Source organism: Schistocerca nitens, chromosome 1 (genome assembly GCF_023898315.1).
Source record: "Schistocerca nitens isolate TAMUIC-IGC-003100 chromosome 1, iqSchNite1.1, whole genome shotgun sequence".
Lineage (NCBI taxonomy): Eukaryota > Metazoa > Arthropoda > Insecta > Orthoptera > Acrididae > Schistocerca > Schistocerca nitens.
The window spans coordinates 712,008,143-712,219,045 of record NC_064614.1 but is presented as its reverse complement, the minus strand read 5'-3'; the positions used below and the strand labels follow the sequence as shown (position 1 = coordinate 712,219,045).

Sequence of the window (210,903 nt, the reverse complement as noted above, 5' to 3'; positions counted from 1 at the left end):
CTCCCTCGACCTTGAGCGTGCTTACGACCGTGTATAGCATTCCAGTCTCCTCTTCAAGCTCCAAACCTTCGCCCTTCCTATCCACTACGTCCGTCTGATCGGGTCCTTTCTTTCCCAACGTCCTTCCTATGTCACCATCCATAACACGGATTCCTACACCTTCTACCCCTCCGCCAGTGTGCTCCAAGGTTCCGTCCTCTCCCCTCTTCTCTACCTTCTGTATACGGTGGACATGCCACCGCCTCCACCTTCTGTCCACCTTCTCCAGTACGCTGATGACACTGCCTTCCTTGCACTCGCTCCCACCCTGCACCGCTCCCAACACCTTCTCCAATCCCATCTGGACCGGTTCACCACTTGGTGCAACCAGTGGTTGCTCAAGGTCAATCCTTCCAAGACCCAGGCGAACATTGTAGGCAAAACCACCCCTTCCTTCCGTCTCCTTGACTTCTGTATCACCATTTATGGCCGTCCAATCACCCTCACCCCCACCCTCAAGTACCTTGGCGTCACCTTTGACTGTCGCCTCTCCTGGACCCCCCCATCTGTGGGCAATCTAAGTCGAGGCACGCTCCCGCCTCCATCTCCTCGAGCTCCTTTCTGGCCGCACATGGGGTCTGGACCCCTCCACCATCCTCCACACCTATAAATCCCTCATCTGCCCTATCCTCTGATACACCCATCCTGCATGGATTTCCGCCCCTCCAACCTTTTACAAATCCCTTCAAATCCTAGAATGCCATGTGCTTAGCCTCGCCTATCGCATCCGTCTCCCCTCCCACACGTGGATCCTGTGTGGCCTTATTCCGTTCCCGCATCTCCTCCTTCCTTTTCCTCGAACGGATACGGATCCCCTACACGTGCCTTAAACTTGATCCCCCTCACCTGCTTGTCTCTCCCATCCTTTCCCACCCCGTCCTCTGCCGCGACTGTATTCCCACATCCCACCTGCTCTCCATCTATCCACTCTCCATACCCTAGCCCAAGGTGGCTTCCACCAACTCCCTCTCCCTGATGATGCCCTCATCCCCTCCATCTACCCCTCCTACCAACGTTGATCCTTCCCTACCGCGCCCTGTGTTTTTTTCTTAGGGCACCCTCTCTCCCTTCTCTCCCTCCTCCCTTCCTCCCCCCCTCCTCCCCCGGGCTTCCCTTTCCCCCCTACCTTCTTTCCTCCCCCTCCCATCTCCTCTGCCACTGGCATCTACACCCTCCCCTCTCCCTCCTTCCCCACCTTTTCACCTTTTGGCAGGTCCCCAGACTCGTACACGTAAAGTGAACATTCGCGCGCCGGAGATTGTCGCCAGTGTTTTGTGTATGTCATCGTGTTAGTGATTTAGTGTTTCGTCATTTGAGCTCCTTCGTTCATGTGTGCTGTTTCTGTCGTCTCTGTTAGTGCCCGAGTGCTGAATGCTTTTCTTTGGACGTTGCACTTATGAACGACTTCATGTATTTTTAAATTTGTGTGTCTACTGTTGTCCATCCACCGTGTTGTTTCGTTTTTAGATGTCTCCACATGTAATAAATGTATTATCTGTGGCCGAAGAGCAGCGTAGTATTGCTGCTGCCGGCCTACCTTTGTATAAAGTGACAAAATAACAATAAAGAAGAAAGAAAAAAAAGCGTCCATTGCACACGACCGAGACGCCGTGTACGGCTGTATGCGGCCGGCTGACGGACGGATCCCAATGGAATGGGATAAGTCGGACGTAGCCGTTGCAAGCGAGTGCCTGTCGTTGCTTGCGCCTGGGCGTGTTTCGCACTTAATTACGAACTGTGGACGTAGGGAAGCTTATAAACCTTGTGGATGAGGACAGGTCACTGTGGAACATGCAAGAAATAGGTATTACCACCGCGACTTACAAAGGAAACTGTGGTTGATAACTGCGGACATGAGTGTGGAAGCTAAGCTAAATCGCCAATATAATGTAGCAAAAGACATGACACTGTGTGGTCAGAGTTACTGTACGTGTGTTCCACGTCGTACAGTGTATTAGTTTGGCTCATAAGTTCTGGTGGTTTTTGTTTTTGAAGTTCAAGTATTTGCATAAATAAATGAAAAAATAACAACAAATCTATCAATGGTGTATTCTCCGTTGTTGTTTACAACTTCTTACCAACATCGAAAGTCCGCGGCTCGTGGTCTTGCGGTAGCGTTCTCGCTTCCCGCGCACAGGGTCCCGGTTTCGATTCCCGGTGGGGTCTGCCACGAGATGACTGGGTGTTGTGTGTCTTTCATCATCACTTCATCCTCATTCTCTCGCAAGTCGCCGTAGTGGCGTTAGAGAACTTGTGGAGCGGCGGCCGAACTGCCCCGCGAGGGGTCTCCAGGCCACCAATGCCAACATCGAACAAGCTGTTTAAGGCCTCGACGGTAAAAATCACCTGGTTTTCACTCGAAGAAATCGTCCAGTGAATACTTCAGTTCCACTTCATTATCGAGCGAAACACCAAGCAATACATTCGACAGGAATCGGAGCAGATGGAATTCCGCGGGCTTCAAGTCGGGAGAATACGGAGGATGTGGCAGCACTTCCCAGCCCAGAGTTAGAATCGCTTCCTTGGCGAAGTGACGCCGTTGTCGTGTTGCAGAAAAAAAGCCGTCGCCCGCCGATCAGGTCGTTTTTGTTGGTTGGCGTTGTCGAGTCATTGCATTTTTTGGACGCGAATTTCCGCATTCAAGTTTTTGTTCCGACCAAGCAATTCGTGGAAGATCATGCGAGTATTTTAGAACAAAACTGCCGTCTCTAAATTGCTTAAACCATTTATGAGCTGTCGTAAGACTCCACAAATCTCTCGGGCAGCTTTTGTAGCTTTGACACCTCGATTAAAAGCAAAAAGTAGGTGTCGGAAATGCTGTTCTGTGTCGAAGTGACACTCCGTTTTAATGACCTGAAAAGAACACACTGCATCAGCATAAAAAACTAAACATACCGATAGTTGAGCAGATAATTCTCTCTCGAACACCAAAAAAATGCATTGCCAAAATATTTTTTCGCGCAAAGTATTTAAAACCAAAATCGAGAAGAACTTAAAGACAGTCGACAGTCTTGTCTTGACTACGTGTATCAGGTCATCTTAGTGTGACGTGGTGAGAGAAAACTGTAGGTCTTCGAAAAAACACATATTTTTACTTTTTTCTAGTATTCTATTGAATTCGGTGCTCTTTTTGTACATTGAAGATCGATTCAAAACCACTTTCAAAAATTGTAGAATCTTTATTTAAAATCAAAATTGAGAACTCCTTTAACTATAAGTTCACGTTATATATTCTCTAAAGTACTCAAACCGCTTACATTCGCGCACTTCACGTGAGCGAAAGAACGCCATGTATTTTTCTCGGCTGGAACGCGCTTCACTGACACCGCAGTTTTCTCCGCAGAAGCTTATGTTTTTGTCGATTATGTCAGCTGGCAAGTGAATGGAGCTGCTGGTTCTTCCCCCCCCCCCTTGTCAATTACGACGTTGTTTAACAAGAACATACATTTCAGTCTAATGTCAAAATCATCAGGCTTGTCAGTTTCAACGCCTTTTTGCAGAAATCTCCATTTACTATTCATTTTTCTAAACGCATACTCTATTAATTGTCGAGCCTTCGAAAGACACCTGTTGAAAGTAGTTTGCACTGGTCACTGGAAACGGCATCATCAGGTAAATCTTCAATTCAACTGCCTCGCGTCTGACTGTTGCCGCTCGTGTGTCGGATGTTACTCGTCTGCAGTGGCTTAGCTTCATCGGTCGTCATATGATAATATTTATTTATTGCCAAATTATAGACCTGTTACCTAATATTTAAAACAGGTCGTACATCTTACAATTTTCGTTTTTCATCTTTTTACAGTTTTCTTTCCTTTTGTTTTATCAACAACATTTACAAAGAAAGATACTTTTCAAAATAACAATAATTTAAGGTTGAAATATAAATAAAATTTTGTTGTTTTTTAAGAAGAATATAAAAAGAAGATAGGATAGATGAGAGATTTGTTAGTACCATCACCGAGTGTGACTGACGGTGAATACCTCGGAATGGTTTCTTCGAGCCGTTGACCGCCAGTCACACACACATACACAAATGGTTATTAGTAGAGAAATAATGTTGCTTATCCTATTTGTTACTAATCCTATGTATTAACTACTTTAGGTGCGCATCCATGTACAGCATTTGGTGTTTTCTTGGCTATATTGCCAGCAATTTGCTTATTTGATATGATCATATTGACAATCTGGTCACAGTCGAACGAATGTGGCTCCTGGCTGAAACCTACCTTCCATCCTCTGGTCTGAGCTTCAGTGATGGCGTGCGAAGCCTCAAGTCCACACAAGCGGCTTTCTTGTGTCAACTGACGACTCGTGGTGATGACTTAGTGCCACAAGCGAAACTAAAGGCGTGTCCGCTAGCAACTAATTTACACAAGTAACTTCTGCAAGCACTTACCTAGATGTTTACATTAAGAGAAAAACCTGCGCAAGTTTACTTCTGCTTATCACTTCGACAAGTTAATTACAGGAACTTCCAGCAAGTGTTTGCAGCAGCCTTCACACTGGAACTGCGCCGTGAGATAGGCAATTGAAAGTTTACAGTGTCGTGGTTAAGAACAGAGCAGCCACCACTTTTGTTGCATTATTATCACTGAAGAAAATTCGTTACGACAAACAAAAATTAAGAAAAATAGAAATGTCTGGTTGAAGAAATCGATACAGCAGCGACATATTTATCTTCCCAAGAAACACTATTGAACTGAATGAAATAAGAGGGGATTTCGCTCACATTAGAAGCTTTTTAAGAATTTCGTATACTAGTTTCGAAAAGTAGATGCAAAAATGCGACAATGTATACGAAAAAGAGGTGGCCTCTTAATCACTCTTCGATTTTCATGGAGGCGCGTTCCATCCACGCAACTAATTAAATAGCTGTTGTTTCTTTTCCAAACGCTTCTCGCTTCTTCTATTTGTAAAGCATCTTCAGTGGCCTGTAATACATGTTTATTATTATACATATAACAAATGTATGATGAAGTAGTTAGAATATGTCACTTTCCTCATGTTTTCCTCTTGTTTTTCAGATTAGAAACAACTATTGTAGCTCAAATATGGTGATGTTAAATTATCGTTTGGTGTTACGATTTCCAGTGTTGTTAATCCATATGTGTGGTCCTGGAGATGTGTTCTTTCGGTCCCCATGCTCCAGTTGGCGATTTCCGGCTTTTCTTCAACTGCATTTGTTATAACACATCCCTTGCACTTTTCATTGTGTGTTTAATATGTGTGTGTTTACAGAATGTAGTGTTGCCGTTGCCAGCTGTCGCTATGTGTTTCTCTCTCGTCTTTTTTTGTAAGTGAATATTTGTGTGTGTGTGTGTGTGTGTGTGTGTGTGAGAGAGAGAGAGAGAGAGAGAGAGAGAGAGAAAAAAGCGGGAGGGGAAGATTCAGTAATTGTACGATCTGGTTATGTTTCAGATTTCTGTTTGTTATTATTTTTGTGGCTAACATGATCAAGTACTTTTTGTTTGTATTTATTTGATCATTAATTATTGTAATTTCTTTTTCATTGCAAGGCCATTTTGTACGTGAACGTTTTCTCGTAATGGCTGAGGTTTTTTGTTGTGATTGTTCGCTCTAACAATTTTCATGCCTTGTTTCATGCTGGATGTTCATGTCCATGTTTTATCTGGTGTTTGGCATAGATAGAATGGCTGTTTTCATACTCCTTCGATTTTATTTATTACTCTTCTTTCAAATGTAAGACGTTTATGTTTATGACAACACTAAAAAATCATCTAAAATTTAAAGACGTCTGTCCTGCCATTCTACTTCCCCTTACGATCAAACGGAGTGATCTGTAAATTAATTTCGCATTCCTTGGTTGTTCCAGTGGTACATTTGGTTTGACCATTTGTCTTTTAAACACTGGCATCTTCGTACCGGTATTCAATACACAGAACTACTTAAAGTCTGTAATAAGTTCCAGCAACTGGAAAGTGCGCAAGTACTTGCAACAAAATACAAGAAACTGTATCCAGTAACTTTCGGAAGCTACTTCTGCGAGTTGACGTAACTTGATAACCTGCAGTGGAGCCACGGGCTAACGTTCATCCAGGACCCCGTACTTAGTGGCACAGCGCGAATATTAACGATATATTGTAGGTTTGCTGATGAACGAACTCAGGTTGATGGCATTCTTTCGCCAACTGCATCAACCATGTGTACAATATACTGCATCATCATGTCATTTATGTATATCTTCACCTAAATCTAAATATACACTCTTTAAATCACATTTAAGTGTCTGGCAGAGGGTTCATCGAACGACCTTCACAATTCTCTATTATTCGAATTCTGTATAGCGCCCGGAAAGAACGAACACCTATATCTTTCCTTACGAGCTCTGATTTCCCTTCGTCATGGTGGTAGTTTCTCCCTATGTAGGTCGGTGTCAACAAAACATTTTCGAATTCCGAGGAGAAAGTAGGTGATTGGAATTTCGTAAGAAGATTCCGCAGCAACTAAAAACGCCTTTGTTTTAATGATGTCAACCCCAAATCCTGTATCATTTCTGTGACACTCTCTCCCCTATTTCGCCATAATAGAAAACTCGCTGCCCTTCTTTGATCTTTTTCGATGTACTCCGTCAATCCTATATGGTAAAAATCCCACACCGCGCAGCAGTATTCTAAAAGAGGACGAACAAGCGTAGTGTAGGCAGCAGTCTCCTTAGTAAATAACTAAAGAACTCTGTATCTTTCTGGGCCACACACATAAGGATCAATTCTGAGTCCCCTTTTCCGCTCAGTGTACACTGCCGATATAGAAAAGCTATTCGTACTTGCAACTAAAATCCTACAGCACGCAGATCATATCTGTATCTATACATCATCGACAATTTTCAGAGTATCACTATTGCGCTTGGAGCAGGCTGCTGAAGTAATCTCAGAATGGTTATGAGGAGCTAGACATAGCTTCTCAGACATGAAATCTTCGGCTGTCATCTTCATAGGAAGTCAGTGTAACAATAAAACACTCTCACTTCCTCTAGGACCAAATCTCACTCGTATCAAACTATCAGCAAAATAATTAGGTGTTTACGTAGACAGCAGAATGACATGGCTCGAACATAGTTGGGAGAAGACGTAGTGGTGTTCTACTGTACTGCGGCTACATTCCTTCGGTAGAGGATTATGGTAGCATTTTAATGCTCCAAAGTGTATCCTGAAACAAATTGACACCGTGCAGTGATGAGCTACTAAAATTTGTTTGGGCGCTATGAATTCCACCCTGATGAATGTGCTAGCTTACAATACGTTAGTTCGTCCAGTCTTAGAGTATTGTTCGTCTGTATGGTACTCTTACCAGTTGGGTCTGATTCAAGAGATTGAGAAGGTCCAAAGAAGTGCGGCAAGATTCGTGACTGGAACATTTAGCCATCGCGAGAGCGTTACAAGTCTCATAGAGAGTTTGAAGTGGGACACATTTGCAGATAGACGACGCGCTAAACAGAAGGGGCTGCTCACTAAATTCCGAAATCCAATCTTCGCCGAGGATGTAGAGCATTACCACCAACTTTCAAATCGCGTAATGATCATCATTCAAAGATAAGGGAAATAAGAGCTCGTACTGAGGCGTTCAGACAGTCGTTTTTCCCTCGCGCGATCCGCGAGTGGAACAGAGGGGGGGAAATATGACTCTGGCGCGAATTGTGCCCTCCGCCACAAACCGCTTGGTGGCTAGCGGAGTATATATGTAGATGTAGATTTAGTCAAAGAAATGCAGTTGAAAATTCGTAGACATCTATTAACTCAGAATTTTATATTTCACCAGTTGCTGTTTCACAGTATCCGGGGTTATAAAGTGGGACAAAGAAGTACTTGTATCAGCCGACATATATAGTCATCAACAATACGCCATTCCGCTCATACTGGACAATATGATACCTCCGCTGTTCAAAGTTGAGTATGAAACCCTCTGCTATAAATCATAGTCAGCAGATCAGTGCACATAAGGCAGTCACTGAAGTGGGAAATCCCCTACCAGCAAGTGTCACGAACCTTGCCCCACAGCCGGAAATCTATGTCCACATCATGTTTCCAAGAGACCAGACCGACATTCGTCTCTAAATTTCGAGATGCGTAGATACAGAGCCAGAGCAAGCACATTACTTGACTAGGCAGATAGATACCTGTCAAGTGACGTCAGAAGAAGAACTGGTTGTATGTGCACAGTTATTTGTACAAAACCCTATTACTTATCTGTCTCCAGCGATGAACCCTTAATAGTTACTGAGAATGAAATTCGATTGTGAATTATTAACATCTTAAGCATAAGACTGTTGTACAACTTCTTATTCTTGTTATTATTTTCTTCTTTATTTTTTGATATACTTTTGGTATCTGGAGTGATAAATTGTCAATTTATTTATCGTGTCAAAAGTAATTTTACACAAAAGAAGACCAGAAATTGGAAACTTCAAGTGCATTTGGTGTAGCTCTCATAAGGTCTTGCATGGTGCAGGTGGTTGGTGATGAGGAACACTGAAGGAAATGGCTGTTAGTCTGCTCAACGCCACACTGGAAAAGAACTGAGTCAACAGGGAAACCCCAAGTCCGCAGATTGGTCTTGCATCTCCTTGTGTTTGATCGTAATCTTGTGAGAGACCTCCATATTGACCACTTCTCCGAATGTCCAGGGGGAAGTTCTTCCTTTGGAGCCATCCATTCTCCCAAATACCGACATTTCTCCCGCCATCCCGAGATCCTTGCCGTATGTGGATTCTCCATGAGAGCCTCAGTAGTTGTCAAGAAGCTCTTTCTTGATTTCAGTGAGTGATAATGTTCCTGGAGTGATAATGTGTAACTAAGATGGAGTGAGACATAGCACAACTGCGCTGTAAATATACAAAATGACGATGCACTTTATAAAAATATAAAATGACAGTGTAATTGGCTAAATATCTTGCCAGCTAGAGGCCAACTAATACGTACAATAAATAATAGCAAAAAGGCTCTATACGAACAGTAATTTGTCTCTCAAATCACTAAACTTTATACTCCTCGTTTCTTTTTATTTTGCTTCCATATTCATTCTATGTTTTTATTGATTCAAAAATATCTGCAGATTTTGGGATATCACACACACACACACACACACAGACACACACACACACACACACATACGCGCGCGCGATCGCACACTTACTCTTATAATAATCACACAGCAGCATTATGTCGCTCTTCGTATAGCTTCAGAAACTACTAAGTTATACCTGCTGACTACTTTTTACTTTTTGCTCGGAGAAAAAGGAAGCACACTGAAATTGAAAAGATCAAAGCATGAATTATTCCACAGAAACTAGGACAGAATGCTGGTATTTAGAAATACAACCACCAGGGTGCAATCAAATAGTGCAGTTCGATGGTGGGGGAATCCTAGTGGTGACGCAGCTTGGAGAATCTACTACAGCGCCCCTAGCGTAATATCCACCTAGTTATATGTACTGATACTCGCTTAAAGGTCGTATCGTAAATTCTCCACACTTCTGAGAGCAGAAAGAATATGCAAAATATCGTTCAAATATTTCAAAACAACATTTATTTTCGCAAGAAAATATACAAAAGAACACACAAACACATCAGATAATATTAAGAAGTACTAAATGGCACGAAAAACTAATTTTCTCCTTCAAAAGAGCCGACTTTTTCGCTGTTGAAATACTCGTCGTTAAAAAATGTTTTTCGTCTTTGGACACTCTTATTTATCCGGAATGTAGGATTTTTGTTTGTTCTTCCAGTTTACCTCAAGGAAAGGCGAAATTGTTGAAGAATAGAAGATGTGCCATTAACAACCAACTTAACGTCAAACTTGGAGATCACATAGGAGGATAAGTGAAGGAGATGCGTCATCTCAGAATGAGAGTAGCTAAAGTAATCCCAGTCCACAAAAAAGGTGACAATAATTTGCCTAGCAATTATAGGCTAGTTTCTCTTGTACCACTTTTATCCAAGGTCATTGAGAAACTAATGAGTATTCAAATAATCTGTTTTCTAGATTCTCATCAATTACTTTCAAAAAGTCAGCATTCAAATAATCAGTTTTCTAGATTCTCATCAATTACTTTCAAAAAGTCAGTATTCAAATAATCAGTTTTCTAGATTCTCATCAATTACTTTCAAAAAGTCAGTTTGGGTTTAGCAAAAATCTATCAACATGTGATGCTGTTATGAGCTACGTATGTAACTGTCTTGAAGCAAAAGAAGAAAACTTTATTGTAAGTACAAAGTTTTTTGGTTTATCAAAAGCGTTTGACACTGTGTGCCACAACACTCTGCTGCTGAAATTAAAAACTGTAGGTTTCTCAGCCTCTGCTGTTAAAATTATTCAGTCATACTTTGTGCGCGCGGGCTCTTCTTCCCGTGGTGGCACATTGGAGTGTGAATGTATAGTGCGAGAGAACTTACTGTCCTCCCCTTGTTTCCACTCACAATAACTAGACGGAACAAGTTGTCTGGTATAATTGTTTATTACATTAAACGTTACAACTTGCACAGGCAGCGCGCCAACTGCGGCTCCTGGCTTAGCTGGAAGACATACACACCCGTCCGCTACGGGGTCTCGCAGCTGCCTGCTCGCCCGTTACAACGGGTAATCCTACCTGCGCGCACAAAGGACCTGGGAGGTCCACTTCCGCACATAGGTTGCAAATTCTTCCGACAGGGAGCAGACTATACTGGACAGTCTGACCTGGCCAGTTTGAAGCTGCCACTAGATGGCAGTTGGAGTGAGTAGCAGAGTCCAAACATACTCCCACTCTAAAATGAGTTTTCTCACTTTACAAATACCAAAATTTTAACAAACAACACCAAAACAAGTAAACAATAAAAATATAACTAGACACAATATCAATGCACATAAAACATGAATATACTAACATTTGGGATGCTCACATCACCAAACACCACTGTCATGCTGCATGTGAAACACGATGGGTACTAACATGCAGGGCACAAAACAATAAAGTATTAATATTATACTGCATAAAAACATGAAATCAATACTAACAGCAGTTAGTCCACAAGAAACATCCACAGCCTCCCAAGCTGATTTTATGAATTATATTCCAGTAAATGGCAATTTGGCAGTGGCTCTGTATCATATACCACTACACAGATCTGAGGGAACACTTAACTGATTCACTGCTTAGGTAGGGGACACAATTATCCCTCTTGACCAGCACATGATCGGCGATTTGGGGTTGCCAGGCTGCTTCCGATGTCCATTTTTTGCATTGCTGCAGATCATGTATATATTCTGTGGACCATCTCTTCCAAAAGGACTGATGCAGCTGCTGCACAAGTTGCCATCTGTGCAACCTGTTGGGGGGAACCTCAAGGACAGAGGGTTCAGGATGAGCACAAAGGGGCTGTCCGATTAGGAAATGACGAGGAGTGAGAGCAGCAGGAGAATCTAGGTCATCAGAGAGAAGACACAACGGCCTTGAATTCAAGCATGCCAGCACTGCATTGCCAACGACGCGTTTGAGATGCGACTTCATGCATTTGATTCCTGCCTCCCAGAGTCCACCAAAGTGAGGGGCACGAGGTGGAGTGAACCTCCAACTGATTCCCTCTGAGGTCGAATAATTCACCACACCTTCAACAGTAACATCGTTGGAGAGAAAACGTTTAAGCTCATTGTCTGCACCTACAAATGTGGTACCGTTGTCACTGTACATGTGAGAAGGTTTCCCTCTTCTTGCAATGAATCTCCTGAAGGCGGCCAAAAATGAACTTGTTACCAAGTCACTAATTAATTCTAAGTAAGGCGGCCAAAAATGAACTTGTTACCAAGTCACTAATTAATTCTAAGTGGATGGCCTTGGTTGCCATGCAAAAGAATAAACCAATATAAGCCTTGGTGGTAACTTTACTCCGCCCTCCAACATGCTTTACAGCAATAGGGCCTGCATAATCTACTCCACAGTGCTGGAACGGATGAGACTGGTTTACTCTAGCTGCAGGTAGCTGACCCATGAGTTGAACTGCTGTCTTGGACTTAAGCCTAAAGCATTTTAAACATTTTCTGATAACTCCCTTGACTGTGTTATGCCCATTGGGGATCCAAAACATCCTACGCAACATAGCCAACAAAAGTTGTGACCCAGCGTGCAACAGATTTTCATGTTCACGTATTATGAGACTTTTTGTCAAATGATGCATAGGCAGTACGATAATAGGATGGCGCTCATCATATGGTACACTAGCATTCATTAATCTCCCTCCCACTTGTAAAATACCTTCAGCATCAACAAACGGGTGCAAATCCCTTAATTTGCTATTATGTGGAATAGGGGAACTGGCCATCAGCAAAGCGATCTCGTTACCATATTCATGCATGAATGCAGCTTATTCCTTCTGCAGATTCGGTTGCCTTTTAAACCTCCTCTCAAGATGCGCCAGTCTCCGAGATGCTTGTTGTCGTGATTCGCCTAATGATTTACAGTCAGGTTTCACTGGTAGTTGAACCACAAATCTCCCTTCTTCATCTCGTGCGGTGTGGCGCTGAAAGTGAGCCTCACATATTTTATCCTGCCTACTCATCGTTTTCGTAGACAGTTCCTCTAACTCCCAAAACCTTTGCAGTTTGGCATCTAAATTCTCACCTCTAACAAAGCACGAGGTCACTGTAGAACGAGGCATGTTGCATGATGCTGAAGGCATCCTACCAGACAAAATCCAGCCAAATCTTGTTTCGACCAGTGAAGGATGACTTGGTTTCACCAGCCTTTCCTTACAAACAAAGTCAAAGAAAACCTCAGCACCAAGAATTAAATCTACTGTGGCAGGCTTGTTGAATTCTGGATCAGGGAGCGGAAGATTACATGGGACGCTCCAGGACCTTGTGTCTATCTTGCTCGCTGGTAGGTCACTGGTGACATGATCTACGACAGCACAAGTGGTTCTGACACGAAAGTCATTGACCCTAGACGACAGTTCAACATCACAAGTGTAAGACACTGAGGCTGCAAAGGCATTGTTTATACCCTTCACAGGAAACGAATGTTTACTTCGTTTCAGTTTTAATTTCTCTGCCATGCCCTTAGATATAAAGGATAGCTGACTCGCACTATCTAGCAGAACTCTGCAAACCTGCTGTCTACCCATGCTGTCTTTAATGTTGACAACAGCTGTTGCTAACAAAACATTACAATGGATGTTTGCTTTCCCGCTCGTAGTTTGATGGACCAAGGAATGGCCTCCTGGTTCACTATTCTGCCCATTCCTTGGTTCAGCAGGCTTGTGGAGCAGTATGTTGTGCCTTCCTTTACAGGTCTTACAAGGAGAAATCCTGCATTTAGTCGAGAAATGACCAGAGCGGATGCACAAAAAACAAAGCTTATTTTTTGTCACATATGCCCGCCGCTCATCGACATTTAGTGCTTGAAACCCCTTGCATTTAGTGATAGTATGAGGTTCACTACAAAAATTACATGATTCCTCAGCATCAGCATTAGCGAGATGAGCCCTCCTCACATGTTTTGTTTGATTTAAATTATTGACATTTCCTTGCAAATCCATTGAGGTGTTATCCCTGAACCTGATCAACTCAAGGGCCTGACATTTTGTTTCCAAAAAATCTATTAGTTGATTTAATGTGCTGAATGTCGACCCAGACATCTTTACCTCCCACTCATGACGATCTGTGGGTCGCATACTGGACAGAATCTCTTCCGAAAGAATAACTTCATGAAGTGGAACATCGGGTTTGAGAGCTTCTAAGGCCTTCAAATGGCTGCATACGTGATTAATTAGTTGCCTATAATCGCTCGCTGCGCCGTGGCCGACTGTAGGCAAGGCCGACAAAGCCTTAGCATGTCTGGCTGCAATTATTTTTAGGTTATTATACCTCTGCGTAATAAGTCCCCAGGCTATCGCTAGATTTCCTGCTGTGACAGGTATATGCTTCAAAAGGTCTTTAGCTTCACCTCGCAAGGACGAATTAAGGTAGTGAAGTTTTTGAACGTCATCAATTGAATTGTTATTCATAATGAGGCTCAAAAACGTATCCCTGTATGATGACCACTTAAGGTAGTCACCTTCAAAATTTGGCAAGTTAATAGCGGGTAGTTTCAAAGAACTGACACTGCCTGATGGATTCGAGCCCAAAGGCTGCGGAAGCTGGGTGTACCTCTTCATTGAACCCTTGAGAGTGGATTCAACAAAGTCCCACGAATCCTCGAATTCTGCCCTGTCCTTACTGTGATCTGCTGATTCGTCTTCAATTTCCAGCCGTGTTTGAGACGACACAAAATCAGTCCGAATCCGATTCAATCGATTTAATTTTGCTTCAAACATTTCGATGCTGCACTGTCTGCAGACTGCACAAGGCTCGCTAAGCGCGCGAGAGCGGCCTTTGCTACACCTCTCTGCTTGACTAATTTTGTTTTCTCTGAGGGCTCCATTTTAGGACCAGGAAGATGATAGCAGGAAGCCAACAGTTGCACTTACCAGGCTGCAGAGGCAGTACGAGGCAGTACGGACTGGAACAGCAGCGGCGTCACGGGCACTGGCAGCTGGCGTGGTAGGCGCTGCAGTCTCCGGCGGCGCGAAGTTTCGGCGGGAGCAGGAGGTGACGTCACCGATGATGCTGGCACCGACACGTTTCTGTGCCTCTCGCGTTTGAATTAGAGACACATTAAATGTTCACAAATATGTCTCAGATCGCCGTTGTTAAGGCTGTTATTGTCGAAGTCCCGAACAGGCCTTGGGACTCGATAGCAGTCAACAACGAAACCGATAACGTGCGCAGCTCACACTTGGTTTTTTAGAAGTTCACAAATACCGGAAAACAAATCCGTGCGAACATAAATTCCGCGTGGTCACTAATCCGGCCCGGAGGACCAAAAAATGTGCGCGCGGGCTCTTCTTCCCGTGGTGGCACATTGGAGTGTGAATGTATAGTGCGAGAGAACTTACTGTCCTCCCCTTGTTTCCACTCACAATAACTAGACGGAACAAGTTGTCTGGTATAATTGTTTATTACATTAAACGTTACAACTTGCACAGGCAGCGCGCCAACTGCGGCTCCTGGCTTAGCTGGAAGACATACACGCCCGTCAGCTACGGGGTCTCGCAGCTACCTGCTCGCCCGTAGTGGTGGGCAGGAAATCGCGTATCCGTTAGAAATCGCAGTGACTGAGAAGTCACAGATATCACAGTAGCAACTTTACAGAATCTAACTGCGATTTCAGTCACAGTTAGCAGTCGCAAGTAGCATTTCACATTCAAAGACGTGAGCCATCTATTGGTCTAATTTAGCACTGCTTTCTGTGATTTCCGTGACAAGTCGCAACTAAGAGTCGCAAGTAGCAACTAAAAAGCGCGGTTAACAGCGGCATCTGTTGGCCGAAGTTCGTACTACGCCCATCTCTGCGGTACGCTATGGAGTATAACTGCGATTTCCGTGACAAGTCGCAACTAAGAGTCGCAAGTAGCAACTAAAAAGCGCGGTTAACAGTGGCATCTGTTGGCCGAAGTTCGTACTACGTCCATCTCTGCGGTACGCTATGGAGTCTAACTGCGATTTCCGTGACAAGTCGCAACTAAGAGTCGCAAGTAGCAACTAAAAAGCGCGGTTAACAGTGGCATCTGTTGGCCAAAGTTCGTACTACGTCCATCTCTGCGGTACGCTATGGAGTCTAACTGCGATTTCCGTGACAAGTCGCAACTAAGAGTCGCAAGTAGCAACTAAAAAGCGCGTTTAACAGTGCCATCTGTGGGTCAAAGTTCGTACTACGCCCATCTCTGCGGTACGCTATGGAGTCTAACTGCGATTTCCGTGACAAGTCGCAACTAAGAGTCGCAAGTAGCAACTAAAAAGCGCAGTTAGCACTGCCATCTGTTGAGCAAAGTTCATACTACGCTATTCGCTACCGAGTTAAACTGCGATTTCTGTGACAAATCGCAACTAAGAGTCGCAAGTAGCAACTAAAAACCGCAGTTAACATACTTTTCCTAGTGTCATCTGTTGACCGACGTACGTACTTTGTTATGAGAGCTTTGTGCCTCACGAGATCGATGTGCTGTGTGTGCATATGAAGGGCTTATTTCAATAGTGGTACAAGTCCATTTTTGTTAATTTTGAGATATAGAGTCGTAAAGTTAAATGAGCGCTGAAAAATCTGCAGTTGAGATACCAGAAATATTCAAGCATATGGCTTCTTGCTAGAGATGAACCTTTATTTAAGTTTGTTTGGATCACTAATTTCAGAAGCATTATAGACAGAAAAGTGTAGGTAATGGACTTGTACCACTATTGAAATAAGCCCTTCATATTATATGACGACATGCACATTCAGCATCAGTTATGGTTGGTCAAATACTGCTGTGACTCTGAATGTATTATATTAATAAGAAGCAACATTGCCTTTTTCTCCTGAAAATATCAAGTAACGTAACAGATGTGTTTGATTCTGCTTCCAATATGACAGTTTTGGTTAATACTCCACATGCCTACAGGACTTTGCAATGTTAACACAGCAGAACTCAGACATCTGTATAAGTGTAGAGAAATGAAAACAGTCATATGAATGCCTCACTTTTGTTCAGACACAGTTCAAGACTCGGGAGAAAAGTTTTACACCTGGTGTTCTACATGGCAACTTCACACACAAGAACTTTTTGCCGACACTACTACCACCTACATAAGTAAGCTTTTCCTGTGTCACTTTCAAGTAATGCACTTAAGCTATTCCTGATTTAACTGGAAGATCTGTACTTCCCACTTTCATATCAACAGCCTCAAAATGCATATTGTAGACTTCGGGATATGTTACAGGTCAGTGTCACACCAAGATTGTGGAGAAAGGGGGGGGGGGGCGGCACGTCGGTATCCAACAAGTGTTTACCAATAAATAAGTGGCGGAAAATTACGGATATAGGACGGCTTAACATGTGGAAAATGAGATTTTTATTATTCACTCAATGTATTTAACATTTATTATTCCTTTAAAATCGCACAACAACTTCAATAAAACACTTTAATCAGTCACACACTTGTTTCATAATTATTTCACTTTTAAACTGCAAATCCTCTAAGAGCTGTCTTGAATCTTCACGAGTCTCTCTCAACAGTCTTGATGTGGATAGATATGTACAGCAACCAGTAATCAGTCAGAACTGCGTCTGCAAAAACACAAGGATTATTAAACAATTTTTGCTGTCACTAATTACTAGCAATATAATTGACAGAGTAGATTGCTAATATTTGCTATATCACATTTGCTAATATTTGCTATATCACATTCGCAAGAACGATCTCACTGAAGTAATTAAGTCCATCAAAACGCTTAGAAACTAACCTCTCGTCTGACGAAAACGGTCTAAAGACTGGCAATTTCTTCAGATCTGTTGACAATGATATTTTGAATTATCACTTTACTGAGTGACTGAAATGTAGTTCAGGTACCTATGAACATAACAATATGTTAGAATTCATTTTCTAAACGCGAACTATTACGGTACTGTGTGGCTACTTACATATTAATTACATTATTAATATTTTCACAGTTGTTTCTTTAATACAAAATTAAAGCCAACGGAAGAATAAACGTAAAACATACTTACCAATGACAGGTTTGTTGAGATGCAATTTTCTGTGTGGACAGATGTAACTTTTTCATATGGTGGTACGTCGCAGAAATCGCAGGAGTCACAGAAATCGCAGAAATCGCAGAAGTAGCAGAAATCGCAGAAGTAGCAGAAATCGCAGAAGTAGCAGAAATCGCAGAAGTAGCAGAAATCGCAGAAGTAGCAGAAGTAGCAGAAGTCTCAGAAGTAGCAGAAGTCTCAGAAATCGCGGAAGTAGCAGAAATAGCAGTGGTGGAGGGATACGCGACTTAGGTTCCTTAACTGCGACTCTTAACTGTGACAAATCACAGTTAAGAATAACAGATACTGAAAAGTAGCATTCACAGAAATCACTGATATCGGAAAATCGCAGTTTAGCCCATCACTACTCGCCCGTTACAGCGGCTAATCCTACCTGCGTGCACAAAGGACCTGGGAGGTCCACTTCCGCACATAGGTTGCAAATTCTTCCGACAGGGAGCAGACTATACTGGACAGTCTGACCTGGCCAGTTTGAAGCTGCCACTAGATGGCAGTTGGAGTGAGTAGCAGAGTCCAAACATACTTATCTAATAGATCTCAAACTGTTTACTTCAGTAACCAATATTCTAGTTTCTTACCCATTAACCATGGTGTTCCTCAAGGGTCAATCTTGGGATTTCTTTTGTTCATATGTATGAATGACCTACCTAGCAATGTAATAAATGACTACAAACTGTTGCTTGCATACAGATAATACCAGTTTAAGCGTTACAGTGCCTACGAACAATAGCATAAGTAACTCTACCTCACTCAAGGTAGACGTACTTTCTGATTGGTGCAATGCCAATAGCCTACTATGAACATAAATAAAATACAGGAATTAAACATTTCTTATAGCAATAGAATCACCTTAGAGACAGTTCCTGTAAAGTTTCTTGGCATTGTTTTGCAAAATAATTTAGGCTGGCAGGCACATGTGAGTTACTTAACACCAAAAATTCCTAAAGGAATATTTATGCTCAGAAAATTACAAGCAACAGTAGATGAGAAGATTTTGCTTTCTCTCTATTACAGTTACATTCACTCTCATTTGACGTATGGGACAATCTCGTGGGGAAATAATTGCTACTCAAAATGCTTATTTGCAGCCCAGAAAAAAGCTTTCAGACTGATATGTAAAGTGCCACCTAGAACTCACTGTAGAGAATTATTTATTAAACTTAGTATTATGACCTTGCCATGTATATACATATTTCAATGTCTCTTGTACATTAAAAATAACTTGTCTAGTTTTGATCTGAATTCTGATGTAGATAGTTATAACTCACGACACTGTAATGATGTAATAAAAGACTACTGCTCATATACCAAAACTCTAAACAGCTTTAAACACACATCTGTAAAGCTATTTAATAAGCTCCCAGAGTCTGTTAAGAGTCTGGAGCTGAAAAAATTTAAGATATTTGTAAAAACTTTATTAATTCAAAATTGTTTTTATACAATGGAATATTTCTGTGAGGGTAATTCCTAACATAGTTTAATTATTTGTGTATTTATTGTTATTGTTGTTTGTACATTTATTGACATTGCTTATACAAGCTTTACATCCCTGTAAATGTTTTGTTTTTGGGCAATAAAAATCAATCAATCAATCAATGAAAATAACGAGTGATTAAGAAAAGAGGACGTAAGAAACAGACTAACATGTTTTCATATATTCGATCTCTCTTGTGGGAAAATACTCGTAGGAAAAATAATAAAGTTAATATGCAAACTTTCCAATATTTCACGAATACAACGCCAATAATAAAGCAAAGAATGAGAATTTGTCACTGCGCAACTACGTTGATTGTCTTTTCGTCTCATGGATGTTGTGAACCACCCAAGTTTTGTCGCCATCTACAAAATAATCAAGGAATTATTCGCGTTACAGTTGCTCGTCAGTTTACGGTGAAGACGAGATTCTGTTGACTTTATGTTGATCCGTGCGAAGTGCACTCTGACCTGTTTGTCCTTCGATCTTCTTCATCATCTAATCAGTCAACATTTGAGGACGCTAACTCCTTTGTACATCATAAAAAATTCGTTCCACTAGCTTTAAATTCACTTCACCACTGGTTCTCGTTGTACTCATTCATCAGACAACCATCGTAAATACTTTGATATCGTTAAAAATCTGGAACGACAAAATTTCCTTTACGAGAGGAAGCTGTACCACTCTCTTCACGCCCGCATCTCGTGGTCGTGCGGTAGCGTTTTCGCTTCCCACGCCCGTGTTCCCGGGTTCGATTCCCGGCGGGGTCAGGGATTTTCTCTGCCTCGTGATGGCTGGGTGTTGTGTGATGTCCTTAGGTTAGTTAGGTTTAAGTAGTTCTAAGTTCTAGGGGACTGATGACCATAGATGTTAAGTCCCATAGTGCTCAGAGCCATTTGAACTCTCTTCACTTCGCAGCTGGCAGGATTCGGAATAGAGACATGCATTTCAACACGGCAAGGCAACAAGACTTTTCAACAGACTCAGAAAAACGAGTGTGCATTACTTTGTCGATATCAAGTGCCAATCAACCTGCTTGTGGCATGCAATATTTGAGCGTACCGTAACATGGAATCGTTAAATTTCATGTGAAAGTACTGTATTAGTTGCAAACGGTATTGGGGGTCTTCATGCAATCCCAGCAACAATAAGTAGATATATACTGTAAAACGTAGCTACTTAGGGAAAGGTAAAAGAATTTCTGTGGAACAAATGGAACCGAAAATATTTTTGTGACGGAGCCGACAATTTATCTGTGTTAAATAAGAATGATAACATGCACTGAATGGGTCTTCTGTCGACAAACTACAGTATCTGATTTCAGTAACAGATTCTTAACATTTTATCTACGTTAAAGAACATACTCTTCAGAGAGATGTGCTGTTATTATTAGCAAAGGGCGCCTGTAACGTAAAACTGAATTCCCACAACTCTAAATGGAGCTCATTGATTTTCAGTGTGTTTATTAGCACTATAGAAACGTGAAGAGCAGTGTGTAATGCACGAAACAGGATGCAGCATAATATTAAATTGTATAGCGAGGTGATGGATATAAATCTCAAAAATAGCGATAAGTTTTGTAAATTATAGGCTACATTTAACACAAGATGCCTTACAGTTTGCCTTGCGATGAGCTGCCCATTTGGATAGAGCTATAATGTGACAGGTAACATTCTCAGGATAGCCATGTCTTCTAGGAACAACAAACAGACATGGTTCGTAAGTCTTGCCATGCACATGATGCAGTGATCCATAATGAAGTACTGTCTGAAAGAAGCTGCATAAATATTCAGCCAGACCTTGATAAGAATTTGAAGTGGTGTAAAGATTGTCAGTTTGCTTTCAATGTTCAGAATTGCAAAACTGTTCTCTTCACAAAAAAAGACCTAGTAACCTATGAGTATAATATCAATGAGTCACAATTGGTATCTGTAAACTCGTACAAAAACCTGGATGTAGCACTTTATAGGTGTATGAGATGGGACAACCACATAATCTCAGTCGTGGATAAAGCAGGTGGTAGCTTTAGTTCATTGGTAGAATATTGGGAAACACAATCAGTTGACTAGTGTGTGGGACTTGTTTGACCAAAAAAATGGTTCAAATGGCTCTGAGCACTATGGGACTCAACTGCTGAGGTTATTAGTCCCCTAGAACTTAGAACTAGTTAAACCTAACTAACCTAAGGACATTACAAACATCCATGCCCAAGGCAGGATTCGAACCTGCGACCGTAGCGGTCTTGCGGTTCCAGACTGCAGCGCCTTTAACCGCTGTTTGACCCATGGGACAGTGTCACAGGGATGCTGAAAAAAAATGAACTGGCAGACTTTTAAAGATAGACGTGAACCGCCCCGAGAAAGCCTACTTAACAAAGTTTCAAGAACCAGCTTTAAATGATGACGCTAGGAATATACTGCAACCCTCTATGTATCTCATATAGGGATCACGAGGAAAAGACAATTAGGAGCATGCACAGAGGCATTTAAAAAGCCATCCCGCACTCGATATGTAAATATAACGGGAAGAAAAACTAATAACTGGTACAATGGGATGTGCCCTCTGCCATGTACTTCATGGTGGTTTTTGAGAGTATAGATGAAGACATTAATGAAGACATGCACTGTCAGAACAGACAAACTATGAGACATTGAATAATGTAAGACAGAGAGGGAAAAAGTGTTCACTAAGAGAAAAAAGTGACAGAAACTTGAAGGAAAAAAGAAAACAGCATTTCCATTATTTACACTCTCACATAGCTGTAGTTTTCAGACCTGTGTTCACAGTCATAGTACTAAGTCAGATATTTGTTGATGCAAAGTTTACACTACAGTGGCATTTTGTATATGTAATGACATTATCAAAGTTGTAAGAATCTGTTACTATTGTAGTTCTTAATTTGACCACATGACACATGTTTTTTTCATATACCTATGTGTAGCAAGATTTTTAGGATCAATAAAAATCAAATCAGATCAAATTTTCATATGCATATCAATTATCAAAGTAATGCTAAAGCAACGTACTATTGCTGATATAAAAAGTTGTTGCTATTGTATTGTAGTATTTTATACAATATTGTATTGTTGTTATTAAAACTGTACATATCAGTGGCATATTAATAAAAATGTCGGTGGCTGCAAGTAACATTTGTGGGATATATTGTTATTTTTACTGTATTTTATGGATTTATAGACAAGATTAGCATGTAGTCTTGGTTTTGAAATGGTGTATTGAAATGTCCATTGAAACTAAACTTGCCTTATGTGTGTTTTGTCATGTGTTAAAGAGCTATGGTAGATTTCTTATTCCATGCTCTTGAGTCTGTTGAAAGTTGTCATTTTTGTTTGCAGGTTCACTCGCTAATCTCCCCAGCACCTCTCCAACCCCTACCAATATAGTGGAGCTGAAGCTCTCTATAGTTATTAGAATGAGTAATATTTACATTACAGTCTCACCTGATTACTTATCAGAAATGAGCACTCATTTATTTCTTCCTTGAACACAACTTTTATTCTTCCTATCAAGTTGTAATATGTAATATTCACAATTATAAGTTCCCCTCATCTTTATCAGAGCAAGAACAAAATCGGAGACAGTAACACTACATTCCACAACAGAGATAATAAAAATCAGAGTTAATGCAATGATAATGTTCACTTTTGCTATACAAGGAGTAATGTCTTTGGTTCCTGCACACAGCACAGTATATGACTCAGCTCTTTCTATAGTAAAATGTGATATTACCGGGGTAGGGCGAGAGGGCACACTAACCATGTGAGCCTTTGACTTCCCATGAGCCAACCACTGGATCCACACCAGATGACAATGTACTGTTTGGAATGATGCAACTGAGCCTGCAGGTGAATGATTTGAATGTGTTCTGGGGAGTGTTCCTGATTCAGAGATTGCAAGCTCAGTTGAGTGATGTGTATATGTGCACAGGGAAAAAATGTAAGTGAAGAACCAACTACAACTTATTAATCTGCATTATTCTAATCTATGGAGGAGGAACAATAACTTGACTAATAAATGGATTGGTGTGGTAGTTTTTTTGTCACAGATTTTTTGTCATGGTTGCTTATGTCACATTTAATTAACTTTTTTTTATTATTATTAGTTTTTAAACATGGTATTTATTAGATTCCAAGTTACTTCTGTCTTTGTTCACCTGCTTAGCTGACTGGTTACGTACTTGCCTCCCATGCAGCAGGCCTGGGTTTGATTCCCGGTAGGGTTGGAGATTTTCTCCACTCGTGGACTGGGTGTTGTGTTGTCCTTATCATCATTTCATCCTCATCACCCACGTGCAAGTCATCCAATGTGGCATTGAGTGAAATGAGACTTACACTCAGTGGCCGAACTTCTCTGAATGGGACATCCCAGCCAACAATGCAACATGCTCATGTCATTTCATTTTTTCCACTTCTGTTTTTGTTTTATTTCTGCACTTTATTTAGGTGTATGTTAATTGCAATTCCTGGATGTTTGATATTTATATTTTTTTGACTAAAACAAATTTTCATATTAAAAACAGTGCCCTATGATGAATCTCATGTTGCGTCTTTATTTTCAGCTGCTGTGCTTATTTTTCCATACGGTGTTTATGTTTTTACTGCATTACTTTTTTCCTGCATAGTATCATGTTAGTCCTTTCTGTTTCATAGCACATGTGATAAACCTGACTAACTTGCCTCATTTTAGATTCTTTTAATTAAGGGTAGGGAGTTCATAACCTTCAGTTCCTCATTTCAGAGTCGAAGAATCCGATACCACCTCATAACTTTCAACAATACTTCTTGATTTTTAATTCTGTAACAAGTTGTTGACATCATTTACTTAGTTATTACATTAGTTATTTTTGCTTATTGGCATATTATTGTAGGCAGCTATTAGTTGCTCTTGTTTTCATAATCTGATGTGTGTATACCCACTCGAAACATTATCATTTCTCTGATATTTCTCCAATGGGATATGTACTCTGTCTATGTCTCTGTTCTACATTGGCACTTCCTGGAAGGGATTTATTACATTCAGTTCACCTATACATTGAAATACAATGCTCTTTATTTCTGCACCCTAGAATTGTCAACGGTCACAGTTTCCATTTCTAAATTGAAGGTACTATGTAACATTACTGTTGCTGAATTGGAGAAAGATTAAAAGTTATAGCTATCACCTTGATTATAATTGTTGTGCACTAGCATATAGTAATGTACTGTAAGTAGGACTTAGTATTTACATATGTAAGAAAATATTTTCTTTGAAAACTACCATTGTAAGTAACTATTGAGCTACTAACAACAGATACACAGCAGCGCTCTAGTAAAAATGAGATGGCAGCTGCTAATATCATACTAGCAAATTTCTTCCTAATTTACTCAATTAAATTTACGTGGCATAAGTATGAATGGCATTAAGCAATGTACCAATAGTTTATTGTTGCTACACATTGTTCATAAGGAATGAATTTCTCCTGTTTCTTGGTTTTTGTTAATATAGACATTGGCTCATTCAACATCCCTGAAGGTTCCCTTTCTTCCTGGGATCCATGGAACATAATGAACAAATGAATAATTAATTGAAAATGACTTTATGTAGCATCATAGCTTCATAAATGATGAGTTCTTTCTGCCATCTGAGATAGGTGTATTTTTAAAACTTGAAGGATATACTTTGAGAGTGGTCAGTATTTACATTTCTTGCAAATTTTATCATTCTTGGAAATGGTCTCATTTGTCTGACAATACTCTCTGTAGGTGGATGATCTACCTCCACATTGCATCACCAGAACGTTCACAGAAATATTTTTTAATAGTATATCTTTTTTATTAATACAGTGTGTTACAAACATAGAACACAAATTTGAAACATAATCACAAAACTTCTAAATCATATTGATAACAGCAATATTAATACACATTAAGAAAAACATATAATATATGCTTTATTTATTTTGTAAAATACATATTTGATATACTACACAAGAAGTTTGATATTTTCAGCAACAATGCACATAATATTCAATATGACTATATTAACAGGAAGAGACCTGCTCTTTTGAAAACATAAAGACAGTGAACAGTTCCTTTCTGTATCACCCTCAAGTCAAAAGTTTGACTATTGTGAAGATCACTATGATTCTCTCATATTTTATGATATATATCACCAAATAATTAGTGAATAGTGAATTGTGTATAGTGTGGGCTTTGGCTTCAAACAATAATGGAAAGGAAACAGACAATATATAACACTGACATCTTGTAAGTGATATTATTTTAAACACAGTCATGGTAATGTTCAAAGAACTAAATTCCAATTAATAGTAACAGAAACAAGACCAAGAAAACAAAGAGAGGTATATGAGTGTGTGAAATAAAGCATAACAACATGACAGACCATTCTTCTGCAAAATCTTAAACATAATGTTGAGCAAACACGACAATGTGCAAGGTGCAACTTACACAACAGCAGTATGCCCAAACAGAGATGACCCTATGGATTACAATTGATTTTCATGAAAGATATTAGCTGTATACAGAGAATAAGTTGTTATAACTGTCAGAGATGTATGAATTGTGCATAGCATTAGCTCACACTACAGTTATTGTAAAGTTAAAGGAATGGTATGAACATCAGAATTTTACTGTGAGCTGGGATTTCTCTTTTGTTAGACAACAAACACTAGAAAAATCTGAAAATATGAAAACATGTCTTGCACACTTGGTTTGACACTACCATTATTCATTTCATTTATTAAAGAAGAGATATTGAGGAGTGATGACATGATGAATATTTTCTAATGACATTTTTAGTGTAAAAGCAAATATTGTTGCTATCCTGGGTCCTTCTAATAACAAATTAAACAGTTTATTTGAACAAGAACTAAATACTACTAGTAATTTTTTTTATTGTTGCACTTCATACTATATCTCATGCACACTAATGGTAAAGAAATGAATTAACCTCCTTGTCAGGTTATTACAACTAAATTATCTGAAAGACATATGTAAGATTTAAGTCTCTAAAAAGTGTGGTGTTTTGGGAGGCAATAAACTGAATTTAAATCATAGTTGCCACAACAAGAAGCAACCGTTTCACTTTAAGAAAAGTCTTTGAGTAATCACAGTCATGAGTAAAAGGTGCAAAGGGGTCCACCCTCAATAACAATTAATATTCATCTGCAGTGTAAAACAATAACTTTGTAAAGTATTGTTTCAGAAGTAAGAATTAAGAAAAAGTAGTGATATGATTCACTTTTAGTAAATAGGAGTCCTTTGTTGCCAAAAATTTGTTATGATTCTGTCTGACAATTGTTGTTATACTTTACTGCTCACACAGGACTTGCTGACATAACTAGTGTGCTTACTTTAAACACCATGTTATTCTGCTGTAGTTCCCAAAATACTGTGACTATGCTGAAACAAATATAACTGGCAGTTTGTAATATGTTGTATTGTACTGTTAATTCTTTCATAAGCATATAATGTAACAAAATTTCACAGATGTGTCCGTATGAAACTTCTTGCACATAGTAAACACAATAGGTACAGCTATCTAACATCAGTCACAGTACTTATTTTATGTACGGTATTATTATTGATCCCTTTATTTTTATTCCAACTCAGGGTACTACATAAAAATATTTCTTTAAAGAATTGGCAGCATTTCAGTTCATAAGATTTGTGTGACAAATAAGGGAAAGTTCATAGCAATGCTAAACATTGGGTTCAGAAGTTATGTGCACATGAGAACTTGAATTGCTAAGGTTTGAAATATCTTGCACTTTCTGAAATAAACAAACTATGTAAAGATGCTTAAGAAATGTTATAAGGTTGTGCTCTTTTTGCAACACGAAAATTGGTGATAGCTGAGATATGAGATGATGATGAAAAAATTCTTTGCCGTCAAAAGGGTTAATTGGGAATAAAAGAAAAAAAAAAGGATGAGTGAAAAATGTATTGAAAGATGACAAAAAGCAGTTAACTACTTTAAAATTTCATTTTATTAAAAGCATAAACTATGTATATATACAAAAGTAACATGGAAGTCTCAAATTACCATTGAGGTATGCTGGGAGAATCTGAGTTGCTGTTTTAATGACTGTTGTTAAATTCCTCTTGAGCACATCACCCACCTTCCAAAATTTATTACAATTCTTAAAATAATTCAAGTTTGCTACCTGTTCTCTTTTTCCCCAAAGAAGCTTGACGTTGACTCTTTAATAGAGCTCTTATCTTTGTTGCAATTTCAAGTCTGATATTTGTTTGTCCTGTGTAATTTTGAAAATATAGTTTTTAGCATATTGAAGCTTATATGTTAGCATGATTTAGTCAAGACACAGAAACTAAAATAGGTGTATTTCTGGAGAGTCCTTATAATATGAAGGAGAAAGGTTTTCTTGGTAAACATAGCAAGTCTCACAAAATGGCTATTATGAACTCTTATTTCCTCATAAGTATCAGTATTTGTGTGTCGTACTTTCATTAAAAGCAGTTTCAAGTATTTCAGACATGTTTGTAAAATGTTATACTGAGGTTAGCCAAAAACATCATGACTAAATCGCAGGATAGGAACATATTCCTATTTGAGTTTGATATTTGGGTAACAACTGGTGTCCAGAAAAAGTAGATGCTTTTTGCTGCAATTTGGTACTTCTCCACTATACACTACTGTAACACAAAATTATGTGTAGGACTTAGCATAAAAACAGAGCAGGATAGTTGTCAACAGCTGTTTTATATGCTGTAGCCTCATTACATTGCTACTCACTCACTATCTCTTACTTGTACTAATGTGCTATACATTTAGTCTTATGTGGCATACACATATTTAACAGTGAAGAGTAAAAGCTATTTCACATCCATGGCTAACTACGAATAAAATTTTTATTTTTTTAAAACAGAATAAATTTTTGTTAAAGAACAACAGTATTAAAGATCACTATAAACTAAACGAATATCAAATAATTATATTTGATTTTAATTCACAATTAACAGTTGCTACTCATAACAGCGTTCATAGGTGTCTATGTCATATACTACATCACACTGATTTGCAGCCAATGAATCTGGTAAATCAATAGGGTGCAAATTTTACCTTGTAAATTTTCTATAAAATGAAATTTCTAACATCAATTTTAAGCATAATATATTTAATGATATGTTTGAGAATATGTTAATGTGCGTAGTGATCACCAGCATGGCACAATTGAAGAAATCTCTAGTTGGAGAAAGTAAAGGCACTCTAAAAACCATTGTTCTCAAAAATAGTTACTGCACAACCATTTTACATAATACTACCTATATCAACACTGACAGTGCCAATTGGTGAGCTACCATTTTAGTCAGCAGATAAGTTAGAAAGTTTGAGATGACAGCAAAATCTGAAGGTGAAGAATTCACCATTTGCCTTCTTGTGGCACAACAGATTGATTCTAAATCAACAAACTACAATGAGTGTTTGTTACTTTCAATTTTATGTTCACATTTTATATTTGAGTCTGGAAACATTTTATTGCCACTGGAAAGTGTTAAATTTTAGAATAACATTGTTTAAACTGACAGCTTCCAACTAAGAGAACTGTATCACAGCTACTGGTTCACTAACAATCATTGTAAAGGTGTGTTAAAATAGACATATTTATTTTTCCAGACAAACTGTTGTCATATCATAGAAAACTTTGCAAATGTTGGACATGTAGCACCGAGAATGTAAAATGCAGTAGTAACTCATCTTTCTTAATACTGCGATGAAAACTGCAGAGTGTAAATACTAGTTACATTTGCGTAAGAGAGGAACACTGTAATTTAATCATTATTTGTAACAATCAATTGGTATAAAATAGCAGAGGTGTATTAACGACAGCAATATTGTGTACCTGCTAACAGTAATTTTTTAAAAATATTCGCAGCGCTTCTTCTGACAGTGATGTTCTTTAAGTTTTAGACTTATTATTTATCAATGTTGCAACACTAATGACTGAACTGAATATGCTGTAACCAGATAATTACAGTGGCCAGAACAACTGAAGACTGGTGTAGAGACAAAATGCAAAAGAAATCTATTTAATGAAATAAGTCCCATCTATTAGTATTGTGCAGAAGATCTCTAAATATCTGCTGGAGCTGTATATGCTGGTACTCCTCTTACCTACATATTATGTTGTGCATAGTGATTACAGTAACATTGTAAAACCAATTTGCTCTTATGTATCTAATAAACTCCTGTAGTGGAATAGTAAATTTACCTTCTTTTTTGATTGCCAATGATAAACTAAACATGTTATTTATTGTAATTTGTTGAGGCATACACAGAAACTTTCATATTGTTTTTGGAACCTACTGCATATTTATTCATATTGATGTGTATTCCTAGTAGGAAAATATTGCATAATTTCAATTTTTAGAGATTATTTCAGTATTTCCTATGAGGAAATGTGTTGCAGTGTGATCATAGTAATAAGAGAAATGAAGAGGTATTTGGTTCCAGTAATACTGAGTGAGTTTCTAATAGCATCCTTACTAGCTTAATATTGGCTTCAACAGAATTTATTCTTTGTAAACAACAAATGTTGATTCTATTGTCTGTTGCCAACCAGTTGTTGCATTCTGTTAAGACTCTCTTCAAGGCTGTGAGCAAACTTCCATGTACTCGTACTCTGGCATGAGTGAAATGCTGAAAGACAGAAAGTGATAGTATCTGATCTTGGGTTATATGATGCACCATACCCATCAGGAACAACTGGTCCATAACCCATGAAGCTGTCAGTTGCTGTTGCAACCTAAATAATGGAAATAGAAACAGTTGATCAAATACAATAATTAAAATGCTTTGTTCTGGAAAAGTAACTTTAAAATTAATAGTATTGCTTTCTTAGTTGTAAATATGTGTCATTAGACTAGGTTGTTTTCTTAAATTATTAGGTGAAAAAAGGGTCAGTCAAAACCAATGCCATTAGGAATAGGTAGGATGCACTGGATTCTGTACTATTTCTAAGCTACGGAATTACCTTATTGTAATAGAATCACAGTATAATTAGTTTAATTAAACAACAATTAAAGTAAACTTATATTACATGAGTTATATCACTGATAAATTAATTATATTCTATGAGCTAAATCTCTCTTTTATTAAACACTAATAGAATTAACTTTTGTTATATCACTCTCTTGCCATGTACAAGTATTTCCCCCTGCAGTAATGACACACTCAAAGCTTTAAACAGTGCAGTTGCAACAGATCCCAGCGAACCATTTATTTGATTGATAATTATGTTGTACACAACTGCTTCATTTGTGCCACTAGCTTGGAATCTGAGCCATTTTCTAGCACGGATCATAATTTTTTTTTCACCTGGCTCACTGTTTATTTTATGTTACTGCTGCTCACTTGGACATATTGCAGCACAACTTATCACTGTGTTAGCAGAAGCAATAATCAAGGAATAGGTATGGGCTCGTAGTTGAAAAACAACAATGGAATGATAGGAGATAGTGTTATTTGTGGATGGCATATTCAATACACAGGCATGCCTGCTTGAGGGATAATGGTATTTGTAGCCAATAATGAAAACCAGTTTCAGATGAGCTATGATTAATACAGTTACAATACAAAACAAATAATAATAACAAAAATAATAATTTCCATGCAGACTTTTCCATTACCAGAGTAGATCTATGTCTGCTGGCACTACAACAAGGTGCATGTAGTAATTAGCACTCCATATAAATTTAAAAGAAAACTAAAAATGTGTGCATTTACCAATATTTCTATAAATTATGTACTCATTAAATTTCATGAATTATAAGTTTCTTTCAGCATTATAAGTAATGACAGCAATTAGAATTAGATTTTTTAAAGTTTCAGCATCCCTGTTACCTGTAATCTGTTCATTTATAGGATTTGCAATCATCACTTAGAGTATTCAAAATGAATTATATTTATTTTTTAGTATAATTCACAGAAAAATTTCTAACACTAATTTTTCTCTGGAGGTTTATATTTTAACTTGTCTCACATCCCTGGAGTTGTCCTCCATGATAAACTCAATAGAATGTGAATTTGGCCACAAAATTAAATGACTGTTACAGTACTGTATATCAGTCAAGATATCAAAAAACAACCCACATTTGCACTAACTTGTGAAACTGGAAAGTCCCATTCACAAATAAAGCAAGAAAATGGATGAACAAACAAATAAGAAAGTTTGGAAAGCAATGGTATATTCTCAGCAGCCATCTGAGAGAAAAATTGAGGTTGGGGTCTGCAACACTCATTTTAACATCCATTGCCAATACAGTAATTCATCAATACAAGTTATGTAAAATACAGTTTCTTGAGTGTATACTCACCTGACTAGTAGACAGTGAGAAATGATTGGCAATTTTGTATGACTCATCAGAGAAAATTTCTGGCAATGGTTCCCCAAGCTCTTTAGCCATTTCTCTGAGACCAAGCAAATGGATATCAATACCCTGACCTAAAATGTTATCAACCATTATCTCCGTTTGTTTTTTGATTGCAGCATCAAACAGCTCAAGCTTCTTTTTTTCCTGCAATGAAAATAAGCATTTGATATGAAAAATGTATGTAGGTTTAGAAAAGGTTTTTAATAAATGCATTTTTTGACTAAAATTGATGAATAGTCTACTTGTAAATTTTTAATATTGCTATTGTGATATGATTGTCAGTTAAATGTAAATCACCTGAGATCTACTTATCTATAAACTCAATGTATGGCAGTATCTCATTGTTATAAAATGTAGTTGTGCTTATGAAATGGCAGCCAACTCATATTTAATTACATTACTGTATGCACAGCATTTCACATACAATAGTTTCTTTTAGTTTCTTTATACAGATACGATTGCTCTAGAATCAGACTTCGCTAAATTTTTGCTTTTCATTGATTTGTGACTACAAATGCAAAGATATTAAGTGTTTAAAATTTCGTTAGTTGGAACATTTCAGATGCAGTAAACTTGCACTGATTTTACAGCTACCACATTTGAACAAAAGAGCACCAGTAATGAGATTCTTAAAGTTCCTTTCACCAGCTATTGCATTCTTATCTCATTGTTGATAATTTCAAAAAAACCACTTAAACATATTCTGTATGATGCTGAAGAATTCATAATGAAAACAAAAATGTAGCATTGGCTCATGAATCAGAGATATATTTCCATGCCTGTGTCAAATTTACTTTGTCATTTTCTGCTTGTGACATGTGGTATTGATGAAGTGGACAACTTAGGAGGTGGATGCCAAATGATTCCACATAGTGAAGCAGACTGAATGGCACCTGTTGCAGGTGAGTGCTCAAGTCTAGTGAATGTGGCTAGAAATTGTGTGTGAGTGGAAATGTTTCATTTCAATAGGAAACTGAATGGGTTGGAATAGCCGGCCGAAGTGGCCGTGCGGTTCTAGGCGCTGCAGTCTGGAACCGCGAGACCGCTACGGTCGCAGGTTTGAATCCTGCCTCGGGCATGGATGTGTGTGATGTCCTTAGGTTAGTTAGGTTTAACTAGTTCTAAGTTCTAGGGGACTAATGACCTCAGAAGTTGAGTCCCATAGTGCTCAGAGCCATTTGTACCATTTGGGTTGGAATAATACTGAACTATTAAAAAGCAACACGGTTTGTTTATTTCAGATTCCTTAGGTCCATTTGAATGCTGAAGATTAGGTGGGTAGATCACATAATCAATGAGGAAGTATTGAATAGGATTGGGGAGAAGAGAAGTTTGTGGCACAGCTTGACCAGAAGAAGGGATCGGTTGGTAGGACATGTTCTGAGGCATAAAGGGATCACAAATTTAGTATTGGAGGGCAGCGTGGAGGGTAAAAATCGTAGAGGGAGACCAAGAGATGAATACACTAAGCAGATTCAGAAGGATGTAGGTTGCAGTAGGTACTGGGAGATGAAGAAGCTTGCACAGGATAGAGTAGGATGGAGAGCTGCATCAAACCAGTCTCAGGACTGAAGACCACAACAACAACAACATAGGTCCATTTTGTGATGAGTCACAACAATGTTGAAGGAGGCAGGTTTACATTACGATATAGTCCGCCCCGGTAGCTGAGTGGTCAGCGCGACAGACTGTCAATCCAAAGGGCCCGGGTTCGATTCCTGGCTGGGTCGGAGATTTTCTCCGCTCAGGGACTGGGTGTTGTCTTGTCCTAACGATCATCATTTCATCCCCATCGACGCGCAAGTCGCCGAAGTGGCGTCAAATCGAAAGACTTGCACCAGACGAACGGTCTACCTGATGGGAGGCCCTCGTCACACGACATTTCATTTCATTACGATATAGATAGAATAAGTTTACAGTCACATAATGCACATCACTGAGATATGTTAAGGTACAAAAGAAAAGTATATTTATACTGTGGCGCCGATGAGGTGGACACCAGTATCGATCTGAGTATCGTCTTTGAACTAAGCTAAACATTATCTTTGTGCAGTTTCGCCATCCATTCTTTGTAAGCCTTACTTGTGTAAAGAGATGAATAAATGAACTCCTGATAATAAGGTGTTGTTTGGTGTAAGTGACCCGAGCATCCACCTCACTGGTGACCCCGAGTTCCGTTTTCGCAGTTTTACTGAGTCTGCAGCGTCCGTGTTGGTTATTTTCGCGTGTATTACATCAACACAACATTTGAACAATGACTTCGGCCCAACGCCTAACGCCGGATTTTGTGATCAACATGCATCATGTTGCGAGCGATGTACACCTGCCAGGACTGCAACACAATGCCTCTCACAAGACGATTATGCCAAGATCACCGGACGTTTTCGAGCCTGCAACAATAAGTGAGGTTAGGAGTGTGCATGACTCTGGTTATCCAACGTCTTTGTTCCCTCCACATGTGCCCTCCCTCATCGACTGTGCAGTTACCTCTTATGGATCTCCGTGCAGTGTGGGACCAATGCCGATTTCTGCAAATGCTTTGTTGGACAACCTACCACTGCCAGGACAACGATTTGCTATGCCGCTATCCATGCTGTACCACGCGGATACCTGCCATGTGGCGAGAACTGCTTCGTTCACAGGTCAACCTCCTCAGCATCCAACCACACCCGCGCTTGCCTCGGTTCAGCATCAGCACATGCCTTCCTACTTCGATACCTCGGACTGCAACACGAACAATAACTTATTATCTGTGCCTGACCTCCACCTCTGTCCTGCTACTATGCCTCAGTGTTTTGTGCCATGACATTCACCTTATCTGCACACCATTTTGAGTGGAGTGACTATGATCAGTGAACATTCGCACATTCCATCCTACATTCGACATCATTTCCCACACTGTGCTTCTGGACAGCCCGCACCTCCACAGCCTCCCTGAAACACAGGTGGCCTTGGCTCTGATCAAACGTCGAGCTTTCCGCGGACTAAAACTTTGAACTTTTTCTCACCCTTTGCCCATGGGCCGGGCCCAGTCAAGCTTACGCTACCATTTTTGGCACATCTCGGTGCCTCATCCATGTTGGTCTTCCGCGACGTGTCAATTTGAGCACACCTGCAACGTGTTGAGCTTCCAAAACCGCAACTGACACGTTATGGTGTCTCACCCGTGTCGGCCTTCCGTGTCGCGATGAATCGCACTCAACGACAACGTGTCACCTTCACGCTGCCACCCGAATAACCATCATTGCCACATCCCCTGGAGGCACACTCTCCTGGAATACTACAGCAACAACAGCTCGATTCAGGCAGTGCCCTGACGAACTCAACTCAGCCTGTTCTTCCGAACATTCTACAACGCTTACCGACGCTGCCGCCGTTTAATCCCGACAGAGCAACAACCTGATTCAAAATTGTGGACGAAGTGTTCGAACATTACAAACTCGACGAGTCAACCAGGTTTCTGTGCCTCATCACCCAACTGCACGACCAGGAGGACTTGATTGCTGACCTGGTCGATGCCCGGGACTCATCTACCCGGTACACTCCAGGCAAAGAGACAGTTCTACGTCGGCTTACAAGCTCAACTGAGGCAGCAATATTGGAAGTGCTCCACGTCGAGCAACTAGGCAACGACAAACCTTCCCAGCTCTGAAGACAGCTACGTGCCCTGGTGAGCGCTGATCTATTCTCTGACACAGCTCTCCTCACCATTGGGTCAGATAAACTACCTCCTCACATTCGCTTTGCTCTGGCTCAAAGGCCTCCTGAACCTGTCGAGCAAAGAACGACGATTGCTGACAAGCTACACCATGCATCACTTCTCCATTTCGCCAGCCACTGCCTACCTGACAAGTCTCAGGTTCAGGCTCATCGCCCTGCGGCCGGATGCTGCCGGTGCCGTACTGTGCCGACTGTTCTGCTCACCCCGGGAAGCAGTAAACAAGCAACTGGGACGTCACCGGCTCTTCCCGCGGTCACGCTCCTTCCCACAACCGAACCTGCTGCGGCCTCCGAACCTTGGCCATCGCCACTGGCAATGAACTTTCGGCAGGAAATGCAACCACACTACCCGTACTGTTACTTCCACACACGTTTTGGTGAGGCGGCACGGAACTGCAGACCACCCTGCTACTTCCCAAACGCCAATCACAGGTAGGTTCGGGTGCCGTCTCCTGCGCACAACATGACAGGTACCATTCTGTCCAGGAACGACCGGATAATTGTGGACGACTTTACATTAAAGACATTTCGTTGGGATACCTTTTCCTAGTGGACACAGGCGCCGATGTTTCATTGCTGCCCACGTCCTTAGTGTCGTCGAACATCCGCCCCCATCATACTTCAATGCAAGCCGTGAATTCCACTAAACTACAATGCTCGGGTTCAACCTCACACGTCGTCTGACTCTCAGCAAACTGCAAACTCGAGTGGACTTTTTTAGTGTGCGACACCACAAACTTTCACCGGACCGAGTGCGAAACACTGTGTTTCACCATCCATCCAAGACTCACTTCCCCTGTGCTCCATCGAGCAACCCACCCTGTGACACATCGGCCCGGGTTCATCTCATCCGTACATGCTTGTCTCTGTCGACGACATTACAAGAAACCACGCATAAGTGCCTTGTCGAGCGTGAACATGTCGCTCGCCTACGCAAGGAAAACTTCGAGCACTCCCTCTGGCTCCACGAAACACAGCTCCAGCTCTCCGATGCAGCAAAGGAATTACAGACACTACAGCAAGGACAAAGCAAGGTCAGTAAGTACGCCGAATCTGCTTGCAATCCCAGCAATCGAGCTTCCATGTGTTTACCTCCTGCTACCCCTCGCTACTGTGCTATTAAGATTGCCATAACGTGTACTGACAGTTCTGCAGGGCCACACCCTCCTAACACGGCAGCGTTTGGCATTTGGCCGGACACAAGTGTGCTTGTGCAACGAGTGTCACGTGTTCCCGAACTGACAGCTCCCACCCCGCCCCTCACGGACAGCACCTCAAACATTGCAACTTCGGCTCCTGCGCGCCGCTGTGCGACCGCCACTGACAACACAAACAGTGCACTCGCACCAAGCGTTTCGCCTGTGACCGTGCTGCCACAGGCCGCGCCCTCGGACAATGGACTCACTAACGCTTCACGAGCTCTAACGAGCTCTCCTGACCATGGTGCCACTGCTTCGGGCCGGCGGCCATCTTATCACGTTGATTCCTGGGACACTTTGCCGCCTCGGCTCCCGTCGGATCCACCGATGGCTCCGAACACCATAATCTCGCCTCGCCTGCCCCGCCCGCCACACATTGTAAACAAACCGCCTCCCGTGCCGCCGGCAACATTTCCGTCGTCACCACCGCCACGGTTCACAAACTTCGCCTCATGCCAGGCTCCCAGATCTTCAGTAAACCACGTCGACTTTGTCCTGAGCGCCTCTCCGACCTTAAAAAGCAAATTTCTGAACTTCTAAGCTCTGGCGTCATTGAACCCTCTGCCAGTAGCTGGTCTACGCCCATTCATATGACACCCAAGAATGACGGTCCTGGCGCATGTGCGGAGACTACCGTTGACTAAATGCATGAACAATTATGGACACCTACCCCATACCCAACAGGTGCGACCATGTTCTCTGTCATTGACTGCAAACGGGCCTACCACCAGATCCCCATGGCTCCTAAAGACATCGAGAAGACAGAATACACCACTCCAATTGGATTATTTCAGTTTCGATTCATGCCCTTCGGTCTGAAAAACGCAATCCAGACCCGGCAACACTTCATCAACGAAGTGCTATTCGAACTAAAATTCTGCTTTGTGTGTCTTGATGACATTCTTGTGATCCACTCCTCTGTCGTGGACAACATTCGACATGTCCAAACTGTTATGAACACTCTCGCGGCAGCAGGCATCGAGACCAACAAGGGCAAATTGCAGCTACATCAACCTGCTGTCACTTTTCTTGGTTTTCAGGTCTCTGCCGACGACATTTCACCGCCCCCTGAGAAAGTACAAACAATACTAAACCCACCCAGACCTTCGTCATTGAAAGAGCTCCGGCGCTCTCTGGGGATGGTTAATTATTATCGACGTCATCTACCTCGGGCTGTGGAGATTCAGGCTCCACTGATGGACGCCTTGGCAGGCACCAAGACTTCTGGATGTCAGCCCATTCCATGGACCCCTGCTATGATTGCCTCTTTCACTGCCCTCAAGAATCTTCTTGCCGAGGCCTGCACCATTGCACATTCTCATCCCAATGCGCAGCTTTTCATCACCACAGATACTGCCATTGACGCTGTCCTTAGCCAGACAGTCGACGGCCAAACTTCGCCTCTGCAGTTCTTCTCGCGTAAGCTCACCAATTTACAACGGAAATATTCCACGTTTGTCAGGGAGTTGCTCGTGGTCTACGAAGCGATCAAGCATTTTAAGACTGACTTTGAGGGATGGCCTTTCTATGTTTTAACAGACCACAAACCCCTGGCTGCAGCCATTACAAACCCGCCAGCTGACCCACCTCCTCACTGCTTCACCTACATGGACTTCATATCTCAGTTCACCACCAATCTCAGACACATAAAGGGTGCTGACAATATAGTTGCTGATTTCCTTTCACAAGTCGACGTCGTTCATTCGCTGTTAGACGTCTCTGAACTGCCTAACCTCCAACCCACCGACGAGGACACGCAAAACCTGATTTCAGACTCTACCTCTTCACTACACTTCATCCGCACCACCTTTCCTGGCATTTCTGGTGAGATCTGGTGTGACAACAGTACGGGCACTTTACACCCCCTCATCCCAACCATGCTCTGTGTCAAGCTGTCTTCAACGTACTGCATAATTTAGCCCACCCTGGTGTTCATGCGTCCGCCCGCCTCGTAGCGGAGCACTTTGTGTGCAGAAATGTCAAAATGTCAACAAGGACTGCCAGCAATTGGCACGCTCCTGCGTTGGGTGCCAGTGCTTCAAAGTACACAAGCACACTTCACCCCCCCCCCCCTTGGCGCCTTTTTGATCCCTCCTGGTCATTTCCAGCATATTAATATTGACATTGTCGGCCCTCTCGCCCCTCTAACGGCTTTCGTTATGTCCTCTCGTTGATCGACTGAACAACTCGCTGGGTCGAGGCTGTCCCCCTCCACAATATTATGGCAGAAACTGTTGCTTGAGCTTTCATCGGGTCATAGGTATCGCGTTTCGGATGTCCAGCTATCATCACGACTGACCAGGGCAGACAATTTGAGTCAGTCCTGTTCAATGAGATTTATAACATCTGCGGCATCCGGCACATCCATAGAACAGCATATCAGCTGCAAAGTAACGGGCTAATAGAACGTTGGCACCGCACTTTCAAGGCGGCTCTTCAATGCCATGACTCTCTATGCATGGAGGCCCTTCCCCTTGTGCTACTCGGCATTCGTGTGATCTATACGGAAGACCTCAAGGGCACAAGAACCGTGTTCATATATGGCCAGAACATTGTTCTCCCTGGCGAATTCGTGAGCCCTTCCGCTTCTCTCCCTCAGTCTGACTTACCTTCCTTCGTGGACCACATCAGACGCCACTTCATCAACCTCCATATCCCTCTGCCTGCCAGCCACATCCTGAAATCTCTGGAAAATTGCGAATATGTCATGCTCCGAGGTGACACTGTCCATGCTCCCCTCCAACCTCCATATACCTGCCCGTACCGAGTTCTCCGGCGCTCAGCCAACACCTATGACATCCAGATAAAAGATTCAGCTGTCACAGTCTCTATCAACAGACTTAAGCCTGCTCATGTCGAGCCTTCTTCTACCCCTCCTTCAGGCCACGACCATGCCACTCTCTGTCGTGGCTCACGACATTCCGACCACTCCCTCCAGGTCAGACTTACACACTCAATTGAGTGACCTCCAGCTCCATTTGTCGAGCTCTCCTCCGACCTCGCTCCCTACTCTGGTCTCATGCATTCCGTCGAGTGACCCCATGCTCCCCACGTCAAGCTTACCTATGATCACGCCCTCGCCACTGGGCCCTTCGCCAGTCCCTTCGACCTCTCCCCCTACATCTGCCTCGCACTGTCAAGGTTTCTCATCCCCCCCCCCCATCTTGAACGTGCCCTCGCTCGAGGTGTTTGTGCCTGTTCCCCCAGACATAATCCATGACATCTCTATAATACTACACTATGATACACTGTTTGTCATGTGTTTCCCTTAATCCGGTGCTCATGACACAACCTCCGCCATTCCCTGCCACCTGGTGAAAGGTGATCCCCTCTTGCCCGACGTCGACCTGGACATGCTTCGTGTGTTTGCCACACCCACCTGGGACATTGTCGTCGTTGCTCCATTCCTCCCGCAAACCACTGGCCTACCTGTCGCCACATGACCAGCATGCCCAGTACGATGCCCGGCGCGCTTCAACGACTTCCAGGTTCGGTGGACAGACCTTCCTTCATGACATCTACCCACACAGCTACCCGACGATGCTGTCGAGCTGACCGTGGTCCAGCGTCCGTGGACCACCCCTGTCGACGCCATAGTCATCCCGCCCCCCGGCCTCTCAAGAGTACACCGTACTGCGGAGAGGTGGGGGGGGGGAGGGGGCTATGTGGCTCTGATGAGGTCGATGGTCGACACCAGTATCGATCTGAGTATCGTCTTTGAACTAAGCTAACCATTATCTTTGTGCAGTTCCGCCATCCAGTTCTTTGTAAGCCTTACTTGTGTAAAGAGGTGAATAAATGAACTCCTGATAATAAGATGTTGTTTGGTGTAACTGACCTGAGCATCCACCTCAATACATTGACCGTCATATACCAGGAATGCAAATAATGGTTAGCACGTTAGACATTGGAAGTCTCAAAACATAAATTCAAATGAGAATACTAGTTTACAAAAGCAATCACTTTTTAATCTTCATATACTCAACAACAGAGAAAAATGACTTATCCATAAGATATTTTCTTAATTTAGATTTAAATGCAGTGGGGCATTAATGTGGATTCTAATATGTCAAGGAAGAGAATCGAAAAAATTTGTGGCAGAATAGCGACCACCATTCTCTCCAAGACTTGGATGTTTTAGATCCCTATGTAAAACATTTTAGACCTTGTATAGTGGTCAAAGTATGTACTATTAGGTATAAAGGGAGAATGTTTATTACAGAAAAAAATCATCAGAGAAAATATGTATTGAGAGGTGATCATTAATATTTGAAGCTGATAGAACAGGTTTCTGTAGGAATATCTTGGGTGAATCTCACTCATGTATCTAACTGATATCTTTTGTGCAATAAGAATTTGTGTGGCTATAGTTTGATAACCCAAAAAAATTATAGCATACGACAAAATAGAGTGAAAATAGTCAAAGTAATCAGCTTTGACAGCATTGATATCTACAACAGGGGTAATTAAACATAAGGAATAAATTGCTGCACTGAAACTCTTTTGAAGTTGTAGAACATTACTGGACCAATGTACATAACTTTCCACCAATAAAAATGCCCAGGATACTCATAGATTCACAAAGTGATATATTTTGGTTATCACAGTTCAAGTGGAATACTTCATTCTCTTGTTGAGAGGATAAAATTACATATACTGAGTTTTTATCAATATTTAGAGTTGATATGTTCCACTTAAACCAGTGTAAGATATATACAAGTACAGCATTACAATTATTTTCTAGTTCACTGGTTGTTTGGCTTTCATGAAGAATAGTAGTGTCATTAGCAAAAACAGTAAATTTGCTCTTAATGTTTGTATGATTAGGAGATTGTTGATGAAGGTAGGAAACAGTAAAGGTCCCAAAATGGAGTCTTGTGGCACACCACATTTTAATGCTCCCCAGTAAGATGAAACAGGACAGCCATCAGTACCATCAAATATCACCTTTCTGTTCTTTAGATAAGATTCAGTCCATTTCCTGGTGTTACCATTCAAACCATAAAAATTGGCTTTCCCCAAGAGTATGCTGTCTACACTGTCAAAGGCCGTTGACAAGTGCCAGAAAATTCCAATAGGTGACATTTTGTTATTTATTGACTCAAGAATTTCATTTGTTGGACAGCAAATATCTTTCTCTGTTGATCTGCTTTTTACAGTAGCAAACTTTAATCTCTAACAATGGAAACTACAGGTAGGAATATTAACAATGTAGGAAAAGATAGATTGCTACTTACCATAAAGAAGACACATCGAGTTGCAGACAGGCACAATTAAAAGACACTTGCATAAAGCTTTTAGCCACAGCCTTCATCAGTAAAAGAGAGACACACACCATTAGCAGACACAAGTAAGCACACCTCATGCACACACAACCACCATATCCAGCATCTCAGGCCAGAATAGCTACAGTTTTGAAGACAACATATCTGACATGAAACTTCTTATCAGATTAAAACTGTGTGCCAGATCGAGACTTGAACTTGGACCATTTGCCTTTCATCTGAGCTCGGTCGAGCACACAATTTTAATCTGCCAGGAAGTATCATATCAGTGCACACTCTGCTGCAGGAAACATATCTAACATTCTACAACAGCCAATGAAGAAGAAAACAATTCAGAATGATAGAACCATTTGTGAAAATTGACCACCTATGCAGCAATGACTATTTCATGTTGTCAGTCCATGTTCATTCTCTGATACAGTACTGTGAGGCATGGAATGCCTCAGAACCCAGCTTTGTAACATGTTATGATGAACTGGGTATGAAGAAAACAAGAAAAATGAGAGTGACTTGTCCATCATTCTAATGGTTGTTGAAGACCACTACCTACAGATGATTGGTACTCTTAAATTAGCAAAGGAGCCATGAGAGAAGCTCAAGGAAATACAGTGGAACAGTGGACTGTGTAACACCATATCCAAAATGAGATAGTAAATGTCAAGAAAGAAGATAATATGACTATCAATGACTCTGTAACAAAAATACTGACTGCCTATAGATCAGTGAAGCAAGCATGAGCAATTAACAGAAGTGTTTCTGGTGAAAGAATTGGATGGTAACTTCTGCTCTGTTAAAGTGGACGAGAAAGGAATGTGCAGTAGGTTCAAAAACAGTAATTTTATTGTGTTTGCTGGGAGAAGGAAGTGTTGAGAGGAACATCATCAAGCAGTGATTTATATTTAGTACACTGCAAATATTACAAAGTGAATAACAATATAGTGATGCCCCACAGTGACAAACCACATCAAAAGCTGAAAAATGAAGCAACAGCCAGATGGACAGAAGTACAGAAGTATTGTGGCACAGTGAAGCTTTTCCCACAGTATATGGAGCTATGAAGTAGAAATAAAAATAAAATGTATATGCAAGGAAAAATGAAAAGACAGCCTTTCAAATCAAGCCAAACTACTACTGAAATTGTTCTAGAACTGATGTACAGTGGTGGAGGTTACACTGGATTGACCTCCTTCAGTGGAGCACATTATTATGCTACTTATCTGGATGATCACACACATTACTCAAGAGTGAAAGCGCTAAAGCAGAGGAGTGATGTATTTGAGTCTTTCATGGAGTTTAAAACACATGTGGAGTGTGAGACAGGGAGGGAGCAGCAAAGTTTACAATGGGACTGAGTACAACAACAGAAAATTTGAAGAGTTGTTCAAGGAAGAGGACATATTACATTTGAAAAGCACAGTTTACTCTACTCCATCCAACAGAAAAGTGAAGTGCCTGAAATAAACGCTTATATCTATTGTGAAGTTTCTATTATTCCAAGGTGATTTGGCCAACAACTTTTGGGGCGAAGCCCAGATGTTGGCCTGCTACATATGAAATACATTCCCAAGATCCCTTGGTGGAAAAATCCCATATAAAGTGTGAAAGCAGAAAGAACTTCTTAAGGATACAGGGTTCTTTCTCAGCTCAATATGATGTAAAAATCAACACCTATTTCTTTCAGGCACTGTTTATAATTTATATGTTTTACAGGTTATTTGATGATATCAGGTAATTCAGCATACTTTATAAACAAATCAGAAGTATTTTGAATATATTTGGATTAGGATTATTAAAAAAATTGCAGAGAAATTGATGCAATTTGTTCCCTCAAATTGAGGTACCGTTTAATCCAATGTTATAGATTTGAAGGAAACAAAATTTTTACCAGATATACATGACATGATGGCTGAGGAACTAGACCTATTTAATTCCACCTATTATGTATATTATAAGGATAAAAAATCACATCTTACATTTTAATTTTTATAATTTTGTTCCTAATAAAAATGATGTTTTTCCTATAATTTAGTTGATTCTGCAATAAAGCTTAGGTCTACTATATAAGTATGGACTGTTGCAACTTACAGAAAAAAATTAGAGCAATGCTTTATAAACTTTAGGAAATATTTGTACCTGAATTCTGAAAAATACAACTTGTGGGTGATAGTGAATGAAGATATGAGTCCAATTAAACTGTGCCTTAGAACATTTCTGAAGCATAGTCTCCATCCTGCAGCATTTCTTCATCTTCAAGCTTCCTCTTGGCATTACTTTTAGCACTTCCTTCTTCTTTGGTAACTTGAAGAGTGAATCTTTTAGCTTCATGCACCCATTGTCTGTCACATGCAAGCAACTGATCTTTCATATTAGAGCCACATTTTATGTCTGAATTTCTCAGGATTTCCAACCTTCCAATCACTTCATAATTGAAACATATCACTACATGTAGTACACCAACTTTTAATGTATTTAGTTCTACAGAAACATTTACTAAGCAAAACAGGATCACTCAGGCCTCTAAAAATTGGTTTTATTTCATTCATAAGAGGCTCAGACAAAGAATGCTTATGATGGTATATTTGACCACTTTGTCTTGATTTTTGGTAACCACACCAAGAATCTGCTCCTATAGGGCAAAGTCCATGAACAGAGTGGTCATCTGTGTACATCTTATGAAACTACGTGGCCCCTACAGGTTTTATCATTGCTGTAACATCATTCAGAGGCGCAGTTCATCTAATGGCCAGTCCATAATAACTCTGAAGAAGGTCTATTTCAGTTTCTGTCAGTCTGCCTCAGCCAGACAGAGATTTTCCATCAGGTAGCAACTTTCATTTCTCTTTGTAGCTTCCTCAAACTAGCACCCATCCTCTTTTGAACATGACCACAACACTCCAGTTTTGTTACCAAGGTATCACAATAAACATTGAACTCATTAATTTTATTGAAAGCCATAAAGTCCCCATTGCCTAGGTGCTTTGTATATCTAACATTATAAACGGGCACCGACTTCTGAAATATTTTTAGAGTTACATCACTCTCCATACCTCCACTGTAACCACCATAATTCTTAGAACATTGATGTTCAATATGTACTTCAGTGTTATCATGGCAGGTGTGGCAGTACTTACATAAGCACTCAACATCAACAACTTTTCCATTCTCCAGAGAAGTAGCACTCACAACACCATTCAAGGAACGATGTCCTCCACATTGCCATGTCCCATCAACTCCAGCAGCAATGTCCTTGGTTCCTCTAATATTTACAGTTTCTTCTACTGCATGCTTCATAGATCTTTAGACGCAACTGTCAAGGCACCTAAAAGTATTTTTATGTACTTGCTGAATTTACTGGGAGGTGGAGAAAGGTCCAACAACCCCCAAAACGTTTGAGCAGCCTTTTTTTCCTTTTCCTATTTCATGAATTACATACACTAACTTCAAATTCACTTCATATGAATTATGTACAATGTTTGACGTCAATTTTGAAGTAGATTTATTGCAGGATCTACACAGAACAACTAATTTTGACACTAAACCCTTCCTGCTACTTTATTGTTCAGTTATTTCCAGACAGCCTACACTATCACACTGTTTACATTTCGCCACTTCCTTTATCAAAGAAGATAAGATGCCCACATCATCAACAACAAATCCACTACAAACAGCGTCATTATTAACACAAAAATTTGAATCACCAGGAAGTGAGCCATGTGGGACTTTCTTCCATGAAGAACTGATACATAGGTTACTTTCAACAGTGTGGCTTGATTTGTTTGTGAACTTGTTACCACAGAATTTTCCTTTATTGAATTTCTTGAAGGATGGCATAGTTTGCATTTATTGCACACCAAAGGATATGCACTTCCACAAATATATGTAACACTTGGGCAAAAAAAAAAAAAAAAAAAAAAAAAAAAAAAAAAAATCTGTAACACATGAACAAATTGTTTCAGTGAAACAAAAGTAAATACTACCAAAGATAATCATTCACAGAGACTAGAAACCTGCAATGTTACCACCATATACAATGTATCAAACATATAATTGCCGGAAACAGAAAGTTCACTGCTATTTTCGAAATAATACTGGTTTCTGTAACAGAAATAAAGGGGGTTGGTGGCATACATTTTTTATTTGAAACCCTATAATGTATATATCAATGTAATCAGGAAAGACTATAGAATTTAATAAAGTCATAAAAAAGTTTCGATGTTTCCACCATTTATATTTATATTTATAAGTACCCTGTATCCTTAAAGAAGATTTTAAAATGCTCAAAGTGCTTGGCTACAAATCATGGACAGGCACATTGACAGCTGCCAAACTCAGTGAATGAACAGAAGAATGTATTTATCTTCGTCTTGAAACAGGATCAAAAGGATATTGTCTGTGGAGCCTTGTACAGAAAAATCCTTTTGAGAAGAGATATCAAGCCTGGTGAGAGAGAATTCCCACAGAAGGCTACAGTAAACAAGGAACTGTGTGTTCCAGAAGAAGTAAACATGAAACAGATGACAACAGCTGATCCATACAGCCAGGAGGTGACAGCAGATGGTGTCAGTGCAGTGCAGTTGAGGGTCCCAGATCTATCAACAAATGGTGACAACTCACCACCAAGAAATGCCAAACCAGTTGCAGATGAAGCAGTTGAACCAACAGCTGTTCGAGAAGATGGGGGGCAATCCAGGGTCAGAGAATAATATACTTACCACACAGAAATGGTGTAGTTACCAGCAGTGAAAATAGTGGTTTGTGTGAGGAGTGCAATATGGTATTGGAAAGTGGAAGTAGGGTTATGATGGTCTTCATGTTTGTCAAAACTAAAACATTGTGATTCATGCCTCTTTGCATGTTTTTTAGCTACCTTGTGTCAAGCAAATCTGTCTGATCCATAATTCATGAAAGAGGCTTTAGAATCAGTTCACAGGGACGAGTTGTGTAAGGCTGCGGAGTTGAAGGTAAGTAGCATAAAACATTACAACACATGGAAACTTGTTGGCAGATCAAAAGCTGATAATGTTGTTGGAAGTAAGTGGGTATTTAAAACAAAATGAAAGAAAGATGATACCACTAAATTTAAAGCAAGGTTAGGAGTTTAGGGTTATGGCCAAATATTTGGATTAGATTATCAGAAAAGATACAGCTCAATGAGGAGACAAAGTAGCTTGAAGATTCTGATACCAATAGCAGCTCTAACACAATGGAAAACCAAACTCATTGATCTAGAAACTGCTTACCTGAACAGCCCAATAAGTGCCTCCATTTTTTTAAGGAGCAACCAGAATTGTTTGGTTTGAGGAATAAAGTGTATTTATTGAATTAAGAGTTCGTAAGGGCTTCACCAGACAGGTAAGGGTTGCTATGATTTTTTCTAATCTGTGATGATAAAACTAGCTTTGAAATAGTGTGAAAAAGATCCTTGTGTATTTTTCTCTAATAGTTTCATAACTGGGATTCATGTTGATGACATTGTTGTAGTAAGAGAGGATTTTAAGGTTGAATAGCATTTTGAAATCTCACATGAACATTAAAGAAACAGATGATGTGTCATTTATTCTAAGACTTGAGACTGAACAGTCTCAAGGGCAGGTGAAATTAAACCAATCTAACTACATTCAGCAGACACAAAGAGAATTTAAAATTCATGACTGCTACAGCATAGCTGCAATATATAATAACAACAATTTCATTGAAGATGAGAATGAAATGACATTTGTCCAAAAAATAATACCAAAAGGAGGGAGCTGTTTACTTCATGTTTACACATGTACATAGCCTCATATTTCCTTTACTATGGGAAGACTGGGTCAATTCAGTTCTAAACATTGTGTGTTTTACAGGACCATAGTAAAAAGAGTATTTTGCTACTTATAACAAACTAAAGATTTGAGTTTATGTTTCAGAGCCGAATATTCTTATACTGCTACATCTAATGATGCTGACTGGTCAAATGACCCAAATGATAGTAAGTCTGTAATAGGGTGCAGAATTTTATTAGCTGTAAGAGTAAAAACTCAGTCTATTGTAGTGACCTCTACAGTAGAAGCTGAATACATTGCCATGTTTGAGACATGTATAGACGTGGAATGGTTAGAAGATTTTCCAAACAAGATGAAGTGTCCTTAATTTGTCAGACTGCCCCTGCAGGTAAATGTTGATAACACAGGTGCCATTGAGATTACCAAGAAAAAGTGTGTAATCCAAAGGAACGAAATATTTCATAGTGCACTATAATAAAGTCAAGCAGACTGTCCTAGTAGGTTTTCTCAAGCTTAAGTACATGCCAGCTGATGAAAATGTGGCAGACATTTTAACTAAAAGTCTCATTAGTATTGAAACTGAAAGATTCAGAGACATGTTACGATTAAAATATGTATTGTTCCTGTTAGAGTACTTGCATGGGAAGTTTTATCTAATTTGTGTTTTTATGTTTACTACTTGAATTTAGTATTGTGAAACTATTAAGTTATTCTCTAATGATAATCGCCAAGGGGAAGTATTATAATTCTGTCTAGTTAATGCAGTGGGAATCACTTGCATTCAGCACCATTTCCAGTGTACTTGGAAAATGAAGGGATATCTAGCCTATATTTCTCTTTTTTGTGTGTGCTCTTCAGGGCACCTGTGTGGTTCATGCCGAAACATGTCTCTGCAAATACTGTAAAGTGTTGGTAGTGCCATTCTTTACAGTGTATGAATGTGTTTATTTGGGATATATTTCTTGACAGTGATGATGTGTATTTTGTAATTCAACCATCTATCCTCATCCATGTCTCAATAATGTCACACTTTAAAACTACTACAAAATACGACCTCAAAAGTGATGGAAAGTGACAGTAAAAGAAGTGCAAAGCTCTCAGGGGCATCAAAAATTGGCCAGCCTGGAGAGTACATGTACTTAAAAATTTAAATGCCATGGGAATTTTGGATACTGTCAAAGGCCAAACAGTTAAACCAGCATATAATGAGAACATGAATACTGCATCATTCTGATCTTCAGTTATTTTCTATGCAGAACTTTGATAACAGAATTTCAATTATAATCATCTTTATTTCCAGCTCTGTGATGATTACAAAACTGTTAATGACTTTACCAGAGAGGTATTACCACTTTATGAGTGTGTGGCAATCGACACGTCCTGACCTACAAATACTAAATCAAGATTGTTGATAGAAGAAAAATACCTAGACGTCCTGGTAGATATAAAGGGGAGGCAGAAATCGTGTGTCCAATGATAAATATCAGAATCAGGATAAACTGAGAGGGATTGTCCATATAAGGGAAATTTTTTCATCAGTAGCAAGCAAGCATGTAGATGAAATTCATAGTTTTTAAATTCTGGTGCTACTGAATGCATGTGTAGGCCTACTGGTAATCAAGTTGTTTACAAATTACAGTTTGATTAAGAGAAAAGTCCCATTTTGTGTTGGTAATGATAGCGTCATTCCATCACAAGAAAAAGGTGATGGAAAAAGATGGAGTGAGAAATATTCATCAAATATTTTATGTGTGCGATGGATTCATTTCAGTTGGGTCTCTTCTTGACAAAGGAACAAAATTTAAATCTTATAAGACAATTTTCAGACCCTTCAAAGGAGGAAATGTTACAGTGGGAACTCATAAAGGACAGTTTATAGAATGAAGTTAAAGATTTAATTGAGTGAAAATGACATTATTCAGGCAAATATGGCTACTATGGTGGGTCTTAAAATCTGATGCAAAAGACTTGTACACTAAATCTGTCACCATGTGTAAAATTTCGTGAAAGACAGATAAATTCAATATAAGGAAGAAGATAAAAGCTTAGTTGAGGATTGCGTTGTGGGAAAAATACATAAGTTGCCCCTTTGCAAAAGTGATTGAGAGTCAATAAAGAGAGGTCAACTGATTTACATTGATTTGTGTGTCCACATGCAAGTTAATTCAGTTAGTGGTTTGTGGTTCTTAAAACATAAGTGTGAAGTGGTCAAACACTGCAATATTTCATACAAGCAGTGATAAGAAAATTGAGCATTGAATTGTAAGATCTATAAGATTGAATTAAAGTATTCAGAACTGATAATGGACTAGCATTCATGTAACATGAGGTATATAAAATAATGCAGACTCAAGAGATAATACATCAAAAATCAGTAGCATACAACCCCAACAGAATGGTCCAGTTGAATGTGAGAATGGAACTTTGATAGAGACTGCAAGAAAAATGCCACAAACAAGCAACTTATATTTTGTACTGACAGGCACAAGCCGTATTTATGGAAAATCACATAACAAATTATGGACTGGATTGAACTGTGATGTGGCCAAACTCATGATATTTGGAGAGATCATTTACACACACACACACACACACACACACACACACACACACACACACACACACACACACGAGGGATAGCAGAAATCTGATTCCAAAGCTGACACACACACACACACACACACACACACACACACACACACACACACGTGGTGGGCCTCACCCTCCGCTAATTTCAAGTTGCCACTGCTCATATCTCACCTGTCATTCAACAACATCTTTGCCTCTGTAGTTCGGCCTCGAATGACATCTCTGCCCAAACTCTTTGCCTTTACATATGTCTGCTTGTGTCTGTATATGTGTGGATGGATATGTGTGTGTGTGTGAGTGTATACCTGTCCCTTTTTCCCCCTAAGGTAAGTCTTTCCGCTCCCGGGATTGGAATGTCTCCTTACCCTCTCCCTTAAAACCCACATCCTTTCGTCTTTCCCTCTCCTTCCCTCTTTCCTGATGAAGCAACCATGGGTTGTGAAAGCTTGAATTTTGTGTGTGTTTGTGTTTGTTAGTGTCTCTATCAACATACCATAGCTTTTGTTTGGTAAGTTACATCATCTTTAGGGATAGCAGAAATCTGATTCCAAAGCTGAAAAAGGTTTTCTGGTTGGATATGATACAGAAGTAAATGGATATCGTGTTTGTTTTCCTCATAAAGATCAAGTTAAAATATAATGTGATATTGCTTCCATGGGCATATTATACACTGATTGTCAGTCTGAGTAAGAGATGAAGCATTCCCATCTGAGTGCACTGAGGATGAATAGCCAACTCAAGTAGAAAGGTTGAAACAAGCAGAAGAAGAGAAAATTGAATAACCTGAAGAAGAACCAAATTCTGAAACCAAATGTATTAAAGAGAATGCTAATGAAGATCACACAGAATCCATAAATCAAATAGGAAGAAGCCTAAGACACAGTGCAAAAATCAAAATGCCTATTACATTTGCCAGCCTTAATGTAAATTCTGCTTATGTGACTTATTGTCATGAACCTGTCTCATAACTGGGTGCAATGGACTGTGACAATTCTGGAAACATGCTGAGCAAGAAGAAATGTGTGCACCTAATCTTAATAAAACTTGGATGATGACTGAACCCAGAGAAAACCAAGTAATATTTGACAATAGGTGGATATTTGAAGCGAAGAGGAAAACAGATGGAACTATGCATAGATTTAAAGCTTGACTTGTTGTAAGAGAATTTTAACAGAGGCATGGCATGGACTACCTTGAAAATTTCAGTCTGGTGCTAAGATTTGCCTCCATAAGAATAGTTCGATCTATCGCAGCATCCAAAGCCACAGATAAGAGGCAGTTTGATGTTAAAATCATACAGTGAAATTGATACTGTGATTTATATGTGACAACCAGAGGGCTTTATGGATAGCACCAAAAGGGTATCCAAGCTGAAGCAGAGTATATATGGACTCAATCAAAAATCTGGACTGTGACCATCATGCTAAATGAATTCAGCCCCATAGCAACAGATGCTGATCCTGCATTTTTGCGAATGACAAGGGTGGCCATCCTAGTTGTTCACATCTCTGACAGTCTGGTTGTATTGGAGTCTAGAGAAGTCATCAATCCATTGCTGAATGATCTTGAGGAGGAGTCTGGTGTAACTATGAGCAGTGCTAGTCATTATCTCCATTTGCAAATAGAGTAATTCCATATTCCGTGATGGCTCTGGCTTCATAAACCAAGAGGCACGTGTCAGAACTGTGCTGAAATGGTACAGCATGCTGTGGCAATACCTGTTGATCATAATCAAGTGGACTCTGAGTTAGGGCTGAGTTCAAAGATTATCAACACTCCATACTGTCAAGGCATTGGAAGCTTGCTCTGTCTGTCAGTGGCAATGAGCCCTGATATCAGTTTTGCAATGCACAATGCCAGTCAGCACCTTGAAATATCAGAAAAGACACAGTGGACTACTGTGAAGAGGATTTTAAGGTACCTAAAGGGAATAATCTATCATGTTTTATGTCATACGAGGAGTAGAGATAATCATTTGTCTGTATTTAGTGACTTGCAAGAGATTTTATTATTTGAAAATCAACTTGGTGAATCAACTATAGATTGGAACTCTCAGGACTTGTGACCTTGTCAGCAACAGAAGCAGAATGCCTAGCTTTCTGCCAGGCTGTAAAAGAAATCATGTGAATCCAGGCAATTTTGAAAAATATTGTGAGGCTAAAAGAAATAATTACCACCTTGTGGATGGACTATCAAAATGCCATCCAGGTGATCAAGAATCCTGAGCATTATAGTCAAAGAAAACACACAGATGTCTAGTATCACTTTATATGAGAAAAATTTTACTTGGGCATCTTCAGCCTGGAACATGTCAGCTCTGCATAGAGCAAGCAGATAGTCTCACCAAGTCACTTGCTAGGAGTAACTTTGATAAACTGAAACAATTGGTTTTTGTTGTTGACACTGATCTTAATGGAAAAAGACAATGAAAATGTTAAACATTTTTTAACTGATGTGGAACTGTTGTGATACTAGTAATCAGTTCAGACTGTTTTGTTTGTTCTTTGATGTTAATATACAGTGCTATTCTTTCATATTTGTATTTCACACATTTTCCAGTTGCCTATACTCTACTGCCGGTAGAGATCTCTGCAGTAAACTCAGTGAGAGACCAGCTTGTTCTTGACGAGAGAGAGAGAGAGAGAGAGAGAGAGAGAGGGTGGATACAAATTTGTCGTTATTCTACAGTGAGAACTGGTGCTGTTTTTTTTGTGACTTCTTCATCACAAACAATTTTTCAAAATTAACAGCCAACAGAAGAAAACTTAAAATTCTCTGAAATACATTTAAGATTTCTTTTAATGAAAACAGAAATACTGACTGAAGCATAAGGTATGCTATTAATGGTATTTATTTATGTTTTGTTTTAACTTTTCCTTTAAAATCAGGGAGTCAGAGGAAACAGAAATGTGTTTTCTAAATGTAATAAACAGTACTAAGTAACTGATAAGGAAATAAACAGTGGTGGACTTCTGGATGAACAGAAAATTTGTAAGCCTATAGCTGTGCGTCTATGACTTACAATGAAGAAACTTATGTCATGAAGATTGCAGCTTGTACTTTATAGAGAAGTAAGCAAAGACTATTGTTATACTGTAATAATAATAATAATAATAATAATAATAATAATAATAATAATTGCTTTAATAATACACTACTGGCCATTACAATTGCTACACCAAGAAGAAATGCAAATGATAAACGGGTATTCATTGGACAAATATATTATACTAGAACTGACATGTGATTACATTTTCACGCAATTTGGGTGCATAGATCCTAAGAAATCAGTACCCAGAACAACCACCTCTGGCCGTAATAACGGCCTTGATACGCCTGGGCATTGAGACAAACAGAGCTTGGATGGCGTGTACAGGTACAGCTGCCCATGCAGCTTCAACATGATACCACAGTTCATCAACAGTAGTGACTGGTGTATTGTGACGAGGCAGTTGCTCGGCCATCATTGACTAGAAGTTGTCAGTTGGTGAGAGATCTCGAGAATGTGCTGGCCAGGGCAGCAGTCGAACATTTTCTGTATCCAGAAAGGCCCGTACAGAACCTGCAACATGCAGTTGTGCATTATCCTGCTGAAATGTAGGGTTTCGCAGGGATCAAATGAGGGGTAGAGCCACGGGTCGTAACATATCTGAAATGTAATGTCCACTGTTCAAACTGCCGTAAATGCGAACAAGAGGTGGCTGAGACGTGCAACAAATGGCACCCCACACCATCACGCCAGGTGATATGCCAGTATGGCGATGATGAATACACACTTCCAATGTGCGTTCACCGCGGTGTCGCCAAACACGGATGTGACCATCATGATGCTGTAAACAGAACCTGGATTCATCCGAGAAAATGATGTTTCGCCATTTGTGCACCAAGGTTCATCATTGAGTACACCATCGCAGGCACTTCTGTCTGTGATGCAGCGTCAAGGGTAACCACAGCCATAATCTCCGAGCTGATAGTCCATGCTGCTGCAAACATCGTCGAACTGTTCATGCAGATGGTTGTTGTCTTGCAAACGTCCCCATCTGTTGACTCAGGGATTGAGACGTGGCTGCACGATCCATTACAGCCATGCGGATAAGATGCCTGTCATCTCGACTGCTAGTGATACGAGGCCGTTGGGATCCAGCACGGCATTCCGTATTACCCTCTTGAACCCACCGATTCCATATTCTGCTAACAGTCATTGGATCTCGACCAATGCGAGCAGCAATGTCATGATATGATAAACCGCAATCGCGATGGGCTACAATCTGACCTTTATCAAAGTCGAAAACGTGATGGTATGCATTTCTCCTCCTTACACGAAGCATCACAACAACGTTTCACCAGGCAATGTCGGTCAGATGCTGTTTGTGTATGAGAAATCGCTTGGAAACCTTCCTCATGTCAGCACGTTGTAGGTGTCGTCACCAGTGCCAATCTTGTGTGAATGCTCTGAAAAGCTAATCATTTGCATATCACAGCATCTTCTTCTTGTCGGTTAAATTTCATGTCTGTAGCACGTCATCTTCATGATGTAGCAATTTTAATGGCCAGTAGAGTATTTTTATAGCTGGGATCTCAGATTACAAAATTATGTAATAACATTGCAATAACAAAACTGTAATTGAATCAGAGGTCTAAAACTAATATAGAGTTCTGAATGGCTTATATTTACAAAACATTTGAAAGAATTGTGTATTTATAAAATAAGGGAACTGTCTACAATTCTGAGTAGGTCTCAATGAGTGAGTTATGTGACAGGAGCAACAAGAATGATTGTAATAGAATATATGCTAATGGAAAAAGGAAGAATGGAAAGTAGCTGCAATTTAGGTACTTTTTAAATGTGCCAAAACTTAACATTTATTTCTAGGCATGTTATCTAGTGACATTAGACTGTGAAATTTCAGATTGGAGATACTGTCTCAAATGATATTTTTACTAGAAGGCTGAAAAATGCATCACAGAGAAGAAATTCACTATCAAGAAAATGATGGTAGAAGGGAGACAACATGCTCAAGAGCTCACAGAAAGCTGTTGACTATGTATATAGCAATTCACGTTCCGTATACAGCTATCAGAAAACACTAGGTATAAAATGGTTGTGAGATAGTATACAAAGGTTAATCACATAGTGTAGTGCTAAAGGCTGTCATTATGGTAGGGATGCAGCTGCCACATAAATAATTTGTTCTTGTAACAGTTATGGCAGTGTAATCTGGTGAAACCAAACTCCTATGTCAGAACACATTGTTAGGCTGTATTTCTGCACACAGAGCCATTGGTACATGTAAAGTATTTTATCTTATGAAGCACCTTCCATATGGGAGTATGATTTTACTACTCTGTTTCTTTGAATAAATGAAATTCATTCAGAATTAAAATGCCAGTACTTAATTCAGTCAAGAATAGTTTGAATTTTTCCAAATGTAGAGCAATAAAAAAGAACTTAAATTACTTCCCAAATCTTTCAATCCCACTAGTCTCCCTCATTGTCTCCAGTATATTTATTTCATAATGAATATAGAAGCGATCCAAAATGTGTTCTGTCTGCATTTTTGATTGAGGCATCTCATATTTTATTCTTTCACAAAACAAAATTATGTAACTACACCATCATATCCAATTTCTTTGATTAGTTTATTACACTGTTCTACAAAAAAACCTTTTTTTCTATTTCTGATAAAAAATATTGTGATCCTAGTTGTATTTTGAGAGCTGAATTGAAAACTGTTTTTGGTTTTTTTCTGTCAGGGATAGTTTATGAGTAATCGCAATTTTATTTCTCTTTTCAATTTCTGATATAGTGCAGCAAACGTGAGGTGAAATTCGACAAACAAATGCACATCTTTATGATGTCATAAGTTCACCACATTAATGGAGGGTGGGATCTAACATATAACACAGTAACCTTTGTGTATACACTTTGAAGCATTTATTTGACATGAAAAATTACAGAAAATTGACAATCAATGAGCCACTGCCTTGTAATGCACATCACTTTTTTCTCTTGTATTGTGAATCTTTCTTCTCTCGAATGATATTCCAGCAATAATCTGCTAACATAGAAGGTACCCACTTCCCTTCATAGTGACTTTCTATGGTAGAAATGTCTGTATGGAATATTTCCCCATGTTCATCCAATACGTCACTACAACTCTCTGTGAAGTAGTCCAGATGAGAGTCCGTCATATGTACCTTCAAAGACATATTGCACCCCAAATCCTGATATGCTTTGATCATATCCTTTACCATTGCTTTGTAGTTAGTAGCTCTTCTTCTTCCGAAGAAGTTTTCCGACACCATCTTGAAACAGTCCCATGTGGTTTTTTCTTTATCAGTTAAACATGCTTCAAAATTTGCATCTTTCTGCAGCTCCCTGATTTGTGGGCCAACAAATACACCTTCCTTTATTTTTGCAGCTGAAAGACGGGGGAATTTGGTAGCTAGATATGCAAACCCACAGCCTGTTGGATCCATGGCCTTCACGAATTGTTTCATCAAGCCAAGTTTGATGTGAAGCGGTGGAAGTAGTATATATTCAGAAGCTACCAGACTTTCACGTTGTACATTGTTTTCGCCAACTTTCCATCTTCGCCTAGGCCATTTCTTCTCCACGTAGTGAGAATTTCGGTCTCGACTATCCCACTCGCAAAGAAAACAGGCATACTTTGTGTAGCATTGTTGCATTCCCAGTACCATAGCAATTACCTTGAAATCTGCACATATTTTCCATTTGTGTTCATTGTATCTTAATGAATTTAGCATCCTTTGTACGAGTTCGTAATTCTCTTTTGTCAAACTAGCGTAAGCTACTGGAACAGAGGGTATTTCATTTCCGTTATGGAGCAAAACACCCTTCAGACTGGTTTTCGATGCATGTATGAAAAGTCTCCACTCCTGTGAAATATAAGTGAAGTTCAGCACTTTCAACAGGCCAGCAACGTCACTGCAAAATAACAGTGCTTCGTCAGTTGAAAAATAAGAAATTACGGCATGTTCTCTGTGCCTGAACAAACTGATTTTAGTACTTTGGTGCGGTAGATTAAACTCTTGTAATCTTGAACCAAGCAGCTGCGCCTTTTGTTTACTTAGTCCTAGATCACGTACTAAATCATTAATTCTGCCTGTGTTAACAAATGTTGCGATGACTCATCTGTGATTTATTCAGTACTACTGTCACTCGGAATTTGATCTCGAGCTCTTGAAGGTACTGGAAGGTTGTCGGAATGCTGCTCTGGCATTCTCGCTGAAGGCAGATCTGGGTAAACAATGTGCCTCTTCGACTTTTTGTTTGTAAAACCCTGAATTTTTGTTAGACAGAAATAACAATCAGTAACGTGGTCCTTAGGCTCCCTCCACACCATGCGAACAGCAAACAACGCCACATTCTCTTTACCTTTCCACCACTGAATTAGTTTGCAGTAACATGTAGCACAACAGAAATGTGGTCCCCATTCTTTATCTTGGTCTCCTACCTCTACTCCAAAGTAATGTTTGTTTGCTTTCTTTATGACTGAAGAAATTTTCTTCCTATTTCTATCAAAAGTGAACTTCCCACAGATGTAGCAGAAGTTGTCCGGCTTATATCGACATCCACGACGACGTGGCATTTCTGCAAATTTAAAAATACCACTCTGGTAATACACCTGTATAAAATTAATAGTAGGGAACTAGAGGAACGCTGCTGTGTAAAAACAAGCAGTCGTTTCACCTTCAGCACCAGGCTCAATCAGTTTACACACAAGAACTAAAAAATTCAACCGTGCTCGGAAATATGACAGACAGTTACTTGTCAGCCAAAACACCCACTCGTTAAGACTGACACAAATTGCGGCTAACACCACTGTTGTAAACTCGATGCACCTGCCGCTAGGAGGCGTGAAGCTTTACTGCCGAGGCAGCGACCGGCTGTCGCCGTTCGAGTTAATGAGATGTTTCAGGTGGTCTTAATGACATAGGTGTGGCGGGGATAACCTAATGATGTCTGATTCTTCCCACCTGCTGTTGCAGAAGAAATTATCACGTTCTATCACTACTGGATGCGGCAACATACCCGTATTTCTCTATAGCGTCTCTGTGTTTGCCATGAATTGTGAGTATACATATATATACATATTACATAAAAAGTATCCCTGACAACGATATTTTGTTTACATATTTGAATTTCCCACTGTAAAATGGTCTAGAAGCACATACTTTAATATCAGAAATAGAACCCATGTCGAACAGTGTTATTTAATATGTTCTTGTGTTCTGATACTACTTGTGGTATATGTGATTCACACACTTTTAAACCCACTGTCCAGCTCATAAAAAATCAGTTATGCCTTTTTCCATTTTGCCTGGCAATAACCATATTCATAACTTCATAATGATGTTTCTTATATCAGATGAAATATTAGTTACTGGCATGTCATATGAATTTGTCTTCTAGAGGCTCAATCAGAAATGTTCATAACTATTTTAAGAGATAGCTGTATCCAATAGACAACTCATATTTGATACTTTCATGATGATATTGTATCTTAAAGAAACCCTCTACTGTATAAGTTGTCAATCAACTAGCTCTTTCTTTGTATAAGTCTATTGTACAATCTGCTTATTAATTATTCTGTAATTAAAAAAAGGATGAACCAAGTGACTGTTGGTAATGATCTTATTATTTAAGTGTGTGCTTTTCAGATCAGATAAAATAATTGTAGAGACAGAATTTCATACTTTCAAAAGTTTGGTTGTAGTACATTTGCAGCTATAGCACCATTAATGTACCACTAGTATTTCTTTCTGCTTCTTTTCCCTGGCTGTATCCCATGTGTCGCAGGGTTGGTATGTTATTCTGGATTTGGCAGTGCTAGTGGTGGAGGGTGGCTGGATGCTCTTCCTGCGGCCAGCCGTTGCCACCCCCCCCTCTCCCCCTCATTTCGCTGATAAAGGATATCTGTACCCCCTTCGTATGTGTCTAATGGTCTAGTGTGATTTCCTGTGAGAATGCGAGAACATTTTTGAAATGTTCGCAAATTGTGTAACTGAAGCAGGGGGTGGGTACCAGCCCAATATTACCTGATCAGCTCGGAGAAATTGACTAAAAAAATATACAGGCGGACACGCACACTGGCCCTTGTTGTTGATCCAATAGGTGTATTTGATACAGGATCAGTGTGCCATTCTGAATCCCAGCAGTGGTGTGCTAATGTACACATCTATCTGGGTGGGTTTTTAATGTACCTGTCTCTAGTAGTCCAGTTAATGAATGATAATTAACCAAAAGATTCACTTAGTCACAAATTTTTGTACTGGGGTAATGGGGAGTGTAATGAACAATATACTAAAAATCCTGAATGGAGGTGTGTGAGAGTGGGGGTGGGTGTCATTTGTAGATCACTTTCTATGAAACTTCCTGGCTGATTAAAGCTGTGTGGAAGACTGAGACTCGAACTTGAGACCTTTGTGGAAGTAAAGCTGTGACGACAGGTCATGAGCTGATCTGGGTTAGCTTAGTTGGTAGAGCACTTACACATGAAAGGTCGAGGTCTTGAGTTTGAGTCCCAGTCCAGCACACAGTTTTAATATGTCAGGCCTGCAAACAGAAGAGCAAGCAGGTGATTCCTCAGTCTCTCTACCCTACTACAGGGTGTTTCACAACGTAATAGAAAACCTTCTGCAGCTTGTCTTATGAATCACTTGTGACATAGTGTGCAGACATGTCCAGGCATATTTACTTTCCAAAGTCTGTTAACACAACATGAAACACAGATATTAAATACTAATAATAATAATGTATGAGATGCACAAGAAAACACTCTATGTAAATCTCTGCACACTGTTCTACACTGCTAGAGGGGAAATTGATTCTTAGTCATCCTTTACAGCAGCTGCAATGTTCTTTTGCAAAAGGCAGCTTCCCCCACCATGAGCACTACTCAACTGTCAGTTTACAGACAAACTGTATCTTCTCAGTATTTCCTGTTCAGTTCTCTTGTGTGAGTTGACAAAATAACTTCGAAGGGCTCATGTCTATATAGAGGAGTAGTTTTCACTTTATTAAGAGGGTATTTATTTGCAGTTGTTAAGTGAGGTATAATGTAAAAAAGCTCCTCAGCTGGAGGAATCAACCATCTACCTTACTGGACTGCATGCTTCAAGTGTAGCTTGTTGGCAGAATATATTTAACAATGTTGATTTCATTGGCTGGAATACTTTTTGCAGGATGAGCGGTAACAAACCAACCACCCCAGCCTCGGCTTTCTCAACATATGATGAGACCCACACGCTAAAATTGGCTCCCTCTGTAACAAAAGTAGATCACCTAGGTGCTACGTACTTTGAGATATTTCATCACAAGTCGAACAATGTGTTACAGCTGATTGCTTTTCTACATTTGAACATCAGATGTATTGACACCCAACTTGCAAGATGTAAAGTGGACATGTGGTAAGTGGCTTCACTAAGTGCAACCATGCTACAAGTGCCAACAATTCCTGAATTGAAAAGTTTTATGCAGTCTACCAGAAACAATTAATGGTGAGAGAAGTGCAGTAGCTTCCTGGTCATTCATTAATCCACCACCCAGTAATTACAGAACAGTTAAATGGCTTTACAATATTCTGTCAATCACAGACAGCAACAATGTGTCACACTTATATCCAATCACTTCCAACCAGCACTGTGTAGGTCACTGACAGCATCACACTTACAAATTAAGTACTTCTCCACCATTGTTTACAGAAGCATATTTTACATAAAAGATTGCTTAATAACAGGAAATAAACACTTACTTAATAAACTGAAAATAACTCCACTCTACATAAACATAAGCTCAGTGAAGTTATTTTGTCCACTTACATAAGGTAACTGGACAGGAAATGGTGTGGAGTCTGTCTGTAAACTGAAAAGAAAGCAATGATCATTGTATGTGTGTGTGTGTGTGGGGGGGGGGGGGGGGGGCGAGGGGATCACCTTTTCCAGAAGAATTCTACAGCTACTGTACAGTATCACTTTGGATCAATTTCCCTTCTAGAAGTGTAAAACAGTCTGCAGTGATTTATATGGACTCTATTTATATGTTTTTCTTGCCATATTATAATGGCACTTAGCATCTCTTATCTATATTTAATGTAGTGTTAACACACTTTGTGGAAAATAAACACTCCCCCCCCCCCCCCTCCCTCCTCATTGTGGAAGTGTCTGCACACTAAGTTGTGTTGCCAGAGATTGAGGGAAACTGTAGAAGGGTTGCTATAACTTTGTGAAATACTGGTACCATGTAGTCCCTTTTTGTTCTGTAGTTGCATAGAGAGAGTGGGGAATTGCTTGACTACTCTACATTTTGCAGACCTGCAAAGGAGGAGAGTGTATGGCAGCCTGCCTTCACTCACGCATATACTCTCCACACCCCCCCCCCCCCCCCCCTGAACACAATTTATCTCTTAATATGGCTCTACTGCACTTAGATAGGATTAGATAGGACACACACATTTAATATTGTTCTGAACCTATTTCATTTAACAGTAAACATCAATTTTGTACCGTTCAACCACTATCTATGCTAATATTAAAACTATTAATCTGAGTGTTTATACCCAGTATCCCACTTATTCCTAGCTTTTGCTTTAAACATGTACAGTTCCCAATGAGATTATGTTATGCCATGACCATAAAAAAGCAAAAGGTCAGACGACACTTGTCGTGGGTGTGGACCTTACTATCAGTTACTTCTGACATGGCAAACTCTGTGTGGCACTCTCCTATGTTTATGAAGCAAACAACGTCTCCCTTCATGTTACCAGTCATACTACACTCCTGGAAACGGAAAAAAGAACACATTGACACCGGTGTGTCAGACCCACCATACTTGCTCCGGACACTGCGAGAGGGCTGTACAAGCAATGATCACACGCACGGCACAGCGGACACACCAGGAACCGCGGTGTTGGCCGTCGAATGGCGCTAGCTGCGCAGCATTTGTGCACCGCCGCCGTCAGTGTCAGCCAGTTTGCCGTGGCATACGGAGCTCCATCGCAGTCTTTAACACTGGTAGCATGCCGCGACAGCGTGGACGTGAACCGTATGTGCAGTTGACGGACTTTGAGCGAGGGCGTATAGTGGGCATGCGGGAGGCCGGGTGGACGTACCACCGAATTGCTCAACACGTGGGGCGTGAGGTCTCCACAGTACATCGATGTTGTCGCCAGTGGTCGGCGGAAGGTGCACGTGCCCGTCGACCTGGGACCGGACCGCAGCGACGCACGGATGCACGCCAAGACCGTAGGATCCTACGCAGTGCCGTAGGGGACCGCACCGCCACTTCCCAGCAAATTAGGGACACTGTTGCTCCTGGGGTATCGGCGAGGACTATTCGCAACCGTCTCCATGAAGCTGGGCTACGGTCCCGCACACCGTTAGGCCGTCTTCCGCTCACGCCCCAACATCGTGCAGCCCGCCTCCAGTGGTGTCGCGACAGGCGTGAATGGAGGGACGAATGGAGACGTGTCGTCTTCAGCGATGAGAGTCGCTTCTGCCTTGGTGCCAATGATGGTCGTATGCGTGTTTGGCGCCGTGCAGGTGAGCGCCACAATCAGGACTGCATACGACCGAGGCACACAGGGCCAACACCCGGCATCATGGTGTGGGGAGCGACCTCCTACACTGGCCGTACACCACTGGTGATCGTCGAGGGGACACTGAATAGTGCACGGTACATCCAAACCGTCATCGAACCCATCGTTCTACCATTCCTAGACCGGCAAGGGAACGTGCTGTTCCAACAGGACAATGCACGTCCGCAAGTATCCCGTGCCACCCAACGTGCTCTAGAAGGTGTAAGTCAACTACCCTGGCCAGCAAGATCTCCGGATCTGTCCCCCATTGAGCATGTTTGGGACTGGATGAAGCGTCGTCTCACGCGGTCTGCACGTCCAGCACGAACGCTGGTCCAACTGAGGCGCCAGGTGGAAATGGCATGGCAAGCCGTTCCACAGGACTACATCCAGCATCTCTACGATCGTCTCCATGGGAGAATAGCAGCCTGCATTGCTGCGAAAGGTGGATATACACTGTACTAGTGCCGACATTGTGCATGCTCTGTTGCCTGTGTCTATGTGCCTGTGGTTCTGTCAGTGTGATCATGTGATGTATCTGACCCCAGGAATGTGTCAATAAAGTTTCCCCTTCCCGGGACAATGAATTCACAGTGTTCTTATTTCAATTTCCAGGAGTGTACTTCAATCGTTGCATACAAAGCTTTAAAAGTAAAAAATAAATTTATTGCGTATGAAGTCTCAGGAACAGCTATAAATAAATACTCGGGAAATGCTGGGTTTCTCTGCTCGTTTTTACATGTGCAGTTTTTCCCTCTCCTGTTGACCAGAAGGTATTGTTCCTAGAGAAAAAAGAGTAGGACATTTTCTGTAGAAATGTAATACAGTTTCATTTTATGCTGGGTAACATTTTCGCTAGAAGCCACAGTTTTCGCGATATTCGAGAAAATCTTAAAAACGTAACACCGGGATATAAATGCCTTCCTATCTTGATGGTTACCCCCACTGGTTGTTAATGACACTCCCCTCTATCACTGTACAAAAGTTTACGATTACACAAATTTTTTGCCGCAGCTGAGCTTATTTTGGTCTTCGTTGACTGTGTCTGGTATGTGGCCATCGTTTAGCACTTACAATCAGCTATTCATTTACTTTAGATCTGTTTGTGACTAGCTGTTGCAGCCAACAAGCTGCATAGCGCAGCTATTGTGTGATACGCCAATTCAGCGCCTGTCTATCCACACATCGGCTTTCTCCGTGACTTAATAAGTGTGACTGTCTAATAACTTCTGGTTGTGTTCTTTATTTCCATAGATACAGAAAGTTCGTTCTAGCAGTTATATTTTAAAAGGAATTTTACAAAAAATTGTTTACTATTTCAGACTTTCCAGTTTTATATTTGACGATTGCGATTACGCTCCATTCAATGTTTACTGTTCGACTAATGAGGTTTATGCTGTCTAAGCCAAGTTCTTCTAGTAAGTTACTGAAGTTAATAGTTACTTAGCAAGGATTGCTGGGTTTCTGGTCACAGGTTAATGTAATGTATACATTATACATTATTGTTAATTTACAGAAATTCTGAAGATACACCACCAGCACGAAACGCTTCAATTTTAAAATACACACAAAAAGTTTTGCATCACCTCGGTTCCGAGAGATCCGGAAACTGTACAGAAAATTGGAATACAGATCAATTTAAACATCATTTCCGCCCTTTTTGTTGCTCATGAAAACCACACATTGCGTGTTGTACCACCATACAGCGAGACCTTTCAGAGGTGGTGGTCCAGATTGCTGTACACTGCAGTACCTCTAACACTCAGTAGCACGTCCCTTTGCATTGATGCACGCCTGTATTCGTCGTGGCATACTATCCACAAGTTCATCAAGGCACTGTTGGTCCAGATTGTCCCACTCCTCAACGGCGATTCGGCGTAGATCCCCCAGAATGGGTGGTGGGTCACGTCGTCCATAAACAGCCCTTTTCAATCTATCCGAGGCATGTTCCATAGGGTTCATGACTGGAGAACATGTTGGCCACTCTAGTCGAGTGATGTCGTTATTCTGAAGGGAGTCATTCACAAGATGTGCACGATGGGGGCGCGAATTGTCGTCCATGAAGACGAATGCCTTGCCAATATGCTGCTGATATGGTTGCACTATTGGTCGGAGGATGGTATTCACGTATCATACAGCCGTTACGGCGCCTTCCATGACCACCAGCGGCGTTCGTCGGCCCCACATAATGCCACCCCAAAACAGCAGGGGACCTCCACGTTGCTGCACTCGGTGGACAGTGTACCTAAGACGTTCAGCCTGACCGGGTTGCCTCCAAACATATTTCCGACGATTGTCTGGTTGAAGGCATATGCAATACTCATCGGTGAAGAGAACGTGATGACATTCCTGAGCGGTCCATTCGGCATGTTGTTGGACCCGTCTGTACCGCGCTGCATGGTGCCGTGGTTGCAAAGATGGACCTCGCCATGGACTTTGGCAGTGAAGTTGCGCATCATGCAGCCTATTGGGCACAGTTTGAGTCTAACACGACGTCCTGTGGCTGCATGAAAAACATTATTCAACACGGTGGAGTTGCTGTCAGGGTTCCTCCGAGCCATAATCCGTAGGTAGCGGTTATCCAATATAGTAGTAGCCCTTGAGCGGCCTGCGCGAGGCATGTCATCGACGGTTCTTGTCTCTCTGCATCTCCTCCATGTCCGAGCACCATCGCCTTGGTTCACTCTGAGACTCCTGGTCACTTCCCTTGTTGAGAGCGCTTCATGGCACAAAGTAACAATGCGGACGCGATGGAACCGCGGCATTGGCCGTCAAGGCATGGTTGAACTTCAAACAACTCGAGCCGTGTACCTCCTCCCTGGTGGAATGACTAGAATTGATCGGCTGTTGGACCCTCTCCGACTAATGGGCGCTGCTCATGCATGGTTGTTTACATCTTTGGGCGGGTTTGGCTCTGAGCACTATGGGACTTAACGTCTATGGTTATCAGTCCCCTAGAACTTAAAACTACTTAAACCTAACTAACCTAAGGACATCACACAACACCCAGTCATCACGAGGCAGAGAAAATCCCTGACCCCACCGTGAATCGAACCCGGGGACCCGGGCGAGAACGCTACCGCACGACCACGAGCTGCGGACTGGGCGGGTTTAGTGACATCTCTGAACAGTCAAAGGGATTGTGTCTGTGATACAATATCCACAGTCAACGACTATCTTCAGGAGTTCTGGGAACCGGGGTGATGCAAAAATTTTTTTAATGTTTGTACGAGGTGCGGCTAGAAAAAAACCGGACTGATGCTGGAAAAAACATTTATTTACAATTATTTACAATTTCATGTTATCTCCTTCAATGTACTCTCCTCCTCGGTCTCTACACCGCTCCATACGAATTTTCCACTGTTCATAGCAATGCTGCAGATCATTTTCGGTAAGTCCATACATTACTTCCGTCGCTTTTTCTTTTACTGCTTCAACAGTCTCAAATCTAGTTCCTTTCAAAGCTGACTTGACTTTAGGGAAAAGAAAAAAGTCACAGGGAGCCAAATCAGGTGAGTAGGGTGGATGATCTAAGATGGGAATGTTGTGTTTTGCCAAAAACGTCTTCACTGACAACGCACTGTGAGCTGGGGCATTGTCTTGGTGAAGGATCCATGACTTTTTTCTCCACAAATCGTTCCGTTTTCTCCGTACTCGCTCACGTAGGGTAGCCAGGACGCTAATGTAGTAATGCTGATTCACTGTTTGTCCCTCTGGTACCCAGTCAATGTGCACAATCCCTTTGATGTCAAAAAAAAAAAAAAAAAAAATCATCATTGCCTTGAATTTCGATTTTGACATTCGTGCTTTTTTTTGTCGTGGAGAACCAGGAGTTTTCCAATGCTCGATTGGCGTTTAGTTTCGGGATCGTAAGTAAAAAACCACGATTCATCGCAAGTAATAACATTTTGTAAGAAGGTGGGATCACTTTCAATGTTTTCCAGGATGTCAGAACAAATCATTCTTCGGCGTTCCTTCTGTTCAATTGTGAGACACTTTGGAACCATTTTTGAACACACTTTGTTCATGTTGAAACTTTCATGAAGAATCTGCCTAACACTTTCCTTGTCAACTCCTGTTAACTCAGACACTGCTCTGATTGTTAAACGGCGATCTTGTCGAACAAGTTTACCGATTTTTTCAATGTTTGCATCAGTTTTTGCTGACAATGGTCTGCCAGTGCGAGTGTCATCACTGGTGTCTTCGCGGCCATCTTTAAATCGTTTAAACCACTCAAACACTTGTGTTCGCGATAAACAATCATCGCCGTACACTTGTTGTAACATTACAAACGTTTCACTTGCAGATTTTCCTAGTTTGAAACAAAATTTGATGTTAACACACTGTTCTTTCTGTACACTCAACATTTTCCAACGCACAGACAAAACGTCAACTACTTAAAACAGACGCCACGGGCAGACTGAGTGCAGGAGGCAGATGAAACTCGAGCAGTAGGCGGAGCGAGAGTCACGTGACAGGCCACGCGACTTTCTGCCTTATTGCATTCGTTTTATTGTTTCACCAGTACTAGTCCGGTTTTTTTCTAGCCACACCTCGTATATACCTGCAAAAGAGACTGACTTTTTATTTGAAAATTGGATTACTGTTGCTGAACCGAGCTGGAAATGGAGTGCAGAAACATATTCATATGATAGAAGTTTTGGTTTAGATGCAGGAAGTCTTAATAGCTAGGCCTACGATACTTGAATTACAAAACAGCACGCTAAGTTACATTATGGTTTAGAATGGTCTTGTTTATATGGAACAAGATAAGGTAAGACATGTAGAATGGAGTAGTGTATAATCCGATTAGTTGAATGAATGTCAACAGTGAGAATCTATTAGGACTCTGTTAAGGTCAGTCATGCGGTAGTTTCGTATGAGCTACTCAGACGGCGGGGCTAATCTGAAATCTGTAATTTTATATTACCATTTAATAACTGGTAGGTGGTATTACCTAAAATAGCATCTAATATACAGTCTCAGACAGCTAGCGAACAATAAGCAAAGCCAATCAAATATAGCACGAACACGAGTCGCAAATTAGGTTCACAACATTTTTTGGCAACAGAGATGCAGCTACATAGAAACGCCAGGCACTGGACTATTTCGTATACACGGATACAATGTGCCGCAGGGAGGGGAGACACGACAGCATTTCCGAGTTGGAGCGGGACCACCACACTCACATGCGACATGTGCGTGCTTATAGGAGTGAATTACTCACATCATAGAGGCTGAATGTTACCCGTTTTCCAGAAGGCTGTGTCCCATCGTCCTCATCCTGGCACATCGCCGTCACCCACTGCAGGGCCTCCGGGGTGGCAGACCGGATGCAGTCCACTCGTCCCAGCCGGAACCGCCTCGTAGACGCGCTCTCGTAAGTTGCCACGAGCCGACGGTTGAGCCTGCACAGCCACAATACAAGCACTACCAAGCTGCTTCCCTGTCAGTGAACACCGATTTTGATGTACGAAGTGGTATCCAGAACACCCGAAATGTATTAATTAGAACTGCTACGTCTTCAGGAAGTGCAAAATGGCTAAGCAGAGTCCGCTAGAGGACAAATGTAAGGATGTAGAAGCCTGTATCACTAGGGGTAAGATAGATACTGCCTACAGGAACATTAAAGAGACCTATGGAGAAAAAAGAATCACATACACGAATATCAAGAGCTGAGATGGAAACCCAGTTCTAAGCAAAGAAGGGAAAGCAGAAAGGTGGAAGGAGTATAAAAAGGATCTATACAAGGGCGATGTTCTTGAGGACAATATTATGGAAACGCAAGAGGAGGTAGAAGAAGATGAAATGAGAGATATGACACTGCGTGAAGATTTGACAGAGCACTGAAAGACCTAGGTCGAAACAAGGCCCCGGGAGTAGACAACATTCCGTTAGAACTACTGATTGCCTTGGGAGAGCCAGTCCTGACAAAACTCTACCATCTGGTGAGCAAGATGTATGAGACAGGCGAAATACCCTCAGACTTCAAGAAGAATATAATAATTCCAATCCCAAAGAAAGAAGGTGTTGACAGATGTGAAAATTACCGAACTATCAGTTTAATAAGTCACAGCTGCAAAATACTAACGCGAATTCTTTACAGACGACTGGAAAAACTGATAGAAGCCGACCTCGGGGAAGATCAGTTTGGATTCCGTAGAAATGTTGGAATACGTGAGGCAGTACTGACCCTAGGGTTTATCTTAGAAAATAGATTAAGGAAAGGCAAACCTACGTTTCTAGCATTTGTAGACTTAGAGAAAGCTTTTGACAATGTTGACTGGAATACTCTCTTTCAAATTCTGAAGGTGGCAGGGGTAAAATACAGGGAGCGAAAGGCTATTTACAATTTGTACAGAAACCAGATGGCAGTTATAAGAGTCGAGGGGAATGAAAGGGAAGCAGTGGTTGGGAAGGGAGTGAGACAGGGTTGTAGTCTCTCTCCGATGTTATTCAATCTGTATATTGAGCAAGCAGTAAAGGAAACAAAAGAAAAATTCGGAGTAGGTATTAAAATCCATGGAGATGAAATAAAAACTTTGAGGTTCGCCGGTGACATTGTAATTCTGTCAGAGACAGCAAAGGACTTGGAAGAGCAGTTGAACGGAATGGACAGTGTCTTGAAAGGAGGGTATAAGATGAACATCAACAAAAGCAAAACGGGGATAATGGAATGTAGTCGAATTAAGTCGGGTGATGCTGAGGGAATTAGTTTAGGAAATGAGACACTTTAAGTAGTAGATGAGTTTTGCTATTTGGGGAGCAAAATAACTGATGATGGTCGAAGTAGAGAGGATATAAAATGTAGACTGGCAATGGCAAGGAAAGCGGTTCTGAAGAAGAGAAACTTGTTAACATCGAGTATAGATTTAAGTGTCAGGAAATCATTTCTGAAAGTATTTGTATGGAGTGCAGCCATGTAAGGAAGTGAAACGTGGACGATAAATAGTTTAGACAAGAAGAGAATAGACGCTTTCTAAATGTGGTGCTACAGAAGAATGCTGAAGATTAGATGGGTAGATCGCATAACTAATGAGGAGGTATTGAATAGAATTGGACAGAAGTGGAGTTTGTGGCACAACTTGACTAGAAGAAGGGATCGGTTGGTAGGACAAGGTTCTGAGCCATCAAGGGATCACCAATTTAGTATTGGAGGGCAGCGAGGAGGGTAAAAATCGTAGAGGGAGACCAAGATATGAATACACTAAACAGATTCGGAAGGATGTAGGTTGCAGTAGGTACTGGGAGATGAAGAAGCTTGCACAGGATAGAGTAGCATGGAGAGCTGCATCAAACCAGTCTCGGGACTGAAGACCACAACAACAACAACGTCTTACCTAGATCTCATTCTGTGCCTTCACCATCAAAGTAGTCCACTTGGCAGCGACTACACTGATATCAAAGCACCTGCAACTTTCGAAATGCGTTTTGGAAATCTTCCTTTCTTAGGGTGTATAGTGTCCTCTGCGTTTCCGTTAGAATATCCTCCATTAAGCCGTCGTCTCTTCAACATGATTTGCATCTTGAGGAAGAGAAAAAAGTCCCTTGGAGGTAGTGGATAGTGGGTGGGAAAAACAATTATCTTGCTTTATTAAAAAAATTCCTGAATAATGTAAGCTGTACCTGGTCGTGCATTTTCAAGATGGAGTACCCAGTCGTTGGTATGTCTTTGGACGTTTTCTCCTCTCACCCTCCCGCAACTATATTATAAAACTGCAGTACACCTAGATCTGCGTAAATACTCCGCAACTCACCTTACGGCGCGGGGCGTAGGGTTCCCTGTGCCAATACTAGTCGCTTTCTTTCCTGTTCCACAGGCGAATAGAGGAAATGAAAACGGCTATGTACCTCCGTACGAGCCCTAATTTCTCTCATCTTATCTTCGTGTTCTTGCGCGAAATGTACGGTGGCGGCAGTAGAATCTCTCTGTAGTCATCTTCATTTGGCGGTTCTCTAAATTTTCTCTAATGTGTTCTGCTAAAAGAACGTCGCCTTCCTTCCAGGGATACCCATTTGAGTTTCCTAAGCATCTCTGTAATACTTGTGTGTTGTTTCAACGTATCACTAACAAATCTAGCAGCCTGGCTCTGAATTGCATCCACGTCTTTCTTTAATCTGATCTCGTATGGATCCCAAATATTGGAGCAGTTCTCAGGAATGGGTTGCACTATTGTCTTATATGCCGTATTCTTTACAGACGAACCACACTTCCCTAAAATTCTCCTGATAATTCGAAGTCGAATATTCGCCTTCCCTATTACAATCCGCGCCTGCTCGTTCCATTTCTGATCTATTTGCAACGTTACGCCTAGAAACGTAATCAACGCGACCGTGTCAAGCAGCATACTACTAATGCTATATTCGAATATTACGGGTTTGTTTTTCCTGCTCATCTGACCTGGAAACACGAACTAATAGTGAACAATCCCAGCTGTCCCTCCTAAGAGTCGTCATGCTTGCTTTCTCATTTACTCTGGTAGATATCTGCAGTTTCATTCAATTAGCTCGACTCGCTTCAAACAAATACTGCTAATCTCGTCTTTAATGAGACTTCCAGTGACGAAGGACAGCGTCGGTTTGTTATCTGTTAAAAATAGCGGTCATGAATTAGTCCAATGTGATAATCGTTTTATCGATATGTATTAACGGGGCCAGTAGAACACGAAGAATAAACAGCGATCCAGCAGCGACACAACTGCCCTGGCACGTGCTGCCTGCTGCCGGCATGCATCAGCGCTACTCGGTGACTGCCGGAGTACAGGTTCTTCGTGCTCTAATGAGCCTGCTCTTACTTATAGACAGAAGAAAAATCACGCTGGACAAATCTGCGGCCTCTATCGCATGGGCATATAAAATTCCGCTTTAAAAATAATTTTGTTCGTAACTAAAAACAAATCGTCAATGAAGGTCCATGAAAGACTTGATGAAACGGTGACTCGAGCTATATATTGTAAAAACGAAATTGCAAATACGCGCCGAAAAAAACAAAGAAAATGCGGCTGACGACTCTTCAGGGGAACACCTTGTGTATATAAAGGGTGTTACAAAAAGGTACGGCCAAACTTTCAGGAAACATTCCTCACACACAAATAAAGAAAATATGTTATGTGGACATGTGTCCGGAAACGCTTAATTTCCATGTCAGAGCTCATTTTAATTTCGTCCACCTACACTCAATGGAGCACGTTATCATGATTTCATACGGATACTCTACCTGTGCTGCTAGAACATGTGCCTTTACAAGTACGACACAGCATGTGGTTCATGCACGATGGAGCTCCTGCACATTTCAGTCGAAGTGTTCGTACGCTTCTCAACAACAGATTCGGTGACCGATGGATTGGTAGAGGCGGACCAATTCCATGGTCTCCACGCTTTCCTGACCTCAACCCTCTTGACTTTCATTTGTGGGGGCATTTGAAAGCTCTTGTCTACGCAACCCCGGTACCAAATGTAGAGACTCTTCGTGCTCGTATTGTGGACGGCTGTGATACAATACGCCATTCTCCAGGGCTGCATTAGCGCATCAGGGATTCCATGCGACGGAGGGTGGATGCATGTATCCACGCTAACGGAGGACATTTTGAACATTTCCTGTAACAAAGTGTTTGAAGTCACGCTGGTACGTTCTGTTGTTGTGTGTTTCCATTCCATGATTAATGTGATTTGAAGAGAAGTAATAAAATGAGCTCTAACATGGAAAGTAAGCGTTTCCGGACACATGTCCACATAACATATTTTGTTTCATTGTGTGTGAGGAATGTTTCCTGGAAGTTTGGCCGTACCTTATTGTAACACCCTGTATATTGACGATTCCTACTTAATTCAGGGGCATATCCATTAACCTAACTTTCGTCACCTGCGGTGATCTAGGAAGAAATTTGATATTGTCTTGAAGCAGTTGTTTAAGTTCGTTTAGACTTCCGCAAGATGTTGCTACTGATCGTCCTGAGGTAGTCATTGCACAAATTTCGCCGTAATCCTTACGTCCTCAACCTTCTACTTAGTAACATTGAATCTTACCGACTGGCAGATCGGACGTAGGAGAACGACGCAAAATAATGTGAAACGGGGCGCAGTAGAAGTTCACATGTGGTCTGCTGAGATAGAAGAGATAAAACTTAACTAAAGAACTGTCGTTTGTCAAAGATAAAACTTCTGTTGATTTTGTGGAGCTACTGTCCTAGGCCTCAATAAATTTCGTGACTTCTTCTTTTCTTTTAAAATTTTCCACTTGTTTATACATTTCCATGGCTTGTCTATGTTGTGGTGGATGATAGTTAATCACTGCAAGTAAAATTCTGGTTTCGGAATACTTCAGTTCATGATTTGCTGATTGAAGGGCATACAGATTTTTCTACTTTTCCTAGTCAGCGAAGACGTTGTGATCTTTAAGATGTATTCAAACTTATTTTTGTAGTTCCAGTACAGACCTTACCTCACAGATAGGAAATACTGTATCATCACCGCTATCCCAAGTGCCGAGAGAGGTGGTTCAAATGGCTCTGAGCGCTATGGGACTTAACATCTGAGGTCCTCAGTCCCCTAGAACTTAGAACTACTTAAACCTAACTAACCTAAGAACACCACACACTCCCATGCTCGAGGCAGCATTCGAACTTGCGACCGTAGCGATTGCCCGTTTCCAGACTGAAGCGCCTAGAACCGCTCGGCTGCATGTGCCGGCTTACCTTTACAGATCTTGTAGATTGATATATTTTCATTGCTGATATACAAATACCTTTTATGTTTTTATAAAATCTTATCAATCTGATCAGTTACTTTTTAATAAAAGGGAGAAAAACTATGATTTATCCTTGTCCTTCAGCGTACTGTTATTCGTTCGTATAATGATATTTTCTTCTTTTTCTTAAACCTGCTTGAAATGTTCTATTTCGGTGGGTATATGTTGTGGGACGCTAATTCTTTTATCTACAATGATGAACAATTATGAACCGCTACATTGGGAAGCCATAGAGAAATATATACAAGGAGACAATTGTAAAAGGAAAGCAGCCGTCAAACTTAGTGATACAGTACTACAGAATCAATAAGTACGTTGCATCTTCGACAGATGACGTTCTACAGTTAATTTTTATCCCTCACAAGGATTATCTCTGCCAATCATATGTAGACTTCTATCACGACCCGTTTTCACAGTATTTATAGCGCTCTCCGACGTCCGACCCGTCAGGTGACAAGAATCAGTGGAACCAGCAACACCTATGAAGTGGTCCAGAGCAGCTCTGGAGGAAACGTCTGGGACAAAAACGTTTCGTGGGCAACGATCATACAACCTGGACGATTCACCAGCAACTATTCTCTGATGTGATGACATTTTGACACCCTACAGCAAGGTAGTTATCATCAATGGACGTTAGAAAAGCCTGTATCAGTCATAAGGCTGTCCGTTCTAAAGTGTTATTTGCAAAAGCTTGCTTCAACATTTGAAGCGTTTCTGTAGCGATTTTCTCAAGCTTAATACATTCTTTTTTACAGAGACTGCTTTTTCATGCCAGCCGACGCAAATTCATAGAAAGACGACAATGGAAATATCCTCACTGACAACTAACCAAACCACTCAGCACACAGCCATTTGCCAAAATTCTAATTTCGGGAACTTTTGGACAACACCTCGTATTTTCCGCTGTTATTTCTAATCTATATCATACAAACTGTAAATAGAAGAAAATAAGATTTTTTAATATTTTTCAGAGAAAACTTTTCTACTAAGTCAACACTGTGCGAAATGATATGTACAGGCATATGTGTAAGTGTACTGCACTCATGGAATTCAGGAAATGATTTAAGTAAATAAGTGACTCAAAGTACTGTGCATAATGGTGCTGAAATATTACTACCGTGGCACAAAAGTAATGACACTGTTCACGTTACTAAGGGATAGTTAATTCATCGTGGTGTATCTACGCAGCATGATTTTTCAACTTACTCTGTGACATGTTTCCTCAAAATCGATCAGCAGTGTTTTACTGCAGACATATTCTTCTTAATCATTGTGAAATGTGTATTGGGTCTGAAATTTGTGTACTTATCAAGTACATTCAATTAGTGTTTAAATATGAAGAAAGAAAAAAGAAAGAAAAAAGAAAGAAAAACGAAATAGTACAACGCGCTTATTAAAGAGAAAGGTGTAGTTTCGAATAAATGAGAACAGGAACATGGCAAACTATACTGAGCTAAACAATATTATTCGGATCATAGATCATTGAGACTATGAAGGAAATAATTAGATGCTTATTTATGGTAAATGTAATACACTACCCGATAAACGTATCTGGACACCTATTAGTGGACATTATTCTGGGCTGTGTCCACCCTTCGCCTTTATGACAGCTTGAACTCTGTTGAGGAAACTTTGAGTGAGGTGTCTGAATGTTTGTGAAGGAACGGCAGTCCTTTATTCCTCATCCAAGCTGAAACCAGGGAAGGTTGGGACGCAGGGCAGGAAAGTTATTGTCTACAAACCGTCGCATCACAGACGCTGCTTTACGACAGGGTGCACTGTGATGCTATCGTAAACAGTCATCGCTCTCCTTGCTGTTCCTCTACTTTAAACGGACGCTGTGCTGTAAAATGTGTTTATATACTTTCAGATTTAGCGTTTTTTTGCGCACAATAAGGGGACAAACACGACCTACTCCAAATTTCTCTGTTGGCACTACGCTTGATGGCAGACAACGTTCTCTAGGGATTCACCAAACCCAAAACTTTTCTACCGGGTTGTCACAGGATACTGCGTTATTAATTATTCAAAATCACTCCTTTACAGTCAGCCAGTGTCGAGTGGCGTCACACTCTACACCACCTCAAACTTCGCTCAGCTCTAACTACATAAGTCTGTGGCTAATGAACAGCTGCTTGACCATTTTACCCCCTTAAAAAAAAAAATCCTACTCACAGTCCAGCTAGCTGGACTGCTCGTAGTACTTTGCGATTCGCGAGTGATTCTTTCCGCTGATGTCATGCAATTTTTACAAACACCCTCTACGATGCTCAACTGTCCCTGTCGGTTAGTACATGGGGCTAGACGGTCTTGGTTTAAATGTGATGGTTCCCTCACGCTTCCACTTGTGAGACTACCGTTGGACTTCAAACTTACCCCTGAAATTCTATTAAGAACAGATACCTCCCCAAAAGATCTTGAGAATAATTAAACAAAAGGTGTGCAACGAATCAGGGCCAATCATACTCGAAATACTGGTTTCATCTAGCTATGGAATGAACCAAAAGTTCACAATAAAGTCTTTTTTATTACAAAAAAACATGGTCTTAATTTCAAACATGCAGTAGGTAATGCAATAATTATTAAGTGCTTAGTCGCTGAAAAACGTTATTAAATGTGCACGATAATACCTTGATACAAATGAGTTGGATAGAAAAGGAAATGATAATATGACGTACAATTAGTTGTGTGCAGGTAAACCGCAACTGAGTGCAGAACTAGCTAACAGATTAACGGAAAGATCCAGAAAAGTAAATATGAGCGCTAGTTCCCTTGCGTAAGCGCATGTTTAGTTCAGTAGCTGAGCGCACGAATTAATTGAGAAAACCAAAACTTTAACTCTAAGTAAATGACTTTGCGTCCCTCTCGTCAAGTCGTGCACAAATGCTGCATATACCTACCATGATCCTAAAACCCAAATGCAGAGAATGGATACAGTGGTGGCTGAAAGTTACAGGTTCAGCCCCGGCACCTGTGACTGGCTCTGAGACAGGTTCTCAAAACGAGCTGCTGGAAGTGCAAACGAATGAAAATTGTTTCATTTCTGGAGCTGTAACACGCAGAGCTCTAGCATCTAGCGTCTGTATGCTCTCCTTCTCAAAACCGTGTTGATCCTGCCAGCACCAGATTCTTGTTAGCTAATCTCTGTGGACTTTCTGAGTTGCGTCCAATGAAAAATTTACAAAAAATATTAACAATCTTCCTCCTTATAAACCATCTGCTGTAATTAGCCAGTGATATATTGCACGCAACATTCCCGAGTTCTCATTCTCGTCTTTTCTTTTTTCTTTTTGTCATCACTCTTCTGACTGGTTTGATGCGGGCCGCCACTAATTCCTCCCCTGTGTCAATCTCTTCATCACAGAGTATCCCTTGTAGCTTACGTCAGCAGTTATTTGCTAGGTGTATTTCACGGTCTTCCTGTACAGTTTTCACTTCCTACAGCTCCCTCTAGTACCATGAACGTTTTTCCCTGGTGTCTTAAAAGATGTCCTACCATCGTGTCCCTTCTTCTTGTCAGTATTTTCCATATATTCCTTTCTCATCCGTTTCCGCACAGCTGCCCCTCTCCGCAGTCCATGTTACTCTACCACACAATGCTCTGCCGAAACGTACATTCTCAGGAATGTCTTCCTCAAATTAACTCCTATGTTTGATACTAGTAGACTTCTCTTGGCCCGGAATGCCCTTTTTGCCAGTCGTAGTCTGCTTTTTACGTACTCCTTGCTCCGTCCGTCAAGGGGTAATTTTGCTGCCTACGTAACGAAATACCTTAACTTCATCTACTTTGTTCCCGTTAGTCCTGATGCTAAGTTTCTCGCTGTACTCATATCTGCTACTTCTCATTGCTTTAATCTTTCTTCGATTTACTCTCAATCCATATTCTGAACTCACTAGAATGCTCACTCCATTCAACAGATCCTGTAATTCTTTTTCACTTTCACTGAGGATAGGAATGTCGTCAGCGAATCTTGTCATTAATATCCTGCCCCACTGAATTTTAATTCCACTCCTTTCTTTTATTTCTGTCATTGCTTTTTCTATGTACAGATTGAACATTAGGAGTGAAAGACTGAAAGACTGCATCCCTCTCTTTCACCCTTTTAATGCGAGCACATCATTCTTGGCCTTCCACTCTTATTATTCCCTCCTGACTCTTGTGCATGTAGTATATTACCCGTCTCTCCGAACAGTTTGTCCCTATTTTCCTCAGAATTTCAAACATCTTGCACCATTTGGCATTGTCGACCGCTTTCTCCAGATCGACAAATCCTGTTAACGTGTCTTGATTTTTCTTTAGTCTTGCTTCCATTCTCAAGGGCAATGTCAGAACAGCCTCTCTGTCCCTTTACGTTTCCTAAAGCCAAACCTATCGTCATCTGTCACATCCTCAATTTTCTTTTCCATTTTTCTGTATATTATTTTTGTCAGTAATTTGGATGTATGAACTGTTATGTGGATTGTGCGATAGTTCTCGCACTTGTCAGTTCTTGCAGTCTTCGGAACTGTGTGCTTGACGTTTTCCCAAAAGTCAGATGGTATATCGCCAGACTAATACATTCTATACATCAGCTTGAATAGTCGTTTTGTTGCCACCTCCCGTCGCTACAAAAATAATTTTGATGAGCCCGTCCTGGACTCCCTTACAAAAATTATAATCAATGAACGCTAACCTCTTTTTTTGAGTTCAGCAGCTTCCTCTCCCTCTGAATATCTCATGTTTTTCCATCCCGTCGCAGACCCTTGTCTTTTTAACCATTCCTTTCAGCGCTCCTCACAGTGCGAGTTTACGACTTTCGAAGATCGACCTGCTGCCCCCTCCTGTGGCCGCTACTGGGGCACCGAGTACCATCTCAAAAAGCGCCCGTCGCTCGGTGCACACCCGCTAAGGGACTCTGCCTTTTAGCGAAAAACAGTTTTATGACCCGCTTGCTGTTCTATCGCCATGGTCATCGCGTTCTCACTCTTAGCCAGCGGACTCAGCTCTCTGAAAAATTACACACAGTTTTCACCACGATATAGAATGAAATAAAGAAGTATTTATTAAATTCACAGTCGTCGGTGTTTGTTACAGTTATTTGCAATCTTTCATGCGCCACTTGTAATTTGAGTTGATTTCGTTGTCTTATGGAGCAGTTCTGAGGAAACTGTCCTGTAACACACTTCAGAATCACGTCACCAAAAACTGACTTGGGCAGTTTTAGAAGAGTTGAAATATCCATGATGGGTTTGTTACTCAGGTAACATCTAATGATTAGCGCACGTCTGAAGTACTTGTCTCTCCTGGCCTACTCATTCAGGTGTTACTGTTTCTATACTGACAACACAATTCTCTTTGCCTCCTTTCATACAGCCGTATCTGCCTCTCGTCACAACTAGTGGTCTGTTCCTCATTACGTTGTTGGGTCCGGATACTTTTGTCCACATAGTGTATGTATTCTCTTAAAGTTGCCTATGGCACAGTAACCAGTAACAGAGGGGAAAAAAAAACATAGTTGAAGCATTAGTTGCTTTCTTTATGTATCTGCATAGTTCAGTAGATGACTAAGAAACGAAGATAGTAATTGAAACAATGGCACTCGACAAGTAACATAACACGAATAGTATAAATTAATTAATGGTAAGAAGAAAGTAAAGAATTTGGCATATGAAGGTGTTACAGTAGAAATAGTTCAAGCTGGTAGAATGAAAATACGAAAGAAACTATAAATATGTATAAAATTTATTTTCATTTGTTGTCTTTTATTGTTTCACCTCTCTCGGTCGAGGATGGGAAATGAAAGCGGTCCCTTATGTCAACCATAAGCATTTAAACTATCTATGTAACTAAGAATGTAAATTTTCGTTTGTTCAAAATCGTGTACCTCCAAAAGTTCTTGATCTATTGCTTTGAAAGTTCACACTACGTTGAATTCTAACACGAGATTGAGTTTAGGTATATAATTATTTAATATGTGATGCATACTATATGTATATGCACCGTTTTGAGATTTTTGTGACAAAATTTACCTCTTAATAAATTTATATAAATTTATGTATTACATACATTTAAAAAATAGGTAAATGAAACACGTGCATACGTCAATGGAAAGTTGCGTCAGAATTGAAAAGTGTTCAGTCAAAAACTCTCGGAGATTTGCGATTAGGAACATTTACAGTTTCTAGATAAGTACAAAAAATAGAGGTCAGTTTCTGCAAAATCTCAACTCTCCGAAAGTCCTTCCGGATTGCTTTGAAATTTTGACGCAACATTGCATTCGAATACGCACTTAATTTTATATACCTAGTCTACTGGGACGCCATGTGTTGTATACGTAATATATATGTAATAAAAGGGCAAACTTTATAAAAATGTAAGTGCTGGTTTGTTCAGAATCGCTAACCTCCTATAGTTCTTGACCGTTGCTTTGAAATATTAACGCAATGTTGAATTATAATATAGGCGTTATTTTAAGTACCTAATTCTTTAATATACGGGTATTCTGAATACATATAATACAGACAGACAGACACACACACACACACACACACACACACACACACACACATGAGGGTGTTTGAAAAGTAAAAAGTACTAACGTCACTGAAACTTTTGTTTATTTTTCAATGTAATCTCCTTGTATATTAATACACTTGGTCCAACGATGTTCCAGTGCCTTGATCCCATCTCGAAAATGAGTTTCCTCCAGGCCTGCAAAATAGTTGTCAACTCCGGCTATTAGTTCTTCGTTTCATCTACGTGATTACTCTGTTATTCACAATTAATTGACTAGCAGAGGGTTAAATGAACCACCTTCAAGCTGTCTCTCTACCGTTCCACTCTCGAACTGCGCGCGGGAAAAATGAGCACTTAAATTTTTCTGTGCGAGTCCTGATTTCTCTTATTTTATCGTGATGATCATTTATCCCTATGTGGGTGGGTGCCAACAGAATGTTTTCGCAATTGGAAGAGAAAACTGGTGATTGAAATTTCATGAGAAGATCCAGTTGCAACGAAAAACGCCTTTGATTTAATGATTGCCACTCAGTTCACGTATCATGTCTGTGGCACTATCTCCCCTATTTCGCGAAGTGAATCATCGTCCACCAAGAAAAATTTTCAGTTTTGGGAAGAGATTGAAGTCTTACAGAGCCATGTCAGGTGAATAAGGCGGGTGTGGCATCAATTCATACCTTAATTTTCAGTTTTGGGAAGAGATTGAAGTCTTACAGAGCCATGTCAGGCGAATAAGGCGGGTGTGGCATCAATTCATACCTTAATTCGTGCAATTTTGCCATGGCGACGGCACATGTGTTCGTGCGTGCATCAAGAGACGCGGCACCCATCTTGCAGATAATTTTTTCATTTCTAATTCTTCAGTTAAATTGTGATATACCCTTTCAGATGACATCTGGCAAGCGTGAGCAACTTCATGCACTTTCAATCGGCAATATTCCATAACCATTTTGTGCACTTTTGCAATGATTTCTGGTGTAATGACAAATCTTGGCCGACCACTGCGCGGATCATCATCTAAGCTCTCTCGACCAAATTTAAATTCATTTGTCCACGTGGCAGCGATTGAATATGAAGGAGCAGAGTCCCCCAGTGTATTCTGGAAATCGGCATGAATGCCTTTGCTTTCATACCTTTCTTTACGAAGTACTTAGTCACTGCTCGAATCTCGACTTTTTCCATCTTCGCAAATCACTATGCGGGAACAACGACGGAGCCACGTCACCGCCACTGCTCTCTTCCAAGAGCACTGACGTGCCATTTGTTTACAGCTAACAGTCCAATGAATATTACGTGAATAACTCGTTTCGCTAGCGCTGACCTCTCTTGGTGATCCCGAGAACTTCTCAAACCGCCCTCGTACATGTTGTTGTTGTGGTCTTCAGTCCAGAGACTGGTTTGGTGCAGCTCTCCATGCTACTCTATCCTGTGAAGCTTCTTCATCTCCCAGTACCTACTGCAACCTACATCCTTCTGAATCTGTTTAGTGTATTCATCTCTTGGTCTCCCTCTACGATTTTTACCCTCCACATTGCCCTCCAGTACTAAACTTGTGATCCCTTGATGCCTCAGAGTATGCCCTACCAACCTATTCCTTCTTCTAGTCAAGTTGTGCCACAAATTTCTCTTCTCTCCAATTCTGTTTTTCTCTTCTCTTCAATTCTGTTCAATATTCTATTCGTATATATGTCATGTATAAAGGGAAAACATTGTTACCAAAAATCTCAAAATGTACCTTTCCAATGTACTTCAAATTGTTACACAGGCTACTGTAATAAACATCGAGACAAATGTAGACTATATACTTTTTAATTTATATACATAATAGTCAAATAGTGTTAACAAACAGGAAAGTTGTATTTATGGTTTATTGATTTATGATCAGAATACTAGACAGACTGAATTTGCAATAACAATAAACAAGGCTCAAGATCAGCGAGAGAGGGAAATAGGAGATGGACAGAGGAGTGAGAGGAAATTCACAGGTAGGAGAAGATGGTCGGAGAGAGGAGCAGGAGGAGATGGATGGGGAGGAGAAGATGGACAGAGAAAGGGGGTGGAGGTGATGGAGTAAGAGAAGAGGCAGGAAGAGATGGAGAGATGGGGAGGAGACGTTGGACAGAGAGAGGCGAAGGAGGTAATGAGCAGAGTGAGAAAGGACAGGAGGAGGAAATGAACGGGGGAAGGGGAGAGAGACAGAGACGGGGAGAGAGAAGGAGATTAGGATGTATGGCCAATTCCCATACATTTTATAAACATGTGCTTTCTCTTTCCTTTCTTTTCCATTTAAGCACACAGACACAGGAAAGCCTGCCCCGGTACAGCTTGTTAATAATAATATTACAAATACGAAATATGTACATGGTTTGAAAATTTTTAAAATGATGGCTTCGTATTGATGATGTCTTAAAGTGAACACATGAAATGATACTCTTTCATTAGAATGGGGAACCCACACTCGGAAGGAATCACGTATCTATCACATTTAAAAGAACATCTATATCAAAATAGGCGGCTCTAGTGTAATACTCCTTTCATGTTAAGATTTAGATGTTATATTCGGAATTTAAAGTCAAAAGGCTATTGCACTACCGCCATGTATCTGCCACAGGTTGTTTTATTGAAAGCATTTTGCCTCACTTAACACGTAGTACTAGTCCATGAAATGTATCTGTATGTAGAAATTTGACAAGAGATACTTCGAATCAGAGTCTTTTTAAATGTAATATATTCATCGTTGTAAAAATTGTATGCAGTGTATAAAACTTCTTCCCATTTGCTTGAATCTTATTTGACTGATTCTGAAGACAGTTTAAGGCGAAGTGCTTAAATTGTGTAGTTTTTGAAAGCAAAAATCGATCAAGACTGAAAATTATATTAATGAGTAATAATGGCTTGGAGTACTCTTGGTATGGAAAAACTAAGCTTCCAAAATTTCTGAAATCGAAAATTTGTTATCAGTGTATATTGTTAGTTTTGAACTACAGCTTTAAGATATAAGCTTTTACTGCGAAAGACATTCAATAACCAAGATTTTCAAGACAGAGCAATGGAGAGACGAGTATTGGGACTTACTGGGAGAGACAGAAAAACGAACTAATGGCTCGGGCTATAGACTGGAGTGAAGACTTAATTATGTTCTTTTACACAGTTTTTGCGTTTGAAGGTGATAGTTCTATATTTCCGATTAAGCATTCCGCCACTCAGCCATCCTCAGATCCGTCGTAAAGTAAAAACTACACTCCTGGAAATTGAAATAAGAACACCGTGAATTCATTGTCCCAGGAAGGGGAAACTTTATTGACACATTCCTGGGGTCAGATACATCACATGATCACACTGACAGAACCACAGGCACATAGACACAGGCAACAGAGCATGCACAATGTCGGCACTAGTACAGTGTATATCCACCTTTCGCAGCAATGCAGGCTGCTATTCTCCCATGGAGACGATCGTAGAGATGCTGGATGTAGTCCTGTGGAACGGCTTGCCATGCCATTTCCACCTGGCGCCTCAGTTGGACCAGCGTTCGTGCCGGACGTGCAGACCGCGTGAGACGCCGCTTCATCCAGTCCCAAACATGCTCAATGGGGGACAGATCCGGAGATCTTGCTGGCCAGGGTAGTTGACTTACACCTTCTAGAGCACGTTGGGTGGCACGGGATACATGCGGACGTGCATTGTCCTGTTGGAACAGCACGTTCCCTTGCCGGTCTAGGAATGGTAGAACGATGGGTTCGATGACGGTTTGGATGTACCGTGCACTATTCAGTGTCCCCTTGACGATCACCAGTGGTGTACGGCCAGTGTAGGAGATCGCTCCCCACACCATGATGCCGGGTGTTGGCCCTGTGTGCCTCGGTCGTATGCAGTCCTGATTGTGGCGCTCACCTGCACGGCGCCAAACACGCATACGACCATCATTGGCACCAAGGCAGAAGCGACTCTCATCGCTGAAGACGACACGTCTCCATTCGTCCCTCCATTCACGCCTGTCGCGACACCACTGGAGGCGGGCTGCACGATGTTGGGGCGTGAGCGGAAGACGGCCTAACGGTGTGCGGGACCGTAGCCCAGCTTCATGGAGACGGTTGCGAATGGTCCTCGCCGATACCCCAGGAGCAACAGTGTCCCTAATTTGCTGGGAAGTGGCGGTGCGGTCCCCTACGGCACTGCGTAGGATCCTACGGTCTTGGCGTGCATCCGTGCGTCGCTGCGGTCCGGTCCCAGGTCGACGGGCACGTGCACCTTCCGCCGACCACTGGCGACAACATCGATGTACTGTGGAGACCTCACGCCCCACGTGTTGAGCAATTCGGCGGTACGTCCACCCGGCCTCCCGCATGCCCACTATACGCCCTCGCTCAAAGTCCGTCAACTGCACATACGGTTCACGTCCACGCTGTCGCGGCATGCTACCAGTGTTAAAGACTGCGATGGAGCTCCGTATGCCACGGCAAACTGGCTGACACTGACGGCGGCGGTGCACAAATGCTGCGCAGCTAGCGCCATTCGACGGCCAACACCGCGGTTCCTGGTGTGTCCGCTGTGCCGTGCGTGTGATCATTGCTTGTACAGCCCTCTCGCAGTTTCCGGAGCAAGTATGGTGGGTCTGACACACCGGTGTCAATGTGTTCTTTTTTCCATTTCCAGGAGTGTATAAACATGCTATGCACGTTATTTCATATTTTGTAAGAACACTTGAGTTTAACTTGTTTTATTTCGATTAAAGCACAACTTGGAGCGCGAGCTGGTGGCGGATGAATAATTTACTTTCGCACCTGGGGCCTTATGGCTGCCATTATACTTAGTACGAGCATGTACCATTTGACGTAATACACTGTACTGATTTTTAAAGGTTTCTTAGTTTATACTATTCATATTTATATACTGTATTTACTCTTCAAGCAGTTGCAAGCACATCTTATTTCTTGTAATATGTTGAAATGGTGTGAGTTCCATGTTCATCCCTTTTTCCCTTACATCTAATTTTTCTACTGCAATGTTTAATAATGTAATCCCATGTTTATAATTATTGTCTTACGACAGACCTGAAGACAGCTGAGTGCCGTAACGTGTAAACATAAATAATAAAGTGTAACTTTAACGTAAAAATTTGTGTGTAAGTGCGTAAACACGGTTGCTGACCTCTAGCAAAACGTCCTATTTTCCATTACCAGGACGCAATTATGACTGTAATAGTAATGAGAGTTGTCATATGGCCAGGCGAATCAACTATAAATGTACTGTGCTGGGTTCCGAGAGATGGGGATAGACTCAGACGACGAACCAAGCAAAATGGGTGCATGGCGTTAGAAAAAAATTAAGTGAAACATGGTTGTTCTGCTTGAAGACTATAATGCATGGAGAATTCTGTAGGAGCCCTTTAAATAGAAGTGGTCATGAAATATTAGATTGTGGTGACGGTAATAGTGGTCATAAGTAGTGGTCGCTATCGGAGCAGAACCTATTTAGTTCTGACTTCATTCTTCCAACTGCTCAAAATTATCACAACGTAACGACACAGCTCAAGGCCTGAAAACAGTCATGCACTAATACGCTAAGACAAACACGCCGCCTCACAAAGAAAGTAAAGCACCCCGAGGGAAGGAAGAAACGAAATGAAACTTCGCAAGTTGGGCAGGTACATTATGTTATTTCAGTGATTATAAAATGGAGTCAAATTTGTAAAGAATTTGGCAGTATGATCTCACTTATGAGAATGACGTTGCATCCCCCACTAGCCTTGATAGACGCACTGATGTGATCGGGAATGGTGTCATAAAGGCGTCGTATCGTCTCCCGAGGCAACCTGGTGCGCTACTGGTGTTATCGGATGGTAGCGCAGATTTGAAGGGGTTACGATGTTCTTGGTGCACAGTACATCGATCCTTTGTTTGACCGGTGACGAGTATCTCTGCTAATACCTTCTCACGAATTCCACCATGGGATCATGTCACATCCGAAAACCCCACAGATCTGGATATTGCACGACTGACCAGCTAGCCAAATGGAGAACCAGCTTTTACACTTTCATATACCTATAAAAATGACCCACACTAACACGCAGCATCGCCGTGTCCTCCACAGTGATCGTTCAATATCTATCATTGTCTACACCACTTATACAAGGTGATCAGCCTGAAAAGCTTGTAAGAGTGTTGCAACATTGGTTGTGATGAGAAACGACTGTTAAGAAAAAAAATTCGATATGTTGCGCCAATTCCGAGTTCATTAGCATTGAAGTTAGCCAATCAGTCGTTGAGTGCACAAATTCAAGCGGCAGAGACGGTGTCACCGAACGTGTCCTTCGTTTGGTCTCATAACACTGAACAAGAGGGCGATTCAAAAATTGGACGTGGAGGACGGTAGTACGGATGAGAGAAACTCATACTAAGTGTATCTGGCGGGCCGCTTGGATTTGCGCGCACATCGCCCTGACTGCCTAACTTCATAGCTAATTAACTCGTAAACGGCACAACGTATCGAATTTTTTCTTCACGACTGCTTCTCAGCTCACCCTATGCTGCAACACACTTACAAGCTTTTCAGACTGTTTCTGACCACCCTGTATAGCCTAGCAAGCTTGGTAAATTGAACTTACTTACAAACCGATGGCATGAACGCGTACAATGTTACTTTGACATTAGATCCGGTCTTCAGGGTGCTTCACTTTTTTGGTAGGCGACGTAGTTCACAAGCAATGCAAGTAGTCTCGGTTATTTTGTGCCAGATAGATAACCCGTAACCGCACTCAACACCGCAAGGAATACAATAATAAAGACTTGCATATCCGGATGGAATGTATGAGGAGAAATGGTTCAGTGTAGCATGAGACTGGAGAATGGCAGTGATACACGTCAGATTTGGACAAAGTTTCCTCTTGGTGAAATGAATGGCAGCTCTGTTTGACGGCGGATAAATCGAAGATAACGCCTTTAACAAAAAGAAAGAACCTGATAGAATCGGATAACAAGATTAGCGGTGAATATTTTGAGCACATGTAAACATTTAGGTGTAATAATAAGAAGTGATATGAAATGGGACAATCATGTAAAATCGATATTAGAGAAGGCGAATGGAAAAATTAGATCCACTGGAAGGATTCTGGGAAAATGCAATGCATCTGTAAGGGAAATAGTACACTAGAAGCTAGTGTGGCCAATTATAAATCTTCTTCTAATGTCTGTACTCTTTATCAAGTAGTCTTGACAACGGACATCAAATGAATTTCGAGACGTGCTGCTAGAATCGCATAGCACATATGAAAATGTAATATAGATCTTCGGAGAATTAAGTGGGAATCCTTGCAAGAGAGAGGACGTAATTTACGTAAAAGTTGGTTAAATTTAGAGAACTTGGATTAGAAGAAGACTAGGCGGTCATTCTGCTGCCACATTCGTATTTCTGTCATCTTCGTATTCGCAGGGACCGTGTGATGCAGTCAGCCCCAATGCGTATAAGGAAACCTTTGATACCGGTGGGTATCGATTATTTAATTTATAAACAATAATAACATTATGTAAATCGATTTATTTGTGAACAATATACATTGGAACGGGAATTTTCATTCTATATGAACTGGATAATTCTGAAGCCAATTAACAAGAAACGTAACTACATAAATTTTATAAAATTATTTACAAACATATTTTCACTACTTTTTATTATTTAAGTAAAAATATGTATATAGTTAATATACGGTAAAAACCTTCATTTCCAGAAACGTAAATAATTAGATTCTTCGCCTTCAGTTGTAATCTCTCTAACCCGTCGCTCTAGACAGGAAGAGATGGTGAAGAATCAGACATAACTGTGCAGTCGTGGAGTATAGTTAGAATTTCGTAACTCATATGAGCGGATGGAAATCATATTACTGTGGAAGTTGAATGGTTATTGTGAACCAGTTGTTAAGCTAAAAATGAATGAATTTTTTGTAATTAGTGGGTAAAGTCATCCACTGAACTATTACGATTTTGCAAAGTTTCCACATTTCTTTGTACACGAAAAACTTGAGATACGCATTATACCCCATAGAAGACAACGGGAGCAACATAAAACCAGCTAAGCAGCAGATTCAAATATTTTCAGTGCGGGCGTATCTACTTTTAAAATTACGTAAACTAACATAAATCAGTAGTTTTATTTGTCATTAGAGGTTGAACATCCATTAAAAGTGGCATGTTATAACCATGAGAACCATCTAGGAGAGATTTGAGTGCGAACAGAGGCGTATGGGAAGTCATTCGGACCTCAGACAATACTCGAATGGAATAAGACAGAATAATGTATACGTAATTGATTCAAAAATCATACAGCGTAACAGGTTTTTACATATAGGTGTTAGAGCAATGAAAATTAACTGAATAGTCCAATAGTCCGCTGTAGCTGTATTTATTTAAGTTGATTAGAGACTCACACAACCGATTTCGCAACTTTTAAGTTGTATTTTCTGGTAGATATATATACTATGGCAATTGATATAGTGAGTTGTTACGGAATGACGCAGACTAATAGGTGGCGTTGGTAGGCAAAGTTCTCAGTCTTCCTCAATTGATAAAAACCGTCATCAATGATGAATATCCAATCTGCGTTAAAATCACGAACCATCACTTTACCGATTAACATATGTTCCTGCTAGCCAATGTCAAGCAACAGACGATGTCCGTCGTAAATGTTAACCTGGAAAATATTGGGTCCGGAAACCAATACAGTTATGTATGTTTGCCTCGAACATAATAGTAATCGTAGCAGCTGACAACACAAGCTACGGCGTATCTAATATATTGTCGGAGAATGTGCAGTGGCTGCCGTCCGGGTACCAACTGGGTGACAGATTCAGCATACGTCTGCAGGCGATTCTTACACAGAGAGGAATGCCGGCGTGAAACAGCAATGACCCGTCAGGGGTACGTAAGATCTTGTTATTCTTCATCAATATCTCCAGTTCGTCGCACGAGACGCTTCGTGCTCCTAACGTAACTAGCAGATGCAGCACAGAAATTCTACAGTTTCTTCTTTATAAATGACAAAGAACCAACATTCGCTTTATTGTTACGCTTCTTCTGCTGTTTAAACATAGCATCGTGTGTTTGGGAGCTCCACCAGAACGTCGAAAGCAAACTGAATTTTACTCACTATGACTTCAGACAATACATCCTGAATGATGCATTCATTATGTTCTAAGTAATTCAAAATAAAAAGTTTAAAAATGGAACTGTCTTTGTGTTAGGTGTATGGAAGCTAGAAGTATATATTTTTAAGATGATTACAGAATAAAAAAGAAAGGAAGACGTTTATGGTTTAACATTGATAGAATATTTCACCAAATTTTAAAATTAATTTTATAGTCAATAACTTGAAGTTATATAAATTATACTTACTTGAAGTACGCTAGTTGCAACGCTAGCTGAATATAGGCATCAGGGCTGACTTTGCTCGATTTAATGAATTCTTTCCCGTAGCCTGCATAGCGATAGACGTAGAAGTCTAAGTCCTCCATCAAGCTGAAAATAAAATTACACAATTAAATTACTTTTCCAGCTACAAAGTGTTTTAAGGTTTTGTGTAATGTATGATTTAGCATATTAGTTGCTATGTAGGAGATGATAATATGTTTTCAGGATGGGTCACTGTATTTTTTAGTCAGTGGTCAGCTAGCATAGAACTCTCTCAGATTATTTTCGGTAGTGTACTTTTTTTTTACTTGTATTATAACAGTGGATTTAGTAACACAACTTTAAAGCTAGTTTCAGGGATTATGTGTTTCTGTGACCTCGACTGAATAGCGAATTTTATGTATCATATGTTTCTATGTGAGTGAAAATTAGATGGAGTAAATCAAATTTCAGTTAAGGACTTTAGCCATTGTACACAGTTATAAATATTTTATCAACTATCGTTATAGAATCTTAGATAATCTCATTGTTGTGCACAGCAGTCATGCAGGCATACATGAATACCAAAAACAGGCAGTGGGAGATACAGTTTGCAAGAAGTGTTGCTGATGGATGCGTAGGCGTAAAAGAAAGGGCAAAAATTACTCCAGTTAGAAATCATGTGTTTAATCACCAATGTAGAGGTGCTCCGAAAATCAGTGGATGGTGAACAACACCTTCAATAAGAAATTATTGCTTGCACCACCTTTATTTTGTTGTGTCATCCTTCTTTCACGGGCAGGGGAAACGGGGCAGGCTGGTAATTCTTCATCCAGGCATTTAAAGGAAAAAAACAGAACTAAACAATGGTTGCAAAATTTGAAAAGGTATAGACTAGAGATATACCTGTTTTTTAAGAATACAGATAATAATGATTTTGTGCATACTGAGTAGAAATGTCGCTCTAATCGCTGTGATTTGTGGTTAAATCTTAGTGAGACAATTTTCTTTATGGCTTACACTGAAGCAGAATGGTATGGTTAAGTTACTTGCGAAAAGTGAAGATGGTCGAAAATTTGTTGATTTTATATAAAGATGCAGAGAACGGCGATTTTTAAAAGAAAAGCTGGGTGAGGAGAAAGAGCGTGGGGTATGTAGCAGTGTTTGGTGGATTATGTAGTTTGGCATTAAGTTTGTTATTTGAAGAACGTAGACTGAAAAAGTTGAGTGTGTATTGTGGGAAATGGTTCATGGAGTCGGGATGAAAGAAAAGGAACTGTGATACAGCGTTGATTTTTATTTTGCTGCAAGGCGTTTTAGTTTATGCCGCTATGGTAGATTGTACACGAGGTATATTAAGCATAACTCTGATGATTATGGTGACTATGATAAGTGAGAGTAGGGAATAATGTCCTATTGGTGTCATTTGCAGTAATGAGTGAGAGAGAGAGAGAGGGAGAGGGAGAGAGAGAGAGAGAGAGAGACAATGGCAGAAAGTTGCCTATTTCCTTCAAAAAGCACCAGTAGTACCACAAATCTTAACTGGGGCATTTCCAAAAGCTCCCAAGGTAAAACTTCACTAGACGTCATGGATACGTCTGAAATGAACCCAAAGTATTAGCACAAGATCTGGTCATAAAGAACGGTTCGAAGCAATCTCTCCTTCCCCAGCCAGACAAATCCCTGTAAATTCACACTTCCTACATCACCACAATTTGATGCCGATAACAACACTCAATGCGTACTTTCAAAAACCTCAGCTGGAGTTTGGTGATATTAGTATTGATGGAGAGGCGTGCTGGATTTAGTAAATGTTGGGATGCTTGTAGTAGTCTGGTCTTCAGTGAGAATTAACAAGTTTAATTTTTATTGTAAGTATAGTGTTTGAGTTGAAGCTGAATACAGATTAGAGTGTGTGCTGTTCAAGGATTTGGAGAAATTTATAGAGCTTTTGCTTGCAGAAAATAACAACAAAATTATTTCTGAAAAATAGTTTCTCCAATGAATGGTAGCTAAGATGTTTTTCGATAACAACTGATAATTAAAGCAATGTCACGTTGTACAAGCATCGATGCGAAACGCAAGTATACAACGGCCACGACCAGCGTTCAGATCAAGCGCTCTATATCTGAACTGAACAAGAAATTGCATTCAATATTTTGTTTACCATATCTACCTGACTTGCCGTCCATGTTTTCAAGTTACGTCCAGTTTTTTTGTGGTGAACGGAACGGAAATCTGTAGATGTACACGAACAGACAAACAAATGATTACAATTTCAGAAAATTGGATGATTTATGGAAGAAAAAGAGCTTCGCAAATTAAGCAAGCCAATAACGCGTTGGTCCACATCTGGCCCTTATGCAAGCAATTATTCTACTTGGCACTGGTTGACAGAGTTTCTGGATGTTATCCTGAGGGATATCATACCAAATTATGTCCAACTGACGCGTTGGATCGTCAAAATACTGAGCTGGTTGGAAGGTTCTGCCCAGAATGCTCCAAACGTTTTCAGGTTCAAATGGTTCAAATGGCTCTGAGCACTATGGGACTCAACTGCTGAGGTCATAAGTCCCCTAGAACTTAGAACTACTTAAACCTTACTAACCTAAGGACAACACACACATCCATGCCCGAGACAGGATTCGAACCTGCGACCGTAGCGGTCGCGCGGTTCCAGACTGTAGCGTCAGAACCGCTCGGCCACCAGCGGCCGGCAAAACGTTTTCAGTTAAGGGGAGATCCGGCTACCTTGATGGCCAAGGTAGGGGTCTGAAAAGGACGAAGACAAGCAGTAGAAAGCTCTCGCCGTGCGCGCGCGGGCATTACCTTGCTGAATTGTAAGCCCAGCATGGCTTGCTATGAAGGACAACAAAACGGGGCGTAGAATATCGGCGACGTACCGCTGTGCTGTAAGGATACCGCGGATGACAACCAAAGGAGTCCTGATATGAAAAGAAATGGCACTCTACTTGTCGGGCATATGGTGGGAGACAGTCAGTTTGGTATCCCACCACTGTCTGGGGCATTTTCAGACACGTCTTCCCTGGTCATCGGGACTCAGTCCGAAGTGGGACTCATCATTGAAGACAATTCTGTTTCAGTCAACGAGATTCCATGCCAAAGACGTATCTGGAGATACCCCGGACAGAGGTGGCTCACGAATCTAGCTGTCGCCCGCAGTTACCCACGACGACCAGGAGTGATGAGAAAGGGTGCCATTTCTGTTCATAGCAGAACCCCTTTGGTTGTCATCCGTGGCTGCCTTACAGCACAGCGATACGTCGACGATATTCTATGCGCTGTTTCGTTGCTCATCATGGTAAAGTGACGTGGGCCTGCATTTCAGTAAGATAATCTCCGCTCGCACAAGGTGAGAGTTTCTACTGCTCGTCTTCGTGTTTGTCGCCCTCCGTGGCAAGACAGCCTAGGCTTATATTCCAGCAAGACAATGCCCACTTGCATACGGAGAGAGTTTGTGCTGCTTGTTTTCGAGCTTGGTAAGCCCTACCTTGGCCAGCAAATCCACCAGATTGTTGCCCAATTGAGGACGAATATTAGGGCAGGGTCCTGCAACCAGCTCAAGATTTTGACGATCCAACGCGCCAGTTGGGCAAAAAAAGCACTATGGGACTTAACTTCTGAGGTCATCAAAAAATGGCTCTGAGCACTATGGGACTCAACTGCTGTGGTTATCAGTCCCCTAGAACTTAGAACTACTTAAACCTAACTAACCTAAGGACATCACACACATCCATGCCCGAGGCAGGATTCGAACCTGCGACCGTAGCAGTCCCACGGTTCCGGACTGCGCGCCTAGAACCGCGAGACCACCGCGGCCGGCTGAGGTCATCAGTCCCCTAGAACTTAGAACTACTTAAACCTAACAAACCTAAGGACATCACACACATCCATGCCCGAGGCAGGATTCGAACTTGCGTCCGTAGCGGTCGCGCGGTTCCAGACTGTAGCGCCTAGAACCGCTAGGCCACTTCGGCCGGCGGTTGGGCAGAATTTGACACGATGTCCCCCAGTAGGACATGAAAAAACTCTATGAATCATTGCGAAGGCGAATAATTGCTTGCATAATGGAAAGAGGTGGACGAATGCGTTATTGACTTGCTCAATTTGCGAAGCTCTTTCTTTTGAACAAATACTCCAATTTTTCTGAAAATGTGATCATTTGTTTGTCTACATGTACACGACATTTACAGAGTCCCTTCCCATTCGGATAATTCTTTCGCAGCACGTGATTTTTCCTTTTGTCTTAGAGTGCACATTCACCGATCGACGTCTGTTGGCGCCCTTTTTCCTGTTGGCATCCTGGGCCCAGCCATACACGAGAATTCTGATCAGTAGGTGGATAGGTAGAGGAAGTAATGAAGAAGAGCTGCATCTAATCTAATTTTCCAACAAACAGCTCAGTTTATACATACAATACCAGAAACAAAAATGATCTGCACAAGGACTTAAGCACTTACTTTAGTTCAAAAAGGGGTCCACTACTCAGGAACACTGATCTTCAATAATTTGCCAGCAAACATAAAAAATTTAGTTACAAATAAAGATCAGTTTAAAAGGAGCCTGAAAGACTTACTAGTGGCCAACTCCTACTCCATTGACGAATTTTTTAATAAAAACAAATGATGTATTGTATATATTCATACTATTAGTATTGTTATTTCAGCTTAAAAAAATTGACATGTTGCACATCCACGAGGATCTCCTCAGCACGGATCTATGGAACGAAAAACTAATCTTATCTAATCTAATCTAATTTGGGAGACAAGTACATTATAGTACAACTAGATGAAACGAAGGGGTGTGACACATCCTGAGCCAATAACTAAATGAGAGAAGTATGAGGGTAAAAACTATGGAGGGATACCAAAGCTTGATTACAGTCCGCGCTACGTTGTAACTATTGTGGTCTTCAGTCCGAAGAATACTTTTACGCAAATCTCCGAGATACGCTACCATGTGAAGGTACTTCACGAAATTGTGCAAGCTGTCGTGGCTGTTCCCATTCAAGATAAAATCTGCAAATTTATTAGGCCATGTCATGTACCTCTTCAGTTTCTTCTTACACAATCGACCTTTCGATTCATTCGCTTGGATCTTATTCAGGATCTTCTGGTGTCCCCAGTTAGTTTTTTATCCATCCGGGAACATAGAAGATGCTGAGGAAGCAGTTCACCTAATCGGAGACACCAGATGATCCTTAACAAGATCCCAGCAGAGGAGTCGAAACGTCTACATCTACATCTACATACATACTCCGCAATCCACCATACGGTGCGTGGCGGAAGGTACCTCGTACCACAACTAGCATCTTCTCTCCCTGTTCCACTCCCAAACAGAACGAGGGAAAAATGGCTGCCTACATGCCTCTGTACGAGCCCTAATCTCTCTTATCTTATCTTTGTGATCTTTCCGCGAAATGTAAGTTGGCAGCAGTAAAATTGTACTGCAGTCAGACTCAAATGTTGGTTCTCTAAATTTCCTCAGCGATTCAGGAAAAGAACGCCTCCTTTCCTCTAGAGACTCCCACCCAAGTTCCTGAAGCATTCCCGTAACACTCGCGTGATGATCAAACCTACCAGTAACAAATCTAGCAGCCAGCCTGCAATGTTACGCCCAAATACTTAATCGACGTGACTGTGTGAAGCGCTACACTACTAATGGAGTATTCTAACATTACAGAATTCTTTTTCCTATTCATCTGCATTAGTTTACATTTATCTATATTTAGAGTTAGCTGCCATTCTTTACACCAATCACAAATCCTGTCCAAGTCATCTTGTATCCTCCTACAGTCACTCAACGACGACACCTTCCCGTAGACCACAGCATCATCAGCAAACAGCCGCACATTGCTATCCACCCTATCCAAAAGATCATTTATGTAGATATAAAACAGCAGCGGACCTACCACACTTCCCTGGGGCGCTCCAGATGATACCCTCACCTCCGACGAACACTCACCATCGAGGACAACGTACTGGGTTCTATTACTTAAGAAGTCTTCGAGGCACTCACATACTTGGGAACCAATCCCATATGCTCGTACCTTAGTTAGGAGTCTGCAGTGGGGCACCGAGTGAAACGCTTTCCGGAAGTCAAGGAATATGGCATCCGTCTGATACCCTTCATCCATTGTTCGCAAGATATCATGTGAAAAAAGGGCGAGTTGCATTTCGCGGAAGCGATGCTTTCTAAAGCCATGCTGATGCATGGACAGCAATTTCTCTGTCTCAAGGAAATTCATTATATTCGAACTGAGAATATGTTCGAGAATCCTGCAACAAACCGATGTTAAGGATATTGGTCTGTAATTTTAAGGATCCGTCCTTCTACCCTTCTTATATACAGGCGTCACCTGCGCTTTTCTCCAGTCGCTCGGGACTTTACGTTGGGCAAGAGATTCGCGATAAATGCAAGCTAAGTAAGGAGCCAATACAGTACAGTACTCTCTGTAAAACCGAATTGGAACCCCATCAGGACCTGGCGATTTATTTATTTTCAACCCATTCAGCTGCTTCACAACCCCAGGGATGTCTATCACTATGTCCTCCATACGGGAATCTGTACGAGGGAAGAAGAAATTGAAGAGGAACATGACACGGCCTAACAACCTCGAAGATTTTACCTCAAATGGCAGCAGCCACGAGAGCTTGCAGACTTTCGAGAAGTAGCTTCACACGATGGCCTGTCTCAGAGAGCTGCTTCGGACAGAATACCACAACAGTAACAACACGGTGCGTCTTTTACGATGGTCAAAAAGAAGATGGAATGCAACTTGCGTCTTGTATCATCGGCCGCGCAAAGGCACGGGAGTGGAGCGGTGCGTGTCGCAAACGGCCCTCAGCGGGCGCTCGGCCACTCACCCGTCGAGCTGGTGCGCGGCGCGCTGGAGCGCCTCCCTGAGGGCGGCGTCGGGGCGCCACAGCAGGCGGCGCGGGGGCGGCAGGTGGGGCGGCGCGCACGGCGGCTCGGAGGGCGCGGGCGGCAGGTCTGCGCAGCCCGCCAGCGCCTGCTCCATCAGCTGCACCACCGCCACGCCCTCCGCCGGCGAGTGCTCGTAGCACAGCCCGCACACGCCGTCGCTCGACACCACCACCTGCGGTGAGTGAAGCGCCCCGACTCTGACTTCGCCAACGCTCTACATCTACATGATCAATCTGCAATTCACAACTAACTGTCTGACAGAGGATTCATCGAACCAACTTCGAGCAGTTTCTCTGTCATTCCGCTCTCGAACAGCGCTCGAGAAAAGCAAATCTTTCGGTACTAACTCTGATTGTATTGAAACGTAGGTGGGGATAAAAAAAAAAAAAAAAAAAAAAAAGAGATTGCATTCTGATGAGGAAGGTGTTGATTGAAATTTCATGATAGGGTCCTGCCGCAACGAAAAACGCCTTTGTTTTAATGACTGCCACTCCAATTCGGATATCGTATCCGTGCCACTATCTCTCCTATTTCGCGATAATATAAAACGAGCTGTACTTCTTTGAACTTTTCGGCGATGTCCTCCGTCTGTCCTAACTGATGCAGATCTTATTTAGGATCTTCTAGTGTCCCCAGTTAGTTTTTTTATCCAGCCGGGAACACTAGAAGATGCTGAGGAAGCAGTTCACCTAACCGGAGACACCAGAAGATCTGTAACTGCGCAGTATTGCTCCAGAGGAGGGAGGACAATCGTAGCATAACCAGTCTCTTTAGTTAAAAAAAAAATTAAAATAAAAAGAATGTGTGTGAAATCTTATGGGACTTAACTGCTAAGGGCATCAGTCCCTAAGCTTACACACTACTTAACCTAAATTGTTCTAAGGACAAACACACACACCCATGCCCGAGGGAGGACTCCAACCTCCGCCGGGACCAGCCGAATAGTCCATGACTGCAGCGCCCCAGACCGCTCGGCTAATCCCGCGCGGCCAGTCTCTTTAGTAGCCCTGTTGAATTTTCTGTGTTTTCTGACAATAAATCGAAGACTTCTACCTACTTTCCCCACAACAGTAACTATCTGCTCGATCCAATTGAAGTTACTCGTAATTGTGATCCCTAAGAATTTATTTAAACTGACAGCCTTGAGAACTGTGTGAATTAACGTGTGACGGAAATTTATCTGGATTCCGTTTAGCACTCGTGTGGATCACTTCATACTCTTCATTATTTAGAGTCAAATGCCACTTTTTGCACCATACAGATATCTTGTCTAAATTACACTGAATAGCCAAAGAAACTGGAACACCTGCCTAATCACGTATAGGGCCCCCGCGAGCACTCAGAAGTGCCGCAACATGACGTGGCATGGAATTGATTAATGTCTGAAATAGTGCTGGACGGAACTAACACCATGAATCCCGCAGGTTTGCCCATAAATCCGTAGGAGTACGAGGAGGTGGAGATCTCTTCTGAACAGCACGTTGCAAGGCATCCCAGATATGCTCAATAATGTTCATGTCTAGGGAGTATTTAAACTCAGAAGAGTTTTCCTGGAGTCACTCTGTAGCAATTCTGGACACGTAGGGTGCCACATTGTCCTGCTGGAGTTGCCCAAGTCCGTCGGAATGCACAATGTACGTGAATGGATGCAGCTGATCAGACAGGATGCTTACGTACATGTCACCTGTCAGAGTCGTATCTACACTTATCAGGAGTCCCATATCACTCCTGCACACGCCTCACACCGTTACAGAGCCTCCACCAGATTGGACAGTCCCCTGCTGACATGCAGGTTCCATGGATTCACGAGATTGTCCCCATACGTGTACACGTCCATCCGCTCGATACAATTTGAAACGAGACTCGTCTGATCAGGCAACATGTTTCCAGTCATCAACAGTCCAATATCGGTGTTGACAGGCCCAGGTGAGGCATAAAGCTTTGTGTTGTGTAGTCATCAAGGGTACACGAGTGGATCTTCGGCTCCGAAAGCCTATATCGATGATGTTTCGTTGAATGGTTTGCACGCTGAAACTTGTTGATGGCCCAGCATTGTAATCCGCAGCAGTTTGTGGGAAGGTTGCAATTCTGTCTGAACGATTCTCTTCAGTCGTCGTTGGTCCCGTGCTTGCAGGATCTTTTTCCCGATGCAGCGATGTCGGAGATTTAATGTTTTGCGGGATTCCTGATATTCATGGTACCAGTACACTTGTGAAATAGTCGTACGGGAAAATCCTCACTTCATAATTACCCTGGAGATTCTGTGTCCCAACGCTCGTGCGCCAACTATAATACCACGTTTAAACGCACTTAAATCGCGATAACTCGCCATTATAACCGATCTAAATGAGGCGGACACTTGTTGTGTTATATAGGTGTTGCAGACCCCAGCGCCGTATTCTGCCTGTGTACATATCTTTGTATTTGAATACGTATGGCTATACCAGTTTCTTTGGCGCTTCCGTGTATTTTGCAATTTGTTTAGATCAACTGACGACTTTACAGGACGGTAGATGACAGCGTCAGTAGTAGGGCAAAGCTGCTGTCACCCCACTCTGCGTTGATGCCAAATTTATTCAAGATGGCGGATCCAAGAGGGTGACAATAGATACGGCAACTTCGCAATGACATCATGGTGGGAAGTTCAAATTTTTGTGGGAAAATAGATCAATTAGGCTACCTCCACTAACCTAACCCCCTCCCACTTCCCTCCCCCAGAAAATGGCGAGAAGTTCAAATTTTGTTGGAAAAAAGGTCACTTGGGCTACCTACACTAACCTAAGAAAATGGCAGGAAAAAAGATCACTTGGGCTACCTCCACTAACATAAGTCACCTGACCACCAACTCTTCTTCGAATTGGCAGGGAACAAACTGAGCCTGTGCTGGGCTGCTGGATGGATGGATATAAGTCTTTATTTTGCATGCAGTGTTTCTTTAAACAATTGGAGGCAGTAGCTCCATCCAGTGTGTCCACCATGAGGTCTGGACTCCAACTGACCTAGTACACAGTACTGCCAACAGAGGGCACTTTCATCCCACGGCGGTCTGCAGGAAAAATGGTCGTAAAAGGACTCAGCCTGTTCTGGGCTGGTTGAGAGAGGAAGAACTGTACTTTATTTATTTTGGAACAACTTATTTAGCAATGGATTTCACATAGTTTATTTATTACACTGATACGAAACACTCGATCTGACGTTCTTGGGGTCAAAATACACAGCTTACAGACCTGCAAACTACTAGCAAGTCGCGGAAATAATGTAGTACACTGATGTGCAGACATGAAAGAAGTCGTAAATAGTCAAAATAATGCATGTAAAAGGCTCTGCAGACACACTCACTAATTCTAAAATGTCCAAACAATGCATAGCACAGCCTACAGACCTGTTCACAAAATAATGCAACAGATACGACCACAACATGTGAAATTGTCAAAATAATTCATATAGAACGCTCTGCCAACAAACTCACAACGCTTAAACAGCCGAAAATAATTTAGAGCACAAACACTCTTTGCACGTAAAAAACGCTTTCAAACTATCGTCAACTTCAACGTATCAGAGGCTCCAATGCATGCACATGCTAACACCGCCTCGAGCCACCACTGTACAGACGAACGCAGGGTTCATGAGCAGTTGCTCTCAGGGTGCTGTTGCCTACAACCAGCAAATGAAAGTCGCGCCTATTTTCGGGTATATACGAGGCGTGTTTTTTTTAAAGTAAGTACTGTTTTGAAATTTAAAAAAGACGCGCTAAGATATCTCAATAATTTTATTTTTACATGAAAGCCTGTACCTTAGTCTACGCACTGACGCCATTACAGTCTGATTCTTCTTTGTTTACGTTGTGTACTGAGTGTTTAAGATGCCTCCGATAATCGTGAGTCCCGCCGACTGAAGTACGGGCTATTATAAGATTTCTTAGTGCTAAAGGTTATGTAGCAAGAGTCGGTTGATAGAGGAGCAGGAGCGTAAGATCTGTGCCCTTCAGGTGCAGTTGAAAAACGCACAGGAGGAGCTAGATAGGATGAGGAGGGAGAAGGGGGTTGGGGAATGGGAGCTGGCTGTTGGTAAGAGATCTGCTAGGAGAAGAAGATTTTCAGATAGTTTTACTATTGGTGTTTACAATAGGTATGACCAACTGTCAGAGTCTAGTGGAGAGGAATCTTTAGTAGCTGTAGATGTAGGAAGTAAGCAGCAGACCTCAGTAGTTACGGTGGCTAGAACAGTTGCAAAGTCGAAGAGGAAGAAGAAGGTTCTGCTGTTAGGTAGTTATCATGGCAGAGGTGTAGGCCAGCAGTTGCAGGAAGTGCTGGGGAGTGAGTACCAGGTCACCAGCATTGTGAAGCCTAATGCAGGATTAGCTCAGGTGACTTTTAACGTAGGGGGATATGTAGGGATTTTACTAAAGAGGATCAGGTAGTGATTGTGGGTGGGGCTGGTAATAGTATTGATAGGGATGGGAAATATGACATCGATGGTGACCTGGAAAAGATAGCCACTCAGACTGGCAACACGAATGTGCATTTCGTGGAACTGTTTCAGCGTCACGATCGGCCTCATCTTAATACAGCCATCAGGCGTAATAACATGAGACTTGGGGGTGCGCTGATGACAGAAAGCATGGGTCACATTTCAGTGGTGTCGGTGGAGTCTATCAGCAGAACGGGTTTCACTAGACATGGCCTGCACCTCAACAGGTATGGGAAGGGGAGGTTGGCAAAGCTTATAGGTGATAGCATAAGTGGGGTTGGTGGGATCACTCATGGGAAAATTCCTGCAGTAGTGGGTGTTAGAGCTGCACGTTTTTTAGACTGAAGTCAGCTGATAGGTATTCCTGCTTAAGGGAAGTCTCTCTAACAAAGGAACCACTTTTAACAAAGCTTAGGTATCCGAATAATCAGGGAATTAGTATATTTCATCAAAATATACAAGGTATTAGAGATAAAGTTAGTGAACTGCTTATAGATGTTGACTCTGAAATTATTGGTATATCTGAACACTTCTTAAATAAGGAGATAATTCAGAGGCTTCCTTTACCAGGATACAGGTTGGCTGGCAACTTTTCTAGGAGCTCTTTGCGGTGTGGGGGAGTAGCCATGTATGTGAAAAACGGCATCCCATTTGAGTCAATTGATGTTTCAAAGTACTGCACTGAAAAGGTGTTTGAATGTTGTGCAGGTGTGGTTAAATTTAATGGAGCTAAACTTCTAACTGTTGTTATTTATAGATCCCCAGACTCCGATTTCACAACATGTTTACTAAAGCTAGAGGAGGTTCTTGTTTCACTTTATAGGAAATACAAAAAGTTAGTTATATGTGGTGACTTCAATATTAATTGTATAAGTGATTGTGCAAGGAAGAGGATGCTGGTAGACCTCCTTAATTCATATAATCTTATGCAAACCGTATTCTTTCCAGCGAGAGTGCAAGGGAACAGTAGAACAACCATAGACAACATTTTTGTTCATTCCTCATTACTAGAGGGGCATTCTGTTAGCAAAAAGGTGAATGGCCTTTCAGATCATGATGCACAAATTTTGACTCTAAAAGATTTTTGTGCTGCAACACGTGTTAAATTTAGTCATCAGCTGTTTAGGAAAGCTGATCCAGTTGCTGTAGAGACCTTTGTAAACCTTATCAAGGAACAAGAGTGGCAAGATGTTTATAGCGCTGTTACAGTAGACGATAAATATAATGCTTTTCCCAAGACTTTTCACGTGCTCTTTGAAAGTTGCTTTCCGTTAGAACGTTCAAAACAGGCAGCCTGGGTGGCTGGCTAGAGGGATAAGAATATCTTGTAGAACAAAGTGGCAATTATATCAAAACGTTAGAAACAGTCAAAATCTAAATGCAGCAGCCCATTACAAACAGTATTGCCAGGTGCTTAAAATGTTATTAGGAAGGCAAAAAGTATGTGGTATGCAGATAGAATAGCTAAGTCTCAGGATAAAATTAAAACCATATGGGCAGTCGTAAAGGAAGTGGCTGGTCTGCAGAGACAGGTCGAGGATATAGAATCAGTGCGTAGTGGGAATGTCCGTGTTACCGATAAGTCGCATATATGTACAGTATTTAATAATCACTTTCTGAATATAGCAGGTGATCTAAATAGAAACCTAGTCCCAACAGGGAATCATATAGCGCTCTTAGAAAAAAGTGTTCCGAGACTGTTACCTGAAATGCTCCTCCATGATACTGACAAGAGAGAGATTGAGTTAATAATTAAATCACTTAAGACCAAGAACTCTCATGGATGTTAGCCCAGTACTTAGCCATATCTGTAACTTTTCCTTTAGGAGTGGTCGGTCTCCTGTCCCGATTAAAGTACTCGGTAGTGAAGCCACTTTATAAAAAGGGAGACATTGATAATGTGGACAATTTTAGACCTATTTTTATGCCATCGGTGTTTGCTGAAGTTATCGAAAAGGTTGTATATACAAGGTTACTGGAGCATTTAAATTCACATAATTTGCTGTCAAATGTTCAGTTTGGTTGTAGAAATGGTTTAACAACTGAAAATGCTATATTCTCTTTTATCTGCGAGGTTTTGGACGGATTAAATAAAAGGTTGCGAACGCTAGGTGTTTTCTTTGATTTAACGAAGGCTTTTGACTGTGTTGATCACAAAATATTAATGCGGAAGCTGGACCATTATGGAGTAAGGGGAGTAGCTTACAATTGGTTCGCCTCTTACTTTAAGAACAGAAAGCAGAAGGTAATTCTCCGCAATATTGAGAGTGGTAGTGATGTTCAGTCCCAATGGGGCACTGTTAAGTGGGGCGTTCTCCAAGGGTCGGTGCTGGGGCCACTGCTGTTTCTTATTTATATAAATGATATGCCTTCTAGTATTACAGGTGATTCAAAAATATTTCTGTTTGCTGATGACACTAGCTTGGTAGTGAAGGATATTTTGTGTAATATTGAAACAGTATAAAATAATGTAGTTCATGAAATAAGTTCGTGGCTTGTGGAAAATAACTTGATGCTAAATCACAGTAAGACTCAGTTTTTACAGTTTCTAACTCACAATTCAACAAGAACCGATATTTTGATCAGACAGAAAGGGCATGTTATAAGCGAGACGGAACAGTTCAAGTTCCTAGGCGTTCGGATAGATAGTAAGCTGTTGTGGAAAGCCCATGTCCAGTATCTTGTTCAGAAACTAAATGTTGCTTTATTTACCATTGGAACAGTATCTGAAATAAGTGACACTTCAACACGAAAAGTAGTCTACTTAGCATATTTTCATACGCTTATGTCGTATGGTATTATTTTTTGGGGTAATTCTTCTGATTCAAAAATGGTATTTTTGGCTCAAAAACAGGCTGTTCGAGCTATATGTATATATTTTCTTTAATGTCGTTTGCTGTTAGCAACATTAGCCTATTCCCAAGAGTTAGCAGCTTTCACTCAGTTAATACTAGGCAGAAATCCAATCTGCATGTGGAACACACTTCCTTGACTCTTGTGCAGAAAGGAGTGCAGTATTCTGCTGCATCCATTTTCAATAAGCTACCACAAGAACTCAAAAATCTTAGCAGTAGCCCAAACTCTTTTAAGTCTAAACTGAAGAGTTTCCTCATGGCTCACTCCTTCTATTCTGTCGAGGAGCTCCTGGAAGAGCTAAAAAATTAAGTAAATTCCAGTGTTACATTGTTGATTTTCTTTATTTAAACTTACGACTTGTCGCCTGAATATGTTTTTTTTATATTTCATTTTATCTGTTTCTACTATCGTACTATAATTTCATGTATTGACTCGTTCCATGACCATGGAGACTTCTCCTTAATTTGGTCCCACGGAACAATAAATAAATAAATAAATAAAGGCCTAAAAGTGATCCTTATTCATCGTGAGATCTGTGCAGTTTACGGAGAAAACATTATGAGTGATGGAATGGTAAGAAAGTGGGTGAGAGCATTTAAAGATGGCCGTACAAATGTGCATGATGAACAACAGAGTGGGTGTCCTTCTGTCGTTAATGAAAGTTTGGTGCGGGAAGTTGACAATAAGATGAGAGAAAACAGACGCTTTACGACTTCCTCCTTGCGGGATGACTTTCCTAATGTTTCTCGTAGTGTTTTGTATGGCATTGTGACCGAGCACTTGAATTATCGAAAATTGTGCCCACGTTGGGCACCGAAAATGTTGACGGATGTGCACAAAAGCAAACGTTTAGACAGTGCATTGACTTCTCTTGAACGGTACCGCAACGGCGGTGATGATTTCTTAAGCCAAATTGTTACGGGCGATTAAACATGGGTGACTACGTCACACCAGAATCAAAGCAACAGTCCATGGAAGTTGAGCAGGGGCATCGTTTTGCTGCAAGGCAATGCCCGTCCGCATGTGGCGAAACAAAACAAAGATCTCATCACATCTTTTCGATGGTAAACTCTAGATCATCCTCCGTACAGCCCTGATCATGCGCCCAGTGACTACCATCTGTTCCTGCACTTGAAGAAACACCTGGGCGGTCAGCGTCTTCAAGACGATGACGAAGTCAAAACAGTGGTGATGTAGTGGTTAACAAGACAGGCGGCAGACTTCTATGAGGAGGGTACCAAAAACTGGTACAACGTTATGACAAGTGCCCCAGTATTGATGGAAATTATTTAGAAAAGTAGATTAAGGTACAGGCTTTCATGTAAACATAAAATTATTGAGATATCTTAGCACATCTTTTTTTAATTTCAAAGCGGCTCTTACTTAAAAAACATGCCTCGTAGTTAGAATTCTTCAAGTGATATATGACGTCAAATGTCTAAGTAAATAAGAGCCAAGTCACCCTCTGGACGTGCAAGTGTTTACCATTGCTGGCGTGATGCCTCTCTACCTCTGGTCCAGCAAAGACCTAATTGCTGAGCGACTCACTCTCGCACATGCAGCTAAATAAGAGCCAAGTCGGCCTCTGAGAGATTGTAAATTGTCACAGTAATAGTTAATGGTCACTTTTGTGGGAGCTTTTGATGTCTCAGCTTGTCCGCATGGAAATTCTTGTTATAATAGAACCTGTTAACGAAAATAGCCGAGAGTAACGCTGAATGCATTCTTCCCGAAGGTCCTAACATGGCACCCTCTCCATCACATGTTACCCTTCCTGGAAATCGTTAAGTCCTGCTTTCAACAAACATCTCCGAAACGCAAACGTTCTCACCCCTATATTCAGCTCCTATGTCCTGACACAAAGGATGTCTTATGAATGAATGGAGCATAATGGTCAACTCTTACTGAATTTACCTGCCAAATTACTGATGCTACCGGTGTGGAAGCAATGTCCGCCTTTATCTTTCTGCAGACGAGACTTTCAGCAGCAAAACTATTTTGTACAGATCGCCATATTGCACTGACAGTTAAACCCTGCAAAAGTGGCTTACAGATAGTCAAATATAGCAAGACTCTTACTCAATTAAACTGCTCTGCCACTGAGGATGGAAGATTGAATATTAGAGTGTGAAACTGATCTCCAACCCGACAATATATCACCGTGCACAGTGTCGATGCAGTAAACATACAAAATCGCTCCTTTTGCATCATGCATATAGCTATCGACTGCCAGACACTCATACAATACCTCGAAGACAACAGCATAAGAACATGCACCGTAGATATACTCCTCGCAGCACTAGATATTTTCCCGCAAGGTCAGCTGGCTATCCACCGCAACAGACAGTCACAAGTCATCTGCTCCTGATGTGTGACCAGAGCTCCCTCAGTGGACCGAAGTCACTCTCCAAATTGTTGTACAAAGTCGGGCTCGTTTTCCCTCGGCACAAAGATGTTACTGTTTCTTGCCCTGACTTGCTTCCTTGCTTTCTACACCCCTCTCCAGACTCTGGGATTATAAGAACACATGTGTTTTCATATTGTTTCTCAGAATATCACAACTTTTACGCGATACTTCTCGATATCAAGCACACAGCAATATTGCTTGCTTAGTAGTACTATCGCTCGCACAGTATAATTCCGAAGATATAGACTGGAAACTATTTCTCTAGAAACAAGAAACTTTAGCGTGGTGTAGCATGCTGTATACCACTGAGTAACTAGAAACTGATCTTGTCTGTGAAAACCTTTACATGAGAACTCGAAAAAAATAGACCGAACTCATATTTCTACTCTCGAATACCGATGTGGGTGATTCCAGATCACCCCCATAATTACAAAGTCAGATAAGGTGTTTCTCATGTCTAGAGAACCAACAAATGTGGCTTCCACCAGTCTTTTACCTACTAGATGCGCACATCACAATCGATGTTCTCTCAATTGCATAAAGGCGTGAAATGTGCAGAAGCAGTCAATTGGACAATTTACATGGGAGGGAATGAAGGCCCAGTGCAAACATACGTCCATATTGAATCTTCTCAGATTTCCACCCGATCACGAAAGCTGTCTAACACATACCAAGTATTAGTTCGCTATTCGGCCGTCTAGAGGATGACACAGTTAAGTCAGCTACATTCCTGTATCCCGATAGGCCTCTCCATTCAGACAGCTCCTACCGTTAGGCAGAAACGCGAATCATTCCCGCCACAGACAGAATCATCCTAGGAAACCAGCCACATATATATTTTATCACTGTACTTATAATTATTACGATCGCAGTGTCAATTGGATGACATTCGACAATGAGCGAAGTATCGGAAACACACCCTGCTGACGGCTGTGGCTCTGGAAATAGAAATATGTGTACCATTCTTATTACTTGACATACTCTTCCAATTGCTGTCACAGTATTCCACGTCAAATCCATACCTTCCTTACAACAGGACATAGTCATTTGCTTTGCACATGTCGCAACACACACACACACTTTCTAAGCCTGGTGCTCAAGGCGAACCTATAACGCATCCCCTAATAGTATGTATAATACTCTGCCAATAACTGATTGCTGGCGGTACGAAATAATACTGACCGAAAATCAGCGATGGGTGGACATGTCTCATAAGTTTTTCTTGTGAGCGAAACAATACTGAGAGAAAATCAGCAATGGGTACACATGTCTCATAAGTTTTTCTTGTGAGTGCTACCACTGTGTCTTAAAAAGAGAGTCATAATTGTCTTACAAACCGCTATATGTTACAAAAAAAAAAAAAAAAACCACGATCGCAACCACCATATAACCATCACAAGCGCCTTGGTTCTACAGCTGCAGACAAATATCCAAGTTCAAAGCTATACCGGATTTATAGATCGATTACGAACAAATTCAGTTGGAAAGACCACATAGATAATATTGTGGGGAAGGCGAGCCAAAGGTTGCGTTTCATTGGCAGGACACTTAGAAGATGCAACAAGTCCACAAAGAGACAGCTTACACTACACTCGTTCGTTCTCTGTTAGAATATTGCTGCGCGGTGTGGGATCCTTACCAGGTGGGATTGACGGAGGACATCGAAAAGGGCCGGCCGCGGTGGTCTCGCGGTTCTAGACGCGCAGTCCGGAACCGCGCGACTGCTACGGTCGCAGGTTCGAATCCTGCCTCGGCCATGGATGTGTGTGATGTCCTTAGGTTAGTTAGGTTTAAGTAGTTCTAAGTTCTAGGGGACTGATGACCGCAGCTGTTAAGTCCCATAGTGCTCAGAGCCACATCGAAAGGGTGCAAAAAAGGGCAGCTCCTTTTGTATTATCACGTAATAGGGGAGAGAGTGTGGCAGATATGATACGCAAGTTGGGATGGAAGTCATTAAAGCAAAGACGTTTTTCGTCGCGGCGAGATCTATTTACGAAATTTCAGTCACCAACTTTCTCTTCCGATTGCGAAAATATTTTGTTGAGCCCAACCCACATAGGTAGGAATGATCATCAAAATAAAATAAGAGAAATCAGAGCTCGAACAGAAAGGTTCAGGTGTTCGTTTTCCCCGCGCGCTGTTCGGGGGTGGAACGGTAGAGAGACAGTATGATTGTGGTTCGATGAACCCTCTGCCAAGCACTTAAATGTGAATTGCAGAGTAATCATGTAGATGTAGCTGTAGAGGAATGGAATTACCTCGAATGAGGTGGTTTTACCAGACAAATACCGCAACACTGAATATAGACGGTGATCGCCGGAGTGTATATTATCAGACCAACAGTACGGTTACACACCGCCGATGGTGCAACCTCGAAATAAAATTACAGAATTTAGGAAGTGATTCGGCTAAGGAACATGGTATGAAACCGGTATTTGCAACTCCCTCATGCCGCTGCTAGATAATTCTCCAGTATTTGTAAGGCAGTCTATGTCGATGCCGTGTCAGAGGTTCTGCAATATATCCACTGGGTTATAGGCAAAGATTGATTTAGAAGGATCACAAACAGTAGATGGTGTGCTGATTGAGGTTGTAAGAAATGTACACAGGCTTTTCAGATCTTTAGTGTTAGGCTATCCACTAGAAATGCTGTCTGGGATTTGCAATCAAGTGAATCATATTTCTGGTACTCTCGTATCTCGAAACGAGTCACCTTTCTCGAGCCTACCTGCTATAGTAAAATTCCAACATGGTTTTAGGTAGTCCCTATGCATCTTGCAACTGCCCCTCAGACTTGACGCTACCATTCCTGCACCTTTGCGCATGTGATTGTTCCAATTGAGGTCGGAACTGCCTAGAACTCGGAGAAAAGCTATATCTACCATCTTCTGCAACCCGTGTAGAAACAGGCTAAGCTGAGTTAGTGCGAAGGACTGTTTGACCATTCAATGGAAATGGGAACATTTTGTCGTTGCTCCGCCAACTGTGCATGATGTGTATGGTCAGCGCAAAATGAAGCCTGCTCCTGCAACACGAGGTAGTATAAAAGACAGTACAGGAACTGGGAGAAGGTTGAGGATTTTGCTACTGCCTTGTGGTGCTTCTCCAAACTACATACAGATACTGCAGTCCGAAGCAGATTCGCATCCCTCAGAGTCACTTCACCTCTATCACACCAACATGCTATCATCGGTATTCTGTACCATCTAACAGAGAAAAATTACGAAATATGTAAGCTCCACTAACTTCATCCGATACAGAATAGCTGATGTCTCTGTGTTCCGTTTCGACTAATTCATCACACATGAGATGGAAGTCCTCTGTATGTCTGTGCATGTCTTGCGGACTGCTCCCAGGACCAGGTCCTCCTTCTCATGGACCCAACTTCGAACATAGAACACATCTTTGGACATAAAGCATGGTTGGTCCACCTGTGAGCCCTATCCCAGATGTGAAATGTGGTGGATCCGTCTCTGAACATCGGTCTGGATATATAGTGTACAGCAAATCCACACATTTGTGACACATGCATAGACATATAGAGGTCTTCCATCTCATGTGTGATGAAAAGTGACACATTCATCTAAATGAACAGAGATTTATGCGATGTACTTCAATCTCCTGTCACATCTTGGGTATAAAATCAAGACTTCAGTTTCATATCTAAGATGATTCTGAGTTAGCAATAGGCGTTTGTCAGACACTGCAATCCCCATGTATACATCTGCTTGACAGATGTGCTGTTTACAGAGTTAGTGATGGCATGACGTGTAATTTCACATGACGGATGCCGCTGCTGTGTGTTTATCTATTTCCTTGTAAGAGGTATTCTCTGTTACTAACGATCATTTTATATAGGCCTGATATGAGCATAGTATAATTTCTGTACCATGATCGGATGTGAGCAGTGGACGCTATACGTCTCTAGAGAGCTATACTGTGCATGTATCACAAGCACGCCAGAGCGAGTGCTTTATATTGTGGTAATAAATAAACTATGTGAAACCCATCGCTAAATAAATTGTTCCAAAATAAATAAGGTACAGTTCTTCCTCTCTCCAGCAGCCCAGAACAGGCTGAGTCCTCTTACTGCTATTTTTCCCATAGATCGCCATTGGATGAAAGTGCCCTCTGGTGGCAGTACTGTGTACTAGGTCAGTTGGACTCCAGACCTCATGGTGGACACACTTGATGGAGCTACTGCCTCCAATTGTTTAAATAAACACTGCATGCCTAATAAAGACTTATGTCCATCCTATCCAGCAGCCAAGCACAGGCTGAGTCCATTCCCTGCCAATTCCAAAGAAGAGGCAGCAGTCGGGTGACTTAGGTTAGTGAGGTAGCCCAAGTGACCTTTTTTCCCGCCATTTTCTTAGTTTAGTGTAGGTAGCCCAAGTGACCTTTCTCCGCCAAAATTTGAACTTCCAGCCATTTTCTGGAGGAGAGAGGGGGATGGGGGAGGGGAGGGGTTAGGTTAGTGGAGGTAGCCCAATTGACCTTTTTTCCCGCCAAAATTTGAACTTCCTACCATGATGTCATTGTGACGTTGTCATATCTATCGCCACAAACTTGGATCTACCGTCTTGAATAAATCTGGCAACAGTGCAGAGTGGGGTGATGGCGGCTTTGCCCTACTACTAGCATCATCTACAGGCAATCCAAGTGGGCTGCTCAGATTGTCCCCTAAATCATTGATGCAGATTGGGAACAGCAGAGGGTCAATAACAGTTCCCTGGGGAAGACTTCTGTTTTACTCGATGGCTTTCTGTAAGTACTACAATATTATTCAGCACATATCACTTACCTACTACCGACTGTTTAACTGGTATCTACTTAGTCAGCATCATATCCTTTTTTTTCAGTTAAACACGGATGTCGAACATGAAGTATGGAAACATGTAAATGAATGTAAGCCATATGAATATGGGCACTGACCCGAAACCTGTCGTGTGTTAAATAAAATCACCTTCTACTGTGACTGGTAGCAGTTATTATTCTACAGCCTACAGTCTGCTACAGATCCTTTACTGGTCACAATATACACTCCTGGAAATTGAAATAAGAACACCGTGAATTCATTGTCCCAGGAAGGGGAAACTTTATTGACACATTCCTGGGGTCAGATACATCACATGATCACACTGCCAGAACCACAGGCACATAGACACAGGCAACAGAGCATGCACAATGTCGGCACTAGTACAGTGTATATCCACCTTTCGCAGCAATGCAGGCTGCTATTCTCCCATGGAGACGATCGTAGAGATGCTGGATGTAGTCCTGTGGAACGGCTTGCCATGCCATTTCCACCTGGCGCCTCAGTTGGACCAGCGTTCGTGCTGGACGTGCAGACCGCGTGAGACGACGCTTCATCCAGTCCCAAACATGCTCAATGGGGGACAGATCCGGAGATCTTGCTGGCCAGGGTAGTTGACTTACACCTTCTAGAGCACGTTGGGTGGCACGGGATACATGCGGACGTGCATTGTCCTGTTGGAACAGCAAGTTCCCTTGCCGGTCTAGGAATGGTAGAACGATGGGTTCGATGACGGTTTGGATGTACCGTGCACTATTCAGTGTCCCCTCGACGATCACCGGTGGTGTACGGCCAGTGTAGGAGATCGCTCCCCACACCATGATGCCGGGTGTTGGCCCTGTGTGCCTCGGTCGTATGCAGTCCTGATTGTGGCGCTCACCTGCACGGCGCCAAACACGCATACGACCATCATTGGCACCAAGGCAGAAGCGACTCTCATCGCTGAAGACGACACGTCTCCATTCGTCCCTCCATTCACGCCTGTCGCGACACCACTGGAGGCGGGCTGCACGATGTTGGGGCGTGAGCGGAAGACGGCCTAACGGTGTGCGGGACCGTAGCCCAGCTTCATGGAGACGGTTGCGAATGGTCCTCGCCGATACCCCAGGAGCAACAGTGTCCCTAATTTGCTGGGAAGTGGCGGTGCGGTCCCCTACGGCACTGCGTAGGATCCTACGGTCTTGGCGTGCATCCGTGCGTCGCTGCGGTCCGGTCCCAGGTCGACGGGCACGTGCACCTTCCGCCGACCACTGGCGACAACATCGATGTACTGTGGAGACCTCACGCCCCACGTGTTGAGCAATTCGGCGGTACGTCCACCCGGCCTCCCGCATGCCCACTATACGCCCTCGCTCAAAGTCCGTCAACTGCACACACGGTTCACGTCCACGCTGTCGCGGCATGCTACCAGTGTTAAAGACTGCGATGGAGCTCCGTATGCCACGGCAAACTGGCTGACACTGACGGCGGCGGTGCACAAATGCTGCGCAGCTAGCGCCATTCGACGGCCAAACCGCGGTTCCTGGTGTGTCCGCTTTGCCGTGCGTGTGATCATTGCTTGTACAGCCCTCTCGCAGTGTCCGGAGCAAGTATGGTGGGTCTGACACACCGGTGTCAATGTGTTCTTTTTTCCATTTCCAGGAGTGTATTTAAATGAGCTAATGGAAAAACGTCTGGTTATCGACTAGCCTTTTTGCAAGTGATATTGTGGCAACGCTAGGAAACTGTAGTGAATTGCAATCTAGCTGCAGAGAATTGACAGTTGATGCTGGGATTGGCAGTTGACTGTAGAAATAAAAAATTGTTATATACTGGTCATAAATAGATGCAAAGATCCTTTATTGTTTTACTACACGATTGTCGGGTAGTGTACGTACTGAACAGTTTGAAGTGGAACGACCTCTTGTAACTAATTATGGTACATGCACATGCCACACTATCATGAGAAAGTGTAGTCTTTTCAGAAGGAAAGGAGCACACAAAACCCTAATTTGAGATACAGGCGCGATTCTTCCTCGATGTTGGATTCTTAGCACTTAGAAATGGAAAAAAAAACAAAGAACAGCAACGCATTTAGTCACAGATACTTTCAACAAGCGCGAAAGCGTCACCGAGATGCTCGCCTAACTAGGTGGCGGACGTTAGAAGAGATGCGTTGCGCATCATGGTGTTGTTGAAATTCCACGAGCTGACAATCTTACAAGAGTCAACGAAAATATTACTTCGTCGTACACATAGTTTGCAAAAAGAACATGGAGATGACATTAGAGAGATGGCTCTGAGCACTATGGGACTCAACATCTTAGGTCATAAGTCCCCTAGAACTTAGAACTACTTAAACCTAACTAACCTAAGGACATCACACACACCCATGCCCGAGGCAGGATTCGAACCTGCGACCGTAGCAGTCCCGCGGTTCCGGACTGCAGCGCCAGAACCGCTAGACCACCGCGGCCGGCATTAGAGAGATAGACTTCGTACGTAGGCTTATCGTCAGTCTTTTCTTTCCTGTGGCCCATTCGCGACTGTGACACTAGGGAAGTACACAACGTAAGGTGAGTTGTAGCACTCCGTCTTCAGGCCACAAGTGGCCCACCGGGATCATCCGACCGCTGTGTCATCCTCAGTTGGGGATGCGGATAGGAGGGTCGTGTGGTCAGCACACCGCTCTCCCGCTCGTTATGATGGTTTTCTTTGACCGGAGCCTCTACTAGTCGATCGAGTAGCTCCTGAATTGGCATCACGAGGCTGAGTGCACCCCGAAAAATGGCAACAGCGCATGGCAGCTGGATGGTCACCCATCCAAGTGCCGGCCACGCCCGACAGCGCTTAACTTCGGTGATCTCACGGGAACCGGTGTATCCACTGCGGCAAGGCCGTTGCCTTGAGTTGTAGAGTACATGCATAATATGGATGTCTGTATACCAAGCTAGAAGCGGATCCCAGCTTAGGTTCTGGGTTTCTGGGAGAAGATAAAGGGAGAGGGAGTGGGAGGTGAGTGGGGGTGTTCAATCTTTCACTGTCTCTGTCCTCTCCGGCACCTCTCCTGCACCTCCCACGAAAATTAAATTTGTACTCACTGTCAGATTTAAAGTGCTACAAATATGATTTTAATACAAACAAGAATGAAATATAAAATACGCAGTTACATTAATGTGACTACCACCATCGTTCGACTTCATCATGTAATAACCACTTACAAACAGCAGACGGCACCACTAGCACTGGAGGGTACGTGAAGCTTGATGTGGGAAGCTGGAAGACAGTGCAGTCGTTGTCATAACAGAGCGATTTATCTGACGTCCTAAAGGACATTATCATTGGATTTCGGGCAAATGGAGAAAGCATTTCCGAAACGGCTAAGTGTGTAAACAGTTTGCGTGTCGCCGTGGTTGAAGTATACAGTGCAAGGCAAAGTCTCGCTATCGAAAACCTGCGCCGAGGTAACAGTGGTACACCACCGGCCATAGATGACAGGAGTGGATGACGACTGCGTGTATATGTACTGGCGAATAGACGTGCAACTGTTGAGCAACTGACCGTCCAGATGAGCCAAGGGGCTAGCAACAGCGGCTCCTCAACGACTATTCAGGGAACGTGACAGTGAATGGGCCTCTGTAGCAAGCGTCTGGTTCATGCACCTATGCTGATTGCTGTTCAACAGCGAAGAAGGCTGGAATTTTCGCGCTAGTACCACAACTGGACATCCACGGAGTGGCGACAGGTGGCCTTTTCAAACGAATCGGATTTATATGCTTCCTCGGGCAGAAGGCCGTTGGCTCGTATGTCAAGAAATATCTGGAAGCACAGTTGCCAGGCAGGAGGAGAGAGCTTTATGGTCTGGGAATGTTTTCGTGACATTCCCTGGGTGATCTCGTCATTCAGGACGGCAGTGTGGATCAATACAAGTATACTTCTACCTTTCGGGATTACGTCCACAACAAGACACTAGATTGTTTTTTCTCGGCACGATGGCATCTACTGGCAGGGCGACGCAACGTGTCACACAAAAAAAAAATGGCTCTGAGCACTATGGGACTTAACATCTTAGGTCATCAGTCCCCTAGAACATAGAACTACTTAAACCTAACTAACCTAAGGACATCACACACATCCATGCCCGAGGCAGGATTCGAACCTGCGACCGTAGCAGTCACGCGGTTCCGGACTGAAGCGCCTAGAACCGCACGGCCACCGCTGCCTGCTCGTGTCACACAGCTCAGAGTGAACATATGTGGTTCGAAGGGCACCACTGGTAGTTTATCGTAGTCCTCTGGCCACCAAGCTCGACAGATTTAAATCCAGTCGAGCATGTGAGAGACCTTCTCGACTGGGCTGCTCATGCCATGAATCCTCAGCTGAGAAACCTACCACAGGTGGTCGCGGCACTGGAGTAGGGATGGCTCGACATCCCTGTCGATACCTTCCAGAACCTCACTGCATATCTTCCTGCAGGGCTTACAGCAGTCTGCACCTCAAAATGTTGTTACTCAGGCTTTTGAAAGGTGTTCAGATTAATGTGTCTGGACCGCGTGCTTTTAAAATAATCATAATTTTTTTTTACATCAGTAGTTAGTAACGGTGATATTTCTTTTTTGGGGGAGGAGGCGAGGGGAGGACCAAGCCACCAGAAACATCGCCTCGCCCTCCTTTGGTTCCGCGCCCACATGTTGGCCTCTATGACGGTTGCTATGCGACCGAACCGCTGACTATGACGTAAGAACTAATGTTTTGGAACCAGCGACTCTTGCTTGCTTGTGTGCTGCACGCGCAGTGAGGCGTGTCCTCGCCGGTGTGACGCACCTGCACCGTCTTGTCGAACCAGCGGTTGGCGCCGTTGAGGGCGGAACCGCCGCCGTGCAGCATCTGGTGCGCCATGTTGGTCTCGTCGCGGCCCGCCACCTGGTGGCCCCTGGCGACCTCCGGTCGGCTCTCGCGCAGCGTGCGGCTGTTGAAGCTGGCGGGCAGCGGCTCGTCCAGGCACACCAGCACCAGGCTCGACTCCAGCTGCTCCAGGCTGGCGCGGTTCTGCTCGTCTGCGCATGCCAGCAGGGGGCAACTGCCAACGTCTCAAATGCTACGTATAAGCAGCACTCAAATGAAAACCGAACACCTGCCACAACCGACCATGGAGTGGTTCCATTAAGAAGTAATCATCACGTGCGTTAAGACATTTAAATGGTAGATGAGACGATTAATTTCTGTTTCGTAGAGCGCTGTCGGCCGCCGAACAAACCACAACCGCACTCATTCTTCCACTTCCTCATCCGACGGGAACCCACGTCCACGAACGTCTTGCTTCACGTAGCCAAACATGTGAAATTAGGCTGGTGAAGGATATTGGCTGTATGGTGGATGTTGCAATGTTTCCCCACAAAGTCGCAAATCTCTACAAGTGTGGAGGCGGGCGTTATCGTGCAACAGGGTGATTTCGTCCGAAGGCATTTCTGGGCGTTTTGAATTTATGGCGTGTCACAATTTCTGGAAAGTGTCTTCATAGTGCTGCGCACTAATGGTTCAAATGGCTCTGAGCACTATGTGACTTAACTTATGAGGTCATCAGTCCCCTAGAACTTAGAACTACTTAAACCTAACTAACCTAAGGACATCACACACACATCCATGCCCGAGGCAGAATTCGAACCTGCTACCGTAGCGGTCGCGCGGTTCCAGACTGTAGCGCCTAGAACCGATCGGCCACTCCGGCCAGCTGCTGCGCACTGATTGTGGTTCCACGCTCGAGGCGAAGATGGTCGCTCCAATCGAAGAAGAAGGTTATCATGACCTTTCTTTGGCCGAGAGGTGTGGGATATTTTCACTGCCAGCTTTGCCATTTTCCCTCGAGCTTTCGAACGTTATCGCCTTGTTTCACCATAACTCTCGCCTCGCACTGCCTATGAAAGAGGCCATGCTGCAGCGATTTGATGGGAAATCACTGCAACATTCTCGGTACAGCCTGGATACTTTACCGCGTGAGTTTCACACATTTGGCGGCCTGAAGAAAGACATGCGTGGACGTCGGTTTCCGCCGGTCGAGTAAGTGCAAGAGTTGATGCGGTTGTGGATCTGTCAGCGGCCGACCATGTTCAACAGAATCGGAATTGATAGTCTCTTCTCCTGGAGGGATACATGCCTTAACGAGTGTGGTGATTACTTTTGAATGGAACCGTTCCATGGTCCCACTGCGGTGGGTGTTCGCTTTTCATTTGACTGCCCCTCATATTGCGCTGGCGTATCGATCATTACCAGACTCCTAGTCATTTAGTCTTAACAGAGTCAGCAAACGTTTGCATTCAAACTGGGTTGACCTTATCTTGGGAATTTTGATGGTGAATAACGTGCAAAAATGGCATTCTGGACACTTTTCGAATTCAAAGCCAATAATGCAGCATTTGTGGTGCATTACTTAACTTTACAAAATTTTGCTATACATTTCTTTAATAAAGAATTGCATATTTGCTACATGCTGTAAAAACTTATTACCATTTATTTTCTACCAGTTTCAGTCGCAGCCACCATCTTCACAGGAAGAAAATAAAAGCTGTACATTAGATGGATATGCAATTCAACTTTCCATTGACTAAACTGAAAACCAACATTGTCATGAAATATTTACAGAACCAAGTATAACATGCCACGATTTCAATACCAACACAAAAACGAATTCCCTACGCTTAAATAGAACCATAATTGAGGCGGTAAAATTAGGACTGATGAATATCTGTTTAATTATAGTGAAGTAAATTTTGTGCTAGTATCGATCTCGGTCTGTTATGCATCGTTGTGTAAACATTTCATGACTATGATGATTTTCAGTTCAGGCAATGGAAAACGCACCGTATATCCATCTAATGTACAACTTTCTTTCTTCCTCTGAAGATCGTCGCTGCGACTGAAACCGGTAGAAGGTAAATAATATATTTGTACAGCTAATGATGAACATACAGTTCTTCAATTTTCTGATTGCTGTACGAGTCACCTTATTAGAAGTGCTATTTGTTTAATGAATTGGCGAGATTATGAAGGAAAAGAATTAAATCAGTTTAGGCATTCAACACAATTTATCCACATCGTTATGAACAACAATATTTAAAGGAAAGACCAAAAATATGAGATTCATGCACATGCGAAACCAGATTTTCACTGTAACGTCAGGCAAATACCAGAAAATACGATGAATGTAAGAGAAAGGCAAATTTAAAATTTTTTTCACTTCAAATGCAGTAGTTTCCTGAAATCTCTCTTTAGTGAATTAAGTTATACTGAAAACTGAATTTCCCAGCTCAAGAATCGGCATATAGAGACAGGAAGTAAAATATCTCACTAGTCGTAGCTTGGAAGAAATTAGGCCTGGAAGAAATTGGCTCTCCGCGACATCCAACTCACTTAAAACTGCCAAAAACCCGTTAACCATTCTATTAAAATTAAAAATTCACTGTTCACTGGAAAACTGAACGCAATAAACTGATACAAAATAATAACCATGAAAACAAATATAATTTTTTATAAAAAACTTCGAGGCCGACAGGCCTTGGTTGGTATGTAAAACTTTCTCCGGCTGCGGGAGACGTCCCAAGAGGCGAAGAAGGGAGCTGCAATTAGAACTCGCTGGAGTGCCGATTATACGAGTGTTGGCAGTACAGAGGGCAGCATAGTCCATCACATGACGCCGGCTACGAGACTGTCTCTGGTAATGCCAACATTCTCCAATGAAAGTAATCGATCGTCGTTCTGTCAGTGAAAAGTCAACATCCATATTTTATCTAATTGGACACCTTCCTCTTTTCTGTTAAAATTATTACGGTGTTTATAAATCCCTATAGCTTCTTTATGACAATGTGATGTTTTCAATATGACTCTCGTATCGGAATTTTAATTTAATGATTACCCTCTTGTTCACATGTTCCGCTACGGCCGATTTAGCCTACGTCACAGTTCCTCCTATTTTCACGTAAACGGTTGTTAACACTTCTATATACTAGTTCACAACTACAAGTTATTTTATATACACCCGGTGTAGCCAAACGATGTCATGTATCTCTTGCCTTTCTTATGTATTCTTTTATCTTCCAGGCGGATCAGTAAATAGTTTCAAATTAGACATATCCAACACTTCCCAAGTGCGACATGAAGAAAAACGTTCCCGTTGAGCGGCCGTTGTTCTTCGTTGATCCTGATTTCCTGCCTAGGGCGAAAATCTCGCTCTATCTCCTTGTTAGAATAACCATTCTTCTTAAAGGTCGACCGTAGATAGTTAACTTCGTCTTGTATATCAACGGTTCACAAATTTTGATAGCCCTGTCCACAAAGGTTTTCATAACAACTCTTTTTTGTCTAGGGTGGTGGTTGGATTAGTTATGAAGAGAGTGATCAGTGTGCGTGGCTTTAGTATATACCTTATATCCCAAAGTCCCGTCCACACTTTTGATTACAGACACATTCAATAATTACGTCACCGTTTTGTTTGGGAGCCAAGGAGTGCGGGACAACCTTCGCACACGGTTTTCTCTGTTTCGAAACATTGTGGAATATCACTAGAAGACTTGATTTAGAGATGTTGCTCCATTGCGATTTGTCACACAACAATGCTAACACAGTGTGGACGCACGTCCACCATTTAACACTGCGTGCTCACTACTGACTGATCGAATGCACACCTGTTGTTTACAAAATGGTTCAAATGGCTCTGAGCACTATGCGACTTAACTTCTGAGGTCATCAGTCGCCTAGAACTTAGAACTAATTAAACCTAACTAACCTAAGGACATCACACACATCCATGCCCGAGGCAGGATTCGAACCTGCGACCGTAACGGTCGCTCGGCTCCAGACTGTAGCGCCTAGAACCGCACGGCCACTCCGGCCGGCCTGTTGTTTACAGTTGTTGGTTCAAACTGCATCGCAGTTACTGCGCTGACGTCGCTTGTACGGCAGGAATAAATTCAGTCTCGACACTTTTTGGACGAACGGTATAGAACATTGAGTTTGTAAGCGATTTCAGATTTTTTCGGATGAATGTAAAAACAATTTTATATTTTATAACGTTTCTTTTAATTCCTCTCCTTTGCTGTTTAATAGGAATCTTTTTTAACGTAAAAAAGTAAAATGCAATATTATTTTGGTGCTATTCGGTGATGAAAACTCGTTATAGTCGTTGAATCTTCATTTTTTAAAATCTTGTTATGTCTGTAAGATAATAGTTCTGCGACTATGGAAATGAAATGTTTGCAGAGGACTAATGACACGACAGAAAATAAATAGAATGGGAATTCATGTGTAAACATGAAACACAATAAAGACCTTGAAATAATTTCAGCAAAGGGATCATCCACGTGAAAAATTCACACCAGACATCGCATTCTCGCGACTGGACGTGTATGTTATTACAGAATCTGTAATAGCATGCACACACGTTTTTTCTCATCTGTATAGAAATGTACAACAGCGTCAGGTACTAATTTTTTATTGTTTGCGAATTTAAGTCACTTAGTTGAAACGCTGTTCCCTTGATGGCGGTTTAACGGTACTTATGATGTGGCAAATGAGGGACATGAATCCGTGTTTTCGTAAAACGTTTACTCAGTTACTGATGAACGTGTATTTCTTTCTCTCAGAAAAGGGCTGAGATCGGAACATATTACCAAAGTTATGAATAGTATCAGTTAGAAGATCAGTAAATACTGCCAAAAAGATGAATAGTCACATGCAAAATGAGAAAAATCGGTAACTAATTTCTAATCATATTTTACAAATTTGTTAAACATTTAGCACTAGAGCAAATGTCTTTTGTTTCTAAGGAGAGACGAGCTGCATTACATCAATGAGTAGAAAGAGAGATGATCGTAATAATTTTACTGCCATAGCTCAGGGAGGATACGTTCCGAAAAAGAATAAAAGAAATGGTATATGTTATGTTTGGAGGAAGAAGTGCAGTTTATTCTGCCACGAGACCGCGTACATCCATTCTAAAAGCAAATATCGAATACTTGGGGCTATAAATGGATATCGTTAAATGAATGAGTCTTTACGTGTGTACGTGTGTGTGTGTGTGTGTGTGTGTGTGTGTGTGTGTGTGTGTGTGTGTATGTGAAGCTTGCGTGCTGCGGTTTTCCAATCTTCTGTCGAATGCAATCATGAAACTCGACCTGAAACACGGCATGACATAACACGGCAACTACGAAAGAAAATTTACTTATCTAAGACTTTAGAGCGAAAGAAGACAAAGATATTTCATAAGATGTCAGCGCTACGGGTATTACAATATTTGAGTGTCGAAACATCTTTCTTTTGAGTAAGAGAAAGAGTGAATTGTCATTTTTTGGGGGAGGCTGGAAGGGTCATCGGACTGGTTCGATGCGGCGCACCTAGAATTCCTTTCCTGTTCCAGCCTTTTCATCTCGGAGTAGCACTTTCACGCTATGTCCTCAGTTACTTGCTGGCTGTATACCGTTGTTTGCCTTTCGCTAAAGGTTGTACAGTTCCCTCAAGTACATCGGTTTATTCGCTGATATCTTGAAATGTGTTCTTTCTGTTCCTCCTTCTTCTCAGTGTTTTCCATATGTTCCTTTCTTCACCGATTCTATGGAGAAACTCCTCATTCTTTACCTTATCAGTCAATCTAATTTTAAACATCATTTTTTACGGTTTCCTCACAGTTCATGATTCACTGCCATACAATGCTGTGCTCCAAATACGCATTCTCAGAAATTTCTTCCTAATATTAAGACTGATGTTTGATACTAGCAAACTTCTCTTGGCCAGGAATGTCTTTTCTGCCTGTACTAATCTGGCCTTTGTGTCCTCTTTGCTTCGTCTGTTACGTGCCCTTTTGTCTCCAACGTAGGTGCTTATGTTTCGCAGTCCCCAATTCTCACGTTAAGCTTCTCGCTAATTCACTTCTGCTACTCCTCATTACTTTCATCTTTCTTCGATTTACTCTGAGTTCATAATCTGTATTCATTATGTCAAAAGCCGCTACTCTTTCAATGTTTCACGGAGGGTGGGCCAACTCAAACTGCTATGCATCCGGCCGGCCGCGGTGGTCTCGCGGTTCTAGGCGCGCAGTCCGGAACCGTGCGACTGCTACGGTCGCAGGTTCGAATCCTGCCTCGGGCATGGATGTTTGTGATGTCCTTAGGTTAGTTAGGTTTAAGTAGTTCTAAGTTCTAGGGGACTAATGACCACAGCAGTTGAGTCCCATAGTGCTCAGAGCCATTTGAACCATTTTTTGCTATGCATCCGAATTACTTCGCGCGCCTCTGCAGGTGGCGCTGTTGGCCGGCGTTGTGTGCAGTGCGACTGTGACTCCTAAACGAAGCTGTGTCATCTGCTGGCGAGTGACAGCAACAGTTTTCTTCCGCCACGAGCTTGGACCCTGCAGCGACCGTCCAAGGAGGGGCGCAGCCCCGAATCCTCCCGAAACCAGGTAGGTAACAGGACAGAATCCTCCCCAACTGACACACTGTATGTTGTATTATAGACAATAATATAATTATCTCGGCCATGTTCCTTATCTCCTTCCCCTACCCTCCCAAGTTTTAAGCCGGCTGCACTTTATCTCAATAAGATAAAAGATAAAACTTTTAAACATACAATACACACGAAAATTTTTTACATCTTCTACTGTAACTTCATATGCTTTCCTTTGCCTGCTTGGAGTATTCATAACGTTCAGAACTGCTACCTGCTTCAAACGGGAGGATTCGGTTCCATCGTTTTTCAGACCCTTGCGGGCTTGGGAGGATTCGGTACCATTTTTATGACCGCGGGAGGATTCTGGTCTGCGACCCCAAGGAATGCAGTCTGCTGGAGCCTTGTACGTTTTGTTTTACTGGGTCTGCTCTGTTTTACTGGCTCTGTATAGTCAAAGCAGTTTCTACTACTGAATGATACAGTGTGCTAATGGTCGCTCTTTCGGGTCTGTGAACCCTGGCATGCTTCGTTGTATGCGCAGAGGTGTTGAGTGGCAATATTTATCATCTAGAAATGTCCTGATGGCGATTTAGAAAAGGCAAGTTGGCTGTCTTCAGTTTGTGAGCGCGGTGACTCCAGCCTTGCTGGTGACAGAATTTAATCGGACCTCTCTCATGGGGAGGCCCCGAGCAATGCTGTAAGACTTTCATTAACTGTGTTAGTAAATGTAGACGGTTGTTCGACTGTGTAAAAATATTTTTTGCTTTGCTGAGGGTTAATTGCATTCATGTCACAGCAGAATTTTCTATGCATGGATAGTGGGGGATTTGTAAATCCGTTTTATTAAGTTAGTTCTATTATGGTGCCTTCCTTGAATTATTACTAGTGCATTTTGTAATTGTTGAGGAAGTTGTGGAGGTATATCCATTTCGTTCTTTCAAAATATTTTATTCTAAATGGAATAAAATTGAATATTGTGGTTTTCTATTAATGGGAGTTTTGAAATAAAAGCGTAATATGTTTAGAAGAAAAGTATTGTTACGTCTGCCACCGACGGCCCCTGCCACGCAGACTACACTCAAGACACCCGTGTGTACCATATAACATACACAAGCACTTGCAGGCGCAACCAAGAGGAAAACAATTCTTCAAAACAAACAGAATTTGCTAGAGACTAATGCGAACCTTTTTCTGGAGAGGTCGCCTCACAGATACAGGGAAAGTTGGAGTACTCCGCCGGCCTCCGCCGGCTTTATGAGGCCAGCGCAGCAGCAGTACAGCCAGTTCCTCACTGAGCTAGGACCAGCTCCAACGGAGCTCACCGACGCTCTTGATAAATCGTCATCTACAAGTTATTTTTTTTATACCATCCTCGTCGCCAAAAAAAAAACAAATAACTTGTAGACGACCATTCATCAAGAGCATCAGTGAGGTCCGTCGGAGCTGGTCCTAGCTCGGCGAGGGACTGGCTGTACTGCTGCTGTGCTGGCCTTATAAAGACGGCGGAGGCAGGCGGAGTACTCCCAACTTTCCCTGTGTCTGTGAGGCAACCTCTCCAGAAAAAGGTTCGCATTAGTCTCTAGCAAGTTCTGTTTGTTTTTGAAGAATTGTTTTCCTCTTGGTTGCGCCTGCAAGTGCTTGTGTATGTTATATGGTACACAGGGGTGGCTTGATTGTAGTCTGCCTGGCAGGGGCCGTCTGTGGCAGACATAACAAGTATCTCACACACCTCAACCTAGCCCTTCCACTCACTTCTCGGCATTACAGGATGACAGATTCGCGAGCTCATGCTGAAGTAAGTTATTTGACTGAGGGTTTCCGTTTTCTGACATTTATGTTCAATGAGGAGCGGAGGAAGACGCAACGTTGGAGCAAATAAGGAATAAAAAAGTGGAAGGTATGTGTAGTTTACATGCTCCTCCATCCATTGAACTTGGTGCTCCCAGGTTTCAGCTGGTATTAATTGCCATGTAAATAAGAAACAATTCAAGAATAAGCCTTCTGTGGCTAATTAATAATATTAGAGGAGTTGTTACTCTTCTAATTTAGACCTATTAGTGGACATTAAAACTAGGTGTGTCCAGCCTTCGACTTTATGGCCACTTGAAAACCTAGGGACGCTTTCAGTGATGCGTCTGAATGCCTGTTAAGGAATGACAGTCAGTTATTCCTCAGTAGTCGAAAGCAGAGAAGGCAGAGATGTTGGGCGCTGGGGGCTGGTGCGAAGTCCGCATTCTAAGCCTTCCCATAGACGTTCCATTGGCTTCAGGTCCGAACTATGTGAAGGCCACTTCATTTCGAGAGTGTTATTGTCCAAAAACCATTGCCTGACAGATGCTGCTTTATGCCAGCGTGCGGTGTCACGTTGATGCAAACAGTCACCGTCTCTGAGCTGTTCCTCTATCGTATACAGAACACAACGATGTAAAATGTGTTGATATACTTCCACATTTGGCGTTTTCTTAACCGCAATAAGGGGACATTCGCCAAATCCAGTCTTTTCTATGAGAATGCCACAAGGCATAGCGTGATTCATCCCGCAAGGACCCGTAGCTTCCGCGCTACTCTTCAGTTTTTGCGCCAACGGCATTCTCACTCTACCAATGTATCAGTCTTTATGCAGGTGACACCCCATTTTTGACTACTGACAAGAAGATGGACCAACTATTTACAAAGATGCAGGGACAGATGGTTACCTTGGAACAGTGGGCCAATGATAACAGAATCAAAATCAATGTAGCCAAAAGACAGCTACTGTTTTTACAAAGAGGAAAACCGTCATCAACAATCGCTTACGGATATCGGACCACCCAATCCTGTTGGCGTAAAGTGTCAAGTAATTGGGCGTCCATCCTGACGAAAAGCTCTACATACAACACATAGAAGCGAGAAGAAAACAGCAGGCATGGTGAAAGTACTTATTCCATTTTTCAAAACTATGGACTTAAACTAACGCACGAACTTCCAGTTATACCATGCCATGGTGAAACCAACCGTATTCTTCGGCTTGTCCTGGGGAGTCACATGCGACAGCGACTAAAAAACTTCCGGGAACCGTTTTTTACTTGGATCACGGAAGCGCCTTAGTGGGTACGCACCTGAGACTTTTACGCTGAACTTCGGGAGAAAAACCTCAAAGATAAAGTAAAGGACAAGGTCTTCGACAAATGAGATGCTCTGCGTGGCATTACACATCACCTCGGAACGGTAGGCACAACAGACCCGGCACGCTGGCATAAATAACAAATTTCCGAAGTCAGTAATTTCTGATCCACCCTAAACTCTCACTTTAGTCATGAAGGGAAAAAGAAAGCAAACGTGAGAAATGTAGGAGCCCTCGTGAAGAAAGAAACCCAAAGGTTGCAGGTTGAAGGAGACAATTGAATGACAACACTGTCGACTTGGGCAGATTTAGAAGTGTTGAAATTTCCGTGATGGATTTGTGTGACTAGTTCACGTTCCGAGTCACTGAGTTCTTGTAATGGGCTCATTCTGCTACTGTTTCTCTGCTGACAACGCACTACTGCCTGCCTCCTTTGATACTGGCGGGTCCGCCTCTGATGGCATCTAGTGGTCAGTTCCACATCACATAGGGGTTTGTAATCAGACAGTGTAGGTTAGCGGTGGACGGCGCGGACTCACCTTGCAGCAGGAGCTGTCGGTGCGCCGCCCAGACGTCGCGGCGCTGCGCCGTCAGCAGCCCCAGCGGCGGCGCCGGCGGCAGGCTGGGCGCCTCGCGCAGCACGTGCATCAGCTGCGCGCACAGCTCGCGCTCCGACAGCCGCGCGCCGCTCGGCTCCTCCCGCACCGGCACCGCGTAGAACTGCGCCACGCCCAGCCGCGGGTCACTCAGTCAGTCAGTCGCTGCTCCGTCTGACGTCCGCTTGTCTCTGTCTCGTCTCATTGCCACAAGAGTCCGGTTTGAGGGACACAGTTCCTGTCAGAGGGTTCTACAGGTTGTAGAGGCGGTTTTGTAGATTAAGTTTTGATGAGAAACACGTGTCCGGAAATGTACCGTTGAACGTAAAATAAGTTTAAGGGTCGGATCAGTCACAGTTATTACGTTTCGTAGTAAGCACATAGCGGAGGCAATGAGCTCTAACCTGTCTGCTTTATAGCAGTTGCACGACGTGGCTGTTCGTTGTACAAGGTATATCTGCGAAGCAAGGTTCATACAAACGGTCTCAGTGGCGTAGCGATCATAACTGGCGACCGGGGCACGACACTCTATTGCCCGACCCCTCCCCCATCGGCGTCCGGGCCACAAACAACACTTTATTGGCGCCCTCTCCTCTCCTCTCCTCTCCTCTCCTCTCCTCTCGTCCCTCCACGGGCCCCTTGTACGACACTATACAATGGTGCCCCCTCCCCCTCGAAGATCACGTAACACATAGAATTTACTCTAATAATATTATATTTTCAGGAGGATCAAACGTCTCAAAAATGAGATCGACAGGAAGTGCAAAATGGCTAAGCAGGGATGGCTAGAGGACAAATGTAAGGATGTAGAGGCCTGTCTCACTAGGGGTAAGATAGATACTGCCTACAGGAAAATTAAAGAGACCTTTGGAGAGAAGAGAACCACTTGTATGAATATCAAGAGCTCAGATGGCAACCCAGTTCTAAGCAAAGAAGGGAAGGCAGAAAGGTGGAAGGAGTATATAGAGGGTTTATACAAGGGCGATGTACTTGAGGACAATATTATGGAAATGGAAGAGGATGTAGATGAAGACGAAATGGGAGATAAGATACTGTGTGAAGAGTTAGACAGAGCACTGAAAGACCTGAGTCGAAACAAGGCCCCGGGAGTAGACAACATTCCATTTGAACTACTGATGGCCTTGGGAGATCCAGTCATGACAAAACTCTACCATCTGGTGAGCAAGATGTATGAGACAGGCGAAATACCCACAGACTTCAAGAAGAATATAATAATTCCAATCCCAAAGAAAGCAGGTGTTGACAGATGTGAAAATTACCGAACTATCAGTTTAATAAGTCACAGCTGCAAAATACTAACGCGAATTCTTTACAGACGAATGGAAAAACTGGTAGAAGCGGACCTCGGGGAAGATCAGTTTGGATTCCGTAGAAATGTTGGAACACATGAGGCAGTACTAACCTTACGACTTATCTTAGAAGAAAGATTAAGAAAAGGCAAACCTACATTTCTAGCATTTGTAGACTTAGAGAAAGCTTTTGACAACGTTAACTGGAATACTCTCTTTCAAATTCTGAAGGTGGCAGGGGTAAAATACAAGGAGCGAAAGGCTATTTACAATTTGTACAGAAACCAGATGGCAGTTATAAGAGTCGAGGGGCATGAAAGGGAAGCAGTGGTTGGGAAAGGAGTGAGACAGGGTTGTAGCCTCTCCCCGATGTTATTCAATCTGTATATTGAGCAAGCAGTAAAGGAAACAAAAGAAAAATTCGGAGTAGGTATTAAAATACATGGAGAAGAAATAAAAACTTTAAGGTTCGCCGATGACATTATAATTCTGTCAGAGACAGCAAAGGACTTGGATGAGCAGTTGAACGGAATGGACAGTGTCTTGAAAGGAGGATATAAGATGAACATCAACAAAAGCAAAACGAGGATAATGGAATGTAGTCAAATTAAATCGGGTGATGCTGAGGGGATTAGATTAGGAAATGAGACACTTAAAGTAGTAACGGAGTTTTGCTATTTAGGGAGTAAAATAACTGATGATGGTCGAAGTAGAGAGGATATAAAATGTAGACTGGAAATGGCAAGGAAATCGTCTCCGAAGAAGAGAAATTTGTTAACATCGAGTATAGATTTAAGTGTCAGGAAGTCGTTTCTGAAAGTAATTGTATGGAGTGTAGCCATGTATGGAAGTAAAACATGGACGATAACCAGTTTGGACAAGAAGAGAATAGAAGCTTTCGAAATGTGGTGCTACAGAAGAGTGCTGAAGATAAGGTGGGTAGATCACGTAACTAATGAGGAGGTATTGAATAGTATTGGGGAGGAAGAAGTTTGTGGCACAACTTGACTAGAAGAAGGGATCGGTTGGTAGGACATATTTTGAGGCATCAAGGGATCACAAATTTAGCATTGGAGGGCAGCGTGGAGGGTAAAAATCGTAGAGGGAGACCAAGAGATGAATACACCAAGCAGATTCAGAAGGATGTAGGTTGCAGTAGGTACTGGGAGATGAAGAAGCTTGCACAGGATAGAGTAGCATGGAGAGCTGCATCAAACCAGTCTCAGGACTGAAGACCACAACAACAACAACAGGAGGATCTTATTTGTCTTGGAGACCATTTGGCGCCCCTCTGCAAATGGCACCCGAAGCATGATAGACCCCTCCCCCCCCGCCCCCCCCCCCCTCTCGCTACGACGCTGCACGGTCGATAACGCCTGGTACGCGTCCTTGTAGCATCGGACTACAATGTTCCCATGTTTAGAGGGAATGGGGGAAGGGGCTAGAGCATTTTTTTATATTTTTGAAGAGGAATGACGATTTGTAAGTATCCAGAAAAAAGTTCAGTTCCGTCCCTGTTAAAAACCTTTGTAGTACAGACTTTGAAATTATTTTCTTGAGAAAGGAACACCTCACTGTAGTACATTTTTTACTTCCCTTGAGATATCGGGGCGGGGGGGAGGGGGGAGGGGGGAGGGAGAGCCCTCCTTGTCGCGGGTATGCGCGCCCTTGCCAGTCAAAGCTCCTTGCGAGGCCGCCGAAACATAAAGAATGACAGACGCGAGGCGCTCGGCTTGAGGCGCGACCCAATCACAGCTGGACGGCGTGGCGATGGGATGTCCGTTAGCTCCGTCAATAGACAAATTTTTTATGGAGAAATATGGAGATATCGCTTTGGACACGGCTCCAGCTAAGTGCCTTTTATCGTTACGTCGACAACGCTTTTATCGTCTCGACAGGAAAAACAGAGAATTCTTAGAACACCTGAACAACATTCACGAACACATTAGGTTTGCGATGGAAGTAGAGATAAACGGCACATTGCCCTTGCTTGACGCCCTTCTTCACTTGAAAAGCGATGGGCACCTCAGTCACAGTGTGTACAGGAAATTTACACAGGCAGATTGGTATCTGCACGCTCTCAGCCATCACAATCTGGCACAGAAGCATGGCGTTATGAACAGGCTCGTCCATCGTGCTAAAGTCGTCCCAGACGCTGAAAACTTGCCACTAGAACTAAACTACCTCCGGAAAGTCTTCCTGGAAAATGGCTACAATCATGGTCAAGTATCACAGGCTATTTCTGATGAGACGCACAGAAGAAACGGCACCGAAGAGGAGAGCACGAGACTTGCGTGTTGGCCTTTCTGTGTCACTGTGCTGGGAAAGAATAACCGGCTCCTCAAGAGGCACACCATTTCATCAGTGTTCAGGCCCCCAGAAAAAATACGACAAGTCAGGAGGCCTGCGAAGGACGATTTAGAGCTTAAAACGCCTGGAGAATACATGACATCTTGTCTCAGTGTGGCTGCTACTACGTCAGCCAAACATACGCCAGATGGAACATGAGAAGTACTTACGCCTACGCTGTCCTGAAAAATGAGCCGCGGAAGATCACGCTCTAGAAAATCGACACAGAATTCTATTCGATGAATCATCTTTCATTATGACGATGAAGGGATTTTGGGATAGCATCATAAAAGAAGCGACAGAAATATAACTACCTAAACGACATCAACAAGTATGATGGTTTGCAGCTCAGCACTGTCTGGTGCTGGTAATCACGAAGCGGGCGCTATGGACGCGGAACGAAACCAATACCCTGTTTGGCGAGGAAGGGAGCACCAATGACGTCACAGCCAGTAGCGCTGCTTTATAACGAAAAGGCGTCGGCGGCAAAACAGTCATTTACATTGACCGAGCAGAGCTCGATCGAAAAGCTCGTGAAATTTTAACCACTTGACGCGGCTGGAAGCCCGAGAAGATTTTATTTTTATTAAGGGGCTCCGGAACGCCCTATACTTGCAATGTTAAAATAACGCTTATAAATTACATCTTTCCTCACAAAGTATTTGAGGTAGGAAGTTGAACTTTTTACAGATTATTTATTGGAATATGGGCTACAACTTAACACAGGGATTTTACAAAATTTTAGTTCAGTTATTAAAGATGATTTTTTTTCAATTGTAATGAAAATTCACAACATTTTTTTGCAATTTTTTATTTATATATTCAAAAATATACAGTTTTTTGGAAAAAGGCTGTGTTAAATTATGCAGAAGGTACTGTGTAACATTTACTGAAAGTTTGAAACAAATATGTTTGGAAGATCCTTAGAAAACATGTAATTAGTATGAGAAAATAAAAGTTTTGGGAATCGAGCGACAAAGATTGGATTAACTTTTTAGTGCATTCCAGGTCCATAGGATGGATTATCTTCATCCTCTGCAAACTCCTCCTCCAGCTTCCTCTTGTTCCTCCTCCTGTTTACTCTTGCTTGTATTTCTAGACTCTTTACAGCCCTGTCTGCAGCCCGAAGGCGTTCCTTGTCTAAAGCAAGCATCGCTCGTACCATGTTAGAACCTATTTTCATTCCCATATTTCTAAATACCGTGCACCTTACAATGTTGCCATCATTGAAAGTCGCAACAGCATCATACACACCAAAGTGAAGTGTTTCTATTCCAACAAATACAGTCTTGGGGATTCTCGACCATATAACACTATTTACACTTTCATTGGGGTTTTGAGTTTTTCTGTGAATACACTTTTTCAACAGTTCAGGTGCTGCTAAGTCTCTGAAAATAGGTTTTATCACCTCCATTATTGCATGAGGCAGACTATGCTTATGAGTGTACACTTCACCAGTTAGCAATCCTTTGTTATATTTACACCAACTGTCTTCTTCTTTGGGACACAAGCTATGTTGGGGATTTTCATCGGTTGAAGAAGTATGAGAAAAAAGAGCCCAAACAGCATTCTTCATTTCATCGACACTTTGTGTATTTTGCCTAGTAGCCATTCCATAATAGTTCTGTATTTTGTCAATTACACTGTCAGTTAACCTTCCCTTCCCATCCAACCCTTTACCATCACTGAGTTTTTGTTTTTTGTACGAAGCTTTCAGTCGCCGAAGTCTTGTTCCCATTCGCTTCTGTACGTGTCCAATACACTCAAATTTCTGCACTACAACATCATCACCATAGGACTTCAGTCCTTGAACATGTTTGAAACTTTTAGAATCACCGTCACCAAGGTAATTAATATATCGCACTTTATCACACGCCTCAGAACGCTGGAATATACTGGCAACACCAGCCACTTCCATTCCTCCACTACTGCCACTATAGTTAGCTTTGCAATTATTTTCATGTGTACCTTTATATTTTTGTGGACATCTACAATACTTTGATATTACTGCTACATCTAAAACTTTCCCTGTATACATACTGGTGGCAGATACTACACCATGAAGAGATGTGTGTCCCCGTTTATGCCAGGTACCATCGAACGCTGCAGTCAAATCTCTGTTACCATTATTTTCCATTACTGCCTCTTCCACAGCGTTCTTCATAGATTCTATACAGACATCTTCTACTTTAGACCCTATTAATTTATTATAGGTCGTAAACTTGGTTGGGGGATTTGGAAGATTCATGATGCCACAGAAAATATCACCTGCAGTAGCACCCTTACCAACTGAACGCAAGGAATAAACAAATCTAATGTTGTGTTCGTAGATTTTGCTACCATTTTCTTCAGTTGCAGTTACTGCAACACTGTTCCAAAAGGTGGTCATGTATGAACACTTATCACATTTCAGTTGTATTTCACTAGCAAGTCCTACGTGCTTTATTATGGAGAGTTCCAGACCAACTTCACTACAATGAATACATCTTACACAGTTTGAAAAAATTCCTTTGAGAACCGACATATCAAATATTTCATTCACATCCGATTCGCCCATAAAACATTCATAGTTTTCACTCATTGAACCAAGCTTCTTCTGTGAAGTATTTTCTTTCCCACTTTGACTGCTATGGGCAGGTGTACTTGAGAGGTTAGGTTCACTCACTTGGTTATCGTCTTTATTGTTTACAGTAATAACACATACCTTTGGCTTTCCAACATTTCTCCTTTTCTTAAAAGCCTTCAGAGGATTTCTAATAACTTTACTTTTACTCATTATTATACTTCAACAAAACAGAGACTCAAGAAATAGAATTAATTACGAATATTTTCGAGATAACGACAGAGTAAATAAACATGAAACAATCGACAATAACACCAGCGATATATATTGAACCATCACAGGTTAGCCACAACACATACTTTATCTCACATCACTAAAATGTACCTGATGAACACGGACGTTAATAATAACACCATTTGACAGCAGTTTAACAGCGCCACAGTGGGTCACACCCATGTAGAACACATTTCAAAAAAAATTTAAAAATAGTTGTAGTCTTCGGAATTGAATAAATTATATATCTATTAAAAGGTAATAGTCTGCAGATTCAGAAAACGCAAAAATGGAGAAATTGAACTTTTCATGATTTTGAGCCTTTCCGGAGCCCCTTATACGTATCGCCCTGAGACCATGCATTCATATACAAACAACGTACGTTGAGTATGATTTCTACCTCTTGCTTGCTTTATGCTGTGCCTTATTTCGCTGTGATTTAGAAGGTTTACGTGGAAAAAGCTACCGAAAAGGCACCTTTGCGCCCAGGTGCGCCGCTAAACAGCCACGCATTGGAGTTGCTATGGACAATTCGTTTTACGAGCAGGAGAAAGAACACGTAAGTATTCATGGACATCCATTAGTTCCTGCCGATGAAGTTACTGAACGAACATCAAAAACTGTTGGAATTAGTACGAGAACTGTAGTAAATATGGGAGTGTTACTGAAGAAGTTGAAAGATATAGACGTGACTCGTAACGATTCCAAGCCGTCTGAACAGATAATGAGTTGTCTTGGTGATGAGGACGATGAAAACGGTTTTAGCGCTTATTCCGACAACAATGTCGATGAGAAACAGGATTGTGCCATTGTCGCCGTAAATTGGTGAGTGAAAAGCTATGAATATCAGTTATTTACTGCAACATTGTCATTATGAAACGTTGAGTGAGAAGTTGTAGTCTCGGTTATTATTTATTTTGTAAACTATGAAGAAATGTTGAGTGGTTCGTGAACCTTTTCAAAAACGTTTCCTGACCCTGCAACAATTGTAATGGATAATGCTACATATCCTTAAGTGATATTGAAAAAAGCCCCAACCATAAACGATCGCAAAAATGTTATGGTGCAGTGGCTAGATGCTATAAATATTACTGCGGATGTGACGAAGCTTCTTTTATATTCACTTATTAAGGAAACTAAGCCTACGACGTCTACATGTGTAGTAAACGAAACTGCCAAGGAGCATCATCATACAGTAATAAGGCTGCCATCACGTCACTGCCATTTCAACCCCATTCAGTTAGTATTATGTGAAGACGGACATAACGAACAATAACAAGTCCTTTACAACAACAGAGGTGGAAAGGTTGTTGTGTGATCTACGAGTATTGCGACAGTGGACACAGCCTCTTGGAGGAAAAAGTCGAGCACTTCGAAAACCTTATTCGAGCAACATAGACACTCGAAATCACCATAAACAGATAATGAGTTTTCTTGGTGAAGAGGACGATGAAAACGGTTTTAGCGCTTATTCCGACAACAATGACGATGAGAAACTGGATTGTGCCATTGTCGCCGTAAATTGGTGAGTGAAAAGCTATGGATATCGGTTATTTACTGCAACATTGTCATTATGAAACGTAGAGTGAGAAGTTGTAGTCTCGGTTATTATTTATTTTGTAAACTATGTAATATATTCCCAACGGCCTTGCCGCAGTGGTAACACCAGTTCCCGTTAGACCACCGAAGTTAAGCGCTGTCGGGCTGGGCTAGCACTTGGATGGGTGACCATCCGGTCTGCCGAGCGCTGCTGGCAAGCGGGGTGAGGCAAACTGAGGAGCTACTTGATTGAGAAGTAGCAGCTCCGGTCTCGGAAACTGACATACGACCGGGAGAGCGGTGTGCTGACCACATGCCCTTCCATATCCGCATCCAGTGACGTCTGCGGGCTGAGGATGACACGTCGGCAGGTTGGTACCGTTGGGTCTTCATGGCCCGTTCAGGCGGAGTTTCGATTAGTTTTAGTTCTTTATGTAACATATTGTTCTCAAGGTATCGATAATCATGAAATGCTTATTTTCTGTATTTCTTTGCTTCGTTATCGAAAGCGTGTGCTTTGTTATACTTTTGTCCACATTATTACGCGGTTGTTTACTTGCTGTCGTTGTGGTAGCAACCCAAAAACGAATTCTTGTATGCACTCTTATTGCTCAATGGCTTACATTTAAGAGGTCGAACGGAAAACCGTATCGGCTGTTATGTGTATGGAGGCTGCTGCTGTATCATCGGTATTGCAGTGTAGCAAACCTAACTTGTAATGCGAACAGTCAAGTGTATTGTTTGGCCGGCGCAGGTATAGTTGCAAAAGTACCAGTTTTTCGCAGCCGTTGATGTAGTTCGACGAAACTGTTAGTGATGGACTGACACAATCTGAAAATGTTCTCGATACATGCCTCGTGAAACTCTTCCATTATATACCGTACCGTGAAGCAAGAGATTTGAAAGTTATCCGACCTTCAAACTTAGTTTGTACCCGGTACATTTTCGGACTGGGGTCCCTTATCAAAACTACCTCTGCCTGTAATAGCAATTGTGAAACAGCCTGTTTAACCAGGATTTCCAGGTAGATCTTCCGCAAAACAATGTGTTTCTGGCACAGGAACGCATTCTCGTCCTGACGGTTGGGCAGGTCCATGCCTTTCTCATCAAGGGGCGGCTGTCTCAGTCGTATGTAGCATGCTGAGGTGTGCGCTTTGTCTCTATCGCAAGCCGATCCGAGTATTATAAGCTTTGTCATTGCTGTCTATCTCTTTTCTACACGTCATGGCGTTGCAAACCCCACACACCGTAGCTGCAGGGAAATTGGTTCATAGTAAGGCAATGACACAAAATTTGTCAGAAGATTCAGATGAGGGAGTAAAAGTTCCATTGAAACGTATGCTAAGACGGTGACAGAGTCACTGCTGATCCACATCGCACAATAAAGCGAATAAAGGAGCTGTAGGTACTTCCAAAGGGTTTTCTACTCCAGGAAAAATGCAGAGGAAGGAGAAGAAAATTTCACATTTAGTTGATTTTAATGAACAGATTGTCAGGAGACTGCTATGTAAGTAAGTTCCGTCAGACAAGTAAACAGCACCGATAGTAAAGTCACTAGTTCCATTAATCAGCGACTAAATGCCATTTAAAGGGAGCATTTCATCATCGCGATCCTTACTACAGATGTTAGGCTGCAGATCCATCAATGTTTATCTTTCTGTTGCTACCTTATTTACACGTTCGTTAATTTGTATTTCCTAGTAAACCTGGATTCTAAAATGCAAACGTTAAGAGCTATGAGCACTTATTCATCTTCGATACTATCAAATACACTACTCCATACTCTTTGGTTTTCATAGTTCTGAGGAGGTAGTTTGTTAGAGTTAGAAAAAGAAAAAAAGAGCACTTTATCACCACATCCGTTCTACTGAAAAAGTGCCATTAGCTTTTATGGTATGCGCTTTAAGGCGCATTTTTATTAGACAATTTTTTCTTCTTTTGGTCCATACTACCTGCTCCAGAACTATAGAAACCATAGAGCATGCAATATAGGAAATGCTTGAACAAGTGCTAATGGTTCTTAATGTGTGTATCTTAGAGCCCGTTTTTACTAGACATTTTTTCTTGTTTTGGTCCACACTAGCACCTTTGAAAATTGCCTACCATAAAATCTTACCAACAACAGTACCGGTACAAGCATTCCACTGTCAGAGGTACCTGAACGATTTTCACTCATTACTTTCGATCTAGTCGTTTACGAACCAGGGTCCCTTATCCAAAATTGATGCAACCTTCCGTGAAAGTTTGTAACATCGTTACAGAATCACCCTGTGTAACTTTTTTCTGGACAGTGGACAACATTTGATTTATCCTTTACTTGTGAGATGCTTTTCTTCCGGTATTCTAGTCAGAGACTGTAGATTTTCAACTTTTATATTTGTCGGATTACTGGTCGTGCTGACATAACCTGTTGATGCGATGGTTTACAGACTTGTTTGCTGTAGCTTACAAGTTCTGCGAGATATGCGTTTGTGTTTGTGCGAAGGTTTCAGTTACAGAACTACACGCCCTCCCCTCCCCTATGCACGACGGCCGGTCGTAAGGGAATCCTTACCACTCCCGGCTCTATGGTTTCCATATTTTTGGAGCAGGTAGTGTGGGCCAAAACAAGAAAAAAATTTCCAGTAAACAAGTGCTCAAGAGTTCTTTCATTAAGAGCTTGTGCGCCCTATATCCCGATGTATGCGAAATTGTTCCAATTTTCTTGATGACACTCCGGCTCCAATAAAACCCTTTTGGGGTGAGTAAAAATTTCGTTACTTCAAAACGTATAATATTCCACATAACGCATTTTTTTCAGTATATGAGTGTTTAAATTAAAAGGCAGTCTTGGCAACGTAACTTAAATGAGTAATTTCAAGTTTCAGCCCGAAAACAGCTGAGTTTGCAAACCTGGACTCAATAATCGTTACAATGAGCATTCAGTACCAAACCAAAAGTCGATCAAAACTTTAGGTTGCTGTTTCTGTGTATTTTAGAGTTCGTGAATCGTTTTTGCAGATCGGTTCATAGTAAGACAGAAAAACTAATGAAGTGCCCAAAAGGGAGCAAAAGTTAATCTGACAAACAGTTCTACTAGTGACCTAGCAAAGTGAACATTGTTATAATGCTCACTGTAATAAGTGTACCTGTTATTTTAGTGTGTCTCACGGACACGAAACTGGCGTCACAGAAAAGCTCAGCACAGCAGCATACAATTATCCCGACTACGTTCAGTTTAGAAATGTCAGGTTTGCAAAAGTAACTAGTAACCTTGAATATAACTCATCATCTGACATATGCGCTTCTGCATTATTAGCCTGCTACAATCGTCAGGACGTTATCACACTGTTAACTAATAAGTGCACTCATCAGTAATGAAATAACGAAAGAAGCTTCTGCGTTAGAGACAGAGCGCTGCTGCCACCATGGTGAATTCCTCAGTTCGATACGTCACGTTGTTTGGATGTCGTCAGACATTGTATTTGTCTTCGGCGCGACAGTGAAACGCAAGGATATGTGAGATGTGCATTGTCTTCGCACTAATGTGTAAAGGATGTACCGTGAATTCCTGTATACGGGTAAACCCTCAGCATCAGTGAAGATTGAGCATAGCATTCTCATGTAAATCTAATACTCCGTTATCTCGGAAAGAATGCAATGTGCACTTGCTTTATTTCTTTTTTCTCTCTCAGAGAACCTTATTTTGAATAAAGAAACACTGAGAGTACTCTTAGTTTTTCCCATAATGTGAACCTACAGGAGAAAGTTTCAGTAACCTCAGGGACAATTATTAAATTTATGCATCCATATGGAAAGAATTTATTTGTACTAAAATGGTCTATATATATATTCAATTTTGATATAACTCAGGCGTTTTTTGTTATTGAGGTAAGCAAAGAGGCAGTATGCTCTCACATTAAAAACCTTACGTGTTACTCTAAGACTGAATTTATCGTCATTACGTTAGTCGAAAGAGAAACTTTCTCGTTCAGATTAAAGAAATGAAGTCATGCATCTGTTAGAGATTCAAATCGATTGAAATAAACAGGCAACAGCGTAAAAATAAAACGACGAATTTTGAGTATGCATCTCGTTTGTTGTAGTAACACTGCTACTAGCAAAACATTGAGTAGAAATACCTTTAAGCAGCGTATCTTAGCACCTATAGCCAAACGTCAACAGTTCAGTGTAGATGGTCGAGGAGTCACACCAGTTCTTATGTCTCGTCCAGCGTCATTGTTGTGAAACAACTGACATCTTACTAATGAAATTCATGTTGGCTACTAGCTTATGCACTCTAAGAATTGGCGATGTTAAGCAGTGCTCATTTCTTATGGAGTCTCAGCTACATTTTTCTAAGATAGGGAGATATCTTTGTACATGGTTCAAATAAAGATTTTTATTTCAAACTGAAAACAGTAACCACAGTAATAATAACAATAATAATAATAATAATAACAGTAAACGCCAGCAATCATCCGTGCAGGATGTACGAAAAGTATAAAGCACCATAAAACTAATAATAGAATAGTGTACAACCATGCCGAAAGAAATGAATGTCGTGTTTGGTAGCTTTGCATGCTGGTGTTAACATCTTCGGATTGTCGACTGGAAGCTGTTGCAGGTTTCGTGGTCCGGCTAGTCCGCTAGAGGAATCTGCTTCGTGCAGGTTGGAAGCAGAGCATCAGGGCACATGCGCTGTGCAGGCAAGTAAGTAGTAAGAGGTGGCATCGGCTTCGTTTTTCGGCTGATCTGTGTGCACGTGCTGGTGCGCCGGTGGTATTCATCGATGCACAGCTAAGGCCCAAGGTATCTAGGGATGGGGAAGCCGTCCACGAACCGCTCATGTTGTTAGGCGTTCGGTATGTAGCTGGTATATAACTCAAAGTGTTCCTTAATTCTTCACTTCCATAATGAGCGAATTACTTGAGGTAGAATGTTAAACGGAAATAGCTGCGTCATTTCTTCCATTGTAACTCTGAGTGATGCTTTTACAAGCAAACAGAAGACTGAACGTTAGTTGTCAGCACATAAATGAAATTTGAGTGATTTAGTCTATCACGCCTGTGTTATCCGCAATTATCGTACTTGCTTGTATTGGTCTCGGAAGCGTTGGAAAGTTGTTTCTATAAAAATACGTCCACAGAGCTGAAGTTACGAGGAGGATGCATGTTGGTATAAAACAATTAGCATGTTGAGATGTACGCTACATGGATGTTTTCTTCATTTTCTCTGTACTCTCATGCAGTGAAGCTCATCTCATTCTTTTTACTGTGCGAAACTCACGAGAATAAACGCGCAAGAAGAAAGGAAATAAATAAGTAACCGATTTCTGAAAGGCAGTTATTTATTTGCCAGAAATTGCGTTAGAGTTGAGAAAAGGGTCTCAATGTTAAGAAAAGGCTTGACAGAGGAAATTCTCAAAATAAAATGAGATGTGAGCAAATGTAGGCTTCATAGGTTTGATGTTTTTTGCAAAGTGGCATGTCAGAGTATGGGAGAAACTATGGATAAATAAATGACACATGAAAATAAAAATATTAAACTTTGATACGCTTCAGAGTGTGTTAGATAAGCAACCTGAGTTTTACAGAATCGAACTCGCATGAATAAAACAACTTCAGAGATCTGATTACTTTAGAGATGAATTTATGTGTATTACATATTTGACGTTTAAACCCGCCTTGTTAGTCGACAGCGCTAATGCGCTGCTTCCTGGACATGGGTAGGAACCTCGACTCCGGATCGAATCCGCCCGTCGCATTAACGACGAGGGCCGGTGTGCCGACCAGCCTGGATGTGCTTTTTAGGCGGATTTCCACATCCCATAGGTGAATACCGGGCTGGTCCCCACGTTCCGCCTCAGGTACACGACTCACAGACATTTGAAATACGTTCGCACTATTTCATGATTTACACTAGACACTGGGGTACACTGATTCCATCCCAGGGGGTATGGGGTGGTGGCAGGAAGGGCACCCGGCCACCCCGAAAATTAACCTTGCCAAATCCATTGTAACCACGCCAATCCTGCGAAAACTGCGGGACAAAGGCGTAAGCAAAAGAAGAAGATATATTTGACGTTTAGACGTCTGACTAAAAGTAATTTAATGTGTTAAAATTTTCACATTAAGTACGTAAAACCTCCATGGTGAGGATGCGAAACGATAATTTTTCAAGTAATTCAATGTTTATGACGTCATATCTCCTGAGCTATATGTTGTACAGTGGTGATCTATAATTTTACAGGAACTTCCAGTGGTAAATGTGGATACATTGAGCAAATGTGTTGTGAATAAATTAGTAGTAAAGAAGTAATAAATTAAAACATCAAACCTGATGCTGAAGTTTTGCTGCATGAACAGCGAAAACGTATTAAGCGATAAACCTTTCTCGTTTCATATTTTATGTGGAGTGTCAGAGAGAAAAAGCTTTTAAAATGTTTGAAATAAGTGTAAAGTTTTCTGGAAGTCCCTAAGCGCTCTCATTCTCAAACACCAGATGAATGTAGTCTGGGAAACTGGCGTGGCGCGAATTATGCTGCACAAGACGTATACGTGATTTCTGACTTTAATACTTGACTTGTTGTGTTAGACGTTAGTGTCAGATTATATCTCTACATAAGTAAATTATGACAGCAGATAAAATTTTTAAATTTGGTCAATAATTATCTGAAATACTGAAAATCTAATTTTTGTTGCCTCTGAAGCAACCTGCAACTGGGTCTGGATGACGGCATGACCAGCTGACGTTTTAGCCTCCGAGTAACGTAAGTAACGACAAACTAATCGTGTCTGATCAGTGTCTCTCAAGGCATATACACCAGAAACGAAAAGTATGTTTGACAATGTAGGTGAAGAAACGTTGTAGTGTAGTGGGATAAATTGGGTTCATGGATCCGCGTCAGCTATATAATATATCGGAACAAATGAAAGTTTGTGCCGGACCGGGATTCGAAGATGGATTTCGCCCTTGTCAAGAGCTTCGGCTCTCTGAGTGCGCTTCCAGGAGTGGCCAGAATCTCTATTTATTCTGCTGTCTACTCTTTCCCTTGTGCTCGCACTACACTGTCGTGTTTCCCGCACAGTGTGAGACACCATTTTCTCATGTCATTGCCTTGCTATGGCATGGGATACTGCAGTGCAGTGTCGTGAGACTCTGAGTTTAGGATCAATAACAGTAGTCAATTAAGAATAATCTCGAAAACTGCGATTATGGAATCGCATCAGCTATAAAATATTCAGAACAAATTCAAAAAGGAATCACCATTAGCAATATCTACCTCTCTACAGGTGGGCCACTTCTTTACGTTCTACTGTCTACCTTAATCCAGCAACTCCCGCCTCCGTTTCTCCTTGGGGACTTCAGTGTTCACCATCCACTGTGGGGGAGTGTCACTTCAGGGATATCCTAATTGATCAATTTATCACGGACTTCGATTTGTGTCTCCTCAATGATGGTTCCCCTACCCATTTCATTGCCGCTCATGGCACCTTCTGTGCTACTGAGCTCACGATGTCCTCCCCTGTCCTCATGTCATCCCATGATGACCTTTATCACAGTGAACACTTTCCGGTGTTCATATCGTTCCCCTGCTGCCGCCAGCCAGGCAAACCCCCACGTTAGGCATTCTGCAGCGCCAATTGGCCTTTGTATACGTCTGCTGCCCACTTTGACACCTCCCTCTCGAATTCCATTGATGTGGCATCTCTGCCACCATTCTTCATGCCGATGGCGCAGCTGTCCCCCATCCACAAGTCCCCCTCGTCGTCGACCGTTACCGTGGTGGACCAAGGATGTCGAAGTCGCTTTTCTAGGACTGCAAACGGCGCTGCAGCGATTTAAGAGACACCTTCACTGACCAACCTCCTCACTTCGAAGCGTCTCTGTCCTAAGGCTTGGTACCTTACTAAGCGGAATAAAAAGGAATTCTGTGACCGGTGTGTTTCCTCCTCTGTCCCTCTTCATCGCAGGTTTGGTCCAAGCTCCGTAGTGAGCCGCCGGCGACAGTCAACTGTCTAGTGTCTGAACCTTCAAGATGCTCCGTGCACTGATCTATTGGTCCTATCAGAACACCTCATGACACACTTTGCGACGGCACCGTCCTCCTCTTCCTACCCTGCTGCCTTTCTCCAGAGTTGTACAGACCCCCTCTGTTTCATCCTGCACCACGTTGAGCCCTATAATGCACCCTTCACTGAATAGGACTTGATGCAGGCTTTTAACTCTTCACGAGACACAGCCCCAGGCCCGCATTCCATCCACAACCAGATGATCCAACACCTGGACGGTCCCCAGAGGCAACAGCTGCTAAGGCGCTTCAGCCACATTTGGCTCATGGGTGCTTTTCCGCAACAATGGCAAGACAGTATAGTCATCCTCATCCTCAAGCCCAGTAAAAATCCAACGTCTCTCGACAGCTACCGCCCAATTAGCCTGACGAATGTACTTTGTAAACTTCTCGAAAGGCTGGTCAGCTTCAGATTATGATGAGTACTCGAATCTCAGGGCCTTTTGTCCCTGTGTCAGTGTGGCTTCTTGGCATGGGGCGATATCCAACTGACCATTTACTCTGATTGGAATCAGCCTTTCGACAGACTTTCACTCACCTACCTTGTCGCGGTCTTCTTTGACCTACCTAAGGCTTATGACATGGCTTGGCGCCATCACATTTTAGTTACCCTCCATGACTGGGGCTTCCGTGATCCCCTTCCGATTTTTATTCACGAGTTTTTATCTCACCGGCTCTTCCGGGTTCGAGTTGGCACTTCACTCATCGCCCCTCAGATTCAGGAGAATGGTATCCCACATGTTTCTGTGCTAAGTGTCACACCTTTCCTCATTGCCATCAATGGGCTTGTTGGGCCTCTGGTTACCCCGGCATTGTACGTCGACGATTTTTGCATCTGGCGCAGCTCCCACTCGGTGGCATCTGCTCAGCGCCCTCTCCAAGGCGTCATCCGACGGGCCTCTATATGGGCCACCGCCCATAGCTTCCGGTTTCTCCATCCAAAACGCGGTCTTTGCATTTTTGTCGTCGACCCACAGTGCACCCCAATCCAGAAATTTATTTAGGCAACCGACTAGCTTAATGCTCTCCGCCTTCTGGCCCACACATCTTGGGATGCACACTGTTCCACTCTTCTCCATCTTTACCGTGCTCTGGTCTTGTCCAGACTTGATTATGGTAGTCAGGTTTATAGCTCAGCAGCTCCTTCCACTTTGAAACTTTTTGACCCGATCAATCATTATGGGGTGCGTCTGGCTATTGGTACCTTTCGCACTAGTCCTGCTGATAGTCTCCTCACAGAAGCGGGGATTCCCCTCTACACATCTGACTGAGTCAAATCATTGTTTCTTACGCAATCGCCATTCACCAATTCCCTGACCATCCTGTGTATCCTGTGCTCTTCGCAACGAGGGATGTCTCCCTCCTAACACCTGCCCACAGATGGGATTGCCAGTTGGCATGTGTCTCACTTCCCTTTGTCGGTATCTCCATCTCCACTCACTGAAATGCACCCCCCCCCCCCTTGTCTTTCCTCCCATACCAACCCCCCCCCCATTTTGGTGCCTAGACCACGGATTTTGGCCGATAGTCCAGGGTCGTAAGGTCTCTGTCGCACCTATGGTTTTCCGGCGTCTTGTATGTGCCATCCTTGCAGAGTTCCAGGGTGCCACCATCTTTTACACTGATGGTTCTAAGACAATCGATAAGGTGGGTTACGCTTTCACGTCTCCTACTGGCTTCGAATACCATTTATTGTCGGGATTCACTGCAGAGATACTAGCCATTCACAGGGCCCTCCTATTTGTTTATCAGGCCTCACTCCACAGTGTTTTAATTTGTTCAGACTCCATGGCAGCCTGCAGGATTTCGACCGACGCTACTCTCGTCACCCTTTGGTGTCTGCTATCCATGACCTTCTCGCTGCCCTTGAGCGTGCCTCCTGTTCAGTCGTCTTTCTCTGGGTCCCAACTCATATGGGCATCCCAGGGAATGTAATGGCTAACCATTTGGCTAGAGAAGCATATACTTACCCCCCCCCCCCCCCCATTTCATTTCATGATTTCAGCAGCAGAAATGCGGGTCTATATCAAATCTCTCTTTGCCCAAAAGTGGAATGCCATCAGGAGCGCTACTGCTCATAGTAATAAACTTCGCACAATCAAGGTGTCTCCTACAGTTTGGCGCTCTTCCTTCCGCTCCTTGCGGAAGGAGTCCACTGTTTTATGCCGTTTACGCATTGGTCATACACGGCTCACCCATTGTTTCCTTCCACCCGCCCAATGTGGTTGTGGAGCCAGACTGACGATATCTCACATGTTGATGGAATGCCCTCTTCTTTCGGCCTTCCGTGTTAAGTATAGTCTTCCTAATTCCTTAAATTTAATATTAGCAGACGATGGTTTAACTGGTCCTCGGTTTCCTTCGTGAAATTGGTTTTTATTTTCAGATATGAGGTTATACTTTAGACTTGGAGCAGGGGCAGGTTGGTTGTGGTTTGGACTTCTTTTACATTCTTCTAGGTCTGTGACCCCCATGACCGCCCCCTCCCCCCCTTTTTCCAATTTTTAGATTTGGTCTCACATTTTATGCCTTTACTGTGTGTGTTTAATGTTCATTATTTTATATTTTAACTCCCCTGACTGGGTCCGTCCACTGTTAGCGGACCATCTTTCTTCTGTGACTCACTTCAGAATCGCGGGGCTGATGACCTCACCGTTTGGTTCTATAACCCCTCCCAGTTAATCAATCAATCAATCAATCAAAAATGAATGTGACTGTTAATGGTCGACGCACTGTTTCAGGCACTGCACTGCAGTATTTCATGCCATAGCAAGCCAATAACGAAAGAAAACGAAGTCTCACACTGTACACGAATTACGGTAATATAATGAGAGCACAAGGGAGAGCACGCACCAGAACAAATGGGGATTTGGGGCGCTCCTGGAAACGTGCTCGGACAACCGAAGTGGTTAAGGCGACTGCTCACGATAAACAGGAAACCTGAGTTATAGTCTCAGTTCGGCACAAATTTGCAAGGGTATTAGAGAAAGGTGCGTGTCACCAGCGCTTTTCAATATCTGTGTTGAGGAAGTATCAGAAAGTGGAATAGACCAAGCAGGAGACGTAGGCCTAATGCTACGACATGAAATACCGCTACAATTAAGTGTACAAATGATAAGTCAGTATTGCTCATATCAGAGGAAATAACTAGAAACTGTAATGGAAGGTGTAATAAAAGTGTGAAAAAAGTGCGGAATGAGGAAAAACGTAGAAAGAGCGAAAGTGTTGGGAATCAGAAAATATGAAGCTTGCGTCAAAATGTCATTGGAAGAAAAAAACTTGCAACAAATTAAATCAATCACGCATTTAGGAAGTATGGAGACGCAAAATAGAAGCAGTACGGAGATAATAAAAATAGATTATCTGCGAGTAAAACTGCTCCTGAAAAAGTGAAACTTTTTTAACAGTAACGAATTCCAATAGAACTACGAAATTGTTTGAAGTGTAGTATCATATGACAGTGAACTATGAATAGTTAAAAACAAAGGGAAAACATACTTCGGTAGTTCTGAAATGTGGCTGTGGAGAAAAATCGTTAAAGAGAAGTGAACTAAAGAATTATGGGGGTCTTTCACTAATTAAAAAAGAAAACATACCGGATGATCAGAAACAGTCTGGAATGTTACTAAGGGTACGGCAGAGTAAGTTGTGATGAGAAATAATTATTAAGAAAAAAACTGGATACAATGTACCTTTCCCAGCTTAATTAGCATTCAGATTTGCCAATCTGGTCACTGTGCAAGTACATCCAAGCTGCCTGCCAGATGCCTTGTTACCAGATGTGTACTTAGTTTGGTTAGTTGAAAGCGAAAAAGAAAAAAAAAAATCTACGTGAGAAAGTAGCCAAAAAAGCGTAACCGTTAAGAAATACTGTGGGTGCCCAGAATCAGTATCAACCTCAGTGTTGCAACATCGCATTGATCCAAGAAGACCGATTACTTATATTTGAACAAATTTCTGAACACTGTAGAGTAAGTGTTGGCACAACTCATTCCATCATCCAAAAAGTACTTATGTACCGTAAGACTTGTGCAAAATAGATTCCCAGGAAACTTACCAGTCACCATAAAGAACAGAGTTTTCGATTTGCGCCTAGCTCAAACGTCTTTTCAGTAGCTAATATGATGATTTTTGGACATGATTTTAACCTGTGATGAAGCTTGGGTACATTATTCTGAGCTGGAGTCCAAGCGTCAAAGCATTCAGTGGATTCACTCTAAACTGTCTGTCCGTAGGAAATACAAAACGCAACCATCGACTAGTAACATCAGGTTAACCATCTTTTGGAGTGCCCATGGTTTCATTTTCTCTAATTTTTTTTTGAGAAATAACGCGCTATCATCACCCTGTGCTACTCAGGCATGATTGCGACATAGTCAAAGCGGCGCTGAAGAGGGAATTTCTGGTTTGGCATAGGAAACGAGCACTTCTTCTTCAAGATAACGCTCGACCTCATACAGCACAACTGACGCTATTGGTGAAGTCGACTGTGAGCTTCTACCTCATTATCTTTACAGCCCTGACATTGAGTCTTCGGAATTTTATATGTTAAGTTCGATGAAAAAAGCTATGTGTGGCGTCATGTTCAAGACAATGAACAGGTAAAGAAAAATGTACGACACTGACTTCGAGATAAAAATAAGGAATCTTCGTTGAGGGATTTAAGAAGGTAGGATCACGCTGTTAGCGATTATGACAAAAACTGCATTGACCCATTTTTGGTGTACAGCTATCACGTTCTTTTAAGAGTAGGACAGGAAAGAAACTAAAGGAAGGGCTAACATTTCGGGAAACATCTTGACTGGTAACACGTATTACGAAGAAACTGTATCATTCAACGGAGAATCATTATAGTTAAGGCTACAGGGAACACAGTCAGACGGATAAGAAAATCTTAAATGCTGGATGACATTTAAAGTCGACGAGAAGGAAACCTCAAAGATGGACATAAGTTTATTCAAAATAGAAACACGGAGGTAGGAGAAAGTTTCAGTTCCCGAACACGTCCTGTAACGAACTGGCGAACAAGCGAGTTTGTGGTGCGAGTAGCCTAAGAGAGAGGCATCCCGCACTACGGTACGGGTTCGCGGGTTGCAGACGTGCGAGGCGTCCCTCACGTCAGCGGCTCGTGGACGGCTTTGGGCGGTGTTGCGGCGGAGGGAAGGGGCGTGGCGGACCTGGTTCCTGCAGACGACGGCGACGTGGTGGCTGCGCGACGCGTGGTCGTGCAGCGCGTCGCGCGGCGCGCCCGGCGTGCGGCAGTGGCCCAGCAGGCGGTAGAACTGCGCCATGCACAGCGGCTGGCCCTTCTCGCGGCTCGTCGCGCGCTCCACGGGCAGCGCCTTGCTGCCCGCACAACACCAGGCGCCACGTTACCAACACCTACCTGCTACCTGCGGTGCTCACAACAGCTCCACACCTCACACGCTCTTCCAAAAAGAACTGTTCCATTTCACACTGTCTCTTGTGCATGAATGAAGATGAAAGTATCTCGGGGTGAATTTTAACTGAACGCATAGGACTACAAAGTTTTTACTGTGTAACCTCGTTAAGCCATTGAAGAATTTGCAAACATTTCAGGGCAGTGGGATATAAGTGTTAATTTCGTAAACGACGTTATCATTTCTGATGATATTATCGCAATTTGTTCGTCCGCACACTATGTCGATAGCGGTGATGGATTGTCTGACGAAGTTGCACTCTACCTGAAGACATTATTATACAGGATGAACCAGAACTCCATCGACAAACTTTTGGAGACTGTTCACGGATACTTTCTCAGTATTTCGTTGCATGGAACTCACTGTCTTCTGCGGCTCGTTGCAGAATAAAAAGAAGTAAACTAAACTCCGTCCGAACAGGTCTTGGGAGGCCCAATGGCACCGACCGGCCGCCGTGTCATCCTCAGACCACAGGCGTCACTGAATGCAGATATCGAGGTGCACGTGGTCAGCAAACCGCTCTCCCGGTCGTGTGTCAGTTCACGAGACCGTAGCTGCTACTTCTCAGTCAAGTAGATCCTCAGTTTCCCTCACAAGGGCCGAGTGCACCCCGCTTGCCAACAGCGCTCGGCAGACCGGATGGTCACCCATCGAAATGCTAGCCCAGCCCGACAGCGTTTAACTTCTGTTATCTGACGGGTACCGGTGTTACCACTGCGGCGAGGCCGTTGGCCTCGTTGCAGAATAATAAAGTAATTATGAGTTATTTGGTTTGTTACCTCTATCACTTTTATTTCTGTGAAAATAGAGTGAAGAAGCTAGTAACACGCTGTAAGCAAAACAGTCAACACAAAACACACGGTATTGCAACAATCCTCCGACGCTGAAGGTTTGTGATTTGGTGTGGTTGCCTTCTTTATGGGAAAGGTTAGCATAGCGTTGTGCTGCTCTTCCGTTGCATTCAGTGAACCTGTACACGAGGTGCATATCGGCCAACCTTTCGTCAGTAATCCTATCCATAGTAATACCGTCGACATCTGATAATGGGGCAACAAACCAAACAAAAAGCAATAACCCTGTAACGAGCCGCCGGAGACCGTGGATCCCTTATAGTTAAATACTCAGAAGGCATCCTTCAACAACCTCTGGAAGTTTGTCGGTGGAGTGGAGTTCTGGTTCATCCGTATACACAGAGACCACTAATAATGATTAAGTAGAAGCCAAGCAGAAACTACGTCGGCCGAAATAATGCTGATGAAATGCCTGCCTAAGCGTGCTACACACTAATGAAAATACCAAATCTCTCTCAAAAGGAACTTATTGGTTATTCCAGTTTATAAAAAATATATATTATATTTTTTTCAATACTCGAACGCAATATGTGAAAAGTGCACAATTTTTGTGTCAAAATAAAAATAACGTGTGTGTTTGCAGCATTTAACCAATGTCACTAATTTTTTATCTCCAAATGATCGGATTTGTCGATGACCAACTATCCCTCCAAGTCCACATAAACGATGTACTACTGCATTTTCAAGAGAAGTGTTCGAATTTGGAATGATATATCGTTGCTATGCATGCACATAAAACAGTGGGGGTGCATTTACCAACATTTACCAATCACATTTAGGATCAAAGTTGTACGTTTCACAAATATTCAATGTCCCCTCGACCAGTCGTACGCCAGATGGAGATACGATAATCTCTTCCCTTGCTTTTGGGAGCAGGTCTGCAGTTACTGCTTTCATTGTTGTTGCAATGCGATGTTCTGATCACCCAAAGTTGTCGGAAGGGGAGGTACTCAGGCGGAGACTTTTACAATCCCCGCCATCACACACTGTGAGATGAGTCAACCTTCGAGGCCAATGCCACAATGCGATATTTATGTACCGCTTACAGTCAATCTATGTTACAGGGAGCTCACTGTCAAGGAAAATTTGGAAATTTATGTTAAGTTCCTATGGGACCAAACTGCTGAGTTCATCGGTCCGTAGGTCGTATACACTAATTAATCTAACTTAAACTAACTTACGCTAAGGACAACACCCACGCCCATGCCCGAGGGAGCACTCGAATCCCCGACGGGGTCACTGTTAAGAAACACACTTAAATGCAGTTGTCAGTGTGGTACGGTCCTCCATCTTAAAAATAAAATTTTGGAACGTTCTCGCACTTGTAAAAAGGCAGATCGCTAACGTATAAACGTAAGTGCTCCTGTAACCGTGTTAAAAGAAAGAAAACACACTGGGCAACACAATTAAAGTATTACTTTCCGGAGAACCTATAATTGTCACTCATTGTGGCTTGTAAGTTTGAAATCTGGCTCAAAGGTCCCTAAAACTTTCCACTGTGATAGTGCAAAAGCGTGGCGCCTAGCAACGTCATCCTCGGGCTCGGCAACGCTTCAGACAACAAGATGTCGACAGATGATTAAAAAAATCTATAGCACAGCAGTTCATATGTGGTATAAGATGCGTTAATGATGTCACAGTGGCACCAAATTTCACCACTCTGCCCAACGCCACAGTTTACGAGTCAAACTACGGACATGTCGTCGTACCACTCCTGCTTATCCATACTTCACCTTTTCTTTTGACGCCTGTGGAGGTCAGAACTGCGGCACCCAACGTTGAAATCACACGTTTTCATATGGTTGGCCGAGGATAATATTTCAGAGACCGACGCTCAAAATCGACACCAAAAGGCCTCATAAAGTGGCTTAAAGAGCGTCTGTGACACCACCACTTCATTTGGGGCGCTGATTCCCACAAATTTCGCTGTCGAAAATGACAGTTGGCAGTGGGATGAGCAACAGGACGTCGGTATTATCAACGATCGACACTGCTGACACCCTCGGAACGATTCAACCTTTCTGTAAGGACATCGGCTTCTGGAACCCTACTGAACGTTTTCTGACTCCTTTGGAGTGTAGTGCGACCGCACTTTTTGTTCTACTTTACAGGGTGGAACTGCTAGGAATCGTTCAAAACCATTCGATGTAATCTGAACTTGATCCAAAGCAGCTAAGGATGTTTATGCGTTTTTGAAATGCTCGCTAATTGTGTAACTGGGGCTGAACGTGGGCCCGAGCCCGGTATTCACCTAGAAGGATGTGTGAAACTGCCTAAAACCCGCATCTAGGCTGGCGGGAACACAGGCCCTCGTCGTTAATCCACGCCGGGCGCTTTCAAATCTGGGACGGCGGCCTTCTCGTATCCCGGCTAAAACGTGCGCCTTTTCCAGCGTGTCAGCTCGATATACCTATCTAACCTTCAGCTTTCTTCTGCAGCGCCACATTTCAAAAGATTTTGTTCTCTTCTTACAGGAATTGTTTGTCGTCCACGTACACTCGAAATTCAGAAAAGACTTACTAACTTTTAAATTTACAGTCGGTATTAACAAATTTCTCTTTTTCAGAAGGTTTTTGTCGAATCCAGTTTGCGTTTTATATTCTCTCTACAAGAGTTATTTTTCCGCGAAATAGCGAAGCTCATCTGCTAGTTCTTGGGCCTCATTTCCTAATCTAATTGCTTCAGTATCGCTTATTTGGTCTATTTTCCATTACCCGTATTTTACTTTTATTTATATTCACTTCATACCCTCTTTTCAAGACGCTATCCATTCCGTTGAAAGGTTCCTGCAATATCTTTGCCATCTCTCACTGTAATACAGTATCGCAGCATCGATAAGTTTTTCTTTTCCTTGTATTTAATTAATTTTCCAAAATTCCACATATTTTCCTTTATTGTTTGCTCAATGTGTAGACTGAATAACATTGGCGATGGGCTACAACGATGTCTCACTCCCTCCTCTGCTAGTGTTAATCTTGCGTTTGCTTCAACTAATAAAACTACAGTCTGGTTTTCTTTCTATATTAACGTCTTCAAGATTTTTTTACCACCTTTAAAATGAAATTCTCCTGGAGAATGCTAGTTATATAATGAATGAATGCATGTATGTCTCTCGAAAAGAAGCGTCACCCCAAAGAGGAAGTGTTTAGCGAGCGTAAGCATATCTCTGCATGGGAACAGCGAACGTAAGAAATTAAAATTGTAGAACCACCACAAGCCACATATAGCTTCTTCTTTTAGTTGATACTCTCAACCGACTCGAGCACCTTCAGAAATTACGTAGCCGATAGCCACATGTTACAAATACTGGGATGCGTATACCACCGCCGTCATAGTCTTTTTTTCTTTTTTCTTTTTTTATGACGGCGCTATACAGTCTGATGTTTGTAGCGTGTGGCCCTCGGGTATGTAATTTCTGTAGATGCTCGTGTTGGTCGAGTGAAATATGTAAAATAAAGAAAAAATTACGTGTGATGAGTGGCGAGTCTTCAACTTTAATTTATAAGGAAGTGTTTACGTACCAAATAACGGTTAGCACCAGCAGAAGATACTCTGACATTTCTTACCCGCTTGACTGGTATACAAAGGGCGCAGTGCAAAGTAACTGCATCTATTTTGCAGCACTGCTCTGAGCGGCCGTTGTAGGGAGACGGCTCACGTATCGCTACGCGCTTAACGGTGCAAGCGGCGCCAGAAAGGTTGCGAATAATTGAAACGATGTAGCAGTGGGCCGGCGCCCACGCGCTGTACGGCTAAGAGGATTAACGGGCGGCGCACACCTGCCGTGTTCTCTCTCTGTGAGTCGAGCGAGTTCTTCACGTGCGGGATAGGGACCGCAGGTAGCCTGGGCGTGCAGCACGATTCACGCCTGGTGAGTGACACGTAGAACATATCAGTCTGGCACCCATTTCCCCTATCTATGCGGCAACGACGTTTCATAGCACATGAGCTTTCTTTTTTCACTGGACTGAAACAGTGTCCAGATTACGATTACTCTGCGCATGTTAAATAATTTCTGTGTTGCCGGAAAGTGACTGCATAGCTACACGGAAAACCTCCGTAAATCACTGTTTCTTCCTTCCAGTTTATTGGCCATTTCAAGAGTAATATCAATTATGGCAGATCGAAAATAAGCGCAATTAACACACAGTCCCCAAGCAGAGAAAATTTCCGAGCAGGCGTGGGATCGAACCCGGGCCTCTTCGCTTACCAATCCCCGCGCTGACGGCGCACCTACTCAGCCTCTCTGTTACGAAAAGTACGAATGAGCGGGGCACTTCAGTATGCGAGAACTGATGATAAATTTAGATTCAAATGGCTCTGAGCACTATGGGACTTAACATCTATGGTCATCAGTCCCCTAGAACTTAGAACTACTTAAACCTAACTAACCTAAGGACATCACACAACACCCAGCCATCACGAGGCAGAGAAAATCCCTGACCCCGCCGGGAATCGAACCCGGGAACCCGGGCGTGGGAAGCGAGAACGCTACCGCACGACCACGAGATGCGGGCGATAAATTTAGATACTAGTACTTTCGGAACAGAGTTAATAGTGTGTATTCTCGACGTGCTTTAACGAGCTACAACGAAAAGAAATCGAGCAGGTGTACGAATTGAATTTACCTCTGTGATTTTGTAAATTTATTTTTCACATTCATATGGGCCAGAACTACTTCGAAATCGAATGTGCCATTAGATACCTATGGTGTTTCTATTATATCATGTTCAGATTTGCATCCTCAGAGTGGTGCTACTTGTACCACTCCTATGCGATCGGCGAGAAATTTGAATCGACATAATCTTTCGGATGGAGAATCACGCACTTATGTCGCCTAAGTCATCTACATCTACATCTGCATGGATACTCTGCAAATCACATTCAAGTGCCTGGCAGAGGGTTCATCGAACTACCTTCACAATTCGCTATTATTCCAATCTAGTACAGCGCGCCGAAAGAATGAGCACCTGTATCTTTCCGTACGATTCTGATTTTCCTTATTTTATCGTGGCGATCGTTCCTCTCTATGAAGGTCGGTGTCAACAAAATATTTTCGCATTCGGAGGAGAACGTTGGTGATTGGAATTTCGTGAGAAGATTCCGTCGCAACGAAAAACGTCTTTATTTTAATGATTTCCAGTCCAAATCCTGTGTCATTTCTGTGACACTCTCTCCAATATTTCGCGATAATACAAAAGTACTGCTTTTCTTTGAACTTTTTCGACGTACTCCTTCAGTCCTATCTGGTAAGGATCCCATACACCGCAGCAGTATTCTAGAAGAGGACGGACAAGCGTAGTGCAGGCAGTCTCCTTAGAAGGTCTCATTCTTGGAGTTGCGATTTTTTTCCGTCAGTGTGGTTTGAGGTGAATTTCTTCACTGCGTTATCCGGTCATAGGCTGATCTTTGCTTGTAATGATCTCTTTGTCGATGGGACGTAAAACCTTAATGTCCCTTTTTCCTCGGTAAGTAGACGTAGACGACATGGAAATAGCGAGTCTTTCGACGGAGTACGGCGGCTGAGGCGAGGCGCCAGGTTGCCGCTGTGGCAGGTGACGCGCTTAGAGTAGCGGCAACAGTACGCACTTGACCTGGTGCGCGGGGGCGGCGGGGGCGTCGGGGGCGGCGGCAGCGGCGAGGGGTGGCGGGGCAGCCATCGACCCGGCGGCGACGCGTGCGGCGCGCGTGAGCGTGGGAGAGCGCGCCCCTCTTCCTGTGTTTTATCGTCCCGATCCGGCGCTCCCCCAATGCGTGCTTGCGGGCCGCTTCATTACGGAACAATAGCCGCCGCAACAATAACAGCTCCCCTTTTGTTTTCGCGGGGAAACGGTCCGCTTGCTCCCAGCGCCGGCTCCAGCTCTGACGGCTCGCGCTCCATTCACCCTTACTCTACCGACGTCATTCCAACGCGCTCTTCCGTGCACTCACGACGCAGCTGAGTCGAGTGCCAGTTGTTGATACCGACAGGAGAGGCTCAATTATTTGCGGAAATCATAATATTAGCCACATTACGGTTCGGAGGTACGGCTGTGCTGCTAAACGTTGAAGTTAGCACTGAATATGTAAAGGGCATTCAAATGAAACCCGTTGACTAGTGTAAAGTAACGGTAACGATTTTATTAACACAAAAATTTGGCTATACACAGTACACATACTCAAAAATAATCGCCAAAACTGTTGTAAAATTCATCCCATTGCGACACTAGCCTGTCGATTCCATCCTTGAAGAAGCTAATAGGCTGCTGTCGGACCCAGTCACACATTTCATCGTCCGTTGCGAATCGATGTCCACGAATAGCTTGTTTGTTTTAGAGGTCCAAACACATGTCCAGGACGAGCATCGTCTTCCAGTGACTCTCGCCCCTCAAGGAATCGTTTGCACCATTCCACAACACTCGAACGACCCAGATTGTACTCACTGTACACAGCCTTTATCCATCGATACATTTCACGGCCTCCAACTCCCTCCGCCGCCAAAAATCGAATCACTCCTCGTTGTTCCTGCTTACTCGCCCGAGTGTTCGGTAGTGGACGATAACTTGTGTGATCACCTTGTATTCTGCTTCAGTCCGGAACCGCGCTGCTGCTACGGTCGTAGTTTCGAATCCTGCCTCGGGCATGGATGTGTGTGATGTCCTTAGGTTCGTTAGGTTTAAATAGTTCTAAGTCTAGGGGACTGATGACCTCAGGTGTTAAGTCCCATAGTGCTTAGAGCCATTCGAACCACTTTGAACCTTCTATTCGGCGTGAAACCACACAGGCGCTATGTAACATCAAACGGTGTGCGGGCGTCAGTCTCTCTACTAATAGATGGCGCCACCATACCCGCAGTTACGTGGTGACACCGTTCGTGTAAGGCAAAGGTAGACGCATTGACCAGGTTTCGTTTGAATGAACCTCATAAAAATACAATGGAAGGTTATCCGCAGCTGTACGTTTCGGGAATCAAGCTTGTACCTTCTGGGTATCTGCGTTTAACTCTTCATACAGCAGCTCTTCAAAATGAATAAAACGAGGTTTTCGGAAGTGAGGTCTACGTCTTATTTTAAAATCGGCAACCCTTCTCCCTCTCCCTTGCTTCTCATCAGGCGCCCGTTCATCAAAGTATACCTTTCCTACACACTATTTGACCAATAGTATTTGGACATCTGTTAGTGGATGTTAATATGGCCTGTGTCTACCCTTCACTTTTACGACAGTTTAAATTCTGCTGGGACACTTTCAGTGAGGTGGCAGCCCGTTCCCCCTCAAGGGCCGAGACCATAGAAGGTAGTAATGTTGGAAGCTGCGGTCTGGTGCCAAGTCGACGTTCTAGCTCGTCCCAAAGGTGTTCCGTTGGGTCCAGGACGGGTCTCCCCAGGCCAATCCGTTGTCATGACTGTCGTTTTATGACAGGGTGTACTGTTATGCTGATATAGTTTCCGTCTCCAAACTATTCCTCTACCGTACGCACTACACAACGTTGTAAAACGGGTTCACATCGTTCCTCATTTAGCGTTTTATTAAGTGCAACAGGGGGACCATACCCTTACCACGAAACAAACCCTATACCATACCACCACCTCCTCCGTACCTGTTTGCTGCTCGTGGTCTCGCGGTCGCGTTCTCGCTTCCCGAGCACGGGGTCCCGGGTTCGATTCCCTGAGGGGTCACGGATTTTCACCTGCCTCGAGATGACTGGGTGTTTGTGTTGTCCTCATCATTTCATTATCATTCATAAAAGTGGCGAGATTGGACTGAGCAGAGGTTGGGAATTTGTAAGGGCGCTGATAACCGTGCAGTTGAGCGCCCCACAAACCAAACATCATCATCATAATCATCATCATCATCATCATCCGTACCTCAATGATGGCATTACACATTATAGCATGTAACGAGCTCCAGAGATTCGCCACACCTAAACCCTTCCATCACATAGCCACAAGGTATCGTGGTATTGACACTTCAACTCGCCCATTGCAGTCAGTCAGAAACCAGTGATGTTGCATGGTACACCACCTCAAGCGTCTCTTAGCACTGACTACAGAACCATCTGCCTTGTTAGGGCTACTCGATCACCGCGTCCCTTTCTTTTTGACTGCCTTCGCACGCTGAGCTTGCTGGACTGCTGATAGCACTCCGGGACTCGCGAGTGATTCCTTCTGCCGACTTCATGCGATTTTCTGCAACCACCCACCACAATGTTCTTTGGTCCCTGTCCGTCAATAAGCGAGGTCTGTCTGTCCTGGTTTAGCTGTGATTATTCCTTCGCGTTTCCACTTCACAATCACTTCAGCAGAAATCTATTTTGCAGTATTAGAAGGGTTGAACTGTCCCTGATACACTCCTGGAAATTGAAAAAAGAACACAATGACACCGGTGTGTCAGACCCACCATACTTGCTCCGAACACTGCGAGAGGGCTGTACAAGCAATGATCACACGCACGGCACAGCGGACACACCAGGAACCGCGGTGTTGGCCGTCGAATGGCGCTAGCTGCGCAGCATTTGTGCACCGCCGCCGTCAGTGCCAGCCAGTTTGCCATGGCATACGGAGCTCCATCGCAGTCTTTAACACTGGTAGCATGCCGCGACAGCGTGGACGTGAACCGTACGTGCAGTTGACGGACTTTGAGCGAGGGCGTATAGTGGGCATGCGGGAGGCCGGGTGGACGTACCGCCGAATTGCTCAACACGTGGGGCGTGAGGTCTCCACAGTACATCGATGTTGTCGCCAGTGGTCGGCGGAAGGTGCACGTGCCCGTCGACCTGGGACCAGACCGCAGCGACGCACGGATGCACGCCAAGACCGTAGGATCCTACGCAGTGCTGTAGGGGACCGCACCGCCACTTCCCAGCAAATTAGGGACACTGTTGCTCCTGGGGTATCGGCGAGGACCATTCGCAACCGTCTCCATGAAGCTGGGCTACGGTCCCGCACACCGTTAGGCCGTCTTCCGCTCACGCCCCAACATCGTGCAGCCCGCCTCCAGTGGTGTCGCGACAGGCGTGCCTGGAGGGACGAATGGAGACGTGTCGTCTTCAGCGATGAGAGTCGCTTCTGCCTTGGTGCCAATGATGGTCGTATGCGTGTTTGGCGCCGTGCAGGTGAGCGCCACAATCAGGACTGCATACGACCGAGGCACACAGGGCCAACACCCGGCATCATGGTGTGGGGAGCGATCTCCTACACTGGCCGTACACCACTGGTGATCGTCGAGGGGACACTGAATAGTGCACGGTACATCCAAACTGTCATCGAACCCATCGTTCTACCATTCCTAGACCGGCAAGGGAACTTGCTGTTCCAACAGGACAATGCACGTCCGCATGTACCCCGTGCCACCCAACGTGCTCTAGAAGGTGTACGTCAACTACACTGGCCAGCAAGATCTCCGGATCTGTCCCCCATTGAGCATGTTTGGGACTGGATGAAGCGTCGTCTCACGCGGTCTGCACGTCCAGCACGAACGCTGGTCCAACTGAGGCGCCAGGTGGAAATGGCATGGCAAGCCGTTCCACAGGACTACATCCAGCATCTCTACGATCGTCTCCATGGGAGAATAGCAGCCTGCATTGCTGCGAAAGGTAGATATACACTGTACTAGTGCCGACATTGTGCATGCTCTGTTGCCTGTGTCTATGTGCCTGTGGTTCTGTCAGTGTGATCATGTGATGTATCTGACCCCAGGAATGTGTCAATAAAGTTTCCCCTTCCTGGGACAATGAATTCACGGTGTTCTTATTTCAATTTCCAGGAGTGTAGTTAGGCGACACGCAATGACTAGTCCGTGTCCGAAGGCACTGACCTCTCCTGCCTACCATTACTGGCAACACAACACTCCCCGCTTCCTTTTATACTGGCAGGAATGCATCTGATGGCAACAGTGAACAATTCTGCATTACACTGGGATGACGCTTAACGTCACACCAGTTGCCCCACCTTTCAGTCGATTCTTCTATACATTAACTGCACTGAGTCATCAACCGTTTCAATCTTTTCCAGAGAAGACATAGGGGATACGAGGAAACTACACTGTCAATAGTAACCTCTGAAAACAGCTTATGTTTTCGCATTACCGCTAGATTAAAAAAATAGATACGCAAAGCCGCTGAAGAATTTGTTACCACTGGCTTTAATTTGAACATTGGTCATACTGTTAAATCTATTCTGACTATTGCCGGCCGAAGTGGCCGTGCGGTTAAAGGCGCTGCAGTCTGGAACCGCAGGACCGCTACGGTCGCAGGTTCGAATCCTGCCTCGGGCATGGATGTTTGTGATGTCCTTAGGATTAGTTAGGTTTAACTAGTTCTAAGTTCTAGGGGACTAATGACCTCAGCAGTTGAGTCCCATGGTGCTCAGAGCCATTTGAACCATTTTTTATTCTGACTATTTGATATTTTTAGATCTTCAAGTAAGTCAATCTTCTTTTCTTTCTTTTCTATGTGCTCCGTCTCTAAATTCTCTTCAGTACATATAGTGGGTGACGTGTCTCATAAACGTGTTTTGATGCAACAGATTAAAGTTAAAAAAAAAAAAAATTCAAATGTGTGTGAATTCCTAAGGGGCCAAACTGCTGAGGTCATCGCACCCTAGACTTACACACTACTTAAACTAACTTACGCTAAGAACAACACACTCACACCCATGCCCAAGAGAGGACTCGAATCTCCAGCGGGAGGTGCTGCGCAATCCGTGACATGGCACCTCAAACCACGCGGCCACTCCGCGCGGCGACACATTAATCATAATTGCCTAATCTGAAAGTCTGTGTGCTCATTATACCTTGTCGAGAACGTTCTTCCTGGTTGCCCTATATACCTCGCATCGCATGATGCACACTGTATTCTATATACTCCGGTTTTTGTAGTTTAATTTTCCAATTCCCGACTTAATGCATTATACTATATCTAAGTTTTTCGCTTGAAATGTGGATTTAGGGTTCCTTGGTTTCAATTTATTGGCCAATTTTTTCCAGAACATGGCATGGTAACGATCTTGTTTTTTATTCTTAGTTAGTTCCTCTTTTCGTTTGCTCTTCCGGCGATGCACCGTACTTGCGGCTATCGGGACGCTCTGATCACTAAACGTTTAAAAGCAGCTTGGCTCCCAAAACGTTTGTCTGTAGTTAACATTTCTTATAATTGTATGTTTTATGCTAAAGAACTATAATTTTTACTGGAATTATTAATCTTTTCCAGATTATAAGACTCTTGATTAATTTAAATCTTTTTTGCTTTCAAATACAGTAAGCACCCACCCAATGATCGAGGTGACCACCCAATGAACCAGGTGAAGACTACACGGTTTCCGAATTATCTGTACTGAAATCGCCAGCTTAAAAAAAAAAAGAAAACGAAGCTTGTAGTATCTGTTATAATTAGAGCTTTGGTTACATTAGTGAGGGAGGTGATACCGCTACTCGTTTGACGGTTGTTGTGAAACAAGATTCTGGTTGTGAAGACGGAGATGACTACTACAATCGCGAGTGGCTAAATAGTGATGCCTACGAGATAGGATTTGAGCAGCCAGGTGATGCAGATACAACGAACAAAGCATATTCGGTAGAGCAAGAGTGCGAAAGCGAAGGAATCCGTTATCACGCACGCCGAGGCACTGAAATTTTTTGATCTTTTATTCGTGCATGTATGACAAAATGCGTTTGACTATACCGATGCTTTGAGTCTCCAAAGATGAAAAACGGTGAGGAAAAAAAAAGGGCGATTATTTCCGGAGAGTGAACTGAAAGTAAATGATGTGAAACATGATATGTTTTAAATGTAATTCTGAGCATATGTTCCTAGCGAGTAATGCGTAAATAATACAGTGAACTTTCAAAGTGACATGCAGCAGGTTTTGCAAATAAAGTGCAGTAAACACCCGTGTTTGTTGGTTATTTACACAGTCTCCAGTCGCCATGAAGCAGGATAAATGTTAGCTTGCTCTAATCCCAACAACATATTAATTTTTTTTTTGGTACAAACTGGATTGGACAACGAGATGGGTGCGTATGGACTCTCTGGGAATGGACCCTCTGGGAATGGATAGATGTAAGAAAGCCATAGTAAATGAGTAATAAATCTTTATTTAACGATATTGCACGGCTGTCGTTTCTTCACCACGTCCTGACAAAATGATATTTCCTTCTGAGTCAAATATAAAGACATCAAGGCCATTGTTTCTTCATCTGACGACCACTGACTTCCTCTCTTTCTGTTCCACATGAAGCGTTTCCGCTAACGGGACACCATCTAAATCAGCAAGACAAACGCTAATTGCACTTGAGGTATTCGGATAATAATGACAGATGGCTCAGAAATATCTTCGGGTATGGGTTCTTCCCTTGTCTCTACGAAATCCTCAATTGTATCTTGGAGATTTGCTGCGTTAAAATCCACAAGACAGGAAGGGCAGTGACTTCAAATTCCTCAAACAACGGTGTTGCGTCTTCTGCATATGAAGCTTTACAAGTATCCCTACAAGTTGCAATTGCTGCAGCAGCTGCATCCCGGCGACCACAACAGAAGGTACGAATTTTGCATTTCAGTTCTCCAAAATATGGCAGTGCATACCATTTTCCCGCCTCACTTTCACCTTGAGTTGCCGCGTTATGTTAGCAACACCATCCCACAACACTGGATTGAAAGTGGCGGACAATAAGCTGTTGTCCATTGTTTTTGGCCTTCCAGGTCACCACACCTCAGACCTTGCGATTCTTCTCTACGGGGGCACATGAAAGACAAAATCTTTGTTCCACATATGGCAGATACCCTTCAAGAGGTGAGAAATTGATTGCTGTTATGTATTGGTTATTATCTTGAGAAGTTTCTGTCAGCTTGGACGTGAATTATATCTTGCTCTTGTTAAACACCCTCTGATGTTAAAATGGTTCATTGTTTAATGAACGTGAAGTAATTATTTCGTTACATTTGTAATGGAGGGGGGCAGAGGGGGGAGTTGCTATCATTGAATACGGAACAACTTTCTCGCATATACTTAGCGCTACGTTCAATTCGAAGTTAAAGTGTCATCAGAAACAGTCTCAAAAACTTGTAAGAGTGTTGCAGGGTAAGATGGGCTGAGAAATAATTATTAAGAAAAAAATTCGATACGTTGCACCGTTTCCGAGTTAATTAGCATTGAAGTTAGCCAATCAGACAAATTCAAGCGATCCGCCAAAGGCGCTGTTGCCAAACTATTCTTCGTATGATACCTAAAAGTGAACAAGAGAGTATACAAAAATTGAACATGGAACGGTATTAAGGATCGAAACCGATCAAAGCCTGAGCAGTTTCGTGCGCTGTTGGCTACGCTATGAGAACAACTGATATTAATTGTATCTGGCCAACTTCAACGCTGATTAACTCGGAAATGGCGCAACGTATCGAATTTTTTTGTTAACAGTTTTTTCTCAGCAGAATCTACCCTGCAACACCGTTACAAATTTTTCAGACAGCCCTGTATATGATGTTACCGTACACAAATCTTGCTTAATGAACATGACAGTAATATTAGATAAGATCTAGGGTCTACGGAGGCTAACAACACGATGGACTAGGGAATCGGGAGGTGCACTTTTCCGTGTCCCGGTCGCTGTATTGATGCAGATGTCAGTGAACTGTTTATGAAATATCTGGTGTATCCACGTTACCAGGGGGTGTCCTCTTTATGTCAGTTCACTAAAACACACTCTTCATTTTCAGCGTGGACAATGATGTATGTTTACTTATGAGCTTATTTTTTGGTCGAATGAAATGAATTTGAAATGCTCTACAATAGCTGAGTCGCATACTGGAAGAGCCAGCTTCATTTTTCCATTTGATTTAGCCTTATCGTAGGGTCCCTGTATCTCTGTAAGTGCATATCCTGAAAGTTTCTAAGGATGCGATCAATGGTTTCCACCACACTAGACGAAACTGAGGCAGTGCTCCACTTTCATTGATGTCACTGTTAACGGAATATGATACCTCAAAGAGAAAAAAAATTAAAAAAATACATGTTATTTTCTGAAAATTTGCATCTTCGTTTTAATACGATAATCAAAACTTTTCTTAGTAAAGAACTGCCTAAGGAATCGTTGGTTGCTTTATCGGTTTCGTAATGACTGATCTCTGACTTTGAGCTGCTTTCTGGGTACAACGCATCACGAGCATCGGTCAGTTGCATCTAACCATGAGGAGAATTTCAACAATCTACGTCCGTCATTATTACTATAAAAAGGTTAAGGGAAAGCAACGATAGCTCCTCAGAAAAAAGAAAAAGAAGGAAGATCAATGTTTAACGTCCGGTCGGCATCGATTCCAATATAGACGACGCACAAGTTCGCAATGTTTCAAGGGTAAGGAATGGAATGGACAGTTCTGTCTTAAAGGAACCATCCCCGCATCCCCGCCTGGAGAGAATTATGGAAATCACGGAAAACGTAAATCTGGATGCCCGGATGCGTATTTGAAACGTCGTCCTCCCGAATGCGAGTCCAGTGTGCTAGCCAACTGCGCCACCTCGCTGGGTCTCAGAAAACAGAGTTATAGCTTTTAACTTGTGCAGTCGAGACTTTTTACGAAAATTCCATCTTTCACCCCATTTTCAGTCACAATATAATATTCACACATAAAAAGATTTCAGGGGTTCCAGAGAGCTGCCAGAAACCGATGTTCGTGATACGATTAAGCGCTTGAAGCCAGGGTTCAATCATTACGAAGCGAATAGGAGGTTATTGCACAGTCCACGCGTATATACAAGGTAATTCAGGTGCCCCTGCCGCTGTATATTTATGCAATCCGCAATGTTATATGTGGGCTTCATAAAGCACGCGCGAGATTTTCATTTTCTCTCGCTCGCTACGCGCAAACTATTAGTCCTACGGAAAATTTTAGTAGTTAAATTTTGTACTGAGAGAAGTTTTCGCTAGAGGCCGTAATTTTCGAGTTATTCAAGAAAAGCGTACAAAAGTTATCTTCGAATGCACCCCCTCTCCCACACTCAGCACCCAAAGGTCAGAATTAAGGTATATCGTTCCTGCCACTCCCTCTTATCACTGCACAAAAATTTGCCACTGCACGACTTGTTTCCCACATCAGAATTTTTTTTGGTCTTCATCAGTCGGGACTGTTAACTCTGCGGCTTAGTCGAGCATCTAAAGATTGTAGAATCGATGTTTGTGTAAATTTTAGATACCAATTTTGAGAATTTTAACTTAAAATAAACAATTACATCGTTGTATTCGTCCGGGATTCTGTCTACGAAACTAATGTGCTTGTGAGGGTTAAGTTTTTATCGAATTGTCAACGTAATTAGTTTCAGCGTAACATTTACAAAAGTATTTTTCTTTCATTACCGTCAGGGGAACGTTTAAATTAATGCTGTTAACGAAATAGCCGATTAATCCGGTGGCTTAATAATAGTCAATAAAGACCAAAAAGATCAAGTATCGGTAATAGTTCATGCAGTTCGGAAATTTTTGTACTGTGGTAGGAGGGAGTGCTACTAAGAGCATACTGTAAATTCCGACTGGTGAGCGATGAGTGTGGGATGGAGGTGCCTTGAAGGTAACTTTTGTACGTTTTTCTTGAATAATTCGAAAACCGTTGCCATAAGCGAAAACGTATTCCAGTACAAAATTTAACAACATTGAATTTCCTACAAAAAGGTCGTGTTTATTTTTTCCGTAGGACTAATAGTTTGCGCATAGCGAGCGAGAGAATATAAAAACCTCGCACTTGCTTTATGACCTCTGGAATTAACATAGTGGGTTGCATAAACTGACAGTGGTAGGGGCAGCTGAATCATTCTGGATGCGGTTCATAGTCTCCAGCGGACGCAATATTTCGGCGATCCGACATGTCGCGATTATTAGATGCGCTGGCCTTCTGGGACCAAAAGGCCGGTTTCTATCCACATCTCCGTCGGGACGCTCGGCAAACGATCTGAAGCCGAAAGCGCGCGTCGATGGCTGACGAGCCGATTGTCTCGGCATCTGTAGCAGTCAACCGAAGGCTGTGGGAGCCTGGATGTGGGCGCTCCATCCGCCATAGCCGCTAGATCTTTGTGGTTGGTGAATGTCTCTTCCTTAATTAGATCCACTGCTGCAACTATAGCCGCAGTCCCAGTTTATGAGATCGTACCCAGTGCTTATTTAAATCGCCTCTCTAACGACGCTGTCCCAAGAATCCGACGTCATACTACCATACTGGTGCGTTCGTATTCCATCGTATGAGCCTGGGATAAACAGTGCTCTGTGACCAACGACTTGTTAGGATACATTAATTAGTGTGCCACTGGTGCTCTCGGCAACAATCTCGAATGAAATGTAACTATACGGTTGCGGAGACCTTTTCAAGACTCAAACATCTGTGACAGGCCTATATGTGCGCAGACTGAAGCGACGAATGAAGGCCGGGATTCGAGCTCACTAGGCAAAAGCGCAATCAAGTGCGCCACCCTGGCACAATGGCTTTGCACAAATACACGAAGCACCCTAGCACGCCTACCTCCCCAATCAAAATTTACATTCACTCATCAGCCCACTTGGTATATAGTTTCATTTGATTCATCATTGGATTTCAGGCACGATGCCCTGTTTCGTTCGATGCTGGGGTGCTGTTCCGATACAGTTGGAGAGCCTCTGCAATGTTTTTCGAATTTTGGAAGAATACCAAGAGGGCTGGAGAGTGAATAACAATCTGAACTGGGAAGGGAGGCGTGCTAGGGTAGTCCGTGCAGTCGTGCAAAGTCACTGTGTCAGGGTGGCGTACTTGTTTGCGCATTTGCCTAGTGAACAGCTCACCCGGTTTCCAATCCCGGGCTTAGCACAAATTTTCTTTCGTCGCTTAAGTATGCACGTAAACAATCTTCAATGACGCGCACTGTTTGTCCAGAATATGTTTTATTCACACATACGAGTACATCGGATCTCTTCCGATGATCGAGGTGATCTTTTATGCTGCCACAATCGTCCCATCGGTTCCTGATGCATGCCTATGGATCCGGAAAGCGTATCGATCGACCCGAGAGGGGAAATGGATGTAAGTCGGCCTTGAATCTCAAGGACAGTTCGTCAGCGCACTTGACAATAGTGACATACACTGAAGAGCAAAAATGGCTTCAAATGGCTCTGAGCACTATGCGACTTAACTTCTGAGGTCATCAGTCGCCTAGAACTTAGAACTAATTAAATCTAACTAACCTAAGGACATCACATACATCTATGCCCGAGGCAGGATTCGAACCTGCGACCGTAGCGGTCGCTCGGTTCCAGACTGTAGCGCCTAGAACCGCACGGCCACTCCGGCCTAGCCACTGAAGAGCCCAAGAAACTGGTATACCTGCCTAATATCGTGTAGGACCTCCGTGAGCATGGAGAAGTGTCGCAACACGACGTGGCGTGGACCCGACTGATGCCTGAAGTAATGCAGGAGGGAACTGGCACCATGATTCCTGCAGGGCTGTCCATAAATGTGTAAGAGTACGAGGGCTTGGAGATCTCTTCTGAACAGCATGTTGCGGGGCATCCTAGATATGCTAAATAATTTTCATGTCTGGGAAGTGTGGTGGCCAGCGGAAGTGTTCCTCGAGCCACTCTGTAGGAATTCTGGGCGTATGGGGTGTCGGATTGTCCAACTGGAATTGCCCAAGTCCGTCGGAATTCGCAATGGACATGAATGGATGCAGATGATCAGACAGGATGCTTACGTACGTCTCAGCTGTGAGAGTCGTATGTATACATATCAGCGGCCCCATATCACTCACACTGCACACGCCCCCACACTATTACAGAGCTTCTACTAGCTTAGACAGTCGCCTGCTGACATGTATGATCCGTGGATTCATAAGGTTTTCTCCATATCCGTACACGTCCGTCCACTCGATACAATTTGAAACGAGACTCGCCCGACCAGGCAACATGTTACAGTGGTCAACAGTCCAATGTCGGTGTTGACGTGCCCAGGCGAGGCGTAAAGCTTTGCGCCGTGCAGTCATTGATGGTACACTAGTGGACCTTGGGCTCCGAAAGCCCATATCGATGATGTTTCATTGAATGGTTCGCACACTGAGACTTGCTGATGGCCCAGCACTGAAATCTGCAGCAATTTGCGGAAGGGTTGCACTTTTGTCACGTTGTCGATTCTCTTCAGTCGTCGTTGGTCCCGTTCTTGCAGGATCATTTTCCGGCCGCAGGGATGTCGGAGATTTGATGTTTTACCGGATTCCTGGTATTCACGGTACACTCGTGAAATGGTCGTACGGGAAAATCCCCACTTCGTCGCCACCTCAGAGATGCTGTGTCCTATCGCTCGTGCGTCGACTATAACACCACGTTCAAACTCACTTAAATCTTGATAACCTGCAGTTGTAGCAGCAGTAACCGATCTAACAATTGCGTCGGACACTTATAGTCTTATATAGGCGTTGCCGACGGCAGCGCCGTTTTCTGGCTGTTTATATATCTCTGTATTTGAATACGCGTGCCTACACCAGTTTCTTTGGTTCTCCAGTGTATATGGTCGCCGAAATATTTTCCCTGATGGACACTATGTACCGACAATAGAATCGTGTACCATTTGGTCCACTTAAACATCGGTAAAAACTGAAAATTAATCTGAGAACAGTTGGTTAGGAACATCGTCCGCTTACCGATATTACTACTGGAATCGTTAACGGCTTTTTAATTTTACCAAAATGTCTCTGAAAGGTCAAATAAATGAGTCTCTTAATTGTAGCAAATTCGTAAATGAATCGAACAGCTAAGCGTATAATGGGGCACAAATTTCATAGGTGGCGCTTGACTCGGGCGGCTGCCGGCCCTCGGATCTGCCAGGGGAGGAGAGAGGTGTGACGCACCAGTCGAGCACGTCCTTGTGGTCAAGCAGGCAGCGCAGGAAGCGCGCAGCGAACTGCGCCTGGTCGTGCGCCGAGCGGAAGCTGCGCGGCGGGAACACCATGCCGGGGTTGGAGTTGACGGGTAGCGGCAGCGGGTTGCCCAGGTACATGTCGGCCAGCCACCAGTCGTACGCCTGCAACACACAGTAACAGCACTGCTCACTGCCGAGGTCAGACAGAGCACTACAATGAATGTATATTATCAGCCGTTCAGTATTTGTTTTTTTGTATAGTTGGCCCTGTCAACAAGTACAGTTCTGTAGCTTCGGCACATATACAGCGAGTACCGTGTTGGCCGTACGACTTGCAGAGATGGTGAAGAAACAATAACGTATTAGTTTGAGGCACGGGACCCTGGTCCGAAAACGACCGAGTCGAACGTTATAAGTGAAAATCATTCTGATACCTCTGACAGTGGAATACATGTACTGTTACAATGAGCTGATTTGTAACTTCCTGGCAGATTAAAACTGTGTGCCGGACCGAGAGTCGAACTCGGGACCTTTGCCTTTCGTGGGTGAGTGCTCTACCAACTGAGCTACCCAAGCACGTCCCACGCCCTGTCCTCACAGCCTTACTTCTGACAGTAAAGTTTGGGAGGTAAGAGACGAGATACTGGCAGAAGTAAGGCTGTGAGGACGGGGCGTGAGTCGTGCTTGGGTAGCTCAGTTGGTAGAGCACTTGCCCGCGATAGGCAAAGGTCCCGAGTTCGAGTCTCGGTCAGGCACACAGTTTTAATCTGCCAGGAAGTTTCACATGTACTGTTGTTGCTAAGATGGTAGGGTAGGCAATCCCAATGAACATTTAGGTGTCGAGGTAGGGATAACAACTCAACTAATCTAATGCAGAGGGCGCACTGGGTACTGACTTGAGAAATTCTGTTGCACAACGTTTTTACCGTAGTAAACCGCAGTGTGTGTTTACAAATTGAAGTACTGACGTCCATCAGCCCCAACCAAATCGGTTGTACCGGTGATGGAACTTGCAGACATGATTTTCTTGTGTGGGCAAGCAAAGAAAGCAATAGAGAAGGTTGAACAAGACCAAAATCTGCGTAGAAAACAACCGGCTCACACCATGATTGTTCCAACGATTAAGTGAAACAGAGCTATTGGTACCACAGTACAACGATCGAGGAGGACGAGCAACTTCACGGACTTCCGACGATGCAGTGCTTGCTAGAGTGGATCAAGAACTTTCAACACAGATTTATCAGTCAGCGTGTTGGCAGGCACAGTCAATGTTTACGGACTAGGCCCTTTTCTTCTTCCTCCCCAATTAAAGGCACTTGTGTACACAGTGTTGATCAGAGTGCCAGGTTCTGTTACGTATGCCACTGGTTATTCGTCAGCAGTTATAGCGCCAACACGATGGGGCCCCACCTCACCTTGGACTAAATGTAAATGCCGTGTGACTGGGGCCTCCCCTCGGGTAGACAGTTCAAAAAAATGGTTCATATGGCTCTGAGCACTATGGGACTTAACTTCTGAGGTCATCAGTCCCCTAGAACTTAGAACTACTTAAACCTTACTAACCTAAGGACGGTCGCGCGGTTCCAGACTGTAGCGCCTAGAAACGCTCGGCCACCCCGGCCGGCGGTAGACAGTTCACCGGGTGCAAGTCTTTCGATTTGACACCACTTCGGCGACTTGCGCGTCGATGGGGATGAAATGATGATGATTAGCTCAACACGACACCCAGTTCCTGTTCGGAGAAAATCTCCCACGCAGCCGGGAATCGAACCCGGGCCCTTAGGATTGACATTCTGTCGCGCTGACCACTCAGCTACCGGGGGCGGACACCTAGGACTGAGGGTTCGGGAACACCTGGATCACACATTTCCTGAAAACTGGATGGGTAGCGGAGGTTCTGTTTCGTGGCCAGTACACTCACTTGATCTCATACTACTTGATTTCTTCTTGTGGGGCCGTGTCAAGAGTCTTGTGTACAAGACGCCTGTCGAAACTGAAGAGGATCTGCTGGCAAGAATTCCGCTGCCTACGACACTGTTCAGACCACACTGAAGATATTAGAACGGATGCGGTAGAAATTTGTGCGGCGATGCAGTGCCTGCTTCCACGCAGGGGGACGTCATTTTTAACGACTGTTGTAAATGTAGCAGCTTGCGACACTTATGCAGGTAAATGGAACTCATTATTACTTTACCGTAGTCTTAGGTATTTTGGTCTGTCTGACATCAAGTTACGTGCGCTGTTACTAGTCTATCAATAGGAGAAATTAGCTGGGGCCACTGGGAACTATTCAGCAGGAATCCTGTAAGTTTTGATCAGGTTTCGGAAACCGGGGTCTTTATTCTGAGCGTTGCGCAAAGCTAAGGCGGCACATGACTCGATATCCACTTACACCTTTCGACTTTGTCCTCCAGGACTTCGGTCCCATACTTCAAATTGATACATTTGTCATTCTTAATCAGCACTGAGAGTCTGTAAGAACAACATGGAATCATGCTGTGTAACTGTTTAAATCTAATTTAATATTAATTACATACGTTTTATTAGTATACATTCACACATTTACAAATACTTATGGCTACTCGCAGCAGTGTAGGATAGCAATGTATTTATTTACGTCCATACAAGGGATATTTGTAATTGTATGGTTATCAAATTATAAACAGCCGACCAGTTGCAATGGATAAAGAAATTCTTTACCTAGGTTCAGAAGGTAGCCAAAGGACAATGAACATCATAGCTTACATTAGAAAAGTATGAAATTTAGAAGCCAAGAATAAATTTTAACACAAATTAGAGAACTCTTGTATTACTGAAGTCTGATAACGACGACTGGTACTTACAATTTTACATTAGTAAGGACTAATGTACCATCGCCGTTTTTACAATTGTCGGCATAGATCCATGTGTCAAAAATAAAATATAGCCCTAGAATTAGCGTTTGTCACGTAAATATAAAATAGCTCATCGATCTTGCAGAGCTCACAACCAACTGAGTGTAATCGGCGAGCGTAGTTACTCTGAAAACAGGGCAGGGGGCGCTCATGCCGAGAAACATGTGCCAATTGGCGTATAAAGGCAACGTGTAAATTATCAATATTAATAACGTCCTTAGGTAAAGTAACGATAAAAAAGGAAGGAAACTAATACTCCCGTTATAACAGTATGGGAGCATTGGTACAAATAATGTAGTTACACATCAAAAAAGGCAGGTGGCGCTTACGCCGAGAAACTTACGCCCAGTGGCATATACAGCCAAAATGCAAAGAAATATATTACTGCATTAGTGAAGCCCATAAACGGTATACATGTCAGAACTTTAAAACTGACAATAATGGCTCTTGTCAAGAAAGAATTACGAACACTGGTACACGATCCTGTTAATACACATACACAGGGAAAACAAAAATTTTTAGAGCCAGGCAAAATCACATGAGGGCCGATGTAGTAGAAAACATACATCGCGACAAAACCACCATTACACAAGGGGTAGTGAGCTTAAAGCACTGAAAGTGCATCATAGCTTCCTGAGGAAATAAACCACTAAGGTTACCAGCATTAATATTATACCGTAAACAGTACAGGTTTAAAGCCTTCGAAAAATTGTCTACAAGCAAGGTTCAACTGGTCGTTCAGTATGTTACCGTCCTTGAGCTCAAGATGTTTGAAAATTTGTAACTCTTCCCACAGATCTAATCTACGCCCTTTGTCTTCTCTGTGTAGGATAACAGTGTCTTCTAAATGTTTTGGCGTGTGACTGGCTATCAGGAGGTGTTCAGCAAAAGTATAATTGTGTATATTCGCTCCTTTTTTACCTAATAGGTGTTCTTTATATCTTGTTTTCACAGCTCTGCCTGTTTGACCAATATAATATGAAGGACAGTTATTACAGGTTAGTTTGTAAAACCCTGAATTGGAAACCCAATCGCCGGCGATCTCTACTGAATGTACAAGATTTCTCTTTAAACTGTTATCTGTAGAGAAGGAGACGTTACAGTTATATTTTTTCGTTAGAAGACTTTTATCCTATATGATATATTGCCCAAGAAAGGAATAGAAATAAATTTTTTAGCTTCCTTGCTATCAGTGGGGAGGTTGTTGTTCAAAGTCGAACAGTTTTGGGAAGATTTCTTACTGAACATGTAATCAATCATATTCTCATTGCACCCATTATTAACCGCAATCGCTTTGATGACATTCAATTCTTTTTGTTGATCGGCAGGTGATGAAGGAGTAGTTACCATACGGTGAATGGCAGAATGAGAAAACGCCAGTTTATGAGCTTTTGGATGAGTTGCGTCAGCAGGGATGACATTATCTGAATACGCTTCCTTACGGAAAATGTTGAAATTGAAGGAACTATTCTGTATAGAAATTGTTAAATCAAGATTATATAATGGTAAGACAGAGATTTAGGAACCAGGTTTTAAATTGTAAGACATTTCCAGGGGCAGATGTGGATTCTGACCACAATCTATTGGTTATGAACTGCAGATTGAAACTGAAGAAACTGCAAAAAGGTGGGAATTTAAGGAGATGGGACCTGGATAAACTGAAAGAACCAGAGGTTGTAGAGAGTTTCAGGGAGAGCATAAGGGAACAATTGACAGGAAAGGGGGAAAGAAATACAGTAGAAGAAGAATGGGTAGCTCTGAGGGATGAAGTAGTGAAGGCAGCAGACGATCAAGTAGGTAAAAAGGCGAGGGCTAATAGAAATCCTTGGGTAACAGAAGAAATATTGAATTTAATTGATGAAAGGAGAAAACATAAAAATGCAGTGAATGAAGCAGGCAAAAAGGAATACAAACGTCTCAAAAATGAGATCGACAGGAAGTGCAAAATGGCTAAGCAGTGATGGCTAGAGGACAAATGTAAGGATGTAGAGGCCTGTCTCACTAGGGGTAAGATAGATACTGCCTACAGGAAAATTAAAGAGACCTTTGGAGAGAAGAGAACCACTTGCATGAATATCAAGAGCTCAGATGGCAACCCAGTTCTAAGCAAAGAAGGGAAGGCAGAAAGGTGGAAGGAGTATATAGAGGGTTTATACAAGGGCGATGTACTTGAGGACAATATTATGGAAATGGAAGAGTTTGTAGATGAAGACGAAATGGGAGATAAGATACTGCGTGAAGAGTTTGACAGAGCACTGAAAGACCTGAGTCGAAACAAGGCCCCGGGAGTAGACAACATTCCATTAGAACTACTGATGGCCTTGGGAGAGCCAGTCATGACAAAACACTACCATCTGGTGAGCAAGATGTATGAGACAGGCGAAATTTCCTCAGACTTCAAGAAGAATATAATAATTCCAATCCCAAAGAAAGCAGGTGTTGACAGATGTGAAAATTACCGAACAATCAGTTTAATAAGTCACAGCTGCAAAATACTAACGCGAATTCTTTACAGACGAATGGAAAAACTGGTAGAAGCGGACCTCGGGGAAGATCAGTTTGGATTCCGTAGAAATGTTGGAACACGTGAGGCAATACTAACCTTACGACTTATCTTAGAAGAAAGATTAAGAAAAGGCAAACCTACGTTTCTAGCATTTGTAGACTTAGAGAAAGCTTTTGACAATGTTAACTGGAATACTCTCTTTCAAATTCTGAAGGTGGCAGGGGTAAAATACAGGGAGCGAAAGGCTATTTATAATTTGTACAGAAACCAGATGGCAGTTATAAGAGTCGAGGGGAATGAAAGGGAAGCAGTGGTTGGGAAAGGAGTGAGACAGGGTTGTAGAGTCTCCCCGATGTTATTCAATCTGTTCATTGAGCAAGCAGTAAAGGAAACAAAAGAAAAATTCGGAGTAGGTATTAAAATTCATGGAGAAGAAGTAAAAACTTTGAGGTTCGCCGATGACATTGTAATTCTGTCAGAGACAGCAAAAGACTTGGAAGAGCAGTTGAACGGAATGGACAGTGTCTTGAAAGGAGGATATAAGATGAACATCAACAAAAGCAAAACGAGGATAATGGAATGTAGTCAAATTAAATCGGGTGATGCTGAGGGAATTAGATTAGGAAATGAGACACTTAAAGTAGTAAAGGAGTTTTGCTATTTAGGGAGTAAAATAACTGATGATGGTAGAAGTAGAGAGGATATAAAATGTAGACTGGCAATGGCAAGGAAATCGTTTCTGAAGAAGAGAAATTTGTTAACATCGAGTATAGATTTAAGTGTCAGGAAGTCGTTTCTGAAAGTATTTGTATGGAGTGTAGCCATGTATGGAAGTGAAACATGGACGATGACTAGTTTGGACAAGAAGAGAATAGAAGCTTTCGAAATGTGGTGCTACAGAAGAATGCTGAAGATAAGGTGAGTAGATCACGTAACTAATGAGGAGGTATTGTATAGGACTGGGGAGAAGAGAAGTTTGTGGCAGAACTTGACTAGAAGAAGGGATCGGTTGGTAGGACATGTTTTGAGGCATCAAGGGATCACAAATTTAGCATTGGAGGGCAGCGTGGAGGGTAAAAATCGTAGAGGGAGACCAAGAGATGAATACACTAAGCAGATTCAGAAGGATGTAGGTTGCAGTAGGTACTGGGAGATGAAGAAGCTTGCACAGGATAGAGTAGCATGGAGAGCTGCATCAAACCAGTCTCAGGACTGAAGACCACAACAACAACAAATCAAGAAAGTTAAGTTCACCATTTTTCATTCTGAAGTTCTTTTGTGTAGAAAATTTTTTCATGTAAACCATTGAAAGTATTGAAGAGAAGCTCTAACTCATCATCGGTACCATCAAAAGCAATGATAATTTCGTCAACATAACGTGCATAATAACGGATTTTGTGGCGTAATTCTGAACTTGAATTGAAGAACGTTATTTCCAGAGTGTTGATGAAAACATCTGCCAAAATACCAGCGAGGGGACTACCCATTGCCAAACCATCTGGTTGCATATACATTTTCCCATTAAAAGTGAAATAATTGTATTTCAAAACGACTTTAAACAAACTAATCAGTTCCGCAGTCTGAATTTTACCTAGTTTTTTATGTTTTAGTAGGTTCTTTTTACAAGGGCTATGGTTACATCGACAGGGACATTTGTATAAAGACTGACGATGTCAAAGGAAACACGGCAGCGAGTTATGGAGAACCGTTAAATTGCGATTAAGCTGCTGCAAACAGCATGTGGCCTAGGACAATCTCTTTATCGCCAAGCTTAGGCGAATGGGGAGATATTGTGTCCAGTCCGGGCTGCCATGGCACTCTGCAGGATTTAAATCACACGAAGTACTCGGTGGGTTTCCCATGGTGTAAACGAAACATCTCTGGTCCTTAGTTTGCCAAATTAGTGACAGGTAGAATCTCCGAATAAATGTTTGCTATCATCTGTAGAAACTGAAGTAATGAGAGTGTTTACGACGTTCCGGAAGTTGCTTTGAACTCACATAATTCTAGGAGTTTGTAGGCGATCCTAGATGAGGAAAGGAGGTGTATCCAGTTGGATCTGAGGGTGTTTGCCGAAGATTCAATGTTTTGTAGGTGGATTTTATCATTTTAGCTCCGTTTTCTTTATTTCAGGGTAACAGGTTTGTTGTAAAAATACCGTTTCGACCGCTGTGTCTCGAAAAATTGGTGTTATTATTTTTCGATAGTTTTATGCCACATTAGGGAGCTAGCTTGGAAAGGAGGTGCTACTTGAAGACACAGATTCGGCGAAATTTATTAAAGTAGGAATAAATCGGACTGCTGGGGAAACTAGTGAGTTTAGTTTTGTCGTGACGTTGCTGTCTTCACGTCTCTGAACTGTTGTAACAAGATTTATTTCTGTGCTGAGATACTCATGGACATTGCAGACAACTTGGAGATGAAATGGAGATTACTGTGATTGTATGTTTCGAGTACGTTCACTGTGAAACCGGATTATTGGATGGGAGTTAAGTTGTTTTTAATCTTGCCTCGAGGGTTAAAGCGAAACCGGTGACGACGTTAAAAACATCACTAGTACACTAGTGCGCTGAGTTGATTCACGTCCACCGATTAGCCGTTCCTTCGCCTGCAGCGGTAGAAGAAGGCATGTTTATATTTTTAAAGCACATAAACGCATGAAAATAGAGCCACGTGAGACAGAAAAGCGTGGAGCGTGTTGACCGCAGCACCGAAATACATTAACGGTATTGCCCCGTTAAGTGGGACGGAGGGGATTGTTACAAGCTCAGTATTTGCCGCACATGTATCAGTCAATGTTTCCAGAGGGTCTAGAGAAACCTACTTTCTGGGTGACCTCAATAAGTCAGTACTCGTTGGTAACATACGAGTATATTTTCCGAAAAGGACAAGTCTAAGAGGAAATAACCACACCGTAGGCCTATAAAAAAGGCGTATCTGATTTGGCCACAGCATAGTCCTACTACGAATAAGTTTGACTTTGATACCTAGAAAGCCATAAAAGTGCATTGGTGGCCATTAAAATTGCAAACTCATCCAGATTACATGCAAGACACGTCAGACTGACATGGCACGCTTCATATGCAAGTGATTGCCAGCGCAGTGCAAACGAACAAAGCAGGTAGAAGTAACGTCATCCAGAAGTCGCATTTAAATCACAAACTACAACAGCGTCGTGAATAAAATGGCGATTCAGAAAGTGCACATATAATTTCTTTTTGTTTAGTCTGTGACCAATTTCTTTTACTCTTAGAATAGCGCGTTCGGTCAGCGGTGACCATCTTCAGATCTGTTTTACTAAATGTTCTAACGTAATAAAGACATTGTCGCATCTTGTCTGTTACTGACAGTACCGCTATGGTTCCATTACAGTAGGATATGTTTTATAACAGATCTGGAGATCATCAGTCGTAAAATCCGATACAGCTGTAAAAATTATTTATTCATAAAAAAGAAATCACAACCCTGTTTTAGGACCGGTGTCCCATCTTCAGGTGCATATTACAATGAGAGTCAAAAAAGGATGTGTAACTGATGCTAACTTGTTAAAATAGTGCACTCCTGGTACATGGCATGAATAAGGATATCCTCTTCTATCCTAGGCCCGCCACAAAGCCGCTCGCAGAGGAGGACAACACTCCGGGCTGAAGGATGTGCCACACATGGATATCCCAGAAGGCAGTCAGACGGTCTTTCGAAAACAGTGATACATACACACCCGTCAGAACTGTACCGAGCACAAGCCAAAGTCGTGGAGACGTTTACCGCTGAGTCTGAGGACAAAATATTTTGTGATCATAAACGAAATTTGTTCTATCGCATTCGAGTGCTGTTTGTGAGAAGATCGCGTTATGCCTCGTATGAGAAAGAGATATGGCTACCAGCATGTGTCGTATGAAATGAAATGATCGTATGGCATTGTTGGCCGGGAGTCCCCTTGCGGGGATGTTCGGCCGCCGTATCGCAAGTCCTTTTTAGTTGACGCCACTGCGGCGACTTGCACGTCAACGATGATGAAATGATGATGATGAACACACAACACCCAGTCATCACGAGGTAGAGAAAATCTCTGACCCCGCCGGGAATCGAACCCGGGACCCCGTGCGCAAGAAGCGAGAACGCTACCGCAAGACCACGAGCTGCGGACCATGTGTCGTAATTCGGCAGCGACAGGATCCTGTCCCAGCGAAACTGCAATTTACGGTTCCGCGGTATAGCCGCTCGTGTTGGTTTGGACCCTGCGACTGTCGTGCGAATGTGGCACTGATGCGCTCAGGAGATCTATAGTCGATGAATGCAAGATCTCGATGGCTCCACACGAAAAGTGTCTGAGAGAACAGACATACTGTTCGCTCGGCCTTGAAGGATTGCAAAGCCACGTCACGTGCTTTTATTCAGGAAATGGTCTTTTTGCAGCAAAACAAGCTTCGACACAAACGTGCGACAGTGTCTGAAGTTCCAAGGACAGATAGCATGGAGAAAAATATAGCGGTTTCCTTTCACGCAGCAGCAGAATAATTCACATCGACAGTGGGTCGTCGAACAAACACTGGACACAGGGGTGGCATCATGTTGTCTTTTAAGATGATATCTTGTTATGCGTATCTCAATACGATGAACATTTCCGTGTGGGAAGTCTGTCGTATTGCATTAATCGTTGTCATAAGGACGGGCTCCGGGCGTGATTGTATGGTGGTGTCATTTGACAAAACTTCATCACCTCTGGTTCACATAGCCAGTAATATAAACAGAAGCTGTTACATTTCTGGCTTGTTAAGGTCGGCGGCTCCGCTCTATCTTCGAGGTCTCCATGAATTGTCTGTAAACAAGACTATCGACCTGGCTCGGCTTCGCACGGGTAGCAATAAGTATCTACGGCCAGAATAGCTGACAGACGTAGCGTGTTTTGTTTTGGGGCTACGAATAAAGTCCAGAGAACAAAGTTAAGTACGTGAATATGATAACTTCCTGTAACTTACGCTATGTAAGCAGCACACGCTAGAAAAGTTGACTGGAGGCATGAATGTTATGTGTTCCATATTGAATTGGCGTTTGGAGTGATATGCCATGGCAGTCATGCAAGCACGTCGTGATGTAAATAATATGATTACAACCAATGTAAATACTGTATGCGAATCATATGTGTGTTTGTTTGTGTGAGTGACTCAATATCTACCGGAGGATGGTTGAGATGGCACAAATAAAAGAAAAAAATAAGGAGAACCACGCATGATCTACACATTTAGCTCGTGTTACAGCACACATCTTGTGAGGTTTAGTGATGTGATGAAACGCATTGCCGTAATGCTTTGTCGTGGACTCTTTATGGCAGACTTCTTTCCCGTGCCACGCAAAGAGTCGTGTCCACATCTAGGTTGGATTCAGGGAAGGCAGAAAGCTGAATCATCTGCTGCGCTGCAGCAAATCTTTACTCTATGCATACACAACTGAAAACCACAGGATTTGGATTCGCAAGTGTTTCCGCTGTGAAGTAGTTCGAAACGATTGCTATCATTTGGATGTCACAAAGGAAAGGGGAGCTACAGTGTAACGTGGAATCCGAGACCCGTTTCGTTTCCGGCGAATCTCCACATCACTGAGACATGACTGCTAGATTAAAATGCAAAATAAAAAGAAAGTGACCGAGGTAGAACTCAGTCCTACAAGCTTGTAGTTTCTAGCACTACTGTCTACCACTACTAGACCACACACCAGATGCGAATACGGTTACGCTTTCAAGACACTGCTGCTCTCCCGAGTTACGACAGTTGTCCGTTAGGCGGCAGAGGGATCGTTTTCACACCTTAACTTTGATTCATTGTAATTCAGACAATTTGTACGAAATACTTGCAAATTATATACAAAAACAGACGTCGACTATCAGTGTATCTGTTAGAGGGAGAGAGAGAGAGAGAGGGAGAGAGAAAGAGAGAGAGAGAGAGAGAGAGAGAAAGAGAGAGAGAGAGAGGGAGGCAGTGAGACAGCCTGTTGTCCGCGCAGTGGTGAACTAACTCGATACGGGCCGTTTTCGACTGCTGGCATTGATCGATCATCGGTTACCAAGTGATTGGCGCCCGCCCGGCTAGCCGTTCGGTCTAACGCACTGCTTCTGGAACGGGAAGACGTGCCGGTCCCCGGCGCGAATCCGCCCAGTGGATTAGTGTCGAAGTCCTGTGTGCCGGCCAGCCTGTGGATGGTTTTTAAGGCAGTTTTGCATCTGCCTCGGCGAATGCGGGCTGGTTCTCCTTATTCCGCCTGAGTTACCCTACGTCGGCGATTGCTGCGCAAATACTGTCTCCACGTCCACGCACACCATAATTACTTTATAACGCAAACATTGGGGTTACACTCGTCTGGAATGAGACGTTCCCAGGGGGTGGGGAGGAGGGGGCTGGATCCACTGGGACGGCCGAACCGCACAATAGCCCTGGGTTCGATATGGGACGGTGGTGGGGTGAGTGGACTGCTGTAGCCTGTTGTGGGGTTGTGTACCACTGAGAGTCACGGCGGAGACGAAGCCTGTCCGTCATTTCTAGGTCCCCAGTTCAATACATACATACATACAAGTGATTGGCACTCCATGACTCGCGAGCCATTTCGACTGATGCCCTTTGTGATAGAGCTGAAGCAGCATGGAATGACATATTTGCCTCTGGCATACGAGTTCAGTTCGACTCGATGCTCAACCGTATTACAACAATATTGTGGTTTCCAGACGTGGCAGCTCTGTTTACTAAATTTCGCACCCTGTACACCACCGAATCACTTACGGATTTAATTTTTGTAGTACTATATTGTATTCGCTTAATTAACAAGATTTCATTTGCTGGCTTTCCTGTTGTTGAAATTTTAAGGGCCAGTCGTTTATCTGCTAGACCGCAGTGTAGGGCGAAGGCTGCTATGTGATCCAGACACGCCTCGCTAGCTCCAGACAGTGCTTGTGGCGGTATTTGTTACCTCCTCACGTCCCAACTCTGAAGCTGGAAACGGAAATAAAAGAATTGCTCTCCCGCGCTTCAGGCCGAGAGGAATAGCGCCTCGCGCTGCCGCTCTAAGCACTGCACAGTGGACGTTAACGGCGCCAGCTTGAGCTGGCTGCAGTGAGGCGGCGTGCATCCGCGTGGGTACGCGGGGCCCGGCGTGCATTATTCATGGCACCTGCACTCCGGCATCGATCTGCCCGCCTCGCGCCAGTGCGCCGACACGACACACGACACGGCGCAGTTCGGTGGGGCACGCGGGGCTGACCCCGCGCAACCGGCTTTCTGTTGGCGACACCCAACGGCCTTCTTCCAGTTACCGATGGCAAACCTGTTGGACAACACTGGCCATCACCTCGAAACACCTCACAAGAGGTACTCATAAGTTTTTAATTATCACCTCGAAAAAATAAAGTTATTAATTTTTTATTTTTTCTGGTGTTTGTATGCACTGCTGGTACACACTGAATTCCTCGTACGACAGTCTGAACAGGTCTCGGAAGGCCCAACTGTACCCACCGAGTGCCGTGTCATCCTCAGCCGACAGGCGTCATTGGATGTGGATCTGGAGGGACATGTGGTCAGCACACTGCTCGCGCAGCCGTTGTCAGGTTCCGTGATTGGGACTTAACTTCTGAGGTCATCAGTCCCCTAGAACTTAGAACTACTTAAACCTAACTAACCTAAGGACATCACACAATCATGCCCGGGGCAGGATTCGAACCTGCGACCGTAGCAGTCGCGCGGTTCCGGACTGAAGCGCCTAGAACCGCTCGACCACTCCGGCCGACGTGGTGCAAACAGCTTATGCTTTTACGGGTCGAATTTTCACAGGAGCATACTACCGAAATCCCCTGTCGAGGTTACGGACATTTTGTATACCCGTGTCTATGGGAAACGGGATGATGACCGGTCATTATGTGAGGATTGATGGTACCATCTTCAGCTGTGTGGTTTTAAAATTTCTTTTTTCAGTGCGACCGTTTTCAGTGCTACACTACACCGTCATCAGGCCTTCAATTAGCAGTAACTGGATCAAAATCAGGACGGCATAATGGATGATTGATTTTGGTCAAGTAATTGCCTACTGAGAGCCTGATGACGGTGCAGTGTAGCACCGAAACCGGTCATATTGAGTAATGGAATTTTAAAAACTCCCGGCTCAAGGTGGTACCTTCAATTCTTAATTATGGGAGGCTGTCAAGGCGAATCGACGCGGGGAGCTCTACACGACAACGGAACAGCTCATTCTGCACAGGACACAGTCAAACATGCTGCTTGTGTGACAGTTAAATTTTGTATTACCCTAGTATTATCCTGTGATTATCCTGTGATGGCATTCACTTACTCCGTCTTCTTTTCTCGGGTGACAAAACAAAAAAAGATGACGTGATGACTGTCGGGGTGGAACTTCTCACGAGTGATCAAAATGCAGAGATTAACGACCGTTATCTCCGCCATATGTATCCACAATCAGGAAAAACTTGGCGCATTCAAGGCGAATCTGTAGAGGAGGACTAACGCATGGCTTTATGGTCGCAATTTGATTTTTATGAGATTAAAATTGCATGACTGTCCTTCGTAGGTTAATGATCCAAGTATCGGGGAAGACAAGCGTAAGCCTTACCTTCTTTCTCTCAAATGCTTTCGGCACCAGCGACAGTGTCTTAAAAATTAGGTTTGGGGAGCACTTATCGAGTGTACTGTATCAGCAGTACTATCAGATATCATGTAAACTCTTTTCACCATATCACGCACTCCATGAGTGTGTGAACTGAAATGGGTACCACAATCTGCGACATGGTCACGGATAGAACAGTGATCCAGAAAGTGTAGAATAAATATTTTTATTTCTGTCTACGATCACAAACTTGTTGGGTAATCAGACTGCCGATTTCGGTTAGCAGTGACTATTTTTAGATCTGCATCAAGCGTGGGAGAAACACAAATACAACTAATGGATTGTCTGCTGCTGAAAACAATAAAATAGCCCATAACGAAAAGCATTACTACACACATGTGAAAATCAAAGCTATCCGGATACCTGTTAGTAGACATTAATATAGGGTGTGACACCGTGAGGCATTTTAGACTTTATGATTTCCCGAACTCAATGCGGACACTTTCCTTGATGTATCTGAATGACTGGGTAGGAATGGCAGTCCATTCTTACCCAAGAGCCAAGAGCAAAGAACATAGTGATGTTGGATCCTGATGTATGGAACCAAGTCGACGTTCTAACTCATCCCAAGGTGCCCAGTTTGGTTATATCGGGGCTCTGGATAAGCCAACCCATTTCATGAATCTTATTGGTCACAAACCATTGCCTGACAGTTGCTGCTTTATGACACGGTGAATTGTCATGCTGGTACAGCCAACTGTCCCTCTGCTGTACCAGCACTTAGAGTTTTCTTAACCCAGTAATGGGATCATACTTTAATTATGAGAAGCACTCCCACACCGTAATACCACCTCATCTGTACTTTGCTGTTAGCACTACACATGACTGTAGGTAGAGTTCTCCAGGTATTCACCAGATTGAAACCCTTCCTTAGGACTGCCTAAGAGTATAGCGACATTCATCAAAAATGGTTCAAATGGCTCTGAGCACTATGGGACTTAACTTCAGAGGTCATCAGTCGCCTAGAACATAGAACTACTTTAACGTAACTAACCTAAGGACATCACACACATCCATGCCCGAGGCAGGATTCGAACATGCGACCTGGCGGTCGCGCGGTTCCAGACTGTAACGCCTCGAACCGCTCGGCCACTCCGGCCGGCGACATTCATCACTCCAAACCATTCGTTTCCAGTCGTCCAGAGTCCAACGGCATGGCTCTTTACACCACGCCGAGCATTGCTTAGCTCTGACAACAGAAATGCTTGATTTAGGAGGAGCTCCTCGACCGCTACACTCCATTCTTTTTGATTCTCCAAGCACAGCTGTTGTTCTTGGTGGACTGCTGACACCACTCTGTAGCTCACGAGTATTTCCTTCTTTTGGCCTCATGCGCTTCTTTACAAACAACCTCTGTAATGGTGGAAGTCTGAGTCCATCCGTACATGAAGTTTGTTAGGCCTTGTTTTGGCTGTGCTTATTGCTTCGCGTTTCCACTTCACAGCCACATCGCCAACCATCATCTTGGGCACCTGTAGGTCGATTGAAATGCCCTCACGGATTTGGTACTAAGGGGACTAGATCACGACGGAAGTCACTGAGTTTTCCTGATCCACCCTTTCTGCTCTTATTCCTTATTGACTGGCAACACGATACTGCCTGCCTCCTTTTATACTGGCCGGCGCACATGGTATCTAGTGGTCAATTACGCATTACTTAGTGGTGCATAATGAGGTGAGGATATCATATTCTGATCTGTCACTCTTAAACAGTTCACGGCTCCTAGCACAATACTGAGTTTTGATGTGTTCAGCTGATATTTGCTTCCTCACAAAAAACAAATCTTCAAATTTCTGGCGGCAGGTCGGGTGAAATACTGAGGTTGAAGCTATAACAAATTCTTAGCGACTGAGGAACCCAACGCAAACAAATTATTGAGCAAGATATGTTTTTAAATATAAATTTACTTGAAATTTTTCGTTCCGTCGATATAAGGATCGTCGGAAGCGAACGGGGAGCAAGAAAAGCTGCGGTAGGAAGGCGCCTTTGTCGGGCGCGCACGCTTGGCGGCAGACACGAGCAGGCGGCCGTAACTGGAGTCGGCAGCCAGCGCCGCTCACGTTTCCGGTCGGATGGCGACGCACAACTGGGGAAGGGTTTGTCGCGGCGGGAAAAAGGGAACCCCGGGAAAGCCCCGCCACGCGCCCCGCCGTTCCGCAACACTTGCTGTGCTAACGAGTCGAATTAGAGGGGCGCGCGCGCGTTCTCGTGCTCTCCAAACTTTATAAGGTGACTAATTGGTGGGGGCGGGCGACCCACCGATTAGAATTCAGGTCTAGCAGGCTGGCGCCAGCTGCAACTGGGGCGCGTGCAGCGTGTAGTGCTGTGTAGTCTCAGAGCGAGGAGGCGGGCGGCGAGGCGTGTCAAGCAGTCTGAGTCAACCGAGTCGAGACTCTTGGATTTTTAGCTTACGCTCCAGTGGCACGCTTACTAATTACTCCAAAGGGGCCTCCGCAAGTTAAGAAAACAGTTGATTTGCACGAGCAGAAAGAGTAGGAATCTGTGTCCGTGTTTGTGAGTGTGGCGGGAGAGAGAGAGAGAGAGAAGAGAGATTGAGAGCATCAGATGACACGACAGGATACAGAAATACATTAAAAAAACGAAGGGAGGGAAATCGTATATGTACAGAGAAACAAATGATTATGATTTCAGAAAAATTGGATGACTTATTCAAGAGAAAGAGTTTCACAAATTTAGCAAGTCGATAACACGTTGGTCCATCTCTGGTCCTTATGCAAGCAGTTATTCGGCCTGGCCTTCATTGATAGAGTTGTTGGATGTTTTCCTGAGAAAATCGCGCCAAATTCGTCCAAATCCTGCGCTGGTTGGAGGACCCTGCGCAAAATGCTCCAAACGTTCTCAACTGGGGTAGATCGGCGACTTTGCCGGCCAAAGTAGGTTCTGGCAACCTCAAGACAAGAAGTAGAAAACGTCGCCGGGTGCGGGAGGGCTTTATCTTGATGAAATGTAAGCACAGGATAGCTTTTAACGAAGGACAACAAAACGGGACGTAAAATATTGTTGTTGCCGGCCGCGGTGGTCTCGTGGTTCTATGCGCGCAGTCCAGAACCGCGTGACTGCTATGGTCGCAGGTTCGAATCCTGCCTCGGGCATGGATGTGTGTGCTCTCCTTAGGTTAGTTAAGTTTAAGTAGTTCTAAGTCCTAGGGGACTGATGACCACAGATGTTAAGTCCCATAGTGCTCAGAGCCATTTGAACCATTTTTTTAAAATATTGTTGACGTACCACCGTAAGGTACGGGTGCCGTGAATGAAGACCAAAGAGGTCGTGTTATGAAACGAAATGGCACCTCAGACCATCACTCCTGGTCGTCGGAACATACAGCGGGCGACAATCAAGTTGGTATTCCACCGCCGTCTGGGGCGTCTCCAGACAGATTCTTCACTGGTCATCGGGGCTCACTTTGAAGCGTGAAGCGTGGCTCATCAAGGAAGACAATTTTACACCAGTCAATAAGATTTCAGGCCGAATGTGCCTGACACCACTCTAAACGGGCTTGTTGCTGCAGTTCACGTAGATGGCGCCATGTAACCAGCCGAAGTGTTCTCCATACAGCCTGCCTCCCGCAAACAGTAGTATTCAATGAACCGTGGATGAAGCCCGACCAACAGGCATTACATGCATCGAGCGAAAAATATAATAGTCGTATGTAATATACAAACCATATGAGTTAAGCCTTTACTTGTAACTTTTTATGACATCATCTAACTATGTACTTCTTGTATTCTTAGCATTGAGAATGGCTATCCTCTAGCCGAAATCTAGATCTGCACAATAAAATTTAAAAAGGACGACTGATCGCTGCAATCTATAATTTACAAGTCAATATAACAGCCGCTGAGTGCAACAGCTTTCTGAATGGAAGGTAACCTGATGAGTTAAATAAGAGGTACCCAGTCCCGTAAGTAAGGTAACTAGCGCCCAGGACAAACTTCGACTTTGCGGCTCTATTGATGACGTCTACTGATTCTTGTTTATTCATGACCGCTGCTTCGCCTGTTTATCGGAAGCAACACGCCTTTACAATAAATGAATAGGTACGCATTTGAATAATTACTTTTTGTATAATACGATTGAAAACGCACTGTACAAAGTCTCATTTCTTGCAACAACGCGATTCCTCTCCCTTTGTTTCGAGACTGATCAAAGTAAATCACTTTTCGTCTCCAAACAAAACAACAGACGCAAAATATATTCTTTACACGTTCGTTGTATTGGCTTCCTTGGCGTAACGAAAGTGGCAGAAAACAAGACACAAGGGTCTCCGCTCCAAGAAGAATTAGGTCTCTTGGAACTGTTGTTCAACACCGTCTAGTCCGAAACTCCTTGTGATATTACTTGATACATCTCCACCCCTTCCCATTTTAACGCAGTGCAATCATATCCCTTCGTTTTTCTTCTCCTTCTCGTTTTCCTTCTCGTTCTCGGTCTGCTTCTCCTCCACCTTCTCCTTCTTCTCCTTCTCGGTCTGCTTCTCCTCCTCCTTCTCCTTCTTCTCCTTCTCCTTCTTCTGCTTCTTTTCGTCTTTATATACTTTTTCTCTCCTTTCCTAACACGCTATTTCCTTTGTGTTTTCGCCTGTGGGAAAACATTGGCTCCACGGGAACGGTGCACAGACTCGCGCCTTGGCTCCCACACCCTAGTTACGGCAATGGATGCAGCTACAAAATATGGAAATAAATCAGGATGCCTCGTAGCTTGGTTGTCGTGAGTCTTTTTACTAGCCACCAGCGTGAAGGTCGTGAATAACATTGGCATGACATGCGATAAAAAGCATTTTATCGCAAACAGATTACACATCGAAAAAAGTTATGCATCACCTCGGTTCCGAGTTTTCCGGAAACTGTACAGAAAATTGGGATAGAGATCGACATAAACATCATTTCCGCCCTTTTTATTGCCCATGGACACCACACATTGCATGTTGTACCACCATACAGCGAGACCTTCAGAGGTGGTGGTCCAGATAGCTGTACACACCGGTACCTCTAAAACCCAGTAGCACGTCCTCTTGCATTGATGCATGCCTGTATTCGTCGTGGCATACTATCCACAAGTTCATCAAGGCACTGTTGGTCCAAATTGTCCTACTCCCCAACAGCGATTCGGCGTGGATCTCTCAGAGTAGGTGGTGGGTAACGTCGTTCATAAACAGCTCTTTTCAAGCTTTCCCAGGCATGTTCCATAGGGTTCATGTCTGGAGAATATGTTGGCCACTCTAGTCGAGCGATGTCGTTATCCTGAAGGAAGTTATTCACAAGATGTGCACGATGGGGGCGCGAGTTGTCGTCCATGAAGACGAATGCCTTGCCAGTATGCTGCTGATATGGTTGCACTATTGGTCGGAGGACTAGCTCGGATGCTAGTAAACGAGGGCAGTAGGGACCAGTTACAAGAGTTGCAGGTCAACTTACCTCAGGGGGAGGGGGAATAGTAGGCCAGCTGGCTTCAGGAGGAGATACAAAGGCTTAATGAGACTCTTCCAAACTGGATCAGTGCACGCATTCATGTCAGAAGAGGTGCTACGTAATCCTGTTAGGTGAGCTCATATGGCCAAGTTGTTTGACTCCATTTTGTTATCATTCAAATTACATCACATACCTTCTCTTTCAGCTGTGTTTAATTTAGTTTCCTCTACACCTTCTGGATGCTTCACTTGTTTTGTTACGCCGGAAACAGATTTTAACGTTGGACGGGGCATAGTGCTTCAATGCTGTTGCAGATAGAGCTTCTAACAATACCACCGCTTGCAAAGTAGGTTAGAAATCAGATTAATAATGTTGCTCACGCAGCATATGTCCGCTTTATCGGGCAACAACCAATTTATTGACTGTGGATGGTATCGTCAGTATGGAAATAATGAAGTCACTGTAAAAAAGTCATTAATTTTGGCACTTATCTTGAATGGATTCGCACGTCGATTTCGTCGAAGCTGTTATGGCTCATCTTGTTGATTCTAGGGCGATTCCACTTTGACTGCTAGAAGGTACAGATCGGTATTTTAGCAATATTTGAAGACTAACAAATGCGGTTTTCAGGAAATTCTTAATGCTCAAACAATCCAAGATCAGAACAATGGTATGGTAGAAATAATTTTTGACTTGGTGTTCACGATCCACATTTTTGTTAAACTTCTTGTAAATTGACATACACTTCTTCTTAATTGTCACATCACCAAGAAAACAGTTTTGTATGAATGTTCATATACACTCCTGGAAATTGAAATAAGAACACCGTGAATTCATTGTCCCAGGAAGGGGAAACTTTATTGACACATTCCTGGGGTCAGATACATCACATGATCACACTGACAGAACCACAGGCACATAGACACAGGCAACAGAGCATGCACAATGTCGGCACTAGTACAGTGTATATCCACCTTTCGCAGCAATGCAGGATGCTATTCTCCCATGGAGACGATCGTAGAGATGCTGGATGTAGTCCTGTGGAACGGCTTGCCATGCCATTTCCACCTGGCGCCTCAGTTGGACCAGCGTTCGTGCTGGACGTGCAGACCGCGTGAGACGACGCTTCATGCAGTCCCAAACATGCTCAATGGGGGACAGATCCGGAGATCTTGCTGGCCAGGATAGTTGACTTACACCTTCTCGAGCACGTTGGGTGGCACGGGATACATGCGGACGTGCATTGTCCTGTTGGAACAGCAAGTTCCCTTGCCGGTCTAGGAATGGTAGAACGATGGGTTCGATGACGGTTTGGATGTACCGTGCACTGTTCAGTGTCCCCTCGACGATCACCAGTGGTGTACGGCCAGTGTAGGAGATCGCTCCCCACACCATGATGCCGGGTGTTGGCCCTGTGTGCCTCGGTCGTATGCAGTCCTGATTGTGGCGCTCACCTGCACGGCGCCAAACACGCATACGACCATCATTGGCACCAAGGCAGAAGCGACTCTCATCGCTGAAGACGACACGTCTCCATTCGTCCCTCCAGGCACGCCTGTCGCGACACCACTGGAGGCGGGCTGCACGATGTTGGGGCGTGAGCGGAAGACGGCCTAACGGTGTGCGGGACCGTAGCCCAGCTTCATGGAGACGGTTGCGAATGGTCCTCGCCGATACCCCAGGAGCAACAGTGTCCCTAATTTGCTGGGAAGTGGCGGTGCGGTCCCCTACAGCACTGCGTAGGATCCTACGGTCTTGGCGTGCATCCGTGCGTCGCTGCGGTCCGGTCCCAGGTCGACGGGCACGTGCACCTTCCGCCGACCACTGGCGACAACATCGATGTGCTGTGGAGACCTCACGCCCCACGTGTTGAGCAATTCGGCGGTACGTCCACCCGGCCTCCCGCATGCCCACTATACGCCCTCGCTCAAAGTCCGTCAACTGCACATACGGTTCACGTCCACGCTGTCGCGGCATGCTACCAGTGTTAAAGACTGCGATGGAGCTCCGTATGCCACGGCAAACTGGCTGACACTGACGGCGGCGGTGCACAAATGCTGCGCAGCTAGCGCCATTCGACGGCCAACACCGCGGTTCCTGGTGTGTCCGCTGTGCCGTGCGTGTGATCATTGCTTGTACAGCCCTCTCGCAGTTTCCGGAGCAAGTATGGTGGGTCTGACACACCGGTGTCAATGTGTTCTTTTTTCCATTTCCAGGAGTGTATTTAATTTCCACTTTAACCAAACACAAGACTTGACTGTTCTTTTACAAAGCGAAATAACAACTTAACTTAGGCAAAGTGAAACAAAGACTGCTCTGTGCGCATTCGCGCCAAAACGGTTACAAGTAAGTCAAAGATTATGACAGTCTCACAGAAATGAATACACACAAGAACCATATGACTGTAATATATCGATACAACGGAGTACCTATACATTAATAAAAGCAAATGTGAATATTGTCACAAAAATATGTCTGTTACTTCGCAGAAACGTAGTACGATATTACTGGTATCGAGGACTGGGGTTGGAGTGCCGAAATGGTCACGTAAATAAAGAACCATTAGAAGCTCACAGCGGAATGGTTCCGCTGACATGCACTGCCCGCTTATATACAGAGCGGGTGACCTTGATTACGTAACGCGCTGATAACGGACTTAATGGCTGGTTTACCCTAGCCATTGTTCGTTGTGAGAACGCCTCCCTTCCTGGACTGGAATCTTTCGCCGACCGAGATGTCATCACCTACAAGACCTGGCATTGTGGTATTGACCAGAACACCCAAAGTAGACCTATTTATGTTTATAGTAGTTTATAGTAGTATAGTATTTACAAAAAAAAAATGGCTCTGAGCACTATGGGACTTAACGTCTGAGGTCATCAGTTCCCTGGAACTTAGAACTACTTAAACCTAATTAACCTAAGGACATCTCACACATCCATGCCCGAGGCAGGATTCGAACCTGCGACCGTAGCGGTCGAGCGGTTCCAGACTGAAGCGCCTAGAACCGCTCGGCCACAGCGGCCGGCTGCCATTTACATTGTATACACGCTGGTCTTCGCAGTAGGCAATACTGTATTACTTACTTCTTTTGCAGTTAGTTGGTCTCTCGGCAAAGATAATTTTGGTTATTGTCGAAAAATCGAAAGAGGATTAACGTGGCAAGTGCACTGAGGACAGTTCATAGAGCAAATCCAGCGCGAAATATGTCGCGGCTAAGCCTGTGATGAATTTTGCAGTTTCTTATCATAATGTCATGGCTGGGTTTTCCGTCAGAAAATTGCAAGTACTTTTTCATTGCAATGTTACACTGGCTTGTCGTAGCGAGAAATGGAAGCTGAGAACAGTACGAAGCTCTGCTATGATGGTATGGTGAGCGAGGAGGAACGCAATCCGCCCTGAAAATTATGGCAGCACGGCGTAGCCGGCAAACGTGGTGCCGGTGCGCGCTTTGGCAGCAGCGCCTGGGGCAGGCATCCAGCAGCGCACGCTCCGCTGGTAATAGGGTGGCGATCGGCCGTGGCCGCGGCAGCAGCGCCGCCTCTGACGCACAACAAAAGCCGTGCCGTGCCCTGCAGGCACCCGGGCCCTGTGCGGCTGTCGGCAACGAACGCCACGATCAGAAAACGGCCAGTTATGTTCGCGTGACCAATACTGCCGCTGTATATTACGGAAACGAGAATAACGACATAATTTATGTCGTAGAACCGGGTTCACTCGGTCTGTCAAGCGTATAAAGTGACATTTAATACCTCGTGTGGCTCTGTGACGACAGAAACTCATGGAAGGGAAATTATGGCTGTTGGTACGCTTGACGTGCTGTTGTTACGGTTCTTCCGAATGTATAACATTTTCACGTTTTTATTAACAGTGGCGCTTAAATTTAGTATCTCATAAGGGAGGTTTTGTTTCACAGTTACGACACTGTATTACGTTCCGTGCGGCCACTTGAAGTTATGATATAGCATAAATTTTCTGTGGCATAGCAACAGTTTTTGTGACATTAGAACTGATTCATACTTAGATGACATCTGTGTGACAGCAACAACTTTATGTAACTGATGATGGCCAAAGTAGAGAGGATATAAAATTTTGAATAGCAATTGCGAGAAAAGCATTTTTAAAGTAGAGAAATTTGTTAATATCGAATATAGATTTAAATGTTAAGAAGTATTTTCTGAAGGTATTGTTCTGGAGTGGAGCCTTGGACGAAATGAAACTTTATCCATAAATTCTGTTAATTATTTGTGTCTATACTTCTCAATTATGATTTATTAAACTGATTCGTCGGTAATATTAACGCCTGTCAGCACATGCCTGTTTTGGAATAGTATTTATTACATTATTTTTGAAGTCTGCTGTTATTTCACGTGACTTATATACGTTGCGTGCGGTCTGGAATAGTTATGTCACGACCGGCTCTCTCAAGGGTCTCAATAATTCTAAATGAACGTCCTCTACTCCAGGAGTAGAGTTTCGGCTAAGCGCTATCAGAGGTCTGTCAAATTCTTCTCGCAGTATCATATACTCCATCTCATCTCCATCTGCTTTCTACCAAGCGAGATGGCGCAGTGGGTAGCACACTGAACTCGCATTCGGGAGGACGACGGTTCAGATCCCGTACGGCCATCCGGGTTAGGTTTTCCATCGGTTCCCTAAGATATGCCAGGAAAATGTCGGGATGGCTCCTTTGAAAATGGTAATGCCGATTTCCTTCCCCATCCTTTCGTAATTACAGGTCGTGTTCAGTCTGTAGTGAACGCACTTTCGACGGGACGCTAAACTCTCATCTTCCTTCCTTCTCCTCCACCTTCACCTTCTTCCTCTTCCAGCCACGTCTGTAGCAACATGTAGCTGTAGTGTATGTAATAATATGAATGTAAAAGAGGAAATACATAAGGACGGTCCTAAAGATATAGAAAGAAACAAGTGTAGGAACTAAATAAAGTAATTATAAAAAAATATCAAGAAACCAGATAAAATAATTACAGAAAATAAATGTAATATTAGTGCAGACAAGTTAAATTTATGTAAGGTAAATTTATGTAAGGTGAGTTTTACGTTTTTGATGCAGAATAACGAATTTTATAATCCTCTGAACCAGAAAAAATTATAATGAGCAGAACTTGAAAAGTATTCTTAGCAACCGAAATGGTTTTAGCACTATGAGGTTTTGCTTACTTGAGTTTTCTATCAGAAGAAGGCATTGTTGTTCTACTAATATCCACGAGAACATGCCTACTGAAATCTTTATGTGTAAATAAAAGTAGCACAACATTAATATTTCTTTCTTTTTCTCAGCATCTAAAATGCGCTGCCAGACTGTGGAAAATAAAATTGATTTTAAAATTGTGGTTATCAATATTTTTTAAAATTTTATTTATTGCTTATTTAGCAAGAGCAGATTCGGGCCTTAAGGCCCTCACTTACATCTGACCAGGAACAACACATACCAAAAATTTAAAAATAAGTTCATAGTGATAATAACCATAATAAAATTAACAAAAATAATATTAGTAATAATAATAACAGCTGACACTAATAATAATAATAATAGTGAATGCCATAAGAAATTATGTAAATTATTTTAGTACATATGAGTCTAAGATTAGAGTTATCATACGTGAAAATAATACAGATGGAGAAGAAGATTGAAATGACAGTGAGAGTAGAAGATAGGTAACAATAAAGTACAAACAGAGAACTCTGCTGACAAGGGAAAGGGGGAGCTGTGTGTTAGAGGGAATTTGCAAGACTAAGCTGTGGACCTTAGTATGAGACAGATGGTTATTGTGATAGAAGGTGAGCCGTTAGCTGTCTTTTGAAGCTCGGAAGAGATTTGGTTTTCTCTGATATTTTGTGGAAGATTGTTCCAGAGTCGGGTTCCTGATACGGGGAATGATTTAGACAACATGGCAGTGTTATGCGTTGGTACAGACAGGACATTGTTACGATAAATAAGAGGGAGTGCAGTGATTGAAAAGGCGATAGAACAAGCATAAGAACAAGCATGGCACGTAGCCATGATAATTATTTGTAGGCAGGAGTGATATGGTCGAAAAAGCGAATGTCACAAATGTTTTACGCACAAGCATTCTTCGCCATTTCCAACCAGCATGAGCTTTCATATGAAAGTCCTTGGAAACTGGGATCACCACAGTCGAGTATAGGGGGTATACGTGACTCTACAAGCTTATTTTTAATCTCGAAATGAAACATTTTTTTGTATTTCTGTAGTGAGTGAAGTGACGCTGACACCTTCTTACAGACTACAATTGTGTGTTCAGTCCAGTCTAAGTGATGGTCCAGAATTATTCCCAAGTTCTTTGCGAAGAAGAGAAGGTTATTTCTGTGCCGTTTAGGATTAACGGTGGAAGAGATTCTCTCTATTGAGGGGTAATAAGTCTTTTATGAGCGACTAAGATTGCTTCTGTTTTAGATGGGTTAACTTTCAAATCCAATTTCTGCGCCCTGTCTGACAAGGCAAATATATCAATATTTACATGCTGAATGGCTGCACACAAGTTTGTCGGGTTTGCACTTAGATATTCCTGAAGATTATCAGCGTATAAGTGATATTTGCAGTAGGAGAGGACAGTTGAAATGTCAGTAAGATACAATGAAAATAGTAGTGGGCCCGATACTGATGCTTCAGAGACTGTTGATACTACATTCCTCCACTGTGACCTTTTTGTTCCAATAATTATACATTGCTGGAGCGATGTAAGGTATTAGTGGATCCATTCTACAGCACTTGAAGAAAAGTTTAGGCTTTTGAGCTTAGCAAGTAAAATGTCAAAGTCCACAGTGCTTTGCTCAACTTTAAGAAGCACATGGTAGTTGCTTACTGTTTGTCTACGGCATGTTTTAAATCGTCTGTCACTTTTATAAGAGCAGTCTTCGTGCTGCGATTTTGGCGGAAACTAGAATGGCAGTCATATAAAAGGTTACGTGATGTAAAATAATTAGTGAGCTGTTCGTGAAATATACATTCTAAGGCCTTGGATAGTGTTGCTAGAAAGCAAACAGGTGTGTAGTCGGAGAGTTCTCTGGCAGATTCCATCTTTGGTAATGGTTTTATGACTCTCTGCTTCCAGTCTGATGGGAAGGTGCAGGAGGTTAAAGAATTGTTAAAAATGTCCTTTGTTATGGCAGTAGTGGATCGACGAGGAAACTAATCATGTCCATTGTAATATTATTGTGTTCTGCAATTGCGGAATGAATTCGCGCGGTTGACTTCTTGACCGTATTAGGGCTTACAGTCCGCAGAGAAACTTTCTCGTATCCACTAACCACTGACGCATTAAGGAAATCGATATTTTGTGCCCTTGTGTTTTAGTCAAGTATAGATGTCGGCGTTGCGAAGTATCCATTTAGGTCTTCAATAGGAAGTAGAAGTTCAGCAGCAGATTTGGGTCTGCCTATTCCTAGGCCTCGTAGATTTTTCCACAGTACGGCAGATCTGTGAAAGCCCTCCGTTAACGGGTGGGCATACCTGAGTTCTGTATTCCTGACGAATTGACTTAATTGGTTGTGTAGCTGCTTGTATGTGATGTGATTATGTGCCGCTTGTATTTCCTGTGTGATAAGTCTCTGACGCTCATGAGTTGTTTGAGATGATCTGTGAGCCATGGCGCAGGTTTTCTACTTACTTACTGTTTTTAGGGGGGGCATGTTTGTAGTATATGTTACTGAGTCTCTCATTGAAATTACAGTCTTTGTTATTTATGTCGACGTTATTTCCTGCTGTCGTCTGCCAAGAAATATCATGACCATCCGCTGTGAGCTCAGGCAAATTTATGAGCTTAAAATCTCTAAAGATCGAAGTTGGCGGTTTATTCTTTGGGCACTGCAGCGAGTAATTTATGAATATTACGTATTCGATGAACGTGTGAGTGCTGTATAGTGAGTAGGTCCAAGTGGAATGAGTGTGAGGCTTGAGCAAAAATGTATGTGAGTGAATTTTGATAGGGAAGGACTATTGATCAGAAAATTTATGTTAATATCTCTGGCTAGGATTACGTGTTTATATAAATGTTCAAGATTTGACAGTGCAGACTGAAAATTGGAGAACTGTTCAACTTTAGGTGGACCGCATATTATGCAGATGAGACACTTTCTGTTGAAAGGTTTAATTTCCAAGAATTGGGTTGTTTGTCCTCGTTATTAGATCTAATCTCGAGCTTTGGGTACAAATTTGCCCGAATATACGCTGTCACACCACCGTGTCGTATGTTGCATCTGTCATGTCTCATAAAAAAACGTAGCTATCTAGACTTAGATAAATGGAGGGGATGCTAGCCTTCAGCCATGTCTCTGACAGGTGTATGACGTGAAAGAGTATGACGTGAAATCTGAGGTCCAGAAATATTCAGCGGAACTCAGTCAAGTGGGCTTGTAAGAACTGCACATTTCTGTGGGCGATCTTGTGCGTTGACGTGTCCCGAGCCGTTTCCGCTATTAGCGCAGAAGTGGAAGGGGCGGATGCCACAGAGAGTGACATGGGCCACAGCTTTGACATGGGCCACAGCTTTGCGGAATATATCGACAGCTGCGTAGTATGAAATGATAGTGTGTTAACACAAAGTTAATCGCATTAGTAGAAGCGAATATCAAGAGCACAAATAGTAAGGGATACTTTTCTGTAGGAGGAAAAGAGTCATATAATGTCATATGACTCACCTGTCACTACATCTAGACAAAAATGAAACAGAGATATTTAATTACTTTTTTAGAAAACAAAATGGATAAGACTAGTTTAGTTTCGAGTTAGTTTTTTCCAAAATTACTTTACTAGTTCATAATTTTTTTCCGAAATACATTACTATTACAGAAAACTTAAAAATGCACATGTGACTAAAACAACGAGAACAATATATTTTAAACACTGTCACTTTGTTCTTAACGTCCACTGGGAAAATTGAGGAACAGTTAAGATTTTCTTCTGAAACGTTTCTTCTAGTGTAAGGATACTTCCATTTCAATGTGACATCACTAAGCACAACATCTATAAACATTAAAGTGGAGATGTTGCAACTTTTTACTCTATCTGATATTTTAAATCTGATCGCTGATCCAAAATTCAAATCTCTCGTCTAGCAAATGTCACATTCGCATTGAAATATCACGTCTGTTCTATCATGAAGTATCACTTATCGTTCTGCAGTTGTATAGGTTAAATCTTTACATACTACAGGCTGTCCGAAGAGTTACTTTAGACAATTTAACTTGTTTCCTCGTATAAAACTGTATTTTAAATATGAACGAAATAGTAAGTCTCAGGGGCTGAGGACTTCTAAAGCTTACCATAACCTTTACTTACAACGTTTAGAAACATTTTTTTTCAAATAAGATTCTATGGAAAGGAAATCGGTTCCTATTTTTGAAACTGCGAACGTCGCTGAGTAACTCCAGAATAGATTAACCTCGCATGTTGCAGTCATCGGTTTCAGGTTGTCGTGTGATTTCGTAAATAAGGTAACATAAATTACTGTTACACTTTTAGTTGCATTGAAACAAGTAACTGTGTTTGTTTACAAGGCCAATAGACGGAGATCACATTACAGATAATGGAACATAGAATGAATTTATTACTGTATAAATTGAGGTAAGAAATCACTCCTCAAATACGAAGTGATGGCTTTCCAAAGTCTGAAATGCTGTAACAGGCAGATCACAAGAAGGATTTTGTGTTTCTAAAATTGTATATGTTGTATCAGTTGAGGGTATAGCCTAAATTTATGCCTCATCTTCAGCGAATATCCGAATATTTGATGTTAAGTTTATAGATGAGTCGTTCTCTATAACACAACGACGATATTTGGTAATAATATGCAACATTCTCATCAATACACTTAAATCATATTAACCGATTTTGAAACAAACGTAATGGGGAAAGCAGTGCGTCTTTTGCATTATATTTTAGAATTTAACACCCCAGTTGTCTTCATCGGTGTATCTTACTGAATATTATTAGTATCTAATTGGAAATGAGTCACCTAAATAATTAACATCCATTATTTCTGGAGCCACTGCAGATGCAGAAAGAATCTTCTGGAGAAACGATGGTACGTAAAGAGGAGAGTATTTTTCTGTATGTCAACATAACATTTTTTAAAATTACATAGATACTGGGTCAAATATTTGTATCCCGTGTTCTTAGCAGAATAGATTGTGAAACATCACATATAAAGCATATGGAAAAATAATTAATGAAAGGTTGCATTCTGTATCAAAGAATTTGTTGCTTGAAGAAGAAGTGAGGCTTAGAAACGATCGATTACACATAGACGGGGCATTTTCCTTGAAAACACTGATCAACAGAAGATGAGAATTTAACCTCGAGACACACATCACAAACACTGATTACGAAAAGATCTTGACAGAGTAAAATGGTCCCTCCTCTGCGACATGATGATTAAAAATGCATATTGTTTGAATCTTGTAGATATCACACAGGTCCTACTGAAACAGAAAATTACTATGAGAAGAAATGTATATCATGCAATGAGTAGCTTATCCCCTGCACTTCTCATAGTTTACGTAGATGATGTAATCACAGAATGAAAGCTCAGAATAAGCTAAGGAATTAAAATACATGAAAGAATATACTTCAGTAAATGTGTTTGCTGTGATCTCTAAGGTTTTCTCGGTATGACTGATTAATAGCGTTTGATAATTATCATGCTATTATTCATCTGAGCATGAACTACAGAAATCTGCGTATTATCTTCGGCAGGTTTGTCCCAGACACAAAAGTCGAAGACTATGGCTTTTAGACGCAAATATCGAGTCCAAACAAAAATAACCATCGATAATAAACCTGCCAAATAAGCGTGTCACAGTGGTGTTTTGTAGCAAGTAGATTACTTCTGGAGGAGAAAGAACAGATGCTACAACACACATGCAAACACAGGTGAAATTTCACAGAGTAATTGCTGTGCTAGTTTTGCTTTACACTCAGAGGCAGGGATGCCAAACACTAAATATTAATAATTAGTAATTTATTAAAACTTGAGCGAGGTAAATATATAACTTTGTAAACAATTACTGTCCACACTTCACATGTATTTAATGCTGCCGCTGACACTTAAAACATTTGCACTTTTTTCATTGTAGAATGATAGTTTCACATCAGGTTACGGTCTTTAACTGGATATAAGTTTAGAATAACTGTTCTATTAGCAAGTAACCGGATTCTGCTAAGACTATACTGCTAACGTTGGTGATTGTTACAAATGGTCACTGATTAGACAGAGACTGGGGCAGAGCGACATGGCGTTCGGACGTAAATATCTTTCCAGCTGCTGCCGGGAAAAAAATAACTTAGGGCGTGTCTACATCGACGTCTCTGATTCGATGTTGCGTTTGGCAGCTAATTTCTTTGCTTGTAATGACGTCGTGAGATACCAACTGTTACATGTAACATCGTTCTGCAGACGACGTCACGATCACTCCATAACTTTGGCTTAGCTTATGACACTGAGCATGATACCGATCATTTACTGAATAATTTCTAGGCTATAAATGAAACAATTCGAAGAAAATTATCTAATAGAAAGAGAAAAGAGACACAGATGAAATTTTACAGTTAATTACTGTGCTAGTTTTGCTCTACGCTCAGAGACAGGGATGACAGACACTAAATACCTTCATAAAAAACGGGGATCAGAAATGAAAGTTCCGAGATCTGTGAAACGCTGCGCGGGACTGGATGGATTTAAAAATGACGATGAGCGGAGATAATTGAATGTTTTTAAAACAGAAAATATAATCGACGAAATTAAAGAAATATGGCTCTCATATCTGGGAAGAATGAAAGAAGGAAGAACATCAAACGAAGTTCTATCAAATAGACCAATGGAAAGCCAGATGTATGGGAAACCAACGAAGCGTTGGCGACAACTTTTGCTGTGACCGGAACAGGCGAGTAGCACACTCCTTGAAAGGTGAAGGAGAGTAGAGTTATTCTGCTTGGACGTTTATTATGGTTTATAGTGAGCCTCTTGAAGGAAAGTAAGCTTGAAATTTTAAGTATAGATGTCATTATTGGCACCACAGTGGAATTTGACAGTCTTTACCGCCAAATATTGAGTAAGGGGAAGGAATCTCCAGTTTCGTTGACAGTGTCAGCATAACACACATTCGACTTCATATTTATTAGAAATTTTACTCCTGACTAAGGCAAGCGACATGTAACTATGCTTGTGAGTCAAAAGATTTTCACATTTCATTAGGATTATAACTTTCTCTTTTAGAAGTCATCCTTGCTTCAGTATCTTTCTGTTTTCAAAATGTACAGACAAAAAAAAAAAACTTACTCCTTTGCATGCTACGAATTTGCTTTGACAGTAGCAACGACTCCGAAATACTTGAGATTAACAACTCAGATAGCTCACTCTGCATTCAGTAAAGTGTTTTGTTCTCATATTGTTAAATAAAGTAGATACGGTGAATAGTACAGAAAATATGGCACATAAAGTCCATAAATGTATGGCTCATTCGTAGGGTTTCAATCATCTGCTGGAAACGTTGTGTGATGAAATTAATCGGTTTACATATTCGACAAGTTACTATATACTACTGTTACAAGGAAGAGACAAGTTTATCTAGGAGTAATAAAAGTGTGACATAAAGCGAACATTCCAGTAATTGTGCGTAGTTCTGAAGCTGGTCAGGTCGCAACAAAGTGATACCGCAGGTGAAGAATGACTTTATTGATCACAAAGTAGGCATGACACGTTTTGGAATTATTTCCATCTTCAGAACTGCGAGTGCAAAGGTAACACAAGGACAAGAGTGTTACCAGTTATGTACGACATAACATGAGACGACAGACTATTGATTAACGAGGTTCAGTTTCCTATAACGTGGGTCTAGAAAATGAGGATAATGAGGCCACTTCACACTGAACACAAGTTCAGACTTGGGAAGAATGAAGCAGAAGATTGAGCATGTTCATTTGAATGGAAACGTTCCAGCATTTACGTTATGGGATTTAGGGGAATCGCGACAAATGGAAATCTGTACAGACGAATAGAAAATTGTCTTCTCGAATGGGAGTCCAGCATACGGATCACAATGTTATCGCTCTTCGTGTGAATCTTCAAGTAGGGAAACATGCGACCTTATGGTTGACTATATTAGTGTAGAGGTGATCGTCCTTACTGCTTTGTTATCACATTAGGGTGAAAGGGTTGATAAAGCCAGCTAACAGCAGTTTCTGCTGTGAGTGTTAGCAGACGACTGGCGTGGTTCCATGGCCGTAGCCTTTCCAGCGATTGGTCTACTCCACGCATGCGCAGACGACCGGCTCGGCCCCTTATTGGCGCGCCACCCGCGCTGCCGCCATGCTGTGCGGAGTTGCGTCCGCCCCTTTCTGTCAGTGAGTGCAGCGTCGGGTGGTGGCCAGGGAACAGCCTTATGGAATCACGGGACGTTCCGGCAGTTTATTGTGAAGTTTCGCTGCCGGAGTTATCTCTGAAGCACGATGTATGCTCCTACTTTCAGTGTAGATCTCGGCAGTTGAATGATTATTCACGGACGAGGCGTGTTTGTGTGCATGTTTGTGGGTGTTTCCCTTCAAAGGTTTGTGTGTAATGTTGCGGTTGTGTGTGTTAACGAAACCAGTCACAAAATAGTAACTATTATACTAATATACATTTGTATTTCAGTAAAATGAATAAGAAGAGTAAAGAACATATTGTATTTAAGGTTGTTCGTTTGTAAATAAATTGTGGCAATATAATAGTACAAGTACAATAAATGATACCTAATGTCACAGATATATAACAGTCTCACAAAGGACAGGCACAGCCTTAGACTGTACTGTTGCTGCTGGAGATATTAGCCCTTAAGCCGGCAGAATGGGTACAGTTTGAGGGAAACACTTAATATCATACAATGAGATGCAACCTCATCGTGCTTTTCGAAAGCAAAAACGTAGAACTGCCTGAATAAAAAATAGCGAGAGGCTGCATGTCATCGTTTAACATGCTATTTATATTTTTCATGTCTCCTTCTGGCGATTCGTAAACGAGAGTAGCGAACTAGAGAGGTTTCGTGGCTGATAGCTATAGGCCTCTTCCTAAAATTGTTTTTATTTTTAGACACCTAAACCGCATTTTATCTAGCGTAACTTTTGATTGACTGACACAGTGAGATGTGAATTACAAGAAAATTTCCAACGTAGCGGAATCCAATGGAATCCTGCACAAGCGCGAGTTTGGACAAAGACAGGGAAGAAACACATCAAGTTTTGTTTTTAAGCATCATTCTGACAAGCCTGAAATGATTTGCGGAAACGATCTTCTCGGATACAACCACCATTTAAATACAATTTCTAAATGGGAAACTCATTGCGTTTTATTTCGTTATACACAAAATGGAGATGGAGTTACTGCTTCTTACTTCGTGCGGTTTTACTAGAATCGTTGGCATATCCAATCATGTCGTATACTCCATGGCAATTTGACGTTCGTTGCACGCCATTTCTTGGTGCTGTAAGCTTAAGGTTCAGTAGTGTACATGTTGTAGATTTATCAAAAATGCCTCCCAGCTTTTATTTAGTAATATTCTACGGTTTGATTTTCCACAGTTCAATAATTGGTTTACATAACGTGTTATTTATTACATAACGTTAATGTTATTTCCTGTCTTGGATTATGATCTTTGTGAAAAAGAAATATTGTAAAATGGAGAAAGAACAATTAAAAGACAATTTTCGTAGATGATTCCTGAATTTCAGCTGAGTAAAGGGTGACTTCACCACACTTAAATGTGGCTACCATAGTTTAACAACGTTGTGGAACCCAACGGAATTCTTCATAAGCTTGAGTTTGAATAAAGATAGGGAAGAAACTATTCAAGTTTTGTTTTAGTGAGCATTTTGATAAGTCTGAAGTGATTCGCGGAAATTACGAAAATCTACATGTACGTGGGTAAGTGGCGATTTGAACGCTATGCCTGAAAAATATCAGTGAACTGTCTCAACTGATGCAGGACCTCGTTTTGTGACCACTTTCAGTGCAAATCATAGAAACGATGTATTGCAATTACTACCTGTGCTGTATACTATATATACCCTTGTTAACGGGATACCACCTAAATTTTTTGTGGATGACGTAGATATTTCTGATGGAGCGTGAACTGGAGGAATAAAAAGTCAAATATTTACGAGGTCTCAGTTTAGTATAGGGATTTCTAACTGAAAGAACTAAAAAAATTGTGAGCTGTGAGATTCAGTAAGTACTATAATGCAGTAGCAGGATAAGTGATGCAACACTTAGACGTGACGGTCCAGATGGATGTGGTATTTAAGCATAGTGATGACGTTGTACGAGATCGACAAAAGAAATTCTTATCACAAACTGTAGTGACAACGACCACGAAACTTGTAGAACTGTTAACTTTCACAGCTTGTCTTCACTCTCCATATAGTAGGCATAAGTTGATAAATTTGAGTTTCGAGGAAATTCATCGAAGTCAGGAATGTCCTACAGTACCAAAATATTGTATGGTTGTTTAATATGGACCTAGAGTATTTGTAACTCGTATAAGAACAAACAAACTGTCTCCATTTCAGCTATCGACTAGGAAATGATAGGGCAAGGCATGAACGTTTCGATACGAACATCATCTCTGACGTTCTTCACTGTGAAATGGAAAATATATTTGTTAATATACTGCATCTAAGCTTCGAGAACTGAGCCATTGGTACTAAAAAGTAAAATCTTTTGTGAGTACAACGTCAAACATTATAGAAAGATAGATTTATACTCAAGGAATAAGATTACGCCCAAATCTCCATTGGCAGGTATCCAAACTGAGAAACATACCGAAGGGTTTATTGAACAGCACGTTGTCCTCAAAGCCAGTGGCTTATTTCGCCAATATCACTTTCACTTTCTCTCTCTGTCTCTCTTTTTCTCGGTGGAACATTAAATATCGTTGTGAGACCAAAGAACGCATCTGCTGTTTCTAACAGCAGCGAAACTCATGTTACCCCCTATTGTACAGGACAATGATAAGCGAGCCTTTGTTTTGTTTCAAAATCAAATGACCAGACGAGCTTCATATTCTAGAAGCTACTGTATAACGGAGTTGTGGCGTTGAAAAAAGTAATTTTAATATCTCTGTCTCTCACCCTTGCAGTTTTATTGAGCGAAATAGTTTCAGCTAAAAATTAGTCCCAAATGAAAGCATGTTAGGTTGGTACCGTTATACAATTGGGATGCATGCAAGCTGCAGGGCAGAAAGGTCCCTCATGGCAGCTTTACCATATGTGAATGAAATGGAGACCATGTAGTCCAGCTGAACCACGGAGTCGGGTTAGTAATTAACAGTATTATAGCTAAGTAAACAAGTTACGGAGGCTAGGCGAAAACATATTTTGAATTTATGTTATAAAGAAGGAAGGAAAGGATACACGACACTACTTTTCATTTGATATCATTGGAGAACAATTTTGTTTTCCATATACAGGGTTAGACAGCTGACAAAGACGACCCAGATATGTCCAGAACGAGTAAATATGTCGAGCTGCTGTTGTCATAAAGCAATACCGGACAACATAGCTAATTTTATGACGCACACAGGCAAATTTAAATGATAATGAATACTTTTTAACGGAACTGTGTTCTATTCCTTGTGAAATTGGAAAGGGCTTTCTAAGATGACCACATCGACGTACATCCGTGAAACTCGATGACATAATAAGACAACAAAGGCGAAGACCGCCGACCTTCTGTCAGGCCTAGTGTACCAAATGCAAGAAAACATCTAATTCAGGCACGGCCCGTGTGTTTATAACTATGACTTTCATATCACGTTCTCATGTCCTCAAAATGTAGACCCTGAACACTGACACAGGCGATACACCGATTTCGGGCACACAATACGGGCGCTCAACTTCATCGGGGCGTATCGTAACACAAGCCCTTGTTACACGTTTCTTCATGTCTTCAGGATCCGTCGGATTTTCGTTGTGGACTTTTGTTTTAATTGTCCCCTCTGATAAAAGCTCGGAGGTTGTTTGTTTGGTGACCGTACAGGCCGTTTTGTTTTCCCTAAACGACCGATCCAACGAAGTCCAAAGTACTGCTAAAAGTACCTATATTTAGCTACGCGAAATAGGCAGAACATCAAATCTCTGTATGTCCGCACCTTTATGCAGATGGTTGTGGGACTTCGGCTATCCGGTACAGAACGACTCATCAAAACACCTTCCAGCCGTATAAATTTCCAAATTGTTATTTTATTGAGCAGACGCCTCTGGTCCTGTCAAAATAGATGGATGCTCAATGAACTGACAGTTTGGAAATTTAGACGACTGAAAAGTGTTTTGATTCGACATTGTGGACAGAATACCCTTTATCTTGGTACTACGTGAATGCCCAGTGGGATGTCCTCAATGATGCGGAGCGAATCTGTTAGGCACTGTAGATACTTGTGGCTGTTTAGAGTACATAAAAAAGAGGTCAGTGATGCGATACGTGAAAATCCCGCAGCACACGTTGACAAACCAAGTGCGTTTTTTATGTGCTTGACTAAGTCAGAGTGGGTTTGCAACTGACAAGTTATGCATATTGCGAAGATTGATTTACCCTCCTGTCTATCTAAAGCAGGTCATACAGTACATTCACAGCATTGAAAATTCTCCACATGACAGTATTGTTAATTATATGGTGTAACAATACAATAATAAAAATATTAATTTATAGAATACAACTTATCAATAACTGTATACAAAAATAACAATTAATTAGAAAGATTATGAAATTAAAATACGTAAAGACAAAAACGAAAATAAATGTTTGAGAAACGTTATAATTCACTGCGAAGATCTAGTGATAAAAATTACTTTATTATACAAGAAGTCTCTGTCGACAGACCATTATCACTTACCATAAAATATTCGCAACGACTTACAAGGCAATATAAAATCAATGCCATGGAATAATATGAAACGCATAATTCGCTACTGTTGTGATGATCGTCAACAATAAAAATATTTCATAACATTTTTCAAATGTTTACGAGCTGCGGGGAATCTTCTTCTTAAAACGTAAATGAATGTATTAAATTGTTGTAATATGGATTTCCCTTGCTTTCCTTCGATTTGCGACTGATTCGATATGTCTTCGATTTTCCCTGCACCGAAAGTGGCCTTCCATTTGTAGCCACCGGTGCATTTCCTGTAAATATTGTCCCTAAATGGACTATTCGTTATTTTTCTTTTTAATATGAGTGGCACTCCAGATAGTGTGGGGTTTGGTAAATCTCGTGTCAGCACAACTCTATTTTGGACTTCAAAAAATGGTTCAAATGGCTCTGAGCACTATGCGACTTAACTTCTGAGGTCATCAGACGCCTAGAACTTAGAACTAATTAAACCTAACTAACCTAAGGACATCACACACATCCATGCCCGAGGCAGGATTCGAACCTGCGACCGTAGCGGTCACCCGGTTCCAGACTGCAGCGCCTAGAACCACACGGCCACTCCGGCCGGCTATTTTGGTTTTCATAATGTATTCGATTCTACTTAATCAATATTAAATATTTATTAAAGCACTTGTAATTAATCGTCCAGTTATTGAATCACACGGCAAAATAAGGACTCGCCACAATTCTTTGTGGATGAACATACGAGGTGTGACTAGAAAAAAACCGGACTAGTACTGGTGAAACAATAAAACCAATGCAATAAGGCTGAAAGTCGCGTGGCCTGTCACGTGACTCTCGCTCCGCCTACTGCTCGAGTTTCATCTGCCTCCTGCACTCAGTCTGCCCGTGGCGTCTGTTTCAAGTAGTTGACGTTTTGTCTGTGCGTCGGAAAATGTTGAGTGTACAGAAAGAACAGCGTGTTAACATCAAATTTTGTTTCAAACTAGGAAAATCTGCAAGTGAAACGTTTGTAATGTTACAACAAGTGTACGGCGATGATTGTTTATCGCGAACACAAGTGTTTGAGTGGTTTGAACGATTTAAAGATGGCCGCGAAGACACCAGTGATGACACTCGCACTGGCAGACCATTGTCAGCAAAAACTGATGCAAACATTGAAAAAATCGATAACTTGTTCGACAAGATCGCCGTTTAACAATCAGAGCAGTGTCTGAGTTAACAGGAGTTGACAAGGAAAGTGTCGAACAAGTTTACCGATTTTTTCAATGTTTGCATCAGTTTTTGCTGACAATGGTCTGCCAGTGCGAGTGTCATCACTGGTGTCTTCGCGGCCATCTTTAAATCGTTCAAACCACTCAAACACTTGTGTTCGCGATAAACAATCATCGCCGTACACTTGTTGTAACATTACAAACGTTTCACTTGCAGATTTTCCTAGTTTGAAACAAAATTTGATGTTAACACGCTGTTCTTTCTGTACACTCAACATTTTCCGACGCACAGACAAAACGTCAACTACTTAAAACAGACGCCACGGGCAGACTGAGTGCAGGAGGCAGATGAAACTCGAGCAGTAGGCGGAGCGAGAGTCACGTGACAGGCCACGCGACTTTCAGCCTTATTGCATTGGTTTTATTGTTTCACCAGTACTAGTCCGGTTTTTTTCTAGCCACACCTCGTACTATCCTATTATTAGTTATTACTGTATTTATAATGAACTAAATTACAATTACACATGCTTCTATACAAGCACGACACTTTACAGATTACGCAGAGTTTTATGCTACTTGTGAGCTAGGGTACCTGACCGAAAACATCCAGAACTGAAGAAGGAAACGAACTTAGTAGTATAAGCCCAGTTATCACTATGACCTTGCACCTTCTCTGGCCTGGACATATGCACTGATTCTGTTAGAAAGAGTGTCATAAAGCAGTTGTGTCCTCTTCCTCTCTTGAGTCAAGCTGGCCCACACTGCTCCTTGACATCCCGGATACTGGCTCTGGGATGCAATTGACGTCAGAGCTGGTCCCACACGTGTTCTGTCGGGGATTGAGACGTGGTTCCTGCTGGCATGGCAATACCTCAACATCAAGCAGGCAATACATAGACACACATTTCATGTGTGGAAGAGCGTTGTCCTGTTGAAAAATGGCACCACGATACTATTGCATTAGAGATAACCTGTTAACTCATTGAATGTCTCTCCATACCATTGTCTTGTAAAAAGATCCCTCAATCACCACCAAATGTGACTTAATGTCATATCGGTTGATCCCCTGACTAACACCGGTGTGCCTCTGCAAAACATTTGAAGGATGGGATCTCTTCCCAGGTCGCCGACATACTCTAGGACGATGGTCATGTGGTGTAGTGTAGAACTGCGAATCGTCATTGAACATATGTTTCGCCATTCGTCACTCATCTATACTTCCCTGTCTTCACACCACTCCACATACACCCGTTTCTGTTGCGATGTTTGTGCAGTCCTAAGCATTAAGTAGTCTGGCTGCAGCTAGCCTCGACCAATGGTGTGGAATGACACAGAATGTTGCAGTGAATTCATTACTTCTTCTCGGACGGCAGGCACGGAGGTGAAGGCATTGCTATGTGCTGGTGCCCAATATGGCAATCCTCCTTGTGGCGATAATATGTCGACTGGAATCCTGACGACGAGTCTGCCTGTCTCATGTTCCCACGGAGTCCAGCGTCAGGCCACTGTCACATCTGAATGCACTACAAATCTGGACAATGTGCGATTCGACCTGCCGGTCAAGTGGAGATCGACAGTGGGGCCCCTTTCACTGTCAGAAGGTATAACGCTGTTTCACACGAGTACTTGGCACGTCTAGGTTTTTCACAGTGATCACTCAACATCTGACGCTGTTCACACCTATTATACACTCTACCTGGTCTGGTAACAACACTAAACTCAAGCAACACTATGCAACCTAGTGCCCGTTCTATTTGTCACAGAGAATTTCAGCTCTTCCATTTACACACCCGCCACTTCTTTTATGTACATGTACCAAGTTACAAGGGCATCTGACCATGTCTTATGAGTGATTCATTGTTTCATCAGGCGATGTGTATTCATGCACTTTCTCTTCAAGGACCCTCATGTATCACCTATGGCACTTAAGTTATCTCCATCAGTACGTCATGTGTACTCAAGCCCTTGCTATGTGGCCTCTCAAATGGCTCTGAGCACTATGGGACTTAACATCTATGGTCATCAGTCCCCTAGAACTTAGAACTACTTAAACCTAACTAACCTAAGGACATCACACAACACCCAGCCATCACGAGGCAGAGAAAATCCCTGACCCCGCCGGGAATCGAACCCGAGAACCCGGGCGTGGGAAGCGAGAACGCTACCGCACGACCACGAGATGCGGGCTGTGGCCTCTCACTCACCCCTCTCCTGTGTTAACATCTCTCAGACCTGTATTTACGTCTCTAATATTTAATTGGAACTAGTTTAGTTCAATCGTAGGTAAATTGTTAAGACAAACTGCCTATTGGCTTCTGTCTCGGGTTCTTCGGCCGACGTTCATGTAATGATTTTTCTGACGTTTCGCCAGCACGAGTGGCTGGCATTGTCAAAGCTTCACCCTCCATTGCCGGTGGTGAACTGGAGGCGAGCTCGCGGCCGCAGGCTATATGTACCTGGCGCGCCAACGTCCGAGGGCTTCTCCGCGGTCATTTCCGGTGCGGTTCTCCTCTTGCTACCTGCGACGGTCGTTCGCTGCAGTACGGGAAGCCAGGATCCGTTTACCTTAAGGCTTTCCTCTTTCTTGTTGAAACTGTTCGCGTGTTTTTGGATTTCTACAGCTTCTCTGAACAAGCGCATGTGATAGTGCTTCTCTACAGCCAGAACTTCCGTGTCGGCGAATTTTATAACGTGGTCGGTCTCATTCAGTGCGTGCTCTGCCACGGCCGATTTCTCCACCTGCCCCAACCTACAATGTCGCTTATGCTCTTTGATCCTGGTGTTAATGGATCGTCCAGTCATTCCGACATAAACTTTTCCGCAAGTGCAAGGTATGCGGTATATTCCCGACATTGCAAGTGGGTCTCTTTTCTCCTTCGCCGATCTAAGACACTCTTTGATCTTCCTTGTCGGTTTGAAAATCGTCTTTACGCCATGTTTGCGCAATATGCGGCCGATTCTGTCCGTCACTCTGGGAATGTATGGCAAAAAGGCCGTCCATTAACACCAGGATCAAAGAGCATAAGCGACATTGTAGGTTGGGGCAGGTGGAGAAATCGGCCGTGGCAGAGCACGCACTGAATGAGACCGACCACGTTATAAAATTCGCCGACACGGAAGTTCTGGCTGTAGAGAAGCACTATCACATGCGCTTGTTCAGAGAAGCTGTAGAAATCCAAAAACACGCGAACAGTTTCAACAAGAAAGAGGAAAGCCTTAAGGTAAACGGATCCTGGCTTCCCGTACTGCAGCGAACGACCGTCGCAGGTAGCAAGAGGAGAACCGCACCGGAAATGACCGCGGAGAAGCCCTCGGACGTTGGCGCGCCAGGTACATATAGCCTGCGGCCGCGAGCTCGCCTCCAACACGAACACGCAAGACAATTACACATACAGAACAACGACATTCCTACCCCCCCACACCTCCAGGCATTGAACCCCGACCGCCCGCCACCATAAACCTTACCGAATCGATAGCAACAATACGGCACATAAACACGCCTCCACTGTCGCCCTGACTTTTGTATTCTTTTGTATTTTTGTTTTTATTTTTCTATTTTCATTTCTACTACTAGCTCCATCTCCAATTCTATTTGACTTCTACAACTTAAAAATTGTAAAAATTGTAATTAGTCTGTAAGATAACAAAACAATGTAACTAGTCTGTAAGATAACAAAACAATTGTAAACTGCCAAACACTGTTTTGGGAAAACAGTAATTAGTATGTAAGTTAGCAATAAGTACAAAATAAATAAAGAAAAGGAAAAAATGTAATACCCTCATCTCTGGCCCCAATAGAGCAACAAGCTCTCCAGCGGCCCATCCGCTTCCCTTCAGGAGCGGAAATGAATAGTAAAAAAAAAAAAAAAAAAAAAAAAAAAAAAAAAAAAAAAAAAAAAAAAAGCTCGCCTCCAGTTCACCACCGGCAATGGAGGGTGAAGCTTTGACAATGCCAGCCACTCGTGCTGGCGAAACGTCAGAAAAATCATTACATGAACGTCGGCCGAAGAACCCGAGACAGAAGCCAATAGGCAGTTTGTCAACAAGTGGCCACGAAAGCCTTAACAATTTTGTAAATTGTTAAGAGTCAGTAAGGCTAAGTAACTTAGATGTATCTGCATTCCTAATTAAGAGATGCATTTGTCACTGTGAAGATCCACGTCTGATAGCTTCCATTTGAAAAGTCCGTTTGAGCACCATCATAAACCACTACAGTCACAAAATGCTGATGGTCTATTTTCTATTCTCTGTAAGTATTGGGGGCATGGGCCTTACCTTGTCATAAAATTAACCACAGCTCTACTGGGGACCATTAAATTCATTGCTAGTCTCTGTCTGATATTCTGTAGGAGATGTTATATTTTCAGTGCTCCAAACTCGCTGCTATTCATCAACTGTCGTTTTAAAGTTCTGCATTACTATTTACTAGCTGCTTTAGCTATTACTCGCTGCTGGAATCGAATATCAGTAGTTTTGTTATGATGAATGGTAGTGATTTAGTAAGCACTGTATAAGCAGTAGCGTCAGCCGCCCTCATGTGTCTGTCTTCTTGGGTAAGCACAGGTCATGATGTGCACCCACCTTTGTTCCGCTCTATCCGTTATGCCCCAATGCACGACACGGTGGCAAACACAGAGTCGCTGCCGAGTGATGCATGCTGGGGCAGGAGAGCGAATCTATGCATTGTGATAGAGATATACCTACACACCATACAATATGTACATTGTGTAGCAAATTTAATAATTTTTAACATGGTTTACGAGGTGTGATTGAAAAGTTTTAAGAATGGGCTTGTAATTGTACAATGGTGGTACTTACATGCTACTGTGATGCATCTCCTTCAAAACAGCCCCCTTCCGACCGAACACACCGACTCCAACGGTGTTTCCACTGTTGGAAACGTTCCTGAACACTTTCTTCCTGAAGCGTGTTAAGGACGCTCTCTGTATTTGCCTGGATGTCTCCAATCGAGTCAAATTGCTTCCCTTCAAGTGAAAATTTCAGTTTACGAAACAGTCCGCAGGGCCAAATCAATGGAATATGGCGGTTGTGAAAGCACAGGAATTTTGAATTTGGTCAAAAATTTAACGATGGAGAAGACATGATGAGCCAGAGCATTGTCATGGTGAAGCACCAAACTCCTGTCTTACCACAA

At 42.6% G+C, this 210,903-nt stretch overlaps 1 protein-coding gene, 1 long non-coding RNA gene and 1 pseudogene across 2 annotated transcripts; all 3 read right to left on the bottom strand.

Annotated features, from left to right (window-relative positions):
* Positions 1–17,049: 17,049 nt before the first annotated feature.
* On the bottom strand, positions 17,050–17,660 carry LOC126236861 (uncharacterized). The gene is made up of 3 exons (XR_007544997.1): positions 17,613–17,660; positions 17,348–17,454; positions 17,050–17,171 (listed from the first exon to the last, which is right to left on the bottom strand). It is a non-coding gene; the product is annotated as an uncharacterized LOC126236861 (long non-coding RNA).
* Positions 17,661–25,090: 7,430 nt separating this feature from the next.
* Positions 25,091–167,296, bottom strand: LOC126196251 (choline O-acetyltransferase). The gene is made up of 10 exons (XM_049934553.1): positions 167,130–167,296; positions 147,251–147,359; positions 125,870–126,050; positions 115,619–115,851; positions 96,305–96,438; positions 96,206–96,241; positions 89,325–89,447; positions 67,923–68,103; positions 31,485–31,685; positions 25,091–29,914 (listed from the first exon to the last, which is right to left on the bottom strand). The coding sequence occupies exons 1-10, from the start codon at positions 167,276–167,278 to the stop codon at positions 29,711–29,713; spliced, it is 1,551 nt and encodes a 516-aa protein (XP_049790510.1). The 5' UTR covers positions 167,279–167,296; the 3' UTR covers positions 25,091–29,710.
* LOC126203333 (5S ribosomal RNA) lies at positions 113,583–113,699 on the bottom strand (annotated as a pseudogene).
* Positions 167,297–210,903: the final 43,607 nt, after the last annotated feature.

Excerpts from the sequence above, each read along its gene's own strand:
- LOC126196251 (XM_049934553.1), bottom strand. The coding sequence starts at position 167,278 with ATGTACCTGGGCAACCCGCTGCCGCTACCCGTCAACTCCAACCCCGGC. Across the intron at positions 115,852-125,869 it reads CCGACAGCTCCTGCTGCAAG|ACGAGCAGAACCGCGCCAGC; the intron begins GTGAGTCCGCGC and ends TGGCATGCGCAG. Across the intron at positions 96,242-96,304 it reads CCCGCGCCCTCCGAGCCGCC|GGAGGCGCTCCAGCGCGCCG; the intron begins GTGCGCGCCGCC and ends CGCCGCCCTCAG.